Genomic DNA, 288358 nt, shown 5'->3' on the forward strand with positions numbered 1-288358 from the left:
GTATTTCAGTTAGCTGTGAAATGTGCTGACGCCAAATGCATGTTGAGATCTTTGATGCCTGCTAAAAGTTAGCTTATACCTTTTGAGTAGCATTCAATCCAAAACAAACATGCAAACTCATACACACACATGCAGGCATTCACTTTTACTTAGCTATTAAATGATAACCAGCAGTAAGAGCCATGGAGTTGGTGTGGTAGGTTTATCAAACCAGTCAAAGCACAGTAAGAACCTTTTTGGTAGGCCAATTTACCAATCCGCCAACACACACACACACACACACACACAAAGATAAAACGGACAGAGGCTGAATCACAATTTTCTTTTATTCTTACTTCAAGAACCAAATTGAAAGTCGACCCAAGTAAAATATGAAAAGCCATTCAAAAATTATTTGTTTTCAGAAATGAAATTGAAAATGATATCAGTTTGACTTGCGCTTGTGTTTACACTCTATTTACTATTGGAATCTCATTGGTGTCGAAATTACGTGTAGAAAGTAATTTCGATATACGTGTACTATATTATTGAAAAAATAGAATTAAGAAAATTGGAATTAAGCAATTGATTGTTGTTTGTCTAATAACACTTTTTATGTAAATTTTTCACAAATAAAAACTGTCAAAAAAAATTGCAATCTTATTAATGAAAACAAATGTTTAAAAATGAATAAAAGTTTACATTTTTTGTACTGGAAAGAGCTTATTTGCCTTCTGTTTTGCACTCCAACTTCAATATAAGTTTATAACCTGTTTTGTTGATTTAATTCCCTATGCCCACACACAGACAATGAATGACATGCATGTTCCACACACTCAAACACACACTCACAGCAAGTTGCATCCTGTAAGTGTCAAATGAAGTTAGTCAGCAACTGACAATCTAATAACAGACAACACACAAATACGATAACAGTTTGTTGTTCTTTTGTTTTTGGATGGTCTCACGCTGTTTGTACGTGGAGCACAGTTTTAATTTGTGTGTGGCACTGCATATTAAATAGGTTGCCACTAGACACATCAACACTACGTCCGTTCCTGACCCCATTGCCACATTGCCCACAACTCGGGAAGTTAATATAATTGAGGGGGCGTAAGGCACGTCATATGCTTTCTCATTCGATCAGCAAATGTATTGAAAATTGGCTTTCAATTGGCAAAATGGACTGCGTCTATGTATCTATGGTATAACTGATTAAGTCACCAGGGCTCATAAAAAAAACATTAAATGAAAATTAGTTGTTATTGTGGGCACACGTCGCTTAACCTGTCAGGGCATTTCCCCTTTGGGCCTTTGGGCAGGCACAAATTGACCTGCTATATTTAGTATTAATTGACATCACCTACATTAAGGGAATGCCGATAGCATAATAAGTAAATAGAAAACGGATTGTCAACTTCACTGATGATATCATAGTTAGATAAGAAATTATACTTATGTGTTTTTGCATCAATGTTAAAATGTATGATAATAAATTTGTGGATATTGTTAATTGGAGGCCGACAAACACTCTCTTTGACCCAAGAGTATTACTATGAAATGAAGAATTCGCTTAAACCCTTATTCAGTGTTCTGTTTAGTATTAACTTTAAACACTAACAAATTATATAAATTAAGTTTAATAAATTTAGTTTAACGTTTAGAAAATAGTTTAATGTCTCCAGTATATTTAACATATAATTACAATCATAAAAAATAAATAGAATAAAATAATATGTACATGCTATTCAATTATTCCACTAAGGTATTAAACGTGCTATACAAGGCAATTTATTAAATAAAGTGATATCCTTAGTCATGTATATATGATAAATAATGCAGTCAAAGTTATCAAAAATACTATATCCATTATTATACTCGATTTGCTTCTCAATTTATTGTGATTTAAAGGTATAAAAGCTTCCCACACAGAATCTTTCAAGTTTACTATAAGTTCAGTGGTTTTGTTGTATTTTTGAGTCGTTTTCTTATGACAAACACTGTGCTTTACACTCCTCCTCGTCCTCGAACAAATTTTTCGTACCTTTACAGCCACCATACATGAAAGATTCGCATTGGCGAGTATCCTTTATAAATCGCCACATCGGAAATAAAGCCTTACAGGGTCCAGTCTGACTTGGCTTGTCATCGCATTTACCTAAGGACTTACACACTGAAAACTAGTTAATAAATAATAAAATATAGACTGTACTTACTTGTATTATAGGCATAGCTGCTAATTAAAAAGATAATAAGAACGCAAATGACTGGTAAAATAACAGATTTCATATTAAAAGGATACAACTTTTTTTTGATAAGCAAAGCAAATTTAATTTGTGATATTTTTGCGCCTACTATGAACTAAACAAGTACTACATTGTTTTCTTATGTTGGGAAAAATCAAATTTAAGATTGTTTGCATTTACATTTATTTCGTTCACCTATTTTCATGCTTCATTTACAGATAATTTCCCAAAACAGGAGTATTAAAAGGCTATGTATATGCGTGTTTCAATTTCTTCATTAAATAAAACTAAATGTCAAATATTAAACAAATTTTGAAATTAACGTTATTCGGTTGCCTAGAAAGTTATGACTATGGAGCGATAGACTTGAACTCATTCCAATTGTCATTTAAAATACCATCAATTACAAGGCGACAAAAAAGTACGCACGCTTATGATTTTTCAAGTGTGATTGTATGTGTGTGAAAGGGGATGGATGGGCTGATTGTATTGAGAGTAATAGCAATAGCACAAATCCCCAGAAATTAAACCGCAAACAGTCGGCACAGCACCACAAAAGCCACACACACCAATACTTTCCCACATACAGTCACACAAAACTACACACAGAAAAAAAAACTTACTGTTGTGATATTTATCGATTCGCTATTATTCGCTCGCATCGAAAACGGTTTTTGATGCTCGAAATCCATTTGGCCATATCACAATGGCTTCATGCCGGGTACCCACTGCGTATACGCAATTTTATGTTATGTTCATTAAGCTGCTTTTCCATTGTGTGTGCCATGTCGCCGGCAGCTCTGTAAATGCCACTTTGACACTTTTTTAAGTATTTTCTACCATAAAATACATCTAAGAATATTTGAACTTGCTATATTTTTGTTTGCAAGTTGATTGAATCTGATAGGCCAAACAATGGGAACACATTTTTTCAATAATAAAAAAGATAGACTTATCTATAAAACGTTGCTTAGAAAACTATAGAGAGATATTTATTAAGATATAAAAATATTCTGAATAACGTATACTGAATATCCAATTAAATTGTTATTCTAGTAATTTTATTGAAGCACCACATGTATCCGATTTAATTTATTATTTGTCATTAATAAGCATACGTGTATAAAGAAAATTAATACCTTTAGCTAGATCTGATGTTTTCAATTAATGGTTTGTAAAATATTCAACAAGGCTTTTAGTCATGCAGTTTTACAGAGACTTCAAATCCGACTCACATTCATAAATTTTTGTCTTTGTTTTTTTGGCGGCTTCAGTAGCTAAGCTCATAAATACGCGACGCATTGGTTTTCAATTTGAACATGTGTTTGAGCCCAGTAAGTAAGCCATTTGTATACGCACTGTATTGCCTGTTCCTGTTTCATGTTTGTCAATAAGCCATTGATACTTTAATGTATGCACCGTTGGGTGTCGGTTTAAGTTGGCTCACTTCAGGATTTGTATGTTATTGGTTCAGTTAACGAATGTTTGACTGTTTGTTTGTTCCTGAGAGGGGATCGGGCTTATGAGTATATGTGAGTATATGACACATACACACATCATTGGCGGTTGGAAAAAGGCACTCGTCGCTTGGGGATTTTTATTAATATAAAAATTATTATGCCAAAACGAGACAGAATGTGCAAATTCTTGTTCTTAGTAGAAAACACCACAAATCTTGAACTGCATTTAATATCTATTATCATTTCTATTTTGATCTAAGTTAGCTCCTATTTCTTGTTCATCTTATAAGACTGCCTCTCCAACATCGATCCCTATCCTTAGCATTTGTCAAGTACAAATAGCTTTACTCTGCAATAGAAACCCCTATCAAAGAACCATTCAATCGAAGTTAATTCGTTCTAAAACACATTGCAATGTAAAATCAAATCTATTTACAATGTAATTAATGAGTACTGGCTAAAGTGCCAACAGACGATGCCTCAATAAACAACATGAGGGCTCTCAAATGGCAACCAGTGCGTAGTTGAATAAATAAGCCACGACCACGCCCACAGCACATACAGCAGATACACACACACAGGCTGGTACACACATATTGGTTATCGGTAAGCCAATACCCTAATACAAAGCAAATATTTATATTTGACATTTTAGACACAGATGCGAAATACGAGCCGTAATATATGGGAGGAATAAAGAACTCGTATATTCGTCACCATTTAGTTAGGTAAGGCTAGGTCTGGAATCAAATCGAAAATGCTAATGAGCCCGCCAGCCATTGTTATGCGTATGAGCATCATTGTCATCATCAGCGTCATCATCATCTGGATTGAGCTCATAAATATGCCATAAGGTTGTGTATGTTCGTATGTATTTACATACGTATCCACATGGTGCACAGAGTCATGATAAATTTATGTATTGAATTTCAGCAACAATTGTCAGTTGTGGTCGGGAATACACATGAATAATCGTCGTCCTGGTTGCCTGTTTGTCAACAATACTATGCATATCCTGACATGCTAATTATTTGTCCGTAATCTCATTATCGATGAAATTTCAGATGCCTACCAACACCAATTGCATTAATCAAAGCGAATTTTCTTTAAAAATAAATATTATCTGTTATGCAAAATGTAACCTTATACGAATGTTTAATAAAAACAAATTAACTTTCTAAACAATTTTATATGCAAAATTGAATAGCAATGACTTTAAAACATCAAGAAGATTATTGGAATCCGAAACACTTAAAATTTAAATCTTGTTTCAAAGTTTGGTTAAGCTAGATTGTTTAGGAAGGGAATACCACATGACACGAAGTCTAATTCACTCTCCATTAAATTATATACTAAATTAATTCTTATGAAATATTTAAAAAAATAAATAAATGTTGTCTTATGCGAAAACCAAGCCGCAAGCATAGCAAATAACTAAACAACAAACAGTTAAAATACAAATACCAGCAACCTTAACTTTGCAGCCTGACAAGGCTAAAACTCTCAAGTTTGTAGCCAATGGCGGTAAAATTTTGTTTTTTAAGCGAAATCAAGACAAAAGTTTTGATAACCGCGCACAACTTTCTTAACTTTTTGCCGCAGCAACCACAACAACAGAAAGAACAACAACAGCGGAAACTAAGTGAAATGACAGCAGCAATCGATGCGCATTAACTTGGAAAGTTCTGTTTCCATACTCGATATCGATGTTACGACAGAATCACTCACGAAAGTGCCCTCATTATGAGAAAGGTGAACGAATATTGGGATATAATAAGTTGAGTGTTCCTAGTTGAATGGTTGAAAACTGATAAAAGTTAAACATAAAATTATAATGATGATTACGTAAAAATAAGTAAAAGGGTATATTGTGTTCGTTTGAATGTATGTAACAGGGAGAAGGAGGCATCTTCGACCCCATAAATAATATATATTCTTGATTAGCCTCAACAGCCGAGTCGATAAAGTCATCTGTTTTTGTCCGTCTGACCGTCCGTCCGTCCGCCTGTCCGTCTGAGATCTCAGAGACTATAAGAGATAGAGATACCAAACTTTTACTCACAGAATCCAATTAATAACGTTATCAATTAATATAATCTATAATCTCATTTAACCGCAGCAAGATCAGACAAGAAGAACGGGAGTAATAGCTAACCAAAGTAATTAATATAGTTATTATTTCAATACAAACACCTAAAAGTATGCAGTAGTAATTTCTTTAAAGTACTTTTATATATATTGAAATAAGTAACGGGTATCCTATGGTCGAGATCTGTACTATAGCCTTTCCTATTTGTTTTAATTGTACTCTATCAGAACATTGAGACGGGATGCCAAAAATAATTTGTTTCAATCATGCTTCGCACTTGTCTATTAGATAAAAGCTTAGCTTTCGTGATAAGCATTTATTTTTGATTTGATTTTTTTAATATAACTAGAGCAATTTATTCATATTTATGCATAGATTCAAGTCAAAGCCTGAGTATGAGTTTCATTTACTTATCTCTCGCTAATATCGCATTTGCTTAGCAATCCAAAGATTATTATTATTAAATCTGTTCAAAATTTAACCTTTTCTTGAGTACACGTCAGATTTCTTTAAAGTATATGAGGAATTAGTATATAAGCGATTAGATACAAGATGATAAGATGCGTTCTACATATAAATGGGGACTTCAAGTTTTCACCCATCATAGTCGCAAACGTAGCGTCAAGGTATTAGAACTGTCTATTGAAAGCCAATTGTGAACTGTATTATAATTTAATAAATTTACATTTTCTATAATGGTAGAAATAAAAAGGTCTCATAAGGCGGATGATGAAAGGTGAATAGCAAGGTGTTAATTACTAAAAGTAAATTGATTATAATATTAATTTTATCTATTTATAGCCAAATTAACTTATTACCATTATTTATGAAAAGTGATAATATCAATGAAAAACCAGCTGGAGAAAAAGAAGAGGCAGTCTCTGACTTTCGCCGTGCCTTGCCACAGATTATAGCCGTAAACATTCAGAACTTGTTGCAATTTGGTAAATATTTTTTAGACAAGTCAATGTTTCTGTGTAAGGTTGAGAAAAAAAACAAAACTTGTTATATTTATAATATAAATTTTATTGTATTCAGGATATGGCATGATGCAGGGATTTCCCACAATTGCAATTCCTGCCATACAAAGCAGTCTAGAAAGCAGTTCAATAACTTTGAACAAGGAACAAATATCGTGGCTCAGTAAGTGATCAGTCGCCAGATATTGAATTTGATAAAAGCATTTTTAATTCTAATATGTCTTCTATCACCTAGGCTCCATAAATTTCATATGCACGCCTCTAGGATGCCTATTCTCCGGCATGTTCGCACAGTTTTTTGGAAAACGCCTAGCTATGCAGGTGTGTGTCTCGTATTCACTACATTGAACAACATTACATAGAAATATTTGCAATATTAATATAATTAATTGTTTTCCTTAGTTGGTTAATCTTCCAATGTTGGCTGCCTGGCTGCTTTTTCACTATGCAACCTGCACGGAGCACATGTACCTGGGTTTATGTTTCGTTGGCATTAGCTGCGGATTGATGGAAGCTGCGGTTTGTGGAGTATGGAGTGAATGTTCGAATGTCCACTGACTTATTTCTCTTTAGGTAATAACATATGTGGCTGAAATATCGGATCCAAAGTATAGGGGAATATTCTCGGCATTGCCCACCACCTGTGTCAGTTTGGGAGTTATTACACAGTTTCTGCTTGGCTCCTTGATGCACTGGAGGACCGCGGCAATAGTGAGCACGGTGATACCCTTATTTTCAATGGCCATGTTGTGCTTTGTGCCCGAGAGTCCAGTTTGGCTTATACGAGAGCGACGATTCGCGGATGCGGTCAAAGCGTTGCAATGGCTGCGAGGCTGGGTCTCCGAGCAAAAAGTCGAGTCGGAATTCAAGCAATTGTATGCCGAACTCATTACTCAGAAGTCAGCTAGGAAAGCTGTGGAAGATGAAGGGCCCAGTTCAATAGGCCACTCACTGAAGAAGAAGCTGCACATGTGGCATAAGCGCAGCTTTATCGCACCATTTCTTCTCATCCTCCTGACCTTCTTCGTATGCCACTTTTCCGGAAAGACGCCTATAAGATCCTATGCAGTGCTGATCTTTGCAACGCTTAAGGCTCCCATCGATAAAAATAATGCGACGATATTATTAGGCATCTCAGAGCTACTCGCCACAACATTCGGAGCAGTCTTCATTCACTCGACAGGCAAAAGGCTTTTAACATTCACATCCATGCTGGGCACGGGTGCATGCATTCTGGGAATTGCAATCTATGCTCACTCATTCGATATTATTGAGCTGACTGGGCTTGTGGTGCAGAATGAAACAGTCAATGCCTCAATTATTATGCTCAAAGAGAACAATTCTATGCCTCAAGATGGGCAACTGGTAAGAGAACAACTCACTACGATACTCCCATATAATTTGGAATCTGGGTATAATTACCTGGAATGGGTTCCCCTACTTCTCCTTCTGTTCGCCGCCTTCTTTGCCAATCTGGGCATACGCATGATACCCTGGGTATTGATTGGTGAGGTATTTCCGGCCGAAATACGCGGTAGCGCCTCGGGATTTTGTGGCTGCATTGGTTACTTATTCGGTTTCCTGGCCAACAAGCTATTTCTCTTAATGATTAGCGTGATGACTTTGCCCGGAACATTTGCCTTTTATGCTAGCGTCTCCTTTATTAGTATTATTATTCTATACTATGTTATGCCGGAAACAGAGGGTCGCACCCTGGGTGTAAGTACTTAAGATATATGTACAATTATTTCAATCAACCTATAACAACCCAATTTTTTATTAAGGAAATCGAAGCCCACTTCTCGAAGAAGTCCGACGTTAATCTGCTGCGTAAGACAAATAATGCATATTAACAAGATGACGAAACTAAAGTTATAGATATTCAATAAATGCCTTAATTTGTAACGAAACTAAATAAATAAATTTAATATATTCAATATTAGATATAAACACAAAAGACTACAATAGTAATATAAAACGGTAACCTATCTTATCAATTTCAGTTCTGACATGTAACTTTAAACTTTAATATTAGTGACTAGCGCCTTAATTTATAAGCTTTGTCTTGTAGCGCTAGGAATCATATCGTAAATAAATAATAAAAAAATAATTTAAATCAAATTAAGCAAAAAAACAGGGATTTAATTGAATTTAAATTAAATGTATATTTCTCTTCCTATCGATTACTAATAGGAATGTCAGTATGCTTACCACTTTGATTTGCTGATTGAGCCTGGCACAAGTTGGACATTTGATTATTCTGATGCTGGCCATTCAAGCATGCCAGAAACCTAATCAGAAATCAACTGTGAACTTAACCAAAGTGAAACTCAATCAATCAATTTTGAGGTTCACTCTGTTTGCCTGTGACAAGCTCAAGTTCGATGGACCAAGTCAACGGTAAAGGTCTCAAACACATTCACAAAACCAAAACAATTAATATGGTGCACAACTTGGATAATGGATGATATAAAAAAGATTCGATAAACATTTACCTAATTGTTGCCATGAAATCAATCAGTGCTGAGACAATTGTTTATGGTCTAGAATATCTCAACATACATAACATTTTTAGTGCAAGCTCATAAATCTTTATATGACCTTTTGAACTCATTGATTTAAAGTAACAGAGGCGAGACAACTGCTTTACTCATGTTCTTCCAAGCTATAAATTTACTGTCTCTTTTAAGTACTTTAATTTAAAGATATTGCATTTATTTGAATATGAACCATGTAAAGTGCAAAGCTCTACGATTTCCATTCCATGCAATTCTCCGCTCTCAACAAGATTGAAACGTAGTCTGTCTGTGTCCATGTAAAATGCATTACACAAATTGTCTTGTCATTTCTGTCACCAGGTGCCAGGTACAAAAATTCAAGCAAATTTCACTCTTGGGTAGAATGGGCAAATAGTCTACTGTTCTGATGCTAAATGGCAATCGCAAACTGTCTATCAGCGAAATTCGGGCAGAAAATTGGCATGGCAAAGTGGGTGTTGTATTTGCCGGAATTTCTAAAATATCGGAATTTGCATACACCCTCTACTTCCGCCCATTTCATGATACAGTTTCAATTGTTCCCCTGCTACAATTGACATGAAAAGGCGCATTTAAAACTAGCTGAAATACAAGAAACACTTTTATTCACATATGTGGACATTTCAAACTTTGGCTGTGAATTATATGGTAGCTTCCTTTAGTCATGATAAAATAAGCAGTGAGAATTACTAAAAATATTCTCTACAGCGCTATCAATTATAAATACTCGTTGTTTACGAATAATATTATACAGTTCCGGCTTTCATATTTTATTACAACTTTTGAAAGTTGCATTTAGGCTAAGTTTAAAAATATAAAAATTTTACTTCTTCAATACTAACTTTCTATACTAATAGTACCAACCGAAAATCTCCCGAATCTCCATAAATTTTTGGGAGATTATCGGTTGGTTTTGTTTTCTGTGGCACCCCTGAATATTTTGTAATTAAAAGTCATTAAAAAGCATTCTCTAGGATGTTGCAAAAACCTGTCAAATACACAAGTGTTATTTGGCTGGCTGTTCTGTACAATTATTTGAAAATTCCAATTGTTCTTTTAATTTTTTTTTTGATTCTGCTGCCAATACTCGTATGTCCAACTCATAGTGCTTAAGTGCTGCCAAGAACTTCAAAGTTGCCTGAGGGGCAATCAACGTTAGGCAACACCAACGAACCATAAAGCAATGCCAAAACAAGCAAACCCATTAGCCACGCTAAGGCGAAAAATGGGGCTGCTATTGGCCAATGCTTTGAGCCGGAAGCTAGCCAAATAAATTTTGTATGATGCTGCCAGGTCCAAAAGAAAAGCAACAGAAATTGTAACAATAATTTCAACAGGAAGCCCAAGCATTCTGGACCTAATCATATCACTTTCACTACTACAACCAAAAAGCTGGGAACAGATTTCATTCCATGGTATAAAGGAAGACAAACGGTCACTCGCAACGCCCAGATACTTTAAGCAATTCCCCGCACGATGACAAATTAAATTAAATGCTTCCATTAAAATTCAGAAATCTGTTGCATGACTCCTAATTTATTGATTATTAAGTAGGCTTGGAAATTTTGTTTAGCCACAGAAAATATATGGATTCTGTTGAAAGCGCCAATTAATTGTATTCGTCATTTTCTTCATCTCATTAAAAGTGAAAGTTGTTTGATATTTTTAGAAAACGAAATGAGTGCAAACCAGATACAATTTGAATATCTTCTATATTCCCTATTGTCGATAGAGAATATAGAGCGCAAACAGGCTGAGGAAACTTATAGAAATCTTTCACGGTAGCTGAAGGTAACCAATTTGCTTGGCAGCATTTGCAATGCTCAACAGTCCGAGGAGATACGACACATGTCAGCCGTCTTGTTGCGCCGTCTCTTCAAAAACGAGTTTTTGGACTTCTACAAAAAGGTATTATATATGGAAAACTTGTAATCATAACTATGCTCAGTTTTTGCATATCTTGTAGCTGGCAGTGGACTCGCAGCAGCAGTTATTGCAGCAGATATTGATTAGCGTGCAACAGGATGTGACGCCACAGTTGCGTCATAAGATTTGCGATATTATTGCCGAAGTGGCACGCAACCTCATCGATGAGTGGCCTCAAATCTGTCAGTTTCTGTTCCAATGCCTCGATTCATCAAAGCCATTTTGAAGAGTGTTTCATCGATCTTTGGTAAGCAGAATACACAGTATATGTATTTATACAAACAGACCTTGACCAAGTGCATGGAGAGCACGTGTGATGCTGAATTGAGTGCTCACGCCGTTCGTGCTATTGTCGCCATTATTTTCTATAACGACAAGAAGAATATTTTTGAAAATGATGACAGATCTGGTTGAGGATGCCACCTGGCAGACAGACGATGCCATCGATGAATTTGATCAGTGTGATAATAATTTTGTTGCACAAGCCTCGCTGGATCGTTTGGCCTGTGGATTGGGTGGCAAAATGATATTGCCGCACATTTGTTCAAGTCTGCCCGAAATGCTAACCCATACGGACTGGAAGCATCGTGTTGCCGCCCTTAATACCATTGGGATCATTGGTGAGGGATGTCACAAGCAAATTGAACCCATGCTCGATCAGATATCGTGCGGTGTACTAACCTTTTTATACGACCCCAATCCAATCCCAACCCCAATCCCAATCTCTCTGCAATGCCCTTGGAAAAATGTCGACGGACTTTGCGCCCAGCTTTGAGAGGAAATTCCATGCACAGGTAAGGAATTATAATTATAGCAATATGAGCTTGAAGTTGACAAAACGCATAGAATTATTTTCGCATTTTCAACAAAAATTCTAAGAAGCTTGGTTTAAAGCTAAAACTTGACATCAAATTATCTACATTATTTTAATTAAATATCAATGCATATTTTATACAATTTAATATATAGTTTTGTCGATTACAAGTATTATTGAAAATAAGGCTATATATTTGAACTCAAAATCTTTAAGTGTTTTTTTCTAATTGCGACTTCTTAAAATATAAATCAATGAATGTTTTTTATTATTGATAATCAAAGTCATTGACTGAATGTTATTGTGAATTATTACAAATAGATGAATATCTAAAATAAACGCCATTAAAAACTGATATTAATTGAATTATGAAACAAAAATATTTAAAATAACAAAAAATGTTTATTTTTCCGTTTTTAAAAAGCTTTTAAATTCAGTGGTGACATTCTGGAGCTTTGCATTCACACATCTATAAAAAGAACATTGGTTTAAAATAAAGCAATTTTGGAAATAAAAAATAAGCTTACAATTATTTTAAAAGTTTTTTTTTATTTGGTCGCTTGCTTATTTTTTATTGTAACTTTTAAACTCGATTTCAGGTGGTGCCCGGTTTGTTAATGCTCTTGGCAGATGAGCAACATCCTCGTGTTCAGGCTCATGCTGGCGCTGCTTTGGTCAATTTCAGCGAGGAATGCCCCAAGAATATATTGTTACGCTATCTCAATGCCATTATGGCCAAATTAGAGGCCCAACTGAGCTCCAAGTTCAAGGAACTGGTCGAATTGGGCAACAAGCTGGTCTTGAAGCAGATTATCACGACAGTTGCATCGGTGGCGAATAAGTGCCAAGGTGAATCAATTGCATACTACGATCGTATAATGCCATGCCTCAAATTCATACTGGGCCCGCTTTGCAGCTGTTCAAGCATTGCCCTATTTGCTCGACTGTGCCAAGATTAAGGGCACACAGTATCTGGAGAACATGTGGCTATACATTTCTCCCGAACTGATTAAGGCAATCCGCACCGAAACGGAACCGGAGATACAGTTTGAGCTATTGGATTCATTGGGCAAATGTATTAAAACTTTCGGTCCCGACTGCCTCAACGAGGCGACCATGAAGCAGGTGCTTCAAATTGTCAATAAGTTTGTGCAAAACCATTTTGAAAGCGCCGATAAGAGAATGGCTGTCCGTCTCGAGGAGGATTACGATGATGGCGTTGAGGAACAGCTGGCTGATCAGCATGATACAGACAACTGTATGCTAGCCAAGGTTGTAGATATTATTCACGTTCTCTTTCTTACAGGCAAGGCGTCTGTCTTCGAGCAGATATCACAGGATATTGTTAAGCTTCTACATCCCAATCGTCCATATACTGATCGCTACTGGGGTCTTTGTGTATTCAAGGATTTAATTGAATTATCTGGTCCCTCTTGTGCATCGTATCAGCATATATTTATACCACCATTTCTGCAATATGTGGTCGATAAGTCACCCGATATTCGACTGGCAGCTGCCCTTGGCTGTGGAGCTTTGGCCCAGTACGGTGGGGATCAGTTTGCCTAGACATGTGCCCAGTTCATTCCCCTTTTGCTGCAAGTCATTAATGATCCTAAATCACGCGAGGGGGAGAATACAATGCCAACGGAGCATGCCAATTCAGCAATTTCTAAGATCCTCAAGTACATCAAATCGGGTTTGACCAATGTGAATGAGTTAATTGCAGCCTGGCTCACCTGGCTTCCCACATCAGATGATCTCGATGAAGCGGTTCACATCTATGGCTATTTTTGCGATTTAATTGAGAGCGATCATCCTGTCATTTTGGGCACCAATAATTGTATTCTGCCCCGAATTGTATCCATTATAGCGGACACCTTCTGTAACGATGTTCTGGAAGCGAAGACACCCCCTGGAACCCGCCTGCTCACCATTATCCAGCACATTGACTCTTATCCCGAAGTGATGCAGGCATGTGCCCACTCGTTGAATCCCAAGCAGCAGGAGGTGTTGCATGAAGCATATCGAGAATTTTGCGCTGCGGCATCAACATAAACTGGTGGCCAAATAAATTTCTTCCCTCTACTAGAGCAACAGAATATTCTAGAAACTATATTTTTATATATTCAATTTTGTATACATGAGCTAAAACTTAAGTCTGTTAATTATATATTTTTATATATATAATTTAATGTTAATAAAACTGACTTGTAAAATTTAAATAGCATCTGGATTTATAACATTTTTAATCCAATTAACAAAATTCCGTAGCTTATTGACGGTTTTTTGTATTAAATATATAAAAATATAAAATATAGAAAAAGGATTTCAACGAACGAATTATATTAAATCAACAATAAAATATATGTTTTTTTAATAATAAATTAAATATAGATATTACAATAATTTTCAAATGTTAAACTTAACATTTTCAAAGATTATTGTTTTTTTTTTTTTTTAATTAAACAACAAAACATGTAGTTTTCTTTATGTTTAATTATGCACAATAATGAAAATATTTGTTTTAACTCATAATAAATAATAATAACAATACAAAAAAAAAATAAAAATAAATAAATATATAATTAATGTGTAATATATTTGAATAGAGAAATAAATATATAATGAACCTGACTTTCACATTTCCTGCTATTGTATATCTGGAAATGTAAGATTATATTTCCCTTATCGAATATGTACAGGGTAACAACTAGTCGTGCCATGCCACCGAATCTCAGCATTTGCTGCATTAAATGTTTCTGTGTAAGTTTGTTGCTAAAAGGACTGTTTAGAGGGGAGATGAACGTGATGAACGAAAACAAAAGAAATTGAAGCTTAAAACACATTTGTTGCCAATTGTGATGACAATTTTATGACTCTGGTTTTTTATGACTCAAGTTTTATTTATGATTTCTGTCTTTCGTCTCTGACAATTTCCAAAGAAATAATACTTTATCAGAAGATTGTTTTCTTTAATTGTGAAATGTTTATCAAAATATTTAAAGGAGAGAACTTTTATATGGTAAATTATACATCATTCACTTATTTTGCGCTGCCAGCAAATACTACCTGTTTACGTTGATGACCTGCTACCTCTAATTCCATGTTCTATTTTCCAAATCATTTATTTGACAGTCAACTTGTGAGCTGTGTACTTTTACGACATTTAAGAAAATTTATGGCAACACCTTGTCTGCAGAATGGCGGCCCGGAAGTCGGCAAGTCGTCGCCAGCTGCAACAACGATGGAGAGTAAACCAGATTCATGTTGGGGAAATTGCCAAAAGTCATTAAGCTTTCGCATTGGTGCAACAGCAATGAGATTTCCTCACCTGCGTCCCAAGGTTGGCAATGGAAAGCCAACGAGCAATGCAATCCTGTTGACGGCGATTATAAGGGCTCATTATTTTTGCAATCCCATCATACATATCTGTGTGTATTCTTAAAATTTTATTCTAATCTAGCTAAACATCCTTTGCCATCTGACGTTTACCATTAATATAATTACATTTTCATTTCCGTTCTGGCTGAAAATCGCATTTGGCAAGCAGTTGCAGGGCGTACGTGGCGAATGAGTGATGTGTCAAAGTAAAAAGAATTACGTAGTGTCTCAATCCGACAATAAAATATGTATATGGTAATTACTTAGCAACACTCAGTAAATAAGTTTAGTACAGTACTTTGATATGCATTATTTAATTTGCTTAGCGACAAATATTACTAATTAATTAAGTTAGTCGATTTTTTATGTAAAAAATTGTTTAAATCAGTCTAAAAGAAAATATTTTTAACAGCAATGCAATTAAAAGTGTAGAGTTCAAGTCGCAAATAATGTAAGTATTTAATGTTAAAGCTTTAATCTCTTCTGTTAATTTAACAGAGATGCAAGTAATTAGATATTTTTATAGCTGATTTTCCTATTTTAAATGTACAAGTTGAAAAGGGGGGAGGTGATATACAATATTATTTATGGCGTTGATTAGAAATATAATTAAGTTTATTTACAAATGTGAAAGTTATGCATCTGAATAAATTATCGAAGCATTTTAAAGCCCACATAAGTGCAGATTAACATGGTACAGCATACAATGGAATATCGCAGTTTTCCAGCATCCAGTTTTCCCTGAGAATTACAACAAAGCAATTCAAAAACATAGCGCCAAAAAGAGCGTCGTTGACGAGGGGGAGGTTGATTGATAGACAGCGAGTCACCTTTGCTTAGGTCCTCACTTATCTCTATCAATTCCTTGAAGCTCTTCTGATTGATGTGATCCCTTGGTTGCAACTCTTCCAGATAGTTAATGGTGCAAAGTTCTTGCTCCGACGAGGGATCCATTTCGCGTTCTGATTCTGGCGACAAGTTGTGTAAGGAAATTGTCCAACAGGCAAACTTATCTGCTTTTTGCAACTGATTGTGACCGACGCAGTCCGAGCATACTGTGCTCTGACTTTCATCAGCAGTACTTAACGGATAGTAATCGTTGGTTGCCGTCTCTCTGGCCGTATCCCACTCGATATAGTTCGTGCTCATTGCTGTCATCGGCTCGTCGCGGCTTGTATACGCATCCTGCCATTGTTGTTTTATCTCGTGCATCGAATCCGTTTGCTCCGACTCATCTTCAACACTTTCTTGTGATTCATCTTGGGATGTGACTGCATCGTACTCTTCCTCATAGTGTCTTAGGTACTCCAGATGCTTGAGATAATCGACGCCGCCACGAAACCGCTGAGAAATCGGCAAATAGTATCTTTGCCTGCGTACAGGAAAGTTGCGCCAACTCGACAGCGGCATCTGACGACTTAGAATAGGCAACTCTCTGAGCCAACCATGAAGATTCAGTTGGTCCTCCTGGTTCCGTATGCTGTTCACAAGGTCATGGGCGCGCATCCTGGCGCGTTCCGCAATAATGGCCACGTGCAGCCTGCGCTCCAACTGCCGACGAGAGAGATATGCAATTTGACGTGCCGCAATGTGATATTTGTGGCACATGAGGAACAGCTCATTATTCGTTAGCTGATGCAGCTGATCCATCGTAGTGGGCATATTGGCGGATGCGTATTCGGTTTGAATGCCGTTAAGACAGTTCCTAGACTTTTTTATTTTTGTGTTTTACGTTACTGTCGAATATACTGAAAATTTAGAACTAACCCTTGCCGTCATTTCTCTCTTATAAACTACTTAGTCAGACTCCATCAGTTTGTTGGAAATGCTGTCTAGGAACCAAAGAACATATATGTATTTTCATATATTAGATCAAAATTATTATGACAGTTGTCAGTTTAAAGTGGAGACATAAATTTCAACATATTCAAAGTGCGACATTTTACCTTGGGGATAATCAAATTATGTTCAATAAATCAACAGGTATTTAAATTATTGCGTTAACAAATCTATTAATTACTTCTTTGACACGTTTATTTATGACGTGGTGCATCGATTTAAATCAAATTTAAATATGAAATACTAAATTATAAAATGGCCATAAACAGTTTCATAGAGATATCTCAGTTCATCTCATATATAGCATGCTTTTATAAAACAAGTCATTTAAACTGACACAATAGTTGTGTTCTTTGAAAACGATTTAAAACCTATAAATTTGAAATTCGGTTTTAAAATTCTAAATGTCAACCCATAAATACTATTAATAAAAAGCCAACAAAATCGACAGTTGAGAAAAGAAAAATTTACAATTAAAATTAAAAATAAGAACAGAGTCGCTACCTGTAAAGGTCTACAAAGGCATTTAGAAAATATACAGTACATTTAGCTGTGCTTGATGAGCTATTATATAATATCCTCCGGCAGAGTTTAAGCTATGATAAGGTGAATTTCAATTTTATATAAGTACATGTACAGATTGAAAAATTTTATTTGTAAATATTTAGGCTACACAAACAACTACAAACAGCTTTTATTTTCTTCTTAATTTATTATATAAATTTTGACAGATGTCAAAAATGTTAATCTGGAATAGGCTGCGATTTGTTTTTCAATATATGTTAACATCTAAAATTTAGTTAACAACATGGAATAATTAATATTGCTATTATTCTTTTGTGCTATTTTACGTATTTAATATTTCTGACATTTGTTTTGAGCTTTTGCAGCGCAATATTATTGTCATTTAATATTCTTGTTTTTCTTCAATTTTTTTTTTGTATTTGGAAATTGCTTTTTATTTTTGTTATTTTTTTGTGATTTGGCTTTATTAATGCTGACACAATTATGTAATAATTTTTAATTATTCTTAAGCTATTAAGTATTTACAAAGCTCAACTTCAAACAAGAACTTTTAACGGCATTTAATTTCTGTGTAAATTTTGATCGAACGATTTTTTTTTAATATTCTTTAACTCTAATTGTTCTTACAAACTTCTATAATTTTCATAATATTTTGTAAAGTATATTTTAAATAAGAAACAACACGTATTTTATTTGTCTTAGAATTTTCTATTCGTAACTATGGATAATTTGTAATAACGATACTTAATATGTGTCTCTTGTGCCTTTATAACATTTCTGTTGTTTTAATACTAAGCATGAAAATGTATTTGAAATTTGAACTCGATCAATTTAATTTTAATTATAATCAAAATTATGTACATCATGTAATATGCTAATTATTCATATTATTACTGGCTTTTTCAAATGTTCCATCGAAGAAAAAGTATTCAATAAATTCGTGTTGATGTTTTGACAGTTTAAATAACTGTTGCAAATTGCTTGAAATTGAAATTGCGTCTTGGCCGCTTTAAGCCACAAACCAAATGATGAGGAGGGGCAACTAACGATGTCGAGAGACCTCAGGCTCGATCTGCACATGGATCTCGTCGTCGTCGTTATTGTGCTCATCCTCGATCACTCATCGTTTGCGATTATAGGCGCCAAGCGAGGACTGCCTTCATTCTTTCATTTCGTGAGCATTCGCGCCAAGCTCGAGCAGCTCATGTGGCTCAGCATTCAGCTAGTTTAAGATATATTTTTAATAATAATAATTGAAATGAATTATAATGCAGGTTTCGTACATACCCGGTCTACGCTTGCCAAATCGTTCTTCGATAGATGATTAACCAAAATTGTGCCCAGAGCATCGCACATGACGTTGATGGTGGTACGGAATCGATCGCTGTAAATGAATGTGATCAAACTAGGATCTGTCAGCAGATATATTTAGTTGGTACTTACAGCAGCCAATCCACTGCAATAATCAGAGACACATCCTTGGGCTCCAGACCCACAGTATCCAGTACCATCACCATTGTAACCAGACCTGCCTGTGGTATGCCCGCAGCACCAATAGAAGCTGCCGTCGCCGTTATACTAACCGCCACAATGGTGCCAAAGGAGTAACTCATCTCACGATATTGGGCGATAAAGAGAGCTGCCACAGCCTCATACAAGGCGGTGCCATCCATGTTGATCGTGGCACCCACGGGTATGACGAAACGTGTTACACGCGGATCGATTCCCATGTTATCCAAACATTTGATGGTCAGGGGCATGGTGGCCGAGCTGGAGCCCGTACCGAAGGCAGTGGCCAATACCTGACTCAGTTTGGCTATGAAGCGATATGGCAATTGACGTGTGCCCAAAAAGAATATAAGCGCAATGGTACCTAAGTTTCAAATATAAAATCATCATTATATTATCATGAAATGTGCTTTATTTCAAGAGATCAGCTTACCAAAGCCATGCAGGAAGAGACCTATCATCACGGTTATAAAATACCATCCTAATGACTGTATTGTTGCCGCTATAGACTCCATCTCAATAATCTTAGCTGCTATCAAAAAGGCCACGCCGAGTGGAGAAATCCTAACGTTTTCATTAGTTTCATCAGTTAGAAACTTAAGATTACATTGTTTTACGTACTCACCAAATTACCCAAGATGTTATTGTCATCATTGCCTCACTGAGCGTGGTAAAGAAATCCTGCAGAAGTTGTCCCTTCTCTCGCATCCGTCCAATTGTTGTGCCCAAGATCACACTGAACATGACCAGGCCAAGCACATTGGAACCCTCACGTTGCGCCGACTTGAATTCCCAATTCTCCATGGGCTCTGTAAGATCAAAGTGGTAACACCGATCGTCCCCATAAAATAAATATATATATATATATATATTTACTCACGTGCTGGCGAAATGCTGGTGTTTTCAAATATCTCCGTGCGATGCTGTAAGAATAGCAGTTGATAAAACTTACTTGTAACTATCAAAGCTTATATATTTAATTGAAAATGTGTGCGAAGCACTTAAATAGGATTAGGATACACAAAGATCATTTAGGTCCATATTCGGGAACGGAATATACAATTTCAGATTCTTTAGAAGAAATTATGTATATAGCAACTTATCAAATTATAGAGCATTTGATTTCTCTATTACAATAAACTTTCTGATTAGTTGAAAGTAAAGTTTTTGACTTTTATGTAAGTGAGTATTCTTCCTATGAACTGATCTTTATGTCAACAAGTGTTTGAGTAAATGAAATTAATGTAATTCTGTCAATTTTACCTATACATATGTACTTTATATATATACGAGTATAGTTATATATATATACCATATATATATCAAGAACTGTCCGAGTTGAGTACTTTGATTCAATTTGATTCATACTCGTATATTATGACTGTGTCTGTGGTGATAATTGATAATAATTTCAACGTGTACGTAAATTATATATGCATATAGACACAGATACATACACAGATACAGACACAGATACAGATACACAGACTAATACATATACATATGCAACACAGACAGAAAGTCCCCTATAATTTTCAATTTCAATTGAAACGGAAAGAACTTTGCTTTGGAGTATCCTATCATGTCAGTTTTGATTATGTGCCGCGATGTGATGAGCTTTAATCAAATTATGTAAGCAACAGAACAATTGAATAATTGGCTCGGTTGCAGCGATGCGTGCTCGGCCATAAATTAAAAAAAAAACAACCCCGAATAATAAGAAGTTTATCGAATATATCTGTATATAGAAACATACCTGAAACATTGTCGATTGAATAATGTTATCCGTAAACATGTTTCTGTTTCAGTAAGAAAAAAATAATTTAAGATCGTGTATGATATTTCCAAAAATTTAACCTACCGCACTAGATCCATTAAAGTATCGGGTGTTAAAACCTTGGAGGCCTTGTCAATGGTCTCTGTACGGGTTTCCACAATTTTGGCACCCTGGCCGGGTCGGATTGTTGTGACTAGACAAATGCCCAAAATAACAGCCGAGATTGTCGTGACGAAGTAGTAAGTAATGGCTCTAAAAAAAATTAAAGTAGTTTACTAATAATCTTTCGGAGTTCTGAGAATGTTTACCTGGTGGCAATCTTGCTGGACATGCTCAGATCCAGTCCACCGATGGCACTCGTTATGGAGGAAACCAACAATGGTACGATGAGACACTTCAGCATGCTGTACACATAATTATTAAGATTAATTATGGCATTTCCTTGAGTTGATCAACTGTTGTACTGTTGTACTTACCGCAGAAATATTTCACCCGGAAATGATATATACATAATCTCACGCTTTGTCCACTCGCCGGTACTGTTCTTGATGATAAAGCCCACAAGACCACCCACAAATACACCAATCACGGTGGCCATTGTGAGCACATTCTCCTGCATGAAGCTTTTGAACTTGCTGGCATTCTGCTTGGGTCGCGTCATTGTGACTCTGTGTGAGTATTACCCTAGGCCCCGTACACACGGGCGGGGGGACGTTGCCAAAGGTGGGTTTCAGTTGGACCTAGTCGCAGCTAAGCCAACCAAAGAAATTTCCTTGTTTTGATCCCTTTGCTAGGAGTAATGCTAAAATTATAAGAAAAATATAATAACTTCATGTAATATAATTTATTATAATTTATACAAAATTAAAAATAAAATTCTCTAAAAGCAATTATATCTATACCTTTATTTTAAATTCCTTATCTGCCTAGTAAATTAATATTTCATACTAACGTTTTTGTTCACGGAAAATTTTAATATCTCACATTTATTTTATTTCTATATTTATAGGATCAATGTAGAATACAACAGTATTTGAAAACAGCCGAAAAAATTTTAAGCTTTCTTTTTCAATCAAACTTTTGATATTCGTCAAGTCCATTATTCAAAAATTTTATGTTGAGATCGATCTTAATAGCTTTATATACGTGTATTAATAAAGGTATAATAAAAACCATATAATAATTTAAATAGTACTTATATCTACAAAGTCTTGAGGATTTTTCTAAATTCTATTGCAGTTGTATGAGTAAACGTCGTAGATATTTAAATAAATTACACAGCTATTAGAGTTTCAATGTCATTTAGCGTCAATTGCGATTTGACACCCATTGCTTGTGTCCAAATGTGTTTCCTCAGAGAATGTACAAATGTGCGAAATGCAGCTCAATTAATGTATCTTCGCTGATTGTTGCATTGAATGTAATTGAGAAACTTTTTGCCATAGGCGTGCCAAACAAATAAATTTACATAGGCGACCGCCTAACAAACCGACCACCTAATGAAAAGTAATGTTCAATTTTGTACACAGAATATGAACATGGGTTATTCAAATCGTGTCGGACATTATAGATGACTGTGATCAATGTCAGCTGATAGGGATGATCATGTGCGAAACTGATCCAAATTGTTGGAGGGCTCTTAATTGAGCACCCAGACTAGTGTTTAATTTTTTTTATACATACAATTAAAAGTTTTACATTCACATTAGAGTGCATCGATTTATAGCCCCAATTCTTCTTAGAATTTACCAAAGATTACGAACATGGGCTATCATTTTTTTCGAAAAGAATCGATGCACCCTAATGCATTCTTAATAAATTAGGGAAAGATCTGTCTATTTACGAATAAAATGGTTACACTGCCTTATTTTAATCTCCAATGAAGTTAAATATTAGAACAAGTATGTAAATTTAATACAGAAGATAATCAACTCAAGGCTATAAAAGGCGATTGATAGCGATTTATATCAAAACTTATTATTCTAAATACTGAATGTAATATATTTAACCGAACTATAACTACTATTTACGTAGATTTAAAAGGGTCATTCTAGTAGTTATTTCTAGTGCCTGACGGCATTTAAATTAATTCTTTCATCTACTAGAGAAAACAAATGAGGTTGTCCGCCTCCACGTAGTAGTTTTTGTTGACTTTGTTTATATTGTTGTTGTAATGCAAATCAATTTGCGGACCCAGACTATGAATTATTTGCATCTAAGGTTGTGAATCAAAACAAATGCTGGTTATATACTATAGATTTCGATGTTAATGCTAAATAGTTTTTCGATCAACATTCAAATAATGTTATATAAAACCGTGTCCAGAAATTTAATTATCATGTTTTACACACCTGTTTGACTGACTTTTTGTTAATGTAAATGTTTACAAATTAATTAAAATGAAAGTTATTCTCATCCCCTTTCCGAGAAATTATAATTTAGTAAACAAAATGGATTGAAATGCATCTATTTCCCGATAAGAAATATTCTGGTCCGATTGTAAAAAAAAAATCTAATATATATTCATTTTTAATTTATATAACGTGCTCTTTTGTATTAATTGAATCGATTTCTATTCTAATCGATGTTTAATCTCTGTCAAAGGCCGTTAAATTAAACTTGATGAGTCAATCAAATCAGAAAACAATTATAATCACTATGTATATCATTAAGCAGTAAATGTTTACACATAAAAGCATTAAGAGAAATGAGAAAAAGACATGAATATGTAAAACTAATCAATTGTTATGACACAGAAAAACATTTCATTTTTTATTTAAAAAAAAAAACAAATTAAATATTAAAATCCATTGGCATACTTTTTTTTTAATGTTATTTAAAAGTTAAAAATAATGAAATTTGATGAAATGAAACTGTCAAAATATTAATTTGATTAATAATGTTTAACAAAAATAAATAAATTTCTTTTTTTTTCAGTATTCAATATTCACGAGCTCAAAATTTGATTTTAGTTCTGAAGAAGGCGAATATATCCTAGTCTATTTTTATAACCAACTAAACATGACAACAAAAATAGTAAAGTGTGCTAAAATTAGGACTAAAAATAAATAAAATAATAAACTAAAGAAAAACAAACTGTGCAATGTTTTGTAGAAGCAAAGCTGCCAACCCTTAAGAAGGATACAGGGCCTTGGCCCTTCGACTCAACGGTTTATCTCAGGCGAGGCGAGGCGCTTATCAGCATCAGTTATCAAAATATTCAACGCTCTCTCTTAACTAAGTAAGCGAAAATCGATGCATTAGCCAATTAAAATATATTTGGTGGGAGTATTTGACTAGTTTATACCCAGTGCAAGGAGAACCACAAAAGTGTAGTAAGTAAAGAGTCTCAAATAAAATATTTTTATAGAATTTCATATTGTTGTACATAGTACACAAAAATTTTTAGCGTTTTTTTATCAACTTGTTTTTTTTTTAAACTAAATATTTTCTATATACGAAAGTCGAAGAGTAAAATTTTGTTAAAGTAAAATCTTTTAAAGAATAAGGCTATGCATATGACAATCGTTTATAATGTAAAGCTTATCCTTTGGGACAATTAGGTGCGACAATGAGAATTTAAAAAACTCACCCATTAGGAAAAACAATATCAATATAATTAAAATTATTAAAAGAAAGAAATGTCCTATATTTATTTGTTAATTGTATTTTTAATGTTTGTCATTCACTTAATTCACAACTGCTGATGAGAACTTTTGTATTTCTCAATGAATTGTTATTCATTCTTCATAGAAGACATTTAAATGATATACTAAGTAATTGTCTCTGCCAGAAATGTTTATAGCTTTGATATCGCTTTTTATTACACTTACAAATTAGTATATATAATAAATTGCCGCCTGATCTAAATTTGCATAAAAATTTAAACCTTTTGGTTAATTTGTTTAATATCAACTTGTTTAATATACACAATACAGAACGCGTTTTTATTGTGCTGTGTTGTCGAGCACGCGACGATGGCACGACTGATCGGACTCATTCACAGATCACCGATCGCAGAGCCACAGTTTCCACAGTTGCAAATGATTCCACTGGCAATTTGGACGAATGCGAGAAAGAGAACTGGGAGAACAGACGGCTCAACTTTGCTTGCCTGATAATAAAATAGTACTAAAAACTACATCAAAATCAAATTTGAAACGTAGCCAACGAGCGAGCAGAATCTTCGCGACTGCGCTGCCAGCGTCAACAGCACAACTTATCATTGTAGGCGTGTGTGTGTGTGTTTGTGGATGCTGGATTACTTTCATTCATCAAATTGCTTTTGCAGTCGACGTCGCAGTTGCTGCCTTTGGCGATACTTATCAATTGCATTCAGCGCACACGTAGCGCATACGACGCGTTGCCACTAACGCCAACGTCAACGTCGCGGCGTCGCATAATTAGCAGCCTTATTCACTGCATAGCAGCGTTTACTTAGTTTCGCTTTCTATCACCAGGCAAAACTGAAGAGAATTCATTATCAACGCCTAGCATTTTAAGGCTCGAGCTCTTTTGCTTATTTCAATGCATTTTCCTTGCACCTTCCTTAAAAGTATTTCAGTGTTCTATCGCCCACTTCCTTGCGCACTCTTTTCATTAGTTTCAGCATTGTATAAGTTGCTCTGATCAACCTGATATTGTTTTGCTGGTTTGAAGATAAATAGGGATTTAGAGACAAGGTACGACTTAGTACAAGTTCCTCTTCTTATATGCTTAATTAATCCAAACAACAAAACTTTGCTTTACTATAAGTATATTCGTAGATTGGCATCCTTTTGAATACGAATTTTTTTTTAGTATTTATTTTTCTGATTTCAAAAATTTATTCTGAAAAAATAGATCTGTAGATATCCAAATATGATATAAATTCATATCTGAATACCTTAATGTAATTTATTATCCTGTTATCAACCCTATCAATATTTTATTACTAAAACATTCTAAAGTTTTCATTCTTATTTTCTTCAAGTTCTGCAAGATCTTAATCTAAGCATCTGAAATCAAGATGCGTACCATTATTGATATAAGAAACTTTTGAAACTCATCCGAAAGCGTGATAGAACTTGTAATTAGGTATTTCCGGCTTTCCTCATACTGTGAATCGTACAATAAATAGTAATAAAAATCAGCACATCTGCTGCAGTGTCACAGCTGCCTTTGATCTGCTTCTATTCGATTTGCCTTGGGGGATAGTTCTGTCGTTCTGCTGACCGTTTGGCGACACCGACACCAACGCACGCTGGTGGGAAAGCAACAACAAAAATCTGAAAACAAAACCACATCGGGGTTTTGTCGCTACTTTATAACTACGGGTAAGTGGCAGGGCCTAACTGCGAGTAAATGCCCGTTGTTGACAGCGTTTTGTCGTAGTCCCTTCCTTTGGGTGGTGAAATCATAACCAGCAGCTAGTTACCCTTGCATCTCCCCATAGCACTGCATATTTTTGTCAGTTCTTTCTGTATATGCATATACACAGTCATTCACATGAGTATTGTTACATCAACAACATCGTATTTCCGAATTTATGTTCATATGCTTTGCAATTATATAATGTGGTACAATTTATGAATATTGATATTTTCTTTGTAAATTTACTGAATAAAATCCCCGTGTCTTAAAAGTTGTTCACAATTACCCTATCTAAGGGAACAATTAATTTAATTAAAGTTTTCCCCTCTCTAATCATTTTAGGTTTTTCATTGTTCTTTTGTCTTGCATAAAAATACTTTAGTCATACTTTATCTTTAACGTTAACTTATTTGTTGACAAAAATTAAAAGATCAAGCTAAGCTGAATGGTTTCTATCCATTAAGTGTATAATTACAACAATTTGTTTTTCAGAAATTTATGGAAATAAATGTTGATAACCAACCAAACAGTTTCAAAATGTATAACAGGCGGTTACATGCTCTGTCAGAATACTAATGCTAATGACTGTATATACATACGTGTATGAGTATATACGAAAACGTGTACAGCAGCTTTACCGGAACTGTCGATCTTCATTTTAGAAAGTGAAAAATATCACTATATAGACCAAACGCTCTTTATACCACAAATACATAAGCATATTCAGATACCCTGTGGCATATAAATGGTTACAAGAAAAGGTGTATTGGTGTATTACAATTGTATTTATATAAAGGGTCTAGGCGAAAAAGAGAAGTTCTTCTAAAACCCCAGAGCTCACAGTCCTCAAAATTAATTGGGTTAAAGGTTCAAGTACGTATAATAAGTAAGTCTGCATTTCAATATATACATTCAGAAAACGAATTGTGAATCAAGTTTAACTGGCATACATATAAATCTCTTATAGTTCAATATACACTTAATGTCATTTGTATACACATAACCAATGTATTTACAAACGAAAAAAATGTAATATACTTCATGGTTGCGTTAGTTATTGTGAGTATATTTTGGGAATAGACATTTATTATTATCTATCATTAAACTAATTGAGTATACAGCTAAGATTTTTATTGATCAGTAGGCATCTCTGAAAAAATTCAGCAAGTTAAACAGGAACTAAACTTATAGGTATTCAAATTTATCGGATCTTAAAGCTAGAGTTCAGTTTCAATTTAAACTATGATCGAGACGCAAATGCAGAGTAGGACAATATATTAGCAAAACAAGTTCAGATTGGATATTGAAAAATTCCAAGCAATCAACGCTCAAATTTTTCTATATATATAAGTATTTATTTGTATTTTTAGCTTTATATTATTATGTTATATGTTTAAAAGTATGCATTATGTATTGATTACAATTTTCAAGATCACAAATCGTATTTTCTTTATTATTAAGTGAAAACGTACTGACAATTTTCATATCGCGATGCGAGTTTCCAGATAGCATACTATTATAAAACAATGGGCGCACTATAGCAAATTTAATGATAAAATCGGAATGCAATTTTGAAAGCAATAAACACAACTTCTAAAATCCAGATGGTTACAAGTTAAAAGATTAATTTTAAACGCTCTCTCTTTCTCTCTTACGTAAGCATATGGCAACATATTCAATATATAAACATCTTAAAAACCATCAATGGAAACAACAGCACTTGAAACCAAAACAGTGCATGTGCAAAATAATAGTTGAATGGAGGTAAGTTGTATCAGCATGTGTATGTGTAAGTTGTATGTGTGTGTTTTTCCTTTACGCCGCCGCAACAGTTGTGCAGCTACCACCGGTTGCGCTGCGGCAGCGACAGCGACAGCAGCTGCCTCATAAGTCAGCTGTATCTGAACGCTTATATGTATGTGTGTGTATGCATGTGGATGTGTTAGTATGTGTATGTGAATGCGTGCGATCTAACAGTTGTGTGATCGCCTACTCCTCCGTCTTGGGACGTCGAAATAGCAAAATGTGCGGCTCCGGCTTGTGAATCATATAGTGTATCCATCCACGCGACTGCTGCACCCCAATTGATCTCCACTCCGTTTCTGTCATTAGATGCGTTTTGGGTACCAGCTTGACGAGCTCTTTTGGTAAGACCACATGTCTGCAAATGAGAGCACACACATACATTCATGTAATTGATCTCTATTTCTTTGCAATTGCATTTACAGCTGCAATTTGCAGATTCACATACCTGTACTCGAATTTCTCGTCGTAGTATTTATCCGAGTAGTAAATGTCTTTGCTCATTTTGTGTATATCGAAGTCAGCTTGTGATCTGAGCGAAGGATGTTCGGGAATGCGATGCTAATTTATGTTGGCGTCAGCGTCGGCGTCCTTTTTTGCACGTTGATTTGCCGATCTCTTATCCAAGTTTTATCTTCCAAGTGATTGCGCACACACTACACAACTATATCACTCACTGGTTATTATCTACAAAAGCGTTTTGCGCAATTTAATACCTTATTTTTTGTTACAAAAATTCGCAATTTAAGTTATTTTAAAATAGAAAAAAGTGACGCGGCTTATAGATTTGGTTCCAGTTCATTCAAGTTCATTGGATCTTGTTTTAAAAGTTCTTGTAATCGATAATTTTTAATGATTCCTAAGTTTTTATATTCATTGTAAATAAAGGTCTTGTTGCTTAATTAATATATTATGTTAAAATTATTTAAAAATAAAGAAGCAACACGGAAAACAAATAAAAATTTAACAATCAACATGCACATTTTATTTAAATGTTTCGACTACTCGATTTATTCATATAGTCTTTTTTATGCCTGGCAGCAGTGTTGAAAAATATAAAAAAGTGAATGCCAGCTCGCCCGACCGCCACAATCTATCGACCGATTAGAGATAGAAATGGTTTATAGCTTTTTCTGACTGAAAAGCTTCCGAAAAATTGCTGAATTTGCTATGCTATGCCCGACCGCCACAATCTATCGACCGATTAGAGATAGAAATGATTTATAGCTTTTTCTGACTGAAAAGCTTCCGAAAAATTGCTGAATTTGCTATGCAAAATAGCTAAACTAGCCAACTTTCTTAGCACCGACGTCTCGACTAAAAATAAAATTAAACTGCGCGCGTTAAGTGAGGAGCAATTTGCTAATGAGGAGAAATGTCGTTAAATTTTATACCTAAAATATACCAGACTGTTCTGGTATATCAGATGGTAATTAAAAAATACTGAATCAGTATTAATTAGAACGCGTTATTGATCGCGTGTGGCCACACTGGAAAATTTAAATTTAGTTTATTGCAAATTTTAAAATGCAATAACTTTGAAATAAATAAATAGTTTGGTTAAAATTTAAAATTCGAAATTAGACAAAATTAAGGTAAACATATTAATAGAGGTTTGAAGATCGTCAGCCCTCGGGAAAAGATGTTTGACAATTTAATTCTGAAAAAACAAATTTCAAAAAATTGAGAAAATTCTAACAAAAATGTTGGAAAAATTAAAAAAATTCTACCAAAAAAAATATCTGAAAATGGGTACAAAAATTAAGTATACCCAAATCAAACCAGATCGGGAAATTTTGCATGGTGGCAGCCTTTGCACCGGGCGGCAGTCTTCCACACCAGTGCTAGCAAGCTTTTAGCTGTTTCTGTCTAGAAACCATCTAAATTTGTTATTGTGGGCAGATTTGCACAGTTTTACCAAAAATATTAATTGCAAAACTTAGCTGAATATATATTGAAAATAGCCAGATTTCTAGCTAATAGCAATTTTGAAGTTTTTCTAGTAAACAAATTCTGAAATTAGCCAGATCTAGCTATAATATAGCTAAGTTGGCAACAGTGTTTAATAACATCTCTCACGTCAAATTTATGAATTAATTACCGTTGTTATTACTCAGCTGTAATAAAAATGTATGCACAAAATATTTTGAAATTCTACTTCACTACTGTACAGTACTTCCAGACACTTTGTTCTAGTGTAGCTTTGACAGCAATGTTATATGTTCTAATATTTTGTTTTGAAATAGAACAAACACAACAGAATATGAAAATTCTCATTACAGTGCTTGACAGTGCTTGAGTTCTATTGGGAAGTAAAATTTCAAAACAAAACATGTTAGTATAGTAAAATTATCATAATTGTTCTAGTGTACAGCGAGTGCACTAGAATATAGAGAAAAAAATAAACGCCTTAACTCTCTCTTAGCTTTTCTTAAATGGTGGTTAATATCTAGCTGGTGTACGACCTCTCATAAAAAAAAGATACTCAACGGACCGTGAATTAAAAGAATTGTTATATATAGAGTGTATTACTTTTAGCGTAATATCGCTGCATAATAATCAGAATTGTATGGTGCATTAAGCAATACACCAAAATTTTGTCACACAAGCGCCATCTTTGGCAATTTGTTTTGGGTACATTTGTGCCACCGAATAAGCGCCATCTGTTTATTATATATACTTTCAAGCTATAGCAAGCAGCTTTGGGTCATTTGCAATTATAATATTATTGTGTGATTAAATTACATTTGTTTTCTTAATAGCTTTTTATCAATAAATTTTTAATTAAAGTTCTAGTGTACAGCAAAAAATTTTTCAAAACGTTTTGTGTTTTACTTCAACAAGCTTCTGGTTCAGTATGGTTCTAGTTCAGTTGTGTTTTGAATGTTTTGGTTCTATTTGGCTTGGGTTCTATAAGTTCTATTGCTTGACGTATAGTATTTGTTCAAATATCAAAAACTTTTGACACTGAAGTATTTGTTTTGAATTTCAGCATAGTGCTTGTAAAACAAAATTTTTGTGCTTGTGCAGCCCTTTAGTAAATACTTACCTAACATGGTTCCATTAACCAGATAGAAATTTTTTTCTAGGAAAGGTGGAAGCCCTTCGGTTATAGTCGCCGCCGCGGAATATCCAGTGGGAAATTCGTTAAGCTTGCACTTCTATCGAGCAGAGAAGTTTGAATTTGATCAATAATGACAACAATTTTAGTAGAATAAAAGCAACAATGAAAAAATAAATAATCATGGCCCATGCCCTCCTCTTTTTATCCAATTTGGTTCATATTAGAAGTAGCCTTGTTCTTACATACTATCATAAAGAGGGCTTAAAATAAAAATTTAAAATATGACTGTCTTTTGTAGCTTTGTTGTCACTGGAAATTAATACATCATTACTATTAACTCTTCTGTAAAAGGCAAAAACAAGTTACACTATTAAATAACTCTGTATTTATGTAACACAGTTTTGTTTTGTTTATTTGGAATTACTTAATTCCATATCAACATATTATTTTTATTGAATTCAGTAAAATTTTTCAAACAGTTTCTCGTTTTTGTTACTCATACATGTCATTATCTGTGTTTTTGAAGCTTTCTGCTGTTGTTGTTCTTGTTGTTGTTGCTCTTGTTCTTGTTGATGTTCAGTTACTTTTTGTTGAAAGTTCATTTTAATATTACATCTTATGTTTTTTTTTTTGTTATTTTTTTTATTAATATTTAAACTTTGTCATTGATTTATAGTTAAACTTAAACAATACAAAAGCAGTATTTGTTTTTCATCATTTTGTTACACATAAATATATTTTTTTATTTTGCCATGACCTTTGTTTTCTTGTGAATGTTTTCTTTTATCTATAATTTATTTTCTTTTAAATTTTTTTTTTAAGTCTAAATTAAAGCAATTCTGTTCGGTTTCTCATTTGTTTTCTTTTTATTTTTTTTTGCTTTAAATAAATTTCAGAATTAGATCAAACTAAATGTATTTTTATTGATTCGTTTTTCACTAACTGCAACTGTCTTGCTGTAGCTCGCATATAATTAAAATGTTATCGCACCAGTTCTCTACCATTTTGAAAAGCAACTGTAGGTTCTGTGGTATTTTCTGAACAAAATTATATTATTAACGTTCTTGGTTTATTATTGTAAATAAAAATATGCAGTAATCGTACTTAGGTATAGTTTACATACTTCTTTTATTTTCATCTGTTTACCATATATATAACATATGCATACATATTTGTATACCGTGATGTTACATTTCTTAATTCTACACATATAGTATTAAAATAATAAATAATTTCAAATTTGTTTTTCTTTTTAAATGTTTTAACCAAATGGGATTGCAAATAAGATTAACAAATTTTGTAAGCTATTTTCCATTTTTTTTTTTGTTTCTTCTTTGTTATTTTTTTTAGTTTTTCCAAAACATTTTTTTTTTCTATTTTTCGCTGCTTTGCACGTGTTGTGAGAGAGGTCTCGGGCAAATAATGATCCAAAAATTGCATACTTCACGCTTTTCTTCCGTTGGAATCTTTCGAATACTTGCCAAATTGTGTGGGCGTGGCAGTGTCTTTTTATCTATCATGAATACTCAGTCGTGTCGTGGCAACTTGAGTAGATTTGAAAAATCGAATGAACTGAAACTAAACGAACTAATTGAAAAGTTCATTTGGAACAATTCATAGTCAATTTTTAACGTGGAACTAGTTTATTAAATTGGTCAAACAATTCCAAAGAAACATCTGCCACATTTTGAAAAAGAATTTTTTCGAACCAGTTTCAAAACTGGTCTTAGAAATATCAGCAGCATCTATCTCTCAAGTGTTTCCAAAGCTGTGAGCATTAGTTAACTAATTGTAGATTGTTGTGAAATTGCTGAATAAAGTAAAAGATGCGTTTTGAGAATTATTGTACATTTATTGTAGTTGCCTTGTGCTAATTACGTAAGTTGTCTGTTTACACACAAAAGAGTCACATGAATCGTGTTTGTTTCTTTGTTCTTTTTTTTTTCCATACACTTGGTGTAAAAAATGGCAGTTTATACATATATATTCTTGTTAAATATGTTTTTCAAGTGTGTTCTAGTAGTTGCCGCATGCTAATAGATTGTGCAACAAAGTATGCAACCGTTTGGATCTGCAAGCATTTGGTGCAAATAAATTTTTATTGGCCGATATCTAATGAATTAAATTGAAATTTAAAGATTCTAAATCCAATTTTTCTACATAAACATTTGAAAATTTGAATACACGCGCTAGAGGGTCAAACATTTACTTGGCAGTTTTTATATTTATATATATTTTATACTTTTTTTTAAATTTATATATTTTTTATAGCTTTTGTTACCCTATATAAACTACTAATATTTATCGGCGGTTTTGGGAACACACTTTGCCCGGTCGAAAAACAATTGTTGAAGTGAAATTTTGTGCGTAGAAATTCTGTTTAAAAACAAAGCAATCCAATTTAATATAACTCACAAATAGCTATGGGATTTTTTAATTAATTTATTCTTAAGTTTTACGGCTGCCCGCGACTGCTCCAAAAAATTGAGTTATCTCACAACTCGTGTTTACATATTTTGCTTAATGCAAGCTGCAGCATTTTATTTCACTACTTAACTAATTGCTTTGTTTTGCTTTTTGTAATTTGTTTCAATGTATTGTAAAACATGCACTAGAAAATTCTTTTCGAAATCTATGTTGCAAACAAGTTGTTGGAATTCTTCATTTAGAATACTAAAAGTTCTTAAAATTTTAGAAGTAACTTCATCGCAACTTGTTCGGAGTTTTTTTACTTTCAATTAAATATAATGCTTAATTTTTACAATTTATGCTGAAATAATTATGGAATGTATTAAAACAATTGCAAAATTAATAGGAAATCTATATGAAAAAAGGTTATACAATTGTTCGGTTAGGTTAGTTCAGACGACAAGGGTAACCCACTTTTATTTGGGGAACATTCAACCAGAATTGCCTATGACTTTGCTTTACTTTTAAATTCATTTAATAAATGTATTTTATTTTATAATAATATATTTATAATATATATTTAAGTATAACATTTTCCATTAAACTATTATTTAGAGACTGCTTCATCTGTAGCAAAACTTTATAACATTTCATGTTTAATTTTATAATCATTTTGTTTTTGGTTGGGTTTGGTTTTTATTTGCTTCTTACACTTAAGACTAGCACTAGTTAAGTGGATGGTAAAAGGGGGTTAGTTATAAAGCTTAGTATGCCATTTAAGAGATTAAGCTTTTTATTCGATTTTATAGATTTTTTAAAAAATTTGTTTCTTTTATTTTCTTTATTTTTTTATGTGGGGTGGGGAAAGGTCTCAAGAGAGTGAGAAAGTTATTTAGTTAGATGGGGCCTTTAAATGAATATGTCTTTACTAAAAACTGAATAATTTGAAGATATAAAGTAACTTTTTAGAGTAAAATAAATCATTAAAAATTATTTTTACGAAAGAGAAATCCAAAAAAATCCAACTATTTTGAAATACTTCTAAACAGTGGATGGTAGGGAGTGTCGTAGGAATTGCAGCTGTCCTCACTTTCTTTCATTTTATCTTTCTTTCGGTTGCAGTTGGTTTTGCGGGTCATTTGAGTGGATCGCCCCTGTGTTCAGGTTTTACGTCTGCTAAGAGATGGTTGTTAAAAATGTTATATCGAAACGGTAGGGTTTTAGTTATTTAGTTTGTTTTATTATTATTATTCTTTCTTTGGGATTCCTTTGTATACATAATATATTTTAATGTTATATACTCTTTTTGTTTTTATTGTAACCAGTTACTCTGTACTTTACTTTCAGCTATATTTATCGGTTTTGCCTCAATTGTTATTATATTTTATAGTATTTTTGTTGTATTTTGTTGTTGTTATTTTTTGGTATATTTCTTTTTATTTTCATGCAATTTTCACATTAATGATCTTGTTTATTTTTTGTTTTTTTCTTTTTTTGTTATATTTTTTTTCATAATAAGTGAAGAGTACTAATTTTAAATGTGTTGTTGTGGTTTTCTTTGCATTTATATGCTTTTGTTTATTTTGTGTGTATCAAATATTCTGCGCCTTGGTTTTCTTGTTCTTTTACTTTGCCTTGCAGTTATTCTCATTCACTTGTTTTTTTTTTTTTTATTCTACAGTTATGTTTGCTTTAGAAATATGAAGTTATACATTTCTTTATGATTTGATTTTGCTGTTTATGAAATTAATGTCGCCTGTTTAAATTTAAAATAAATTTAAACAAATTATATTGGGTCTTTGGAATTTTGGAACTAATGTATGCAATTATGTATGTTTGTATACATATGTTGTGTTTATATATGCATTCCAATTTTGTATGTATTATCTTTTAGCTTTCTTTTTATATATATAAGTATTTCTTTTAAATATTATAAATATAAATAATTTTTTTTTATAACACGTGTCTCCTTGATTTAAGAACAGTTGCTGCATTCATTTTTTTTTTATAATTTGTTCGCTGCGCTGTTTGTCGTTTATATCTTTATTAAATTACACCAAAAACAAAACAGAATTTGTTAACAACAATTTGTTTTTATTTATACTTTTTTTTTTGTTTATTATCATATTTGCGCTAAATTATGTGACTTGCCAATTTTAACCATTTTCTATTTTGCCTAAATTGTTAACTAAATAAAATTCTCCTAACAAATTAAGTTTGTATTTTCGTCTGTATGTGTATGGGTTTGTGTAGATGTGTGTAATTGAGTGTGGGCGTTTTGATAGCGTTGGGTAGTTTTAGCATTTTAGCGCTAGATTTAGTAATATTATTTTTATTTATTTTTTTTTTGCTTTTATTTTTATTCTTGTAGCTTTGTTTTAGTTTTTTTTCTTTGGTTGTTGCTGTATTTATTTTTCATTATTATATTACTTTAGCTTTTATTTTGCCTTTGTTCTTTTTTTTTTTTTTTTTTGGTTTTCTTGCTGCTACTTTTTTTGTGTGTGGTTTGTCACCGTTTATATTTTTTATTAAACGTGACTTTGCTTAACTTTCATCTTAATCTTCATTTTTTGTATGCCTATTTCGAGCCACCTCCACTTGCATCCCTTATCGGATCCATTTTTTCCTCTGAACATCCTTCCTTCCTTCCTTCATTCCACTGCCTTGCCGTACTTCCTTTCTGTTGCTTTTCTTTGTAGCTTGTGAAGCTGCTTCATGATACTGTTCCATTGCGTTTCTCTTAGTCGACCATTAACTCAAAATGGACGGATCCTCTCCTATCCGAGCGATCATGATGAATGTTTTTAGCCCAGGCTTTGCACTCAATGTTGATCAAGACGCCGGCTAGCGATGATAAAGAGGTAGAAAATCAAGAGAGAAAATCAATTGACGCAGAAATGGAATTTCAGAGTTTTCTAATTACACTCATATGCTTCTTTTGTAAGAAAACATTAATTTTGATTTATATCTGGTTTCATTTTCCGAATAATTTACTAATTTCTATTTAAAATTAATCCCATTATCCCATGTTCCTCCTATTAACCCTTTTAAAATCTGCTCTCAGATGCGAATTAATGGGTTGAAAAATTAACTATACCCATTCATTTTGAATGTTTGCTAAATTATATTCCTTATTCGAAAGGCTCCTCCTTCAACGTTATCCATCTTCAGGCATTCAAAACCATGAAGCTCTCTTTTAATGTTTATTGTACCGTAAAACTGGGTTTCTTTATATATTTATGCTTTGTCTTTGTTTGTTTTTTTTCTATTTCGGGTCGCTTGCATTTCCATTTCCTTAGTAGAAGAATGAAGGAAGCTCTTACATTTGACATTTGGTATGAGTTTAACTAAATTTCTAGGCAATCTAATATTTTTTATTATGTTCTATGAGCGTTTTCCTGTTTCCTAAGGTATGTAGAACAAAACTCTTAAATTATTGTAATTCTATTATGTTATTTTATATCTACTACTTTGTACTACATATTCCGACCTAATACACACAAATTATGAGAGTTCTTAATATGATATATATATATTAATAAATGTCATCTTCAAAGAATATTTGTTTGTAAAATAGTAATGAGCATGATATAAACTACTTACTTTCAACAGTAAATTGAACAGCAACAATTGGCGGAATGTAGCCAGCATCATTTTTGAACGGGAAGTAATAATGGGGGAAACCCATGCGGGGATAATAATCACGAGCTTTAATGTTCTCCACATCGGCAGGATTTTCTCCCTCACACGATACCCAAACAACACCAATCTAAATGGAGAAAAATAAGTAATTCCGATTACGATGTTGACGACAAATAATCAATAGATAGAAGCAAGTCTACCTCATTTGGTCGTAGGGTCTGCTTTTGCTTGATGTGCTGCTTCAAATCCTCGGGCATGTCAGCGGGCAATTTCGTTGAATCGTTGTAAATTTCCGGTACCCAATTATAGATCTAAATTTTCAATTTAATTAATTCAGATTTAATTTTTGAATATTTCAAGGAACCTACCTTGTTCAACTTGAGGAATATGCAGGGCCTTGAGACATGATAGCCAAAATTATTATCGATAGTGCAGGGCGCAAAGCTGTGAACCTCAACGCCGCATACTTTGCCGCCTGTTGGCGGATTCTCGAATGAACAGTTCACTTGATTCTCCTTAGGTACATCATCATAAGCTAAGCATATTAAATACAATAAAGATAACGATTAGCTTAATCGCTTAGCTTTTCACTTGGATTCGACTCTCCAAACTAAAGTTAGCAATCATGTTTAGCAATAAATTCTCTGGAGTTTGAGGGATTAAAAGAAAACTCCGTTCACTTACTGTAATCTGTAGTATAGATTATTGGCAAAAAACAAATGTGAGTATGTAAGAAAAATTTGTACAATTTAAAAATATAAATAATGAAATAGACAAAAACTGCAGTTGATTAAAGTTTAATTAAAAAACTGTTTAACCAACCAATTTTTGAAAGAAAAATAAAATAAAAGAAAAATAATAACATGGCTGCAAACCAGAATTAGAAAGCAATGCTTTGGTTCAGAGCCGGTTTGCAGCCTTGAATAGTAGTAGTTAAAGTTAAATCGATTGAGAAATTCCTTTTCTGTACTTACATTTCAGAAATCGTGCAGTTTCATCAACCCAATACTTATAGTTATGTTCCTTCGATGATTCGTACCAAACTAATGTGCTCTCAACATTCGCCTCTGGGGGCATTGGTCGAAAGCCAAGTCCTGTCAAAGAAGAAAAGCGAAAAAGTGTTGAAATCTATTTTGCTTCTCCTTTTGCTGTATATCGTATCCAATTAGTTAATTAAATTGTCAGCGTTTTATTCATATATTTTAAATTCTGGTTGCGTGCTCACAGGCGGGACTTTGAATTTTTAGTGGGATTTATGAATATGAAATACGTATTTGTGAATTACGCGTGCCATTTCCAAAATTTGATTAAGTCTTTCTTGATTCAGAAAGACAGAAAAGTAAAGAAAATTTACCTTTTTTTTTTAATAATATGAAAATATTTTAAATTAGATTGATTGTAAGAAATTATGTTACAAAAACGTTGAGAATTTAATTCTATAACTTCTCCAGATGAAAGTCGGACAATCATTGGATGGTTTATAATTTATTTATTGATTTTAGTAGTTACTTCATAAGTCACGAAATAATCTTTATTACTTTTAATGAATTATATATATGCTAACCTGGATTTGATCCAATCAATCCATTGTCAAGCATCCATTTCGGCTTATCAGCCTCCAACGTTTGATAAAACACAGCAAATATGGCAGCAAAGAATCCGGTTAACGCCGCATAGAATATAATGTAGAAAAGTAAAATTTTTGCTGCAAGAAAGAGAAATAAATGCCATTGTTAATATATAGATCAGATTGCACAAAAACCAAATTAAATGGTTTAAACACTTAATTAAGTTGAGGTCAATAAAGTCGTTTAAATGTTTACCACAATGTTGCATACACGATTAAAAGTTGCGTTTTATTTTTTTAAATCGTGTTTTGCAACTATGGATGCTTTAATATGTTAACATAAGGAAAAAATAAAAATATTTTGAATATGTCAAGAGTGATTTGTATCAGATTCTGTTTCTCTACCCCTTTATAATTATTACCTATAAAATTTCTTGAAACTAATCTTAAACTTTTCTGCATTTAAAAGCGAGATTTTTTTTTTACATACGTTACATATTTTCGAAGATAAAGTATCTGCAGCAAATGTCGTTTGTGCCCTTGGCTAATTGGCCAGTTCAGCTTTTTTGGGCTGGCAACACGGATAGCTCGCTGTCGGCCTTACTTCCCCTTTGTGTTCTGAGTCCACTTCACGCAGGTTACACAATGCACGACCTTTGACATTTTCTTGGCACTAGCTCTATTTGGGGGTGTGTACAACCAATACCCTTGTACAGCAAGTTGACTGGTTTGTCATTTTGACATTTCCGTTTTATAATTGAGATTGAATAAAAGGTCTCCGCATTTTATATAATAGAAAGTGACTTTTTCTATTGTCTTATTCTTTTTTTGTGGTCATCTGTTCAGCTTTCTCTCTCTCTCTCATTTTGCCGCACGCTCTTAGTTTTTTCGACTATTTTAGTAATGCTTTTAATTTAAAATGGATAACGCGCAGCTTTGGATTGTCGTCAATGTTAGTGTTTCAATTAACTCAACTTAATTACGTATACGCCATAAGGCCTCAAACTGGCTGCGGGCTTTATTCATAAATGAAATAATTTATGAAGACAGATATACGAGTGTGTCGGAATTGACATTGACATTGTCGTAATTTGTTAAGCCATTAATCATCGGCTTCTCTGTGAGAGCTGTGTGAAACGTGGGAATCCCTTATGTTCCCAATAATGGAATGGTAAAAGTATGAAAATAAAATGACTTTGAGGACTTATAGATAGATTCAGATAAATTCATTTAAAAACACCAAAATATCCACCTAAAGGAAATTTAAGCATTAGCCATTTGATATAAAAAATACAACATGAAGCCGAAAAAGCAAAGGTTTTCGAGCGCCTTGTTCTCATCAAACATACATCAATCATTAAAGTAAACTGGATACTTAAGCGAATTTCTTCATTTATACATAAGCAACTCGTTAGTTTCCAAGTTCGCTCGAAAACGCTGGCAACATTAATTCTTCTCATGGTCAATTAGTTGGCAAGTTGGTAAGTATTGGCAATACAAAATGGGGCATGCGCCTTAAAAATTCTGCCCAACAAGCTATTTAAGATGCAGTCTCCCTTCTGTCACTGACAAAGGAGGCTCACGGTCATATACATACATATACACACATACTTTCAAATATATACATGAAGACAAACAAAACAGAGATCTAAAGGACCATAAGTTGTGTTACTTTATGGCATGACAGTTGGAACAGAGATTGTCAAAAACAGGCTAAAAAATTCGATTTTCTTGCATCACATGGTATGGTATTATATCCGATGGGGGCTAAAAATTTTTTCTAATTTGTATTATTTGTACTAATATTCATATGAATGATTATATAAACTGGCCATAGTTACAATTAATGCTTATTCTTATGCTTACAATTGCAATTACAATTAAAGATGCTCAGTTCCCATGTCAATTGGCGCGTTCAAATTGAAAACGGAAAACAGAGTAAAGCAATGAAAAGCCTTACGTAATTCACTTACGTTATTTGTAGGCAGTTAAATACAAATCAGGTTTGCATGGCAACACTGAAGCTAACTTCATGCTCTTTTGTGCTGTGGCGCTGAAAGAAGTCGTTAAACAAGGAACAAGAAACGAGGGGCTCCTTTGCAGTTGGTTGTGCTTTTTATTCAACATATTCTTATTGTACTTCCAAGTGGCACATATTTATACATATATAAGGATATAAGTGTGTGTGTGTGTATGTATGCTTAAGTGAATTTCTGCACTTAACGAGCTGGTTTCTCTGGTTTCAGCGGTCGCAGTGGCTTTTGTAACTGCGAATGTCGGTTTCGGTTTTGCGGAGGATGTTAAAGGGATGACAAAGGGGCGAATAAAAGAGCTGCCGTGTGGTCTTGTTAAGCTGTTCAAATTTGTTTTGTTAGTTTTGCTTGATAAAACAGCTGTTCCATTTGTACCTCATACTTGAAAACAAACTGCAAAACTACAATATTTTACTAATAATGTATTTAAATCGTTGTACTTTATAAGGCCATACTTTTTATGGTTTATTCAAAGATATGTACGCACTTATATATTATTAAATTATAATTTAAAAAAAGATACTGTCAGATATATTCATATTAATGCACCATATAAATAAATCAAGTTAAAAAACTTTATATTATTAAAATCTTAATCAAAATGACAGCCAAATGATTGAGAAAAAGTTCTGAAATTATATAATTTTCAGCAACTTTTGTGATGATCGCTGAATTAAACAACGGTTGTACTAAGTATAAATTTATATTATTATTTTTTTAATACTAACTATGCCTAACCTTAATGTCAATTTAACTGAAATAAGAAATTAATAATATTAAATCTTCTGATATCATTACATAAATGTATATACAAGCATTCTTAGATCAGATATAACATATAATATATAAATATGCATAGTTGCAGGACATTATGCATTATCATCATGTCACGAAAAATAAGTCTGTAAATGGTAAATGAGATTTTTGGCTTGATTTGATTTAGAAATAGTTGCCAGGCAGCGGCTCGATTCAGCATTGCCTTCTCCGGTTTTAGTTTGGTTAAGTGGGGACTCCGTTAAGGTACGATTGATTTACGCTAGATTCTCCCACTTTTTCTACTTTGTGTGGCTATGTAAAAGTGTGTGAGTATGTGTTATGTCAATGTGTGGTATTGAGCACCTGGCAGGTCTCAGTGGAACATTAAGTATACGCAGGATTGTGCGCGGACTCTCTGAGTGCAGAACACTTTGCTCGCTCTTTTGCCATTGCTTCCTCTCATTCTCTCGCTCTCTCACTCTCGCTCTCTCTCTGTGTATTCCCCTTTTAGCTTTGTAGGTCTCTCGCCTGAACTTTGCCATTTGCACAACTGCCGCAAAATTGTAGCGAACTGCACTTGTATTGGTGAGTAGCTGCTTGTGGTTGTGTGCGTGCTTGTGTGTGAATGCGATATTTGTATGTGTGGGCTATAGCTGCATACTGTATTTACATACACTCAAATGAATTGCGGCCATTTCTTCTTCTTTTTTTATTTCTAGTTTCAATTTTACCTTTCTGCAGCAGGGCTTTGTGTAAATTTTGACAGTTGCAGAAAAATAAGAAAATTACATGCACACACACACAGCAGATATCACGTAATAAAACGGAAAATGACCAGTAAAATGGAGCAGAAAATGCAACTGTCAACATCAGGAATCACAACGCCTCGGGGTATGTTGCACAAAAGCACTTACATACATACACAGACACTTACATCTATTTTTAAAATTACATGCACGATAAAATTAAATATAAATTCATTGATAAAATTCATTAAATTGACACATCTTATATCTTTTTTCTGTATGAATACTTAAAATAAAATCATCAATCACTATTGAAAAAGATTATAAAATATAAAACAGCTTTGATTAAAAAAAATTTATAACAATTCATGAATTATTTCTTAGTTCATAATTTCTCTGAAATTTCTGTTATTCCATGAATGTATATAAAGTACTTATACTTGGAAAAGTAATCATAACTATGAGTTAGCCACAAGCATTTTTCTCTCAGTTTTTGTACGTACAATTTATTTCCAAAGAATTTAATATTCATATTGCAACACTCACAACTCTAAAATAACCAAAGGATATTTTCGCTTTAAAAATAGAAATATCTTTTTTTCTCGGAACAAGTATGAATTAATAGTTGTTTATTCGTAAGCTAGCTCTGGTCTTTCATGCAGAGTAAACATTCTGAAACCACAACAATTCCTTTCTGTTTTAATAGTTTTTAATTAATTTCTTTGAAAGTTGTAGGTTTTCTAGAAAAAAACTTGTAGATTCTTATGTATCTTTCAGTCAAGGGACAAGATGACTGAGATGAGACAAAGAAAATCTTGAGCTCATTAAAATGCACTTGAGCAATAGGGTTGTGAAGCACATGCTAATTGGAGTGTCGATTGGATAATTGTTTTTCTAGTGCAAATTTTTTAACAGACCGTCAGTTTATGGAGGTCAACAACATACAGACTCACTAGTGTCCATCTGATTAATTCAAATGCCTTGGATTTTGGCACAATATTTAGCACGCCGCTCAATTTGATGGGTCAGTGCAAATTGTGGGGCCTTCATGAAAAAAATGTATCTCGTATGTTTCCATCGTCTCGAATTGAGCTCATTGATGTCATGATAAAAGGCTGGTTGAAATGATTGCTTTTCAATTGGTTTGCTGGGCGACAATTGAAACATTTGTACTCTGATTCGCTTTGATTTTGTTGCATTTTACTATACGACAGAAGTTGATGTGTTACAGCACATTCAGAGTTTTTACAAGATCATTTTAATAAAGTAGCTACCTGTAACTAGTTCTGCATTATTGCAAAGAAAACAACAATAGCATTTATTTTTCTGCAATTACTTGTCTTGTTGTTTTTTAGATGCAACTTTTTCGTATACATCGTCATTTGATATCCAGCTCTTATACAAGATAATCATAATGATGGGAGAACTATTACTGAAATATTATACATTTAAGGTTCACATAGTTTACCCCTCTCTAACAAGGTACAATGCATTTTTATCAGTCTCATTAATTCGATTTATTCATTTATCTTGTCCCAATCAATGCTTAATTATTTTATATTGTGTTCATTAATTGTAATGCGTAACAGACTTGATTATCTTATTAATTCCTCATTGGTTGAATTCATTGGGTTATTTATCTCTTTATTCTTACAGTAATGCAGTTCTAAGAATGCAATATCAAGCTACATACAAATTGTTGAGTTTAAGCAAGGGAAATATTTGTTGCCATGACTATAGACACGACTCCAGACTTTAAACGTATTTACCAACACTTGTATGTGGAAAATGGTAAAGAGAATTCGTGTTTGGGGGCGTGTTAAGTGTTTAACTGAAGAAGCAGCACAACTTGCAACTAAGTAGGTTAGAGACAAAGCAATCATGCAACAGCAACAGTAGCAACAACTACAACAACGACAACAACAACAAGAGCATTTACTACAACTACGTTAAAAGACAAGGCAAAGTCTTTTTCGTGTCATGTCAGGCTGAAATGTTATGTGTCCCCGCCCACATTTTGGCGCTAAGCTTTGGGTGGCACTTTTCGTTGTCGTTCCTGCAGTTGCAACTGTGTACAACATGCTTTGGAATGAGGTTAGAATTGATTTTTGTTGAGTTGTTTCTCTTTGCACGGAATGATAGTGCAGGTCTCGTATACCCCCTGTGCCACTAAACTGGGTTATAGGCAATTGAAAAAGAACTCTGTATTAAGGTGTGTTGACAGAATAGGGTAAACTATGAGTTAAGCAAATAGAGGGTCTACTTAAGCTGAATAGGCTGAAAAGAAGGAACTCGTATTGCAATACTGAAATCTATTTACTGAACTCGATAGACACTGGTACATGTAAAACATTTGCATTATAATTTTTGAATACAATTGGTGACAGTATGATTTCGTAATTACCAATCCGTCGTTTTCCTCTTTGTCTCGAGCATCGTTTGACAATAGCATCAATATTTTAATATTGTCAAACGATGCGAGAGCATCAAAAATTTAATTCCATTAAAAATTACTAACCAATCCCCAAGGAGAGAGCTAAAAATAAACCAACAACTAGCACGTGTCTCAACTGAACCGAACGGAGTGAAGCTGAGACAGCTGGAATTGAATGATGGAGCGGCGATAGCTAAGATAGATGGGGTGGGCCTGAGAGCGGGTAATATATGTATTCTCGTATAAATAAAAAGTCAAATAACACGTATGATATAAATTGATGATAAAAGCATATTAACAACACAAATCGTAGTTGCCTGTGCAGCTGAACGTGTTTCTTTTACAAATCCTATTTAACCATAAGTTATTTTGACATAATTGTTGTATAGATTAGTTTTGAACTTGACTTTGGTTGTTTATTTTTTAGTACCACCAGTAAATTAAAAATTGTATTTTTGTTTTAAAATGTTTGATTTTGATCAATTAATTTTGTTATAATACTATAATAATTATAAAAAACATTATTTTTGCTGAGTAATTCTAATTTAATGAATCTTTAACATTTTAATAGTTTTTTATTACAAGTAGTTCATATCAGTTGGAATCAATATTGCTATTTATTTTAGCGATATCCATTTGATATTTCTATTTTTATCTAAGGCCGCAAATCAACAATATTTAAATACATCATAAATTCCAAATTGTCTTTGTTTTTATTATCTATTTCCTATCGTCTTTCGCTCGGGACATAAAGAATTTATGACAGTTTTACATTTTGAGCGTTGTCATGGCGTTTACACACGAAATTAAACGATTAGTCATATGAAATTGGTTGCTGTAAGAGTATGCGAGTTGAACCGTCATTGGCCACTTAGAATATGGTTTATCTCTCAAAAGTACACGCCCTACGCCCTTTGGCAAAATGGACTGCCTGTTTGGATATAATTGATATAATTGTTATGTAATCGCTGGCAACAAATATTACTATTACAAAATTTAACTATAACTTCTGTTTGACTGACTATTTGACTGACTGATGAACTGAGCGCATGTGCACTGGATTAATTGTTGGCTCTGCAATATTAGTTTCTATATTTAGTGCTGGCAGGTAATTTGCTGGCCCAAAAAAGTACGTGACTTTTTATTGTGCATGGCATACGAAATGAGCCCATTGGATCGATACGCATTAAGAACGTAAACACGAAGGTTGAACTTAAATATAAACACGTACCAATATACTTGCAAGTTCAAGCACTGACTATCTCTATTTACCGCGTCCCATATCAGTTAACTTCCCCATTAAAATGGTCTCAGAATATAAAATAATTGAAGTACGTTTATAAGCTTTTTAAATTATATTTTAAATTTATATCGAATAAAAATAGGCATAGCTTTTGTCAGATTTAAATCAATACAATTTCGAATCAGTTTTGAATTTGAGTTTATTACAAGCTATACTTGCCCTTGGATGCCCCTGAGAAATGTAGCAATTACCACAACTCTGGCATATGCGGCGTATGCGCAATTTGATTGATTTCATTGATGACAGTTGACGTATATGTAAACATGAACTGAACAGAACGTAATAGTAGCAAAACATGAAAATATATGTACATTAAAATCAAACACTTAAATTATTTTTTTATGTCTTGATTTTATATTAAAATAATAGATATTATATGAAATATTTAACATGAAGGGGCAACTAGCAAATTTTTGGACTTAAACTCGTAATATATATTAAATATATGCTTAGTTGGTTTCGGTACTTACCCCAACTGGAACCGGTGCGTCCAAGGCATTGGCTAGTTTCACTGTTCCATATGAATTTTCTGAAACCCTCCCATTTGCCCATCTTTGGCGGCGGAGAATAGTATTCACCAATCTTCTTTTCGGCCATTTTCGAGCTTGTTTTTTTTTTGTGTTGGTTTTAAGTACTGTTCAGTTTCGGTTGCACCAGGTCAAAGGAGGGTGTCTCTCTCTCTCTCTCTCTTTGTCTGTCTGTCTGTCAGTTAGACTTTTAAACTATTAGTTCTTAGGGCTTAAACGCTTATTGTTATGAATACTTTTATTATTAAATTTATTTAGTGTTGGTTTTGGTTGTTATTTGTTTTATTTATTATATTTGGTTTTGTTTGGTTTGGTTTTTTGTTTTTTGTGTTTGTCTTAATCAACTGCGTTGGTACAACATTTTTATATTTGCTTTTTGAATGTTCGTAGCAGTATTGTGTTAAGATTTGCGCTAAAATTTATTTGGTTACTGAAATAGAAATAAGGATTATGAATATGAGTAATTAGTGAGAGTTTTTGACTGCTTTACCACCTGTTGGGAGGTGAAAAGGTAAGCAAAAAAAACGAAAGTTCACACATAGTTCTTGTATAAATTTGACTTTCTTCTGAGAAATGTCCTTAAACTTATAGTCAATATTTAGCACAGAATACAATTTATTTTATTAATTAAATTTTAATTTTAATATTCGTTTATATCATCTTCGAGTTGTTAAGCAGCTTAATCCTTCTTTTTTTTTTTGCTCAAGGTAATTGAACTCATTTGTTTGGACCATAATCAATTTTGCAGCTTATATAAACATTACAACTACATTTGGCCAAAGAGGAACGAATTCGTTGTAGTATGTGCTTGAAGCTGTTGTTCCGTTTTTTTCCACAAGGACACACTGGGAAAAGTGGCAAAAAGTGCACATTAAAGAAGAATCTGCCAACTGCTAATCAGTTTAACACACTCGCTGTTAATTTATCTGAATTTTTTCTGAATTTTGCCTAATTAATTGTGCTAATTTGGTCAACTCTTTTACCATTGATGTGAAAACAAATTTCAGTCGCCTACCGATTTTAGCCACACACTCTGCCAACTGTTATGTAATCTCGAACGAGGAGCCTGAAAATTCATCCAAAGCTGTCCAAGCCAAAGAGAGTTTGCGCAGTGAGACCACTGAGATAGAGGGAGAGCGGCATTGAGATTGAGAGAGGGCAGCCACAAATGAGAGAGAGTGAAAATGATGAAGAGAGGCTGGAAGAGGCGTTGGAAGGTTTTTTGGTGCAGCTTTGGAATTGTACGGAATACCAATTCAAGATGGGCTATGCCATAAAAGTTGACAGCTGGGCGCCAGCTTAATGACAGCCAACATAGCTCTGGGAATATCCCCCCAAAAAGCAGCAATAATAGAAATCAGCAGGATTTAATATGATATGACATGCCCATACATGAGATCAATGCCCCACAATTATAAAATATATGTCAAAAAATTAATTCAATACTTTAAAGAATATGCTAATGATAATTATGACATTCGCTTATCATTGAAAATTGAATTATATTTGTTCTTTTGGGATTATCTTTCTTGTTTTTTTTTTTGTATTTATTGTTTTTGCTTGCTAACACAGTTACGCAGGCAGACACAAGCGACGCTCTCACGCATTCGCATTGCTTGACTTACTTTTAACGCTGCCACCGGCTGCGTTGGCGTCGACGTTGCTGCCACTTGGTAGCGAACATTGCGCAACGCGTCCGAGGAGGCGAAAAAGCCGTGGCCTCGGCGGTGGCTACGACTATGACTACGTCTCTGCCTGTGGCTATTTGCCCGTATATGAATGTTGGCTATGTGAAGAAAGCGGGCAGAAAAAAAAGGATGGGCAAGTGTCTAGCAAAAGGGGCATGGCATTTTGCACAAAAATAGGCGATGCTTTTTAGCCAAGCACACATACATAACTATTGTGTGCGTGTGTGTGTGTGTCTGTATTTAATGCAATTGCGGAATTCTTGTGCTAAAAATGAATTGTTGGCATTTAAACCGGGTGAACTACGTTTATATAAGCATATTGATTAGAGAAGTGAATGCACTGCATCACAATGAGTTTATTCCGAAATAATTAACATTTATAGTCAAAGGCGTTGCCTGGGAATTCTTTTAATGTGTCATTAGGTAAGTATTATGTTACTTTTCGAGTTATCATTTATGTAATATTTTGTACCACTTTTCTGTTAGTATTTCCAGATTAGTTTTTGTTTAGAATTTTTTTTTATTTTATTGTGTTATAAAATTTGAAAATCTTTCGTTATAGTTTGTTTTTTTTTATGGAACAGCAGCAGAAAAAAAAATCGAATTTAGGTATGTATATAAGTTTTACAAGGATATATTTTTTCTGCTGGTGCTGTCACAGTGTCCTCGACGAGTCTCTTTTGGCGTCGACGTTGCCAACGCTGTTCATTTAATCACTATAGAAACTGTCTTTCATTTTCATTTTCTTTTGATTGCAATTATGTGGAAACCATTTGAAAGCTGTGCATATTCTTCATTAATGTATTCGTTATGTTTTTTCAGCTTTTTTTTCGGAAAAGATAGATTTTAATTTTCGCTTCGCACTTTTGCATCATCACCTCGAGGATTTTTTCTTATTTTTATGTAACCAACGTTTTGTGCAAATACATGAAAATTGGTTGTATTTTTCGCAACGGCGCACCAACAACAACACACATACAGATGGATTTTCTTGAACGCTGCTTTTTCAGCCTCCTCTTGTCCACGCAGACATGTACATAACAACTCTCTATATATGTATATATATATTTGTAGAATATATATATAAATATATATATATATAAATATATATCTATGTGCCGTTAATCCGCCAGCGAATGCGAGTAGCAACCGTCCACAGTTAAAACGCCAATGATAGTGACAATGTTCAGCGTAAACTTCGCCAGCGTCGCAGCTGCAGCAGTGAGCGAAACGCTCGGCTAAACTTCGGCTGCGGTCGTCTTTCTTTTCGCATTCAAAGACGAATCGTGGCAGAGATACAGGCGTGCTGGCAAGCAGTTTGGAATGGGGTGGAGATGGGCAAACAATTGCGCATGGAAAGACTAAAAGCTGAGCTTATTTTTGCCGCCCCATAGCTTTTGCTCAGCTGGGTGTCGACGTCGTCGTTTTGTCGTCGTGGTTGTCGTGGCTGTTGTTGTCGCCGTCATTGGAACATTAGACGAAGTCGTTTTGTCGTTTGGCTTGCTGGACTTTGTGGCTTGTGGGTGCTGCCAATGGACGAGATTTGAGCCGGTCGCTAGGGTGGCTCGGGTGTTGGAGAGCAACAAACAGTTGGGCTGCAAGCTTTCAAGGTTTCAGGCGTTCCTGCCGCTACTGCTGCTGCGATTTGCAATTTCTTTCAGTGGCTTTTAAACTGCTTGCGTGAGCTGCATGTCAAGCAGTTTCGGTTTCCCAGTTGGTAAACTGCTTCTCCAACTGTGTTCCAACAATCATATATTTCTTTAAGTAAAAGCTTCTAATTTGTCATAGCTTTTTAATATTCATTCATCACATCTAAAATAGATTTTAAAAACGTAGTAGAATATGTCAATCATTAAAATGTTGTGAAAATTTGAAATAAACTTATACTTACCGATATTTTAAGAACCGACGTTACAATTCTCAAGAAAATCTTTAGAGAATTGTGGAACACACATGAACAATAATATTTATTTAAATTTATTTATTTAATTTATTTAGCTTTAAAGTTTTTTCTGATCATTTTATTTTTTCTAATCTTCTTTATTCTAATTATATATTTTAAAAGTCCTATTTTCTTTTGGTCTAAGCTAAGTTGTTTTTTGTCTTGTAGGCCACTTTTAAATAAGAATTATGCACTTTGCTAAAAGTAAATATTAAAAATTATATTTGTAATTTATTTAATAACTTTTAATTTCAACTTAATTCATACAAGCCGAGCCCACAGTAGAATTCAAAGGATGCTAACGGATTTTCCAGGGCGAATACACCAATAACTTCCAGGCAATTTGCAGCGTACTTGCGCAATAGACTAGGAAGAGAGAAAAAGAGAGTGTATGGGAGAGAATTGGAGAAACAAGACAGATTCCTGCCGAGCTCAGCAATATATTTATTGATTAGTTGCTGCCGACAGCTTTCCACCGTAGAGTGTTACTTGAAGTTGCTAAAATAGAAGCCGTAATATTGGCAAATTACATAAAGCAAAAAAGGCCCCATACCGACGTCAGCGATTTTATCACAGCCAAATGCTTTTCCAATCTTGGGGACATTTTTGTGAGTTGACTGCTTGTCATTAATCGCTTATAGTTTCGCCCACATTCTATTACGTCATATCTCAGCTGTTCAGAATGCGTATTGGATGTTATACAACCTATTGGCATTGTCGCTGTCTCTGTCTTACAAAATCTCACACGATTGGACTGGGCAAACCCTCTATCGCTCTAACTCTTGTGGGTTATTAATACTTACCTGTTTTAGGGCTGACATTTATTTAAGCTCTTGGCAACTGTTTGTCTTGTGTGCATTGCGGTTTATTTCTATCTTTTTAAAGCTCTTGGTAACTGCTAGTTTTGCGTATACATCCAGTTGTGCTTTTCTATTACTCCCCCTAAAATTGACACTTAAGACGTGTTAAATATAATGAAAGATTGACTTTATGAGTCTCATGAGAAGAAGCAATGGCTTGTAGTACTCTCTCGCTGGGGAACTGCTCTTATACTACGGTGTAACTGAGATATAAATGACAAATTAAGTTGAGAGCAAAAATTGAAATTACGAACTAAGTTAGGTTTGATTATCCCCATTTATTGATCCATATTATTATACTTCATCTCTATTCTGTTGCAACTAACAACAAGTGGGACATAACCCATGCAAGATATAATTTTGCTATCCCATATCACAACTATTAACTCAATAATGAATGAATTTTCATTTAAGATTTATAATTTTAATTTAAATAGCATTAATTAATAAATAAAATAGTTTTAAGCAACAGATAAATTTGAGCACAAATATACAGATATTTGAAGGTCAATGGGACAATATAGCAGTTTAAAATTTACTAACCTTTTTTTTTTTTTAAAAACGAAAACACTTTTAAAAACAGGGCTTCCTAGATCTCGAAAGCTATTTTAATTGTCAGAGCTTATTATATTCTTGAATAACATGGACACCTTAATCAATTCAGTCCTGTTCTTATATCATTATATATGTATATTCATTTCTCATAGAATTTACACGAATATGTTGTGTGAGTGCCCAGAGTGCTTGTCTCCCGCCAATCAACATAAATCAGGCTTAACTAACACATGCTGAAAATACGTCCACATGGGAAAAACTTTGTAATTGACGCTGCATAAATTTGCAGCATATGCGAGAACTTACAACAAGAAGTAAACATATAAATACATATACAACACTATAACAACAGAGACGCATGTCCTCTTAGATAATACAATTGCGAGAGAGAATGGCAATGTTGTAACAAGTAATGCAAATGGAAGCGAGAGAATGAAGGGGAGAGACAGAGAAGAGTTCCTAAGTGAAACAAAATGTAGCAGACTTTGTCAAGTCGCACACACAATACGTATACGCCAAGTTGCCGCTTTGGCCTCGAAATGATGAGTTAATGCGAAAATTTTCCAACGTTCCAGAATACAATAATAAAATTAAATCAAATACGCAATAGTAAAAACTAAAAATCTTTCAATTTTGAAAAGAGCTAATTCATATAGAAGCATTTAACTCGCAGCTAGTCGAATGTCGAGCTTTCAAAATGTTGACCCACATTGGCTGTCAAAACTTTTGCCACCGAACAGCTTGGAAAGTTTGCCAATGAAGAAGAAGAGGTGCCTATATTGCTCGCGGGGGATTATGTATCTGAGTGCATGTTTTTGTGGATAGCGTGCAATTTCATACTCTGATTGTGGTGCGGTGGGAGGGGGTTGGGTGCGAGAACTAAGGCACATTAAGGCAACGCTATTGTGCTGAATTCGTCGCCTGTTTGAAAATTGTGAGAAAATGGCACAGTTTAAGTGGCTGCAAATTATAGTCCAAGGCCAAGATAATATGTGAATGTATTTGAAACTTTATAATATTATCTATAATTGGAAATTGGAGTAGGGTTATTTATTTATTTTATTTAATTTAAACCATTTATAGATTCAATTTTACATTTACTTATAATACTTCCACTTAATATCCAAGAAGAGATGGGAGTGCTATAATAATTCTTATATATATTTCCTTTTAAATGTGTGAAATATTTTTTTCTCTATCAATACATATTTCAACTACAATTAACATTACAGTCGAAAAGTATATCACATTTGACAGTATCATAATAATTGCATAATAAATGGGGCTTTTCTAACGCGACTACTGATAATTTTAAAAAGTTATTTAAAATTGAAAAAATTAACAAAATGTTAACGCAAAACGCTGCTAATTAACAATTTTGATTTATCTACATTACATTTTTCTTCTAACCCAATCTTAACCTACTTAATACTCGACAGTAATACATTTCGTCTTCAGATACTCGTTTAGTGCATCCTGACCCAAATCCTTACCAAAACCACTCTGTTTGAATCCACCAAATGGTGCGGCGACATCTGTTTTATTGTACACATTAACAAATACCGTGCCAGCTTCAATGCGATCGGCGAAGCTCAAGGCCTTGCTAATGTCCTTAGTGAAGACCCCACTGGCAAGTCCGTACTCCGTTCGATTGGCACGAACCATAACAGAATCTACATCGCTGCCATTGAATTTCGAGATAATCATGATGGGTCCGAACGATTCTTCCCGTGCAATGAACATATCATCCTCGACATTGGTAAAAACCGTGGGCATAAAGAAGTAACCCTTCATATTAGGTACACGACAACCTCCATAGGCAAGAGTTGCACCCTCATCTACGCCTCGTTTACAGAACTCCAACAATTTATCCAGATGCGCCATATGATTCTGCGGTCCATGAGCTGTGGATCGGTTAAGTGGATCGCCAATTGTCATAGTGCGGAGATCCTTGAGAACCCGACGTACAAACTCATCGTGAATGCGATCCTCAACGAAGAGTCGACCAGCTGCTATACAGTTTTCACCCTTGTTGAAGAAGACCGAGGACATTCCCTAGACGGAAGATAATTACAAAGTCAAACATAAAATGATTAATCTCAGAGGAGGATACTCACATGCTTGACAGCCTTGTCGAGATCGCAGTCAGCGAAAATGATCAAAGGGCTCTTGCCACCCAGTTCCAGGGAACATTTTTTAAGATTGGATTCCGCACAAGATTTCATTACTTGTTTGCCAACAGCTGTTGATCCAGTAAATCCCAGCTTACGTACCAAGGGATGGTCAACCACAGCCTGTCCAGCTTCGGATCCCTTTCCTGGAAGCACATTTATGACTCCTGGAGGGAATCCTGCCAAAACTGTCAACTCAGCGAACTTCAAGGCCGTCAAGGGGCATGTTTGAGCCGGTTTTATGAGGCAAGTGTTGCCTGCAGCGATGCAGGCAGCCATCTTCCAGGAGAGCATCATCAAAGGATAGTTCCAAGGAGTCACCAGGCCACACACTCCAATGGGCTCCTTCCTTGTGAAGGTCAGCACATTGTTGGGTCTAGCAGGACTTACTGGGATGGTGTTTCCCTGGATCTTATCGCACCAACCCGCAAAGTAGCGCCAGGCATCGATGGACATTCCGATATGGGTCTTCAGTGCCAAGGTGTAAACAGCTCCCGAATCCACAGACTCGATTGTGGCCAAGTCCTCCTTGTGCTTCTCCATGAGATCAGCAAGCTTCAGCATCAGCTGTCCACGTTGTCTGGCAGAAACCTGTTTCCAGGAGCCGTAGAAAGCCTTGTGGGCTGCCTGCACAGCCTTGTCCACATCTCCAGCGCTGGCACATGCAACCTGACAGAGAACCTGCTCATCCGTGGGATTAACTATGTCCAGGGTGTTCTTCTTCTCGGCATTAACAAAGGCTCCATTTATGAAGAGTTGAGTCGGAACGTTTATCTTTCGCTTGTTGGCTTCGAGGAGGAATCCGTCGTAGTCCAACTTCAGTGATCCAGAGTCGCCAGTTCCCTGACGCAAAGTTCTGACGAGAAGGTCGAAGAACTCCTCGAAGACTGGGGCCATGAAGACGTGCTCATTTTCCAGAGGAACATCGAATGCATCCTTGACTTCCTCAACCAAACGAACAACATCCATTGATCCCGCGCCTGCAGCAAAGAAATCTGTGGAGTCTTCGATTGGTTCTTTAAGGATGGCCTGCCAAATGGAAACTAGCTGAGTCTTCTTGGCCAGTTCATCTTCTGTTAAATCTGTAATGGGCTTCTGATCCGCCTGCTTGAACCAATCGGAGGCATTGATCATCTTAGAGCCTCGCTTGATCCGCTTGATATTGACAAAGGCTCCGTCTGTGCCCTCGATCAGGAGTCCTCCCTCATGCACCCATGCGGGCTTAGACAGACCCTTCAGCTTGAGAGGATGTCCATCCTTAACGGGGCCAGCAGAGTACAGATGAGCACCGAAAAATCGCACCTGTTTCTCTTGCCCATCTGGTAAAAAGACTGTGGCAATGGCTCCAGGCACAGAGTCCAAACCTCTTACAAAATTCCAAATTCGCTCTGCTGATTGATTAAGATTCAACAACTGATTTTCCTCCTTTGCCATGGTTGCATCATAGGTGGCACCTTCGGTCGTTTGCAGGATCTTAGGAGCTGTTCCCTTGGCTACCATATCAACAGCAACTCCCATGGCTTTTACACCCTCAGGGTATAAGAATCTCTTATAAATGGTGTCCAGAGTATCTGTGGGTTCCAAATTTGTCTGGCGCTGTAGTAGCACTGGTCCAGTATCTAATCCTTCGTCTGGCCAAAAGACGCTGAAGCCTGCAATCTCATCACCCTGAAACAATCGATCTATTATATGTAAAATGTAAATCTTATCTTATACATTAATACCTCGATGAGAGTCCAGGAAATGGCACTAGCACCGCGATGTCTCGGCAAAATAGAAGGATGATAACAAATGCTTCCTAAGGGAGCACCACAAATCACTTCCATTGGGATAATCTGTGAGCAATAAGGCAGAACATTGAGCGTAGCTCCTACCGACTTGTATTGTTCGATCACCTCAGGAATGGCAACATTGTCGCAACGCCATTTAGGGAACTTGAAGATGGGTATGTCGTGATTGGCCGTTGTGGTGGCTAAAATATCCTCGCGACTTCCCTTATCGGGAATGGTGAAGACTCCAACGATTTTGATGTTTTGTCGTTCCATAAGAAGTTCCATTACATCGGCTGCAAAGTTGCTTTGGCCAATGATCGCAATTCGGAGATTTAGCTGTGATTTTAAATCAGTCGAAATTAAATCTTTATTTTGTTGCATATTCTTTGAAATATAATTACGAGAGCTGTGCTTAAAGGTCGACGCATGGTGAATTTTGTTTAGCCCTAAAAGATTTGCTATTAAAAATTGACTTAACCTATCTAAATTTACAAAAATTATGATTATAAACACATCGCTTTCTTAAATAATGAATTCATCAGAAAAAACATTAAGATTTTTGTATTCATTACCACATAATGAACTCGTTAGTTTATACTGAATCACATGTGGGAGACTCTCCCTTCCCTAAAATCCGCAATTTTCCAATACCTATCGTTAAATCCCTTACCTTACTAATACTAATAACTTGTTATGCTACTTTATACTAATCTAACATTCATACTATTGTTATTAACAATACTAATCTTAATTGATCTGATTGGGTTTTTCTGGGTTTTCCCCAATCCTAGCAACAAATGTTGGATCATTTATAATTTTTGCTTACCCCAGATCTAACTTTAATTTTTTTTTTTTTTCTTTACAGTTCATAATTTATTTTTAATTGTATTTGTATTTTTAATCTTTAACTTAATTTTTATACTTGGTAATTTTTTCTTTGCCGACTGCTTTTAGTCGTGCATAAATAAATAAAATAAAAAATAAAATAAAAAAATAAAAAATAAAGTAAATATATTTCCGATCAGGGATCAAGATACATGATATACTAGGGGGCTCCGCCAACTGCTCGCTTTGCTAGGGAAAAATATTTTTTTCAAAATTTAAAATCTCGAGTTTTCACTTTTAATCAACTCTTGGTGCCCTAATTAGTATAAATCGACACTTTAAATTTGATTCTGAGAGGCTTCATTTTCCTGTAAAAAATCAGGCCGAAACTAAAAAAAAACTTGACCTGTACAGATGTCCAACTTTTTTCCAACCTTCGAACTTGTATAACTTTGTTAAAACTCAACCGATTTTCAAAAGGAATGTCATTTTGAACATTATTTAGTGTTATTAATTTTAGGAAATTTTTAATTTTCGCCATTTATTCCGAAAATTTCATTTATTCCTCCCTTTGTCTTTTCGGAAAAAAAAAATTTTTTCCAAATTTAAAATCAAAAACTTTGACTTGTAAAGATGTCAGTCCAACGTTTTTCCAAACTTCGAACTTGTATAACTTTGTCAAAACCCAACCGGTTTTCAAGCGGAATGTCATTTTGATCATTATTCAGTGTATTAATTGATTGTACATATAAAAATTTTTTATTGTCGCTATTTTTTTTTGGTGAAAAATATTTTTTTTTCAATTTTAAATCTCAATTTATGAAAAAAATAGGAAATTTTTTGTCGTTAGAAATTTCTTGCTGAATGCAATAAAAAGTAACAAATTTATATAATATAACATTTTTTAATTAAAAAAGTTTTTCATACTAAAGGTTAAATTTAACCCGACGTTCATATGGCATCTATATGATATAGTCATCCGATTTAGACCAAATTTGAAAAGTGATCAACATTTAGTAAAAAAGACATATTCTGTGAGTTTGGTTAAGATAGCTCAAAAATAAAAAAAAGGTATTAGTAATAGTTAATTTGCATCCAATTGTTCCAATAGCAGCTATATGATATAGTTACCCAATATTGACCAAATTTGGTCAGGATGTAACAGGCTCAAATACACAATCTGTGAGTTTGTTTGATATGTATTAAGAAACAAAAAAATTTTTTATTTTAAAGGTTAATTTGAGCTTGATTGTACCCATGACAGTTATATAACATAGTCATCCGATTTTGACAAAATTCGGTTAGGGTGTAAAATGTGGTACACACAATCTGTGGATTTGGTTGAGATAACTTAAAAAACAAAAAAGTTTTCCATACATGCTGTCTGACCAAAATCAAAATAAACGCGAACTTTGTCCTCGATTTCGACCCCTTTATCTCCCGATGAAATTGTCATAACTTTGTTGTTTGGCCTGTACAATGATACATGGTTGAGATAGTAAATGTACAGGACGAATAGCTTTATATTAATAGATATATGGTACATGGAATTCCTAGACTTATTGAGAATTATTATAAATGTAAATTACATAAGCATTTAGTCTTTTCTTTTCTATTTCTATGAACATCCTACTTAATATTCAATGGTTACACACTTGGTCTTCAGATATTCGTTGAGTGCCTCCTGGCCCAAATCTTTGCCATAGCCACTCTGTTTGAATCCACCAAATGGTGCGGCGACATCTGTTTTATTGTACACATTAACAAATACCGTGCCAGCTTCAATGCGATCGGCGAAGCTCAAGGCCTTGCTAATGTCCTTAGTGAAGACCCCACTGGCAAGTCCGTACTCCGTTCGATTGGCACGAACCATAACAGAATCTACATCGCTGCCATTGAATTTTGAGATTATCATGATGGGTCCGAACGATTCTTCCCGTGCAATGAACATATCATCCTCGACATCGGTAAACACCGTGGGCATAAAGAAGTAACCCTTCATATTAGGTACACGACAACCCCCATAGACTAGGGTGGCACCGTCATCCACACCCCGTTGACAGAACTCCAACAGCTTATCAAAGTGCGCCTTATGATTCTGCGGTCCATGAGCTGTGGATCGGTTAAGTGGATCACCAATTGTCATAGTGCGGAGATCCTTGAGAACCCGACGTACAAACTCATCGTGAATGCGATCCTCAACGAAGAGACGACCAGCTGCTATACAGTTTTCACCCTTGTTGAAGAAGACCGACGACATTCCCTAGACGGAAGATTATCACAAAGTCAAATGGATATTGCGTAGTCTCAGATAAAAATACTCACATGTTTGACAGCCTTGTCGAGATCACAGTCCGCAAAAATTATCAATGGACTCTTTCCTCCCAACTCCAGAGATACTTTCTTGATGTTCGATCCAGCGCAGGATTTCATGATGTGCTTACCGATGGGTGTGGAGCCAGTGAAGCCAAGTTTTCGTACCAAGTGATGATCAGCTATTGCCTGGCCAGCTTCGGATCCCTTTCCTGGGAGCACATTTATGACTCCTGGAGGGAATCCTGCCAAAACTGTCAACTCAGCGAACTTCAAGGCCGTCAAGGGGCATGTTTGAGCCGGTTTTATGAGGCAAGTGTTGCCTGCAGCGATGCAGGCAGCCATCTTCCAGGAGAGCATCATCAAAGGATAGTTCCAAGGAGTCACCAGGCCACACACTCCAATGGGCTCCTTCCTTGTGAAGGTCAGCACATTGTTGGGTCTAGCAGGACTTACTGGGATGGTGTTTCCCTGGATCTTATCGCACCAACCCGCAAAGTAGCGCCAGGCATCGATGGACATTCCGATATGGGTCTTCAGTGCCAAGGTGTAAACAGCTCCCGAATCCACAGACTCGATTGTGGCCAAGTCCTCCTTGTGCTTCTCCATGAGATCAGCAAGCTTCAGCATCAGCTGTCCACGTTGTCTGGCAGAAACCTGTTTCCAGGAGCCGTAGAAAGCCTTGTGGGCTGCCTGCACAGCCTTGTCCACATCTCCAGCGCTGGCACATGCAACCTGACAGAGAACCTGCTCATCCGTGGGATTAACTATGTCCAGGGTGTTCTTCTTCTCGGCATTAACAAAGGCTCCATTTATGAAGAGTTGAGTCGGAACGTTTATCTTTCGCTTGTTGGCTTCGAGGAGGAATCCTTCGTAGTCCAACTTCAGTGATCCAGAGTCGCCAGTTCCCTGACGCAAAGTTCTGACGAGAAGGTCGAAGAACTCCTCGAAGACTGGGGCCATGAAGACGTGCTCATTTTCCAGAGGAACATCGAATGCATCCTTGACTTCCTCAACCAAACGAACAACATCCATTGATCCCGCGCCTGCAGCAAAGAAATCTGTGGAGTCTTCGATTGGTTCTTTAAGGATGGCCTGCCAAATGGAAACTAGCTGAGTCTTCTTGGCCAGTTCATCTTCTGTTAAATCTGTAATGGGCTTCTGATCCGCCTGCTTGAACCAATCGGAGGCATTGATCATCTTAGAGCCTCGCTTGATCCGCTTGATATTGACAAAGGCTCCGTCTGTGCCTTCGATCAGGAGTCCTCCCTCATGCACCCATGCGGGCTTAGACAGACCCTTCAGCTTGAGAGGATGTCCATCCTTAACGGGTCCAGCAGAGTACAGATGAGCACCGAAAAATCGCACCTGTTCCTCTTGCCCATCTGGTAAAAAGACTGTGGCAATGGCTCCAGGCACAGAGTCCAGGCCTCTTACAAAGTTCCAAATACGTTCCGCCGGTTGCTGAAGATTCAGCAATTGATTATCCGCCTTGAACATGGCTGCATCATAGGTGGCACCTTCACTCGTTTGGATGATCTTTGGAGCTGTTCCATTCGCTACCATATCAACAGCAAGTCCCATGGCCTTAACACCCTCTGGGTATAAGAATCTCTTATAGATGGTGTCCAAAGTGTCAGTGGGTTCTAGATTGGTCTGTCGAGTTAGGAGTAGTGGTCCAGTATCGAGTCCATCATCAGCCCAGAAGATGCTAAAGCCCGCGATTTCATCACCCTACAATCACAGTAATAATAAGCTTTTCGCAGGAGATTCCCTTATTTTAATATTTTACCTCGATAAGAGTCCAGGAAATTGCACTGGCACCACGGTGTCTAGGCAAAATAGATGGATGATAGCAAATACTTCCTAAGGGAGCACCATCAATCACTTCCATGGGTATAAACTGTGAGCAGTACGGCAGAACATTGAGTGTGGCTCCAACTGATTTGTACTGTTCGATAACCTCGGGAATCGCGATTCCCTTTCGACGCCAGCCAGAGAATTTGAAGACGGGTATATTATGATTCGCTGCTGTCGTTGCCAAAATATCCTCGCGACTTCCCTTATCGAGAATGGTGAAGACCCCAACGACTTTAATATTTGACCGTTCCAAAACAAGTTCCAGTACATCGGCCGCAAAATTGCTCTGGCCAATAATCGCAATTTTTAGATCGAGCTGTGATTGAAAATAAGAATTATTATTTTCATTTTTTATTTTATTAATCCGATAGCATGCTTATAATTTCGCATTTACTAAGAATTGGAAAATTATGTTATTTTATTTTAACCATTTAAAGTGAACACTATTTCACAATTTAAGAATCAACAACAACTTTTACTATACCGAAAAACTGAATTATTTTTCTTGAATATAAATTTTTTTCATTTGTGTTGATTGTGACACACAATTAAAGATAAATATAATTGAAATGCTTTCTAATCATTTTTACGCAACCGTGCATATCAATATTTTTTGATAACTGCACAACCGAACCATGAAAAATTGGTGAAAGAAAGAGTATAAATGAACAAATGAAGCAAAATTGCAGCAGTTGTGCAATGTTTTACTTATCAGTTCCAAAGTTTTATCAGTTTCACTTCAAGCAGTGAAAAAGTACCAGTCTATGACCCACTGCTTGCAGTGCGTGTGCTAACAAGTGACCGCAAGCAGTGCGTGGATAAGCAGTGCACCGTTCACTGGATTTCTCACAATCACATAATCTAATTGAAATTCATGTGGAAAATTTAATTTACTTTTAGTATGTCTCAAATTATTAATAAATAAGCAAAACACTTTCCACCAATCAGATAGAGCAAATTTCGATATATTTTACCAATACATATTTATATTAAAAATGTTCATTCTGATTTTTACTTCCTAATAAATAGGTTGATATAATAAAAAGTTTACTAACAGCCATATTCCTTCACCGTTCGCCTTATTTACACTTTTAAAATTAATGTCACAGTTGAGTTTATATTTTTTTTTAATCTAAAAGGGATAGACTGTCCCTATGATATATCACTTTAATTTTGTATGTGAATTAAGCACGAAAGCAGCCGAACTACTTCTAATTACTGAGTGTCAATGAACATGCCCCAGTCGTATTTATACCCAACCGCCTCACTATTATCAGCTGACGAGCAGCTCAAAGAAAAATAATATAAATAAGCAAGGCACACACCGACGATATTGCTCTTTCGAAACATGAATACATATACTTTTACTTTTCCAATAATTAAGTAAAATAAAATATAAAAAAAGCTTATCAGCACAGAAAACGTGAGTCGGAGCTGAACCAAATGTTGATAGGCATGATGATTTGGCATGATCAGAGATTTGTGGGCCCGTTTTTGGGTGAACCTCACTTACTGAGGAGCAAAATCAAAATGGAAAATTTGGTAAAAATAATATGAATCCTACAATAAACGTTTGATTCACTAACGTAATTACTTCAGTTGTATTCGGATCCAGTACCTAAAATTTCTAAGAATCGAATATGTATTGTGTTTTGAAATTAAAACTGACCCAGTAACGTTGAATATAGATCGACTATAAGCTGTGTAGAATACGCATGTCGGGTTTAAACTAGTTATTGGGTATGCAATCTGATAACCTAAAAGGTGTCAATCAAGGGCGGCTGGACGATAAGACCAAATGTACAATGTACATTACACATCGGACTTTTTTTTACTGTGTGCTGGTCTAGTACATCCCATTTGTAATTTTTTAGTATAGAAAAATTTGTTTTGATAAAGATAAAAGGAAGAATCTATTCAGAAAACAGCGCTCAAGCATTTTGATTTGAGTAAACCATATTTACACTATTAATTAGGATAATTATTTAATTAAATTGCAAAGAGATAATCGCATTTAGTATTCTAAAAACTGGACATGGACTACGGTAAAGAGTTTCCGTTGGTAGTCTCTCCTTGAATTTCAATCGATTGACATGCTTGACGCTCTACACTGTTACCTCAAATACTTTGCTGTGCTGGGTCTGGTGCCATGGTCAGAGAAACGTCCACAGCAGCGATTGCAGAAGATTTATACCACAGCTATAATGTCAATTAACATCGGGATTGCCTTCTATAAGGTGGTGTATTCGCCAATAAAAGGAGACCTACCAGTATCAATGCTTGTCAGTTCCATCGTCTACATTTCTCAAATCCTCACCATGTCAGGCGAGTATTAAATATGTTGAATAATCAAATATAAGTATGCTATTCAAAGTTGTTCTCAATTTCAAAATAGTTATCGAATTGCAAGTGATGTGTCAGTATGAAAGATACTACGAGTTCTGCCTGCAATTAAAGACCTTGAACAGACTTTTTCAAAGCGAACTACTGCAACCGATTCAGGGATTGCCCAGGGCTCGATATATAAAGTTTATTGCCCTGGGAATTCTGAATATTGTTTCACTTTTTCCTGGGATTTATGTAGTACTACATTATGATTATATTGGCTACTATTGGTACTCCCTTGGCGCTATCTTGATCAATCGTTTTCAGTGCCTTCTCCTGCTGCTCAACGCGGAACTTTTGGGTTACCATGTGGAACTTTTGGGATTGCGTCTACTAGCCGTGCTCAATTGTCGTCAGATGAGCCTGCATTCTGTGCTGGATGTGAAATGTGAACAGATGTGCTCCCTGGAGTATTTGCTAAGCCTTAAGCGCGCCTATATGGAGTTGTATCGACTATTTGGACAGTTTAACGGATTGTATGGCTGGTCTATTGTCAGTATTTTTGTAGTCATGTTTTTGGACAGCATGATCAATATTTATTGGACATTGCTCATTCTGGCTAAGATCTATAGTTTTGTATTCAACTACATGACCTCTTCTACTTATATACCGCTACTTATTCTACTCTTTACATTTTGCCGCTGTGGCGAATATTGCAAGAGACAGGTAAGACAATTACAAATATGATTTTTATGCACTGTAAAAGGGTACAAAGGATCTTTTAATAAAAATTTTAAAGGGGGAGATATTCAGAATAAATATTGAAAATATAAATTTATATAAAATTTAAAAATTAAATAAATATTTTACAATGATTTGTTATTGTTATTTTAAGTAATGGAGTTATAGTAGAGCTTATTCAAGAAATAATTTTCCAGGGTATCTCTCTGTTTTAGCATATCATGATGGGCAGCTATGTCCGTGGCTTAGCCTGCACTTCCCAGCGTCAACCTGAACTACCTGAACTAACTTCACAGGCGTATAATGCAGTTCTGGCCGAGTTTGTCTTGCAGGTGGAACAGGATGTTTTGAGCATCAGCGCCGAGGGATTCATGAATATTGATTACAGTTTGTTAATGTCGGTAAGGAATTCTGCTATAAAATATACCTCCATAAATTAATTAATATTATAATTCTATAGATATTTACAGCTATGGTCACCTATCTGATTGTGCTAATGCAATTTAGCTCGTTATAGATATCTGTGACCCTAAATGCCCAATTGACCGATAAACTACTTATTACATCGTTTGTACTGCTCTACCAATGACCTACATTAGCCCTCGCCCACCTCTTTATCAAAACAAAGCTTGATTTTGATAAGATTATGGAACAACCGACCAACAAAATAGCCGAAAAATATATACAAAATATCAAAGTATTTTGAAAAACTGCATTGAACCAGTTTAATTTATTCAAAGTACATAAGCACAATATAAAATTGATAATTATTATTATTATTATCTTGAATGAACTTGGTAAAAATCTTTAAGAAACTGGCAATAACATGGGAATATTTTCAGCTGATAAATATGCAAAAGGAACCTTGAGATTACTGTTGTCAGCTGACTATTTGGGAGTCGGATGATACTATATATTATATGCATTTATGTATAATATACATTGTATATGGACCAATGTTGGATTATGCAATGGCATCTATATGTACTGAGCACGCTGTCCGTTGGTGATATTTGGGCTCTGTCTATTAATATAGCCTGCAATTTTGCTAAGGCATTTGACTGATAAGAGATAACCTGTTCGAGTGCCCTCATCTAAGTCAAGAAAGCAAAACAAATAAATGAAACCGGTTTGTGTGATGCCCCATAAATGTCTCGATCCAGTTTAAACCAACCCAGGATGTGCCAATTTTGATAAGCTCAACGAACAATCAGTTAACATATTTAGTACTATTAATCTTTCAGACATCATTTTTTTATAAATACTATATATGACTTTACTCAAAAGTGTGTTCAACGTTGCCTATTTTATTAATTAGTTAGCTTGTTAATTTGAAACATATGGAATCGGGTTCAAACCGGTTAGAAATTTGAACTTTCTTATTCTTATCAACGAGGGGGCAACAGGCGGCTGCTCTACACGTGGCTAGCTGCGATGTCTTATGGATTTTGAAAATGTTGATCAATTAAACTTGAAATATACAAATAGATTAATCACTCAAATTCTTATTGATATAATAAAAATATACTATTGAAATTCGTAGGTAACTTGTGCATTGACATTGACCTCTTTTACCACAGCGTCTCCATCATCATTAAGTATTTCCAGATTACACTGTATCTGATCTGTCTTTAACTCAGCAGACTCGTCAAAATCAGCGCCATCTTTATCGGGATCGATGGCCTCAAAGTATTCCAGTCTTATAGTGGGTTTCGCATTTGAAGGTTGCTTCGATTGATCCCCAGGGATCTGTTCCTCAGCTTCTTCACTCTCTGTAGAATTGAGTTTATTCTGTTCTTTCTTGTCATTTTCAACTATAGTTTTCTTAACAGAAGTATCATTGATTGTAGGATTGATGTGGACGTTGCCCAGTTTGCATTCGCTTTCCAAGTGAAAATCCTTAAATTCTGTTTCACATTCTTTAAAAATATCTTCATCAACTTCATGTAGAGTGGCTAAATCTTCAATAAGCTCATCATCATCCGCGACATTGTCATTATTTTCATTAAATTCCTGTGCTTCTAACAATTTCATTTCATCGGCATTTATAAAATCATTTAGTGTCTGTGATATTTTAGCCCACTGTAGCTTAGCATTACGTTGAAGTTCTCCAATTGCACCTTCTGTTTCGGTATCTGAACTGGACAAACCTTCATCTTCAATTGATTTTGTAGACTTCAAATCCGAGCTATTAGTCATATCATTTGTTTCCATATCCGTGCACGGGGAATTTTGAATTGTTGTGTCTGATAATTCCATATCTAGGATTTCAGATACTTCTGAGGTCTGAGATACGTTGAGATCTTGCTCTTGCGATGCCCATTGCCTTAGGGGCAGACTAAAAAGTTCTTTACGCAAAGCTTCTTCGGATTCCCGTTCAAGTTTTAATCCATCTTCAAATTGATTGCTGAATAATTCGTTGAGTGCGCCATCAGGCAACTTTGGAGGCTCAACGACTGGTATATCTTCGCCCGATTCGTAGTCAGTGGAAGTATCGGATACAATATCATCGTCTATGCTGGAACTAAGTATTTGTATAGTAGTCGACTCAACACTTGACTTATCTTCCGCAGATTGCTCAACTGGTTTTTCCTCATACTTATTATCAATATTGATTTCCTCAGTCTTCGGTTTAACTTCTGGATCGTCATCGTCGCCTGGAATAGTTGTCAGTTGACTCTTGCGCTCGTATAATTTACAAGATCCGAGGGTCAGTTTGATTGAACCCATTTCATCGGGATTTGGCATCTCTCGCAACTGGTATTCCGGCTTTTCCTGCTCCCATTTAAGTTCCCCCGAATCTGCAGGATTCTTATCCACTTTTCGAAGAACTTTAGCACTCAACTCTCGGAGATTGGAAACCATGTGCACCTGAGGCTCAACGTCTTGAAGTTCTTTCACATTATCCTCATCCACTTTAGCTATTGTTAATAATTGTTCCTCAGTTGATTTAAGTTTTTGTTTTATTGGATTAAAATCCTGAGAATCGGTCAACTCTTTCAATTGACGTTCACGTTCTTCCTGTGCCCTTTTACGATCTATTAAATTTTTTAACATTACGTCTTCTTCCAAAAGCTCAAAGCACTGTTCGTTTGGCGGAGAATCCATCTTTTCATTGGCCTGCATTTCCATGAAGTCCTGCATTCCCTCGACTGTTATTTCGCCATCATTGTCGATTATCTTTTTCAGATCGAGTTTCTCTAAGAACTCGGTGTCCAGTGAGTTAAAAGCAGACCTGGCCTCAAGCGAATAAAATTGATCCAATGATTGGTCAGCTACATTATCATTTTCATTGATGTCTTCTAAAGCAAGATCATTATTTTGTTGTAGTTCCTTTCGCTCAGGCTGGCACGGTTTTGCCCACAATCGACGAGAGTCGGTGGATCGAGCTGTGAGTAGTTCCATATCCTCGGAGATAGGATGAAGTTCATCATCCGCTGTATTATAGGCATCATCATCATCTGAAGAATCACTCTCAGACTCACTGTCAGTGTCACTGATGAGCTCTGGAGGAGGTGGTAGATCTTTCATCTCTCCGGTATCCTTTTTAACGATCACTAGACGATTGTCCACAACTTCCAGGGAGTCCTCCAAGTTTTCACGCTTGGCGAAACAACGTGTTGTCAATTCTGCAACGCGACGCTTTGTTTTCTCTTCCATCTTCGCAAGCTGAGCGTCCAATTCTTCGGCTGAACAATCGGGTAACATTCTCTTCTTCAAGAGCTTCTTGGCAGCGTCTACTTTTTCTGAACTGCTCGTCGTTATTATATCACGTTTATCCTTGCGCTTACGTTCTTTGACTGAGGAAAGAAAATTGTCGAAGGCATCCAGACATTCACGTAGAGATTTTCCAGAAGCAGGATCCTGCAAGTCAATCGGAACAATCGAATCAACCTTTGGATCTGCCGAATAGCTATACTCTTCATCCGATTCAATGAGTCCAAAATCAAAACATTTAATATCCTGCCCATTGATTATTTCCTGATATTGCAGTTCGTCAATTAACTCATCGATCAGTGAAGTGCAGACTTCAACAAGATCTGGCTCTGGTACCTTAGTAAGATCGTCTTCTTCTGCAGTGCTTTGGATATCATAGAGAACTTCAACCTCATCCTCAATCTGTTGAAGAAGTTCACGAAGATTTTCTTCATCTGCAGCCAATTTTTTGCTCATTTGATCGCAAATTTCTTGAGCTTCTTCGGCACTGGTGCGATTAGTAAGTGGTTTCACCTGATACTCATCCTCATCTTGGAGCTCGGTGCGCACCGCAGTTAATGTCAATTGGCGCATGCATTCCTCGCGTTGCCATTTATAACTGGGTGTGTCATGTCCAGCTCCAAACACACGCTTGGGCACATCATCAGTGGACTCATCCAATATTTTGGCAAACGCAATATCCATATCATCATCATCATCATTCCCATCACTAATTTCCTGTTTGGATGCCACAAGTTCCTTTACTGTTTCAGTCTTAGTTTCTTCAATTGCATTTGTTAATTCTTTGCCCTGCTGCTTTTTTTGATCCTGAGATATACGTTCTCGGCGCACTGAAAACTCCTCTACTATGCGTAGAGAACGCACCATGGTTGTCAACTGAACACACTTTTCCTTCATTTCCTTTTCCTCCTGCTCCTCATCCTCATCCAGACGGAATCTCTCTTCAGACTTTAAGCCTTCATGTTCTTCATGGAGCTGCTTTACAGACTGAATTAGCTCTTCAAGATCCTCATCCAGATTGTTGCTCAACTCTTCCAAGTCGAAAGCCACCTTCTCATTTGCCCCGGCGCATTCCGCCTCATAATCCAATTGCTGTTTTGTTTTGGGAGCTACATGATTTTCCTTATCATCCTCTTCGTCATCTTTAGTCTTGCGAGGTTCCACACAGCAGACCTTAGGATCCAGTTCGTAATTTAATGTTTCTCCTTCCAGCATGTTGTCAATTGATTCAGGTTGTTTTACAAATATTTCAGAAGTATAGTGTTTATACATGTCATCTACAAATTGTTGCTTGATCTCCTCAGGCGTTGGATCTACGGGATTGCTTTTAATTGCAGCAGCTAATGCTTGAGACGATTGCTCTAGATCCGTAACAGATCCCAGGTCCTCTTCACTATCTGGTTCTGGAATAAAATCTGGTAAGTCCTTTAGATGCGTCTCATTTTGGTCATCTTCGACTTTTAAGAGAGCCTCCTCCTTAGATTCTTCAGTTTTTATCTCCTGATCCTTGAGCACGGTTTCTTTTATTTGCTGGTATTCTGTTTCTTCGGATTTTCTTTCCTCATCCTTTAATTCAACTTGTTTTATTTCTTTCTCCACGTCATTACGTTTAATTTCATCGAACTCTAGTTCTATGTTTTTTCTTTCCTTATTTTGCAGCTCAATTTTCTCAATATCTTCTTTCTCTTCAGTCTGCTTAACTTTCTCGATTTTTTCATCCTGCATCTCGTTTTTCTCCTTTTCAATATCAAGACTCTCTAACTTTATTTCCTCTATAAGTACTCGTCTGCCTCTTTGTTGTTCCTGCTGCTCTTTGTTAAGCTGTTCCACATTATTTTCCGCCTCAGGTAGCTGAGATTCGTAAAGTTTTTTTGGACGTCCGTCCAAGGGACGGCGCGTACTCTCCTGTTCGTCACCAGAAGCGGCACTTGCAGAGCTATCATCATCCTTTTTATCCCCTTCAACCTCACTCCAAATATCATCGACGCACCCATATTCAATGTCAGCTTTCAAGCGACTATTCTCAGCACGCTTATCTGCATCCTGTTCTGTTTCCGAATCTGTGGAACTAATCAAGGCATCCTGCTGATCAGCAGGTCGATGACGATTACGCAGCTTGATGGTGTCTATTTGAAAAATTGTAATGAATGAGCAATAAATACTTTGATATTCAAATAAACATTAAACGTACAGTTAACGCTGTCACGCATTTTCTTGCGATCAGCGCGATTCCAACGTGAGTTTTCCTTGCGTTCGCCCTCATAACCATCTTTTTTCCTAGAGTGTAAAAATATAAGATATATTTATTTTTGTAATTGTATATTGTAGATAATCATTTGATGTTACCAAGCCTCTGCACAAGCGCGATCACGTGGAAAAACGGGACGACTATCCAAATAAGTTAGCTCTTTCTGTGAGGAAAAAAAGACCGAAAAACATTTCTTTATAGCTTAACACTTTCGTTTCCTAATGTATTCTTACTCACACAAGCTAAAATCAAAGTCTTTCGATACTGTGGCAAACGGGAAACCACCGGATTTCCCTGTAGCACCAAGACCTTAAGACAAGGCATTTGTTCAAATATCTTGACAACTAAAATATCATCAATGCGATTGTTTGAGAGATCGACAACAGCCAGAGTCTTACACTGCACCAAGTGGGCCAGACTTTCACTATCCTTTAAATAATTCGATGATATGTTAAGTGTATTCAACACCGGCAAGATATCCGAGCTAATATTCTCAATCTTGCGTATGTGATTGGAGCTTAGATTAAGAGTATCCAGCTCCGGACAAGATGCTAGGTTATCGATGCGTTTGATAAGATTATTCTGTAAAAAGAGGCATTTAAGTTTGGCCTGCTTGTCAAGGCCCTCAATCTCGGATATAGCATTGCACTCAAGCCAGAGACACTTGAGCTCTGTATACTCCTCCAAGCATTCAATATATTGATAGCCTGCCAATTTCACAATATTAGACTGTCTATTCTGTATTATGTGTATATCTTGTAGTTACCCTGATAATGCAAATAGAGTACATCATTAAGACGTGGTGTCTGATAAAGCTTATCCTTCTTACACAAATCGCGCAATCCTTTTTCTGTCATACGTTTCAGACCGGTTACCTCCTTGCGTGGCACTGATGTTTCAACAGTTTGCGACATTTTCCTCGATTTATATATATAGAATATATATTTGTATATAAGATATTTTTATATGGATAGATTATATAGGTCGTTGTATATAATTATTATTTTAGAAGTTACTTAATTTTAATATGATTTTATGCTTTATGCGTTACTCGATTTCAAATATTTAATGCAATTGAATTGTCGTTGTTGACGACGCTTGTTACGTTTGTTTATTATTTTTATCGAACAAACAAAAATGATATCGTTAGGGACAACCAACAAAATAACAAAAGCGAGCTCTTTTGGGGATTGTCAAATATATGTACGCACACTTCCGAGCCCTTGTCTATTCTCTTTCTAACAAGAAAAGAACTTAAGTATGTAAATATGAGTATATATATAAATTTCACAGCTTCAGTTTCCGAATTCTCAAATTGGGTAGTATTTTATTGTAACATAAGTATTAAAGTACACTGGTAAGCAAAATAAACACTCACACATTCTATTAAAATGTAACGCAAATTCCAGTTAAATATATCACTCAATTTTAAAGTAGTTTTTCCAAAGGTTATTTATTTAAGTTTTCAGTGCTGCACAATCGGTTATTCACATCATTAATAAAAGTACATGCATATAAAAATTCACGGTGTACTCGTAAATGAAATAATTAATTGTGTTAAGTTTTGCATTTTTGACATTTATATACTTATTTACGTATTGTAATTATATAATCTAACATTGAATAATTAAATGTTGATCTGTGATTATTTATTTCATTAGAGGCAAAAATATGCAATATGCATGGTTCTAAATCAAATTTCAAATTTCAATTTGATCTTAATTTAATTGTTGTATTTCGATATGTTAGAAAACTGTAAATTCGAGTTGCCAAGAAATTTAAAATTCTTCCAAATAGATTTATACAATAATTTATAGTTATTGTATATATATATATATCTATATGTATGTGTCATGCTTACATATGATGTGCATTTGTGTAAGATTCAGTGCACTGACAATAATATGTAAACAATTAAATGCTTCTAATCCATAAAAGGAGTATAAAAGACAATAATAGATGCGATATGGTGGGTTCTTTTGGGGGGGCACTAAGCCATTAGCACACACACACTCACACACAAAAGCACACTCAATTAGAACTTTAAATGCATCTTAATTACCATACAAAATTGTTACAAGGACACTTTGCTAAACGATGAAGTGAGGCAAGTCAATATCATGTGAATAGTATTATAAATTTTGATATGCATATGAGAATGTGTGTTGTGTGGCGAAATGGGTTGGCAAATGGGCAAACAAATTAAAATTCAATTAACATTAGGAGACTCACATTTTGCATTTCAAATTAAATTATTATGAATGAACAGTAAAATCAGAAATAATCAAAAATATTCTTTAGCAAGTTTAAAAATTCCAAAGATTGTATATATGAGATACATACATGAGATTGTAAGATACAAGCTTGAGATAAATGTATAGCTTAAGGCAAATACTGTCTTATGGAGAAATAACGTTAACTAGTTTTAAAATATGAATAGTAAATAACAAACTAAAAATTGGAATGATTGAATAACAATAAGGATTGACACAAATCTAACTTAATGCATGTGGTTTTTGTGTTGATTGTTGTGAATTTGTTTCTCATTTTATCATTCTTTTACATATTGACGAGCTTCTTAGAGACGGCAACGAGTTAGATCGCATGCATTTGACCAAACTACAAACTACTTAAAAGTGGGCTCCCGTTAAAATCTATAGATGGGATCCTCACTGCGCAGCCTAAACGTGATCGTAGCTGCGGCGAAACGAACGATACAAGCAGCAAGCAAATAGTATGGTGAGCAGCTGCAAAGCAAATCAATATTAGCAAAGTGGGAGAAAATAAAATATATCTTAATATTCACCTGTATACCCGCCACAGCAAGTACGACACCGGCCAATACTAAAGTCTTGGAGTCAAGTATGCCCAACAGTTTGTGTAGACAGCCCTGATTAATGGCATGCAATGTGGTACACTCCTGAGCCTCGCTCAGATTGATTAGTTTACAGCAGGCTGGCGATAAAGTCTTGTTTGGAAAGATGCCATCCCAATCGTTGGGGCCGTAGGTACCACAGCAATCTAATTCGGTTTGTAGCAGAGTCCAGGCATCACGATAATCTTCACGATCGTTGTAATGCTTCATTGTGGTATTGAATTGATTTTCCATTAACTGCTGCAATCCCGAATGTTTCACATAGCCCGCAATTCCAAGCCCAATCTCCAGAAGGAATATAACTACAGCCAGTATGGCAAAACTGAGAATCATGCAGCTATTCTCCTTTAAAGCTCCACAGCAGCCCAGGAAGCAAATGAATGCCACGGCAGCGCCCACGACCATAAGTATAATGGGAGCTGTCCAAATGTGATCACTGACAAAATTCGAATAATGCGCATAATTCAGTTGCACCATGGCGCCCACCATCAAGATGAGTAGACCAGAGAGCTGTTCGAGAAGTTTATATAGATAAGTATATCATATGATTTATAACATTTTTAATACTTACTGCAAATAGAAGATTGCAGAAAAATGTTAGGTATTTGACACATGTCAAGCCTCCGGATGCCATTTTGCGCCCACAAATTGAATTGAACGTTTCTTCGTGATTTCCGTTTAGTTACTGTAAGAATATGGGAAATTTTAATAAAATGAATAGGACACGGTAGCAGTAACCAGTCACACAATAATCAATAAAAGGTCAAACGAAGCAACACGCAGGAAAAGTTAAGGTGCCAACCCCCAAATCACTGACAGCCACGCACCACAACGGACCAACGACTCTGTCCGGACAGTGTCTATGTCTATTGGCCAAGAGCCACACCTGTCTAGCAGCCACAATGTCTGCTAGCGGATTAACCCAACAATCAACCCCGTTCCACTTCACGTTTGCTTTGAAAGTAGTCAAGTCTATATAGAATCGAGTCGCCTGCATTTGGCTATTTTCACTTGGGCTCGTTCTACGTTGTCGCTGGCCTAGTTCTGGGGCATTATTATTATTTGTTATTATATTGAATGAAGGGCTATTGAATTGGGTATGCTAAGTTGAAAGTGGTAAGTGCATAGTTTTGGTGACAAGGACGTCAGGCCTGTTCCCCTTTTCAGTGCAACGGGGAGATGTGTGCAACTGCCACAAAAATCGATACAAAATGATGGAAAGGCAGACAGTTGTGGGTCGTTGAAAGTACATAATAAATAATGCCAGATATAAAGCTAGATATCGATAGTAACAGTCGGGAAAGAAAAAGAAAATGTGTAAGTATATTATAAAAAAAAAAAACTTTTTAAATCAGTTTGTATCTTATTAATACATTTTCTTAATCATTTGAAAATCAAATAAAAGTAAATATTCTTAAAAAAAATTTAGTTAGAATTTAATTGTGAAAATGAAAAGGGAAAAAAAGAAAATTTTAATCGGTTCAGGGCCGGTTTTTCAATGTCTATTTAAGCGGTTTGATAACTATACAACAGATATTATAGAAATCAATGTCAAATTTGAATTTATCTATTTTATAAAATTTAAGGAGACATTGAAAAACCGTCCCTTAGAGTTAAAATTCAAATGAAGATTTTCTGGGTGGTGATAATATAAGAAGTGGCAAGAGTATTCTACATATCTTATTTTTCTTTTATAACTGTCTATTCTATTACATCTCTTAATTTATTAAGACTAAATTGGAAAGGAAAAAAAAGAATTTTAATTAAAAATATATAATATTATTACAAAATTTCATTCTAAATCGTAACCATAATCAATATCTGTGGCAATTGATAACTAGACTCGCCATACTCAAAACTTAAATAAAAGATATGTAATTTTGGGAAGTAACAGTCAGAAAAGTAAATGAGAAGAAGAAAAAAGCTAAATATAATTCAAATAAATGTTCATATGTAAAAAAAGTTATTTGAATTATTTTAGATTTCTATCACAACCGAAATAACACAACAATGACCTGTAACATTTGATAGCTAGACATGCTGTGCTCTTTTTATAGCAAACAAATTAGGTATGTAGAAGCAACCCGATCATTTAAACTCTTTAATTGACAGAGGTCACTGTTCCAATTAGCTGACCAGCGCAATAGGCATAATTTCCCACTGTAAAACATGAATAAACAACAACATCGCAGTAACTTCAAGGAGCTTGCCACATCGTCCCACAAAATCGATCTGAAAGTTGGACAGCTTGATTAAATTAGTTCTAAAAAAAAACAAACATAAATGTATTGACGTGAAAAGGTTCAGCTGTTCACCTGTCTAATTTTACGCAGCTAGGCAGGACAATAGAAAGTGCATGAGAGAGAGAGAGAGAGAGAGAGAGAGAGGGGACAGCGATGGCACGGTGGTTAGAGCATGTAAAAAAGGGAAGAATTAACCTTAATATGTATTATAACAAACGTATAATATATAAACTATATGAAAAGATTAATTCAAATAATTGCATTTCGAACATAAATGGTTTACTGCCAAGTTAAAAATAAGTAGCGCAATAAAATTGTTATAACCAGGGAATAACACCGCAACCGGTGCGGGAACCGTTTTATATTAAAAACCGGATCTGAAACCGTAACCGAATGAAAATTCTCTGTCAAGAACCGAATAACGAATAGGTGAAAGAGTAGTCCAACTTATAACTGTCATAAATTGATCAAAACTGAATAGATTTTCAAACGGAATGTCATTTTGATCATGATTTGGCTTCTAAATTCATTCTGTATTCAATTTTTGTTCATTTAGAAAATTTAAATATTTTCGACCAAGATTCAATTTCAGTGGTAAGGGTCCCCCCTTGGAAATTTTGACAATTGAAAATTTTATATCTCAAGTTTTCACTTTTAATCAACTCCTTATATCGTAATTAGTATAAAACAACCTGAGACCTTTTATTTTTTTGTACAAAATCATGATGAATTGAACAAAAATTTGGACTTGTAAAGTGGCTAAATCCGCAGTCTCACCAACTTCTAACTGTCATAACTTGATCAAAACTGAGCCGATTTTTAAGCGGAATGTCATTTTTATCATAATTTGGCATCTAAATACATTCTGCATTCAAGTATTTTTAAATTCGTTCAAAAAAATTTGTTTTGACCTAGGCCTGTTTATTTGGATGCCATATTTATTATAAAACGACATCTTTAACTTTAAAATGTTTTGAAATTGATTGGCTGGAATTGATGGAGCCGAAACCGTAACCTATATTTGTTTTGTTTTGATTCCCTGGTTATAACATATTGACACACTGTAGAATACTTGAATAACTTGGTGGTATTCTTGTTGCGCGTAAGTTTGTGTTTGGGGCGAGGTTCGAATTGAATTTGATATGATGATGGGGTCAGTGGGACTGCGATGGTAGAACCAATGTATGCATCGTGTATCTAAATACATGTATACATGTGTAAATTTTATTTGTGCAACAACAAAAACAAAAGAATTGTGTTGCGTGCCAGCAGCTAATTCCGGAAATTTACCTATAAGCATGGCTAACGGGTATTAACAAGGAGACCGACTGACCGCTTGGTTATTTCTTTGTATTCGAGATGGGCACGGGTCGTTCCGGGCTTCGTGTCCCGCGTGCCTCTTTATAAATCGCACGTTTTGGTAACAGAAATTAATTGACTAGTTTGATAACAGGATTTCAATTGAAAATCACTTCAATCATGTTCGCGATTGTCAAAATGGCCATGTGTTTATGAGTATCGTTTATTTACCAACAAGATTTTATTCTAAAGTATGTATGTAATCTCTTATTATTTGTATAGTACGTTAAAATCGCTTTTAAAATTCGTTCGTATTTATATGCTGATGTGTCCATATAACCCTGATATCTTTAAACTTAAAAATTTGATTTTTGAATCCTCGTTTTATACAGCATTCCATTGGTATTTACACACTATTAGGTCTTTACATTTGATATAAAAATGGTCCGTCATTATTTGCAAGCATTTTGGCACATCTTAACTTTATTGATGTTATATAGAAGCGGCTTCTTAAAGTGTCATATTTTTCAATGAGATTCAGAACTTCACTGTATAATATCAATATTATGGGAAGGTGTACATACTATTTTGCACACGACTGTATGTACATACATAAATAAAGTATGTTGAAAATAGAAATATATCTCATTATCAAACTTAAATATTTAATTCATTATTTCTTTTCAGAGATTGTTTATATTATCATTCAGAGCACACTGCATGCTACCTTAAGTTATTCTTGTCATATCAGTATTTTAACAAGATAGATTCTTAAGTTTCTTTATATCCAAATAAAATAAGAATTTAAACTTTGTATTTTGTGAAACAAATTACTTGATCAACTGTAAATAAATACATATGTACATTTGTATGTACGTACTATGACAATGTAACCGATTGTGGAGGGAAATGGTGGTGAGTTTTGAAGCTGAAACGTAATAGAGGAAAGTGTTAACAGTAACAACAAAAGGGCAAAGAATTGGAGCAGTGTGTGGCCAAATCCACATCCAAATCCGAAATGCAGCGACAGCGTCTACTTAGAGGTTAACAAACTGTAACGAACTCAAGCGGCAAGTGCACGCAAAACATACAGACAATCGCATATACATATGTACATTGTACATACATATGTATGCATGTTGTGGAATTTTCATAGACATACTGTATTTTAAAAATGCAGTGATTGCTCGTAGTGTATTTGTTTAACACCTGAAAGTTCTAAAGTTCCTATAACTATAACTCGTTTTCCATACTATCTATGTGAATGTATGTATGCATGTGTGTTTAGCCCCAAATCGTGTTCACACAGCATTCTTGAGAAGAAAAAGAACATCAAACAAAAGACCAGCAAAGTAGAACGGAAGCAGGCAGTGAACCTGAAAAGAAGAAATAACTGCACTACTAGCTACATACATACGTACTTATATATATATACAAACATTCAAATAAAAGTAAACTCTCTGCTGTTTCACCTATTTTTATGTTCGCATTGAATTCCATTGAATTTTTTTCAATTGTACACAAAAAAAAAATAACAGATTTTAAGATTTTAGCATATTTATTATATTTAAATTCAAAATACTCACTTTGGCCTGCAATCAACTAATAACAAACACTGTGTGGATTTACACTTTCAAACAGTTTACCCGCTCTCTTTATTTATACTTTAGCCAGCCAGTAGACGTACTTTACCTTGCGATGTTTATGTCGCAAAGCGCAAAAACACAATGCAAACGCAAAGACAAAATCTTGTTTTGGTTCATGTTGTTGAAAGAGAGCATTGCGCAGGTCCGTTAGTCGGCATTCGTGCGTGTAAAGTAAAGGAGCGCAACAGTGAGCGTGCGTGCGATATTTTATTCTTTTTTAACTGTCTGGCAGCTTTGCTCTGTGCAACGATTTGCGATAGTATATTTGATGGCTGCGAAGCCTGTGAATGCTTTGTACAATTAATTTATTAAATTTTATTACAGTTTTGTGTAACTCCTAGTTTGTTGTTGTGTAAAATATTAAGACTTGAATCAATTTTAAATATATAAATTACTAACTAATCGGTTTCTATCGCTCGCAGAATAATCGATATATCGCATTCTTATATATCGGACTGATACGGCGGGTAAATTGAAAATTACACATTAATATTATATTATTTAATAAGCACAACTAAGCAAAGTAATAGGGAACATATTAGTTAAAAGACAAAATATATATTATTTCATTTTAATTTTATTCAATAAACTTTATTTTAGGTTTAGTACATATCTTCAATGCTCTATACAAGGTTGATACATAAATGTTCCAATATATGCACACACTACAAACGTATATATGTATGTATATGCTTATATATGTACACAAGAGTACTTTATTTGCTTGTACACACCAAATGCTCATTTTGTTTAGACCAGACTTAACTTTATGTACAATGAGACTAGTTACTTTGTATTACACATACACATATATAGTATATTTATTAATAGACGTGGATTGTGTCGAAACATTAGCTTAATAATTCACTACACAACTAAATTACTCGCCTATATTGCAATTCTTAAAGATTTTAAGTTTAAGTCGCATATACGAATATTGACTAGAATAACTCGTTATAATTGGGTGCATATCATTCTAATCATTGAGCTGCTTATTGGATATTATTTGCATTTCCCGTTAAAGTACAAATCCTGCTAGAAGCTCTAGAATTGTTAACCCCGATTAAGTTGCTAAATCTTGACTAATTAAACATAATCAACAAGCTTAGGTTGACATCTTTCGATGGACAACAGAGCCCCCCTAACTAAATACTATTTTTCACTTAATTATTGCTAAGACCAATGCACACACACAAACACACACTTAGTCAACGACCCCCACAAGCACTCACACATACTCTCTCTTACTCACCACCCACCCACCTCTTACTCACCACCCACTGGGCATCGTTATTTTATTACTGTTTACCGTACGCACGTCACATCGTTCCACACGTTCCACCGGCTGTTGCTATCTCTTTCTGACCTACTGAGCTTATACATACATAACGGAAGTGTGCCAGTTTGAATGCGCCTTTCAACGGTTTTCTGTGTTAATTGTTTTGTTGAAGCCCCTCTTCCCCCAGCCCTTGCTTACCCCAGGTCCAAGTGCTAGCTATTACAACAACAGTAAATTTCAAGTGCATTAAAAAGATCATGGGTGGTAAATTAACTTAGCGACGCGTCACTTTCTGTCGCCATTTTTGCCATCAGCATCTACACTTAAGTCCGGTTCCGTTGTTTTACTGCGTTAATTGATGCTGTGCCTTTGTTGCTATTGTTGAGAATTGTGTACAAACTACATATCTCTAAATATACAAACAAAAGTATACAACATACGACTTATTTATACCACTTGAATTTCCTAATTAGCAGCATCTCACTTCAAGAGAATACTTTGTACCACATTTTAAAATGTACAATTTCGATAAAAAAAAAAAGATGTCAGAATACACTTTTCACTGCTCAATTATTCATATAATAAAGTCCAAAATTATTCAATATACCACCGAATAAAAATAGCAATTCCAAAATATTCAATTCACGTATTATAGTTGAGTGTAATTACATGTAAAAGACATAAGATAGAATGTCTGATCCTCTAATGTGTGAAACTTTTTAGGACAGGGGTATTCCTTTTTTTTTCTGTATTTTGGTGGAATCATATCGCATTAAATTAAACAAGTAATCTTTTACTGAATAAAATTCCAATTTTGAAAATAGGTCAGTATATTGTCGCTTAGTGTTATCAGCCAACTCGATCTCTCAGACTTTAAGAGCTACAAACTCTCTTTTTTATTTTTAAATGTATGTAGGTTCTTGTTATCTTTGTTAGTTATTTTTCAAGATGTGGTACAAAATTTTTTCAACAAGTGGCAACTATTTGAATGCTGTTTTCAACTTGGTTGTGCCATTCGATCGCTCCTCAGGTGTTTTACTATAGTTCTATGTATGTATATTTTCACGTTTATAAACATTTTTAAGTGTTTTTTAACTTCATGTATAAATCTGTTTGTATATCAACAACTTTGATTAATTGCGTACTTAAAAATTGGCACCTCAATGGTCGGCTTTCTATATATTTAAATTTACAAGATATTTATCTAAAGTGCTGCGAATTTGTGTGTTTTAATATAGTATGTAAATTGGAAGCTAAGCTGTTTGTAATGAGTTTTATATATACATAATTTTGAAATTAGCTTAAGTTTTAAGAACAATATTATTTTATAATTTATTTTCTTATGGAAGTTGTCTTAGTTGGATTAGTTTTCCTTTTTGACAATTTTTCAATATATGTATAAATAATTGTTATCCTCATATTTTCTGTATAGATCTTACTATATATGTTCTAAATTCTTATGTATATCCATTTACCACAGACCAAACAAGGTAAGCCTATCAAGCTTAGAATAACTCTCGAAAGGGCTCATCGAAATTATCATTGACATCTGAGAAAACACCGCCGCCTGTGCCACCAACATTAACACCAACACCCACGCCTACCCCCACCCCTACTCCCACACCCACACCCACATTAACGGCCACACCACCGACAGTAACTGTGGAACCACCGTTGAGTATAAGTGTTGGTTGCTGCGACTGTTGCTGCTGCTGTGGCTGCTGTTGCTGTTGCGGCAGCAACATGTTGGCGCCCAGATGAGCATGAGCATGCAACAGTTGTTGCTGTGTGTGGGGCTGGGACTGTGATTGGTTTTGTGACTGTTGCTGTTGTTGCTGCTGCTGATGATGATGATGTGTCAGATGTTGTTGCTGCGTTTGCTGATCCACCTGCGCCTGTGGATGCATGTGCATCGGTTGTTGTTGCAAGCTCTGCATTGCAGGAATTGCAGGCGTGGCAGACACTGTGGCAGCACTCAACAGACTGCCATCGGTGGCAGCCAACAAGGCGCAATCATAGGCACCACTATTGGCCAAAGCATCCTCAAAACAGATTCCATTGGCGGTGGCACCACCACCATTATTGGTTACGCCACCATTGCTATCGCTGGTGAGGCCCGAGAGCAAGACGCCACCGACTGCACCACCGTTGAGCTCCATGGCGGCTGCCTCTTCGTTGCGCTTCGAGAGTATAATGTGGGTCAGATTGATGATGTAATTCTTGGCCAGCGTCAGTGTCTCAATCTTCGATAGACGTCGCTCCATCTCCACGTGCGGAATGACCTCACGCAGCGATTGGAACGCATCATTGAGACTGTGCATCCGCATGCGTTCCCTCTCATTGGACTCCAAGCGTCGCAGGTTTCGCTCCTTGGCATTCAATGCTCCCTTGCGTCGCCGATTCGCATTGGAGTTGGAGTTGGAGTTGGCGCTGTTGGGTGTCAAGCTGGAGCTGCCACTTTGTTGCCTGCCCCGGCTCGAGGGTCGCTGACTGCCATGGACATTGTTGCCCTGTGGATTGCAATTGTTGTTTGTGCTGCTGCCGCCACCGTTGCTGCTCCCGCCACCGGCGCTGGTGTCGTCACTCTGCGAACTGGAGTCCGTCATCTCCAGATCGTAGGTGTTATTGCTTAGCTGTGGACAATATTAATCGATACCACATGTTGCATGAGGCACACCTCTCTCTCTCTCTTTCTCGCTCTCCCTCTCTTACCTGTGAGGTGCGTCGCGTGGCACGTCGCACGGGTCGTGAGCTTCTCTCCGCCGATTCCGGTGATAATCCATTGTGCCCGTCCGTATTGTAGTTGTTGTTGTTGTGCTGCAGTTGCTGCTGGAGCTGCATAAAGTCGTGACTGCCAATCAGTTCAGTGAGTTGCGTAGCATCCATGTTGCCAAAAGAGTACTGTAAATATAAATTCCAAAATATCTGAATGAGTAAAAGAAGTCAAAATTATAATAAAATTGTCTTATAATATGAACTTAAAAGGAAACAATCAAATATTGAGTATTTGGACATCTATTTTATATAATAATTTTTGAATCCTGCACTTAAAAAGTACAAAGAGAATTTTAAGGTTGTACAAAGCGCTAACTGCAAATTTTATTTAATACCAATAATTTCAATGAAAATATATCAAGCAATTAATTCTTTAATATTTTCAGAATATTGCGCAGCTTTATTAAACGACTGGAAATTTGAAGAAACCTCTTCTAAAATAACAATTTCTTAAAATAGATTGAAATATGTATTTAAGAAACAGATTTTTGTATATAGGTATTGAAATCCTGTGTCAATAAAAATACATTTTCCACACTGTTTCATCAATATGATATATGTAACTATATGTGCTCTGAATATATCTCGCGACTTGCTTAATTTTATACTCCTACATATAAACGTAAATATACGCTTATCAGTTGGTTGATAAGATATCTGGAAACCAATCAAAAAGTAGGTATTTCGTTGGGAATGCTGTGAGTTTCGTAATTATGAATCTGAAGCTTTTTTATTACATGTCATAAATCAAGCGGTTAGACTAAAATAATTTCTGTTAGTTTTTTTGAAGCTGTATGCCGCATTTAGTTAGTATACATAATGCATAAAATGTATTGATCTCTTATAATTGAAGTAACTTTTTGCTTTAAGAAAACTCTTAAACTCTTTAACTCAGCTTTAAAAAAATTTATTGGAAATCTAACAATTATTTATAGGATTTATTTATATACAAACATCTGCAAGCATAAAATCTTCAAAATTTGTCTTACAGCATTGGTTTATTCTTAGAATTTTTGTCAAACTGACAGTTATTTCGTAACAAGCACGACGGTAAATAATATTTGTGGCAGACTTTGTCCGTTTCCGGCATTTTTATCTATGAATTCACTATTATTCTTTGCTATTGGTTTCTGTTTTGCATTTGCCATCGATAGACATGCGTCATATTCGTTATCTAAAATCAATATCAACTTTAATCTCACGTGACTGTGTCTTGTTAATAACTCTATCAACGGATTAGTCAAATAATATCAGCTGCTTTCATTCGTAAAATTACCAAATTATGTGAAAAGGCATTACTGTCACATTTCTTTAATTGCAAAAGAGAAAACATTAGTCATGTAAGAAGTTTAAGTTAGTTTATATAGTTAACCGGTATTTGTTTATGTTTTGTTGAACTATATTTAATAAATATATAAAGATTTAATTCAGTTAAATCTGTTAATTTGTTTGGTCCATGCCGAAATTCCTGTCATCCTCTTTTTCCTTTTTGAAGTTGCCGTGTTTTTAAATTATTGTCTGAAAATCGGAAAATCAGACCTTGAGATCGAGTAATGAAATAAGAAATGTTTAAGAACTAAAAATTCTGCTGTGATCTCAACTTTCATTAGTTTCCTGCGCCCATTTGGGAGCTCATTGTCTGGAGAGGAGAAAGGACAACAGTGGATTGCATTGTACTTGATTTCTAAATACATCGAAAGCAAACGGTTTGCCCCCTTTGAGCTGGGAATCAGAATGCTGCGGTAAATGGTGGCGTTGTTATGGTTATGCCCCACGGCAATGGAGCATTTGACCGGAACAGCGTGGAACATTTAAAGCGATGACTTGTGGATACGGAGACGAACATGGGGCAGGACGTGGAAATGCGACTTGTTGTAAGTAATACAAAACGCGCACTTTGCGGCGCTTTTTCTTTTGTCGTCTGCCGCTGAGCGAAAGCAAAGTGTCGCTATTATTTAACTGCATGTTGTGGCAAGCTTCTTGTGGCAAACAGCTCAAACTCTTTAAAAGCAATGGCTACAAGGAATTACAACACATGGTACAAGGAAGCACAGCGGCACTCGTAATGGGAATAAGGTTATAGGGTTACACTGATGGCAATAGCGATGATGTTATATAATGGATTTCCGCTATATAAAAAAAAAATAAATAAAACAACAACAGTAACAGTAAGAGAGAGTCAAGTCCCGTTACGAGTACAAGTTCATCCCGGTTTATCGAAACTTGTACGTACTTTGTTCCATTATCCGACAATGAGTAGCAGATTTGTCGAAGCCTCTTTGAAGGCTGCAACATGTTGCTGCTTGCCACTGCTGTTGACACTGAAAATTCTGTGCATCTTCGGTGGCTTTGTCTGACAAATGCCTTTAAAAGCCAGCCAGCCAGTCAGCACCTGCGCTTGTGCAATATTTATTGCACTCTCTATTAAATAACTAAAGCATACTTTTGTGCGTATTTGTTGCTTTTAAGAACAAAGCTGATTGCGAGCTTAGAAAATAATATTTGAATGCATTTGACAGCAACAGAAAGAGTGGTTCCCATGTGTGGATCAATGTTTTGAGGTTTTCATTGAACAAATATCCTTTTATTTACGTTAGAGATAATAAGCAAAGCATTTTGATATCCCTTAAATTTGCATAGTTTTTTTACTTTTTAATTCGATTTCCTTTATTTAATTTAAGATTAAAATGGAAAATAAATAATTTGGCTGAAAGATTATGTAACTTACATTTCATTACCACATTAATTAATTAATTAAATTTTGTTTTACATTTCTTAAATTCTTTTCGATTGGAATATACTTTAAAATAGTTTACAATTCGACTTAATTTTGAAGAGATTAACAAATATATATCATAAATGTTAAAAATGTATAAATAAAACTACAATTACCTGATTAATTTGGAGACTAACCTGAATATGTGTGCCAAACACTTTAATGGATGGTCTTAATTTAAATAATTTTATCAAATTAAATTTTTATTTCCAATTTTTGAGTTAAAGTAAGTATTGGAATATTTTAAAAATATATAAGTTTAGTCTTGAAGTATGTAAATATTGTTAATTCTCTTCAATAATAGATGGTATTGTGTAATTCTTATAAATTCCACTTACATTCAGCTAAATTTCAATATTGCTGTTTGTGTTATATGGTTATTAATTATTTGATCAAAATTTTTTTGACAGATTCACTTTCTATTAACTTCAGGATATATTTGTATCAGAAATTTGTATAGACATTTTTAGCATTTTCACGAACTTGTTTCACTTGACAAACATGCATTTCAACAATATTGTGTTGGCCAATGAATTGTTGCCGTAATAGGTATATATATTTTTATTTTTTGCAATACCACAAACCGAATTATCAGATAACGTTTTCTAAATTCCAAATTCGAAAACGACGAACGACGACCAAATTGCGTTGGACCAGTAAGCGAACTGAGCACCGGAAGCGCGGTGACTGCGACTGCCACTTGTGGAATGGCCGCAACAACGACGACATTGCACGCGACGAGGCCAAAGGCGAATCACGAGCCTGCCGGCCCGAAGACAGACCCGAACGAACTTGTTGCGGTCGTGTGCGTTGTGTGGGTAAGGGAGACACCCACACGATTGCCGATGGCTGGCGAATCGAGAGCTTACAAATACGCTCAAACTTTGAGTGCAAGTTCGCAGTATGAGTGAGTTTCTTTTTTGCCTGTGCAATTGAGTGATGGTAACGCTGAGGAAAAAAAAACTCAAAGTGGTGGCTTGCAGTGTACCCCCTGTTGTTGCTGTTGCTGCACCCCTGCATGTGAGGATACCCTTATCACAATACTCACCAACACACACACACACACACACACACACACACACACACACACACAAACACACATTCATTTACTAAGCATACCCACAGTTAGAGCACACCCAACGGGGTGGCTTATGTTTTGGAGTTGTTGCCGTGCACACCACGTGCTGTCCCAACTCCATTACGGTTCGGTTTCAGCAAGGGGTTTGTTTCTGGTTATTTGTGTGTGTGTGTGTGAAAAGTGGGGCATTCACGTTCTGATTAGCATCATTGACGTACGAGTTTCTCGTGACTTCGGCCTGCATTCAACTGACTTCCTCTTTCAATCGACTTCATGTGTTCACTAACTGAGTGAGTGACTCGCTTTTACACTGTTATTATGTATTATTATCGTCTGTTTGTCTTCGCTCTTGTTGACTGTTATTGTTGTTGCTGTTGCCACGAGTATTGCCGGCGCTTATCACTGTGCTTAAATCCTTATCGGAAGGGTTTTTATCGCCGCGCCTGCTCTGATAAACTATTGTCGAGATACTCGTTATAATTATGTGCTGTCAGGGTTTTGGAAAGTTGAGAGTTGGTCTTTTTATTATTTTTTATTTATAAATGTAGATGTGCGTATGTTAAGTATGCAATCTATTGGCATTGTTGAAGGACTAAGGAATAAAGGGTTGTTTGTGGTAAAAAGGATTTTATTATTAAGGCGTAAGCAAAAATTTTTAATCTACGCATTATGTTAAGTATTATGGCAGAAAGAAGGGATACATTATAAAAGAATTCAGGACAATAACATAGTTTACGTACTTTTCTCTTAAAGTTTTATTTGCCAAAAAATATATAAAATAACATAAGAAATATATAATAAAATATCATAGCAATTTGATTAAAAAGTGCTATAATTATATTTATAAACTTGTACTACTATATAAGATAGTACATAAAAATCAAAATAAATTTTAATTGTACTTTAGCAATTTTGAAAATATGTCCCTATTTAAATGCTTTGCTATCAGTGAAACCTAAACACAAAAAAATATATATATAGCTGAAAAATCTTTTAATATATTATATTATACGCTTTCAGTTTTATTGGCTCAAATAAAAAGATTCAGTTTGATTATTGTCTTGATTTTCAGCAATCAAAACACTAACAACATTCTATTAGAAGAGTATACGCTAAGGACCACTTCTTCATTGACTAACTCTGTATATATCTACTTTATGGGCTGCAAAATTCGTTTCAGTCATACATTTACACAACTCATTACGCACTTTATTGTTACAGGGCATTAAAAGTCAGCTTCTCTATGAAGTGCACTCTCTGATTTCTCTTGGCTGTTCGGTCTGCTCGCAAATGCCTCTTCAGCCAAGTGTTGCCAAATACAAATTGACAGTTAATATTTTTAAACTAGTGGAAAAGGGGAAACACTGGCTGTCCAGAGGGGTGGGAGGGGGGTTAGGGGAATGTTACTGTCGACAAGGACATTATGTAAATCACACACAACGGCAACGCGTTGGCGTATTCCTCCACCCCAAACTGCCCCCTTCCTCCCTTCTTCACTCACTCACTCACTCTCTCACTCTCGTCTCTGCGATGTGGAAATAAACAGGAAAAAGACGCAGAGCAAACGAAGGCCAAGCTAGAGAGTTGAGAGACTTGGGACACTGTGGGCGTTGTTTCCTCCTACTCCTCCTCTTACTCTTCCACCTCCTTTCGAATAGCCGTTTGATTATGTGCCGGCTGTTGTTGTTATTGTTGTTATTGTTGTGGTTGCCGTCTAGTTGCTTTGTTGGTCGTCATCAACTGGTCTAGTCCTTAACATATTAAACCGATCATTGTACTCGACATCTTCCATCTTTCGTACGAAAAGCCAAACAAACAAATACAATAATATTAACTAACAACTATTTTTGCTCCCTTTTCATTTGTTATATTCCAGGGCTAGACATTGTTTGCCAATTGTGGGTTATGTAAGGATATTACATTTTCAGTTTTCAGAATTTCAGCAACAGACTTGGCATTGCATCCTAGTAACCGCAACCGTCAGTCAATCATCTCGAAGGCAGTACCGAGTAGCTGTCTTTAATGCAATCAAAAATAATAAAAAAAACACTCTTTACATGAGCAGCATATTTAAGCAGGCAACATCATCATGACAACCAGCTTAATAACGCTTAACGCACAAATTTAATCATGACAGGACTTCATTCTCCACATTCCTAACTGAAAACCCGGCGGGATTTCAGTCGCTTAGCTTGTGTAAAAATCACACCCGCGGTTATTTAAAATGCTAAAAAAGAAGGGAAAATATTATGAAGCAATAATTGAATAAAAAGCAGGCAGTCTAAGACGACTTTCGGCTAGACCTTTCCACTAGGAACCCCACAACCTTTGCCCCGAAGTCGAACAACCCACACGCCCCTGTCAAATGTCAATAGCAAACGAGGACTTTTTCGTCCTCAACAGCTGCTCAATATTTCCTCCTGCTTTAATTTCAATGCTGCCGTCGATCACCGCAACCAGCATTTGACACACTCATACACACCCACACACACACACATACACCCCTCTCTCCATTGGGGTCAGTCAAATGGCGTATTTACATTTATTATGGCTCGAGCCAAGAACAGATTTCTATTTTATCCCACACATAATCGGCCGTTGTAATATTGACTTTACACTAAGAGTTGTTCCCAAGAGTCTGAGCATCTTTTGTATTTTTCAAAATTAAGGTCAATTGCTATTTCTGTTTTCTAGGCAAGATTTGTATTCAAATTCCGAAATTTTTTGTTATCTGCTTTAAAATTGAATGAAGTTATGAATCAGCTTAGAATAATTTAAGCTAGATAATTGTTGCTCCAATCGAGATTGATTGACTAGAAGATTCTCGAATACAATCGATTTAATAGATATTGTCACAATGTTATTCGATTGATTAATTGTTATTTAATTATTGAAAATTATAACTAAAATATTTGCAGGTCTTCCGACAGCTCTGTTTACAGTGATTTTAAAAACTAATCAAATAAACTTTCCAGATAGTTCGAAAAAATTTGATTTCTTCTAGATATATAAAGTAATGGTCTATACTTTACAGCCATGTTTACTTGATGCTGATATTAAAACACAACAAGTTTAAAATCTTAGATTTATTCACAATTTTGCTTTAAGTATTATTGATTGATGATTTCATGTTCAGAAAGCAAGCTATTAACAAATTTAAATTAGACTTGAATCCTTATAAAATATATAATACATATTCGGGATGTATTAAGCATTTAGACATAGTGGAAACTGCCAATTCTCATCTAGAATATAATTACAAATATGTGTACACTTGTTATACTCAGAAATGCTTTCTGTTTCCCATTCTAAGAATATATATGATGCACTTTATTGCATAACAGAACTGCTTTCAAACGAGAATTCATCTAAATTGAAAACTGGTTTTCATGTATTGACATTTTGCTATTTTTGTCAAAGTCTATTTAAGTTCTCAAATATTTTTATTATTGTTCAACAATTGTTGTTCAATTCAGGTCGAGTTTTGAGTGCCATTATATTTTTTAAATTAGTTTTTTTTCGCAGTTTCTGGTGTTTGTTTAAGTATAACGATTAAGGATTAAAATATGGCATCGCTAGATAAAATACCTGAAGCCGATATGGTATCCGTGGCACCGAAATCTCGAGCCGAGCGTCGTGCAGTTTTGGGATTTGTGCCACGCATCGGCCTACCAATTGTTGACTATGCTGATGTGGAACGGATTGACACGTTCTATTTGGAATGCCAGAGCTATCGCGATTACTATCGTGATCCATACGATAGGGTTCACAAGCCACTAAAATTCACGAAACACCTAGGCAGATGTGGAGTCAAAGTGGATCACAGTGTTGAGGAACTTCGACAGCCGATTCGTTGGGTCGAAAAGCGTTTGCCTTATATCGATGCAATCGATTACAAGTCGCACATGAATCTGGGCGTTGACACAAGTATAATACTAAGGGGTCGATATAACAAAGACAGTTGCATACACTACAAACGTTAATTGGAGCACAACTCATTATATTATCATCCATTCGAAAAGGAGCGTCTTTTTCTTACGTTCATACAACATCTAAAAATTGTGCATACGAGGTTTAGGCGTTATATGAACGTCAGCTATAAGAATGCAGTAATTAAATTATAAATAAAAAAAATATATTTATAGAAATATCTTAAACGTAAAATTGAAATCAATAAATTAACTTATTCATGTATACTTTAAGGAATATGCATATAAATATAAACTTGAATTTACACAAGCCGCCTGAAGCATGTAGACTCGACTCACTTCAATTGAGAAGCGTACAGAAATAATTATTATTTACACAGTGGCAACGAGCGAATTTATAGCCCACATTTGACTTAACGAACCAAAAAGGCACGCAGACGGGAAGAAGCAGCTTATGTGCGGCAATACGAGCATATTATCCTTCCCTTATTTCCCCCTCAGAGCCCACTCAAAAGCTGCTAATTGGTGTCATTAAAAAGTTGTTGCGAATTCCTTAAAAATACTCGTATTTATTTATATGCCACGAGCAAATAATGCGCATACGTCACGTTATTCCCCTTCCAAGGCAAATGACTTGTACTCGACTTGACAACTGCTTTACAATGTAAATGTAATCAAAGTTTTTATTTTCCACCTTCCGCTTGATTTGTGATTATGAAAATGTTAGTAAAAAATTCATAGCAATGCACACCTTGAAAAGGTCTTTAGAAATTAGCATTTAAATTACGCCGCCTCTCTTTCCAACACCCTCGGATTAAGTTTTAGCATTGAGTTCAATGAAGCAGCATTAATTGGAATATCCTGCCCTGGACACTCTGACGTCCAAGGGCTGCCTTTGATGACTCGCCTATAATTGTTATTGATGTCGCATTATCCAGTTTCCACCTGCACCTGATTGTTGCTGTTATGTAAATAAGCAACAGATGTCCATGCTGTTCATATTTAGGCCTGTTTCTGAAACCGCCTGTCTATTGCAGGGACTCCAACACGTTTTAAACTTCATCGTACTTAAATAACTTCAGTCGCCTGACGATTTTCAGAGACTAAACGTAATCTTCTTGAAATGAGTTTTATCTTAAGTGTAAATTAGTAATTTTCATGTATGTATAGAATAAGATTAGTAACTATATTATTATCATTAAAATAATAATATTTCAAGGAAAAATTAGTTATTATATCTTCTCATCAAAAGAAACCCTTTTATTTATTATTTTTAACATTGCAATTATTCACAAATTGAAAATCTGAAGCACTCAAGATTTACATTTCATATCATCTTGAAGATATTACATATCTTGTTCATATACCTAAGAAATGAAACTTTACGACTACCCAAGTAAGAGTTCTGTTAGCTAGCTTATTGTGTGCCAAAGGTTACTTGTCCTAAAGCTTCAAGGACATCCTCCATCTTATTGGCGCCCTTCAGAGGAACCTTTATGAAAGGCGCAGTTGTTGAGTGAATGAATAAGGTATACCTAGTAAAAGGTAAATAAATAAATTCAAAAATTAAGAGTTTACTATTTAAATCAAAAAATTATACTAAGTTTTCTAATTTTAACTATAATGAATAAATGTTGAAACAAATTAGATTAAATGGTAAGCCTCATTATTGGATGTAAAATTAAAATAAAATTTAAGAATAATACGTAGTTTATCCTTTTATTTTAAATTTTAATTATAGTTAATAGTTATACATAGTTTATAGTTTTTATTTTTAAATAATATATGCTAACTAAATATTTTCTAAAGAGCGAAAATAGCAAGAAGTGATGAAAATACATAATAATGTGTATACTAAGAATATATTAACTTTATTTGAATATTTAATTTTTTCCGCTTGATAGCCTTTGTTTCCGTGGCTTTGAAAACCATAATACAATTTAGGAATGTTTCCAAGCTACAATATATAAATAAATAATTTATTTTTTGTTCAATTTTATTAAATAAGGAATATTCATTGTTTGTTGTATAAAAAATAATGATAAAAAAAAATTTAAGATGAAATGTTCAACATTATTTTACTGATCATTTATATATTTTCAACACATCAGTCCAAGTTGCTTGAGCAACAGATCAGGTGATTCTTGTAAATATATGTAAATAAATAAATGTGAATATTAAAAAAAAAAAAAAAATTATATTTTCTACATTCACAGGCAGTGGGAAATACAGGCAAAATCTACAGGTAATAACAAGAAAAGCGATGAATCGTTAGTTATTACATTTTTTTTAAATTCGCATGAAATTGGAAATATATACCCTAGGAGTGAGTTGATTGCAGGGTATAAAAAACACCATTGCATATTTTAATTTGAGCCTTTTGGGATGAGACAAACAGGCAGCTGAGGCTTTGAGCATTGGGTTGCCTGGTGGCTGACTGGCGCCACTTTGACCAGCCCGCAAAACCGACGCCTTCAAACGAGCGACGCCGCTGCCAGAATACTGAAGAAGATGCAGACTTACAACCAAGCCAGGCCACCCGTTAATCACCGAGCACACTTATGCACACACAGATGCACACACACACTCACACACACATACACTAACAGACAAATCCAGCAACAATCTATTTACATTTACACCAAATGTACAAATTTAGTTATCGTTAGGTTGACTAAGGCAGCAGAAAGGGAGAGCTGTATATTTAGAGGAGGAGGAGGTAGAGAGAGAGAAGGAAAGATAGAGTGAGAGAGGAAGAGAGAAAATGTTTGGGAAAGGGAGCAACGTCAGACGTCACGCAAAAAGTTGTTTGCGTTGGCGAGCGCACAAAAGTAGGCAACGTTATCTTTCCCCTGCGGTTTCGTCAAAAAGGGGGAGCTGGAGGACATGGGACATGTTTACACACATGTTGGAATGTCTGTTTAATGTGTGTGTGCGTGTGCGCTTGCGTGTGTGTTTGTGCTGATGAGTTTTGTTTTTCTTGAACAAACTTTAATTGTTTTTGATTTTTCTAAGGATTCAAGTGACGCTCGCTCACTTGATGAGATATGATATCATGATGATGAGGATGTCCTTGATAATGATGATGTGTGTGTTGAAGCCTTTGAACGACAAACGTCAACAATTCAACAAATCAGCAAAGAAATAAAGAATAAAAGAATATATACAAAATAAAATGAATCCGCGCACTTGCTAATTAAATGCACATTTGTCAAGCTTCGCCTAGGGCAGCTTCTAACTTGGGAGCATCTCTCTTTCCTTCCCTCAGCGTCCTTTCACAATCGGCCTATTACCACTTGAAAACAATTGTGCAGACAATTGCCAAAATGTCACGTACAACATGTAAATGTCAAAGGGGTTGTGGAGTGTAAGCGAATGATACGAGTATCTGAGGCAAGTGGAACCGCTAATTGTTGCATGTAACGCGGATACTTCACGGCCCTGTCCTTTTGTATATGCACTTAGGGCTTAAAAAGACTGCACATTGCATGCAACACATGCAACGCCGGGGAAACACTGGAAGTACTGAAGCACCATGGGAAAATGTGAATAGAGACATGCTTTTCCCGTTTTGTGCCTCAGCTGGTTGGTAAATTGAAAATTGCGCTCATTTATTGCATTATTCGCAAACGAACTTTTTTTTGTCATGCCCCATTCAAATAGCCGTGAAATTGCATTCGATTTTGTGTCTGACAAAGTCTGCAACTGCAAATAAGAGCGAGAGAGATAGAGAAAGTGGAAGAGAGTAAGATAGAATGAGAGTGAAAAAGAAATGGAGTTGCAGGCAGTTATAGAAACTAATAGCTTCTGATTGTGACTGCTATTTAATGTGTGGTATTTGTAAAATATACTATTCAAATCAAAAAATAATTTAAATTGATTAAAAGCTGAGTTATAAAATTGAAACGTTAATTAAAAAAATGCAATTGCTAGTTCAGATCAAATTGAATTTATAATTCAAAATTACAAAGAATAATGACAGCTAAAAAATCATATTTAAGTCTTCTTATCTCTCATTACTGCATTAAATTATCGAAACTTTGTACATTTTCCCGGAAATCTACGAAAATGATTAAGATACAGTTATCAAAACAGTATTTAAAGTTTTAATATTTTTATATTTCCATGTTTTTTATTAATTTAATTTATAATTTTTGTACTTCAAAAGGATTTTATTCGTGACGAACCGGTCGACCTGAGTTTGAATCAGGAAGGGTTGACTTGATTTTATTTAACTTTTTTTTTAATTTAATTTTAATTTTTTTAAACTTATTTTTATATTTTTCTTACTTAATTTTATACTTTTTTAAAATATTTTTTTTACCTAATATTATACTTTTTACAGTTTTTATTGATTAAGTTACTGGTATTCGAGTATACTGGGCATCTAAAAAACTTGTTTTATTTAAAAAGAAGTTTTGTAGTTTCAAGTAAGGTCAGGATAATAATCAGCATATCTGTGACTTTGAATTGACTACATTTCAACAATATCTGACTAATTTGCAAATATGTATATATATATAAATATATATATGATTCGATGATTTACGTATTATAATGTATAAATAGTACATAAGCATCTAAGTAATTTAAGTATTCACTTAGAACACTTATACTCATATTCATTGGAGCTTTTGACTACTGGCCCACTGGGAGCCCATTCAATTGCGCTGGATGCGAATGAGTAAATGTAAACTGAGATCTCGCACACACAAACACACAGTGGTGTGACCAGTGGTGCTGGAAAAGAAGTATTGGAGGAATCAACGTCATCGTTAAATTTAATTAGGCATCAAATGACCAAGCGGCCGAGCTAAATCAAAAGGCAAATGGTCTGTAAGCGAACCAAGCTTAGCCGCCCAGCTACATTCCCAGCAATTCCCCAGACTCAACCCCTTTGGAACACTTTAAAATACAATTAAAAGTCAAAACGTCAGCGATGAAGCTGTTGGCGGTGCCTGTAAATGGATGCCATTTGGCAACCCTCGGCGGACTTAATTTGCAAGTCACCAACGACGCCAAAGAGGCGGCGGTAGAACGAATCAATGTGAGAGTGTTGGGGAAACATGAGCTGAAAGGAAGATAGGGGAGGGGTTGAGAACATGACACTCTTTTCATAACATTTAACAATGTCATAATGAGAATGACATGAAGTTAACCCTTGGCATGTTAATGAGCAACAATTGGATTTGCATTTTCCGATATGAGATGCGAAGAGATAATCACATGAGCCACATTTTCTCTGCGGCTTTTCCAATTGTTAATGGCCCTACGTATGAGTCATAGCCAGAGGTCTTGGCTAAATGTATTATGTGTCCATTAGTGTAAATTTTATTACCGCAAAATATGACGGAAGTGCGGAAACAGCTACAGACACACGAATGTATCTCAAAGATGCGAAACGAACTTATGTAATTACAGACCGCAACGAAATTGGTTTAGCACCACATGAGACAACATTTCAGCGTTAGATCTTCTAATTAGACGGACGCAAAGAGAAAGCCCAGCAGTCAAAGAAGGGAAGTGGAAGAGGGGAAATTGGCGAATTCAATTTATTTAACCAAAAATTAAATTGCACAAAACAAATTTCCATTACACCCGATTTTTATGGTCGCTTTTCCTCTTCAAATATAAATGCCAACTGTTTGATTTTTTTCGTTTATCTTATCGGCACAACGACATGACCCATTCCTTATCTTAGCCCGCAGACCAAACAGTTTTCACATACATTTTCACACACATTTCCATTTGCACCTTTCGACCAACCAATAAAAATAAACTTAAATAATATGTAAACAACATGAATAAACGGGTTACACTTGCATGTTTGCTCCAATGCGGGCCAATTTCAATTCAATTGAAAACTTTACGCCTCACAAATGAAACCCGGAGCTCAACCTGATAATTCTAAGGGTTGACTTGATATATGTACAATGTACATATACTCGAACAATTTCTGTCCGGGTAGCTAAGTGGGATTAGACATTATTTTCGCTTGCTATTTATAGCGATTGGCAAACACAACGGGGATCTCTAGATAACGGAAAAACAAACGTAAAAATAGAGATAGTTTAGCTAAAATTGAAATGAAAATATTTAAATGAAGGTTGCAAAGAAAAAATCCTGTTGAAATCGACTATATTGCAATCTTTTTCATATATTTAGGTATAAATAAATAATAATTAAAACAAAGTAAATGATTATTTTCACAAACAGTTTTGAACTGGCTGATGGGATTTTTATATATTTTTTTTTAAAAACACAAAAAAAAAATTTAAGCGTATTTCGTTTTTATAAGAACTATTTCAACAAAGACTAAAATATTAACTAATGTTGAGGGACTCGTACGAAAGATACATATTATTAGCGTTTCACAGAATGAAAATGATAATTCAGATATATTTAAATACTTGTAGTTGCTAGATACCGTTTACTGAGTAATAATTAAACTGAAAAACTAATGTTATTGATAGTAAAAAAAATATAAAAAATATAATATTTTAAATAAAATCTTGCTTAATGTGTCTTTAAAATTGTGTGTTAGCTAAAAATAATATTAAAATGTTGGTGGATTGTGGCAATGGAGAAGTTTATCCATTGTCTTTATTATCATCAGCATCACTACATGTTAAAAATTATTTAAGTGAGGCATAGACCTGATTGATACAGAATATCTGAAAGTCGAGCACTATCGGTTGTTGCTTTCATAATTGTTTCTCAAGTGACAAATCATGATCTTCCGCTTCTTGAGTCGTATTGGAATTTGGTATTTTGCTGATGTATGAATAAAGATATTCCTCAAAATCAACTTAAGGAACGCTCCTAATTTGACTGAGTCCATGTCAATATAAAAATAGACCAACACATATGAATTTATTCAGCGCCTATTCAAAAAGCCTTTCCACAATTTTCCAAATTTGTTTGCTCTAATTCGTGCTTGAGCTCGATTGAAGCACTTGAAATGAAATTTGGCTAGTCTATCACCTCGGCATTTAAGAATGGAATAAAAGGATTCGCGTGTGATGATGATGACGAGGAGGCGAGCTAATAACAGGATTAACACAATGGAGGCAAATTGAATTTGATGCCAATACACGCTTAGAGTCACAGTCTAGAGAGCGCTGTTTCGAAGTGGAAAGGGTTGGGCGTGGGGGAGGGGGAGGGGCAGAAAGAGCGACGTCGTCGATGAGCAAACACAAAGTCCCAAACGTAATTTTCACAAATTCATTGAACTGCGTGAGTGTGAAAAATAACAATTTAGATAAACATTGCGACGGCGACGCGGCGACCTCCATGGGTGTCGTGTCGGTACAGATCCGTGACACACACACACACACACACACACACACACACACACACACACACACACACACGCCCAACGCACACACACGGCGGGAGAGTCCCAACTGTGTGAGAGCGAGAGAGAGAGAAAGAGAAGGAGGGTGGACCAAAGCGAGACATGGGCGGCAGCGCGTCGACCGTTGACACAGAAATCATATTAATATAAATTAACGATGTGGAAAATTTAGTTTAGTAGTGAAAATGGCGACCGAGAAGCCACTGTCAAAGTGCAAAGAGTCCAAATGGAGCTTGGGAAACAAGAAGTCAACTTGTGGCTCACGTCGCCATCTCATCAGTCAAATGCGCCTTGGCGCGCAAATCCCATGAAACTGAAATCCAGAATACCAGAATCCCCAACATTGAAAAATCGTTTTGCTGTTGTTTTGGCCCGCAATTCGGATTCGCTTTTGGCACCGACTGACTGCATCAATCTCCATCGCCATCTCAATATTCATCTCCCGTTGTCTCTTTTTTCAATTTTTCAATTAATTGACGCTCTTGATGCACTTGATTTTCTGTTAAACATGACGTTCATGGCTAATAACTTCCGCGTAGACATAATCGTAATCCGATTATAAATCCCCTATGTCACATGTGTAGGTGAGTGTACGTCTCAGTCTGTGTGAGTGTGCGAAAATATTGTTGACTATAAATTGATTAAGCAAACTTTTTTACAACTTGTATGGAAAATATTGAAAATAATCTATGTGTAGTCGACACAATAAATTCTCTATATATTTTATTTGCATAATGCAGTATTTTTTAACCAACTAAAAAATATTATCTAAGAAATTTACACCTCAACTATTTATTTATTAGGTTTCTTCTATTATCGAGCATCCTTATATTTTAATTATTTTCTATTAATTTAATTTAAATCAATAACAATCATAATAAGCCTATTTCAAAGGTATTGATTAATTTTTATAAACAGAAGGACCAAGGCATATTCTTTTGAAAATTAAAAGGGTACCTTTAAAAATAGCATTGATAATGTGAAATGTATTTACCCCATATTGAGAAATTATAATTACTCCTATCAATTATCCCTATAGCGATAAGCAATCTATTAGCTTAAGTCTCGAAAATTTCAGTAGTCGTTGGACTCGCGCTTAGCTAAACAAGGGTATTATAATTATGCAAAACTAATTTAAGTAGGCAGCTCATTTAATTTTTTTTAAACGTAAGTCGAATAGTTTTTGTTCTACGAACTACTTAATTGAACGATTAGTAATTAAAAGTTTACCCTTCATCTTTCTTAGTAATGAATAAAATATGGAAAAAGTATTGTTTAGTGTGTCATACATCATTTAAACTACTTCCATTCTATACAAATTATTTTTATCAATTTTTATAAATTATTAACTTGAAATCGTTTCCTAAACAAAATACATTCTAATCTTAAGCTTGCTTATACTCTAATCGCCTTCACTTCCCAAAAAAAATGTTTGAAACCAATTTTGAATGAATCATTTACCAGCAACGAACCATTTCACCACCCAATCAGTAAGTGGAAAATACAGATAATTCTTGATATAAAAAGTATTCCTGTCAAGAAGACCATTTCAAAAGGTGAAAAGAAACCAATTCCATTTTTTTAAAACCCTTTAAATTTATTACTGATACATTGATAATAAGTATGCTGAATATTACTTTTATTGTTAATAATATAAAATTAATTATTTCACAATTGTCAAAAGAACTTACACAAATGCCAAAAAATAATTCAAAACAGCAGCCACCGCACAGGGTTTTAAAAAGTTGATATGAGTTGAAGAAGGGTTTCGTAGTTGTTTTTTTTTATGTATAATATTTTGGTGCCCATTTGGACCCATTGGCCTGTGCGGCATGGAATGATGTTGTGTTGTCCTAGACCAGTACTGGCAATGGAATTCGAAGCGGCTGTAAGGCAACTTGTCATGAGTGCCAAGATGCTGGCCAGGACAGGCTGCTGTTCGATTGATTGATGTTAATTGCATTTGTGCAGAGTGTGGGGGAAAATTAAGAATAAAAATAGTTGGGAGGGGTTTGGGATTTACAACGTGACGATAACGATAACTTTGAAAAGGCATTAAACTAAGGATGAAATTTTGAACTCTAAGGTGGAAGCAGGTAGCAGTTTCTATTTCTTGCGTCCGTGGTAGAACTCGCGAATAAGCTGACGCAGATACCGCGATTCATTGCGACGCTCGGCGAGTGTGCGACGCAGTTCGTCATTGGCCTCTATCAGCTGCTGTTCCTCGCCAAGCACATGTTCCATTTCAATTTTCTTCTTCTGGCGATAGCGAGTAGCCGCATTTTTGTTTTGTTCCTTTTTTCTTATTTTGCGATCCTCCACGCCGCGTCCATAAGTACGAGTGCGCTTTTTCGTACTGCTCGGGGATGCTGCTGTTGACTGCGCCTCCTCTATGGTATGCGCTGGTGAGCTGCTGCTTGTCTCTGGTAGCCATTCTTCATCCACATCCGCAACACTGCTGCCGGTAATGCTGCTGTCGCTATTGCTGCTGCTGCCCAACGATGACGACGCTTGAGATTCGCAGTCATCATTGTACTGCTGCCAGTTGGTCGGCAGCTGCAGTTCCTGTGCACGCATATTGACAATATCATCGACCAGCTTAGATTCACGATCAATTTGACTGACCGGCATCCAGTTGTTGGTAAAACTGTAAGCCGGAGTAGCTGCCGCTGGAGATGTTGCTTCCGTGGCATTGTGTTGCTGCAGTACAGATTAATATTAGAATATTTCCAAGTGATATTCGATTAATTTACTTACCACCCTTTGCTCCTCTTTGACAAGCTCATGCTGTTGTTGTTGGTAGGCATCAAATTGGGGCGGCGACTGCGGCGGCGTCAGCTGTTGCAATGTAAACGAAGAGTCGCAATGTTGGAAATCCGCGACTGTAGCAGCGACTTGTGCTTTGGTTATGGGTAGTATGGCCTGTGACAACACATCAAGGTGTTGTGGAAAGCCTGCTGTCTCATACTCTATGTAATGCGGCGCCTTTTGGTCTAGAAGGCACTCTGTATATAAGAAATAAAAATAATTTGTTGAATTATTTAATGTGTATTTAAAGTTTAGGCCTATCTGTTCGTTTATTAATTAATTTCAAATATAATTTTATCACGATCAGATCCTTATAAAGAGTCTAAGTACAGCATATTCAAGCATCATCTATCAGGTGCTTCTGGTATCTCTCTGATCACAGAGAGCTGGAAGAATAATAAATAATACTACAAATATAAAAAACAATCTCAAGAAGTAGAAAGTATCATCCCAAAGACTTAACTTAAACAACGTTTATATTAATAAAGCTCAGTAAAGAACTTTTCAACTTATAAAATTAGTAAGGAATGTAGTTGTAATGCATGTGTCTATCATTATTTACTTTTACATAATTTAATAGAAATTTCCACTTGTTTTCTATACGTACTTTAGCTACATCTGTTGCATGGCTGTACCAACAAAAGCAACAACAACAACAACAACGTTGACGACAACAACTACGTCGTAATATTAGAACTGTAGTTGTTCTATATTCTCAACTCAAACTGATTTGCATTGAAGTGAAGGACGCCTGGACCAGAGACCAACAAGAGCATATAGTAAATATTTGCATATTGATTGTGGCACATTTCCAGCAGTGATTGTTTTGTTTCAATTCAATTTATTGATTCTAAACTACAAGAGAGACGACAAATATTGAAATCAACCGCTGTCAAGTCGTCGATTTGATTATTTGGTTGCCTTTTGTCAATTAAGAGGTGGCAAAAAATAAATCGCGCGTGGTCGGCAATAGGTTATCAGTGTTTTGTGGCAGTTACCAAGTGCAATCCACAGACAGACTTAGACGACAGACCGAAGAGTAATGATGACCTTCGTCTGCGCACCTGTTAGGTATACCAGTTGGCACATTAAAACACCTTGGGCTGGGACATATTCCCCCACTAAGCACTTGGGACTGGGTCTCTTCATTACCATAACACGTTCCATTATACTTTGTGCCACAATCTCGGGGCGTGATAAAGCGGAGCAATTGCAACGATACTCAATTGATTTACATAAAAATCTAGTTTCAATTTATAATACAATTCAGTTGAAAATGTTGCTTCAATTGGGCGAACCCACAATAACATATAGAAAGTATAATTTAAAAGGGAATACTTGAGGCGAGACAAATGGAAAGTTTTAAGTTAATTTACATTGTTGTTAATGGCTATTTATAGAGATCAGTTCAGACCACAATAAGTATCAGACTAGTCAATAATAGTTAATAATTGTTCTTTAACTGATTTGTTGCTAAGCAATGACAAAGTTTACTGACCTTATTGCTGTATTGCTAAAATATGCAGCTAATAATATTTAAAAAAAGCCTATTTGTCTGACATCTTTATCTACTTTGTGTGCATTAAATATATACTGATTTGCTTAATGATAAGCAACATAACAAATATTGTAAAACTTTGTGTTGTATCATTTACATCTTTGAGCTAAAAAAATATAATTTACCATCAATAAAGTAGTCAAAGTAGTCTTTTTCTAGTCAAGATAAATTTCATATTTCATACATTTTTTAATATATACTTTTGAAAATAAAAAACAAATAATAATTGACTTTTTAAATAATTTGGATTTAACAAATTTTTTAGTTTCTTTTTTTGCTCAGCGTGTTAAATTTATGAGTCCAGAAATTGTGATTGTGGCAGAGCTAACTTGATCGTGCCTTTCACCTTTATGAAATAAAATATTTAAACATTAATAAATACTTTGCTAATAATAAAATCGTATCTATAAAATTTTAGGAATTTTTCCAAATTTATCATCTACAACTTTATTTTCAAACATTTCAGTGACCTTTCTTTAAACAGTTAAATAATAATATAGCCTAATCTGCAGTCAGTAGAACTTATCTCTAGACAGTTCACATTTTGTCCTACATTTTGCCTGCAAACTACGCAACTTGCAGTTGCAGTTGAAAGTCAGTCCAGCCTGGACGATAGACAAACAATTCAGAGATTAATGCAAACAAAGTTGCCATTGTGAATAGCAAATAGAACGGCTGAGAGAAGCAAATGCAATGCCATTCCATTCGACACTATCGTTTGAGTATACATATTTTGTAAAAAGTAATACATTTATATTTAATGGGGGCATGATTAAAAACAACCTTGGCGTTTCAAACTTATAAGTATGTTTTGAAATTGCCGGACACAGACACAACTCAGCAGTTTGCCTAGAAAAATAGCAAAAACAACAATTCAGTAGGAATAAAAATGAGTAAAAAATAACTTTTCTGATTTTCCCTAAAATTTATACAATATAAATGGGGTTTCCACACAATGTAAGCCGATTAAAACGTACTTTATTTTATAAGAGGTTCACAAGGAAATCTGTAAATTATATTAGGTCAAGGTTATAGAAAGTCTATTTAAAAATTGGACTAGCCTTATGGCAGACTAAAAATATATGCTTATCAGTTAGAAATAATCAAATGACAGTTGAATATATTAATCGCGCATTTCGAATTTTGCAAATATTTGGAAAGGGCGCGTTCATTCCACCAGTCAAGTCATAATATGCAAATTAATTTTATAAATACTAAACAGAAAGCGAGCGAATCGCTGCAAATGGAAAACGATAAAAAGAGGAGTACAAGGCATTATAAACCCGCTGAACCGGAAAGTAATCTTCAATAATCGACCAGACTTTGTACAGCTTCATCGAAGTCAGTGAAAAAGATTGAGAGATATGTGTTTCTCAAAAAAGAAATAAGCAAGTTCTATGTACAATTATACTATCATTAAACTAGTATTGGGATTTTATATTATTGTACACCTTTACACCCCTGTTATCCCAAAATTCTAAATGGAAATATGTGATTACATCTTGTCATACATATTACAGTTCTATATAGTTCAAGCTAATCAATAAGTATTTAGATTAGAGATATTTTTGATTCTTTATAATAAAACTGTTTGTGCTGACTGACTTATTGATTTTTGTGCAGCCCAAACGATAAGTCCAAGGAGGCTGAAGCTTTGACACAACATGGCTGAGACAAGTTCATCGTGCAATAAGACGGTTTTTTGCGAAATTACTACTAGAAGCGGGTCAAATTCGTTGTCAAAATAATCCCCCATTCTTACACATATATAAATGCTGAAACTATTCCAGCTACTTCTATTTTATACTAAATGATACAGCTTATATGTATATATACATAGGTAAGTATACTAACCATAGGCTTGTTGCATAAATATATAACTGCTCATAATTGCGGCAGCAGCGACTCAGATTCAGAAAGATTATATCAAATTTCAAGGAAAAATGTGGAAAAACAAGTGGCAGTAATGAGAAAGGGATTGAAAAATTAGCCCTATAAATTAAGTGTAAATTAACGCTAAAAGCGTGAAAAGAAAACTAAACATAAATCGTGAACAACGTAATTAAAACTTTAAAACTAATTGGTAAAATTGCTAGATTAACGAGATGCGCTTTAAAAGATATGTATATTTAAGAATTATTTGCAAAAGAATGAAATAGAATGCAACAGGCGGAGGAGAAAATTCGACCTGTTAAATAAAAAATCACAGCGAATTTTGAACGGGTATCAAAAACTGGCTCAGCAAAGTGTTTGCCAAGTTAATAACAATAAGCGCAAGGCACAGACAAAAATATGTTAAATGTTTTATAAGTTGAATGTGCGTATGTTTTTTTTGAGGGGCAGGGGGGAAGGAGCTTGAATGTATGTTTATGTTTCTGGTCAACTGCTGCCGCAAATAGTTCGTGGGCGTGGTTAGCACAGGCAGCTGCAGTGGGGGCGGCGATTTGAGCTGTTTAGCGTCGCTTCACCAACTTTTGCGAATTGATCACAATTTCACGGTTCCACATGTAACGGTATCCGCAGTGTGGTATCATGCTCACAAAGTCCTGCGCGCTTACAATCGAATTCTGGCCGAAATTTTGAAACCGTTGCTCCAGTTTAGATACAGATTAAGAACAGAGACAGGACGACAGATAGACTAAGATAGCTTTATGGTTCCGTTGATCAGCTACATATAGTTGGATCTGGATGAGCACCTCAAACGCACGCGTTTCAATTTGTTTGGCGCCGTTGCGAATTGTAATTGATAGACTCGAACACGGTTTGACAATCAGTGCACAGGTTACAGTTCGGCTTGCCTTGATTTTGCACTCTCTCTCTCTCGCACGTTCTTTTAAATACCAATTTAATTCAATTCGATTCAATTATTTCCAACGTTATTTTCCGTTTAGTGATTTTTTTGCGCGTTTCAAAACGCCAAGACGTGTGTCTTGCTTGTTGTTGTTTTTGTCTTTTTCTCTTTTATTTGTTATTTGTTATTTATTTTTTCGCTTGAAGGCAGTTTCTTTGTTTTCCAGTTTTTTACTGTTGTTGTTATTGCTGTCGTTGATTTTAACTGAAACCAAAACCGAGCTTTTAGTCGAGCGCACGCGTCAGAGTAACAATTTGCACTGAGCATTGTTCGCAGAGCGCACACGGTTTTTGCCCTGTTCACGTCAACAAAAACCATACAAAAAGAGAGCGTAACAGCGGAAAGAGCGTGAGAGAGAGGGAGGGTGTATTGGTGTGAGTGTGGGAGACAACAAGCCCTGCAATAAGATCAATCTCTGACGCTGTTGTCTCTCCAATACAAGATCGTATCAGTAATCGATCGCGAACACGAAGCTGAACACGAACCCAGTGCCGAATCCGTCTCCAAAGCTCTCATGCCAACGGACTTGGCACAGTGGACAACAGACAATTGATAGTATTAACAATTTAATAGGCTACTATTTGTGCAATACAATTAGAAAATACACAAAAATAAGATAAACAAAAGTGAAAGCCCTTTATGAATATAGCAAATACACATTTGCCCATGGCATTCCAAATATCTTTGATTGGTAATGATAAATAAAGTGCAACGATATGTTAGCCATAGAAACTTTATTTTAATCGAAATACATTTTAAATAGCAAAACGGTTAATAAAAAAAATATAAAACGATAGATTGCCTTTAGAGGCAAAGAGTGAACTGTTAATTCAGCTAGATTGATTTAAAGATTCTAAAACTTTTTGTTAAAGAATTTAAATTTAATTAAACAATAATCTTCTTGAAACTTAGGATGTATATTTATTTTAAGTCATGTTTTTAGGAATTTTAATTTTTGATCTTAATTATAAGTAATATAAAATGCCAATTAATCGATTTACAAAATTTCTTCCGATTATGCACCTGAGAGTTTGAGTCAATTAATAATAAGTTTTTTCCCACTGTAAAACAATCTACATTATTGAATTTTGCTCAAGCAAACATTATCAATATAATTTTAATAAATATACTGTGCAAAGTAAACCAACAGGTCTTCGAACATTATTGTCAACGTCTAACCCCCCAAAATGTTGATAATCGTTCAATTTATAATAAATTTTAACAGTCGGTCGATGCGAAACCTCAGTAAAAAAACAACATAACGATCGTTGAACTCGATTCCTCTCGAATGCAATTATAAAATATAGAATTGGCCTGTTGCTAATAGCACATAAAAAAAAAACAAAATTATATCACATATATTATACTATCAACAAAATAAATTTTATTCGTATAAGCTGCACTTTATAATAAAAGCCAGCTTCGGAGTTCAATGACAGCGCCCTATTTTAAAGCTCGTATCTCTCACTCTCTTTGGAGATGAAAGCTGCATAAATATATACTCGTATACTTGTTATAAAGAGTTTGTAATGATGGCAGACCAAGCCCCAAAAAGAAGTCAGACAGGGTGCAGATGTTGATGCGAAAATGGGGGGCACGTCCCAAAAGAAAAAGTTAATTTTAAAACAAAGAAATTGCAACTGCAATTTCCTGTCGATTTAAGTGGCGGCCCAAAAATATTTAATATGTAATCGAAAAATAACATTAAATGTCCATATGCTGGTTAGACTGAATGCGTTAAATATAGTATAACGATTGGTTCATTGATCTGCCCAAATGATAAGTCCTCGAACCTTTTCTGTCTCATTCTCTGTTTAACTCTATTGTCGCATTTCGAAGGTTTCTCCAATGGGTATATTTCAGTTTATAGTTTATTAATTCAAGCAACAGCCTGACCTTCAACTAAATGCTCAAATCTGAATTGTTTGTTTAAGTTCTTAACAAACTTGTATTGAGAAAAGTCAAAAGCTCAAGAGAACTTTTAGCATATTGGAAACATTTGTAATTTATTAATAAGTTCTCAATTTTGAGAGATTCAAATCAATACTTGATCATTTAGACAACATTATGAAACTTCTAAAAATTGTTAAGCCCAAGAGTAGCACAAAAATAATTCGTTGACATTTTTATGGCCAGCTTTATAATAGTCAACATTATGTAGCTGGCAAATGATCACGTTTATAGACCATAATTACAAAGCAGACAATGCCAGACACAGCAAGCGAAACAATCACAAAAAATTCCATAAAAATATTCAATAACAATAGCAAACAAACCGGTTTTCCAACTGCACTCTGGCACTTACCTGTCCAAAAAAAACCTGCAAGCTGATAACTAATCAGTTAAGAGAGCAGATAAACTACAATCTATCCAAAAGCACTGAAATTTCGTTAAAATTCCGTATGCGAATACATTAATATTCTAGTTTGAAAATTTTCTAAAAATATATCAAATATCGGAATTGCTAAATATATATTTAATAAGTATGATGTGCTTTGTCTAATATGGCAGATCTTGTTTCTTTCGGACATAAAACGGAACAGGTTAAATTAGAAATATTTATATATACTACATATACAAATTCAACGTGATTCAAGAAGCAAGCTGAAGCTGTTTAACAAGATCAGTTCGTATTGTTTGTCTACGTTTTTTCAGACGTTCAAAGTTCAAGTTTATTTTCAAATGTTTTGATTTGGGCTTGGTATATAACATACTCTGATATTTTTGGCGTCTATGAACCTATGGAGTTGCTGTATCTTTCAATAGGTTACATTTTTTTAAAGATCTCTCTAAGTTTCTATTCATATTTTAATCTTTCTCATTAACTTGATAATTAAAGCAAAAAAAAGTTTTTGGTTTTTATTATTTACCGAGATTTGGCAATTATTGAATTAGGGAATTTGTTTTATTTTCTAAGGGCATTAATCAAAAGATTCTTACAATAAGTAAGTTGCTCCGATATCTAAGTTGAATGACATTCTCCCTATTTGGTACTATTTTAGCTTAACAATTATATATCAGTCAGGTATCTAAATTCAAATTCGTGTTCCTCAAACTTTTCCATTATATTACAGTTACCATAATATATAAGAAATAATTTATAAGAAGTAGTATATGTTAACTTGCCTTCATCCTTCAGATCCAGAAACTCCACAACCAAATCCTCACCGCAGATCAGCTCCATGGAAACAGCCTCCTGTAGGCTATCGGCTTCATCGTCGCTCATAAGAGTAATACCTTAAGGAGAAGTAGGTTTATTTATTTGATAAATCACCATATGATTTGATCAACTGACCATTTGCAAAGTTATCGTCATATAGAAAGGTGGCGACTGTCGGATCATCAAGCGCAAAGAGCTCGCTGGCCACCACAGATGGTGGGGAAGCCGGCTCCAGCTTGAGATCCCAGTAGAGTTCCTTGGGCAAATCCAAACTTTCCATTGTCTGTGTTGTTGTATTTGTATTGATCAAAATCAGATGAGTCTAAACTTGATGTGCAATATATGGAATCCGGTCGTAAGAATGTGATGAACGCTGGTTGTTCTTGTTGTGTATGTTGTTGTGAGGACGCCATGGTGGCACTGTAATGATCATAAAAAAAAAAAGAATGTGACATTATACAAACGTTTCATTAGCGACGATTACTTGACAATATTTTGCTGACCTGCACTGTAAATGCACTGGCGGGAAACAAATAATAATTCTACAATTCATTCTGTCTGTGACGTAAACTGCTGATAAGAATTTTCTCTATACCCCGTTCCGATTAACTTTTACAATTTATTTAAATTACTTCCACATAAAAATGTAAAATTAAGCTTTCAATATATGGATATGTGCATATAAACAACTTTCTGCGGTGGCAGCGCAGTTAACGTCAACGTCGATCTCTTAACATGCTCAAAATGCATTGTTCTAGCAAAAGAGAGAGAGAGAGAGATAGAGATGATTCACTGTCCGCTGCACGTGTTGTTGCCTGTGGCAAGCACAAACAAATATACTGGCCCAAGGGTTACTCAATTTGCGATATGATTGCATCAGCCAATTTAGTCTCTCCAGCTGATTTTATGGAGGTTGTTGCATGCCCCAAACAGTTGCCAATGTTTCTGCCACGTTACCATGAAATGACAATGCACTCACACATTGATAATAACGTTACACGAATATGCAACGCAACTGCGTTTGAGTGTGTGTGTGTGTGGGCGAATCCACCATTGCGAAATACATATGTCTTGTGCTGCAGTCGATTTAAATAACAATACTTACAATTTCTTTTTAATCATTTTCATAACTTTTGTGTGTTGGGGCACTGAAAGTGCTTGTTGCTTTGCTTGCGCGCAAGCTATAGAGCCATCTTTATGTCCATATAAATGCAAAAAACTTTAGTGAAAATAATTGAACCTTTTTGCGTTTCATTTGGGACGATACTAGTTGTTTTTTGAATGACTTTGCCACCTGGGAGAAAAAATTAAGTCATCTTGATAGTCTGGCAGCCTTGAATACTGATTTAGATCATTTTCCATTTAGTGTCTTTTTTCTGGTTTTAAGTTTTACTTAATTTTTTAGCTGGGGCTAAAAATATTGTTGCAGAATAATTGTTAGTATTATGTCGAATTTCAGATTGGTTTTTTAAAATTGAATTGAATTGTGCACCCAGACTGATTTTAGTTGGTTGATTTCGCTAAGTTTGCATCATTCAGCTTTAGTCTTGCAGTGAGCCCCAATACTGAATCAGTGTAAATTATCACGCATGCGGCCACACTGGCTAATTTAAATTTAACTTAATGCAAATTTCAAAATGCAATAGTTTTAATAAATTAATAATTTGATTAAAATAAAAATTTGAAATAAGATAAAATATGGAAAACATTTTTATGAAAGTTGAAAGTTCGTCACCCCCCTCCCTCCCCTCCCCCTCAAATTTTCATTTTAATTAAAATAGAACAAGCTGCCAGACCAGGAAATTTTGTAGGGTGGCAGCCTTTGTACCTGGTGGAAACGTTTTACACCAGTGCTGGCAAGTTTTTAGAGGGAAAAATAGCTGTTTCTGTTGAATTCTGTTCAATTTGTTATTGTGGGGCTTTTGCACGGTTTTACCAAAAACGTTAATACCAAAATTTAGCTGAAAATATTTTTAAAATAGCGAGTTTTCCAGCTTACATATATTAATCCTCAAATTTTTCTAGCGTACGAGCTCTGAAAATAGCCAGAAGTAGCTATAAAAAGGCTAAGTTGGCAACAGTGACTACATAGTCGCAATGGCAAATTAATTAATATGAGTGCTTAAACAACATTTAATCTGAGTGTATTGTACGCTCGCGCGTTAATATTGTGTAAATGACGAGCGTGTGCTAAACGGCAGAATACTGACGCGCCCCTTAAACGGACAATGTGGGTGAATGTTTGTGAACGATATGTGTAAAAACAGAGGTCAAAAGTGCACGCAGGCCAAATCTAATGGTCAACAAATGCAACATATGACGTAAATCAGGCATTGACGCTATATTATAACAGTTGTTTTCTAAAAATTGTAGTCAAATCACAACTCTGGCATTTGTTTTTGTTATGCATTAAGTACGTATGTATGTACACATGTATATATGTATCTATATGTAAATATTATGTGCAAGCGCAGCCAACGCTGACGTCGCTGCTAATGTTGTTGCTTCTTCTTTGACGCCCTGCCATTCACCGTTGCCGTTGACCAACGCTAGCGCCAGAAAATTCCTATACTGATAAGACACTTGCGTATGAGAGAGAGCAAGTCAAAGAGAGGGAGTGTAAAAGTGAGCCAGAGCCAGAGTGAGGATGAGAACGAGTGAGAGAGAGAGACGTGCTGCCGTCAGCTGTTTTATGTTTTGATTGTGTGCAGGGAAATAATCGCAATCGCACAGGTTTTCAGCTTTGTTCTTGACTTTCTGCGAGAACGCTCGAGCTGCGATCAGTACCGTTTGTGAAATTGAAAAGTCATCAACTGCTGTTACCGCGTTCAATTAAAACGCCGAAAGCTTTTAACTTTTTGTATTATCAGCACAACCGACTCACGCCTCAACTTGAATAGTTGCTTCGCATGTGCATATGTATTTATATATATATATATGGTGTGTATATATGGTGTGCGTTTGTCTGTAGTGAATTGTGATTATTGCGCTATTGTGACGCATATAACGGCAAACGCGTAAAAAGTTGGGCGTGTTTGTCATTAGATAAGAAGAAGAGCAACTCGAATGTCAAAACAACAACAAAGGCAACAAGTGCACAAACGTTAAGAATAAAATAGCTTAAAAATTCAGCAAAAAAATATAAAAAGTTTTTTAATAAATGTGGAAACAATTTCAAGCATTCAATTAAAAGTGCAAATTGCTGAAAAAAAAACAAAAAAAAATTATAGAAATGTGGTAATAAATAATAAAAAAAAATACAATGTGTTAATTGAAGTTTTTCACAGTGATAATCTTCAAGATAAGATTATATGTATATTTTATGCAAAGTGTTAAAATCATAGCAGTTCTTGAAATTCTGGCAACGTGTAACCGCAATTAAATAACGTTTTGCAGAGTTCAATTTGTGCATAATAATAATGGTGAAAACTAACAAAACGAGTGTAAAACATTAAGCTTAAAATCTATAGCAGCACCTGGTCACACTACAAAATCAACTAGAAATAAATAATATAAATTGTTATAATATTAACAATAATAAAAAAATGATGTTGAACAAATACGAAAGCTACCAACGCACAAACAACATGTTTCCACATCACCATCAACAACAACAGCAGCAACAGCAGCAGCAACAACAACAACAACAACAACAACAACATCAGCTATCTCTTTCGCATTCACAGCTACAGTCGTTGCCCCATCCACTCTCTCAGCTGCAATATGCCGGCAGCACAGACGTCGTCGGCGCAGGCAGCACGTCGGCAGAGCTGGCTGCCGCTGAGATTCTGGCGGCATCGAAGGCGGAACGAGAATCGATACATTCGGGACAGTTTATGGTGTCGCACTTCGAGGCCGAGGAGGCGCAAGATGATCTCGAGGATGATGGCGAGGTGAAGATGCTCGATCCGGAAGATCCGAGCCTAGATAAAGCCGACGAAGAGGCAAACACCTGTCGCGACGTGCAGTTGTACGTGCCACAGACGGTGGTGCACTTTCCACGCATGGATATGCATCGTGAATGTGATGACAATAGCATGGGCATTATTACTTCCCATCTGGAGATCGAGACATCGCTGACCAAGCTCTTCAAGTGCATGAATCTGGCCTACAGGTGAGTTGCGGTCACTCTCACCCCACTAATTGTCCACACACCCTTCGCGTGATATTTATCTGGGTCTGTATTTGCTTCTGGGAGCGGGGACTGGCCGAATAGACTTGTCCGCATAATCGGGGCACATGTTAACGCCGACGCCAACGCCAACGTCGCTGCTCGGGTTACCTGAGCGCACAACTACGTCTAAACGCTCGCTCACTCTGTCTTCTTTGTCCACTGTCTTCGTTTTCTTTGTCTTCTCCGTTTTCCATTTCTGCTGACATTCGCTAATGCAATCAGACAACATTAAATTCCTATATGAATTACATATATACATACCTATATACATATTAAATGTACATAACATTTACTTAGTTGTACCTACACCCATATTTGCATACCCTAAAGTCTATCAATTTCATTTTAATAAAAAATGTATTTTAAATTCAAGTGTAGAGTATGTAGAAGAACTGTTTAATCAAAAGAAAACTTGTTTCATATTGTAAAAATATTTAAAAAAAAAAAAACATAATTTCGATCGTTATCTATGTCAATTACGACGAATAGCGGAAATATAAGCTATTGAAATAGAATGATGACAGATTATAATCTAAACGCCTTTCGCACCCTTTGTGCTGCTTTCGTCTCTAGCGCGACCTGCTGTCCGCAGTTATTCGAGGACGAAAGAGTAAGGCATACAAATATTCATAGTGTTAGAGTATGTATAAGTTTACATAAGAACTCTTATGCTTTTTAATGATATTGATTTAATTCACAAAAAATATATTGTGTAGCTAATAGATTATTGTCTATAAATACTTATTTGTATATACATATATCGTTAATCTTCATTCTAAAAAATAGTTTGTGTGTTCTTCCATTAAACACCTAAAAATCACATTCTTAATATTTGATACCAAACACGCGCTAATAAAATTTGTTTACATCGTTTTGGAAAATTTTGAAAAATGCATTTTAAAATTTTATTACAAATCTACAAAGCCCATTACCCAAATCTGGCATAAATTCTCTTACAATTTATTTCAATTGAGAAAGAAAAAATATGGATTATAGTGTATATGTAGTTTAAAAATATGTATAAACCAACGTAGGTTTACATGAACTAAGTGGCAGGTATTTCTTCAGTTTTAATGGAAGCAGAAGCAGGAAAAGTTTTCGAATATTGATAAACTAGATATACCCGGTATGCGGGAAGGTTTTCATATATGTTTATATACATATATTCGTTAAGTATGTACAGATACACGTCTGAAAAATTGGACTTTAGTCGCGTCTCTAATTTCTATTGGGCACGTACACATGTTTTGTTTGTTTGGTCTCCTATTATTGTGATGGAGTTCAGAGTTATTGGTTTATCAGGTACTTAGTCATCGAAGATCTTGTTGAGCGTATTTTTTTTGTTTTTTTGACTGATCAATCTAAATTTAGACTCATGTGAAAATTTATTTTTATGGTAAGCTTTTTTGCTTATTTTTTGCGGTTTAGCATACTCGTATATTATGGCCACGCCTTATCAGTCAGATATGGCTTTATTTATTATTGTTTCCTTATCAGTTTGTGCATTTCTCCAGGACTTTCATTCAGTTTTTTGTTGCGTATTTCCCGCAAAAATTACTTTGTGGTGGGATCGGTTTTAGATAATGTGCAGTGGGCACGAATCCAAATGAGTAGATTGTATCTTAGTATCTAAATAATAATTTAACCAGTATTTTTTGGAAATTAGTTCAAACATGTTCCTCTATATAAAGTTAAAAAGAAAAGTAATTTACAGAATCAGAGTAAATAAAATCGGCAGAGTGTGGAACGTATTTGTAAAACTAACAGCGCTCTCATTCGTTTCGAGAGCAAGTATTGAACTTCAAAAGAACCTGTTTGTAAGTCTACGAGGGAAAAGTTTGTATTTAGAGTTTCACTTCATAAAAGAATATAGTATTCTTATGCTAGACAATAAACTTGTTTGATTAATGTTATTAAGATTTTTTAGGCTATTTCCTCTCTCTCAAAAGAAAGGAAGAAAAACTGGAATTCTTTGTAAAATATTTATGGAATGTAGGAAGTAAACTGCAATGTTAGTACAAGAGAGAATATAACATGATTGCAGCCAACTGTTAAAGCTCTTAATTCGAGTGGTTTGTTATGCAATAAATTCTCTTTTGAGGGCGTGCATCGAGTAAAACGCTAATAAATGCACCTGTGTTAAATATTTGTTGAGAATTTGCTAATGAATCATCTATCCACCGGCGATAACAACAATAACAACGGCAAATTTAACAACAAAAGATCTTGTAACGCCAACGTATTGATTAGTCAAGTTATTGTTTACAACGTATGTGAGTTGATATTGATACGTATTTGCTAGTAGTAATTAATTTCGACCCCTTCCATAGTAAACCTCAAATGCATTTAGATATCAATTTTGATAGCAAATTCAGAATTACGAGTATGTTATGTTAACCCCTTTTCTCTCTTATCAATCGGCACTTGGCAATTTCGACAGTTGCGCAGCACAAACATAATAAAACCAGAATAAAAATAAAAAATATACTCAGATTTTATTTTGAGATTGTCTCCCCGGCGGGTTATGGGGCAAGTCAAAAATAGCACACAATCTGCCCATTTCTATACTTTATATTATTTATAAACAAAACATTCGGTCTATTTTTGTAAACTAAGAACATTAGCGTAACATTTAAAATAATTTTAATTATTTATACTATTGAATAACTAACAAATTATTTAACTTTTGGTCAAACATTAAATCGATTACTAATTGTTTAATTTTAATTTCAGTCAAAAGCTTACCTCCCCTAAGTGGAACCATTTTAAGGGTGTTCGTTTGCGTTGGAAGGACAAAATTCGCCTTAACAATGTCATCTGGCGCTGCTGGCATATGCAATGTGAGTACTATCATTCCAAGCTGTGCTTAATATTTCTACTGAAAATATAGACATCACATCAGAATACCGAAAATAACTGCGATATATGCAATATGCGAATTCGGTATTATTTCCTCATTTTTTCCATTCCTTGGATCTGCACTAGTAACTTGTGTTTTTTTTTAAATAAAATGTTTTTTAAACAATTTTAAAAATGCTTTCATTTTGAAATACTAAAGAATCATTATTTTAAGACTGATTAAAATTCCCAGCACAAGTTAGTTCTAAAATTCGCAATAAAAAATCACGTTCGAAAAATCTTTTCCAAAATAAAAACTCTAACATGCTCCTGTATGTCAAAATACAACTAATCAATGCACCTTCATCTTCTTAATCATACTATTTGTTTATAGTTCTTTGATAAGTGTATTAACAACATGTCTAGGCAGTGTATCTTTATTGTTTTGTATTAGACAAACATAATTGCTATTTTTGGAGCTGTACTTTTTTTTTAATAAAGACATTTAAATTATATATTATATACAAAGTGTGAAATTCCTTAAGCGTTACACGTGCATATTTAATAACAACCAACAAATTAAGTGCGACGCATCGTCTGTTAAAGTAAACAAAAAATTAAATAAAAAAGCTAAAAAGCTGAGCGAGAGCTTTGAAAGCACAGACGCGATTACAATCGCAGAAATGCTTTACAAGTCTACTTGTTGTTGTATATAGTTGTTGGCAGAGATGATTTGCATTTGTTGGTAATTTGTGATTTCCCTCTCAGCTTAAAAGAAGAGGTACATTTGTTGTCGGGTGGTTGTCGTGTGTCTAGAATTCTCACACACTTGCGACGCACTTTTTCTACTCAGCTGCTATTTCTTATCAGCCTGTTTGGCCTTATCAAAAAGATGCCTGTCTGGCTTCTTGATCGCATGCCTCTCACTTGTTGTCACTTTGTTAAATCCGATTTAAATTATTGTTTTTCTTTAAATGTATATTATTAAATAGGTAGTTAGATCGTCTCTAGTCGTACTTGGAGCTTAAAGCTCTCAGTGTAGTTATTGAAAGTGTAAAGTGTGGCAGCGTAGAGTGGAGTGTGGCAATGCTTCTTTTCTTCATTTGTTTATTATGCCTTTAACGCCGTTTTCTGAAGCGGAAAATCTGATGCTTACAAAATAAAGACAACATGCTAATTTGATTTTAAGTAATAATTGTGTCTATTTCAGTTTCGTATTTGAAAATTTTCCATCTGTTACATGATCTGTGCGAACGAGATAGTTGCAAAAACGTTACAAATCTCGTTGTCTTGATTATCTCTATAAAATGACTACAACGGGAACAACGACTGCGACAAAGACAAGCGGAAATTTTCAGGTTTATTTAAAAAGTACCGTACTTATAAATCTACAACTCCTTGTCTCACATCTTGGCAGCTAAAACTCAACTAAGTATAAATGTCTACATGCTAAATGTTTATCGAACTAGATAACCCACAAAAAGAGTGGAAATGCATCAGATGGCTTGGTTTGAAAGCTGATTAATATTTGGCATTTCATTCTTATAAAGAGACCCCACTATACTAGTAGATTATATACTAAATACGCTAAATCAAATAGAAAATACTAGACTTGACATAAGGTATAATAATTGTATATGGTTATTCTCGTTCACCCTGCTTCAGTACAGCTTTTATCTACAATTTTAGACGTACTCTAAAGCATATGGGTGATTAATATAGTATCTTTCTAACGATATTTTGAAATTTTTTTGGCAAACATCACATGTCTATTTGAAAAAATATTCTTATTCAGATAGATTAGACTTACTACAGGTATTTAAATAAATATAACAGAATTGACTTTATTAGGATATAAATTAATAATTCTTTATGGGATCATAGGAGAAAAGTATTTTATTTTCTTCCTGAAATTACAGAGACTTTCATTTACAACGGAAATATCATATACTTACTAAGGGCATTTAGAATAATAAATAGAATAGACCAGTCACTATATTGGGTATGATGCAACAATTTTATATGGTATCATATAGGACAGAGTATTTCTATTTCACCCTGCCTCAATACAGTTTTAATCTTATTGTTTAGACGTACTCTAAGGCATATAGATAATTATAATCGTTTCTTTATCTTTGTGGCGTCTTGTGAAATTGTTGTGTGAAACGTCATTCGTCCAAAGCAATGAGTACCCGAACGAGTGCGATTTAAACACGTGTGGGTCGTTGTCATTGTCATCGCCCCATCGGAGGCAACCGTTTACATCGCTTTCTTCAGAGTTATCTATCTCTACAAAAATAGTGCTATCGCCAGGCAAAATCTTATCTGTGTTTTGTATTTTTGCGTTTTTTTTTTGGCGCGATCTCTTTGCATAGTATTATTTGGCTAACCTGTTTTGTGTATGTTTTTCTCCCTTTGCAGTTATACAAAAGCGCAGAACACCGGTGTGTCAATTCGCATCGCCGCTGGACGTTGACATACATAGTAATCCACAAGTAAGTAGTCACAGCTGGCAGCTGTCAGTCGATTGTAGTTAACAGTTTGAAATGTGCGCGGTAAGATACAATATACAAGATACAATATCTACCCAACAAAATATCATAAATAAATTGATAAGTTTCGTATTTAAATCGAGTGTCATTTGGTTGGTATTAAACTAAATCTAAAACTGAAATCTCTCATCTAAAAGGATCTCACTACCATTATTCTTAAGTAATTCTAACTTTAGTTTGAAATAGAATAGATCCTAAATTGATAATATTTTAGCCCGTTTGTGTAAAGAAAATTGTAAGTAATGAGTTTCTAAGCAACTTTTATCAGAATTGCATAAGAACTTTTTTCGACTTAGTTCAGAAAACACTACTAAGAACTAGATAAATCTCTTAAAGTAACAACTAATTGAGCGATATATAGACTTCAACTTTTTGGTATATCGAATGGCTTAATTCTAAAATGTTTCTTCCCTTGATAATATAGACAAACAAATTAAATTATCTAACGAATTTCTTATTTATGTATTGCTTAAGAATCGATTCAAGAGTTTACGTTTGTGGATTTATCTCATCAGTGAGTGTTATCACCATGTAGTTATAGACACTTCACATCTTAAGCTGATATCCTGCGTAACACATAGTAATTGTATCGACTGATCAGTCGATCTCCATAATAAATAATTACATCCCCTTTGATTTTAATTTACTTAAGTTATTAAATAGTCACGCTCATTTGGAGCTTCAGCGACTTACTCTTATGGATTGTGAACCGAATTTCATTGTCAAAAACATTCGCTGAATGCGTGAACAATCGACGCGCGCCATCGACTTGGCGGGAGATATGAAAAGTAGCCCCCATTTATATAGGCGCTCTCCTTTTGTTCCGACTTGCAGCACGTGATAAGAACGAGCGTTTATATTTGGCTATCGATCACCTATAGTCGCTTTTATTAATAGAACGAGATTAATAACATGTCCGAAATCAAATTCACATTTCTACATCTACACAGATTGAATATAATTTTATAACAGCTTTCCATGCAAACAGAAATGACATTCAATGTTTCTTATATTGTTGTTGATTGGGAGTTTTACTCTAACTATTCCTGAGGAAATAAATAATTTATATTTATATAGATAGATAAATTAATTGTTAATAAGTTTCTATTAAACATTGTAACCGCTTATTGATTAACACACTTTCAGCTCTGAATAATAATGAGTATAATATGCATTAAGCAACAGGCAAAGCATCACCTACACCTCCAACAATGTTTGCTAATTAGCTTGTTATAACAACAGAACAGGTTGAGATCGTCTGGTATCAAGCCCTTGAATTGTGGAGGCACAACTTCTATGCCACACCCATATTACTATATAGCTTATTTGCTGAACAATCATCAATCTGAGAGAAATTCTAAAGATCCCACACAGACTGTACAAAATTTAAGTGGAGAGTCTTATCTTAGCTTTTTGGTCTGGTTCTGTAGAAAGCACTATGTACCCAGCAAAAAATGAAAGATTAATCTTATCGCTTATCGCCCACGATTTGCTTTAATTCAGAGTGTGAGGAGAAATTATTCAGAGTTTAAAAATTCCATAAATTTATATTACAGCAATGTTCAGTTATTGACTTTGCTTTAATACTTTAAAGTCTACTATTTATATTATATATTATGAACCAAAATTTAAATAATGTGTTCCTCTATTACTTTGTAAATAAAAACACTTTATAATTTTTCGTTTTACTTATATTTCTTTTTTTTCTCACAGACAGTTGTGCTTGAGGGAAAATATTGGAAACGTCATGCAGCTGTCATCAAAGCGGAATACAGAAAATGGCGCAAAAATTATAAATCAAAAGCAACTGGCTGCTTGACTTATGATTCGGTAAGTCAATCTAATTTAAGAGTCATCAAAATTAAGTTGTGTTTTCTGCAACGATTTTGTCGAATTTTCCATTTCCTTGAATTGCACCAATATGACCATATACGTGAAGATGGCTGTAAAGAGCTGTAAAATATTTTATAACTTGAGAAATATCTACAAATGATACTACAAATAAATAAAGTCACCTTGAAGAGGGTGCTCTTGTCTAGAGCGAAAAATCCATACGCTGTCAGTATGGGCTGCTGACGTAGGTTCTTCAACAGAAACTTCTCGACCTATGAGTAGAACTTGATAAATAAGGAACTAAACTGACGACAAACTAGACTTACCATTTTATCTATGCCTGAACCCGTGCGAGGTATTTTTGAAAGAATCTTGGCAGTTTTATTGGCCTACAATGAAGAGATGAATTTTATTTATGTTTGTAATTGATATAAACCGGTATGAAAAATGTAAGAAAATCTTAATTTATAAAATTAATTTAGTTTTACAATTGTTAAATGTTTTGGCTATAGAGTACCAAATTTAAATATGAAAGTAAAAAATTCAGTTTAATTAATCTATTTATATTTGTATATAATTGTTAAATGATCTGGAATAAAAAATTTTATGAATAAATATCTTCTATTTCCTGAGGACTACGGGAACCTTTTCCACAAGAAAGTTATGGTTTTTTTGAGCTTAATCAATAACCAGTTACTTACTTCGACTGTTATGACGTTAGAGCGCATCAATAACGTCATCATCGAAAGCCAAGGTATATTCCATAAGCCAGCGGTAAAGCTGACAATCGCATATTGATAAAACCCAACCAATTTTCCCTCCATTGCGGTGCTAATCAGAAAAAGGGGTCCAGTGGGAGCCATAAACAAAATAAGCGGTACAATAGGCAGCATGAGTAGTCCAAAACAATTGTTAAGCTCGCGTGTGATAAGGCATAGCAATCGTTGTCTCTCATACAGAATACGTCTGCAATTTGTCCGAGAATCATATTCCTCTAACTTGAGGTTATACTGCGCTAGAGCAGCGGCAACAATTCGTTGCAGACAGACAAAGAACACGAGAAGGAGACACATGGCAAGAAATCCATAGCTGTAGACAATCACATAGAGCAACATGGGAACCGTGGACAATCCTGACACGGCATATCCATTCGCGTAGTTACACAAGCCGACAAAAAAAAGAACCTTGTACGTTATGAAGATACGCACAAAATACTGATCATTCCGTTTACTTGGACACTGTCTATTTAGTTGAAGCAGAGATTGGACCAAGGCCTTATGCCGACGACGTCTTATGTAGAGACAGACATGAAGTATGCAAAGAACTACACAAAATCGCAAAAAATTCTTATGCTCATAGAAATTTCCAGTCTTGTTGTAAACGCTCATATACATATTTTCCGTTTCCAGATAGGCATACGAAAAGCTTCCAAGTATTCCGGCGAGTATTGCCAAAGTAGAGATTAATGCGTAGCGTTCACTTTGTGGTGTTATCTGAAGAAGACATTGTTCTTCATCGAGTATGGCGCACAACATTCCCAATAGATATAAAACTGACAGATATAAACGCATATCCCGACACATGGACATATTGGCGTTGACTGACCAACTATAAAGTACAGACCAATTTACTAAGTGAGTTTGAACTTGATCTAAAGATACATTTAAGATATTAATTAATTGCTTACTAAAGTTCAAATTATTATCTGCAAAAATGTCAGGGAACGTAATTCCAATGGGAACAGAACAAAGGAAGTATTATTAAATTTTTCTGAAATACAGTGACAAGTTTTATTTTTCCTTTCTGAAACACATAATATACACTCCTGCTCAAAATTATACGACACCTCGAAAATTTTAGTTTCGACCCTCGCAGAAGAAGGGGAAAGCATAGTTAAACAAAATAAAGTATGGAGACTAATAGCAAAAAGACTTCTGCATAAAAGCTGCTGTTCTTATCTCTAATTGCATCTTTCGTTGTCAAGAAACGGTTAAAAAAGGACAAAAGGTCTATTTTAGCCTTGCTTGCAATTGTATCAAAATTATACGACACATTTCAATTTTCTTTATTTACTTAGAGTTTTATTTATTATTTTATATTAATGTTAATACATAACTAATAATTAATAATTAATAGAGCCGCCTTGAGTTTTGCTACCTCAAAAAGTCTTTTAGGCATTGAATTAATTAAATTCTTTAGGATGTTATGGTCTAAAAGAAACCATTGCTTTAAAATTTCGTTTTTAAGATTGTCATCAAATTTTTTATTTTTCTCATAGACTCGCCTGGATAAGATTTCCCAAATGTTTTCTATTGGGTCAGTAATATGTCAGTTTAAAGGCAATACGATAATTGGTAGAATTTTGCCGTTATCCTTGAAAGAAAAGAATGAAAAGCATTCATGAAAGTTAAAAGAAAAAAAAAAACGATGACCCGAGACCTTACAAATTATAATAATTTATTATTTATAATTTATATTTTTATTTATATGCGGTTATTTTCGTTGCAATTCGATGCTAAACGTAAACATATAATATATAAAGATACACACCTCTTTCCGTACAATATCTTTCTGGAATATCATCAGCATAGCAGCCATCCAAGGTACACCCCACAAGAGTGTTAAGATTAGCATGCGAATTAAATAGTATATGCCTACACGGCTGGCATCCATCTCGAAGACAATCGTAACCAGAAAGAATGGAGCAGTTGGAGTCGATAATAGAACAAATGCCGTAATAAGCGCCATGACAAGACCAAAGGCAGAGTTCAGTTGTTCATGGCAAACGATGAGCAGCTTATTGCGTTGCCATAAGCTCAATCGCCACATTGTTGTAGTTGTTGTTGATGCTTCCATCAAGTTGCGATTGTATAGGTGCAAAAGGGCAGCCAAGACCTGTGTCAGGCAGCTATAGAATACTATGATAAGCCCTATCAGCACGTAGCTATAGGTAAAAACGGCGCATATAAGCACCCTCGACAGCAGCGGAATTTTGTGAGTAAAGGCCTCTCCATATATAGTAACATAGAGCATCGATAAGCTCACATAGATACAAAATTGTCGGAAAAATTTCTTGGCATATCGATCCTGCAAATCTTTGCGATTATAATGAAGCAGCAGTGAAAGAAGAGTCAATAAACGGTGGCGTTGAAGATAAAATCCAAGGTAAATGAACGATATAACCAGGCAAGCAAAGCAGTAATTGATTATCATATACGTATTTCCCACCAAAGTATACACCGGTATCATAAATCTGTTTGGCAACAATATCATAACAATGAAAGCGAACCACGATCCAATTTGTGCAAATATAAAGGCGATTAGTCCTCTCATCTCATCACTTTTAGTCACATAACTTCCGTTCAAGTTTCCAGCATCGTGTGTTGCACAAATTAAGCCCAAACATTTCAAGCTTATTAAATAGACACGTAGCTCGGCTCCGTAAAACATGACTGAGAGCCATCAACTGAATATTGAAAGGCACATTCGAAATGTAGTTTTGTGACAGTCATAAATTATTTACTAATTAGTTTGGTAAAAGGTCTGACTTGTTATTATTTATCAGCCTGCTTGGAAAGCAATTACATCAATTGATGTTATGCCTGTTTCACTTGAATGATAATGTTCAATTATTTGTAATAGCTTGATACATTTTAGGGATTCCAATATTATTCCCCATAACTTTAGTACCGAATAGGTTTGTCATTGTACATTTTAAAGTATTTTAGTCATATAATGAGATACACTAGTTCAATTCATTTTTTCTGATTTGTGGGAGACATTGAGTAAATATAAAACAATATCCTGCTGATAATAAAGGTTTCTTTTGTTTGTGACTTTGAATGAGAACAAAATAATGCGATTATTCACAATTCTCGAATGGTAAAACAAATATAAGGAAATATCAACACGAAAACAATCTTCCCACAATGTACACCACAGATGTGTAGCAAGTAATGATATAATTGATCCGCGTTCATCGCGTTGAGCAATCCGATTAACTTACAGGTAGTCAGAGATAATACCAAAAGGTGAGCGAAGAATGTGCGCCATGTTGTATGGCTAACATAACGTTGTAAAGATTTTGAGAAGTGCAAATCTGTCAATCCCAAGAAGCGTTGATAACGCAAATATGCAAACATTCATTACGTGTGTTGTGATACAAGTTGACCTGAGAACTAAACCGCCTTATTGATAGAAGTAAAGTTGTAATCTCAAAACATCTAACTGCATTTGTAATGTGGATAGGAGAATGTCAATCAATTTAATTCAAAAAGGGGTTAATTAAATGCGGAGGGACAAGTGCCTTTAGTAATGCAATACTTTAGCGAGAGGTTTCGACTAGAAAATACTCTGTAAAGAATCCTTACATAAGTAACGTTTTTGAGAGAACCATCCTGAAAGAGGTTTGATTTCCCGATTTTTAAAAAACTTATAATACATTATTGTGATTGGGTTAAGATTGTAACACTTACCTCCTCGATTAGACTATTATTCTTTAATGGCAGCATCATATAAAAACAGATTAATGACATCCAAGTCAGTATTGATATCGTTTCTATGCAAGAAAAACTTATCTTCAAGTCAGATAAATAGAATATTAATATGCAGTTCTGGGCATGAATTAAAAAATTCATCAGCATCGCGACTCCAAAAGTTTCCAAAAGTTCCTCGATACAGACCAACAGTAACTCATCATGGATTTGCAAGTTATTTGCCAAACTCTGCATACATAGGAGATGAGATGATACTGCTTGTTCCAACTGATTTGCCTGTTCTTGCAGCAGACTCAACACCAAGGACACCAATGATGTGTAGCAAGTAATTGTGAAATTGGTACGCATAAAATTTAGAATAAGGCAAAGTGCGTAGACACTCTGTTCTATTCGAGGACAATAATGCCAATAATATATTAAACCTATGCAGATATACAGGGCATAGAAGATGCTGCTGCTCACCCAAATGCAGTAAAGACTATGGGGTCTTGTTATTGTCAGGATTTCTAAATAAAGACTAATCGCCAATTGGGATATTTTGTTGAGAAGAACCCTTTGTGATTGTTGCTGAAGTCGAAGCCAAAGGTTCAGTACAAATTGAATGATTGGCACTGTCAAGAGAACTAGAAAGTAAAAGTTTTCCCCTTGCTTGGACTCCATATCCATATTATAGACACAGACATTAGTTATAGTTTCGCATAACGAAAAGAATACAATCACCAGAACTAATAATTGCGTGAAATAAGAGCAACAACTTGGATTTACTACATAGCGTTCCAGATCTCTAGAATAGTCCATATCAGTCAGTCCCAAATAACGTTGAAAGTGTATAAATGAGCACAGTTTTCGTTGTGCCATTTTTATCAACCCACTTGTGTTTTATTATGCTCTCCGTTACAAACTGAATTGGAAAAATTTAATACTAGGTTAGCTTCGAGGGAAGCAAATTAATTTGTCAACCTGATAAAATCTAACAAATGCTACTTTCGATTAATTGAAGTGGAAAATGTGAGATACAAAAAAAATCCATTTATGGAAACCTCTTGTGTTGGTATTTTAATATTGAGATATTTTAAAATAAATAGAATTAAATTTTTAAGGAAACTTTTCAACTTTAGGATGACTTTTAAAATTACTTAAAAACTCTGTATTCATTATTCGAGTAAAAAGTATGAGTACATTTTTAACTGTCAGAAATTTTCTTTTCAATGCAAAACGTAGTAATCGGGTATCTTTAACACCTTAAATTCTATAAAAAAATAAGGAAAATATTAAACTTACCTGTTCTGCCAAGTTATTGATTGTCATTGGCATAAAGAGGTAAAAACACATTGGTATAATCCACATTAATGTTTGCATCATATTCGAAGACTTTTTCTCTAATGCAGATACATAAAGTATGCACGTGGCATCCAATATATTAAATATCATAAGAAATACAAGGGCGCCGCCAAAAACTTGCACTAGCTCCTGTTGGCAAAGCAACAACAACTTGTCGAAAAGACACAAACTTTGAGACACTTCATCTGCAGATATCAATCTACTCTTTATTGCGAAATCCAACTGATCCTGCTGTGCTTGCAACAGTACCAATGATACATGCACTAAGCTGGTGTAACAAATTGTAATAAAGGTGGAGCGAATAATGAGTATGAAGAAGCACATAAAGGAGGGTAAAAAGAATCTACTGTAATTCCAGTAAAGTTGATTCAAGACCAAAACTGCCATATTAATGCTATAGAATACGGATACGCCCAACCAAAAGCGGTATAGCCAACGAGGGCGTGGCAGTTTCAATGTGTCCACATCCAAACGCGATGCGATCTCGGCCAGCATCTGCAGAAGATGCTGTTGCGATGCCTGTTGGTAACGCAGCCACCCATTGACCAATATCTGTGTGATTGGCATGGTCAGGACAAGCACATGATGGAACATATTTCCCGATCTTGACTTTAAGTCCACGTAAGCCGTCCCCATCTCAGTCATCGCTTGATAGAGAGCGGCAAATAAAATTATCTGCATCAGCAACTGAATTCCATAGGAACTCCAGCTGGCATTGAGTATATAAGTTTTCCAAATGTGAGAGTAATCGATGTCGTTGAGTCCCAAATATCGCTGATAGTGTATAAATGTAAATAGCTTTCCTGGATGTCCTTCTGTTCTCATTGCGAACAGAAAAGTCGCGCGTATCGTCCGTGAAGTATTCTAGTTAACTGAATGCTCGAACTACTCGAATTGAACTTGATAAATAAAATCGATTTATAACTTAATTAATTTAGTTGATAGAAAGTAACCCTAACTTTAATACCATAAGTGTATTATTTTTATACGCTTGTTTGTGTTGATACTGTTTATACAAATACCTTCTATAAGTTTTTAAAGGTAACACTTACCTTATCGACCATACTATGGTTCCTTAACGGCAGTATCATAAATAGACCGATATATGACATCCAAGTCAATATAGCTATCATTTCTATTTTAGAAAAACGCTTCTTTAATGAAGTTAAATAGAATATTAATATGGAATTCTGGGCATGAATTATGAAATTCGGCAGCAAGACGACTCCAAAAGTTTCCAAAAGTTCCTCAAGACAAAGCAATAGTAACTCATCATGGATTTTCAAATTTTCTGCCACACTCTCCAAAGATAGGGATTGAGATGAAATTCTCTGTTTCAACTGATCTGCCTGTTTTTGCAATAGACTCGACACTAAGAACACCAAAGACGTGTAGCAAGTGACTGTGAAATTTGTTCGAATAAAACTCAGAAAGAAACAAAGAAGGTAGAAAGTCTGTTCTATCTGAGGACAATAATCCCAATTTTGTATTACGCCAATACACATGTGGAGACAATAGAATATTACGCTGCTCACCCAAATGCGATAAAGACTGCAAGGACTTGACATAGTCAGGGTGTCTACTTTTAGACTGAACGCCAATTGGCAAAGTTTGTGGAGAAGAATCCTTTGGGATTTCTGCTGAAAACGTAGCCAAATGTTGACCACAAGCTCAGTGACTGGCGCTGCCATGAGAACTAAAAGATAGAAGGCCTGTCCAGGCTTGGACTCCATTTCCATGTCGTACATACAAGTATTAGTTACCATTCCGTAAATGGACAGGAGCACAATCCCCACAACTAATAACAGCGTTCCGTAAGAGCAACAATTTGGATTTACTACGTAGCGTTCCAAAGCTCTAGAATAGTCTATATCAGTCAGTCCCAAATAACGTTGAAAGTGTATAAATGAACACAGTTTTCGTTGTTCCGCTTTCATCAACATTCTGCTTATACACTTGTGATGTGTTAAACTTTTCAATCCCGACTGAATTACAGAAAAATGAATAATAGGTAATGAGGGAAACAATTATAAACGAAAACTGATAAAAATCCATACAAATAGCACATTCAATTAATTAAAATTATGTCATTCGAATGCACTCAGAACTAATGCGTAGTAAAGAGTTCAGAGAATCCGACTCTCAGAGACCCTCTACTTTTTTTAATAAAAAAATAAAAAATAAAACTCACACCAGCACTCTGCAACTATTGTTTCATTTCTCTAACTCTTGTAGTCTCTGAGGTCTAAATATTTACACAAACAAGGACGTACATTCAGAAAAAAGATCAAGATTTCCGTACTTAAACAGGGCATTTTCAAGTACAAACGATCTCAAAAGCTGTCTAAGTTCGGAATTTCTAAAGTTAAGAACAAAAATCTTATTTAAAGTTCGGTTTTTGCAAGTACGGAAATCTTAAAATTAGATTTATGGGGGTTACTTTAAGTACGTTTTGGGTTTAATTCAAGTCTGAAAAAATTGAAACTCAAAACATACACTAGCATGTGTACTTAAATTATTCAAAATACCACAAAGAAATACCATTTAATAATGGTGTATTTTCTTGGTTAGCGACCTTTGGGAATAGGTGCTGATTTTACCAGCGGTTCAACCTTAACGTCATATTTGCGTAGCTAGAACTAAACTAGCTAAGTGCAAATAACTCAGTTGTTTCTGGAGGTATCTTTACGAGACTCACGGATTATATATTTTCCATGGTCTTATGTATTCTGACTAAGTTTGGATAAAATTGGACTACTATTTCGGATAGCTGCCATATGAATGTGAAGTCAGAATCCTAAAATTAAGATCGATTCATACTTCATCAAGATTTTTAGTACACAGCAATCTTTAAATTTTAAGAGCGAAACGGTATAAATTCAAGTACGGTCGTACCTAGTTTTAGGATGGCATATTTTTCGGAGTGTACGGACAGCAAAAAAACGCAAATATATTTAGTCACTTCATATAAAATAAATGAATTTTTCTGAATTTAATGTAAATTACTTTTACATACCTGCAAACGAACTGAGTTGCTGATCAGAGCTGTTGTGGATGTCATTAGCGTAGGTGTGAGCCAGATAATGGTCATTATGACATCCTGCCACGGAGTTGTGTCTGTCTTACTGACCGTAAGAATATAAATGATACTGGTTGCATCCAGGGAAGAAAAAAGCAAGCAGAGGCAAATGTTGAAGCCATAAACCATACTTATTTGATCGCTGCACAAGACGAGAAGTCGATCGTGAAGATTGAGACAACAACGAAGACGTAAAACATCGCTGCAACTTCGCTTGGGCTGTTGCAACTGACGGACAAGGTTCTTAAGTTGCACCTGATTCCCGCGTAGCACATGCCGCACCACATGAATAAGGCACAGATACGTGCCGAGGACAAAGTTGCTGATGATGGCACGCAATGGAAACCCGAGTGTGCTTATTTTGAACCAAATAGATGACTCTGATAACCACTCAAGCATGCTGGTTATAACAAAGTTGACCGAATAAATCAAGTTCACAATTGCAAGAATGCAAATCAGATATTTAGGCAACTTTAATCGAATTCCCGTCAAGTATTTTCGTCTATAAAGCTCCAATTGTCGTACGATGCGCACATTGGAACCCTGCAGCCAAATAAGCCAGGCATTCTGAACGAACTGAATAATCAATGCGGAGAAAAGCACAAATCGTTCAAAATGATTTCCGGTTGCGGTCATGTCACTCCTAAAGCACACTGTCCAAAAATACATCACAATTATCATGCAGCTAACAAAATAAAATTGTAATGCCAAATGCACTACATAACAAACAAAACTACGACGCAATCGAAATCTTTCCCTATTCTGATTGTAATGGATACAAAATATGCCCAGATATCGACATATCCGATAAAATGGATAAAGTTCACTATGCTGATACTTTATCATTGAATAGTTTCGATAATCACTGACGAGAGACTAATGCCAGCACGAGCATATCAATTACTATTTATGTCAAAACATATTACACATTAGTCTAATTAAGTTTACTTTTGAATTACTTTGGGACACGCTTCAGCTATTGAATAAATATATACAATACTTTTCTTCAGACAATAAATTGTGTTTTTTGGGCAGTTTTTATAAAGTTATGGTTAAAAACAGCGGTATAAAGGAGTCTTAGCAAACTCTTACATGCCAATCTGCCATATATGAAAAAAAAATATATATGACTAGAGGGTCTGCCCACTGCTCGTTTCGCCCGCGAAATTAAAGGGTGAAAAGAGAAACACTTCTCGTATTTTTCTTAAATATACTTCTGCAACGCAAAATTAATTTCAATACAAATTTAATCATTCGGACACTTTATGATATAGTTATCCGATTTTCATAAAATTTTGTTAGGGTGTAACGTATAGTAAATACTTAAGACACAATCTGTTTGACTGACATAGCTCTAAAACTAACAAAAATTGTGTAAAAATTTCAGCCTCCGTAGTCTTATGGTTTGGGCTGTGATATGATTAGTTAGTCAGTCAGTCAGTGAGTCAGGACAAAGAGCTGTATGTATATAGATATATTTATATATATATGAAAAGATATTCAACACACTTTAATGTGAAGCGAGTTAAAGAAAAAGCATTACTGGTGCTGGGTATCAAGTAGTCAGACACTCTTGACAAGAGCGTTCATGAGTATTTTTTTTTTTCATTTAAAATATTAACTCCACCTCTCAACTTACCTGCTTGGTCACCTCGTTGATAACTAAGGGCATGCTCATATATAAGCAGATGGGCGACATCCAAGTGAACACCAATATGACTTCCTTATAAGAAAATCGATCTTCGAATGTGGCTATATATGCAATGCATGTTGCTTTCAATACGATCCATAGATAAGCAAATATCATCACGACTCCAAAGACCTGAACCATTTTCTCCTGGCACAACAAAAGCAACTGATCATGAATGCTCAAACAATCTCTAAGTGTGTCCGGAAATTTTAGAGGATTGTGCTTCAATTGATCTGCCTGAGCTCTTAACAATCTTTGCACAATATACACCAAGGATGTGTAGCAAGTGATAATATAATTGGTCCGCACGAGATGCAGTAAATAGCCAATGAAGCTGAATAAATGTTGAAACTGATGATACGAATTCCAAGTGGAAATTGTATAATGTGAAATAATGCATAGGTACGTTATACTAATGCCTATCCATAGGCGAATGAGCCTTTGTGGCCAACGTAAATCCAAGGTGTCCAATTGGAGACGTTTCGACAAATCTGACAATCCATTTAGAAAAATCATTTGTGTTTCTATCGTCATGCGAAGCCAAAGATTGACCATCAGTTCCATTATCGGGGATATTACGTTGACAATATGGAAAAATATTCTGCCCGTCCTTGACTTAACGCCCATAAAGTCTACATTCATTTCGATGAGTACTTCGATTAGTTCACAGATAAACACAGATAACACCAATAGACGAGCGATGATTGTACACCAAGTTGCTTGCACAACAAACCGTTGCAAGGATTTTGAAAAGTGCAAATCTGTCAGTCCCAAGAAACGTTGGTAATGCAAGAATTCAAACATTTTTCACATTTGTTGTGCTACAAGTTAGCCCGAGAACTGAACCACTTTATTGATAAAAGTAAACATTCAATATCGGATCATCTATATGCATGGGACACACTATGGATAGGTGAGGGGCAATCCATTTAATGTAAAAGGGTTGTTATCCTGTGGATTGATAAGAGTCTTTAGCAATGAATTTTTTCTTGCAGTCGTCGACTATAAAATACTCTGTGATGGGCATTCAATTTAATTTATTTTCAATAAAAAATTTAACTTCAATATAGATAATAATATAATTTAGCTATGATTTTAATGTATTCATCAATATATTGATTGCAAGACTAATTCGAAGGTATAAATTGAATGTAACAAATAAAAAATGTAGGGGTATGCAGGTTATACTCACCTTTTCGGCCAAACTTTTGTCCTTTAAAGGCAGTATCATATATAGGCAGAACAACGACATCCAAGTAATTATGGTTATCGTTTCAACGAAGCCAAAATACATCTTCAGTGTAGATAAATAGAAAAAATATATGGAATTCTGCACAATAAAAAAGAAAATCAGCAACAAAGTGACTCCAAAAGTTTCCAAAAAATCCTCAATACAGAGCGACAGTAACTCATCATGGATTTGCAAATTCTCTGCTACATTTTCCGTGGATAGAGACTGGCATGATATTGTCAGTTCCAATTGATCTGCCTGTTCTTGCAACAGACTCATCACTAAAGACACCAATGATGTGTAGCAAGTTATTGCGAAGTTGGTTCGTACCAGACTCAGAAGGAGGCAAAGAACGAAAAAAAATTTTCTGGAACACATGTTCCAAGAGCATATATATCCTATACTGAGATGTAGAGCATAGAAGATGCTGCTGCTCACCCAAATGCGATAAAAACGACGGGGGCTTGTCAACGTCAAGGTGTCTAGCTTTAAACTGAACGCCAATCGGGAAAGTTTTTGGAGAAGAATCATTTGGGATTGCTGCCGAATGCGAAACCAAATGTTGATAATCAACTGAGTAACTGGCAGTGTCCAGAGAATCAGAAAATAGAAGGTCTTTCCCGGCATCGACCCATGTCCATATTGAAGCCGCAACTAGCAGTTATAGTTTTGTATAAGGAAAAGCACATTAGTACCAAAACTAATAGTTGAGTGCCATAAGAGCAACAACTTGGATTTACTACATATAGCTCCAAATCTCTACAATAGTCTATATCAGTCAGTCCCAAATAACGTTGATAGTGTATAAATGAACATAGTTTGCGTTGTCCCAATTCCATCAATATTCTGTATAAACACTTGTGTTTTGTTTAACTTTTAATACCAAACTGAATTAATGGAAATGAATTACGTTTGTTCTAAGGAAAGCTAACTGTGATCCTAGACTGATAAAGTCTATACTATACAAATGGCACTTTCTACTAATTAAATTTGTAAAGCGTACGTCTTTCTAATTACTTAAAGAAACATTTTTAATTGCACTTACATTTTTACTATAAGTAAACCGGCACTTAATTGATTAGATCTGAAAATTTACATTCACTTGTGAATTCCAGTTCCAGCTTCTTTCGTTGAAAAAAACTCTTGTGGTTATTATTAATATTTTGTGATATTTGAAACTTCAATTTAATTTAATTTATTTAAATATTGAAAATATTTTCTTTATATAAATAAATAAATAAATTACTGTCAACCAACGAATTGGACACTTTCAGTTCCAGGCGCAGTTCGAAAAAAACGACAGTAAAATCGAAACCGCGAAATAAGTAAGTTGCATAATTTAGTAAATTTCTAAGACTAATATCCTTAAAGTTTCTCTATAAGACTCACCTGATCTGCAAATTTATTGATTGTCATGGGAAGACATAGGTACAAATACATTGGTATAGTCCAGATGAAAGTGCGCACCAATTCCGTTAATAAGGATTGTTTCTCCATTGCGAATACATATAGTGTGCATGTGGCATTCAATGTATTGAATATCATAAGAAACACAAGGGCACCGCCAAAGACTTGCACTAGTTCCTGTTGGCAAAGCAACAACAACTTGTCGAAGAGTCTTAAGCTTTGTGATAATTCTTCAGAAGAAATCAATCTACTCTTGAGTATAAAATCCAACTGATCCTGCTGTGCTTGCAACAGCACCAATGATACATGCACTAAGCTGGTGTAACAAGTTATGATAAAGTTTGAGCGAACAATGAGAATAAAGAAGCACAGGAAGGAGATCAAAAATAAATGATTTGGGTTGCAAAGCAGGTTAGCCCAGGCAAATACTGCAATATTGATGCCATAAAGTATGCAAAAGCCCACCCAGAGTTTGTATAGCCATCGAGGGAGTGGCAGTTTCAATGTGTCCACATCCAAACGCGATGCGATCTCGGCCAACATCTGCAGAAGCTGCTGTTGCGATGCCTGTTGATAACGCAGCCACCCATTGACCAATATCTGTGTGATTGGCATGGACAAGATAAGCAAATGATGGAACAAATTTCCCGATCTTGACCTCATGTCCATGTAAGCCGTCCCCATCTCAGTCATCGCTGCATAGAGAGCGGCAAATAATATAATCTGCATCAGCAACTGAATTCCATAGGAACTCCAGCTGGCATTGAGTATATAAGTTTTCCAAATGTGAGAGTAATCGATGTCGTTGAGTCCTAAATATCGCTGATAGTGTATAAATGTAAAAAGCTTTCCTGGATGTCCTTCTGTTTTCATGTTGAACACAAAAATCGCGCACATCATCCGCGAGGTATTCTAGTTAACTGAATTCACGAACTAATCGAAATAAACTTGGTTAATAAAATCGATTGGCTACCTAATTAATTTACTTAATCTGATGTGTTAGTAATCTATGTGGGTTATATGTCATAAATATTTATATTATTTTTTTTACTCCTACCAGCTGGTGGAAATTAGTCCTGATATAAAAATAATAATGTATCAAATTAAATACATTTTGACACGTTGAAATATAGTTTTTTAATAGACTGTGTAATTGATAATGGTGAAGTAATATTGCATTAAGTTTGTGCATACGTAGAAAGCGAAGACAAGCACGGGCAATGCCGATCTTCACTTCATTAGAATTGTCCAATTGTGCGTGTATGTTCTTCTTTATCTTCTTATCTTAGAGACTCACCTCCTCTGCCAAATCATTGATTATTAATGGCATGCATAAATAAATTCCGATTGGTATTATCCATCTGATCAAATACAATATGTCGGAATAGGAGAATCCGTCTATCGGCAAAGTGTGATAACAAACGTCAGTGGCATTGAGTATCATGTACAGGTAGAAAAATACGAAAGCACTGCCAAAAATGTGGATAACTTCATTCTGGCAGATTGAATAGAGTTTATCATTTAGATAAAGACTCTTTGATAGCTCATCGAGGGGCAAAGGACATTCTTGTAAGTGGAGTTCCAGCTGAGCTGACTGTGCCCGAAGGAGTTGTTTTATGACATGCAACAAAGCACAGTAGCATGTAACTGTAAAGTTTCCGTAGAAGTCACGTAGAAAGAAACAAATCAGGAATGCATGGAAATCCGTATAGTCAATTGCGTCAAATACAGTATCAAATGCATTGTAGATGCAGCTAATGAGCCAAAGGCGATAAAGCCAACGAATAAAGCGTGTCTCCAAGCAATTCACTTTAAGTTCGGTTGCCACATGAGTTAAGCGCTTACACAGCATCAATTGTGATTGCTGTTGCAGATTAAGCCAAAAGTTGGCAATCAATTGACTCGAAGAAGCTGCCAAGACGACTAGGAAATCAATAGTAATGCCTATCTTTGAATCTTTTTCCTGGTAATCGATCAACGACTGATACGTTACGTTAACAATGATGGCGAGGAAAGTCCCCTGCACAACAAACCGGGCAATATAGCAACTCCAGCTAGTTTTAAGTATATAGCATCTCTGGGAACTTGAATAATCCAAATCTGTTAGGCCCAAATAACGTTGATACCGCAGAAACCAATACAGTTGCATTTTGCTGGAAGAACACTCGTGTTTTGCGTTGTAACTGAATTCGATAACTGAATGAAGCGTTTCATACAAAACTAACGCTTTCAATTGAATTACATTAATATTTAAGGGACACAGTTTATGGTTGTCAGTATTTAATTAGATTAAATAGTCGGATAGTTACCGGAATAAGTGTCTTGACTTCAAAAGTGAAGGATACCAATAATAGAGCTAAAGGAGAGAGATGTTGCTTTATTCGAACATCGATTGTATTGCGTTAACAGAATACAATTACATTCAAAGCATGTGGCCGGTTCAGGTTTCTACATTTATTTTTGAAACTCTAATCTAATTCTAATTTTTGCTTAAATCACCTCATCAATATCAATGATATCAGCGGAAGTCTAAACAGGCAAGGTAGGATGATTAAAAAATTAGAACATTACTCGATAAAGCCAAAATCGATTTAAGAATGCTTTACGCTTTCTGAACGTCAATGAATATATCTACAATTAATAAAGACTATGTTTTAAATTTAATCCGAGTGTAGTGCCGATTTCCTTTTTTTTTTAAATAAGAAAGCTATGTTTTTGGTTTTGATTTTTTGTTTTTGGTTTTTTTTGACTATAACCTCTATGAACAAACGAAAAATTCTGACATATGCTTTAAACCTGTGCACTTTTGCCTTATCTTAAAATAATCACTTCCTCTGCCAATAGGAGAGTCCGAATAGGATAATCCGTCTTTCGGCAGAGTTTGATAACAAATGTCAGCGGCATTGAGTACAATGTACAGGTAGGAAAATACGAAAGCACCGCCAAATATGTGGACCATTTCATTTTGGCAAATCGAATATATATAACAACTCCAGCAAGTTTTAAGAATTTAGCATCTCTGGGAACTGGAATAAGCCAGATCGGTGAGGCCGAAATAACGTTGATAGCGCAGAAACCAACAGAGTTGCATTCTGCTGGAAAAACACTCGCGTGTATCGAGGTAATGCGCTTCCATAACTAAATATGCGTTTGGCAGAATGCTACTATTAATTGCATTAATAGTTAATGAACATTCTCAGCACATTGTTTTCAAGGCTTTATCAGATTAAATAGTCCGATAGTCACAAGAAAATGTTGTTCATGTTGAAAAAAAATTTTAAAACAATATGAGAGCTAAATGAGAAATGTTTTGTTTTATTCTATCATTAATAGTATTGCATGTCGCCTGTAGCGAATTTTCGAAATTTCAATCTGAATACTTTGATACTTGCGGAAATTGTAACCTTTATAATAATATAATGAGAAAATAATAATTTATAAGTTAATTAATTCAAATTATGCACCAAATAATAAAATATTTGCAGCAGCGCTTAGATTTTCGGATTAAATTCACCAGGGCTGACTATTAACTATTAATCGCACTTAATTTCATTAAAAAATTCTAGAAACTAGATCAATTCTATGTTGTTTAAAAAGTGGTTTGATCTTTAGATTGTTATCGTAATTGTTATGTAACGTCACAGTTTAAAATTTAGAAATTTTGATAAATTAAAGTCCAGTCTCTTCGCAAAGCTTAAGATATGAAAAGTTCCGGCAAAGCACATAACAATATATCAAACCGATTGTCGATGGTCCCTTGAAACACAGCCACTTGACGATGGTGACGTTTATAGCAAAATAATAGAGAGTTGAAGGAATTGAGTGTGTGATTGAAATGAATGAATTACAAATTCTTAATAATGTTTACTGATAGCTTATCAGCTGAAAGCATTTTAAACCAAATTACTTAATGGCATGTATATCAATCGCAGATATCAGAGCAAGCTAACGTGCATAAGCAATAATACAATAGACTTTAGAATGCGATACTCGAAAAAAAAAATGAAAAAAATGGAAAAAAAAATCTTATGTAGCGATGAAGCAAAGTGGTTTTGAAAATTCATAATTTCATATAGACGGACAAATAGTCGGACTGAATTTAATTTTCTATTAACATTTTCTTGAGATTATATTTCAATGAAAATGTAATCTGCTTTGCGATAGAAAACTAAAATAATTTTTGTTATCTTCATTTGTATCAAACTAATACCTTGCAAATACAAAATTTAAATAGGATATGAAGTGAAACGAAAAACACATCTGAGCAAAAATACCAATTTAGTGGCTTAGTGGTATAAACCAATAAAATAATTTGGATAGAATGTCACACAATAACCATTTTCACTTACCTCATTGTTAAGGTGATTGCACGAGAATGGCAACCCTGCATAAAAGCCGATTGTTAATAGCCAGGGTAATGGCGCAATTGTCAAACTTTGAGTTGTGTAGAATAAGCTGCTTGGAAGGGCCAAGACAGAAAATGTTAATTGCAATATGATAAGCGGTCCATAGATAATATTAACATGCTGTTCGCCGAGTGTTAACATCTCATCATGCACTTGGATATTGCGTAAGATAAGCTTCTTTATATATTTTAAAGAACTTCCTGTATTTAAACCCATTTCAAGTATTTCTCGATGTTTGCGCAAAATCTGAGCCATGAGGTTAAGTAAAGCTGCATAAAAGGTGATCAGATAATTGGCATAGATAGCATGCAAAATGCCGCACATAAGCAGCCGAAAATAGGCGGGTCCAATCAGAATCAATGAGCCGTATTGATAGACTTCATTAACGATGTACATCAAGCAGATTCCTAGCCAAAACGACAGCATCCAACGGGGCACAACGATAACTCCACAATCCTTTGACAATCTTTGCAAGCGACGCAGCAGATTCAACTGACGACGTTCTTCTATCAGTGACCAGAGAAACTGCATCATCAAAGTTATGCACTCCGAGGCGTAAGCCAAATGTATAAAAGTATCAACGATATCGGAAAAAAGTCGTTCATACATGGCCTCCCATTCCATAATCGAGTTGAGGGCACTCCAAAACAACACCGACTGCAATATACTGAACTTCACATAAAATATCGAGTTGTTCTCCAGTCGAAAACAATTCCGGGTATCATCGAAGATGATCCTAGTGAAGGACATGCCACGCAGGAATTCCAAGTAAATCTGCAACGGTGTCTGCATTTTCATGCTGCGGAATTTGAACTGAAAAGTCAGTTGGTTTTCTTTGCAGTTTACCCGAATATGCTAGCTCCAAATGGGAAACTAATTTTGCTTACACTTTTAACTCTCAACTTATTTTATATACTTTGAAAAAAGGTCGCATAGCTTCATGCGAGAATTCAATGCAAGAATTTGTTATCAATTCCCTTAAGTGTTAAACGTCTGTAACATGCATTTAGCAATGTTATAATTTACTAAATTCTCCTTTATTTTAATTGCAGAAAAGTGAATTGGACTTTTTAGAATGGTCACCGCTGAACGATAGAAACTTAATGCCAGACGACTGGACAACAGACACATTGTTCTCGGCAATAAATGGACCCTTTCCCTTTCCCGATTCTAGAGAGATTGGTAAGTAGACAGTAGACATGCTTTTCAAACGAGAGCTTTTTTCAATAACTTTGAAACTCTTTCTGTACAGCGCGTGGAGCCGGTATTGCGGATTTTATACAACCAAGTCTGGGACCGCTACAACCGAATTTAGATGACATCGACATTACTTTCTCAGGTAAACAAAATCTATCCATTTTCTATATTTGCTTTTTTATTCAGGGAATTAACCCGAAACAAATATAGGTTACGGTTTCGGTTCCAGTGCATCCTGAAATAATTATTTCGGTAAGAGGTTCTATTTCAGTTTTTTTTCTTTCGGTTCCGGCCAAATCATGATCAAAATGACATTCCGCTTGAAAATCAGTTTACTTTTGATCAAGTTACGAAAGTTTGAAGTTGGTCAGACTGCGGATTTAGCCACTTTACAAGTCCAAATTTTTGTTCAATTTTACATGAATTTTAACAATAAAATGAAAGGTCTCAGAATCAAGTTTAAAGTGTTGCTCTATACTAATTTCGATATAAGGAGTTGATTAAAAGTGAAAACTTGAGATTTAAAATTTTGAATTTTTGAAATTTTAAAGGGGGGACCCTTAGCAACGAAATCAATATCTAGTGGAATCAAGACGAAAATATATTTTTTTTAATAATTTAATAAAATTTAAATGCAGAATGAATTTAAATGCCAAGTAATGACTAAAATGACATTCCGCTAAAAAATCAGTTCAGTTTTGATAAAGTTTTGACAGTTTAAAGTTGGTCAACTCTTTAACCGTACCGGTATAAACGTTTAAGTATTCGGTTCTTGACGGAGAATTTTCATTCGGTTACGGTTTCAGTTCCGGTACTAAAAATAAAACGGTTAGTTTCGGCTAACAGTTCCGGTACCGGTTCCGGTGCTTTCCCTGGTTTTTTTTGATGCTGTGAAATAAATAATTACAACCTAAAACTATAAACTTTTTCTTTCTATGCAGATTTGCTCACCACGACCTCTTCACGATTGCCACCTGTGCCCGAGGAAGGCACCGATGCGGATATGCTCAAGGGCGATGAATATTGCCTGCCTGCGATTGTTGGCGCTCCTCACACACTCTACAGCAGCGACAGCATGATGACTGTGGATGCCAATATGCTGGAGCTGAATACGCCCATCAACAACATGCCATACGGCGACATCGAGCAACAATTTGCTGCAGCTCGACAGGCTCAGCAAACGGCAAACGAATCGCAGCAGCAGCAACAACAGCAACAGTTGCTGTCAGACGCAACGGCGGGACGTGGTCATGGAACAAAACACTTTGGGGGCATTAGCAGCAGTGCCGGCGATAGTTTCTCAAGCAAGAGCGTGATCAATGGACGTATTGCTAAGAGTACGCAGCGTCCATTTCGACGGGAGCCTCACAATTATGATAAAGCACAGCCAACGTTGCATCAGACGCACCTTTATCAACAGATGCTGGCCGAGCAGCAAAAGAATCAGCAACATCATATGAGCGCTGGCGCAGTGTTGCAATCATTTCAGAACTCACAGCAGCAGCAATTGCAACAGCAACAGCAGGAACAACAGCAACAACAGCAACAGCAGCAACAACAACAATCCCGTTTGCATTTTCCCACGCAGCAGCAACAGCAGCAACAAAATTCTTACAATACGCAAAGCTTTCTAGGCAGCTACGCTGACAACTACCAGCAACAGCAACAACAGCAGCAGCAGCAGCAGCAGCAACAACAACAACAGCAACAGCTGCCTCAGCAGCAGCAACAGCAGCTTAGCGTCAAAGTAGAACCTCACAATGCGGATGTGTTGGCTTTATTAAATGACGGTAGCTACAATTCAATCAGCTACAAGCCGTATCCGCAGTTTAAAAAATCAGCCTCAACGGGCACATTCTTAAATGTGCCACGTGTGCCACAGCAGCAGCAAGCGCAGCAACAACAAACCTATCTGCAACAGGATCAGCAGCAACAACAACAGCAGCTACAAATGCAGCAATCATTGCCCTTGGGTCTCACTTTAAGCACACAGCAAATCTTGCAGCTAACACGCCAACAGCAGGTGTCAAACTCACAGCAACAGCAGCAACAACAACATGTGCAACTTCAGCAACAAACTGTGGCCAGTCTGCTGCTACCGCAACAACAACAACAACAGCAGCAGCAACAACAGCAGCCTGCTGTTAGCGTTGCCTCCTGGGCCACACCCAATGCTAGCACATTGCCCAAGGAAATGCATCGCTCCAACAGTCTGCCCCTTAACGTGTCGTTGCCCAAACTCGTCCATCACGAGCAGCAGCAGTTTGCCGTGCCCAAATATCATGCCAAGGGCAAGTCTCGGGTGCGCAGCAACTCGATGCATCAGCAGCACACGGTTGTGGCAGCTGGCGGGGGTTCCCCACTCAACAATGGACATGCCAACGTCAGCAACAGCACTGGCAACTTGTTGGTGGCACAGCAGCAAATGCAACAGGCAACCAGCGATCCCATGCTAAACAGCACATTAGCTCAGCTGCTGACATCGAGTGAGTATAGATATAGATACATATAGATACAAATATGTATCTTCTGGAAATACTATTCGAATTTTAGTACATTTTTTAAAATGATTTTTATTACGAGTACTATATATAACATTGTAATTATTTAAAATATTGCTCGAAGCTTTTCATAGTTGTGAAAATAATTGTAATGCTTAATTTCGAGATCAGTTAACATTTTGCATAAATCTTTCAAATTCAGTTAAGTATCAAACTGGCGAAAAAAGGCATATCATAAACCGTAAAATAAGATGCTTGAAATGCCTATAAACAAATACATTGTAGAGCTTAAAAATGATTTTAAGGACGATTATAGTACTGTAATTTTTATATGCTGCATAGCATAGTTTCTCAATATTTTATCATTTCTGATGAATTGTCTTTTCTCTTCGACAGATTCACGCCTGCAGGCAGCCGTGGCAAATAAGTCGCAAGTTACAAGTTCATCCGCCAATGCCATAGCCAGTGGAGGCAGCAACAATGTATCGCAGTCGATATATGTCAGCAATGCTGCAACATCGCCGCTATCGGTGCCAGTTCCGTCGCAGCAACATTCACCAAAGAAGTCCGCCTCGTTGCCCGTGGCAATTGCCACGCCCTCGTTGCACAGTCCGCCCGGCAGTAAGATGCTCAGTTATAGTCAGGGTAGCACCACAAATTTGGGCAGTAGCCTTAGCCTGTCGCCGGACTCGCCGTTCCACGACTCACAGGACTCACCACTGTCGCCGACGGCCAGCCTGAAGTATCAGCCAAGGGACACGCAACGTCGTGCTGGCCACATTCATGCGGAGCAGAAGCGACGCTACAACATTAAGAATGGCTTTGATACGCTGCACTCACTCATCCCGCAGCTGCAGTTGAATCCAAATGCCAAGCTGAGCAAGGCGGCAATGTTGCAAAAGGGTGCCGATCACATCAAACAGTTGCGCCAGGAGCGCAATGTGCTCAAGGACAAGATTGAGGCTCTGCGCATGGAGCGGGATTCCCTTAACAACTCCCTCACGTAAGTCGAGCTACAAATAAATCTTGTCTCAATACTAATTAATCCGTAATCCTTCTCTCAGGCATCTGCACTCGATATTACCCGCAAATGGTGCGCCGGTTACTCGCCAGGGCACCGAGCATGTCCGTCAGCTTTACGAGGTCTACGTGCGCTACAACACGATGAACGATTGGAAGTTTTGGATTGTAAGTCTTTTTTTTTTTTTCAAATTGTGTGTGGTATTCTAACTGCCCAAAGTCTTGAGAGATTTATAAATTAATGCTAATCTGTGTAATCCAATAGAGGAGTCCTTGATAATAAAAAGCATAACATATATATATTCTTCGTTAAAATTAGTTTCTGAATCTGAATAGTTTATAATTAGTTAATTAGCTGAAGCGCCCTTCGTTTTTGGGTCTAGTTAAAAAAGTAAAATACTTCAATGAACTTGCGAAAATCATCTAGATTTTACTAATACAAAGAAAAAATCGGCCGAAATTTGAACTTTGTATCAAATATTTTGTCTTCGTTCCTAAAACGTGTCTTCTTTTATAATATTTTTTCATAAGATATTACTTTTGTAATTTTATCGTTAGTATACTAACATAATTGCTAATTGTTTTAATTCTAATTAAATGCTTCTTTTTTTTACAGCTTGGTCTCATTTTGGAGCCTCTTCTGGCCTCCTACACGTCGACCGTGTCCAGCGCCAGTTTGGACGAACTGCGTCGCACCGCTTTCCTCTGGGTCGATCAGCACTGCTCTCTGATTGATTTGCGACCCGGTATGTACAGAAACATGAGTCGTTTGTCGATCTGCAACTTACACTGGATTATTTATTTTCAGCTGTTACGAACAAATTAAAGTACCTATCCATGCACACGGATATCGTCTCGGAGCCACCGAGCACCTTGCAAGAGGAGGTGGCCAAAGCTGTACAGAACACAAACGGTCAGCATCCCAATTTGCATGGGTCCTAACCTTTTTTGCTGATCGTGATATGAATTTATTTCAACAATTTTAAAGATAAAGCCATAGCTTCAATTTGTCAAAAATTTGGCCAATGTCAAACCGTTTGCCTTGCTGCTTCTGACTTGAGTTCAGTGGTAAATTAATTGTACAAATTTAATTTTATACATGCAACATATGCAATTGTATATTGCTTAAACGCCGACAACCGTTAGCAGCTCCCGCTGCAGTTGAAGTAATGCACTGCAGCATATAGTGCCTACAATTTATGACTTAAGTGTAAAATAAACAAACGATTTTACAATCTTTTCTTATATTTTGTCTTGCTTATTTATGGATGCAAAGGGATCAATATTAATTAAAAGCTGAAGGAACCTTATCATCAAAGTTAATGACTCTGTGGTATAACTAAACTAGATTTCAATCATACCGCTCAAAAATATATCTCTTGGTATGCCTTACCCACATTGATCATTAAGATCAGACAATACATATAAACAGAATTTATTCAACATATGTACACATATTCCATTCTGTTAATCACGAAAAAAATCTAGTAGTAGTAGTAGTAGTAGTAGTTTTCATAGCTTATAACTGCAATAATAACGTATTGGACGTGACATATTTGCCTGGTGTGATTGACTCTTAAAGAAAGAGAGCGAAAAAGAGAGCTTACAATATTTGAGTGCGAATAAGCGACAGTGGTCAACTTTAAAATACCCTACACGCAAATCACTTATATTTACATTCTTAAATGTCAGTATTGAATAACATTCTGTTTGTTTTATCAGTAAATAGAGGAAGTGGTATTTATACTAATAAATTATTTAAGCATTTTGGAAAAACATAATTTCTTTAAAGAACTTTTTTTTATAATACAGTAAATATTTTCTTCCGAAATCTCAATTCATTTTTAAACAAATTAAACAATATTTTATTTTATATACAAAAAGCTTCTGCGGTTATCATTTAATTTTTGTGTTTCGCAGAGAATTTAATCTTCTTAAGTTATCTTAAGCATATATACCTCATCTCCTCATTTGCTTTTCTACGGGGTATAAGTCTTATACAATAAACACGGCTGCCACACTTAGCGATTTTACGCCAAAACTGGCTCTTTTTTCCCAGTTGGCGCAATGGCACTTTTTTATTGGAATTGGCTCTTTGTTGGTTTATTTAATGAAGAGTTTCTTGAAAACTATTAAGAATGTAATTTAGATCTTATTTTTTTTGCTCCCAACAATATTAATGTATTGTACCATTGTACTGAAATTCTCAATGTTAATGTTAGTTTAAAAAAATGTGCTTTTTGATATTAGTTTAATTTAAATATTTTATTTGTTAAAGAAATTTTTTATATACATGTGTTAAAAAAAATTCCGTTTTGCAATTAATTAGGTTGTTTTATAAGAATTGGGTAGCTTTTAAATAAAATTGGCTCTTTTTTAGTAAAACTGGCTCTTTTTAAACATTTTTTTGGCCCTTTTTTATTTTATTAAGTGGCAACCGTGACTATAAAATGTAACTGAACTGCCAGCTTATCTATAACTCGTGTTCATTAAAAAAGAGCATTCGCTTGCAATGAACTTTCCAGTAAATTGATGGCACTCAACGTAATCGGAACATGTTCATTGCCGGTTGCTTGATAATTGTGCTGCTCGCCTGGCTGTGGCAGCGATGGCACTTTGGCCACTGGCGGCGCCTGGGCGTGGCCAATATAGAGGGAACACCATTTGTGGGCAATGTGTGGCGACTTCTACGAGGATATTGCTGCTTTGGAGATCAGTTTCGGGAGCTGTACGAATGTAAAGCTGCCGAGGGCCAGGCCTATGTGGGAATACATGTGTTGCACAATCATGCGTTGCTACTGCGGGAACCTGCGCTGATCAAACGGATCCTAGTCGAAGACTTTGGGCAGTTCTCAAGCCGTTTTGAAACCACGGACGCCATTGGAGATACAATGGGAGCCCAGAATTTATTCTTTTCCAAGTACGAGCTTTGGCGCGAGACGCACAAAATATTTGCGCCCTTCTTTGCTGCTGGCAAAGTGCGAAACATGTTCGGATTGCTGCAGCAGATTGGCCAACAGTTGGAGCAGCACATGGCCTGCAAGTTGGCATCGTGCGGCAAGAACGTTAACTCCATGGAGTTGGAGGTTAAGCAACTGAGTGCATTATTCAGCACGGATATTATTGCTTCGCTGGCGTTTGGATTGGAGGCGAAGTGCCTGCAACAGCCGGATGCGGAGTTTCGTCGAATGTGTATTGAGGTCAATGAGCCGCGTCCCAAACGATTGTTACATCTCTTCACCATGTTCTTCTTTCCGAGATGCTCACGCCAGCTGCGAACTCATCTATACTCTGACGAGTACGAAAAATTCATGAGGGATTCAATGAATTGGGCCTTGGAACAGCGGGCAGCCAGTGGTGAGCAGCGCCACGATCTGATTGATATATTCCTGCAACTGCAGCGTACACAACCTCCGGAGAGTGTGGTACATCGTCGTGACTTCTTTGTAGCACAGGCAGCATTTCTGCTCTTGGCCGGCTTTGATACATCTTCCTCAACCATAACCTTTGCCCTGTACGAGTTGGCTAAGCAGCCGGACATTCAGCAGCGTTTAAGGCAGGAGCTAAAGAGCGCACTGGAGGGCAGTGAAGATGGTCAGTTGGGTTACGATACGCTTAGTGTACTGCCCTATCTGCGACAGGTGGTGGATGAGGTGCTGCGTCTGTATCCACCCACCTCCTTTCTGGATCGCTGCTGTAATGCAAAAGCTGGTTATGATCTATCCTCGTGGAGCAACGATACAGATCTTTGCCTTGAGCCTGGCACACCGGTTTATATCTCTGTGCTGGGACTGCATCGTGATGAGCAGGTAGGAGTGGCAAAGTTTAGCATCAATTTAGGCCAGGTATAACATTTTACTACCCTTGCAGTACTGGCCGGAACCGCATAAATTCGATCCGGAACGTTTCTCGCCGGAGCAACGTCTGCAGCATCGACCCATGACATATTTACCCTTTGGCGCAGGTCCACGCGGCTGCGTAGGTACTCTGCTAGGTCTAATGGAGATCAAGGTGCATTAAGAACTCAGGCGATGATTATCCTGCATTTAAATGGTTATGTTTTCCGGTTTACAGGTGGGTCTAGTGTACATACTCAAGAACTATCGTGTGGAAACTTGCGATAGAACCCTGCCCGAGATGAAATTCGACCCCAAGACCTTTGTGTTGACAGCTGCTGGAGGGACGTATCTAAGCTTTGTAAAAGACCAATTATGAATACAAATTTGAGCACAATTTATAGTTTTTGAATTTTCACTTTATTCATAATTGTTTCACATATTTAGGTTTTTTTTTGGTATTTTATTTTATTTTTTTTTTGTAATTTTCTTTTCTTAAGATCAGCTCAAAAATGTTCACAAGATTTGTCAGTTGAGTTAACCAAATACTGTTGGCAAAAAGTTGTCTTATCAGTTGTTTACTTAGCCGACTATTGTGTGCCTTAGTTTTATATGACAACTGTAAAAATGGCTTACCGCCATTCGATTAGATATTGAACTGTGCATTGTTGAAACGCAAATACTAATAAAAGAACTGTAAATTAATTCAATTTGGATTAAACTATGAACCTTGAAATCATTGTGTGGTCAGTCAAGCATTGCCAACAACATTTAGTTAGCTCAAACCTCTTGACAATCAACCATATGTAAATATTTGTATATATTAATGTTTTTATTATTATTATTTTTTATCATGTACAATTTAAAAAACTAGCTCTCGGGCTCTCTTAATTATCTTCACTTTTTACAAATTATCAAAAAATAACTAAAGAAACTTTACACATTCATCTTTAACGTAAAATAAGCTATAAACTAAGTAATTGCATTTCTTTTTGTATTTTTTTTTTAAATCTTTTTGCTTAAGACTTTGCTTTCATATTAACACAAAGATTATTGTTATCATTATTATAATATGTTTTTATACACACAAGCTTTTCGTGACAGCAATCAATTGAGTTTGAGGATTTGAATGATATACACAATCAGATTTCATATTTTAATGGTAACTATGCATTAAGAATCGAAAGTTACCAATATATTTAAATAAAATGCAAAACAACTATTATTTTGTGTTATAATTTGTGAATTTCTCAACGCTGCAACTAAATTGCCAAACTGTAAAAAATATTAATACATATTTCGCAGTGGCTTAATTCCACGAAGCAGAAATGATCAAATTGCTAAATAATTATTGCGGAAGGTTTCTACTACAATTATTGTGTGTGTGAAAAGCAAAGTTTGCATTTTAATTTGACGAGAAATTTCTTTTGATTATTTCGGAAGCAATAAAAAAAACATTTTAATGTGAATATGATTTTGTTATAACCTGTTTCGAAAACAGTATTATAGACGACAATTATTTATTATTAATTATTACTTCCGTTCTGTATATACATCTAAGGTGCAAACTTTTTAGTGTTTAATAAGTTTCAAACATCATTTTTGGTTTTCTCAAATATACAATAATTTTGTGTTATTTTTTGACCGACTTAGGAAGTATGTTGGACGCTCTTAAAATTGAAGCCATTGATAAGCAATATAAAACTAAATAAATAGTAATTGTAAATAAAAGTTTTACATGTTTAAATCGAACTTATTGTGTTTTATTAGTTAGACATTTAAATTGATTGATGACCAAACACTTCCTGAAATACGAGACGATCCGCATGGATTCCACATGAAATCCACTGTTAATAAACAGCGCGCATTATAAAACGGGTTCGCTGTTAGTTAACAGTTTTGCGGCACGACTTTTGCTACTAACATGACGCTTAACACACACATTATTAATATCTCATATCGGTATATAGTAGGCATATATATATATATTATATATAGCTAGTTAGATAAACATACGACGCCTTTACATTTATAATAGTGTACTTTCTTGACGATGACATACATACTTATGTATATATATATAGGTTATATATGTATATATACTCTCACTATTAGCTTGCAAATAATTATCATGTAAAATCATTAGATTTACATGTACTTGAAAAACTTTAGTTATCTTGTATGTGTTGTATTTTGTTGTGGTTGTTTTTTGTTAGTCTTCTAATACATTTTTACGAATCGACGCTACTATCTTCGATCCTGCATGACCACCTGCTTGAAGGCGCCCGCCCGCACACTGGACTTGACCTCGTGTCCACCCAGTGAGGCGGTGCCATCCCGTGCAATATACAGCTGCAGACCAGACGCTGCAAGAGACAGAGAAGAATGTTAATTAAGATGTATAAAATATACTTTCTCTCTCTACAGATACTTACTCTCTGCGGACTCAGCTAGCTGATCCAGCTTCGTGTCCTTCAAAATCTCATCGATTAGGGAGTTTGGATTGACGCGCGTCTCCTCAACTCGATCCGATACTCGTGGTCCATCGTCCAGGGCGCCCTTCTTGCGCTTCTCCCCGCTGCTTTTCGTGCGATCTAGAGATCCTGTTTCACTTATAACTAACGAACCGGAACTGGGATTCCTGTTGAATCAAAAGCAAAATTACAAATTTAATTATAAAATCAAATAAAATAATAATCAATATAGCAAAAAGTATATACGCGGTGCTCTTTCTGGTTGAGATAACCCATTTGGTTTAGTAGTTGTGATTAGCAATTTGGTACACAAAAAAAAAAAAGACGCAAATTCGGATATAAAAAAATTAAGGCAATCATTTCTCTGGCCATGCCATGCAAACATTTTGAGTGAAAAATGTTGAACAATGTTGTACACAAAGTGATTGGACGCGAACAAATGAACTACTTAATAATAAAACTAGTTGAATAAAGCTGTACACAAAAACAATTGGATAACCATTAAAATAAAATAATAAAATTAAATTTCTTATCATCATTAACTTAAACAGGAATTGGATTCAGTACAAATGATATTAATAATTTTGTATACAAAACTTAAAATATATAATTAACTTAATATAAATGATAATTATGCTTATTATTAGAGCTGGAAGTCAAGAATTAATTTTGAATATTTAACCAAAATTTTTCTGGTCTCTTAAGATGGCAAGGGAATGGTTGATGCTTGCGGACTTACGGATATAATAACGGAATAAGCATAAAAAATATTCTATTTATTTTGCAGCTTTAATATAGCATAAGAATGATAGTGTAATTCCTAAATCGAGCCTTATAATGTAACATATATTTTACTTTAAGTCCAAATTAGCAAAGCAATGGTTCACAATTTAACAAAAAAAAAAACAACTTTTTTTTCTGTATTTCTTATTTTTTAAAGCAATAAAAATAACAAATAATGAAATTTATTGTGTTTATAAACTGTAAAATAAAACATTTTCTATGCAGTCCGTCTGTATCTAATATAAAATATTATTTAAAATTTCCAGCTCTATTTGATAAAATTGATAAATGGTGTATTCAATACGGCTACGCCTCGAAGGGAATTTGAACAAACACAGCGACGACATAACTTATTAGCTAACGATATGGATTAAAAAACAGGCAACTAGCTAGAAAAAATGGTATTCGTTGTGACGGAAAGACAACAAGAAAACCCACATCATGGTGATGCTGGGCCGGCGTATGATCTGTGTGGTGGCCAGCGGTGATAATGTTGCACCAGAAATGGACATCGTTGTGGCCGAGGTCAAAGCCGATGCCTCCGCTGCAGCGGCCGAGGTGGAGAGTAATAACGATGCGGCCGATGGATTCGAGCGGATGCTGCACGCATCTGTTGGACTTGCCGCCAATGAGCTGAGTGCATCGCCGGACATGACATTGCCCAGCCTGGGACTGTTGCCATGTCCGTTGGGCGAACCCACCAACGTTTGCTGCGTCTGCGTGGGGCCATCGACCGCATCCTGACCAGAGTGTGGATTACATTGGAAGGTGATGAGAGCGCCGCTGCTGCTGCTGTTGCTGCCATTTGATGATGAGGCCGAGTGATTCGAATGAATGCTGGCCAAAGTGCCGCAGGGTGAGCAACTGGAGCCCATCACATAATAGGCGCCTCCTCCTGCACTAGATGTTGCTGTTGTTGCCGTTGCAGCTGATGTTGCTTGTTGCCGATTGCTGCTGTTGCAGTTGGCGCTGTTGTTGCAGTTGCCGCTGCTGCCGCCGCCGCTGTCGAAGAGTCGACGTGGCACGCCGCTGAAGCTTCTGATGTGTTGCGCGTTTCATTTAATTTTTGTATTAATTCATAGACACATTTACAGATCAAAGCGTTTTTTCAGATTATCGGAATATCGGAAGACAAAAGAAACGAAAAACAATTGCAAAATATGCACAATAATCATGATTAAATTATTATTCTTAAATAAATTACGATTCATTATCAAATAAGTATATATATATATATATATATATATATTTTTTATGTATATTTTATAATATTCTTATTTCCAATTCAAGCCTCACTACGGCAATAAATAAAAGAAGCAATTTAATTTTGATGTATGTTAAATTTAATACATTATTTATCTTAAGATTTGTGTTTTTGTTGTTTACGAAGATGTACGTGTTTGGGTATGTGTGAGTGTGTAAGGTGAATTTACGAGATTCTAAGAAATGTGGGAAATAATAATGTATAAATCACGAATTTAAAAAAACAGTTTATCAAAACTTATCTTTATTTAGGTAGTGAAATAATTCATTTCAAACACACAAAATTAATTCAGCTCAACTAACAAAATATGTATACTAAAATATTTTAATATTTTAATTTATAATTATTTAAACACAAAATTATGCTTCAATTGAGATTTAAATTCGTTATATTACTATTTTTTGGCGTTAACCCAATAATCTAAAGTCTGTCTTTCATAAATGTAAGAAGTACAATATGTGACTTTGTATTGTGGCCAAAACATTTAAGTGCTTTTTTTGTGCATTTTTTAATTAGTTGTTATTTAAGTAAAAAATTTTCGCCACAATTATATTTTTAAGAGTTTTCAATTGCAATTATATTTGTGACAAGTCTAAACTGATTTGACCCTGACCTGTGTCAGTTACACAGATTCCAATAGACAGCATTTAAATAATAAATAATGACAATTTATAGACCCTACTCTACTCCCCACTTCTTCTATGTACACTTTTCTCTTCTCCATGCAATATTAATCAAGCACCCGTACCAATAAATGAATTTGAGTAACCTCAGAGGCCACCAAACGCTGTCAAGTTCACAAAATGAATTTAAACAGCATATTTTGGGCCATTGCGCAGTTTTGACTTTGCTCTGAAGGCCAATTTTCCGGCAGTGGGCGACACATGGTCGAGAGATGTGCCTGGTCTGGGTCGTTTGGACACATATCCTTGGCCCAGTTGCAACCCATACTGACCTATGTAAAGGACACATGTCGTAGTTGATGGGAAAGAGGGGACTACAAACACTGATTCGATAGTTTTTCAATACACAGGAAAATTAAACGTAAATGAAAATTTTGATTGCATCAAAAATTCTGGAATATTTCTGCACAATTGTAAATAAATTTCCATCTGGATAAATTGGCAATAAACTATAGCAACAGTTTTGATAAGTATCCTTAGAAGTAGAAACTGTACAATACTTAAAGTTGTAGACACACCATCTCTGGGCACATACATAGTTAGTTAATAATAAATTAGCTTAGATCTAATTTAGGAGCCCTGCCGAATTGGATGTGCTCAGAGCCAAACCGGGATTATGATTAGTACAAAATTGGAACGAAACAAAGTAAAAGAACATTACCAGAAACTAACAACAATTATAATAATAATTATAACAAAAAATTGATCGGAAAAACAAAACAGGTGAGATGATGGTGGAAAAAGGGAGTGTGAGGCAGTATAAAATCATAACGATAACGATAACGAGAACAATATGAGATTGTTTGTTTTTGGCCAAGGCGCGCGACAAAAAAGCGAACGTGTGAATGAAAATAGAGCTTTGACGAGTAGCGATTAACGAGTAACGTTTAACGATTAACGAGTAACGACAAACTTTCTCTGAATTGAACTAGATTTTATATTTTGTTCTCATTTTTTATTTTTAGATAAACAAATGAAAAACGCGACGCACCTCATGAGCTCGTAGGCAGCATTTGTGGAATGTGGCCGGACCATGTAGGGCTCCTGTGAGACGGCCAGCGGTGTGGACGAGGTGGCGCCCTGGAGCATGGTGCGTCGATAAGCGCGTTCAAATGGCGTGCGTGACATAAAGGAGGCGGAATTGGTAAAGTTATCAGCGGGTGAATCGACCACATCATAGGTAAGCAAACGATTCACATAGCTGCTACCCAGAGCTGGCTTATCGGCTGACTGTATCAATCTATTGAAGCTGGGTCGTCGTTCCGACGTTGGCGTCAGGAAGGGATCCGCTTCGATGCGTTCGCTAAGGATATCGGGTATGGTGCCCATCGAGCGCATCTTCTGTATGGGATGCGATGGATGAGATGGCTGTGATGGCTGTGGACTCTCACCGTCCAGGCCAATGAACTTGGCATTGCCAACCTTAGCCTGATGATTCTGATTTGCCTGCGTATGTTTCACATACAGCTTGCCGGCGGAGCCGTTGGATGTCGTGGAGTTCTTTCGCAGTCCACTGTTATGCAGATGAAGATGAGTGTGATGCAGATGATTGGGCTGCTGGTAACGTAATCGCTCCTCCAGCGATTGCTCTTTCATGCGCTGGAATTCTTCTCGCACCACCTCCTCGGAGTAGTCGTCGAAACACAGATTGTTGAGTGACTTCATCTTGGGTATTTGTGCATGCTCCGCCAGCTGCTTCAGTCGACGGGGCGAGTTGCGATCAAGCTCCATAGAGGCCTTGTGAAATTCCATTTCAAGTATGGACAGATTCTCCATGGATTTGATTTTGGCCACTCGAGGCGTATGATAATTCTCCTCTAACCCTGAATCGTTATCACCAGAGTCCTCATTCGGGTACTCATCCGATTCACTCGTATCTCCACTATCATAATACTGTGTGGCATGTGACGGCGATCCGCGATACTTGCCACCTGGCTGTAGCAACAATGGCAGTGGCATCTCGGCCATCGGTGTGCGGAAATCCTCGAAGCCCGCCTGCTGATCGCTGGCATTCATTGTGGCATTGGGCGTCTGGTAGAGCATCTCCTCGCTCACATATTCGATGGTTGTGCTGAGGGTAACATTGACCTGCTGATGATGTTGTTGTTGGTTGGTCGCTGGACCAACTTGATGCTCCTGCACCAGGCCGAGGCCGAGGCCGACGCCCAATCCCAATCCCAGTCCCTGGGTCTGCTCCGTCTTGTGCTGATGCCGCAATGCTGGTATATTCAGTTTCATGGCATTTATAGCTCTCTGATTGAGTCTATTGAGTAGAGAAACGGATTTTCTAAAACGACTGAAGTTTTTTTTTTTTTTTGATGTCGACGTTCGTTGATTGATTGACATTTTTTTATTTGCATTTTTTTTTGAATTGGTTTAATTTTACATTGAGGTTAATAGGTTTTTAATTTAAAGTTGGTTAGTTGGCCATTTACCCGTGATAATTTTGTTTTATTTAAATTATTTACAGAACATATGTTGGTTATAAAAGAAGAAGAAACAAAAAGTGTTAAAACAAATTAGATAAAATGTGAACGTAAACGAAACATAAATATGAATTATACCATTAACTAATTTGGAAAAACGTAAAGCTACCCATAAGAATAAACCAGTTATGAATTGTTAAATAAAATGTAAATGTAAACTACCTCACAAAACTTCATATGATTAGTTCCAACGAAACCTTTTTTTAGTATATTTAAACAGAAAATATTACAATTCCGATTCTGTTAGGGATTGTGCTCTAAAAGTTAGTATTAAAAGCTATATATAAACTGTTCCTAAACAAAAGATGTTTTCCTTTTTTTTTTTAAATACGAATTCAAAAAATAAAGAAATGCGAAACAATTGATTAAGCTATTTTATAAAAATGCATTGATTCCTATTTGATCAAATGAATGAGTTTTTCTTTATAGCTTTCAGCAAGTGTATGCTCAAGCATGGTATTCGTCATTTAAAGCCCAGTTAAGAACTCAATGTAAATAATATGAAATAGACTTTTTTATTAGAATTGTAAAATTGTATTGTATCTTTGCACAAACAAATTATATCTGTCGATCTTGATCTGCATGTTATATGAGAAACCTATTTAACATATTTGGCTAGGATCAAAAATATATTAAAGTTGTAATATGAAAAGAAATCATTAGTACTATATACTTGTTGAGTTCTTTCTAGGCAATTATTTATTATTATTGCAAGTACATATACTACTACCACCGCAGAAAGTTATTCTTTTTGGATATATCTACTTTCATGTGCAATATAAAAATGCTAAAGGTTAAGAGCTGCGCATTCAGTTTGGCAAAACAAATGCGCGACCTTTAGGGGCCAACTGAGTCAGTTTTCGATGAAGTCATCGCTTGCAAATTTAAGCAAAAATAGAAAATATTTATACATGAAAATTTCCAACAAGAATGTTCATATATTGTTCCGCCCGACCAACCCACTTGTGCTAATGTTATCTATTGAAATGCATTCAAAATGAGAGAAGCAGATATCCATGTGGGAGTGTGTGTACTTTTGTCATCATTTGATCTTAAACTTGACAATGAAACAGTTTACTGCAATGCATGACATTCTTTGAAATGGTTAGAATAAAGACTAGTTAATGTATTACGTATAGGCTAAGACCAAATCTAAGCCTGATAACTTTTCAATAAATATAAAATAAACTACACAAAGCTTTTTATATTACCTTTAAAGAGCTCATTCTATAAAACTAACTTAGCTAAGCTAAATATACAAATAACTTGAGAAATTAATCAAATAAATTGGAATGTGTTGTGTTCGTGGGTGTGTGTTAACGGTTTGTTTAGTAAACATTTAAAGAAAATATGCTGTCATTTTGAGTGGTGTGTGTGTGTGTGTGTGTGTCTTTGTTGTGGTTAGACACGGCTTTTGTTAAGTTACGTTTTTATACGTAAATAGAAAACTTTAGCAAATATAGTGTAGAGCATAACATATGCATATAGAAATAGATATAGTTGTAGATATAGATTATGTATGTAAGTAATAGGTGGCGCGAATTGTGGGCAAATCAAAGTTGAAAGTTTAAGTTCAAATTCAGGCTTTTTACAGATTAGCTAATACGTAGTTATTGAAATGATTTTCGGCTTAATTGTTGTTGCTAGAAATTACTTACCTAGCATGTCCCGAGTCACCCTCAGAGCTCTGCCTCGAATGTTGACTGTGCGAAAAACTACTATAACCCGAACCTTTTGACATCTGTGCAAGAATTAGAAATAGTATGAGTATATCTTTGTATATTTATCAGTTGAATAGCTACAACGCTTACCTGACTAGTATTACTGGAATTTCTCGAATGACCCATTTCCATGAGCGCAGCTGTATTCACTACACCCACACCACCTACACCACTACCACCAGCATTGGAGAGACCCGTGGTACCATAGTTGTTGCTGCCAATAATGCCCAAGCCGGGCAGCGTCTGTGCGACAGTGACGGGTGTTGTGGCATTGGATGAAGCGATAACATGTTGTTGCAGATTGTCCGTAGTCAAGGTAACCGCCGACTCGGAGGATTCGGAGAGACCCGAGTCTGTGACAATTGCCGCTATCACTGCCTGTGCGTCGAGATCTGTTTAAGAAATAAATCTAGTTAATTGGAGACCAATAAAAATGGCAAATAACTCAAACGTACCCTCTTCTCTAGTGGTGGAAACGGGTCGTGTGCTCGGCGCAGATATTGTGCTGGAAACACCGCCCAAGGTGGCGCCACTGCCGCCCAGGGGAATGGACGAGCCGCCACTGCCACTGCCAATGCTGGGCATCACCGTTGCCGTTGGCGTTTGCAGGCCACCGCAGGCGGCATCTTCAGCTGTTGGTTTGCCCTGTTTGCTCTTCAGGCTGGGCGTGGGACTGCAAACAAAGGTATTAGAAGTTCATTTTAAAGAACAATAATTTTAAAACAATTGATATACTGTTATTCAGCTACTCACGCTTTGAAGAGTATATCACCGCTCAGCATATGCATTTTGATGCTGACTCTTAGCATGGAGTTATCCAGACGATGGCGCGAATCGTAGCCCTCGAGAAGAAAGCGACGTGACGTTAAACCAGCGCCGGCGAATTCGGCAAGATTGAGATCGATGAAGCCGAGCTTATAATAGCTGCGACCTCCCTTCATCTCCTTGCGTATTGAGATGCGCAAATGGCAGGGATCCAAGACACCGGTCGAGGCATTGGCACTCATCTTGCAGGGGAACTCAAAGCTACGATTCCATTCCACACGATGATTGCGCACTTCCTCGCTATAGTTTATATTTAAATAGGATAATTTTCTTTTTAATTAATCTGTAATTGTCTGTTTGGTGCACGACATGTCCTATGTTCGAAGAGCATACTTAGATTATTCTTGTGTTCTCCCTGAAACTTAAATTGCATTTAAACAGAAACCGCGGATGAGCGGAAAGTAATATTTGTATGATAATTCAGAATGTCCATCGAGGACTTATTTTTCGATATTTTTTGTGAGGTCGTGCACCAAATCGACTTGATAAACTTACCGGCTGCTGTACTCTTGAAAGGAGCCGCCATCCAGGAGCCTTATCTTGGCAAAGAGCACCTCATTGACCAGAGCGACTTCGACCAAATCCTGCAGTTGCACCTCCACATTGAACTTGTACTTTTTCTTTTTCATCATAAAGGCCATGCCAGGGGCGCTAGGCCCAAGAAGTGTCATTTACTTTATTTTCCTTCAATCCGTGACTTTTGTGGCTCTGAAACTCTGCCACAAGAAATTTAACAATTGCCTTGTTTTAGGCGGTTGCCCAGGCACCGCCTTGAACACGTCTTTAACTTCTTAACTTGGCTGTCTTCTTCAGTTATTCAGTTACTTTAAAATCTGAGCTACACTTTTTCACTCAAAGGTTGTGCGTTGTAGTTGGCTCTGTATTAATTCCGTTTGAATGATTTTCTTTTTCTCTATATATTTATATAGTTGGCTTTCTTATCAGTTACGGGTTTTGTACTATTTAACTGCCATTTTTAGAGTTTGTGAATCGTCTTAGCCTTCGAGTTGTTCCACGCGTCCGCCTGCAAATGCAAAGTTAAGGAAAAACAAAAACTGTCATTTGTGGAAACTTACGTAATTGGAAAAGTGTTACAACCTCAGAGAAGAGATAAAACAACATTAAAAGAATTGTGAATTGTGTGTAATGAAACTGAAACTCGATAACTACTTTTACAATTCAGTTTTCGGTTTGTCAGATCGCATTATTAAAATGGATAGAAGCTGATATATTCTATACATCTGCGAAAACCATTTGTACACTCATTGGAATTGAGTATAATACATTATTATACACACTTTTTAAAACATATAATTTAGTGAGAATTAAACTGACGTGTTATCGACAAAAATTAGTACAGAATAATATTTCATTGATTTCTTCAGGTTTACATTACTTTAATACTCTTACCATATTTATATAAAAACATGCATTAACAATGGATTAACAATACATTCTCTGAGTAAAAAAAAGATCTCTTATTCTTATAGATTTACATTTTCTGCGTTAATGAACGTTTCCTAACTTTATTTATTTTCTTCCAATTCCATACAATTAATATTTCTCAGAATTTATTATTAAATTATGCTTTACAAGCATAACTCTAGTTATTTTATATGGATTATGTAAAGTACTCTTTTTCCACATATGTTTATATTCATGTAGATATTTGAAAGAATGTTAATATGTTTTTATAGAATATTTTGGAACCAAGCACCAATTATAAATCGTCAATGGCTTCTTAAAAGGTATTTTTCCGTCAAGAAATCGTCAACTATATTCCCACTGATTTTACTTTGACACTTTAAAAAACTTTTCTAGGCGCCTAATCGCAACGCCATAGCCGTTATTCATACCGTCACTCTATATTGTATAAGAGTTTATCGTATAATTAAAAGGAATAATTAAAAGGAGCACACGAAAGGCGGCAAATTACGTGCCAGGATTGAGTATTGTCTTATTCGCGTGCTGTTTAGTTGCTTTGCCAAATAATTAGCTATGCCTTTGCCACATGTTTACTGTTGTTAACTTTTGACGCATCCGTCAGCGTTGTTGTCATCGTTTTGTTTGCCGGCAGTCAACAGCAAAAAGAATAATATGGAATAATAATAATAATGAAAAAATCAAGCAATACAATTTCTGTACGCCTACGATAAATATCTGTCGTGGTTCTTTGGGTTTGTCCCTCTTCTTTTGTTGCCGCCATTTTTAGATTGGTGACTAATAAATATTTTGTGTGATCTCTTCCAAGAATCAAGATAATTTTCCCGAATTTAATTGAGTGTGTTCTCTCAAATGGACAAATATACTTTAGAGTGAAATCATGATTTTTTAAAGGCAGAGAGTCTCTTTTTAAATAAAAAGGGGATATAAAGAGCAATCACGATTAGAAGCACGAAACAAAAATGCAATTAGTTTCGCTGTTAAATGCAACAAATCATGTCGAATAATTTCCATTTCTCACACTCTACAATAATACCCAATGAAATAGTTTATATACCAAACTATTGAATTCACTTTCGCTGACAAAAAACCCGACAAAAAGCTCACTTTTTCGATTCGTAAACAAATCCGGAGCACGGCAATTACATCCATTTATGTCCATTAGCAACTTCCAATCAGCAGGGTAAACATTTCGAAAACCAATCATAAGCGAAACCATTAACCCAGTTATAGCCGCAGGCCAAGTGAGTCCTGGGTGTTTTTCCAAAGTGAAAATTTGGGAGGGGATAAGAGGAAATTGCACCACAAATCACATTGCAGCGCTTGTTTGCTGGGTTTCTTGTGGTTTTTCGTTTGTTTTGAAGGTAGCTGTAACCGCATATGTAACCGCACCCAAAATAAGCCCTACGGAGTCACCAAAAGTCTTCGCAATGTCTTTAAAAAGAGCCGCGCCGAGGAAAAGCTAACATTGGCAACTGACACGTAAAGCGATGGAAAATGGTCTGTTCCACTAACTGACTTACTACTTTAGGGCCAAGAAAAAAAGTTTAGTTGTTCCTTAAATTTATATCCTGTAGAAACAATAGGGTACATTGGTTCAAAAGCTTACTTTAAAAGAATTACAATTTCTATTTGTTTCTATTTAATGAAAATATATATTGTATGGACTCGCTTAGTAAAAAAAAAAAAAAAAAAAAAAAAAATTCTTCAAGAGCAATATGTACCTCATTGCTAACAAGGTATTTTCCTAGTTGATCAGCATAATCAAAGTAAGTTCACCCTTATTTCTGGGTGTGTCGCGTTGTCTGGTAACCTCAATACCGCAAGGCAGGCACATTGTTGTAGTTTATCCCTTCTTATCCTTTCGAATGTATGTGGTCCAAAGGATAGTCTTTGAATTAGTGCGGGAGACTTGATGTTATCTTGCCGTTGGTTTGATGGATATTTAATGAGCATGCTCAAATTTATGAGGATAGTGTGCAAACAGATTTCTAGTGTCTGCTTGGAACTTGTTTCTATAGCTGATTTACAAATGTCGAGCAAGTGTTTGATTGCTTTTTGCCATGTCAATCAATGCGACAGACCTTTCTCAGAATTCAATTAACGAGTAGGTACACAAATTTGCGTTGATAAGATCAACTTAACCTTTACCTCGCTTCATCATCGTTTATTTATTAATAATGACGCAAGTGATGAAAGCGAAAAAATGCGAGGCATAAACAAATTTAATTCAATTCGCTAAACACGCAAACGATTGTGAAAAATTAGAAGTACAAGAGTATGTTTAATGTTGCACATAGTATTTATTTATTGTTGAAGGTGTGTCGGGCGATTTAGCCGCATACCAAATCTAGGCGAAAAAGTGCTACAACAATAATAAAAATAAACATCAACTGGTGCCGCCATCTCCCCACAATTTAACTGAAAACTGAACTGAAAACGATTCGCGGGTGAAAAAATGTTCAGAGCGAATCAAGCAAGGTATGGGATGAAAAGCCAACGAACGAAATTTTTTTAAAAATGAAGACGTTTGTCTAAACGATGTTTCACTGACAATATTTGCAATAAATGCAAATCTTAGCATTGAACTATGACTCTCAATTCAACATAAATACGAGTATAATTCAATTTATTCATTGATTTCGATGAATAGATCATTTCTGTGCCAACTAGGTGGGCTATTCTTATCCCTCCCTGGTAATTATTTTGCTGTCCACTTTGTAATGTATGATTTTCTATTGTTGTCCCATGTCTGTCCTGAATCATTCTCTTTGTTCCAATATCTTCGAAATGGTCAACCTTTTGGTGACCATATTCTCACAGTAAATTAGCTCATTGAATTTTCATTGCATTCATCAACTACACCTAAATTCTGTATTCACATCACGCAGCTCGATTTAGATACGAATGAATCTACTGATTGTGAAGATGCGATGCTTCGATTAAAGTAACGACAAAGTGACAAATGACTTGTCTTCCCAGAAGATTAACATGTTCATTTACGAGGTGCAGCTGATAAGTTTGCAAGAGGTAAATTTTAGGTAAAGATCGGCTATTTATCTTTAGATTACAAAAGTAGATTACACAAAGAGTGCTTAGAGCGAGAAGTAACTAAAACATTGTTCAAATTAAGTAGTTTGTTTGATCACATTTATCACACACTTAACAAACTACCCTTGCAACAAGCGCCATACTCGCCACATCCGTTAGCTGCAGCTGTTGCACACATGTTCAACGGATTTGCATTCGCTTGGCTTCTCGCTTTATGCTTGATGATAGCTTGATTTCAACTTTCCCTCTCTATCTCCATTTTTCAGATGGCCGCCCAAAAAAATATGTGTTCAAGTGCTAATGATGTGTAAAAACAAAACTCATAACTCGAATCATTCTTTCTGAGGAGCGTATGTTAACATATGTCAGACTGGGGGTCGTCGTCTGAAGTTTCGGTTAAGTGCAAGACGATTGGTATTAAAGATAAACAGAGAAGATAGATAAGAATATTTTCATTTAACTTTATCATATATTGGCAAGAAAATGAACTGCGAGAACAGATACAACAAATAAAGGAAAGGGAAAACTTCAAGTATTTGTACAAGAAATTTTGTATTTTTCTTACTAAACTTACTACATGAAATAATGCACGCTACATGCTAACTAAAGCATTTTCTGTGTCATAGCAGGACTTTAAACTAGACAGGTATATAGCAGATTTAGGAATCGAACCCATTTATTTTTAAAGCTGTAGCTCTAGTTATGTGACAGGTTAGCGACTCCAGCCAGAGAGTCCTGGGACTTCCCACAAGAAATGATAAAAGTATATTTTAAAAAATACAAAACAAATACGTTCAGTATTATTTTGTCAAAACAATTATTTGACTAACTGTATATCGTCTAATTTTCTATTATCAATAGAAATTTGCAATTCACTTGCCTAAGCTTATTTGTTATTTGAATTGACAAACAAAATATGCAAGTTTGCTACATGAGCGAAAACGTGAACTCAAAGTTCAGAAGAGGGCATAACGTGTCTTGATTGAAAAACTGGATGCTTGACTGATTTCTCTTTTATACGCTGAGATCTTAAACAGAGGGAAAGAAGTACAGAGCGAGAGTGAGGGAGAGAGACGAGACACGAGACAAATTAGAGACGTTGCTGCTGAGTCATAAATGTATCTAGAGAGAGACATTGACCTTGACAAAACGAAGCGTTAATGGATTCGACTTTGAATTGCAGGCAGGGCAAATACTGAAAACATTGTCTGTACTCGTTAATATACTTTAGTTAACTTTACTTTGCCCGATTTACTTGTTGTGACCTTTGGCTGCACTTCTGACCATTATGGTTAAGTTAAAGTGGCAAACTTTTACGAGATGCTACATAAATATATAAACTTTCAACGCCCACTGTACACATCGTTTGCAATTAAGAGCGCCAGCACCTAATAATTTCTCACAGAACAGGATGCCTTGAAAGTTGACCCTCATCTCGGTAGTCTTACAGCGTCTTAATAGACATTTTATAACGGAACTTTATACTCGTCCTTACACAGAGACAGAGGGAGACCAAGAGCAAGAGGTAAAGAGACACACACACTCAACAGCATTTTGTCATTAAGAGAGCAAACTTTACTCTAAGGATGTGAAATTCATGTCACCCGTCGTGCGATTGAGGTGTTAATGAGGTTTCCTCTAATGAATTCAACGTTACCTGCAGTGGGGCAGATGTGCGGTTAATTGTTTCAACTTACCCACACTAGCAACCCGCGTCAACGTGAGCAGAGAAATCCTTGTGACCTACTGTCAACATAGAATACGTTTGGCTCAAATGATGTCCATTGAGGTGGTTGCCATTGCATGACCTACTTTTGGCAATGCTCAATGTAAAGTGCTTGCAAAAATTGCGCAACAAATGCCCCAAGGAACTTAAGCTTCGTGGAAATCGTGAAAAGTGTGCAGCTCTTGGGACTCCAAATGCACCTCAAGTGTTGTGTGTATTTGTGTTTGTGTGTTGTTGCTATAAACGAGTCGTTTTGACTTAAAAGGCACATCATAAACTGAGGGATGTGCTCATTTTGTTAATGGGCAATGAGGTAACTGCAAATTATGAACGAATCCGACTTTAACATGACTGTAATAAACTTATGAAACTTTTAAGTGTAATTTGTTACAGAAAAATGTTGCTGTAAATATTTTTCTAAACGATGAGTTTTCGTATAAGTTTTCAAAGATTAGTTTAAACTAATTATAAAAACAATTACATTTTTACATTGTCGGATATATTTATGAATTTTAAAAACTCTCACACAGGATCCTTCAAATAATATCCCAAAAAAATTATCACAAAAAATATTTAAATTGCAACATTTAACTATTGTTAAATAATTAAATAAATATGTGTTGTCGCGTTCACAAGTTCAACTAGACTAAGCGCCTTTTCCACTCTTATCAAAAAAATATTATAAATGAGTTTCCCTCGCTCTAGCATAGAAACTATTTCAACTTATCGTGCCAACGTCGACTGCGACGCTGACGTTGACGTTCACGCAGACAACGCTGACAGGCAACAACATACAAAACGAAAGTGTTTCACTGTCAAATGTCAGTTTCAGTTTCCGTTTCTGGAGAGGAAGCGACAAATGGACGCTCGAAATTGTGCGATGACATCATAGGGAACAATGAGAGCAACTTTAAGTGCGTTTTCAATGAGCAAATGAACCAAGTCCGACTTGTAATTTTACTAAGAAATACAGCGGAACAAATATTTCAAATATTTAAATTAAAAAAGGGTAACATATTTATGCAATAATAGAAGTAGCCAAAAATTTAGTTATGTTTAGCTTGGTTTAAGCTAAGTAGTTGCCAGATACCTAGCTCAAGACCAAGAATGACCAAAGTCAAAATGCTATGCCGAAAAGAGGCAATCATATTTTCTAAATAAGCTAAAGCGTTTTAAATATTGTGAAATAAATGTCACTTCTGACTATTAAGATAAATATATATATACATGTATATATATGAGTTCTACCTCGTGATGACCTAAGACTCAATTTCTAAATGTAAACTTGTATCCCATTGTTATCCATATCAAACATTGATCGAAAAGTATTTGTTTTTATGGCAAACCCAATCAAAATAAACACGAGAAATCGCGCAGTTGTTTATGTGAAAATTACGATAATTCCTAAAAGCTGTTTACGATATAGAACGAAGCTATCTGTTGGATGTGCACCTAACCACAGACAGTTAGATAAACAATATGAGACAGAGATTAGGTAGATAGAGCTGGCAACGTCATCATCACTGTCAGTGTCAGCGTCAGGAAATTAATTTACGTTATATTTGAATTTTATGACGTGTTTCGAACTGCTCACGTCATTTATTGAACAGGGCCCAAAGCAATCAAACACTTATCAGATCTGTGCATAAATGTACTTAATTTGTCTCTTACAACGAGTAGATAACTTGGACTGTCAAACTTACACTAAGCACTTGAACTTGTATTGATACTAATTGCATGGACAAGGCTACAATTTATTGAATATAATCTTAACATGAAAAATGTGCAAAGACACAAATTTAGAAAGTTACAGAACTTTGGCTTAGGTAACAATAAAATATTAAAAAACATTGCATTACTAAAAGGAAAATTCAAATATTTGTTTTTGCTTTCCATTTAAATGGCAAAAGTTAAATCCACTATCAATATTTTCATTATGGCTATAGGGTATGACGCAATCGATGCACTTACCAATCTATTATGACGCTTTTCTTGGCTCAGTAAGACAAACAATTTGCGTGCTGGCATTGTGCCAAAAAAAAATAAAATAAAAAAAAACCCTTTAAGAGTGGCAATTTGTTATATATAATAGAAATAATAAAGTAAGCAGTAAAGAAAATTGATGCAAGCTAATTGAAAAGTCCAACAGAGAAGTGACTAAGGCCTAGAAACAATTACACTATATTAATATAAAACTGGTCTAAATGTATTAAGTAGTCAAATTCCATAAAAATAATAATGATCTGGTGAGCGTTTTCATTGCTTATACGCAACGTTGACGCTGACGCAATGCCAACATTGCCCCCTCCTGGACAGCTGGCTTCCGTTGACCCTGGTCAATAAACTACTGAGCGAATGAGTGGATAAGTAAACATAATAAATGAGCGAAAATGTGTCAATAATGTGGGCTGAATACAATGAAAATAACACTAGCGAAGCACATCATTAAATTTACCTCAGCGCAAGGATAGATACTAAAAAAGTCTGATTATGAATTGCAAAGTGTTAGGATTTGTCTATTTCCCTTGTGTTGCTGATTAATGACATAATAACGGATGTATTTTCGCTTGTTATCGAACAAGAACTAACCAACAGACAATGCTCAAAAAGCACTCAAAATGCAAATGGTCGCAATAATAAATGTGAATAAAGAATGAATATAAAAGCTGTTTCAGTAATATTATATGATATTAGAGTCTAACTAGAATCATAAAGTATAACTTGTAAACATGTAAGCCCACTCCCATTAAACTTGAACCTCAATGCCATGGTAAAAAAATCAATCATTTTGCACCCACAAGTTTTTATAGGCTGTGTGCTCGCTACAACTGATAACCTGACAACACCACAATGCCCATTTGTACACTTTCATTATGCCTCTGGTGACTATAATTAAACACATAAGTGTTTATATATATATACAAACACAACTCGTTGCCTTTATCAGACATTGGTGGGGGGAGTCGAACCAGAGCCAAAGGCATAACTTATCAGCGGAAAAAAGTAAACAAAGCCCAGAATTTGTTGGGTACTGTATGCAATCTAAGAGTCCAACCCCAGACCCAGTATTCACACTCACATTCATTCTCGCACTCGTGTATTCATAAAAGCGCCACAAACATTGCCTTTTATGTAAACAAAATATTTAGTACATCAGCTTTAGTTATCAATAAATTATATCTTTCGCAATTTCCGTGCTGAAAAGCAACCATCAACCATTATCAATAAGTTCAAAGCGTTGCCTTCAAAGGTTTTATGGTTTAACCACCTGCAAAAAACCGTATTAACCAGAACATTCTTGGTAAATGTTTATATCATTGTGTCCTCACCGCAGAAAAATTCGTTAAATGCTTCATCAATTGTCTGAAGCTCTCCGAGTTTAAAAAATTGACTTTAATTTAAATGTGTACTACTTGTAGTTTAGTTATACTTAGTTAAATAGATACAATAACAATCGGTCAAAATGCTAAGCTTTTTACCTAATATGGTTAACTGTTGTTCATAATTATTTATTGAACTCCATGGCTTAATTAAGTATTTGCTAGTTTTTAATAATAAAACAATGGTTTTTTCTATTAAATATAATATATATAAATCTGTGGGAAGCTCTTTTTTTCTGTTAAAATTAGCATGAACTTTTCCTGGAAAGGTGTTTATAGCGGGGCGCATTCGAGAGTAAACTCAATCGTTCATACTACGAACGCTAGATGGCGCTTTCTCTCGTCTACACTGAAAAGAATAGATTATTTTTCGAAAATTGTTATAGTCAAATAATACAGTCTAAGCATTTTTCTTCTGTTTCAAAAAGTTTAGTTTAGCAAAAACACGAATGGAAAAATTTTGTTTGACATTGCTCTATGTATTATCTACTGTACAGAATATACGTATGGGTTGGTATCCGTGTTGTCCTGGTCTAAATAAAGAATGCATATTGCGTGTCCGTGTCGAGGGTTCCAAGTCGGCACTTACTGCACTTTAATTGACGGGCATTAATAATATTCATTGTTAGCCAGAGAAAAAAAAAACGCCCACGAAGTTGAAGCTAGCAACAGAGAAATTTAAACACGTATGGGGAGTAGCTGTATGTAAAAAAATCGATAAAATGCGATGGTGAGATAGATGATAAACTTGGAAATGAGTGATTTGAAAATTTCTACGAAGTGTATGCTGATATTGCGTCCAGAATGGTCGCACACTCACATACATAGTTCCAGTTGCATAAGCATCCGCTTCGAGAAACTTGGGCGGACGTCTAACCAATGCTACGCATACAAGAAACAAATTAATATTAAGATTGTCGTGTACCCTAGCTGGATTGAGGAAGCGGGTAGAGTAGACGTAGACGGGTTTAATGTCGTTTTCTTTTTGTGTTTTTTGTCGCGCTGTACGTGACATGAAATATAAATTTCTTTTCCGTTCTTTTTATTTCGTACTTTTGATTTTCAATTCGATTGCATTTAAAAAATAAAAAACGAACAGGCACGTCTGCACTTTAGTGTGATATTCTCCACAGCGTCTGGTTGCCTCCATATATTTGGTAGTCATCTCCACATTCCGTATTTACATCCTACATGCGAATAAAGGATTGCGACAAACCTGTAGAGCTCGTTGTTTATTATTGTAACAAAAAGGATATATTATAAATTGAAAGCAACGCAAAAGTAAAAGCCAATTCAAAAGGAGTTCTATAAAATTTATTAAAAGCTGATATAATGGAAAAAGTCTTATATTACAAGAATTTACCTCTTTTATTATTGAATTTTGCTTATAAATTTTACTGCATTTTTTCTTTATGTATCAATTTGCTTATTTAATAACTAAACTGCAAATATTTCAAGATAATATATAAGCTCAATAATTAATTCTTTAGTTAAATTCAAGTTACTTTAAAATTATTGAAATTTATGATATTACCAACGATTCTTCGATGTATCGTATTACAAATATAGAAAATGTTTTCATTAAATTGCATTTAATTAATTAAGATTTTATTTGCCGGAAATACAGATTATATGACTTTTACAGTAAATTGATAGCTTTGAAAATAGACAGTATGTAGTATGTAGTCGATAAGTCTTTTACTTGCTTGACTTGTGGGTTGCTCTTTTCCATTCCCACCTTTTTATCTATGACACCCAAAAGTGACAATATAATAATTATATTACGCACTACATTCGAAAATTCGCAACATTTTGTTGAACATTGCCCTCAACTCTGTAGATATTTAAGCTTATCGGTCAAATGACTCAACAATGTACACATAATCACTGCGGACGGCAGTTCGCGTTAGTGACGAAAGCAGCACGAAGGGTGCGAAAGGCGACTAACTATATATACAGCTAAGTTGGAAAATTTGCGCCGACTGTCCGATCAGATCGAGTTATATACCGATCGACAGGTTTAGTTCTAACTTACAAAATGGCGTACTAAAACTTTTCTAACCAACCTGGGTCATGAGATACGGGGTGTAAGTGGGAGGGAAAAATTTTGATAATTGCAGCTTATGGGGCCGTTGGGGCTTTTGGTAAAATTTATTTTTTAAAAATTCTACTTAAAAATACGCGTCGATTGATACCTCAATCACCCAAATCCGATAACTGGTTCAAAAGATAAATAAATTTGAAAATTTTAGTGGACTTCTCAAAATGAAATGAAAAGTCAGTTTGTTTGTCTGTTTGTCTGTTTGTCTGTTTGTCTGTTTGCATCAAAGTGCTAAAGAAGCTTAAATGTAATGATGGGATTGATTCCTTTTCAAAATCTAGAAATGTTTGTTTTACGACTTTTCAATTTCCCGCTAGTTTAGCGGGAAAACGCTAAATCCGCCAAAATTGAAACCTCAACAGTTTCCAAACCATAGAAGCTACAGATATGTTCTATATATCATTAGAAAGGTGTGTTTAAGGGCTTTTACGCGTACCTTTAAACTTTTTTTCTAAAGTACTCAGGTAACATTTTACAGGTGAAATAAAGTTTTTTAGCTTACATTTTGGCGATTTCTGACAAAACGGCTCTAACGATTTTTGTTAAATTTAAATATGTTGTAATACGTACAATTTCGCGTTTTTTGGTATATGAAACATAAATTTTGGTTGAGGGGTTCGGAAGATATTACCTGTTAAGTGAATAAATACATTTTTCCATCGGTCGAAAATCACGTTTTAGTACGAAAAATTTTTTGGTTTTATGAGATATCTCAACCAAAATGATACAATATGCATTTAACTTGGTTTTATATATTCTGACCAAAGTTGGTTCAAATCGAACCACTATATCATATAGCTGTCATAGGACCGATCGGTCCAATATTAAGTCTTAGTATGAAAAACTTTTTTGTTTAATGAGAAATCTTAACCAAACTAATACAATATGCATTTAACTTGGTTTTATATATCCTGACCAAAGTTGGTTCAAATCGGACCACTATATCATATAGCTGTCATAGGACCGATCGGTCCAATATTAAGTCTTAGTATGAAAAACTTTTTTGTTTTACTAGATATCGTAACCAAACTAATAGAATATGCATTTATTTAAGACTTATATATCCTGAACAAAGTTGGTTCTAATCGGAACCACTATATCATATAGCTGTCATAGGACCGATCGGGTGAAATCCAAGTCTTAGTATGAAAAACTTTTTTTTCATAGTAAGTACGAGGTCTCCGACAGTATAGTATGCTCGGCTGTAGCAACGCGAGCAAAGCGAGCAGGGGCCCCTAGTTTTCTTTATAATTAAAAAAAAAAATTTTTTAAATATGAAATACGTTCAACAACTAAATTTTTATATTTTACTATTTGCCTGCATTAATGATAAAGTTACAATGTCAAAAGCAAAAGCAATTGCAAAATTTCTGATATCCACAAAAAAACCTCTAAACGAGGTAAAGTCTAGTGACGAAAGCAATTTCTAGACCCAAAATTTCTGATATCATTTTGTGACGAACAAAATTCAGTTTAATCTAAAATTTTAAATAAAATATAAATTAATATAAAAAACGAAAATTGGCATTCGGCACTGCGCAAAAGTTATTTTTATGTACAAAGAAGATCACCCTTTTACTCACAGTGCACAATGCCAATTATCGTTTTTTTATATTAATTTATATTTTTATTTAAAATTTTAGATTAAACTGAATTTTTCGTACAAAATTGATATCAGAAATTTTAGTCTAGAAATGCTCGTCACTAGACTTTTACCTCGTTTAGAGGTTTTTTTTGTGGGATATGTGTTTACACGAACTCCCTTGTGCAGCATTGTCAAAGAGAATCGTTTCTATATATATTCCCGACGCTTTTAATGATCGTTTCTTTTGTTTACGTGGTGCTTTTTGTAATACAAAATAATTGTTCGAAATGTAGATCGTTAAAGGGGCACATCTGTTACACTTGAGACACTTTCTGGTATTGGCAAATAATATTTTTGGACGAGAAACCTTCATGGTCTGAGTGTCATCTGTTAATTAACTACTCGCACAGCAGTCATTGAAATATTTTTTGGCAATTGTTTTTTGAGATATACAAATATTAATTTGTTATTAGTTGAGAGATTTGTTTGCGCAGTCTCTCATTGCACAGCTGGCTGTTGTTTTGCGGCCATGGAATGTGCATAAATTTCAATTTGAAAATCCGCTGAAAACTTAAAACTCAGCAACAATTTAGCCAGCACTTGGGGGCAGAAGTCTGCTGTTTCTATCCCACTGGTTGTCGCTGTGGGTGATCTATTTGCATGCTGACCCAAATAAATTACGCATACGAAGCGTTGGCCCGACTTGTTTCCGCATGCCAAGAGTAAGAATTTCTGACATTTACGGCGCCCGACTGAATCATTGCAAAACTCGTCGTGTAATACCAGGAATACGTATAAAAAAAATTCACATAAATAATTGCAATATGTATACACATTTTTCGCGCTGGCTTGGAAAATCCGCGCTGGGGAATTCCACATGAAAAGTACACATTTTGTTGAAAACTCTAAGTTATGATGCAACCAAAAAGAAATGAAAATTCGTATATGTATATGCGTGAAAATGTTCCCAAGAAGCGTATCTAGATAATGTCATCGAATTCAGTTATAATCTTCATTTAATTAATTTAACCACGCACCAAGCTAACAAGTATTTAATTGAAAAGATTGTTAAGCAAACCACTTATGTGAAACATATAACTAGCTTTTGCTGTGATTGTGGCAGATAGTTTATACAGTGGCTGCAGCATTCTATAATGATTTTGATTATAATTGAAATGTGATTCATCAAAGTTTTAAAATGGCAATAAATAGCCGTGTTTTATGTCTGGTATGCTACGTTCTTCCAAATCTAATCAATATTCATAGTTGCTATCATAAACTCATTTATGACTCAGACAAATCAATAACACAATAAAATGTTTAACAGCAAATATGTACTTGCGGTGACAATATCTAAATTAAATTTGTACCAAGGTTTGCACTTAAAAACCAATTAGTTAAACGTAGTGAGTTATGGTGAAACTAGATAAAAATAATGGAAAAGAGCAGACATATCTTTGCGGAGCTGACGATGAAATACCCTCGCAATAATGCGTAATTATGTCCAAGTCGAGTTGCGATTTATAGTTTTTTTTTTTCTTTAAATATTATACCCATTCCCACTGTTTCTCTAGTGCTTGAAGTTGATTTTATATTTCTTTACACGTATTTTAAAAACATTAATAGTAAACCGTTCTTAAATATATTATCTATAACAATATGGTTTCATATTTTCAAGATATATTTAATTAAAGTATCTAAATCCTTTTTTATAAACTTATAATAAAGTCATGGGTCTGTACATAGAAAATTCACCACACATTTAATATACCTTCTCAACTCTTGCAAGTACTATAAATATAGATGGGATCTAAAAAAGTTTACAACCGCAAAGTAGTTTCCAAGAAATTGTATATGATTTATGAAACGTTAACATTAATGTAAATAAATGGAAGCAACCACAAATGAACATATGTTTCGATTGTTTTAGTACAGGGAATGTAAAGGTCTATAAGCCATTAGGCAGTAGCCAATGCAAATGTGTAGCATGCTTGCAGTTGTTATGCAGAGCGACGAACGGCGTGTGGCGATAAAGAAAAAACGGCACACAATCAAACAGCAAACAAAGGCCCCAAAAGGCCTTGAACGACCTTGGGTCGAGAGGAAGTAAGCGTTAAAGAGACACGGGCAGAAAAAGAGAGCAAGAGAGAGAGAGAGAGAGAGACAGACGCATTTAAACTAGTTGCTAAACGGACGCCTGCAAATGATGAAATTTGAACGTATCACTTACATGGGGGCTTATACAGTAGAATAATTGCATTTACGCTTCTTACCTGTAAAGAGAAGAAATATTAATAATTAATTTGTGAATTTTGACAAATTAAAGATTAAATCGCAGAAGGGGGATTTATTTTTGTACTTAAGTCGACTTTAATTGAGTCGTGCTAAGTGCCTGAAAACCTGAGACCGCAATTTATTCCCCAGCGAGTCGATTTCAACCTACAAATCATTCAAGTGCCACGGGCAGGGGCAGAGACATACATATACATATATGTATATAAAGATGGTAGGTATGTAATATCATTATAGCAAATGTGTAAATATATGTATTTGTTTTGCTCACGTTCAACAACGAAGCAACTTACAGTGGCAGTTGCGGTAATGTATTTTGCATCGTGTGCTCATAAATTGTACTCGGAATCGTCTTTGTTGTCGCTCGCAACGTGTTGCAAAAAGGTGAATTGTAATATGAGCAATGACTGCGCGCCTGTGACTGTCACTGTAAATGCGACTGCAAGTGTAACTGCGACTTATAAGTTGAAACAAATGCAGACAGTGGGACGACCAGCATGAATTCACGTATGAACGAGCCCCCAAAGGGTTCATCGATCATGTGTTAAAAACGAATTTCATTTTAGAAAATTGAAAAAATAAATAATATTATGAAACAAAATTTTATATACGAAGTGGTTATTTATAAAAAAAAAAAAAAAAAATAAGTGTTGACAAATACATATCGAATCTGAGGTAAAAAAATTATTAAAACCATGTAATGAGTTCCACGAGGTTATGAGGTTAAGTCAATTGTGGTTTTATTGCTCCTCGCCATCTCCTAGGGTAACTTTATAAATTACAGCGTTGCCCGCAAAAACAAATCATTAAAATAAGAGTTCTTGTCTAGACAAATAAAATACGCAGCATATTAAATAAAATCTGCTGACTAGCAAATGTGTGATATCACGCAAAGAAAGCACGAAATTAACTCATCACACACGATAATTAGTAGAGAAAAAGGAGAAGCAAATGTCTTATAAACAAAGCAATAGGCTCCACACACAAAAATCAGGCTAATTCGCATACATAAATTTCTATATATGCAAGCAGATGAGTTTTACTTAGTAAATGTATTATTTTTAGGTAGGTTTTGCCAATGAAAATTCAAAGCCAAAACCAATTAAATATCGTACATGTGAATACGCGTGTAGTTACTCCCATCGTGCCATTTAAGACACTAAGAAATAATTAAATATACATATGTATCTAATTAAAACAAAAGTAACTCCCCAGTCAAAGCAACAGAGGGAGAAATTAAATTGAAATATGGTATCATCACGCGAATTTTGCGCACTGTGCGTGCAGTTTTTATACTTTTCCTTTTATTAATCTCAACTTATTAAAGTGGACTGGGATTAGGTATATCAAGTTTGCAAATATCTTTTTTTTTTAAATAAAAATATGTATAAATATTTGAAAAAAGACCTTTAAGATGGGTCTTGATTAAAGTACATAGACTAGTTCTGCGACAGCTCTTGAATTCATAAGAGCCGATATTAAATTTTGTTTTTGAAAAAAATCTGAATACCTTAGACTATCTTTTTATGAATACTCATTTAATGTATTATATTAAAAAAAAACAATTAAGACCCTTTTGAAATCTGATACAAAATGCATTCCTATAGAGATTAAGAGATAAAAAAAAGTATATCCATGTGTTTGAGTATCAGCGTAACAGATACAAATAGTCAGACGTCAGTTTCCGCTGGCCACATCGATGATGAAGTCATTTGCACTGACGTTCAATGACTTGATCCGATTGCGCACATGTGAGCCTGCCTGAAATATGTCGAATTTTGTTTTTTCTTCGTTTCATTTTGCAGTATTGAATTCTGCTTTTATTGCCAAGCACTTTATGTATTTGGCAAAGCTCATTTGAGCCAAACAGAAAATAATTAAATTGAATTGAATTTGCATTAAAGCAAATGGCGTTTGTATTGTTCTTCGCTTTGTTTGTTTTGCAATATTTAAACAAATTAAAGCTAAATTATTAATTATCATTGTGGTTGCATTAATGATGCCATTAATTATTCTGAAATGAATGGAATTTGTTTTGTGCACATTTAATTTCTTTTTCATTTTTCTCTGAAAAATAAAAGTTAAACAAATTGAGGTACTACACAATCAGTTTAAATTCTTAACAATTCTTAATTATAAATTTAATGTTTTAAATATATGATTTAAACATATAATACTGTTCGCGATTCGTCTGGTTTCAAGTGCAATTACAATATGATCAAAAACAATTGTGTAAACAATAAAAACTGAATATAAAACAACAAACAAAACCTCAACTGTAATAAGCAATGATTTCGTATCACGAAAAAATTAAAATATGAAAGGGTTCAACTAGAAAATACCCTGTACACAAAATCAAACTGTTTAAATTTGCATGAAATATGATTTTATTATACAAGCAATAAATATACGAGTACACAAACTTTCAAGATTTTGTTAAATATTTTTTTAATTCTTCACAGAATCTTTAAATATCTCATTTGTCCCCTATAATACTTTCAAAAATTTTTTATTTTTAAATAAATATAAATATAAATGAATATAAAAAACAAACGAGCGTAATGCTAAAGCACATATACTCGTGCACTTGGTATATAGTATATAGAATCCCAGGTTTATGCAAAACATATACACATACAACTAACTGAACTGTGCAAACCGAATCATGTTTGTTACTCTCAATCGGCTTGGCAACGCGTCACAAAATGCGATAAATTCTAATTGCGACACGAGGCAGCCACAGGCGGTGTTGACTGTGGGGAAATTGTTGTTCAATGACATAAGAACAGGGTTGTAGTGAGGCGGCAACAAGCGGTACACATGGCGTATGCTTAATCTCGGCTCGTGTCCAGGCAAATTGCAACTGGCGCGACAGACATTGCAGACTAGCCGGCACTTGTTGAAGGCTTAGAGACTTGGAGCCACCTCACTTGACACATATTTCCCCTATATGATATAACCAGTTTCAACCTGATGTGTTCATGTCAATCAATTGCTGCATTTCGCAATAGTTTTTTTTTTTGTCCGTACAACTTGCGTAATTGAAGTTAATAAAGCAGCTGCAAATTTTTTTATATCAATTGATGCGACTAAAACGATTTTGATTGGACTTCTGTGTGTGTGTGTGTGTGTGGGCGAATTTCAGACAATAGTAAAAAAAATAAGTATGTCAAGATTCCCATAAATCAAGCGACACAGATGATGTGAATAGTTCGCCAGCACTTTTTTCATAATCTTTGTGTATTGTTTTTCGTTAGCTTAACGCCCAGTAATTAGACAAAATCCCTTGAGGCAACTCCACAGCAGTCAAATATAACAATTTTGTAATACTCGTAATCACATTTGTATTTGTTTTGCGCTCGAAAGTAACGCTTGGTAATGATTTGAGTTTTCTCATTTTAAAAATGCAATCATTTTGTAATTCCCTGTGATAAATGTGTTTATTTAATTCAAATTTCGGAAATTGTTCAAATAAGCTGATATAAATAAATAAGGAGTACAATGCAAATGAAAAACACATTTTAATGGTTATAAATATTTAGAAATGGAAAAAACTACAGCTGATTTAATCAATAAAGTTCTTAGCTAATTTGTACTTGAACAAAATTAAATTGAATTGGACTTCAATTATAAGTAATTATCATTATTGAACGCAGAATGAAGACTATAATAATATATTTAATTAATATAGCCAAGTAAGTTCTAACAAAAATATATGATAAATAGTTTCAGAATGAACATGAGGCATTAGACTGTGTCTATTTATAAATACAACTGATAAAGAAATAAAGTTAAACACTTAAGTCATGAAATAATTTGTATTTATGACGCATACGTCGACTTGCACTTGAAAAATAAGAGATAAATTATAACATGAAACAAAATAAAGACGTAATGTAAACACCTTGATAATGGCAGATAATGAGTCTCTTACATAGTCCATGGTCACGGCATTAGTTGGGCACAGAAGAAGATCGACTGAAGTTAGTACTCAAAATGTCTACAAGTGGACATGGACATGGGCATGATTGATGCACATAAGTCCGGAATACTTTAACGCGCTTACAACGCACTCAAAAAAAAAAGAAGAAAAACACGAAAAAACAGAAACAAAATATACAAAAAGATAATTGAGCTGAGGAGCAGTCGAAATTGAACTGACTTAATGGGCACTTGAGAGCTCGCGGAAGTTGTGGATCCTCAGTTTGCCAAGTTATTGAACTTTGCTTATGAAGTTAACAGTCGGCCGGGCTAATTTTGTGCTCGAAAACTAAATACATACTCGTCTATATGAACTTAACATGCAAAAAATAAATATTTATTTGCAACTGTACACATACGTAACACTCGAATCGATCGTTGAAAAAGGTTAAGGGTGCACTGCAAATTCTTCGAATTCGCGAACATTAAACATTGATTTTTAATTTTATTTACGCCGAATAAACATCCGTTTGTAGGCAGCTGGTTTGAGATCTTATGATCTCAGACTCTTAAGCATAAAGAAATCATTTATATTATTATTGGGGGTTAGACAGCTTTAATGTCTGATAAGAGCTGTTTCAGCTTAAAAGTATCTCATGCAAGCAATTGCATACATGAAATAAATATAATCGCACTGTATTTGATAAGGGTAATCTTATCAAATAATTATGTATGAACTTGCATTATGATTTTGTGCAAAAAAAATAAAAAAAAAATATTTCCCAATAAAATTCTACATTGATTTACTCACAAATGAAAAATGAATAAATTTAAAATGTGTTGAATAGGCAGCAGAAATCATTTCACCGTTTACAATCCAGTAAAATGTTGTTTAAATTTAAGCTTTACTTAAAGAGTAGCTAAATTATTAAGAAACTACTGTTTATCTATATTGCATTAAAAGTTTTCCTATTTATGATCGGCTTGTGAACTCGAAACCCAATTTCGCTGTTGGGTAAAAAATTGCACAATCTGCTGGTTCAACGCGCTGTAGTAAAACATTTTGCACAAATTGCAAGAAATAAGTGTAGAATGACCAAATCATATTATCATTAGCTCAGCAAATATTTGCGATAACATTTTATGAGGCAGGGGGAGGCGATTTTTAAATATGTTCATACCAAATCGGTGCCAGAAATCGACAACTGACACCAAATAGGCCGAACAAAAGACGGACGACAACAAAAAGAATTTCAAAATGTATTAGGGCAAATAATACAACAATAAAAATAATAATAAAAATAATAATGATAAGGAAAGAGTATTGTGTGAATTGAACAATAAATAACAACAATCAGAGCTGGGCGATGATAATTGGTTTAGTTGTCATTTACAAAGAAGAAAAAAAAATATATAAAATTTCCTATAAATATTAAAAGTATAAAATGTTGCAAGTGTCAACATTTATAATTGTTGCTTTATACATTTTTGGATTCACACGGCAATGACGTGTTTAGACAAACTTAAAGTGATGATTTCGTAGACACTCCGCCCCGATGAGCTATTTGACGCTTTCATTAGCTTGAAATTAAATTGTCTTGTCAGTTTTTAATCTTCACAAATTAATTGCCATTTTTGCCAAGTTGGCTGACAATTGTTTCAAGTTTTGTACTTCAACTTTCTACAATTTTCACTTAAAGAAGCAGATACTGACAGAGAAACTTGTTCTGTCTTCAGATTTCGCCAATGAAAATGAAACCCACACACATCACAACATTGACAGACTTTACTTATCTGGCACGTGATTAACGAACATGGAGGAAAAATCGTCTAAAATCCTTAAAAAACCAAACGAAACGAACTCAAAGACGTGTAAATTTAGAAACTGGCATCATCATAAATTTCAAAATACATAAGCGACACGACAAAGTTCGAAATTAAATTAATGACAAAGATGCGCTTTCTTTCTCTTACTTTATACATACACATGAGTAGGCCTGCACTGCGAATGTGTGGGTTGTGTATATGTGTGAAGCTGTGTGCTTAAAGCCAATAACAATTAAATGCTTTGGAATTTGGATTGGTATGTGAGCTACACACGGAAGTCAACCAAAAGTGCATTAAGATATGGCAATATGTGCTATATTTAATTCTCATTTAGAGCGAGTGAGAGAAAATAAAGTTGAGATCAGAAAGATCTTATTCGACTGTAAGCTGTTTTTAGAACATAAAGATTATGAAAATATATTAGCGCATTATGATTTAGTTAATTGTGATAATATTATTCATATTACTATTTATACAGTAGCTTAGTTTGTTATTCATTTACGAGTATTAGGCTTATTTCAAACAACTGGAAATCCATCTGTAATACAAAAAGTTGCTCAATTATTATTAATCTATAATCTAACTACATTTTTTAAATTACTTTATAAAATCAGACAATGTCTATCTAATATTGATTAAGCTGTGCTTATTGACTCAAAAATGTCCCTTGTACAAAATTTTTTAATTAAGACAAATAATTAAAGCTTCATTACGAAAGCCATTAGATAGCATTTGAAGAGACTGAGAGGCGCTCTGATAATATTTCCATAGAATGTAGCCATGAAAGTGTACTATTTTGAATTGGGCTGACAGGTTGTTTAGCATATTAAATTGCTGTCACTTTGAATTGCTGACTGACGAGGTGATTTGCGAGAAATTAATAATGTAAATACTTGTACTATTTGAATGTAAATTGGAATATGTCAAACCGGCCCACTTGATTATAGGGTTTCTTTAAATAACGCATATTTATGTTAAATAATGCAACTATAATCGTGCTTAAATTGTTAATAAAAATCCAAAATTGTATAAAATTCACTTGAATTTTTTAGTTCACTCTTTATTATTTATAGCACTTCTCATATCTTCTCCGAGCTGTCTAAAAGTTGATGTAGCACCTCATAAATTTAACTGACTGTCTGCTTAGTGCAGCGCTGTTCTGATCAAAACTTTTGCTACCATAACTGACAACATAACTAATTATAAACAAATATGTGAAATGCGTAATTTGATTCGCTCAACACTTCACCTAGACTTGGGCGCCTGGCACCTGCCCCACCACTCAAGGGAGGCACCATTGTACCCAACACGTGTAGGGGAACTTCGCATATTTCTGTTCCTTTCGCTTTTGGCCATTCCATTTTAGCGTTTATTTCTGTAATTTTGTTAAAAGTTCTGCCATTTTCGTCAAATTGCTGTATTTGAGTTAAGTTTGCTCGTTGTTGTTTGTTAATATTTGTGCTAAAAGTTTGTCGCTAACTTGTTTGCCACAGCGGTTTGATTAATTTGTTTACTCATTGCTTGTTTGTTGTTATTATGTGTTTTTGGGGCGTTGTTTATCAAGTGGCGCGTGTCCAGTTAAACAACTCGACCATTTTAACATTTTGTTTTATTTACTCGCATTTTGAAAGAGAGGGAGATATAGAGATAGATGAGAGAAAGAGGTAAATGGCTTACAGAGCTTACTTTCGACTTCACTTCGTGGTTTTTGCTTTGGTTATTACGAGGCCATCGCCAAGAATAATAGCTTTTAGTCAAGAAATGGATATTCGCTCAGATTGTAAACTAAAAAAAATTTGTATATTTCAGAGTATTCAAATTATTAATTCAAATTTATATGAAAACAAATAGTATTCTATTTATTTCTACTAATGTACAAAAATTAAGCTTTATTCGTAATCAGCATATAATTAAACAATTTTCGCACTGTCAAAGAATAATTTTCCAGCTAACTTTTAACTCATTCCAAATTCATAACACTTTTGTCATACATAATAAAATCAGTTTCAGTCATTTCAACCACTTCGTATTATTTATTCGCACCCCCACGACGAGTGAGTGTGGGTAGCTTCATTTATTCAGCTTGATTGTATTCTGGGCAGGGCTGCAAATAATTGCCAAGACAAGTATGAACAAAGCTGCATTAATAAATAATAAACCCACGCCAAATTGTTGCAATCAACTGTCTAGTATAAATTAGGAGACCATATTGTCACCCCCAACTTCTAAACTATGCAAAATTTGTGACCTTAGTAGAAAAAGCTGGATAGTTATTTTAAGATAGATTTCCAAGACTTCTTTTGTATTTTAATATGTACTCCTTTCATAATACTTGTCTAAATTCATTTTAGATCATATTTTATAATAATTCTGTCTGTGGGTATTTGGTATTTTTCTTTCCTTCGCCTGGCTTTTACCTTGTTTGCTTAGCACACATAGCACAGAGAGCGGGCTGACGCGGCTCATCAGCTAATGTTTTCCGGCTTTGAAAATAAGCTTTATGCCCCTACGTATCCGTCTCTCGGTGGTGTCAATGCGAGACGACAAGTGCCCCCGTTTTTTATTTATTATTTATTTTGGATCCGCCGGACGGGTAAAATGCGGAAGCGCTTTAATTTGAAAATTCGCCAATGGCAACGACTAGTCTAGTTTTTTGTTTTTAGTTTTGGGCGACATTCCCACAACGGACAATTGAATTCGAAATGGTCTGGCTTGGGAGGAAGCTGCGGGCAGTTGTTGAAACTGGGGCGCAATTGCAACTGAAACAAGTAAAAACGCTACTCTCGATACCCTCGTATGCCCAGTATTCATATCATTGCAGCCGTTCATTTCAATTACCGTTAATAAAACAAAAATAAAAAACATAATAGGTTAAAAAAAGAGGAAACAAAAAATAATGAAAATGTTATGAATAAAAATAAGAAAAAATTATTTGGTTGATTTCATCCGATGATTTTCTTCAATTTTTGAAAAAGCGTTATCACCAAATTCGGTTGCTCTAGCTCCATTTGATCAAAAGTACGGACTGACATTGACATTGTCACAAACCCAATAGCCTGTGTACCCCTTGGATACTGGGCTGAACAGTTGTCTGCTGTTGGAGCACACAACGGCATTGAGAAGCTGCTGCTGGATCCGGAGAGTCGAAGGTGAGTGCATTACGCTGCAACCACAGCTGGAGGTTAACAGCCAGTTGTGGGTTTTTCCCCCACCGCTCACTCTTCCATCATATTCTCGCTGCGGTGGAAACTTAAGTGTCACAGCTGTGGATATTTCCCCTAGCTGCTCTGCTGCATTTGCCCAGCATTTTAAAATTTTGTAGACTTTTCAAAAATTGATTAAAGAATGTCGTTGGTCGTCGATGTGGTATGCATACCAAATGGAAACCTTGGCCCTGACTTGGATTTCTCAAACTGGATTCAAATACAGTCATTGTTCGGGCTTCCGTTGTTGTTATTGTACTTTGATTTTGGGGTAATTTTTTCCTGAAATTTTATTTGGAGCTAATAATATTTGTAAATTCGTTAGAGTTGTTTCAAGGGCGTATTGTGTTTGTCGGTGAAGTATATAAAAAAATTATCACGAAATCCACTACAATTGATTGTTAATGATAGTTATTAAACTTTAGACCATCGACAAAAAAGTGTTGATACCATCTGCTGTTACTTTCAGTCACTGTCATTTACAAAAAAAATAAAAATAATAATAGGTACATTCAAAAACACAATTTTCGTGACTAAACCATTTCGATATATAACCCAAATTGTCACTGAAATATCAGGCAAAAACTTGCACAACTTTGGGTAAAAAAAAGAGAGACAAACACTTTTTATGGTTGGTCTAATTTTGGCAAATTTCTTGGGGCCGCGACGCGACTGGCATGAAAACTAACTTGACACGCCACTGAAAGCGAAATTTTTAAGCTCCCAAAATGAAGTTTTCTTTGTGTACTGGACCAAAAAGGGCTTTAACCTTAAACACGACTGAAGAAAATTAATAATAACTCTTTGGCCAATGCCCTCGAAGATCCAACTATGAGTTCCCCAGCTTTAAATGTACTTATATTTAGTAACTTATCAAAGTCCAAATGTGTTTAAATTGCGGTCGAGCAACTATAGCTTTAGTCCTCACGAGTGAATGTTGGACGCTTGGTTTTCAAACAAGTTGTGGACACTTGAGACCGAGTGTTACGAACCAGCGTGAAAAGTGATTGAATTACAGTAGCCTCAAGCCGGAGGGGCTGAAGACAAGCCAGTCCGACGATATCTTTCGCTTGGTCACTCAATCTATTGGCTAGAACCACAACAGGTTTTAAGCGTAGTAAATTTGTGACCAGAATAGATGGAACTTTGAGCATCTAGAGAAAAGCCACAACGAGTTGATTGGCAGCTTATATCGTTGATTCATTATCACTACGATAATGTGAACAAAGTGACAATAAAATATAAAACCGAAAATTCTATTCAAAATTCTTTAAAAAGCTAATTAATATTGATATTCCTGCCATTATTTCATTACTATTTTTACAATTCGAACGCGAAAAAGTCATTATTCTTGCGCTGATTCCAAATCAGCATTCACTCGAGTCGTTAAGCACAGCTAACAACTCTCTGTCACGCCCCAATGAGACTCAAATGCCCCACTCAATGTGGCAGTCAGTGGCAGAACCTAATTAAAAGACACGAGAGCAGCGCAAAATCCCCAACCAAACAACAAATACTTGGAAAAACAATGAGCAACGACGTGCGCATACTTATACAACATACTGTGTATACTTATGTACAGAAGATGCAACGCAACGTCCTTGAGTTGCATCTGGCGAGGGGTGTTTAATAATTATGTGGCCTTAGCATTACAAGTTTACTTCCACGCCTGAAATTTCCTCAGGCAAAGCGAGCCAAGCAAATTAATAAAACCCCATTGAAACTCATAAATTACTTTTCCTAAAAATATAAAAATATTGGGCTAAAAATATATATTATCAGTTATTGCAATTATTTTAATTTATTTTTGTTTTGCTTTATCCCGTAAGGGAAGCAGGCAAGCAGGGAATTATTGCTCACTCCAGGAAGAAAATAGTATATTGGTGTTTAAAAAAAAGAAAATGATATGATAAACAAAACACTCAAGAACTGTTTAGCTTGTAAGTAGAAAGTCAAAGAAAATATACAAGCTTTAAAAAACCCCTGAAATACCTGAGCATTTTTAAATTGTTAATTATAAATAAAAAAAAGTGTATGAGCACGTACAATCCTTTCTATTTAGCCAAGGTATTACATAAATATATATACGAATACACATTTAAGCTTATAAATTTGTACAAACTCTAATGACACGTCCCGTCGTCCACTGCCCAACCACCCCCTTTGTGTCACTCCATCAACTGACAACCGCTTGATGTGAAAAAGCAACACGAACCGAGTTAAGAGAATGCAATATCAAATGACATCTCCACGACATACACCTAGAGCCCATCCTCCCTAGCTCTGCTGCTTCGCCTCCCTTTAAGCAACCCCTCCCTGAAAAGGAACAGTTGAAGATGTAAATTATCTTTAAATTCGACACACTTTTCGACCCTGAATTTATTTTGTAAGTCTTATATCTTTGCGGCTTGTTGACCGGTTCAGTGCTTTTGAGTTGCTGTAAGCAAAAATATATATATATATAAAAAGCTGCTTGAGTCAAGTGGTCGAGTAGGTTTTAAGTTTTCGGAGATTGTTTTGATTTGATACTTTGGACAACGTTTTACGTTTGCTAGAGTGTCTTTAATCAAATTTGCCAAAAAACTATATAAAAATTAAGATATGTATGTAAATCTAAAGATCTATCTATCTGATGGATTAACAAACTTGAAAAAAATTAGAGGAAACATTTGCGTAATTTAAATTAAGATCACGTAATGTTAAGTTGCTTTTTACGCTTCAAGAAACAAATATTGGGCAATAGAAGAATAACCTCCAAACTAGCAACAGCTGCCACAACTAAGTACAACAACAACAAGAAAGAACCGCTAAACATTTGCCACAACAAACCGCACAAAACGGAGGCAAAACAAAAGGCAGGCGGAACTTGTTTCCGAGCCCAAACGAACACACAGACAGTAGACAACAACGAATTCTCTCACATTTAAAACGGCAAAAGACTTAAGGTAAACACACACACAGACGAACTGACTCAGAAGCTGCTTTGGTATTGTAATTTCCTATAGTGCTGTTGGGGCGACAGTCGCCTCATTAACGGCAAACCCCAAACAGCTACAATGACAAACAAACATACATATGCACACACAAATACATACAACAAAGAACTATGTCTGCGACCCAGTGACGTCTTCTAAATGACGTCGCAATGTTGTCATCGCAGCGTGTGTGTTTGTGTGTTGTATGCATCTAATTTCAACAACACACACAGCGCCTTGACCTCTGCACATTCCCAGCGCAAAATTCTGTTAAGACAATGTTGTTAGCAGTGCCCTGTTAAAATTGAAACCTAGAAATAGATTGTGAGTAACACTTCAGTTCTTCCGCGATATTTTACAGAAGCAACCGTTAATAAATATAAATTCAATAACCTAAATAAGGTTTGTACCTGCTGTCTATATACAAAACTGTAAATCCAGACACCTTTTTACTGACAGAGTATTTATTATTTTGGTAATAAACTAATTGAAATTAACTGTCTTGAGTCTTTACAGCTGTTTTATCGACATCAGAAAATAATCTACTTTTAATTTAATAATTTTATTAGGGTTGAATTTCCTATTCTTAATCTTAAAACCAATTAAAATATTAGCATCACAATTAAAATAAAAAGCTAAAAAAAATTTAATACTTCTAAAAATATTATATTTTCATCTCAAAGCATTTTTAACATCAAAGCTTACTATACTCATTTAAAATAATTATTCATATAATAACGTCATAAACTGGTGAAGCTTCTTTAAAATCGTAAAGACATTGAATATATTGAACGAATCAATTAAGTCTAGTTGAAATAAAAAAAAAAAACGGAAAAACCATTCTAAACTTGGAATCTATTATTTTATTACGGACTGATATATAAAGTTTTTGGCGGCTTTTTAAACACACGCCAAACATACTAATTTATATATATTTGCCGTTTAAAATTTGAAATTCATATGTTTTGTTGTCGTTTCGGTACGTTTTCGGTGCTTGTGCACTCAGATAAACCTGTTTTTTACTTTTTTTTTCAGCGCCTTTGCTCTATTTAAGTTGAGGGCTTTAAGACGCATTTATTAAGTTCGGCTTTTTGTTTCTTTTTCTGTTTTCATTAGCAACTTGAAGTCAATTTGCATGCGAAACATTTTTGCTGTCGTCCATAAATAACACTGTAGTAAATATCATTGTTAATTTTTTATTACTCAAGGTCGTTATTGGGACGCATGACTTATCTACTGGACGGGCTTATCTCTGGGACTCCTCAGGTCTAGCTGCCTATCACTCTGCTGTCCAGTTGGCAAATTTGTCGAAAATTTATAATTATTGTATTTACGAAATGGTATAATCCGAAGCATTTATCTATGGTTGTCTGTATGATGGCTTATCAACTCAAGGGGCTTATCATTGATACATTTCTTTCTTTCTTTTTCCTCTTCAGTTGGAAAAATTTCACAAAAATTCGCTTTATTGTACGAGCCAACGTATTCTTATCATCGGAAACTGTTATCTATTGTTTATCTGTACCAAGGAACTGTAATAAATTTAATGGTGTACAGTGTTAATAGATTGTTATATTGTGCTATTATTAATTTGTTTTATTTTCACTTGTCTTTCTGCCCCCTTAATGACATTTTCTAGGTACTCTTATCGTGGCCTATCGTATTATTGTAAAAATGAAGTTCCTTCTTAGAATTTCGATGCCAGATATGGAGTTTACTTCGAAACTCATTGAGTGCAATTTATTTAAAGGGAACTCCCGATAACAATGTGAATGATATGGTCGTAAATATACAGTATGCCAATTAATTCTTATAACATGTTTAAAAATATTTCTTAGTTATTTCTTATTTTTTTATAGTTTCTTATGACTTAAGAAAAAAAATTTATAATCCATTTCTATTTCTAAAAATAAAAAACAAATCTGTAACATAATGCATATAAATAAGAAAAAATATATTAAGCTTCTTCGATTCTCAACTATTAATAATCCTTATCAATAAAATGAGAAAAAAGAAAAGAAAAGAGTACAGAACATAAGCAGGGCTGACAACATTTACATAATAGGGAGGTTCCGCTTGCCGGAACCCCTCCCCACACGGACTTCAGCCAAGCGTAAAGCGGCCCACGAATAAAGAATCAGCAAAGTTCTCTCGCATTTTTTTTTAATCAGCAAGAAGCTAAAAATAAAAAACAACAAAAAGTTGCCAGCAAACGAAATTATGAATGAAAAGCAGCCAGCGTAAGAGGGTTGGAAAGGAAAATGGGAAGGTGAAAAAGATGATGGAAAGAGTAAAAAAGTGAGGGCGGCTGCCAAGCAAACGATTTATTGAGAGAATGGAGACTGTAGTGTCTGGAGAATGTGGAAAGTGTAGAGTGCCAAGCCCACGCCTTGTAGTGCTATGTAAATAATTTCAAGTTAGCGCCCTCTGACTTGACGGAGTTGAAGAATGTTTTGAGTCGCATTTTTCAGCAATTTTTTTGACCCAAAAAAATAAAGTAGGCAGGCAAACAATTGATTTTTCTAGACCTTACACAATGGTCACTCGCATGACGCGTGCCCATGAGAATACATGTTTACCACCTGTCCTGGCCAAAATGACGGGAAACAAGCCAACCATGTCGAACTGCCCTCCCTCAGCATATGGAAAGCCAACAGTTTTCCAGTTTGGTTTCCGAGAAAAATTCATGAAGGCGTGCAGCGCACGCGACCAAAAACAAACTAATTTGTGCTTTAACATCGACAAGCAAGTGTAAAATCAATAAGTTGTTTGTGCCCAGTCCCAGTCCCTCGTCCTCCTCTTTCTCCTCCTCTTCTTTCTTCCACTCACCCTTGGCTGACAGGAAAATGCCAGTGACTCTTGTCCAAGCCAACAAATGTGTAACACTCATGCGGAAGTCGGAAACGCTTTTCTCATGCCAAGATGATGAAAACTGGGCCCAAGTGTGCGTAACTAACAGTCTACAGATAAAAGTGTGTAAATGCCTCAGCTAATCATTATAATGATGATGATGATGTTGGCAAGAAAAGTGTTTGTTCAAATTGAGATTAATAACATGTTGTGTGAGAAAGATCAAATCTAAGATCAGAGACTAACACTAATCTGTGAAAGGATTCTCCAGATTATCTATTAAAATTCTGTACAAAAAAATCAGAAGTTAAACCTTATTATCAAAATTACAGTCGATTATTCATAAAATTCTACACAATGTTCTGATTTTGCAGCAGTATTTCTAAAATCAGTTCAACATTACTAATAAAACCCTCTTATAAATTTATACTTCACTAAAATCAGAAATTGACACTAATCTGAGAAAGCAGTATTATTTATTAAAAAGCTTCACATTCTGCTGATACTTATTGTACCAGTACTTTACATAGAACCGTCCGCTTAAGGATTATTTTTTATTGGTTAGTTATAAAACATTCAGAATGTAAGCCTCATTATCATTTTATACTTCATTAGATTCATCCACAGAAATGCTGATGCTCAAATTCACTTTTTGGGAGATGTGAAATAAAAAGCTTTGGAAAAAATGCAAAAAAAAACCCTTTTCAAATAAACTGAGCTGCAGGCTGCGCAACTGAGCCTGAAATAACGCATCCAATTTGTTGCTTGATTTATTTTCATTTAAATTTTTCCACTTGAAAATGTTGCCAAGTGCAGGCGGTAATCAAATCAGCGTCAATGACGTTAAAGCGACGTCCGTGATTTGATTTGGGCTAAATGGGTTGAAGGTTGCATGGTTGCCCATAATGAGGATGCATTCAATTAAATTGAAATTTTCACTTGGATCACCTACAGTAATAATAAATGAGTTGCTCCTCTAGCTTCATTTAAGAGAGTTGAACTCTTATCTAACGGCAAAAGTAACCTTTGTTTTGCTTTCTTTTGTCCCCTTGTCTAGTTCTCTTTGTTGTTACTGCCGGAAGAGATCAATTTGTGGGCCTGGCCGGCAGCTTGCGCAATTTAATTGTCTAATTGCAGTCGCAGCTACAGTTATAGCTAGAGATATAGATACAGATACAGATGCAGATGCAAGTACAAAGCTCGTAATGTTAAAAGTCTGTCTAGGGGGTTTAGTGTGGCACACAGTCCAATTCTCAGGGCTAGCAGTTCAACCAGGCATAAGGAGCGAATAAACAGCCAACAGAGAGATACAGAGAAAGAGAAAAACAGAGAGGCAGAGAAAGGGAGAACAGAGCAGTGAACTTGCTGAACAAGTTGAACAAGATTTTACAAAAATGATTTGAATGGCGCTTAGAAGACGAACGAATTTTCTGTTCATTCCTCAATGTACACAAATATCTATAAAAAAACACATATATACCAATGAATCAATGTATCTGTATCTGTACCTTTATCTTAATTTCGTATCTGAATTCTGCGCAATTCAAGTTCAAAGCGTTCTCGTCACCAGCTGACAGAAGATTTGCGTTCGTTCATCTGTTTATGCAAACTGAGTAAATATCTATAAATTTTCTAAGTATTGAAACATAAACTTACTATGTATAATTGATTCATTTCTATAGAAATTTCGCTGGCTATTTGCCTTCTTGCATTTAAATTAACAAAAGAAAATGAGTAAAATTTAATATCAAAATTAAAATTGTATTATTTATATTCTATTTGATTCAGACCGATAAACAATGTGAAGTGCAAAATGTGTGGGGTAAAAACTGAATTGTTAAAAGTATTTCACAATTGTTAAATGCGAAAATGTCAATTCGATAAATATAAAGCTATATTTACGCTTAAAACAACTTAATTTTCAAATTATTCATGATTCATTTAACTAATACAATTTTAAGGTGTATTTCAGATGTTTACAAACAAATATAAAATTCCAAAGTAAGTTGCTTTGCACTAGAGTTAATATTTCAAGAATGTTTTTAGCTCACCTCGCAAATGATAAATTGCAAATCGTTGACGTCTCTCGTTGTGGGCGCTGAGTCGATGTCACAAGCAGCTGTTGAAGCGGCCAAGAACGAACGCATACGAACAACAATTTTTATATTAAAACACTATTTGCACTAACAAACATTGCGCGGCACAAACTGCAAAATTCAGTAAAACAAAAAAGCAATGAGATAAAATACCAAAAGCAGCAAAAACAACAATACCAACAACAACAGCAGCAATAACAGAAGCAGAGCAGCAGCAGCGACTATTCTCTCACTGAGCACAAAAATCGAACATTGAAGGTGCTGCTGCCTCTCACACATACAATGACAAAAGTGACAGGGCGTCGTACTTAGCACTGTTATTGTTGTTGTGGATTTTGCCTATGCGAATATTTTGGTTTCAATTTAATTATTGCAATTAAGTTAAGAGCACTATAATTTTAAAATGTACTACATATATACATTTAATATTGCTGCTGTTTCAGGTTTGTTTTTCATTTTTCACTTTTTTACACAACATGTTTGCTCAAAGTGGTGAACACCCCCCGCAAACCCACAGCACTCACTATGTCTATAAAATGCGACGGAATTGTTGTAAACATTTTGTTATTGTACAATTTATTGCAAGTGACTGCGTCTCTCTCTAAATTTCAGCACTTTAATTAACATTTTTGTGGTGAAAAGACGCTTCACACACACTATACACACACAAAGAAGTCACACATACACATACACATGTACACACGATGCTGCTTCTGAGAGCAGTTATTGTTGTTGCTTTGCAAACGATGGACGCTCACGTCGAATAATTTATACACACACTCATATATTTAAGCTTCTTTTTGTTTAATTGAGCGCGTGTGTTTTGGTTTTATTGTACAATTCTATTTATTTTCAGCAAAACACCATGAAATTAAGCTACAGAAAGCGCCACCCACGACCGAAAGCAGCAACTGCTGAGCGACTGATTTGAGCAATTTTAAATACGAAAATTTCTTCTTTTTTGTACTGATATCTGTTTGTCATTTTATTTATTTAAATCAAGTTAAATCACGTATATACACACTTACATTATGCTAATTTTAACGAACACAAAACACGACTTTACCGTTCGCTTGTAAGATTGTTAATGTTAACATTTTATGTTAATTCTCTTTGATGTAGAGTACACTAATGTTATACTCAAATGGGCATGTTAAATATCTACGAATAATTGTGCTGCTAACTGCAGAAAACTGTCAAGCAAAATAAGGTAGCACTGAATATACATGCCAAATATAAGGACCTGCACTAGGATGCATGTCAAAAATAATAAACAACTATTAAGTATTCTTTTAGTTACATTACATTAAGCGACTATTACTATACGGAATGTCAGCGCTGCGTACTCGTCTCATCTGTTAAAACTTGATTGGGAACAATTCTTTTAACACTATGTTAAAGCTCAAAATGGAAATGCTATGCTCAACACGAAGTTGGCTGCACAACCACTGTTGCCAACTTAGCTATTTTATAGCTAAATCTGGTAGTTTTTAGAGTTCGTTTGTTAGAAAAGTTTCAAAATTGCTATTAGCTGGAAATCTCGGTATTTCATATATATATTCAGATAAGATTCGCAAAAAATATTTTAGGTCGAGCTGTGCAAAAGTGCCGTAATAAAAAATTTACAAATCTAGACAGAAACAGCTATTGTTCTTCCTTAAAACTTGGCAGCACTGGTGTGGAAGGCTGCCACTTTGCGTAATTTCCCAAACTGGCAAATTGTAGTATTTAATTACCTTTATTTAAAGATAGAATTTTTTGCAGAATTTTTTTTACAATTTTGTCAATATTTTCTTTTGGAATTTAATTTTGTGACTTCTCTCCCCTTGGGATGACGAGCTTCAAACCTTCATTAAAATGCTATCCTTAAATTTATCTTATTTCAATTTTAAAATTTAAGTCAAATTTTTAATTTATTTCAAAGTTATTGCATTTTGAAAATTGCATTACAATAAATTTAAATTTTCCAGTGTGGCCACACGCGACCAAGAACGCGTTCTAATTAATTCAGTATTTACAATTACTAGATGTTCTGGTATATTTTAGGTATAAAATTTAACGAAGTTACTCCTCATTGGCAATTTGCTCCTCACTTAACATCTGCAAGCGCACGCAGTTAAATTTTTTTTTAGTTTTCTTAAGCAATAATTGCCGAATGGCTGATGCTAAGAAAGTTGGCTAGTATTTTATCTATTCTACATCGCAGTTTTAGCTATTAAAATTTGAAATTTAGAATTAATAAGCAAAAAGACTGAAGTTAATTACACTATTTTATTAGATATATCAATATGATAAGTTTATAAGTCATAACCCACGTCATGAACTGTGGCGCCATCTTTTGTCTGTGTCGCGAAAAAATACTCCACCTATTTATGATATCTCTTTACGTTGAAAGGTTGTCGGAACATAAGCTTGCAGCTTTTGTGTAACAGTGCGGCAAGCTTTTAGGAAAAAAAGCTGTTTCTGGCTGGAAAGCATCCAAAATATAGCTGAAAAATATTTAAAATAGCCAGATTTCGGCTAATGGCATTTTTTGAATTTTTTTTAGTAAACAGAATTTAACAACTGCCAGAACAAGCTATAAAATAGCTAAGTTGGCAACAGAGATCAGCCTTAAAATTCAAAATCAAAGTAAGCCATGAAATTAAATCTTCGTCGTTCTGGGCAAGTACCCAAGTACAATACAAATAATATACATTCATATTTTTAGACTTGTCCAGTAAACATCTCAATATAATTTTTGTACTTTTGTGATTTTTCGGAAATGTGAGACATGAAATTTAAATTTTTAAAATTTACAAATAATATTTTTATTCTTTTTCGATAAAGGTTGAAGTGTTTCCTGTAACGAGAGAACTTAATTGGAAACAAATTTCACAAGATTTCTGAAAAACGATAAAGTCATCTCAATTTGTACCTATTTCTGTGAAGAACAAACTCTACTGTAATTATCCGCTGTTGTTGCTGACATATATGCAATATAATATTATCTAAGTTCTGTTCTTTAGTCTATTCCTTTTAACATGTGCTACCCGTGCTACTCGTGCTGTGGACCCTGCGGACCCTGTGGATCCTGGTGTGGACCATGTGGAGGTTGTGGACCATGTGGTGGCTGTGGACCATGTGGTGGCTGTGGACCATGTGGTGGCTGTGGACCTTGTGGTGGCTGTGGACCATGCTGTGGAGGCTGTGGACCGTGCTGTTAGCATCTTCAGAACGATCTAGATACACCACAAATAGTAGTACATATAAAATAACAATTTTGTAAATTTATATATGTATCATTAAATGCTATCAAGTCTTAAAATGAGTGTTTAATTAAACTGTTTCATATACCCTTTACTTCGGGCTACTGTAAATGCTGTTATATTACATTTTTCTTAGATATATGAATTTTCAGGGTAAAGCGCTAGTTACACTCGAAGCGGAATAAAACTAATCTAGCCCTTAATGGAAACAGGCAACGAAGCAGTTTCTGTAGTTTGTAGAGAAGGAATACAGATCGAATCAATCCATTTTGAACAAAATTTTTGTATAAAATGAATACATGGGTCGTCACACCAAAACTATGCGCGTTCAGGGATTTGTGGGATGTAATACCTTTACTACAAAAAAAAGCATAATTCTCCGTTTTCATACTTACCTCGAAAATTCATATTTCAACTTGAATACAGATCGAATAGTCAATGCGACACAAGTGTGCATTATTTATTGGTCGAACTAAATTATAAGACTAAAAGAGCCTATTTTTTTTTTATATGGTTCCCAACTACTCATGCTAAATATATAATTTTTGTAGACTATTTATTTGTCATTAATTTACATATTACTTGTAGTACCAATTGTGTCAGAGTACCTAGATTTCGTTCTAAAGAAGTTCCTAAATGAAGTTTTCAGCTCCGCCTATATAGGGTCCACATCCAGCAGAAGGTCCAAAGTTAGCACAGCTCGGGTAGCAAGGATTACAGTTTGGGGAGCAGCAGAATCCACGGGGAGCGAAGGTCCCGTAGGGTGGGTAGCACATTTTGACTAAAGACTGGAGGATTATAATAGAGGATATCGAAAGTAAAAGAATAATTATTTACTGGAATAGAAGCTTCTTCACGGAAATAGTTACTAAGCGGGATGTTGGTGATGGCTTCGATTTAGTATTCTCCTTACAGAAAGCAATGCAACCTATTTTAAAATGATTAAGAAAATAATATTTAATAGAAAATATTTAATTTTTCTGGGGTTTTCTTACAATCCCGACAAAATTTGGAGATGTTCACTTGACAAGCCTTGATTGTTGAATGTGAAAATATTTGTTATCGGGCCACATATTCGTTTACTTACCGGGTAACTAGATGTTCGCTAGCCGCATAACGTTGTTCCCACTGACGAACTGTTGGCCAACAGCAATATGGCCCACAGCAGGGACGGCAGCATGGGTAGCACATGGTGATAATTTTTGGGAGCCTTCAGAAACATAAGAGGAAACGAAAAAGAAAATTTAAGTAGAGAGAGAAGTAAGGGATGGAGAATAAAAGAAGCAGGACTATCATTCTCTTACTTGTTCTGGAACTTCTTCACGGAAATAGGTACTATATGCGGTGATTCTTTCTGTCAGGAAACTTGCAGATATTATTTCGAATTCCTGGACCCCAATTGTGGAAATATTTCTTGTTAAAGGAAACACTTTAACCTATGGACATAATTATTATAAAATTTCAAATATTTCATGTTTTTTTTTAACTTACATTTCTGAAAAAGGGTTCACAACAAGTACACAAATAATGTTTAGATGTTCTCTAGACAATCCTAAAAAGTCGAATGTCTAATATTTATATTTGGAACACAACGTATTCAAACGTTTTTAATTCGAAATTTCAGTGCCTACTTTGACTTGTTACAATCAATTTTATTTGAGACCCAGTAAGTCCCCTATTTGGTACATATAAATTAAATTTTGCGCATTTCAATCCATTTTGAAAATTGCTTTTATAGATCTATGTAAAATACCAATATGGATTTTTTTTTGTATTCGTCGTTATTTCCGTTTAATTGGTTTTATAATATTCAATCCCTTATATTAAAATAAATAAATATAATTTTTGCTAATAAATCTTATACATTTATTAAATGTGTAAATGAATACATAAAATTTACATTAATCATTTTATCATTTGTTGTACTAAGTATGCGATTGCACCTAGATTTCTTTCTGAAGATGTCGCTTAGCACCAAGGTCCACAGCCACCACAGCATGGACCACAGCCACCACAGCATGGTCCACATCCGCCACAGTATGGTCCACATCCGCCACAGTATGGTCCACAGTATGGTCCACAGCAAGATCCGCAGGGACCACAGCACGAGTAGCACGGATAGCACATGTTGATTTACTGCAGATACTCTTCTTATCTATGGAAGAATTCTTATATTTAAGTACTGATACTTACTGTTAAACGAAGGTCTTCACGGAAATAGGTACAAATTGGGATTCTTGAGATTGGTTAGTTGCTATCAGTAAACTTGTAAACAGTTTCTGGAGTCAAAACAGTTAGCGCTCTTTTTACGAGAAACACATCAACCTAGTGTAAATAAAAACAATTAAAATGATTCTTTTATGTGTTTTCTCACAATTTTTCCGATATTGTAAAAGTGTTTTAATTACTTACATTCCCTAAAAAACCACAAAGTACACAAATAATTTAGAGATCTTTACTGGACTATTCTCAAAAGATTTATAAGCTTTATTTGTATTGTGTTTAGAAACTTGACCATGTATTGAAGTTTAAATTTCAAGGCTTACTTTGATTTTTTATTATCGAAAAATATGTTTTACACTGCTGAAAACCACCAATATTTAAAAAAAAAAAGTTCGATGGTGTGAGCCATAGAGCTGTACTTAGGTTTAAGTTTTTATTGTTTTTTTCCTTGATTTTTTAAATTAACTAAATTTTTTATTAAGTACTCTTGATTTAACAATTAAATTATGCCCACTTGAATACAGATGGAATCATAATTTTACGTTCCCTGCAACTACAGAAACTGACCAAAACTCACTGCTTCCACTTAAAGTAGTCTAAAGCAAAGGGAATATTGAAATTAAACAATTATATTAAAATTAAATGATTTTTTGACTTGATAGCATTTAATGATACATATATAAATTTACAAAATTGTTATTTTATATGTACTACTATTTGTGGTGTATCTAGATTTCGTTCTGAAGATGCTAACAGCACGGTCCACAGCCTCCACAGCATGGTCCACAGCCACCACAAGGTCCACAGCCACCACATGGACCACATCCGCCGCATCGTCCACAGCCACCACATGGACCACATCCGCCGCATGGTCCACAACCTCCACATGGTCCACAGGGTCCGCAGGGTCCACAGCACGAGTAGCACGGGTAGCACATGTTAAAAGGAATAGACTAAAGAACAGAACTTAGATAATATTATATTGCATATATGTCAGCAACAACAGCGGATAATTACAGTAGAGTTTGTTCTTCACAGAAATAGGTACAAATTGAGATGACTTTATCGTTTTTCAGAAATCTTGTGAATTTTGTTTCCAATTTAGTTCTCTCGTTACAGGAAACACTTCAACCTTTATCGAAAAGAAAGATTATATTATTTTTAAATTCTTACAATTAAAATTTCAAATCTTACCTTTCCGAAAAACCACAAAAGTACAAATATTATATTGAGATGCTTACTGGACAAGTCTAAAAATATGAATGTATATTATTTGAACAAAATCACAACTCTAAGTTTTATTTTCATAGACTACTTTGACTGTATATATATTTGTATATTATTTGTATTTCGTCAGTAAAAAAACCAAGACTGATAAATTTCGCTTTTTGGAATCGTTTAATCTGGACAAGTTTAATATTTCAGTTATATTTAATTCTTTAAGCTAAACTCTTTGAAATGAAAGTACTTACACTTCAAACTTTAACTGACAGCCGTAACCCGAGCTCAGAACCAAAAGAAACTTCCTTATGTATGCAGACAAATGTGAACAAATTCAAGTGATAGGCACTTCTAAGCAAAAACTCAAAGCCAAATATCAACAGAAGACGTCGAGGACAGATATTGCATGAAGTATTTCAGCTCATCTATCAATTCCAAATTATTCTCGGTTTGTCGAATAATAAATACACTTTCAAAAATTTAAAATAAAGAAGTCTCAAAATCGTATTCAATAGATAAAAAATAGTATAACATTAATTATATTATGTATTGATAGTATAATGAATACCAACATGTAGAGCATCATTATCAGTATAAGAAAAATATCGATTAGATAAAGGAATCGCACTGGACCTTAACAACAACAATCGAGAAGGATTCCCATGTGGGAATGAGTATAGTCGGTACTCGGAATTCATGTAAAAATGGCACACACTGTTTCGTCCTCCAACTTGGTCCTCGTCACTTGGCCGCCTGCCAGCCTGACACTTGAGTGGAGACAGACAACCACTTGACTCTGACCCGTCCAAGGGTATACTCGTAGCGGTGCGGGGTGCGGGGTGTGAATTGCGTCGGTGGTGTGACAACAAAGAGCGGCGCGACTGGAGGCGACACGTACGACACACATACAATAGTATGCACATACATACTTGTACATTCAGTGTCCTGTGTCCCTTTATTAATGTTAGTAACTCGGACAATTACGTCAAAGATAACAAGAGATAAGTCATGATTTTGCATACTCTGTAAATTTATGTTGCAATTTTTAGGAAATTATTTGTTATTGTTTTAAACTAATATTTAAAAACTTAAAATAAATATAGTTATTTCGTTAATTTAATTATGAAAAGCAAAAACAAATTCTTTAATTCTACCAATTTGATTATGTATTATTTATTTTAGTTTTGGTAATGATTTTAATAATATAGTAATAATACATCCTTAATAAATAGAATACATTTGTACGAAACGTTTGGACCCAGGAAGAGGGACGAATTTGTATTAAAAGCTGTACATGTCTGTAATTACAGCATGTCTTAAATGCCTTGTCCAATAGAGTAAGCCCGCTGATGATTGCAGTTGCTGTGGAAACAACGGCTTAACAGCCAAAGTGATGATATAACAATACCTGGACATCATAAGCGATTAGAGGCGATAGAGCAAAAGTATTTTTAATTGAAACTGGGATTAGAGATTGACAGTGCGAATGCAGTTTTTAATCCCTTCACTGCAAATTTCCAATATCCCTCATACTTAATATTTAAATTCTTCTTGAGTTTTACATATGTACGATTAAAATACTAAGTGGTGCGATACCTTTTAAATTTCAACTAAAATATTCATCGAGCTAATTGTTTGCTCATTTCCGCCATTTTACCCCACCTTGTGAAATGTTGCTCATCCATTTGTAAAATTTCTCCCAGAGGCATGCCACAGTTTTTTTTTTGTTACCGGTGTTATTTGCCTAAAGGTATGCAGCAGCTTGTGTTAATCACCACTGCACAAAGTACTTAATGAGTCCAAGAAAAAACCAAAGCGAAAATATAAAAACAATCCGCTTGTTGTGAAAAAATGACTTAAAGATACCCTGTACATTTTTTTTTCAGTAATGTTTCTTAATTTCTTCTTCTTTTCTTTTATTAATTTATTCTTTAAATTTCATAGTTGATTTATTAATTAACTGATTGCACTAAAAATATTATAATTTTTGTTAAACATTTAGATAAATGAAGCTAAATCTTAAATATTTAATTTATTGTTCTTAAATAATTACTTTTTTTATTAACTGATTGAATTTGTACTTAATCGGTTGACGATTGAAGTCTTTATAGAAATCTTGTGCTACCTTTTGATTATATTTACTTGCCATACTTTAAGATACTCTCTAGCGAGGGTATAATAACTGAAACACCTTCCTTACATTATCATTAAAAAATCAATTTGTAATTATGGATGGCAAAAAGTGTTCACTTTAAAAAATGCAACCGAAAAATGCGATGAGGGTACGTATATATAATATGCACATAAATATATTTTCCAGCATTAATGAAAAATGTGTTAAGTGCATTAATATTAAATTTCACCTTCGCAGTCTATGTACGCGGACATAAGGTCTGGCTATATGAGTATGCATGTATGTATGTACTACTTCTTATAGCACATACATATTTGTATGTTAATGTTGTAGTTTTTCAGTCTCGTAACAACGACAAAAATGGGCGTTAAGGCTCCTGGATTAATGTACAAACATTTACATGCGAAATCAGCGACCGAGCGACAGGCGTATTAATTGGATAGGCGGTGGGCGTGGCATTATCCATTGTGATTGTAGAACAAACATGGTCAACAACAGCGACGGTCATGGCGTTAATCGGCGCTTGCGATTGTTCGCGTTCGCCAGGATATGCTGTATCTTAATTGTGTAATTATTAAATTTGTCTCACTCAGATAGATTTTGTAGAAGGCCCATTACAATAAGCAACGGTCCAGTTAAGTTTGTCCCTTTCATAGGGGTATTATATAATTTATTTGAGTATGAGAGATACAAAGAAAAGCATGGGATTAAAAAAGTTATTGAGAAAAGATTATTTCAAATGTGCTAAATAAAAATTAAAACTCTAAATAATTTCTTTTAATTTAGATGAAGCGGTGTTATGTGAAATTAGAATTAAGGCTAACTTACATGTATTTTTTAAATATGGTATATAAAATATTGACAATAATTTAATTTAAGAGCTGCATTATTGGGAAACTAAGCATATTAAAATGTATAGATAAATTGATGAGAAACAAAATTAAAATTTACTATAAAAAACAACATTAATCATAAAAAAAAATAAAAATGAGTTATACTTTGTACTAATATTTACCACATAAATATCATGACTCTTAATTTTACCAGTGTTATTTGCCTAAAGGTATGCAACAGCTTGTGTTAATCACCACTGATTTAAAGTGAATATCCGCTGCTTTTGAGACACAAAATCCTTGAAAAAATATGTTAAATTTAATAACTTAATTTAATTAAAATTATTTATTCGATTTTTAAATTGTGGTTAATACTGTAAAAAGTATTTTTAATACTCTCATAAGTACAGTAAAATGCACATTAAAGCAGACAAAAATTCATACGTTGTATGTATGTATATAAAAATATCCATTTTAATTCTTTTTACATTTCAACAACTGGATAATAACCTTGAATGCGCAAAGCTCAATAAAAAACTTCTGCAATTTTAAAAATACTTCATCGATGGCCACACAGAAATCCAAATTATAAATGAAAACGGAACGTTCACAAACAAATACAGTTATACCTCGACTCATTTTCTATCTGCCTGCTTGCAAATATATGCGACACACAGTGTGTATGTGTGTTTCTGTCTCTCTCCATCTTTCTCTCTCTATCACTCCCTGTTTGGCTGTCTGGAGTCGCGAGTGTTTTTGGGGTATTTTGTACTGCCTACTTTTGGGCTGGTGACTTAATTATACGCATTTTCCACTTAATATTTTTTCAGCTCGTTTTTGGCTGTTCATGTTTTCGTTTTTGTTGTTGGCAGCACGTGTTTAAACTTCGCACAAATTGTTGTTTTTATCGTAGAGCCCACGCGTTGCTGTTGTTGCTGTTGTTACTGTTGTTGTTGCGCACTTTGTAATTATAGACGTCAGTCAGGCATTTAACTCGTTTGTTGTTGTTGGCTGGCTCGTCGGCTTTCAATTTGTGTGGATCGCACGTAGACCCCAACAACAGTACCACCAGCAGCAACAACAACAATAGCTGTCATATGTCTGTGTGCATTGTTGTTGCTTTCCCTTTTGCTAATGTTGTTGCTGGACATGCGAAATAATTGCTTCATACATAATTATCGCAACGCGTTTTTGTTTATATTGTTATTGTTGTTTTTTTTTTACCGTTGTTAATAGCAGCTTTGTGGCCTGGTTTGCATTTAGAATGTTGTATGAAATCCAGAATTAAATAATTTGGTTCACATTCGTAATGTTGCCACAAAATATGATTGATAACATATTATTATTAATTTTATTATAAAACGCCTTGGTTGTAAAACATTTAAATATTGTCTTTGCTATAATTCGAGCCTATGATCTTTAGGCATTCATACAGATAATAATTTTCCAAATGGTCTGGTTTTTCTGAATAGCTCTAAATATATCAAATAGTTGACAAGCTTCCAACTATCATGACTTAAAGAATACTGACCCGATTTCCAATCGGACGTCATATTGATCATGATTCGGTCTCTTAATTCAAACTGCATTTAAATTGTTTGCATTTGGAAATATTTATTATTTATCGACTATCATAGTCATGGTCCTATATTGATGGTAAGGGTCCCCCCTTTGAATTTTTGAAAATTCAAAATTTTAAATCTCAAGTTTTACTATAATTAACTCCTTATATCGTAATTAGTATAAAACGACACTTTAAACTTGATTCTGAGGCATTTTATTTTCTTGTAAAAAATCCTGTCAATATTAAGAAATATTTTGACTTGTAAAGTTGCTAAATCAGAGGTTTGAGCAACTTCGAACTGTCATAACTTTGGCAAAACTTTACCGATTTTCAAGCGGAATGTCATTTTGATCATGGTTTTGTCTCTATTCAATTTGTATTCAAATTTTGATCATTTAGAAAAATTAATTGTTTTCGACCAAGATTCGATTTGGATGGATTCGATTTTGAAATTTTGAAATTTCAAAATTTTAAATCTCAAGTTTTACTATAGTTAACTCCTTATATCGTAATTAGTATAAAACGACACTTTAAACTTGATTCTGAGGCCTTTCATTTTCTAGTCAAAAAATTTTATTAAATGCGTTCAAAAAATGTATTCCGTTATGTACCGGTACTGATGCCGATACCGAAAGAAGAAAAGTAATTGTTAGTTGCAGTGGATTCCACCCAACAACCCAACAACCACAAATATCCAGAAAATATTTGCTTTTTAAATACTTCTTACATTTAGTAAAATAATCTTCCATATATAAATATTTTAAAAAGGGGTTAGATACAAATTATATTTTGCAACTGGAAATTTAAAATATTTAAGTAACTGAAGCAAAACCTGAAAGGAACAGCTAGGCAATGAATGTATGTTAATGAAATCTTTATAATGTAAATGTACCTCTGATATTTATTATAGATCTGTTCTCCGTACGAAAGTCAATGCAAGTGATTGAAGTTCGCTATAGCATCCTGCTATGGAATTGTCATTAAACGCTTTCAAGTGTTTCCATTACATATAAAATTCATTTTCAAGAAACCAGATGCGCATTTCATAGCGATAACTTGGTTACTTTTTGTGTCCGATGCCAGAGAAACGCAGACATTCAGCAGCAGTTGAGCAGGGACTGCAAAATATTGGGTGGGGCAGGTGGCAGGTGGAGATGTACGGAAGCTAACCGTTTAAATGTGTAATGATGCAATGGGTCAGCTGTTGGTAGAATGAGTTGCTCTAACACGAATACACACACAGACACACACACACACACACAGACAAAAGACTAATTAAGCTATTTATTAGGTTTGAGGTTAAGTTCAACTGCAGTTTGTTGCATTCAACGGATGGGAGAAGAGCATTAGCAATGAACCAGCCACGATGGCAACTCAGTTGAACCTGCAACTGGCAACTGGCAACTTGCAACCTGCTGGATGTTCATTTCAGTTGACTTTGTGGGTTTGTCAGTTGGTCTGTTCATTTGGCCCTCAAAAGGTCATCATCATGTCAAAAGCGAGCCAAAGTCAAAAATGGCCAAAGATCAGTGCGCGCTTTTGGTCGCTTTGCTCACTTTGCTCGCTTTTGGCTTATAACTTTAACTTGTTTGTCATCTGTCGGGCTCTGTGGTTAGCACTTTTTACCCGCAATTGTTGTTGTTGTTGCTGCTATTGCTCGCAGTTCATTAAAGGTAAATAAATCAAGTCAAGAGTGAAGAGAGTGAAAAATAAAAAAAAAGAACGAATCCGATTGAACATTGCTGATTTTTCCTGTTTGTGGTTTGGCTGTGGGTCTATCGAGGTGTTGATTACCTGGGGCATAGTTCCCTTTTTTTTGGGATATGGGGGCAAAGTCAAGTGGAAAATTTGTAATGATGTTGCATATACGTGGAGGTCAGTTGGCTGAGTTTAATCAAGCGGTGAGTGAAAGTGAGTTTATATGAAGTGGTTTTAATTTGCAAAATAAAGTAAGATATTCAATAAATATTTAATACTGCATACAAATATTAATTGATATTAATATTAATTGTCTAGAGTTGAAATTATATTATTATTTTTTATATATCTTAAGCTATATTTTTGGTTGATTTTTTTTTATATGAGACCAAAATATTTTGTAATATGTAACTGATGTTACGTTTGAAATATTTTGTTAAAATTAAGTTTCTTTCTTGAATTCTATGTTTTAGTTGCATTGAATTCTTGGCTAAATATTTTAAAGCCCTTAATTAATTTACAAAATATTTTCGCGAATCTAAATTTGTATATAAGGAATACCAAATACTTTTGCTATGGTATCTCAAAGGTCTAAGCGCAGATATAGTCAAAGATACAGACAGACAGTGAAGGATAGATACACTGCAAACAAATGCAAATGTAATTAGTTGCATGACCGAAACCATAGAGCAATATTTATGGCACACACTGTAGCAATGTCCGCCAGAGAGAGCTATGTGCTGTGCAACTCTTGTATCTGCCAGATACTTTTAATTTTTTACGATTTTTGTGGGCGAAAGCTACCCTTTTACTTGTTGTCTTTATTTTGTTGCGTTTTGTGCCCGTTTAGAATATTTCTCTTGTCTGCCCCTACTGTTTTTTTTTTCTATTTTGTTAATTTTTTATGGTCGCTTGAGCTGGTTGGAATGGTGTTGCGGCTTTCGAGATCGGGTTCGGTGGAATTTTATGGCGGAAATGCCAACGCTTGCCACAAAATAAAAGAAAAGATATTTGCAGTGTACGGTGCAGCGATAAAGTGGACTAGGTCGAAATAAAGATAAAACAGGGCAACGATTTAACTGGCAAGCTCATCCCTCCCAAAACCACTTTCCGCCCACGTTTGTAATTGCTGCACAGTGAAAAATTCTAAATTTAAATGCGTCTGCAGCTGTGCGAGAAAGCTTTAAAACTGCACAAGAAACTTTTACCAGTTATTGGCGCTGAAAATTGAGATTTATGAGTGCATCTCCAGGTGGGAATAAAACGAATAAAAGAAGTAAGATGGAGTTTCCTTTGCCAGGAGTTGAAGTATAAGCTGCTGGGGCTCGTATCTTGTTTTTGCCAAGTTAATACTTGGCATATTTCTCCATTACGAGCGAAGCTTGCAAATTGATTTGATTTGATTCGATTTTGAATCGATAAGCTTTTCAGCTTTCTCTCTCTCCTTACAAAATAATAGGAAAACTGTCTATGGCCAAAGATAGTAAGTAAGGCAAAAGAATTTGTAACTTGTGCTTCTGTCAGTTCTTACTATATACAGTTTTTTATCTGACCTTCTTGATTGGCAGTCGCAAAGTGTTAGAGTACCCCAGCTCAAAGTTGGGATAAACCAACAGACAAACGATTATGTAAATATCTGACAGTTAACAGAACAGAGCAACGAAAGAAACTCCGTGTTGATTGTGTCCGAGTGTGGACTTGCCGATCACTTATATTAATTAACACATTGAGCACACCTTTTCTCAAGCTCTTTCAAAAAAAATTCAATTCAAATGATTGTAAACTAGTCGGCCGGTGCTACAGTCGAGCATACTCGACTGTCGGAGACCCCGTACTTACTATGGCAAAAACTAATAATGGAAAAAATTAAAAAATATTTAGTTAACTTAAATGCATATTCTATCATATTAGTAAAAATGTCTCATAAAACATAAAAGACTTTTATACTAAGACTTGACTTTCGCCCGATCGGTCCAATGACAGTTATATGATATAGTGATCCGATTTGAACCGATTTGAATATATAAAACCAATTGTTATACTTATCTAATTAGTTTGGTTACGATATCTCATAAAACTAAAAAGTTTTTCATACTAAGACTTGATTTTCGCCCGATCGGTCCGATGACAGCAATAAGGTATAGTGGTCCGATTTGAACCAACTTTAAACAGGATATATAAAACCAAGTTTTATGTATATTCTATCAGTTTGATTACGATATCTCAAAAAACAAAAAAGTTGTTCATACTAAGATTTGATTTTCACTCGATCGGTCCTATGACAGCTATATGATATAGTGATCCGATTTGAACCAACTTTGAACAGGATATATAAAACCAAGTCATATGCTTATTGTATCAGTTTGGTTACAATTTCTCATTAAACAAAAAAGTTTTTCATACTAAAACTTGATTTTCGACCGATTGTTCCTATGGGCGCTATATGATATAGTGGTCCGATTCAAAAAAGAAACAAATTTGACCTGCCTGCAAGATAAAGGAATCTACATACCAAATTTGGTGTCACTAGCTTTTAAATTGTTCTTATAATTTTTTTTTTCGACTTGTGGGCGATAAAGGGGGCGTGGCCAAATTTTGAAATAAACTTGATCTGCTTGCAATATAGAGGAACCCACATACCAAGTTTGGGGTCTCTAGCTCTTATAGTCTCCGAGATCTAGGTGTTCATACAGACAGACATACAGACAGACAGACAGACAGACGGACATTGCTATATCGACTCGGCTGTTGATGCTGATCAAGAATATATATACTTTATAGGGTCTGCCACGCCTTCTTCTGCCTGTTACGCACATATTCGGTAAAACAAACCTAATAGACCCCTGTACTTTTTTTAAGTACGGGGTCTAAAAATGTATGCTATAAATAATGAAAAGAAACGGGGTAACAAAAGCACCTCCCTGTAAATATAATTTGATCCAAAGGATTAAAATTTTTTTAATTGACAAAATTAGTGTAACTGAAAAAAAATAATAAGGTTTGTCAAACACTAATTTAATAAGGTTTTTAAAAGGAAATAGTAGCATTTATCACTGACAACAAGGGATTGTGTATCCGTAATAAAAATTTTATAAAATAAAATGATTTCAAAATATTTTTTTCAGCTCTTTTGATTAATAATAACATTGTTTAAATTAAATTTAATAATTATAATAAATAATTATTATTTAATAAATATTTTCACTTAAGAAAGACACTAAATGTTCTACACTAAGTTTAAAATATTTTCAACAGGCTTAGAAGTGGACAAATATTTAAAAAATACTCGTATCTTATGTACCCAATATCATTGCATAGTCTTATACGGTATCTAAAACCGAAAAATATCTAAAATTAACGAACAATTTTTCTTTTAATTGATACCTGTCTACTTATCTATCTGTGCATCCATCTATCTATCCTTTTATTTGTCTGACCATACCTGTATATCCTCAATCTCAATATTTCTAGCTATTTGCCATTTAATCTATTTATTACACTATCAAAATATTCACAATAATCCATTGCATATTATCTAATGTTTATTATCTGGCTCTCTATTTATCTGTAGAGCATTCAATACTTAAAGTCTTGTCTATAATACTCACAGATATATTCGAGCATTTGCATTTCCCAAACCCACACTTGTGTGAACTGTAAGGACTTCATTCATTCCATTCATTCGCTTTAAGGGTAAGACAAAATGACGCAATTAATTAAATGCATGCGCTTTATGGCCAAAGTGCTTTAGTAGAAGGGGGATGAAGATTGCAGCTGCTGCCTGGTGGTCTGTTTCTTGGATGGGGGTAAGATAGGGGGGCTGCGTATAGACGTTTAAAGCCAAAACCACACAATCAGCTAAATAGCAATCGTTGCCTGGCATTCGTGTTTGGCAAAGGCGTGGAAAGCTGCTGGAAGCTGCTCACCCAATATTCTCTGATGCCGTCAAGTGACATCGACACCGAAAACTTCAAACACCTGCGACGCCGACTGCGACTGCGATTGCTTCGACAGCAGCAGCAGCAACAACAACAGCAGCAGCAACAACAACAACAATAACAACGTCAATGTCAACTTAATTTTGCTAGTTTAGTCGTTGAGTGGCGGCGTCTGTGTGGCAAATTAATTGACACTCTGCCAAAATGTTTGCCCAATATTATTGGCAGTGGAAATTGTTGGTTCAAGATCGCTGACTAAGTGAATAAGTGGTTTGGTATAGCTTATAGCTATACATATATGTACATGCATATGCATATACCAATTTATATATAAACATATGCGTACATTTAGATACTTACTGTATGTGTTTCATATTGAATAGCATTTAATATAAGCAGAGCACATTGAGAAATTGAAATACAATAAAGTGAACACAATACATTTTAAAGTATCTTAAACCCGTATAGGTATAACTAAGAATAAATGTTTGACAAGATGACCTTTCAATCAATTTAGCAGTCTGTTGGAACTAGTTTCTAAAGTTTTGCATCATCAACATTTATCAGGATAAATATTTCAATTAATCAATGCGAAAATATTTCTATAAAATAATTATATATTTTACTAAGAAGTTATATTCCAAATGCCTTACAGAAACTTAATTATCAGTTTGCTGACTTGTAATAAGCCATAAATGGAATTCGGTATATATTTAATGCAAAGCAAAGCACCAAAATTTCGTTTGGTGAACGAAATAAGAAAATTCCTAACAATTGCAAATATTTATGACAAGGGGTAGGAAAAATGTTAACAGTCAGTGAATTGAGCAATGCTTTTGAGAAGGGAAAAACAAAATATGCGGCTCGTTTGTTCTACAGGACAAGGCCATTACCAGGTTGTTCACATGTTGGGTGCCTGCTGTCTGTCAGTGTAGCGAGAGGAGCAATAAGGCAGCATGGCCAACGTGGTCAGACTTTAATCCATTGGCCAATAGACGACTACAACTCGCTCTCGTGGGAACGATGCCTGCCTGGTTGCTGTCCGATATTAACATGCGGCTGCTGCAGCCCAATGCAGTTGATAAAATGGTCAGTTGGCTTCTGCATTCTTGCATATACCTACTCTTTTTCCCAGCTATTTCCTGCTTGCGTCCACAGCTGGCTTCCTGTAAGTGATCAATGTTTGTCTATGCTGCGCGCTGCCCCAAAAAGTATGCTACACACCAGGGCATTGGCCATTTGTAACCTCCACAGTTCACATTGTCCACACAGTCCACAGTCCACATACAGTCCAGCGACAACGTTGTTCTGCATTTGCCACCCGAAATTGCCATTGTAAACATGCATAAATTGTTGCATACTTTTGGACTGACTGCGTCTGCTGTCCATTTCCAGTTACTCGGCAATTGCTTAGCTCCTGATTATGTTTACAGAGCTGCCCCCTTTCCTCGAAACGGCTCCTGCAGCTCGTTAAATGCCAGTGACTTATTTGCCTCACGTTCCAAGTCTGCGTGTGCAAGTGCATGTGTGTGTGGGTGGTCCTCTCATAATACTTTTGAGAAACCTAGCTACAAGTTAAAATAAGTATGCTTATGGTCTTTGTAATACTACTTAATACGTCTGCTTAATGTGGATTTAAGCTTTCTCTTTGTTTTGAGATTAGCATCAAAAGGGTCTGGGGGAGTAATTTTAACTCTTCTAAAATGAATATTTGCGTAGGTGTTAAGTCTTTGCATTTAAATCTCTTACTTCTTGCCTTTACTCATGGTTGGCTTATTTTTGTTCATTTATAATGTTATAGGTTCGCTATTTAAAATAGATATGCAATGTTATGCAATAAACAAACTCATTTCAAATAAGTTTTTTTTTTGCATATTTACACTATTTTAAAATAAACTTATTTTGAATTAAGTCTCTTTATAAATATATTGACATAAAATACCGAATATAATCCCCTTTCTATTGCAATTAACATGTATTCTTTTCCTTCTGGTATCCTACAGTTATTCCATTCGCTCGTGCTCTTTACATTCGAATTTTTTGTTGCTAGGGACTTGAGCCAGATTCCTGCTTTCCCATTACACACTTTCCCAGCGGGTTGTCGTTTTAATTTTGTTACACCTGCTTGCTAACGCTATGCCGATGTTGTGTACTTCAACTATAATATTTCCGTTAGTCGCTTCCGCCTGCTACTTTTATCATTAAAGTTTTCCTTCCCTTCCCGGTCCCAGGTCGGGTGCATTGATGCCGTGAAGCTGCGTTGCGTTGGCATCACCTTTCCTTTTATACTCTGCCACCTTTTGTGGAGCTGTTGTACGTGCCGTACAAATGCACACGATCCACGCTTAATTTCTCAATAATGCCGCCAACAAAACTCAAAAAATTTGCCTGATAAGCGCTTTTCTCGCCTTGATTCTCCTTCTTTCAGTCAGCTCCCCACCAAGCCAATAAAAGACGCACACAGTGACTCACACACACATAGAGAGAGAGAGAGAGAGAGAGAGAGAGAGAGAGAGAGAGAGAGAGAGAGAGGAAGAGACACACCTTAACTGGTTACTCGACCCAGGGAGCTCAGACATTTTATTGGCCCGACCAAAACGAAGGTGTGAGAGCTTAAACGCCACATGGAATGCAATGAAAATAATATGAACACAGTTTGGTCCGCATTTGAAGTTTAAGCGTTGAGCAATTAAAGAAACCCAAACCAAAAAATAAAAGGAAAACCAAAAAACTGCATTTTAAAGGCAATTGCGGTGCCCATTGAAACAAAATGCAACCCAATTCCATACCAAAAAGTGGTCAACGCTGACGCTTGATTTCTTTCTATATAATAATTGCATACTTTGCGGCGCAAGAACTGCAGAAATCTGAGATTGAATAGCAGCTGGCGGGAAAGGAGGAAATGGAGGGATGGCGAAGCGGAAGGGGATGGGGATGCCTTGGCTGGGGCAACCGCAGACAGCAGCCAATATTTGCTCTTAAAGTTTGCGTGTTAAGTGGATAAATTAATTGGCTGGAATTGTTTCATACAGCTTAAGATTCTTGCTATGGCGGCACAAGCTGCAAATTGCGAACCGCATGGAAAAGGCCACGAAAAAGGAATGATCAAAGTATTGAAACTTCAGCATAAAGTTGTTCTATAAGCCTATTTTTCAGTTGGAGTTATTGAAAGGAGACTGATTTTGGTTTAGTCCATGATTTATACAATTTTTAAGTTCAAAAATTATATACCATATTAAATCAGTAGTTGGCACAGAAAATCTTTTATTAGCTATTTATATATATATATCGTTGAAGCAAATTTTTTATTTTGACCTTCTGATAATTTTGAGAAAAAAAGGACTGAATAAGGGCCGGATTTTCAATGTCTAGTTGAGGGGTTTTCAAACTATATTAGAGATATTTTGACGTAAAATGTATAGAAATTAGTGTCAAATTTGATAATATCTCTTCGATAAAATTTAAGGAGACATTGAAAAATCGGCCCTTAGACCTTTTTTCATATATCAATTACTATGATTTTCAATGATATTTTTTAATAAATCATATTTAAAACTCATAAAAGTTATGAGTATAATTGAATTTATACAATCTGCACAGTATCATTATTATTGTTTGTTCAGAAAAAAATTGTATAATTTTTATAAATAATTTTCCGATATGTCCAAACATTTCCACCCATTTGAACACCTTTACATTAATTGACTATTTAGCTGCTTTGTCCATTAATTCTGCTAAATTTACGCCTGACGAGTTTTAACTGCATTTGCTTTAATAATTTATTTGTATATTCATTGCATCAAATCGAATTAAGGTTAATGCTCATGCGCCACGTATGCCAAATAATAATTAAATTTGGCGTGCCATTTTTATATTGGGCACAAAGAATAAATATTCTCCCATAATTACATTTTAGTCTGCTTGATATTATTTAAACTGTATACACAAAAATAAAAATACACAAAATACACTCATAACAGCAATAAAGGATGAATATCCCAGGACAAATGGGCACAGGACGAGACTTAGTTGACCAACAAAAAACGGAAGAGATTCGCAAAAAAAAACACTGTCAGAGCTGCATAGCTAGCGGCGGAGATGAGCGCGACACACGATACATGTTTTGGTGGCAGGGATGAAGGATATGAGGATACAAGGATTCACAGCACGGCTGGAGCAGCTGCTGACAGTTGCATTAACTTTAGCTGTCAGTCGGGCTGCCGACGCCATGCTAAACATTGTTGTGGTATTTTTTTAGCCCTTACCAAAAATATGCAAAAATATGGACATGTCAATTTACCTTGATGCTAGTCAGATTAATTAAAACCAAACTGGTTCATACGTTTTCTTACTCTACATAATAACTTACGGATAAAATATATTTTATATTTCTTACAAATTGTTTGCTTATACTTATTTTATTTATATTCATTTGGATAAGCTTTCATTATATTTATGTATATTGAAATTGAATATTCATATATTTTTAAAGTTCTTTACACACAATTTGATTTTTTTAAAGACTTGCATAAAATATTTAAGTTAACTGAAAGTTAAGTTGATATTCAAGTGGTAGAATATAAATTTTATTCTCCGTCTTAAAGTCTTAATTTATTTATTATTCGCTTATCAATTTAACTAGATAAATAGAAAAGCGATAAGTTCAGCATACTATTTTTTCACCGTCTGATTATTAAAAGCCGTAAAGCTAAATGGTTTTTCTGCATTTTTTTTTGTCTATTTTACAGTATGTTAATAAAGCGTAAAATCTTATCTTATTTTCAATGGTGCTAAGCTGCAAATATTTATCTCTATTTACGTTTCTCATATTAACGCTAAAAAACTTTAATTAAATTTTTAAAATGAGTGCATTCGCATCCCGAGTTTTGTTTTATTTCCGGCATAGCTACAATTTGCAAACAATTTTAATTAAGTTTCTTTAGCTGCCGTGTAAAACAAGCTGTAACTAAAAAGCGCATTGCTGTAAAGTGGAGCGTCTAAAGGGCAAAAGTTATTATTTGCCTTATAGACACATGCATCAAGAGCAAATTCATTGAAGCTGGGACAGAGAGAGAGAGAGAGAGAGAAAAAAAGATAGATAAAGAGTAAAAGAGGAGTCTTGTGAAGTAAAGGTTGGGTCTGGTTTTTGTTTGTGTTTCATGTTTTCGAACGTGAAATTGTTCGGAAGTAATTTTGTTTACCTTTTATTTTGCGGTAATTGTTTGCATATGCAGCTGGTGAAATTGTCCCCCAATGAATAACAAATATGCTACGTTACATTCCCCCCTATACCCTTATATCGCCCATCTCGCCCATCATGCCCAGCAGCTAACCAAACAGCCTTAAGCTGGCAATGGGTTGCAGCAGCCAGAGAGACAACAAGAAGCGGAAACGGAAGTGCGTGCGCGAGCGAGCTGAAAAGCTTTTTGCTCTAACGCAATGTGTAGCAACTATAGATGGGTGTGGCTAGGGGGGATGCAAGTCAAAATGGCGATGGCAACCACGGTTTGTTTTTAGCGTTCGGTGGCGCTTTGATAAAGTGCAGCCACGCAACATAAACAAAGTGGATACTCCTGCATGTGCCTGGCTAGCCCAGCGCAGTTGTGCCCCTGCCTCTGCCCCTGACCCTACATCTGTCCCGCCCCAACCTCTCTTGCCACCTGCCAGAGCCAAAAACCAGAATTCCAGCCCAAAAGCGCCGCAGCTCGTCGCTGCTCGGTCAGCCCCTCTCAGGTGTAGTCGGACTAACAACTGTCAGGCCAAACTCCTTCTAGTTGCGTTCCGACTATCAACGCGGTGGGCGTGGCAGTGCGTGTTTTTGCGCTTGAAGTGCTTTCGGTAGCCCTTAATTGAAATGCATGTGGTGCCAGAGCCGATGTCGGTTCCTGCTGCGTCCCTCGATGCGGGAGTCAGTGCGATTGCCTACGGCGCTGGCTTCTGTTCCCTCTCCAAATAGCCTAAAGGTGTTTGGCTAGTTTCTCGGTTTCAAATACCCTACAAACAAGGAAATGCTTGACCGAATAATATAGACTTTAAGTGGTGATTTTTATGCCTTGGATTTGGGCTTCATTTTCATTTGTTATTAATAACAGGTAATACCAAATTTATTTACTTCAATAAGAGTTGTGAGCTTAATGAATTAAAATCTAAAAAAATTGTATAGATGAATAAGTAAATTTCATATGTACATACTTGACTGCAAATGGGAAATGCTTTCGGATTTATGTTGATATTGAAACCGTCTTTTGTTATGGCATTTATAAAAGAAACTGCTCTAAATAAAACTTTCATTATTAGGAACAAAACTCTTATGATGTAAATTGCTTCTTTATAGTTTTGAAAATTTTTTAGATTTTGAATTGGGTGTTTAATAGAACTGCTTATTTTTCTCTAACTCTTGGTACTTTGTCGATTTTTGCCTGGGCAGACGTTGTTGTTTTGTTTTACGCTCAATTCGCTGGCGGTGCTGTGATCGAATATGCATCTGAAAGTCTGAAGTTTTAACACGCACTTCTAGCTGCGTGTATTTCAAGAAGTTTTCCCCCATTTACTTGGTAGCCATCCAAAGGTTATGGCAAATTCTAATTTATTTGCAAACTATGTAAAGCTTTCTTCTTCTTCTATTGAATTCTAAAGGTCGCATCCCTATGGGGAGCTGGTATAAAAGTGAGTGTGTGTGCTTAGATGGGTGTGAAAACGTTGATTAAAACTGCACAAAAAGATATGTTGTTTTATATGTACATAAATAAAGCTGAATTGTTTTCGCCTGGGGCTTTGATAAGCAAAGTAAAGCAAAAATGTTGAATAATTATGAAAATGAAAGGGAAATTCAATACAAATAATATGAATGTAAATAAAATAAAAGAGTTGTCTGTAAAATTAATTATATCATAAATATTATTGAAGGCATATTAGACTTTATAATGTATTTTCGATAAATAGTAGTAATAAATTAGCTTCTCATACCCTTGCAAGCTTCACTTTTGTATGCTTTTCAAACTTAATCCACAAGCACTTAAAAATATTGCTGTCCTCTACAGAAATCTTCAATAACTCACTTCCATATGCATACAGAAAGAGAGAGAGAGAGAGAGGGAAAGAGTGAGAGAGAGAAGGAAGAGGGAGAAAAATATTGTAAACTTAAGAATGTCGCTGAATGCATGTCTATGATAGTACTCACTGGTACTAGTACTTAATACCCGGACTTACAATGCCAAAATGCCTATCAACTCAACCATTCAGTAAACATCAGTCGGCTTATGGCAACGACAACACACACAGAGTAGCAAAAAACATTTTACGAAGACTTAAAAACTTTTGTACTCATATTGAAAAGCAAAAGCTAACGCAGCTCGGGCAATGCAATCAATGGCTTAAACTATGAGCCAAGCAAATGGTATGGTTTATGGTATGGCAAAAAAGTCAAATGTCTAACAACTTGTCATACAAAGCACACTAACAAAATGCAAGCCACACTTTTATAACAATTTTTGCTGTTCCTGCAGCCTGACAAAGCTTTGAGGCTGTGGCAATGTAAACAGTACACAAACTGTGGCAAGTTGTTAGTATGTCGATGCGATGATGCGTCGAAGTCCTAGCTGCTGTTTCAATTTAGCTGACGAGAAATGGATAAAAATTCAATAAAAGTAATTTCTAGTAGACTGAGTTGAGAGCAGTATTTTGTTACCCGTTTGCATAACCGAGCACCAGGTGGCGCCACTACAAAACAGCAAACTAAAGATAGAAAATACAAGCTGAATATTTACATAGATATATTCGTAGATTCAATACACTAGAAGCCTGGCTTAATTATTTCTATGATAAGCTAAAACTAAGTCAAATAAATTTATTTTTATTGTACAAAAAATATTTATAGCTAAAACTATAACTTGAACCGATTTAACCGATCTGACAATATATAATTAAGGAAAAATTAACAAAAATTTTATTATCATTGTACTAACAGTATATAATATGAGATCTTTTGTTAATGTTATTATTAAGCGAATCAAATTAACACATAGTAAAATGCAAAATCATAAAAACCTCTGTTAGGGTATACTTACTTACATTGAACTACATCTGCTTCTAATGCTTATGCTTTGGGTCGTCTTGGTCTCGTCTGCTTTTTAAGTAATATGGAAAAGTTCCATTGCATTTTTTATGGGCTGCAGAATTCAATTGAAACACTTTCTCAAGTAACGCATGCTTACATACACAAAGGTAGGCATTAAATGTACGAGTAAAACCTTCGAAGAGAGTTTTACAAAATTACTAGATTAATATTAACTTATCTTAAAATATCAAACACGTTTTGAATTAAATCCAAATAGTTATAAAAGGTAATATAAAAAGTTAATTGTTTGGAAAATATGTATTTAAATTTATTGAATTTGTCTAAGCTTTTTATTTTTTAAATGCAAATCCAGTAGCTTAAACTGAATTTATATATAAGTAAAAAATTTATGTATTATAATCATGGTTGTCACAACCATTTTTTTTTTGTAACAAGAAAATAATTTTGATTTAATGTTCTTTAATTTTTCTGTAAATACGGTATACATTATTTATAATTTAATACTTATAGCACCTAAGGCTTGCAAGTTGTCTTACACTTAATCTAACGCACTTTCATTATACCAGTATACACATTTTTTAATATTATCTAATTCTATCCAATTTTTGAAGGTTCTTTTACATTCATCTAGAAGCTAGAGTATTTCAAGAATATATTCAATTTCACTTCTTTAAAGTTAACCTCTGTATGAAAGCACACATGCGATGGTCTGTACACACACTGCGTATGAGTGCTGTCCATGCTTGTGTGTGTAAATGTGCATATGAAGTGGGGTAAACATAGTTGAGGCTGCTAACGAAGAGGAACTTGAGGGGCAGCGGCTCAGCTGGCGTGAACTGTGACATAGCCAAGAGTTACAAGTTGTGGGCTGTGAGCTGCAAGGCATCATAGTGCTAATGATATTTGCTTAAAAGAGTGCCAAAGGGGGGAAGGGACTGCGAGGGGATGCAGGTGGAAGCCATGAAGCAGCTGCTGTTCTGACTTTAGTTGATAAAAAACTCTTTAGAAATGCATTAGCCATATTGCGCGACTTGCTGTTGGTCAGCTTATTTTTTGCACTATCTCGCTTACTTTCCACCTTTTTTTTAGCTCGCAGGCGGAGTTTTTGTTTTCACAGCTTTTCACAGTCAATTGGACAATGCAATCGGGACGAATAAAGCGTCATTAATGTGTGCTAGTTGGGGAAAGTTAGCTCTATATTTAATTGAATTAGCCCTCTATATTTGCTTTCAATATTTTCTACCATTTCGGCAATTAAATAAGAAATATGAGCAAGTGTGCTTAAATAAATCTAAATAGGCAAATAAATTTGAGCATGAGCCTGGCATTAAATAATAATACTATAATAATAATTTAATGAAAATCTTGAATGATTTGCATTAAAATATTAAATGACAAATGCTGTTGATAGACCACTGAATAAATATTCTCGTAAATCAAAAAGCAAATTAAATAGGTAAACCAAAAGCTGGCCATAGTTAAACACCAAAATTAACATCAAATATGCACCAATGCGGCGACAACAATATAATTATTTTAATGTATCTAAAACAACTATCAACCTTAGCAAATAATAATCATAATAATTGACAGCTCATTTGATTAAAATCATTTTGCAAAATTGTATTTAAAAGGCATTTACTTTTGAGTGTAACTCACGCAGCCGTGAAATATGCAACACATTATAGAATCAACATATTCATAAAATGCCCACATAATGAAATATAGACTGTTGTCGCAGGTCAGCAAATTAATATAGATACAGAAATATAGATATAGAAATACTTGTGCTTATGTTTCCAAGATAATCGCAATGTATTGAAATCTAACAATAGATTTTGACGTTTGATTGTATTTTAACTTATCTATAGATCGAAATAAAACAAATCAGTCAGAAATTCAAATCATAATCTACAATTATTTATGCACAACAAGCAATTACAATTGCAGTCACTGTATCTCTTCACCATCGCTTGGTAGCTAAAAGACCAATGGACTATTCGTTACATATGATTACAGTGACACTTGATAGACACTATACGGTTGTAATTAAATCATTATTAAGTTCAAGGGTCCCATGTAAGACTCATCTACACATTGGGTCTCGAGTTGAGTTGAAGGGGCGTTTCGATGATTGGGGCGTGATTGGCGACACTTGACGATAATATGTATTCGCACTTTCCACTTCCCCCTCATCCCACAAGGGGGCGATAAAATTTTGTTGCCTACTGTAATGCTTAACGATTGTGTTCATCGACTGTCTAACGATTTTGTTGAGTAGGCTAATGTGCCAGCCTCGCATTGAGTGAGCCTTTTGATGAGAATATGTTGTGCGTGTGTGCGTGTGTCTGTGTTGATTGAGCGGGGCAAAGTGGGTGTCGGAAAGTGCGTGTGTGTGAGTGCTTATCATGCTTATCGAGCAGTATTCGTGAGAGCAACAATCGAGCATTGAACTCACCTGATAGAGGCCTCGCCCTTATCATAGGTCTAAAAGCAATTGTTCTAATGCTGATCTCACAAAAGTAAATCTACCTAATGTGCAAACTATTTTTATTCACTTAAAGTAAAAAACATATGATTTACCTGTAGTCATCGTTTATAACATGATTCATAAAGATGGAAAGTGGCTAGAAAATTATATAACAATTTAACACCCTTTACAACTTATCAGATTAGAGACTTTGTACAAATGAAAATATTAATCAAATTGTAAAAAAATACATTTTTAACAGAGATTTAATATGAAACACAAATTCTATCTAGTTGGAAATAACGTGGTTAATATTTCTTTGAAATAATTAGCAGAATAAGTAATCAAATGAATTAATAAATTTAACGATTGTCTTTTTTGGGAACAACGGCACCGCCCTAAATTTAGATTGACCTAACTAATTTAATTTCAAATTTTAAAATTGACAAGAAATTAATACTTTATAGGCTTAAACATATTTAATTATAAATCTCTCCGCTGAATATATAGTATGTATTTTGAAGATAGTCTTTGTTGGGAATATACACAGACAGTTTGTGCTTTGTTGTGGTTTCATCGCATCAATCGGAAATCCCCATTATTTTTACCCGTCGCATTATCAGTGAGGAGGGAATGTCCACCAATAAGTATGTGGATTTTTATCAACACTGTATGCTATAAATACTCAACCAGATGCGGTCAATAATTTAGTATATAATGAGAATAGAGACTGTCAGCAGTAGAAGTTGCTAGTAATATGCCTAACATAGCTGCCTTAAAGTTGGGACTTGGATTACCCATGGGAAAACTGGATTATCCGCTGAGCAGTCTTCTGCGGCTGGATCATTTGGCGCTGCAGCAACAAATCAATGCAAATTTCATCTTACATTCGATTACGAACTATAAAAAATCACCTTTCGAACGCAAGACTCTGGTATTTATTGACAAAAAGTGGCAGGGTCTTCAGTTGCTGTGGCACGAGTTCCAGCTTCGGGACAAGCAAATAAGACGGGACTACAAGAACACGGAGCCGCAGCATGGATACTTTCAGCAGGAGCTGTACGCGCTCATCCATGAGAAATATATGGCGGCCCGTGGTCGGATAAGCCGCGACAAAAGGAATCTGCTCAAATGCACAGTTTCCCAGGCGGAACATGTTTGCTGAGACCAAGATGGCGGATGGGAAGGTCAAACAATGGAACGGAGATCAAGTATTGAATAAGTGCTCAACTAGAATATACCCTTAATATACATAGATCCCAAGCTAAACTATTTATACTTAAAAATTCAATGGGGTCATTTGTAGCTTTATCATTTTAAGATATATGCTATAATGTAATATGGTTAAAAATATCAACATATTAATAATGTATTTTAAATTAACAATTAAAACAACTTTTTAAATGGTGGAGTGCCGGGCACAAAGTAGGTAAAAACTGTCGGCATATGTGTATTGACATACGTATTCATATATCTGATAAATGTGAGTACTTTGCTGTCGGCATATGTGTATTGACATACGTATTCATATAACGGATAAATGTGAGTATTTTGCAGATACGAGTAGTGCTTAAACACACAAGTATATTAAAAACAGCCACGTCTCAATGATATGTGTGCCATTCTCTGTAACAAAAGGAATCATTTGCCACTTTGATAGAAGTGAGTTTCATATATTTTTTAATGCAGCATTAATCAATCGATCTGAAGATTATACGAAATGATTGATAGCTCTGTCATATTCTCATACATTTTAAAGTAAAATTGGCTTATCATTCTACGAACACATGTACTACAGTCCCTAAGACTTCTATCTCTTCTACGAAACATGCCGGGGACCTTGACCTAAGGTCTTCTTCAATTGCACTCTCGTTAATGACATCGACAAGAGCAGTTTTGCACTGTCATTCTGTCATAACAGAAGGAACGTAATTGTCAGCTTATAATCAATGCATTCGTAACATAATTTTGTTGTTGTTCCAGTTTTAATTTCTTATATTTAATAGCGCTGTAAAAGAAACTGTTTTCGTATTCATGTACCAATTTTAATATACCCTGTACTCTAAGAAAGTGCAACGTTATATTTATAAAGTACATAAATTCTATTCATGATGATATGATATAAATAATATATTTAGATACATAACATGTTTGATTTGTTCGTAAGTACTTATATAACATAATTAAATATATTTGTTTGAAAACTTTAATGCTTTTATTTAATTTTATTTTTATTATTATTTATTCTAGACTAGAATTTCTAGCATTTGGAGTGAAAATATTTTGATATAAAGCTATAATTATTGAATAATATAAAAAAAATATACTCTATACCCTTACAATCTTTGAAATTAGTAAGCACGTAGTAATTGGGGAATACCAAAATACCAATTTAAACATCGAATACTATTTTTGGCCTCTCGAATTGAGGTTCTCGGCGATAAGATTGACCAAATGGCCACACACTTGTACTGCCAACGAATGCTTGGCGATGAAGTCAAAACTGAAATGCTTTATGGGAAAAATCCCCTTATCGGGTTTGGGGGCTTATCACAATGCGGGTGAATGTCAGAAAGCTTAAAGGCCACCAAAATATTTTGTTCGTTTATTAACTTACATTTGTCGATTAAACACTCAATTAATTTTCGTTTTCATATTTCTTTTTTGACTTGGAGCCGTAAAACAATTGTCTAACCAAATAATGTGCTAAGAAGCTAATAACTAGTCAGCCGGTGCTACAGTCGAGCATTCACGACTGTCGGAGACCCCGTACTTACTATGGCAAAAACTATTAATGGAAAAAATTAAAAAATATTTAGTTAACTTAAATGCATATTCTATCATATTAGGAACAATGTCTCATAAAACATAAAAGATTTTATACTAAGACTTGATTTTCGCCCGATCGGTCCTATGACAGCTATATGATATAGTGCACCGATTTGATCAAACTTTGGACAGGATGTATAAAACCAATTGTTATGCATACTTCATCAGTTTGGTTACGATATCTCATAAAACTCAAAATTTTTTCATACTAAGATTTGATTTACGCCCGATCGGTCCTATGACAGCTATATGATATAGTGGTCCGATTTGAACCAACTGTGGACAGGATATATAAAACCAAGTCATATGCTTATTGTATCAGTTTGGTTACAATATCTTATTAAACACAAAAGTTATTCATACTAAAACTTGATTTTCGACCGATTGTTCCTATGGGCGCTATATGATATAGTGGTCCGATTCAAAAAAGAAACAAACTTGACCTGCCTGCAAGATAGAGGAATCTACATACCAAATTTGGTGTCACTAGCTTTTAAATTGTTCTTATAATTTGGATATGAAATTTTTTTTTTCGATTTGTGGGCGATATAGGGGGCGTGGCCGAATTTTGAAACAAACTTGATCTGCTTGCAATATAGAGGAACCTACATATCTATAGTCTCTATCTCTTATATATACGGACGGACAGACAGACAGACGGACAGACGGACATTGCTATATCGACTCGGCTGTTGATGCTGATCAAGAATATATATACTTTATAGGGTTTGCCACGCCTTCTTCTGCCTGTTACGTACATATTCATTAAAACAAATCTAATAGACCCCTGTACTTTTTTTAAGTACGGGGTCTAAAAATGACCACTAATTTGACAAACAAATTTGACGAACTAGTTCGATAATTTGTTTTGGGCCAAAAGCAATTGCCAAGTTAGCGCCCTGTTTGTTCTTTTCTATTGACTACAGTTTTGTTGCTTGTGTCTTGCTTTTAGACCTGACTTACTCCATATAAATGCAGCGAAATTGAGTTAAAAGCACTAAACTGAATTAACACCACAAACGAGTTAAATGGGGTTTCACAACATGGCAGGAGACCGACCAAATACTGGTTGTGTCAAGCTTTTAAAATTGGCTGTGCTTAGGTGTGATATTTAAATGCTGTAACTATTTGAGGTAAATTTAAAATTTTCAACATTTTTATTATGTTTTTGAGATACATTCTACAGTTATTTTTATCTATCTATCTAATTCAGTATATTTCTATCATCGTCAAGATATTTATTTGCAATACCTCTGTTTTTTTGTTGTTGTGAGAATAATCAAAAAAGATCCTACAAAAATAAATAATCAAAAATGTTTATATTAATAGTAATTTTATGGCATACTTTTAGGCTTAATATTTAAAAAGTTATACTTGCAGGTTAGTATTTGATTGTGTAAACTAAGTTTAAAACATATAAATCTACGATTCCAAAAGTCATCTATTTACTTCTCACACATAGCTGTAAATCATCGTACGTCGCAAAGCCAAATCGATGGACGACATATTTATATAGACATCATGTGTCGGAATGTACTAGATTTGTTAAGACAAACTGGTAGCATAAAATACGAAACAAATGTAGCTAAATCACAGCTAAGGTAGACAAAGCAAATCGAGCTGCTGTGTTACTTTTTGGGTTGTCGAAAAAGGGGCAAAAGAGAAATGAAAAGATATAAAGCCATGTTTTTCAGTAGCACAGTGCAAACTTTTAATAAGATTTATTAAGTCTTGTAGGCGAGACACTCACCGAAGTCCCCAAGTACAACATTTGGTAGCTCCTTGGCAGTTTCTTACCAAATGGCAAATAAGCAGCAGTGGGAAAAGGAGGAGGGTTGGGATTGGATTTAGCCAGGCCAGAACACTAAGGCGTCTGTCTGTGTGGCGTTGTAAATATTTGTTACTTAACTCTTGCCGCCGCCATTGTTGGTGTTATGGTTGTTGTCTATTTATTTTCGTGTTTTCTTTACAGCCTATCTATCTTTCAATTTCCCTTTCACTCTCTATCTGCCTCTGTCTTCTTGTGCTTCTTACTGTTTATTTTGCAGCTTATAAAAAGTTGATGTGCTTTCTCTCCCTGACAATGAACTTATGCAGGTATCTGTCTGTAAAAGTGAAGCTTACAAGTGGCTTTAAGAATTGAATCTGAATTTCGATATGTAAAAAAATATGTCTTTTATCATTTTATAAACTACTGAGCTAATTTGCGAAAAATGAAAACGGTTAATTATTTGTAATTTAATCTACATTTAAAAATAAATATCTTAAAGGCATAAACCTTTGGCACAATTTAAAATTGAGGGATGTCGAGCTTAATATATGTATATAGAAATACAACATAATTTTTATTAAATTTATTTATTTTTTTTTTTTTTGACATTAATATTTTACTTTTTTGAGCATAGCGTAAGCGTTTCATAAAGCACATTGACTGCAAACAATTGCCAACACTTTGGCAGCGGTTTGTTAGCGTTTTGTTAGCGTTTTGTTTTTGTGTGTCATAAAAAGCGAATTTAATAAATATGTTTGACTTACAACAGGAGTTGAAAGGAGAAGCAGTAGCAGCACAGCAGTCCTGGAACATTCTCCATTGAATCGACCCAACGAGCGTCATATAAAATTGATGTTCTGTCGTCTGGTCCCGAACAGGGTCGGCCCAGAGCCTCACCAGCCATTCAGGCGAGCCACCTGGCCGACAACAGTCCCAGGTCGACTGGCCATTGTATCCATTCCCCTCACCACCTCCTCGACTGACTCTCAGCGCCACTCTGCACACAGTATATAATGTAATAATCTGCCCGGGTCGTGGTCTCTCTGCGTCCCATAAACGGAAATTTATGCACAAAATTCAATTATGCTTAAAATGTGGTTAATAGGCCGTCTGAAGGGAAGGCTGCCTGCCAACAATGGCCACCCCTGGGAGGTATCCGCTCTGCTAACCACCCCCAATATGATGCGGAGACCTACACAATATTATTCATCACATGTTTGTAGGCGCCGTGCTTCTCTAAAAATTAGATATTGTTATATTGTTATTTAATAACAATTTAATCTGCCGTTGTTGTCGACGTTATTGGCATGTTTTTATGTCATACGGCAAAATGTATGGAGAGTAATAAAAACTCCCTTTGAACATTTTTTATGTGGTTAGACACTATGTTAATGCGATGTGATATGTACATTGTAAATACGCTTTTGATAAGTCGTAAATTAAATGTCTTCTAGGTACTCTATGATAGCAGTTATCTTTCTATAGAAAGCGATTATTAAATATGAACGAAAATGCATATTTAAAAATACTAATAAATACTGACATACATATACAATATTATTGCTTGAAAATCTCAGAAGATTATTATTTAGTATCTCATTATAAAAGAACAGGTATAAGCTCAAAAGAAGTATATGTACAATAAGCTAATAATATGGGAGTATTTGCATATTTACAGCTGATAGGCTTATCGCTATGTACTTAAATTCCAGATTTCTGCAATGCCAACGCTTAAGCTTCTTACACTTAACCGTTTGACATTCCTCTCCTTCTCATCAACATACCCACACACACTTCCTCCCCTTCTGCTGCAGTAGTTTGCCACAAGACGCTGATAAGAAAACAAATCCGTGTACATGATGCGAGGACATGAAAACAAATACAAAAAATTGTTGCAGGGACAAAACAACGGACCAAGGCAACAGGAAAACTAAGCTAAAAACTTGCAAAATGATTTTAAATGGCAGACGAACCCAAGACACACGTACGCATATCCCTGCTTGACTTTGACTTGATCTTGTTAAGATAGAGTCACTGTTTGCTGTCTTGATAATGCTAACCAAAGAAATATATACATATAAAATCAAGAAAAATATACTTTCAAAAGCAATGGGACACATAAGCTATTTTGTGATATAGAACAAATAAAAAATGTTTCATCAGAAACATAAATGGATGTAGTAATTACGTAATATTAATAATGAATTTAGTTATTTTCAGTCAACAATCATATTGAAAAATATTATTATTCAAAATAATATCTATCAAGATATTTTATTTTTGAGCTCTTTTTTTTTAGTTGACTGATATTGAAAAGCTATATCTTAACGAAATATATGATGAATATTAAGGGATTGCATATAATTAACAATATTCTATTTGAATCTATTGCGGATGGATATATAAATTAGATAAATAATTATGCATAGATTACTTTTGATCGTTCTCTCTATTCAAGTGGCAGCAAATGATGTTACAATTTCTCAACCTTTTTGCAATGCGAGCATTAAAGTAAATAGTAGTGTAAAACAACAAAACATGGCTAAATATTGTCTGGGCTGCAGAATATCTTGGCGATGTGTGTGTGTAGTCTTGGTCGGCCCCTTACTGTGTCCCCCGATCCCAAAACTCCTCCTCCTTTATCTTACCGATTAGAGGGAGAAGCCATGCTGTGCCTTTATTATAACGACAACGTGCGTCATTTTCTTTCTTTGTGTTGCTCCATTTTCTAGCTGTGCTTTTCATTTTTTTTTTTTTTAATCTAGTCGGAGATATTTTTCTTTCAATGTTGGGGTGTCTTGTTGGCTCCGTTGTCAGGCTATGTTGTGTATTTCGCCCGCTTTTCTATTTGTCACCCAGATAAGTGTTTTGTAGTTTTTCCTTTGATATGCTCAGCCAGCGAGCTGGCAAAACCAAATCCAAATCTTAACTGCAATGCGCTACGTGCCTCGTGCCTCGTGGCCGTGGCCCCAACACCAGAGCAGAGGAGAACCAACCAAGCAACCATCCGACCAACCAACTGTCATGTCATGTGTGTGCTCTGTCTTCCATGCGAGTTCCCTTCATTCTTTGGCCCTTCGATTCTGTCACTTCAAGCTGCATGTTGCTTGCTCCGTTTTGAAGCCTGCTCCATTCAACTGGCAACTTGCATCTTGCAGCTTGCAGCTTGCAACTTGCAACTGGCAACTGTCTTTAAGTCCTCAGCTCTGCACTCACTCTACACTCACTCTACACATCCAATGTCCTTCGAGTTAAGTGAGTTGAGTCGCCGGCGAACAACTTCAAATCTGTAGTAATAGATATCAACAACTTTGAGCAGCACAAGTACTCCAACTCCCATTTGTATTCAAGAAACAAGAACTAGGAAGACTTGGAAGGACACCCATTGAGCCTTTGTCCGTGCTGCGGGTTTACTTCTATAGATTGCTCCTTCGCCTCCATCGTTTTTTTGTGCGTTAAATTAAAAATGAACTTTGGCAGCTCAAATTCATGGTCATGTTCACTTTTTGCCACAATTTCTTTTCTGGTCAGCTCAACTGGTCGCCGTTTGTCTTGTCTTTGTATCGCCAACTCCCTCCTGTTCCTTTCACTCTTCTTATCCCTGTCCCACACGTCATGTTCAATGTCTTGTGGCAAGTTACTCTGTGGCTTTGTTAGTTAGTGATAAGATAAAGCTACATATTCTGTGTGCGCACAGATTGGCGTTAACCCTCAGAGATTTCGACTGAAGCGAGTCCAGATAACTTTGAGCATACCCCAAAGATAACAATTTATCAACGACCGCAGAATATATTTTTAACTTTTACCATAAAACATATAAATCTTTATCTTAATCTTCTATAATTTTTAATTTATTTTATGTATTTTAACAGTATATATTTAAAAAAAAAATGTAATTTGCTGTAAAATAATATTTCGCATCAAGTGTTTTCAAAATATATTTTGAATATAATAATATTACATGATTTATGACTTAATTTTAAATGAGCATTGTTGTTAAAGTTTTTAATTTTTTATCTTTTGTCTAATTATAAATTGACTCTTTCGAACTAAAGCAAAACCTAACAAGAATGTGAGATAGGATATATTCACACATATTTGTTACCATAAATATAATATTTATGTTGAGAATGTATCAAATTCCGCATCGATACTCTAAACAATTTTTAAGATCGATTTAAGTGAAATTTGTTCATTTGAAATTTTGAAGCTGTAACGTTATGAGTGCTTCAATTTATTTTGTTTTTTACAATTATTAATTTAATTGTCTATTATACAAATGATTATCTAATCGGAACATAATCTTGAAGATTTGAAGCGTGCCCAGGTCAAAGATTTATTACTTAGCTGTGGGTTTTTTTTTTTAATTTATAGTAATTAAATATATTGTATGTATAGATGTTGAGGTAAACAACAATGAACACGCGTCACATCAGCTGTAATCAGCACACCTTGCCAGACATTAGACAATTTATGAACCTGCTAGGTGTCCGATAGATGGCGTTTGATTTACAGCCTGATAAGCATTCGCCGCCATTTATCGATGGTATAAAAAGAATGAGGCTCAGCCAGTTAGCAGTTAGTAAATGACTAGAAAATGAATCGCCTAATTCTCTGCTTCATTGGGGTCCTTGCGTGCAGTGCCATTGGTCATGGATTTCCCGACACGGAATTTCCCTTCGGACGCATTGTGAATGGCGTGCCGACGACGATTGAGGCCCATCCCTACCAGGTGTCCATCCAGACGCTCAAGGGATCCCATTTCTGTGGCGGCAGTCTGATCAATGAGGACACCGTTGTGACCGCTGCCCATTGCATGCAATCCTACAAGGCATCCGAGATGCAGGTTCGCCTCGGCTCCACCGAGCGCAACCAGGGCGGTGAGGTTGTCAGCGTGAAGTCTTTTAAATTCCACGAGGGCTACAACAGCGAGCTGATGGTCAACGATGTGGCTGTGATCAAATTGAGCTCCCCTGTCCGCCAGTCAGCCAAGATTCGTGCCATTGAGCTGGCCGATAAGACCCCGGCTTCTGGTACTCCCGCTGTTGTGAGTGGTTGGGGAACCACCTGTTTCCTGTTCTGTTCATCGCCCAACACCCTCCAGGAGGTGGACGTCAAGCTGCTCCAGCAAAAGGAGTGTGCATCCGAAGAATATTCTTATGGTAGCAAGATTATGGATACCATGCTCTGTGCTGATGGTGATGGTGATAAGAAAGATGCCTGCCAGGGTGACTCTGGTGGCCCATTGGTTTCCCTTGGTCAGCTGGTCGGTGTTGTGTCTTGGGGCAATGGCTGTGCCTGGTCAGGCTATCCTGGTGTCTATGCTGATGTTGCTTCACTCAAGTCATGGATCGAGAAGACTGCCGCTTCTTTGTAAATTGCTTAAATAAAGTCCTGAGAATCGTTTAATTGAATTAGTTTAATTTTCTTAAATTATTATATGTCGTGATTGACTTTGGTACGCATTGAAATCAAGTTAGGTTTATAGTTTCTTGAAAAATAGAGAAGTTTTGGCAACAGGGTATCTCATTTTTAAAAAAATCTTCCATATTTCTAATTCGTTTTATTTTAGTTAAGTTTATTCGATGTTATAATCGTCTTTTTTAACTATTAACTATTAACTGTTGAAAACTGCTCTAATATAGTTCGCATGCATTCTCACCAAGATTACTCCCACTTCATTCTCTTTTCTAACTAGATTCGTCGACTTTCTGCTTTATTCTAGCTTAGTTACGCCCACAGCGAGGACAGGCATTGTGCAGAACTCGACGGGGTTACTCCCAACCGGGATTTTGATTAAAAATGTTTTTAGATAAAAGATAACATTAAGTCATAGTCGACTTTTCGACACAAAAACACACACACACACACACGCACACACGCGCGTGGCTCCGTCTCCGGATCCGGTTAGCAGACTTTGTCTCCGTCTAAACTATTTTATTGCTTTTCTAGACGCCGGTCTTGTAGGCGTGGCTGTTTGTTATTTCCTATAAAGCTGTTAAATACTTAAGTGTAATTTATGGCATGCGATATTATTCGGTTGTGTTGTCATGTTTACTAAAAGTTTTACATATGCCAAGCCAAATTCTCCGAGACTAAAAACTAAAACCGAAAACTTAAACTGCAAACTCCCCGCAGTGGCAAGAGCTGGGATTGTATCTGCTGGATACTCGGTACGATATTGTCCCTTAACGAACTTCTTATGCAGTAGGACACATACGAGTACATGAAATTATTGTAGACAACTCTCGACCCGAGCAGGTCAGCCAGTTAGTCAACTTGTCGTCGCCATCGTCGTCCTTTTCCTCCTTTTCCTGCTTTTCGCCTCAAAAGTTCCACACTCACTTCTAATAATTCTTTGCATATTTTCAGTTGGTTTGAGTGGTTTGTTTTGTGGTTCCAGCTGTGGGTTAAGGAATGCATTTTCACAAGTCTATTAGAGCTTAACAAATGAGCAAGTTATAGACAAGTTGTCTTTCGCCTTGGGTGCTGTCATCGGTGGCATGCTGACGCTATGATAAGGTTGATTGATTGACATTAAGGGCATGGGGATTAAATGCCATTAAGCGTATCTCAAGATAGTCTATAAATATCTCATTTGATTTCACAGGAAAAATAAAATAACTTGATTTTAAAGTTCATGAATATGCTAGTACAAAGAATCAATAGAACTTTTTTAAGCTTTATCGGGCAATAAAGTTGAAGTTGAAAACAACCGAATACCTAATAATAAGTACATTTAAAATGCGTTTATATTAAATTGATAAATTAATTACATTGAATTTTAACAATAATTAATTTAATTTAGTATTTTGCAATATTTACTTCATTTTTAATTAATATAACCGTTGCTTCATAATACTCAATAGGAATATCAAATAAAAATCTATAAAATAGTTGAAACTTCAGTCCTCGAAAGTTTGTTTAGTAATAAACTTGAAAAATGCTTTAGAGTGCACAGACTCGGTAAGAGCATGATTTAGTATCATATTTGCCCTAACAACGGCTAACGAAAAAGTAAAAGAAAAATTCTAACATTTTGGCCCTGTTCAAATGGACAGCAATTGACCCGGCTACGGTTACAACATATTTTCCCCTGGCAACTAAAATGATTTCCATTGTTTAAGAGGTGCCATGTAAGTCGCAAAATGGCAGCAGCAGCTGCAGCTTCGATGTCCTGGTATCCTGGTATCCACGTATCCTTGTCGTTCAGGCAGGTGTAAAATTATATGCCAGACGCGTGGCATAGTTGAAATAGTTGATGTCCTGCACGGATTTGCTTTACATCGTCACATGGCCACGGTTGAACCATGGCAAGTGCTTCAATTTCAAAAGATAACAATTTTAATTACAACATTTTGTGCAATATCGGCAACCCAAATTGCTTCACGACACCAAAAAAAATATTACATATAGTTCAAAAAAGACAAGAACGAGAATATCAATCTTATTTGAAATATAATTACTGCATATACATTTAATAATAATATAAATAATCATTTTAATTTGAATTTCTAATGCCCAACCAGGAGCTTAATAAACTCGTTCTATCAAATTCTATTTTTGCAAACTTTTTCTCAATTTCTTAACCATTACACACCCAAAGACATTCCTATTAGAAATAGCTTAATATTAATATTATCTGCCATATCTTATCTTTCTTTAAATAATAAAATAATTTGATAGTAAAAAAAAAAACCAAGTGACAGTTACATTTAACTATCACAATTTATGTACAAGTATGTTGTACTTGGAATGGCAGCTTCGATAGATTGAATAATTTAGGTTAACCATGCTATCTTTACAATGCCATGTCATACTGAATCATTCGGAGGAAGCTTAAACTTTTCAGTAATAATCACTCTGTTGTATTTTCAGGGCGACCCTTTAAGCTAATTAATGGATAGGATAGACTTCTTTTATATATTTGACTATGCTATATAATTTCAACTTCGCTATACATATATATGTGAGCGAATGTTTCTGCGAAACTTATTTACAGAAACTCGGCAGCAGAAAGTGCAAACTTTTAACATGTCGGTTGCCCGCAGCTCATTATCAATACATTTCCGTGCATTTGCCGAGTTGAAGGTAATGATATGGGACGTGTTGAGTGGTGTCGAAACTACAACTACAACAACAACGAAAATGAGCTGACCGGTGAATTCGTTCTTTTGGCTCTGTGTTACAGTTGGCTGGGATGAGCGGAGGAGGGGCTGACAGGCGGGGGTTATTATGTTGCCCTGTTTTTAAGTATAAACAGCTCTCTCATATGTTTATGACATAATGACAGGAGACTTTTCCGCACAGCCCCAGCGTATTCAACATACGCCACGTTGCCATCAATGGCATGCGGCAGACCTTAACGAGGCATGGCAGAAGAGAGAGAGAGAGAGAGAGAGAGAGAGGATGTGAGGGCATCTCAGCTGTGCAACTTTTTGACAGTTATGACTGGGATTCAAATGTAATCAACAATTTTTAACTCGCCTTTTAGCTTTAACGTCGACTTGAACTTCATTGCGGAACAGGTTTAATATCTCAATCTCCTGGCATGCGCAGCAATCAAGTGTCAGATTTTGGGTTAGTCACATAAAAATTCAGCCATGACGGCTGCCTTTTTTGCATAATATAATAATAATTTATACCCATCTGGCTTTCCATGTTTCGGCGTCCGCCCGAATGCCAAGTCAAGTGGATAACTGTGTCAATTTAATGGATGAGTGTGTGTAAATGAGTGGGAAGCTCATGAAGTATGTGAAATTTAAATCGCTACATGTAGATCCACATTTAAACTTTTATATAACACTCTACTATTTGTAATCAAACTATTTAAAAGTGTTTTATAAGTTATTTAAAAACATTACTTAAAGTGATAATAGAAACTTTTTAAATTGTTAGTGGGCAAACACATCTCGCAGTTGAAGCTGTGTGAGAGTTCATCAATCATATTTAAATCAATTAGGTGAAGTCATCGATGATACTATATAAGTTAAGACGTCGAGTTTTTTCTGTTTCGAGTGACAAACCAAACATATGAAGCTGATCATCATAAAGAGGTGAGAGCGAATGCCAGCCCAACGGAATGCATATTTAATTAATTAGCTCAAAGTACTGGATGACACGCCCCTTGACTTTCCCACACACGTGCAGTCATTCATAAGCATTTAAAAGTTGCTAAAGTGCATGTTAAACTTTTAAAGTGCAAGCAGCAACTAATTAAAAAAAATTCTTTCAATTTAAAGTAACTGTGTAACAACGTTGCCAACCAGTTTTCAATGTTAAAGTGCCTGAAAGTGTGTTGAACAAAGTTGCATTTATATTTCCTCATTTCATAAAGTCCTCTAAGGCCCATGGATTGATGTGCTGCATAGAAATGGTCGAGTATCTGCCGTATGTACCGGAAATATTATAAAATTGATTTTTACTTAATCCTAATCATGCATTTTATCAAACTAGATTTAGTGAAAAGATATACTCTACTCTAAGCACCCTTTAAAATATATGCAGAATTTTTTAAGAGCTCGAACCTCTATATAATGGAATGAAATAATTAAAATATAAATTTACACCTTTTCTCCTCACACCAATTACCATATCGAATCGATTATATATTTAACGATAACATTCTAATAGTAATATTTACTATCAGAAAAAATTTTCTAAAATCACTTATTTTGATTCATTTTTATCGATGAAGACAGCATAGCTATTCCCTACAATATTTAATATAATTATGTTTGATTAATTATATAATACAATATCCATAGTCCAAAGCGTTCTCGATATTTATCTGATTTAAAATTTGTTCTCAGTGTTCATATTGCAGGATATTTAAGTTGTTTTTAAAAGTTGGCCATTCGGCTTATGGTTTTGGTCAGAGTTCAAATTTGACTTGAGCCGAACATTTGGCTGACTGAGGTTGGCCAAAATGTCAACCAGTCAGGCCACTCATTACTCATTTGCCATAAACTTTCGTTGACTTTTCATATTTTCTAAAATGCAGTGTACACACACACACACACACACAAACATTGGATATACAGAGACGCGTTTTTCTCTTTCTATTGATTTTGCTGAACCATTAAGAACAAATTGTGGGCAACCAAAAGGAGGTGGAAAGTCAGGGTATGGGATGTGGGAAGGGAGACTGAAAAACTGGCCAGACAACAAATCGCCAGCTATAAATTCTGCACTTAAAAAGTTTGCACAGTTTGGGTAACTGTTGTTGTTGTTGTAACTCTGTTGCTGTTGTTGTTGCTACTATTGTCGAGTTTTTGTCCAATCATTTTTGGGTGGGTAGGCATTTTGGCCTTAATTCTCCTCCTGCCACATGCTCATCTCAATTTTTTTTTGTCGTTGGTAATTTATTTTTATAATTTTTGTCTGCGTTTATCTGGACAGCGTCTTCACTTGACTTACATTCCACAGGCATCAGACTCGGAGGCATTGGGCTTGGCAGATACTACATGAATCCCGTCTTTCCACCCACTAACGTAACAACAAGTGGCTGCACTTGGTCTTTTACTGTAGGCCCCCAATTGCTTTGAGTGTTAACTTTGCCATTTGAACAATGTAAAGCGTCGATGAGTAGCACAAAGAGCCTGATTGGGGTAAGTGGTTAGAGTTGTTGCCAAATTGCTTGTTCAGCTCAAAGTCGTACTCGCATTTGTGTTCACAAGGTAATGTACTATTGAAAATTACTTCCAAAAGGATTGGGTTTTAAAGCTTATTGTTGTAGTTCTAGGAGTTATTTGTAATAATTTTCTGGTGATTAATTGTAAACTTTGAGAGTATTTTGATTAATTGTAAACTTTGAGAGTATTTTGAAAAGCCATGAGTCAAGTCATAAATATCTGTTGCTTAAATCGCTTCAATTAATTTCACAGATGTGTCTAAAATTTAATTATGTTATGCCTTTTTATTACATTTTTGAATAGAATAAATTTAATTTAACAAATTTTAAACTTTATCAATTCCTTGATTTTTCCATTTAGGTTCAGAATCTTGTTCAGCAAAGCAATGTTTGAAAGCAAAAAATCGAAAAAGGAGAACAGTTGAGTGAAACTTCTTGAAGTGAAATATGATGCTCAAAATGTTGATGCAATATGAAATATGTAGAGAAATTCAAATGCTATTACCAGTTAATTTGCCTCATATTAAATTTTCGAAAATTCGAGTGACGTATTAAAAAGAAACAAACTAGAAATGAATACTCAGTTTGTTACTCTGCTAAACAGTGAGTGCACTTTCCGGACTCGAGGAGGTATTACACATAATTCGGGTGTGTGAAGAAACTATAAAGGGTGCAGGTCGATAACGAAAGCAACAATTGCAATTTCAGGCAACAACCGCACATGGTGACGCTGATGTCGACAGCAACGGTGGCTGTGTGGCACATAACGTCTGCTACTTGTAACATGCCACATAATGCTCAACACAGAACAGCTGCAAGGCTGGTGCGTAACAAACTATTTACTTGTTTCTGACGCACGTTCAATAATCTTTGCAGGCCGCAACATGTGCCATATGCTACCTATAACATGTGTGAAAAAATAAGTATAAGCCCTTCAATATTTTAATATATATTTTGATTGACAAGAAGACATTGGAAACAATTTATTTAAAGTATCAGACTGAGATATTCTAACTGAATACTAGAATTTATGATAATAATTGTGACTATTAAGGATAAGCAAGCTTCATAATATAAAATATTAGGTAACCAAATTAAAAAATGTTGTTGAATAACTCATATATCCAAATAATAAGTGGTAATTATATATAATGGTTTTTGTTGAATTTAAAAAACAGATTATTCTACGTCATATAATTCAATGTTTATCACATACTTAGTCTATCTTGGTAATTGTATATGTGAAAATGTGTCAGATTTAATATAAAGGATCTTTGACGATAAAAGGTACATATAAATTATCCTGATCAGTATATACAGCTGAGTAAAATTATTAATAAATATATATATATATATATATTTTAAAAAATATATTTTTCATAAACTGTTAATTGTTTACTTTTTGTTTTAAATATAAAATAATGATTCATATTTGCTCTTTAGTAATACATTTAAATGAATTAAATTTCAGTTTCCCCTCTTCGCATTTACTCCTAGATTTAGCCATTTATTAAGCATCATCTTGAATGTTTGATGATCTGCTAATTGCTTAGTTGAGTCAAGCTTAAAATCCATTGCATTGTAATGCATCTGCAGTTGACTTGAATGAAGTGAAACGTTGTAGCTACAACAAAAACAAGCATAGAAAAAGATACACGCATGACTAAAGCATGAGATAGATGTTGAAGTGAAACTAGGTACAAGAGGGAACTGAACCTGTCGTAAACAAAGTTTTAAGAATATCAAAATATATGCTTGTATGTTTCTTCTTAACTGTAAAGTTTTTTTACCTTTTATGGCAGACAGATTTTTGTTGTTGTTGTTGCTGTTGTTGTTGCAGCTTACACCTCATCAACGCGTTTTAAGTTTCGGCTTTCAGCTTTTTGCAATTGTTGAAATTTTGGACGCTTAAGTGATTTTTGGTGTAGCATACTTTCAGGCGCATGTCTGAGCAGGATTTAAAAGCACGGTCAGAATTGCCTGCATCTTTATGCCTTCCCCTCTCAGACCCTCTTTTCGAAACTTATACTCCCTGCCCTTTGAATTTTCCCTCTCTGTCATGTGTCTGGCTGTTGTAGGCGTTTAGCTTGGCAGCCTAAAGGATACGAGAACTTAAATTGTTGCCAGTTGTTACTTCATGTGCACATTTTTTGTTTGTTACACTTGGCTTATAAATTATAAATTTATAGAAAAAATTGTTTTTTATTCGCTGCCTAAATAATAGAAATTTCCCATCTTCTTCTATTCAGTTTAGCTCCATTGCAGAAATGTATATAGCCATTTATTTTAGCATCTTCCTATTTATTGTTGCCAGCAGCTCATCAGTCTGTCAAGTGAGTTTCGTTGTGTTTCTATTAATTGTTGCCTAAATATCAGGTAAAGTGGTGTATTTTCAAGCCGGAATCACTTTTGGTAGTCGAGTAGCTTCCGCTTCCCGAGACTTCCCTTAAAACAGCCCTTTAACCCGTTTTGGTCCGTTTTGTCGGAACCTGAATGAGAGTCAGAGAGAAGAACCTTCATAAGCATCGCTTTCGCTTTCGCTTTTCTCTGCTCGTTTTGGCTTATTAAACATTTATTGTGTTTGCTGAGTTTCCGCTACAATTTGTTTTAGACTTCCTGCTGTATTTTGGATTTTTTATGGCTATAGCTATATACGTAGCTATGGCTATCCCCTTCCGTCTGGCGGTGTTTTGTTCACTCACGCCTACTTATTTTAAATCCGAAGCCGTTTACACATCAACAACTTGGCACTCGCTTATCTCGACTGCATTTGATGTGTCCCATGTGTGTGGACCTGATGCTGACTCCACATCCCCCCCGCCATCATCACCACTTACACAAAGAGCCGTGTCTGATAAGGGCGACTGAGGGAATGAGCTTCACAATGAAACTCAAGACTCTTTCCCAGTCTCAGTGCCTGTCTCGATATGTTTTACTGGGCCTCTGTCTGGCGAGGGACAATGAATAATCTATCGTACGCTTTTCCTGCAATTTCCTGCCTTTAAGATGTTCAAATATTAGTTGTATTCCAAATTAAAGCTTTAGTTTTTTCAGTCCGTCAATCAATACTTTCCCACTATTTACTTGACATAATTCTCAAATTTTATCATTGTTTAATATCACATTTCCCGCAGTAAATTCCATCTCTTATTTATACTTTTTAATCATCTTACAAACAATTTCTTAGCATGCGAAAGCAAGTAATTTTCTTAACGTGTAGAGATAGCATTAAGTAAAATTGGTTTTCCCTATCAAAACATAGGGTAGATTCCTTTTCATAGCAGATTTGCTATACATATAGCCAGGATTAAATGGTTCTATAGAATTTAGTACGTGTATTTCTTATGGATGAAAAATTTCACAAAGCTTCTGATGTGCTCTTAACTTATAAATTCAGTATACTTCTTTTTTCCTCTCGAAATAGAAACAGGTACTTTATTTTCATATTCTAAATACTACAAAATATAATATTTATCGTGATCAGAACCCTGTTATTGAACTTTAAATCATTTTTGAAGCAAAATAATAATATTTTTGCATTGTAAATAATTATTAAAATATTTTTGATTTCTTTATTTCGCTTTTTATACGAATGGTTTTGATGTTTTTGAAATAAACTTGTTTCTAACAGAGTATTGAATTGTCGCCATCCTTTTTTTGGCCTCAACTTTCTTATTATATTCTTTTAGGCTCTCTGCGACGCAGCACTTTATAAATTATGATTTGCCTGTGTTGGGTGCTCCTCAAGTGTGTTGCCAACAAGTTGTTGTCTCGTTATTGTTGCTGTCGTTGTAGCTGTTGCTTTAGCCGCCTCATTTGGTTTATAAATGGGTAAAAAAGGCACATCGTATCTTGCGAAAATATCAATTACAATTAAATAGATTAAACCTTATCATGCAACAACTGTCGCACAAGTGTCTTGACAGCGAGGACGACAACGACTTAGACGACAACGGCAAAAGCGGCGCGGTTATAACAGCAACAACAATTCGGAAGCAAACAAACTGCCTTGCACTCACACACATACATTGAGTTACGAGACAGCTGCACACATATACATAACAACTTACAGATACACCAACACAGGCGCAACAGTGGAAACGCTCTACAAGATTAATGAACGTACAAAAGTTTAGAGACAATGACGACGACGATGACGACAACAACAGCGGCAACAACGAAGACAACAACATGACACGCGGCTGAGTCAGGCACAATATACAAAACGAATACAAGAAAGAAAGAAAAATAACTCGGATGAACTTTCTTGGACTTACCAACAATTCAAATACCCTAACACTGCAATGAATTATATTCTTGTATCCATTTGATACTTCTAAGTAGCCAATGCAATCAAATTTATCGGTTGAAAAATGTGATAACATTTAATTTAATTAATAAATTAAAATATGATAAATGATAACTATGGTTCTATTCTTCGCTAGCAAAATTTGATGACAATTTGTTAGCACTGTTTGGTAGAGTATAAATATATAGAATATGGCATACGCTTAAACGCGCCAAGTCCGTAAGTTGTGCAAATTTATTTTGGCGTAAATTTCATTTCACTAATCGAATCGATTCTTATGCGTTTCATTTGATTTTGGCTGTCTGACATTTTCGCCTCACGCGCTCAAATAACTTGTTGTCTTCTTCATTGTTTACTGACCATCATTTGTTGCCTGCTTCTGAAAGTGTTAGCAAAGGTCACTTTAACTCAGTCGATAAAAAATGGATGGCGAATTTTTCAGCAGAACTTTTGAAATTTAAAGATTTGTTGGCTGCTTCAAATAGCAGTTTGCTTGTATGGACGTAAACTTCAAATCGTTGTTAAGTTCGATTTTCTTTTAGTAATTTAGAAGCCACACACTTTCTTAAGCCGGTTAATAACTATCGTATCACCTCAGTTTTCTTGGTCTCATGAAAAAATTAAGAACCAAAATTATTGTTGGTGACAGGAACACACTCAATATACTTGTAAATTTTAAATTTAAAGGAGTTCCCGGTCTTAACAAAAATCACTTCATATAAATTGTTGTGTTGCTTTTGTTGTTGCTGCCTATATTGCCTTGTCTCTCATCCTGCAAAATCGACATTGAATCCAAGCGTCTTTTCGCTTTTGTTTATATTGCTTTATTTTCGATTATCGCACACTGCACTTATCGCTGCCTGCTCCTTCAACGTTGTCAACGTCTTCGATCTTCGTCTGTCTGCCGGATGAGAGAGGGAGAGAGAGACAGAGAGAGAGAGAGAGAGAGAGAGAGGAGAAGCTGGCAAGCAACTGGGAAAGTATAAAAGGGGAATAACTGAGACAATTGCTGGGGGAGAGCTGGTTAGTAAAAAGAGCTCAATCACAGTTGTTTTTTCTTTCTCTTTTTTCTCCCTTTCACGCTGTCGTCATCGTTGTTGGTAATTGTTGCTTGTTGATTCCAGTTGGCAGGCTGTTCGAAGTACCGAGCACTTGTCGAGTCTTGTGCCTGATTCTGTTTTTATATTCTTTCATTATTTTTTGGCTTCTCCCTCAGACATTTATTATGGCGCTGCTTTTTCATACATAACACGCGAAGTCAGCTCGAGCTGCTCGTATAGGCACAATCCCCATTCCTCTCTCGCATCCCTCAAGTGGCAGCTGTCTAGTTGACCAAGCAGCCTTCCCTCTTGCCGACAATGCAGTCAGCATCAGGGTGGCAAGTACAGTGAAGCTAGCTGGTAAATGAAGTGTCAAGTGCAGTTAGCCAAGTGGTTGCTCTAGCACAAGAAAGTACGAGCAAAAAACGGAATAAAGAGATAAATAGAGGGAGACTAGGAAGAATGGGAGGGAGATAAGCAGAACGAGAAAATTAGGGAGAAACAGTGAAATTATGGAAATTGTAGAGAAATAGTATAATTTTGTGAAGATTCTGAAATATGTTATGAAAGATTTACAAACCTCTTCAAATTTATGTAAATTTACGATAAATTCTAAAAAAGTAAATTTCATTTTAGTATACGAATAAATTTAAGGATTCAAATATCTTAAATAGAGGAAAGAATCTCAGATTGAAAATATCTATCCAAATTACCAATGTTTTAGATAATATAAGAACATTTATTAAGAAATAGACTAAATTGGTCTTTTATTATTGATATAATTTGACAGACACTTAATTTAATTGCATAACGAGTATTTGAATTTAAAGATACTATTTATTGAGTTTCTATACTGAGTTTCTTGACTTACTTGGTCGTCACTTTGCCAAGTATCACTGTGCTCAGCAGCATTGGGTAAACCAAACGAAGACCCGCTTAATTCAACTGGGTTTTGGACCCCAAGCGATATTCGAATTGACGCCCCCATACCGTTAGGCAGAAGCGCGCTGAAAACTTAACCTAACCCAATGCAAAGCTACGTGTGCCATTTGCCATTTACAATTCCAAAATTCTAGCAACAACAACAACAACAACAACGAGAACGACAACAAACAGTCGAAGGACCTGAAAAAAGTCGGCTTGGTTTTGCCGAAAGTTTTTGGCGCACAAACGACAAATGGCAGAAATGCCAGAGCTCGCGCTGGCCTAAACAGAGCTGCCTCTCTGCTGACTGTGTCTCCCTGCTACCAGCTTAAAATCCTCCTGGCACCTCCCTCCTGCCAGATTCCCTGTTGTCCTCCTCCTTCAGCTGTTCTGACTGGCCTTTTGTTTTAGTCAGGTCGTGCGCTGTTTTCCAGCAATATTTACTTTTTAATTGACATTTGTTTGTTTGCATGTGTGTTTGTGAGTGTGTGTATGTGTAAGTGTGTTTGACTGTGTGTGTAATTGTAGGTATTCGTGTGTGTTTATTGTCGAGCACTTTACGACCGGCGGCAGACATTTTTGTAATTATAGCACAAAATTGATTCGATTTTTGATTCTAATAAGTATTGACAGTATTTTAAATGAATCTGGCGGTATGGCCTGACTAGCCACGCCCACTCAGCATCGATCCAACATACATATGCACATATATTTGTTTGTGTAACTACGTGCTCAAGTGTGTTTTAGAAAAGCATAAAAATTGCAACCTAATTGAATATTAATGGTAGAGCTGTTGAAAGGTCATTGCTTTTTGGTAACACTGCTGATTGTTAGTAAATCAAAACCGCAAATTTAAAAATGAAGCGCAAAAATAAATATTAAACATAAAACTAAAGCAAACTTATTGCGTTATTAAGTAATTGAAGAATTTACATGTACAATAAACATAATTAAACTTAACTTGAAACTTAAATTAAAATACATTTGTTATGCATTGGCATTCACTTGGCACACCGAGCTTATTTTTTGTTGTTAATACTTAAATATGGAAGACTTCTATCTTTTTAAGTCTTCTTCTTTTGCATGTGTTTATTCTGCTAAAACTTTTGATTTCGGAATGAATATTTGTGTGGATTGTTGTTGTCAAAGCTCAAATCAATTTAGCTTTAATAAGTTCGATTATTAAATAGTATTCAACTCACTTATTAATTATTTTAGCCAATAAAGTCAACATCATTTACAAACGTAGTAAGGCTACAACTAAAATATAAATTGCAGTCTTTCCTTGGCTACCCAATATTTGACAATTCACAAGACAAATTCTCAATATGAACTTTTACTACGCGTAGTTACCCTACAGTTTATATAATATTAACAACATACCAGCTTAAGAGTTATACTAAATATTTTATATTATTTTGATTTTTAAACATTTCACTTAAAAATTTAATTTTAAATAACTCAAAATTAGTTCCAAATTAAATTCGATAGTGTCGACCTACACATCTTCTTCAAGGCTTACTAGTTACTTATCCGTGTTATGTAGTGAGATTGAAAATGAAAGCCGATTAAAATAATGCCTTTATAAACAATATTGTGTAAGTGTATCTGCTAATCGAATAGTTGTGTCTGGAAGGCAGCATTATAAGCAGCATTTATAATTTAGTTTAATTTGATTCTAAAGATTAATTTGAGCTCGGTCGACACTTTTAACTCTGACGGCTGGACATGGCGACCGAACATTGTTGTTGCTGTGGTTCCTCGACTGGACAGGATGCCCAGGGGGCTGCGGATGACATAAATTTGCAAATCGACAAATATGTCATGCTCAATACAATGCACAAATACATGCAAAGGTGCTGTGCGTGCCTACTTATGTGTGTGTTATTGTGTGTGTGTGTATGCAGTTATGTAGGTGTGTTTTTGATGGACAATGTTTGCTTATCGCTACACAGTCGTACCGCTCACTTCCTCCGCACGTGACTGACGCCTTGGTACGGCAGTACCCAATTCCGAATTCTAGCTCCCAATCCAATCCCAGTCCAGTTCTCAGTTCTCAGGTCCAAGTCCCTCTCACTCTTCCTGTCCCTTTGCTGGTCCTGTGCGCCCAAATGTATGCAAGATAGCATCTGTTTTCGTCGTGTTACCGACTTACACATGTAAGTCACTCATATTGCCATGTATGTGTCTCTGCCTGTGTGTGCGTGTGTGACTAAGCGCCTACATTCATTACACATGTATGCGTATTAGGCGCAAATATTGAGGCTTTACTTAAACAGCATTAAGTCGAAATTAACATGTCTGAGCAGCAGAGCCAGCACCATAAGGCTGTAAGGTTCGCATAAAGATACATGGATTCATAGGTACATAGGTACATAAATACAAATAAAAGTATTTGCAGATACATGTTGTGAAAGCCAAAAGCGGATAGTTAAATGTCCAGAATGAAACTGAGGTAGTCTTATCTTTCAATTTCCACAAAATTCAATCTATCAAATGCAAGTGCATGTGCAGTAATAAAAAGTAAAACCTGCAAACAAAAAGTAAACCAAACTTCGTTTCGCTCCAACAACAAAAACAAAAACTGCAAGCTTTGCAACAAACAACAAAAATTACAAAAAAAAGCATAAAACTCAAAAACACTCGATAAATAAATAAAATTTCACGTGCCATACACACATTTACACACACGCACGGATTGCACATGCACACAGATGTCTCTCACTTACACACACCTCCATGTGTGAAAGTTGTGTACTAAATGTTCCAAAAATTCATTCCTCAACGAAGCGCTTTCAGTCTAAATATTGACTTCGGCTTTTGTCACGATTTGTGTTCGTCTTTGCTCTGACCGTCGAGTGGAGCCGAAAAGCTCTCGCTCATTGAGTAAGCTTTGAGATGCAGTGAGAGCCAGGTGTGCGACAAGGACAACTCTCTTAAGTGGTGAGTATAGATTGGAGTGAAAGGTGCAAATAAGAGTAGTTGAGTAAATGAAATGCAACAACTGAGTTCATTTTGTGGGCATGTTCTCTTGAGTGAGTGAAAGGTTGAGCAAGAAATAAGAGAGTCTGATGAGTAAGTTGTATGCAGAGTGTTTTATCAATTTAAGTGAGTTGTGCAAAATGATATCAGAGTGTAAAATTGCAGCTGAGTGGCAACTCAGTTAAAAATTAAGAGCACTCCAATTTGAGTGAGTGACAGTTTTAGGAAGCCTTAAGAGTCTTTTGAATTTAAGCACTTTTAAAAGAGTCCTTAGTCAACTGAAGTACAAGTTTGAAATTAAGCATTAAGTTACGAAAGACTTTCTTGCTGTGAGTGAAAGTATTCTATGAGTGTTTTACAAGTCTCAATGATAAGAAAAACTGAAAAATTTACACTTATGGATTAGGTTGATTCGATAAGCATATTACACTTGTTTTATTATTTATTTATTTATTAATTATGAATAATCCACAACAGAGTTTTCATATTTATGGAGCAGCCATTTCCACAGAATATGCATCAATCGAACGTCATCACAAATGTAGAACACCAGGAATCTTAAATTCTTAGCGATAATCTGATTAGCCGCAGTTAAGCACTCCACCGGATACATCATCAAGTGGGAAATATTATTTCTGATTAGTTTTTGGTTTATCCGGCTTGTGTAACACTTTCTCTTCTACACTCTGGGAACTTTGGCGTTAAATAAGGCCAGCTGCAGGCGAACCAGTTGTATTTATAGGGAATTATCAACTCCATAGGTCATGCACGAGTAGTTCATAAACTTTAACGAGCAGCTGTACCTGATATAAATCTTCTACTAATATGATTTGAGCAACGTGAACGATTTTACGTATTCGTAGAACAAATTGGCTCAGTAACCGCAATTTGTATTTTAATTTAGTAGATTCAAATTGCCACATTTTACCATCGATTACTTGTTTCCTTTAAACCTGCAGTTTTTTTTTTCTTTTCGAATTGTCGAAATGCCAAATGTTTCAAATTCCTAAAATTCGCTGCTGTCTGAGGCCTCTGTTTTCTCTCTCTCTATCTGTCTGATAAATAGATATAATAATTTGTATAATATATACATATATTTGCCCGAGGGCTGAGAGACTTTTGCAGAAAGCCATTAATAATTCATAAAATAAATTTTTCAATAAAATTCAATTGATTGTGTAAATATTTTCCTTTACCACAGACTGTCGGCGAGTCCAAGGATTGAAAAACAAAACGTGAAAGGCGAGTTATCAAATGAGAAATGAGAAAACCGCACACTCTCACTTCCAATATGCTCCGACGGCACTTTGATAAATGTCCTGTAAGTGTGTGTGAGCTCTGACACAGAGATTAAAATCAACACTCAACATGCACTACAGATCGTTACATACATACATATTTATACAATACACAATATACATATACGGCATTCAGAAAATGATAAAAAAAAATAATCTCGTAAGCCATGTCAAATTGACATTTTACCAACCCGTTGCACATTAATCAAAAATGCAATTGAATTTATACCAAGACAATGGAAATTAAAGGTGAAAGATACAGGTATTTCCATAAAGTACCAAAAATTATTACGACTTTCCATTTGCGTTCCTGCTGAATTCGGATGCCATTCAAATCGGATGCTGAATCAACAAGATCAGGGTATAACACTGTAACCGGTATCGAAACCGTTAACCGAAACTAACCGGAACTGAAAATTCCAAATTTGAATCCTCAAGTTTTCACTTTTAATCAACTCCTTAGATCGAAAGTAGTATAAAACGGCACTTTAAACTTTATTCTGAGGTTTCATTTTCTTGTAAAAAATCATGTCAAAATTAAGAAGTATTTTGACTTGTAAAGTTGCTTGGTCAGAGGTATGATTTTCAAGCGGATTGTCATTTTGATCATGGTTTATTCTGCATTCAAATTTTATTAAATTCGTTCAAAAAATTTTATTTTTAGATATTTACTTTGATGTCATAATTAGTAGAAAACGACACTTTATCATTTTAAAATGTTTCAAAATTGATTTGGTGTACCGTTACTTTCCGGTACTAATACCGAAACCTCTTACCGAAATAGTTGGTAAAATTTAATTACTGAGAGGGAGAGACAAAAAAAAGTATAAACAACATAAAAGAAATATATAGAATATTCACGTTATCTTGTGTTTCTTGAACCTTGAAATTTGTATTTTAAATCTTTTTCGGAATAAAATCAATCCGTTATTCTGCGTCCAAATCCTCAAAGTCAAAATAATGCTTAATTAACCAGAATGAAGTATTTTAAATCCAGCTATCATTATGTGTTGGCAGATATACAATCTTGTATAGACCACCACACTTATTGATGTGGGGATTAGGTTAAACCTAAAACTTTCGTCAATTTTCAGAATAATTTTAAGTGTCATCAACAATCGCGTGAGTAGTACCAACTCGTCGTATTTTAAAAGATCGCATATATCCGAAACATACCAAACTATTACTATATAATGTATTTGTGTTGAGTTGTTACACATTATCATATTGGTTATGATCCGGGCGATCTCCTTGCGTGTTTTAAGGTTGGTCATTTTCAAAATGTTCAATAATCTTGGCAGTATATTGGCATTGATGATTAATTTTACCAAAGATCAAAAATAATAATTTAAACTAATTTTTATAATAATAATTTTATACATAACTTTAGCCTGTTTTCATAATACCTAATCTAATAATAAATTGCTATTTTAAGTACACTACTAAACGAATTGTAACTTAAAAGTCGATCGGTGTAGGTGTGTTATAATGTGTTATTCCTATTATATGTAGTGGGATATAGCCTATGGCAACATCTAGTTGTCTCCATGCCTCAAAATGTATCTATGCCACATTCATCTTGGCGCACTTGGCAGCATTCACTTGTGCAATTTTAATTAACCACAAAATGAACAAATATCCAAGGAGAATATAAAGCAGCCAAGCAACCAGCAACAACAAACAGAAAGGAGGATAAAAAAACAAGAAAATGTACATTGTACATAAGACAACAACTTGTAAACACAAAGCTGGCAACGAACAAAAACAGCAACAACAACAGCGACACATTCAAGATTCAACACGATGAGTCTGAGCCTAGCCGCAGGTTAAATGTATGCAAATATAAACAGCGAGTGAATGTTGAGCCCGGGTTCAGGATTTGTATCGGGATGTGGATGGGAGTGGAGACGGGCAGGAGGAGAGGTGAGGGAAGGGGGTCCATTTGTTATCGCCGGGAGCGCTACTTATGCGAATGTTTTGAATCTATATACAGCTATCTCTCTGTCTCACAAATGCTCGCCTGAAGTGGCCACACTTCATTGTTACACTTGTTACTTGGCTGTTTGCCTGCCAGAATGGCCTAAAGTGATTGTTGGCCCAAGAATTTTGATTGCCTGCCACCCACGGGGCGGGAACAGGTGTCGTGTGGCAGGTGGCAAGTGGCAACCAATCAAGCGAATAGCGCAAAAAATTAAAGAACAACAACAAAAAAGTCATCCCGTTCAAAGACTCAGAAGCAAGAATAATTCATTTAATATGCATGACTTATCGCCTCAACGATTTTTGCCAAATTTAATTAGCGTTAAAATACTTAACAACAAGTTAATGCCAAAAAACATTCAAGGGTCAAAGGGTCGTTTATAAATCGTCAACTTTTGGGTCGAGTATTTACTTTGGCAAGAAGGGCCGATCGACCTGCATTGCAAATAACAAATGATTCCATAAAAGTTCTGAATCGTATAATTGAGGCAAAAAGGAATACTTTTAAGTTGACAAAAACAGAAATTCGTAAATGAGAAATCAATTAAAAGCCCGGTGAAATCAGTTAGACACTTTGAAAAGGATAAGAAAATTAAATATATGACAGCCAAATAACATAATTAAGGCTTATTAAGATATCAAATTATTTAATTAATTATGACTGATTATCATAAGCTTTCAAAGTCAATTAATCCAAAATGCTGTAGGGCCATTTAATGTATTTTTAATACTCCAATTTTAAATGACACCAGACATACTCAATGATACTATGGTACATATAATATAAAGAATAATATTTATATTTATCGGACTTATTCTCAATTTCTAAAATACATTTTTCTTAATCCTTGTAAAAGAGTTGGTCATGGTGAATTTCATCTACCACATTTATTAGATACTTCTTATATTCCAGGATAAATATATTTTTTTACCAAAACTTTTAGAATAAAATAAAATTAATCAATTTTTAAGTAAATCTTAATGTACGTATTTCAACAAATTTCTTAGATTAGCTGCAACAAAAAGTTCATAATAGAAGAAAATTAATTTATTTGAAGCACATTTCAATTTGACTGCAAAGCGGATTCACTTTTTGTAAGCATTTCTTATTCATTAATCAAGAGAAGACTCAGAACACCTTGAATTTAGCATTCGCAACAAAGTGACATTTAGTTCTGAAAAAAACTGTGCTGGAAAATTTAATCATTTGCATAAATTGACCATAAAACAAAGCCGAAAAACAAATCTAGAGAACCTCAAAAAATATCGTTAAGCACTTCATTTATCAAGCTAAAATTTAGCCCTGGCTTCAAATAGTTAATGATAAATTATGCTGACCAAGATGCGGAGGAAATGGAGGAGGTCATGTGTCCGGGGCTGGACCACATGTCGTATGATTGACGTGTGCGCTAAATGCCTGAAGTTTGCCCTCTCGAAACTATTCGTACATATAAAATCTCAGCACACTATTTATAATATTTGGAGACTGCCCTTCTCACCTTCCTTTATAACCACCTGCACCATTTATCATACATATTAGATATGCAGGCGGCTGCGTTGATGAGAAAATGCAAATTAGTTGGCAGACAAACTACGAACTTTGCCACTGCCACTGCCACTGCCACTGCCGCTGTCACTAAGCTGTTGAGTAAATAAAAAACTTCATTGCAGTTAGCGACAGAATGGCCATTTTCGGGTAAGGGGCAAGGGGATAGTGGTTGAGGGGTTGGTTGCATCACCTGCGCTTCATCAGTGTCAGCCAAAAAGTATGCAAACATTTTTCGCACTTTATAATTAAACAAGTGGCGCAAAAATAGCAAAAGACCAAAGACGACTTAAGGGTTCTGCCGACGATTTCCCATTCCTCATTTTCATCTCTCCTCTTTTCTTCTTTGCCTCCCCCTGCACAAGACGACAAGCTTGCAACATTTGCACTGTAATGAACTTTTGCAATAAACTGCGCCGCAATTTTTCGCTGACAAACTTTTTCCCTTTTTGCTCCCCCCATTTTCACCCCCTTATTCAACTGGCTCCCAAAGAGGAGAGAGTAGTGCGAGGCCTTGCTTATTTGTTTTGTTGCGTCTCTCATTTCCGGCTAGCTGTGCATTTTTATTGCACTCCAAAAGCAGATGCAAGTTCAAATGTCAAACTACTTAAAAACTTATTGTTAGCAAAAGTGCGCAAGCAGTAAGAAAGCAACAATAAGTACGTTAGATTTAAGATACATATACAAATGTTCGTACTATAGATACTCTAGCTGCAGCATGGCTCTCAAAATGTCAAATTTTAATATTAAATAAATATTCTGAAAAGATTAAAGATTTGTAGACTTTCATGCACATTTAAGCAAATTTCTGCATTAAAAAATCATCAAAAATAATACTTAAATCTAAAATACTTTTGTATATATAATTGCTGGAAAAGTAAAGCCAAAGATTGTCTAAAACTTGTCAATTTCTATCTTTACGCTATTATCACATGTAATTTATTGCATAAATGAATTTGCCAAGAAGCTGAAAATAAAATCCACTTTTAATATATGTATAGAGCTTTGATACTGATGTATATCATGTTTCAAATTGCAGGCAAGTCTTTAAATTTAGGAAGAGTAAGTTACAAAATCAAGAATCATAAGCTAGATAGTAACTCATTTATCCTTATATAACCGATATACTCTATGAGAAGACATTTTTAATATAGAATGCTTAAGTTTCTGCAAGCATTCTTGCTTGTTTTTTACTTGACTCATTGATGCCTGTTTGTGACTACAAAGCCAGCACAAAAATCTAAGGATGCTCCTCTGCTCCTCCAACTGGACAAGGAGTATTGTGACTACAACAAGATTTCACAATATACAATGCAAAAGCAAACGGAGCGGGTTGCCAAAGTTTTTGGGCAACTAAACTCAAACATTTTCAATAAAACTGCAAAAATTATTTGTCATTTGCAGGGGGCGGTGGCGGGGGCCAGTGGTGCCAACTAGTTGAAATTTTCATGTTAGCAACAGGAGACGATGAAGAGGTCAAGGGTGTAGTCAGCGGGGGTGCAAAAGATGGGGAAGGAGGGTGTATTTAGGTAACCACACCACGTACATAGCTGACTGCGATGTTTGTGCATGTTTTGAAGTTTTCGCTTTAACAGCAAATCAAAATGTATTTAAATGTATTTAGTCGAGATGACTGAAAGCCATTATGCCTTCACCTCCATTTGAGAATACGAGTATCAACACTTGCCCCTTGCCACCTGCACTGAGGCTCTGTTGGACTCGTCAGGCAATGCACCTTTTTGGTGGCACAAATAGACATTGTTGACTTTGCATAATAATTGAGTTCAACTACTGCCAAAATCGGGAAGCTTTGAGGCAAAGGCAACTCGACTCGGAGGGCAACTCTCTGGCTTTAGCTGCTTGGTTGCTTTTTGTTTGTGTGGTGAGTAGTCAAGCCAAGTGCAGGACATGAATCCTCCACCATTCCACCCCACTCCTTTCCACTTCTTAATGTGTGTGTGTGTGTGTGTGTGTGTGTGTGTTTGTGTTCTGCATTCGAATTTTCGGCAATTTCCATACACGATACCGAAGAGATTGAAGCAACACACACATATATAGACAGCCTCACATCCGTGTATAGACAGCTGCTAAGCAAACTTGTCTGGAATGCTCACGCACCATCTAATACTGCTGCCATGTCAGAGGAGCGTTGCCTCACAGTCTCCTGTCTGAAGCAGTGAACGGCACTGAAAAGTTCTGTAGATAATTTCAGATACCGAGTACCGAGTACTCTGACTGCAATTAGATATGTGGTAAGGTCTGCAAAAGATACCGATTGGCAAACAGTTTACCTTTCAGGCATTCCAACCTTACCTCAAAACTTCATTTTGGATCTCAGATAATTATGTGCATGCACATGTAGATAGATTACATCGCAAAGATAATTGCTGTAAATGATGTCCAATTAAACTTGGCATTTTTGAACATTTTGAAAATACAAACATAGCAATTGAGTTCGGTTTACTCATTATCTGAAAGATTTACTAATCAAATTGTTTTTCTTTTTAATTTCATTTAATTTAATTTAAATTACTTTATTGATTCCCAGCGGTACAAGTATTATGTTACTTATAATTATTCGCACTAGTCACTACAATCACAATTTATAAAATTATAATGATAACTAAGCGTAATCACAAAGATTGCTTAATCTCTAATTATAAAATATGATTTTTGTATTCAATTTTATAAATTGTTTTAGTTTAAATTTAATTTTGGTTTGTAATTTTATTGATTTAATTATTATTAATATATAAGGGTTTAATTTTATTTTTTTATTGTTTTTTTTATTTTTTTTTCTGACTTTTCTTAAAGAGACAAATTTTATTTAATCAAATAAATATTTGATTTCGGCGGTAACTACAATTTTATGAGTTAATATATAAATTATAAATCTAACGAACGAAGTCATACTTAAGTTAAACAATTTTTTGGCAAGCGTGGTTATATGATGGCCTCTTTTAACATCGATCACATATCTGGCAATATTATTAAAAGCCACTGTTAATTTGCGAAGTGTAGCAGCGTCAGTGCTTCCAAAAATGTAGTCTACAAATAATATCAAAGAGATCAAATAGCTTTTGGCAATCAGTTCTATTCTTTTACTAGATTATACTCATCAGTTTTGATATTTTAATTTTATCGCTTAACAATATTTTTATTATACAAATATGCTTTTTATAATTTATTGATAAATTTCTGTGCTTTCCCAAACATCTTTAAATTATAACTCTTTTACGTTTCAGTTTACAGTTGAAAATTACATACAAATTATATTGATCGTATATTAAAATTTTAGTTATTATTTATTTTGTAAATTTGACATTTCGTTTTTTAAGCATATGTCTATATAAAATATCGCAGTATTCTTTCTCACAGACAATATCTTTAATTTTAATGCTGATAAATATTATTATTATAGACTTTTTGATGAAGAGTCGTGTTTGCTAAAAGATATGCTTACATTGTGTCTTAACTTAATATTTCATTATTCCATTATAATTCTCATAGTCTTAGTGGACATACCCTATTTCAAAATTTTTAAATTAAACAGAACATTTTACAGCTTAAGAAAACAATGTTCGAAAATTTTTGGAGCAAGGCTCAGAGTGTCCAATGTAATGTAAATCTGAGAATGCCTCTGAATAAGTGTAGTTGTATGTAAGTACGTGGGTGTGTAGATATTTGTGTGGGTGCTTGTGCCCAGTAAGGAGTTGTCAACAAAAACATAGAGACGCACTTATACGCAAATGTTGTTGCCTGCTGCGAGAGTTGCCAAGAGCTGGAGAACCAGAAGACAAAACAAAAACTGGTCCGGCTTCTGTTTCTGTTCCTGGTGATAGTCCTACTTCTGGTCCTTGTGCCAGTTCAGGAGGAGCCCTTTGCTTTGTTTTTGCCGCTCATCGAGCCATCTCTCCCTCTCAGTGTGTGTGTTTGCGAACTTTATTAGCAAAATTGTGTTAGTACCGAAATATCCATTAGCCCAATTATGTGTACTTTTGTATCTAGAGCCTGGCCAGAAGCTCTGAGTGTGTATCGGCTCAGGCCAGCGGCATGGTCCGAAAACTGATAAACAAAGTGCAAGCAAATGCGATGACAGCCGACGACGAAGACGACGACGACAATACCGAAGGCAACTGACCAGAAAAGTCCTTATCTGAATATCATTTCAGCACAGAGTACAAAACGTAAAGCATTTTCAAAGGCAGAATATAGTCGAATTTAAAAACCACTGTAATGAAAAGTTTTTTATTGAATTATACAAACATTTTTCGGCTTTTATACAAGTATTTGAAACAGAATTTAATATATTTTTGAAATTTTAGAATTATTAGTTAAATTATTGAATTTAATCAACTATAATTAATTAGTCAACGTCAAGGTTGAAAATGGAAAACTTTAGTAGAAATAAAAATATATAAAATTAAAAATTTACAACTTGTATTTATTTGCTTATCTAGTCCAGTAAGGACACTATCAAAACTTAAAATCCTCCCTGGATGCAATCAAGCAGTTAGATATATAATAACAGAAATAAGAGCTCAACTATATAAAAACATCTATCAATTTTGCTTAAAAAATCATTTATAAGATGTGTATGTCCAATGCATTTTTTGTAGGGTATACAAATATTTATGCAACAAACTACCTATCCAATCTTGGAAATATGAAAGATGTAAATTGTTATTTAGATATTTTGTGCAATGCCGAATCCCAAAATTAAGATATATGTGATTCAAGTGCATTTGATTATTATTAAGTACCTATTGTCGAAGTGTGCGAGTGTGTGTGTGTGAACATAACAAAAATGAAGTCTACGGAAATTAAAAAATATAACCGAATAAACTATGGGCTTGGGGAGCCTTGCCGAAATTCTGTGTTATTCCAATTAATTGGATGTTTTGCTCAAGCCACAAGAATAATAATTTTTATACCCTGGGCCCACTGTAATATGAAAAAAGAGTATTCTCACGACGATAAAATTGCGGTCAACAGTAGAAGAAAACATTTCATTTTGACTTTATTTCAACATTTCGGCATTTATAAGGGGTATCGGATAGTCTTACAGCCTTAGCTTTACTACTTTTAGTTGTCTTTGATTTCAACATTGACATATCAAAACATTCGTTGAACGAAAATTTTCATTTTGTGGTTTAAAAGTTGCATTCTATTTGTGTTAAGCCGAATGACTTGCGGCACAAATGGAAATTAGAAGTAAAATCTTCTTCAACTCAAGCTCATGTTTTCATAAAGTTCGATAGGTAAATTTGGATTGACTTTTACTAATGGCTTCATTTGATGGGAAACATGAAAATGAAGCATTCAAAAACACACAATTAAAGGAAATTAACTCATAAATTGAATTCATTCGTAGAAATGTATATTTATAGAAAGAAGGTGGAGGCGAAAGTATATATTTCTTTTGTAATAAACCTATATGTACATCTAATACTGTCTACTTCAACTATACAATTCCCTTGCTCTGTCCCAAAAATGTTCCAAATTATATAAAAGCGCTCGGAAAATCTCTGGAGAGAGACATCATCCTTGCTGATTATATAATACGTTGAATTATAATTAGTCAACAATAAGTAAAGTTTTAATGCAGAAAATATTTTGGTCTTTCTCGGAAAAAGGTAATAAACAATTGGCGAAGCTTTTCTCACCATTTTCACAATTTTTCGCAAGCACAAAGGAAACAGAGCCCTGAGTAGAAGAATAAAATGACTTGGATAAGGCCTGGGGAACGTGGAAAAGCGCTTAAGTATTATGAATAAATTTACACAATTTCCCTTTTACGTGTATATCTGCAACTCTTTCTTTACCTTCCCTTCCAAACTGCCCCTATTTTTCCCAACCCATTCAGATAATAGCAGTCCGGAATAGTTGCTCCTTTTATAAGTCGAGCTATGTCGTAAATAGCGGAAAATTCAATTAAAAGCTTCAGCCACTAAAAAAAATATCGTCGCCATGGCTATGACTATGACATAGGTACTGTCCTGGACACACTTCACTGGCCGCTCTCCTCTCTTTTCTCCTCGCTCTCAACTCTTCTTCCTGGCGCGAGGACAGTGCCAGTGAATAAACGAGCACAACAGGCCACTGAAGGGATGAGGAAAAGGGACCTATTGAGGAAGAGGAAGCGGCAAAAGTGCGGGTGTCATTATTACTGGCCGACGTCGGCCTAACAGCTGGCCCAAGTCGGTCTGGTCGGTCTGGTCGGTCTGGTCGGTAAGGTTCTATTCCGGCTGCGGCTCTCGAGCAAAGCTTCAGTCGAGCAATCACGTGACAGGTTTGTCAGGCTTTTCTGCTATAAAAAACAAACCGAGCCTGCCAACTTCTTCTTCTCGTCCTCTTTCTCATCCTCAATGTATTCCAAGTTGTCGCCATCTCTCAAATTGTTCACATCGTCGCCATCGTTGACTATGCTCTATGATATTGCATTTCCTTTTCGGATTTTTCTTTCATTGCCTTTTCCATGAGCCATTGCAACCCGCTGTTACACAGAACATTGGTAGAAAATATGTGAATATGTCCATAATTTAACCGTGATCTCTACAGTGGCTAAAACAGAGCTCAAGCTATGAATATAAAAGTGTTTGTGATCAGAAAATTAATTTTGTATAGAACTTTTAACAATATTATACGAGTGCTTGTATAAGAAACAGTAGAAAGAGCAAAAACAAGCTTACCAATCTGAAAGCCTGCCACGGTTAACTCAACCCAAATCAACCGCTTTTGCTTCACACTCGAATCTGTCCTCTCCAGAGGAAAAACCTCCCAATCGACTGTTTGTTTGCTTGCCGTGCTTTGCCAGTATCTACAACTGTGTGATAGACATGCTTTTGCGCTTTTCTTCCTTGTAATTGACAGATTTTTCCAACGTAATGGCAGACAAAATGGGAACGACCTGACCAACCTCCCCTCTCCTGGTAAGGACTCGAACTACCCTCTGGCACGTCCAGACAAACTAACAGCGTCAGCTTTGGTCGAGCGTAAACAATGAACAGGATTTGATTGAATGCTCTGCCAAAGAACACTCGAACTAAAGCATTAGGTTTGTCAAAATTGGAATAAATATAAATATTTTTAATGAAAGATTTTGTTATTTAATTATCCATAGTTTCTTTTAAAACTAATGATGCATGGATAGTTTTATAGTTATGACATTTTCTTAATATCTGTGTAATATCCCAAAGAGCATTCTCAAATCGGTTTTTTTGCAATTGGAGTTTTTGCTTTCAACATTGTTTTTGCAGCCAGATGCCGTCTGCATTTGATTTGTTAGCATCGACTAGCCCCGATATATGAATATTAATAGACACCTCAGCCTAAGGTCTCCGTGTCTCGTACAGTTCTCGGTTTTAGTCTCAGTCTCCGACACATTGTCTAGCTCAGACTCTGTCTCAACCAATTGAAGAATGATGCAGAATAATGGCAATATTTATTTTCCATTTTCCACAATCAACCAGCAAACCTTGAGTTCATACTAAAACACGCACACTCGCATTCACACTCACACAAACACTCATACACATTCACACGCACATACAGATACACACATGGTCCGAGCTCTTTAGTTGTGTGTCCTTTTCTCCTGTCGCCTTCTCGGCACGCTGTCTTTTGCTGTGCCAATTTTTCACTTTAGTGCATAAATATTTATTGCAACTCAATTTTGCAGGCAATAGAAATGCCATTTGCACCATTAATTCAATGCAACACCTGCCAGCGACGACTTGGCTCTGACTTTTCAACGCTTTTTTTCACAACTTTTTTCTCTCCTAGGGAAAAATAAAAAGTGGATGGAAACAAATAAGATTTGGTTTTTGGCAAGGGGTTCCGAGTTTGGAATGTGAAAAATGAAGTCGTCCTCAAATTTTTGTGTGTTTATAAACATTCCAATGGCTTTATTCCCTATATACATACTACGTGAATTAGGGGGATGGTTGACGCTTGGCTTATGGCCATCGATGGGGCTGTTGGCTTTCGGTGTTGTTGCCGTATTCCCATTCATGGTCTTTATCGTTTGTGGCAACAGCTGTTGCCTGAATTATGCTAAATTTACGCCGCAGCCACCATCGAAAGCGGGTAACATAATCATCATCATGCACAGTTCTTTCCGAGCAGTCTATCCCTGCCATCATCATCTGCTTCATCATCATCATCATCGCGGTTGCTGCTCTGCCAGTTATTTTGGTTATTTTAAGTGATTTTTAATAAAGTTCATTCCAGATAGGTGGCAGCAGAAAGGAAAAAACTAAACCCAAACTCAACCCAAGCCAAGCCGCAAGTGTGAAATGTGCGACGGCAAGTTATACGACTATGACAAAGTTTAATCATAGAGCACGACTTTTATGGACTACTAGGATATTGAAAGCGGCTGAATTTTGCTGGCATTTGTTTTAAAAAATTCGAGGTTAAGTTTAATTATATTAGTTTAACATCCCTCTTACCAAGTGTGTTCGCTTTTTTTGTTAGTGTAGCTATGAAATGAGTGTTAAGTTTTTCACATCTGCAACTTGCAGTTTGCCTATAAATATTGTCTCTAATAAGTATTTTAATGGCTTGAAAGAGACAATTTCTTTTGAGGTTCACTTCATAATTTATTGACAAAATGACAAAGCAACGATATTTCATTATCATATCGTACATTCAAAAACTGATTTCAATTAAAGTGGACACTAACAAGCTAATTTTCTATTTAACTGCTAAAAAAATAAAACTAAATACAAAAAAATAATAAAAATCGTAAATTAAATTAAATTGAATGAAATTTACCTGAATTTCATTTTACTTAAAAATTGTGAAGCAAACTAAAATGAGCAACACGGATCATTATCACTTTGCGCAAATGTATAAATCAGACATTAGGAGGAAACTCTGATAAAATAAAATATAAGTATTGATCTGAAGAACAAAACACATTTAATCGGCTCAGACGTAGTGACGTCATTGTATTGCTCCAATATTCTCAGCCAGTAGAAATCGTATTAATGCAAGCACTAATACTTTCAAAATTTAACAACAGCGACTGTTGATAACGTCCAACGGGGTTATGTACCTACTTTTATGTGAAATATAAGCTGAAATATTTCTACAAGTTTTTTAATGATAAATAAACTCAACATATTTGCAAAAAAAAACATTTACTGGGAATATTTTTTTTATTTGTACTTTAAAACATAATTTTTGTGTAAAATTAATAAAAAAAACATAAGTTTTTAGTGTGTACATCACTTATTATAAAATAATTATTTAGCTTTCTAGACATTCAAGGTTCATACAATATTATCTTCTACATTAACAGCGATTGCTTGTAACTTGTTGTCGTCGTGTTTTGTTTGATGTGGTAAGGTAAATAATAATTTTTTCCAAAACATGGGATCGTCACGCTCAATACAGGTGCATAGTTCCAGAAATTTCTTCATTTCCTTGCCATACAAATCAATGTCTCCCACATCCGGATATATGATAACAATCATTTGCTTGTGTGTATCCATCGAGGTGGCCTTCAATGCCAAATAGAAGTTAATGCGACAGATTTGCGATTCGAGATAGCTTTTGGTCATTAATATAATGATTTCCTTTGATGCGACCATTGAATTCAAAGTGCTTTCCTGATCATCCTCAGATTGCCAGTAACAAAATTTGAATTTCCGCTTACTATTTTCAAATTCTTTTGCGTATTCCCGGATAAGACTCGGTTCATTGGGTGAATACTGAACGTATGCATCGAATTCCTTGGCACTATCGTATGGTCTATTAGGAATACACGGAAGACACAGCCGGTATGCGTATAGAAATATTACAATTGACTTTTTAAATTTATAACAGAGTAGAGCAACAAGACACAATGCAAGTACTGATACATATATGACTGGATAATTGTTGAATGATTTACATAATTCGTTCCAATATTTTGTAAATGTTGTCTCTTTATCATAATTATATGGTATTATAATATTGTTGTTTTGCGTTGGCTCTTTATTTTTACAAACACACTGCCTCTCATTATTAAGACTTTCACGATTGTCATTAAAATTGTTATGATTTTGGGAAATTGGAAACTGGTATTGATAAGTTGAATCATCGGCATTCGATGCATCAACATAACTTCTGTACACCGCCAACAGTAGAAAATAAATGAATAATTTACTGTCCATTTTATTTCAATTGTGTAGAAACTTTTAACACTTGATGCGGTCTTCTCTTTGCCTTTGTTGAATTTGAACTAAAGCAGCAAACAGTATTTTGGTTTGAGAACAGCTCGTTTTCGAGCGTCCATATCAGAAGTATATCGAGACGTATTCCCCAAGCTCCATGCCCCTCTATATTTGTTATGTGCGGAAAGTATTTTTTCAGATTTTATTATATGTATATTGTTTTTTGTAATCAATAAGCAGTTTAACGAAATGAGAGGAAAGCTTTGAGACCTTTGTTGAATTATGTTGTAGCTGCTTTTCACAACAAGAACTTCAGATGTGTTCTAGAAATGAAAACAGCAGAATACTTTCCGGTTGTATAAGTTTTTGATTATTTTCCGGTTAATTTGTAATTCTGTTACATTTTTGATCATTATGAAATAATTTACGTTCTTTGAATTCATAAAACTTAAAGGCCAGAAGTTGAGTACAGTCTCATCCTACGTTTTAATTTATTTGACAAACTTGAATTTAGGATTCAACATCATATCGTGAAAATGCAATTCCAAATAAATTGAATAGTAATTATTTTAGAAGCCCATAATTCTCGTTTAAAGGGACTATTAATCTATCCCTCCATCCGTCGGTTTCTTTGAAAAATACTCTTTTAATTTCTTGATAAAACTAACAAAAGACTGTCCGAAACCGTTTTTCTGATGTAGGCAGTATATATGTCCAATATGCAAGATCGGATCATTATATCACATAGGAACGATTAATTAATTCTTATAAACTAATAATGAGTAGTTTTATGAAATATATGCACATTATACACACAACATATTAAAACAAAGCCGGCGCCACACACTTATGCTCTTACAAAGGGTATTTTTGTTGGTGCATATTTTAACGTAATCTAAAATGACCATAAACAAATAGTAAGTTATAATCGAAGAAAGGAATCTTCTGATATTATCTATTGGTTATGAGTTTTTAGTTATGTATGTATCTTAAATTTGGTATAATTCTATTATTTACACTTTACACAACTGAAACGAACATTTTGGTTTTTGTAGTTTTAAGCCTTTAAATCGACAATAATATCACTCTGTAAGAGTGTTAAGTTATCGGCATTTTGATAGTAAATATTTCATTTTTTGCTTTATTGCTTAGTCAGAAAGGCAATGTGTCGGCATTTTGGAAATTCCCACATCGATAAGACTTAATGCGTTTAATTTCTGTAGCGAAATACACAATCGCGATCCCATAGCCTTCAATATTATTCAAAAGCATTTTATTAGTAGCAATGGTCAGGGTATTTCACAGTGTGCAATGCACACACACCCTTGAAATTGTTTTCAAATTATTTAACAAAGCGATTTCACTCAACGAAATAATTCTTTCTCAAATCTATGTAGATTTTTTGAAGGGGTTTCGTTTGGAGAAAAATTAGTTTTATATTGAGACTGGGTTAGAAACTTAGCTGTCTATTTGTAGGTTATACATTTTAAGCAAGCGATTGTTATATAGTATACAGTATTATAGTCTAACAATGAAGAATTTATAACAGTTTTTTCATGAAATATATTTATTGCATACGTATGACAGTTTAATAGTTCACTCTTATTTACTTACAAATAATATTACAATTTATACTACTGTAGTACTTCTATCGAAATTTGGTTCGAAACTCCGCTGTAAGGGGTGGTATCTGTTTGTAGGCACATGTTATACGTAGACTGGTCTAACAGTGTACACAAGCGTACACAAGTGTACACAAAATCACAAATGATTTTTGAAATTGTTATACATTCAGTATAATAGTCTAATAATGAAGAATTTATAACAGTTTATTCATGAGTTATATTTCTTGTATACGTATGACAGTTTAAAAGTTGATACTAATTTATTTATAACAACTTCAATTCACCGTATAAGATGTCCGTTATACATTTATACAAATCTGTTTCTGTCATATGTATAACAATTTAAAAATGCGCACAGTTGTCTTAAACTTAAAATTGGCCGAAAACATAAAGCTGCCAATACGACCAAACCATGCAAAGTCTACAATAGCTTTTAAGTTTAATTTATATTTAATATAATTTTATTTGACGAAATATTTTATAGGAACCATCTTCAGATAGATTCTTATACTAAGAATCTTCATTCCATTTTATGTGCATAGATAAATTAATTCATAGAAGTATTTGCACTATTTAAATTTTAATGCGACTCAGGAAAGCTGCTTGTCATTTTGTAAAAACATCCAAAAGAGCCAACGACCAACCAACTCAAATGAACAGAAAATTTAATAAATAGTCTCAAATAGTTGGTTATTGCATTAATACAATTTTATAAAATTAAAACCAATATTAAATATCTAAATTTAATAAGAGAAGGATATAAATAAAACATCGCTTTTACTAAACGATTTTACAAAATACTCAATTAAATGCAATGCATCCTGAACTTCATGAAATTAAATCACTTCTTGATAAATGGCCAACTAAAAAAACTTTTGTTTACACAAAAGAATAAAACAAACTGAAGAAAAAACATACAAATTTATTGATAAAAAAGTATGTGCATTTCTGACTTTTAAAATCCGCTCAAATTTAATTTAAAAACTGGCACACAACACAAATAAACCTCAATCAATTGAGCACAGACAAATAAGCCTCGGATGCAACATCAACAACAACAATGCATAGATACAAAAAGTATAAAAACAACAACACTGTGCCTATAAAAACAACTACAAAATAACAAATGTTGAATATTTGTATGTGCACACAAACAAAATGGAAAAAATCCACGCAGCATCGAAGAGAACGCAAAATTTCAAACACTCTTTATAAAAGTAAAATTAATTCTTAAATTTAAGCTCAAGGACTGTTTAAAATAATGCCTTACATACATTAACCCATCCTTTTACACACTATTATAAAAAAGATTATCTGGCCGAACTTGTAAGAAAACACACTTTTAGGAAAAACCAAGTATTCAAACCTCACATTGTGTAAGGACAGGGTATAACTCGCTATTGATTGAGTTCAATATTATTCGTTTTACTTTCTTTAAATCGAAACACTCTCTGGCAAATACCTATTTGTCTATGTGCTTATATACAATAGTATAGTCGATAAACATTTTTTTGTGATGTTTTATGACGCTTTTCTTGCTGTTCTTTTTATGAGTTAAAAACTAAACGAAATTTTACGCTTAGGCACACAGGCCGCGACGTTGGCCAACAAAAATGAAAATATGTTTTTGGATAACATTGGGGCAAGGTATTTGAGAACCACGACAGTATACAAGCAGCCCCTGGCTGTAGAAGCATGAGGACGAGGGGTGGTTCCGGTGTGGAAGGCAAGCAAATCTGCACAAAATTCAACGTAAATGAAATGTGTTTGCGTGCCGCAGCTGCAGTCGTGTGTTTGAGTATATGTTTGCTTGTGTGTGGATGTGTTAGTGTGTCAACTACAAAAACCGCACGTTCACACACACACAGACTCAGAGAGGCACATGCCAAAGCTTACACAACAACAGCGTGTGACAAGAAATGGAATAAAAACTTTAGCAAACCGATGATTAACTACGCTTTCAATAAGAAACATTATTTAATTTATTGTTAAACATCATGTGTGCTCAAATAATTCCTAGTGGTTTTGATGACAATTCTTTAAAAACTTCATTTTTCGAACATATTTTCGGAGTTTTTTGACATTTTATTTTGAAAAAAAAAAAATGGTTTTTGAATGAATATTTTGAACACATTTTTATAAAAATTGTGTTAAATAATGTGGGAAGGGATTTACGTATTGATTTTTGAAGTTGCACTAAAAAGTTCCAAAATAACTTAAAAATATATGATAATTTTATGTCTTAAATACTTTAAAATATTTTAATTTTTATGTTCCATTAAACTGTTTCCAATTTTACTACTAAATATTCATAAAATATGTATGGAAATATCTATATGATATTTTCGAACCCTGTTTCCAACTGTTACCACATTTATTATTAAGTTGCTCTGACCAAAGTGAGTGCATAAAAATGTCAAATGCAACAATTTCCTGAGCGCATTTTAAAGACGCTTTTTATGCGCCGCCATTTTGTGAGTGAGTGGCAACGAGTGCATGTGTGGGTACATGTTTTCCAGTTCATGTTTGTGTATGAGTATGTGCAACATTTTATTTGACTTGCGTGTAATGTTGCCTCGCACGCACACACAGAAACACACACATACAAAGTTGTGCCTATGCGAATGCCTTTAACTACGCCAATGTGAACATTTTCAGGGATTATGAATGCAAGTCAATGACGGAGAGGTTGCGCGGTCCGGGGCGTGGTGGAGTAAAAAGCTTTGAGTAACTTACAAATTAAATAAGCGCCAAATGCCAAATATGAACCAGGCAACTGCGCTCAGTAAACGCAACAGCAAAAGCAGCAGCAGCAACTGCCGCAAGGATGAGTTATCCTGTGAAACAGCAATTGCATGCACTTGACATGGTATCCAGTGTTACGCACTTTGGCAATTACGAAAATATCCTACAGCGTCTGCTGCTCTGGCAAATGTAATATCTGCCTGTGTGTGTTCCTCTGCTTAAGTTGTCATAAATCCCTAAGTAAAAATTCTATTTGAGCATGTTGGGATGATGATTTGAACCAGATTCTGCTTGCAAGGAGCTAATTCAACAAATTCAAAGTTAAGAGCATGTGACTGTTAAAATTCTGTTTAAAATTCTTAGTTAAAATAATTTTTAAATACACAATTTAAACTTCAATACTTCAATTCAATTATGAATTTTTATTTAAATTGAAGTTTAAAATATTTTTTAATTTTATTTTGAGATGTTTTCAACAAGAAACCATTGTTCTAAGATTAATTCCTAGTCCCCGTTTTTTGAGTTGAAAATTAGGTGTTTTTGGTCCTTGCATGGACGAAAAAGTGTTTTGAGGACAATTGGATCTTTAATTCTATGATCGGACTAAAACCACTATAGATTTACTAATATGTTAAGAAGTAAAAGAAATTACATTTTATTTAAGTTAAATCTATTGATAATTTTCTATTTAACATTTTACTATCTCGTTTAAAATTGAAACTCAAGCTTCTCATATGTGCTGTGCATCCATCATTGTTTCTCAGGTAATCCTCATTAACGCAAGTTGTTTCAATTAGTTTACGCTAATTAAATTATCAGAACAATTGTATTGAAAGCACAAAGACAAGGGCAGCCCAATTAAGCCTAATAGTTTATAGAGATCCACGGAAGGAGAGAGTTAGGTGGGAAGGGAGGCGGCATAAAACCACAAACGGCTTAAAATCCCATTAAACTTAATGACGTGAGGCGGCCAAAGGAAACCGGAAGGTGTGTGAAAGGAAACATTTTGTAATACAATGCAAACACTGGAAAACGTATGTAAGTGCTACAGTGTCAACTGACTATGATGACAGTAGAAATTAGTTAGGAGGTCAGTTTGTTGATAACCTATTTGGAAACAAAATTTCAATGCAATCACATCACGTATACGCCGCGTAATCTGTGCTAGCAAAAGACACAAAAGCCGAAAACTACAATAAAACCGAATACAGGAAGCAAGAACTTTACAAAGTATTGTTATATGTACGTTCCGCCTACTGTCTGGCCCGCCTAATGTGCACCACATACACATTTGCATAGAATGGCAAGCGAGGAACGGCCGACATTGTAGTTGCTCCATTGAACCTAATGAACACTTGGAAACGGGACTGAAACTTCCACCCTCTTCGTGCAACCCTTGCACACTATAAATACTTTGTTGCGTTCGTCGCTCTAAGCATGAAAATGATAGTGAAACTGTTTTTTGTGCCACCATCAACGGAGGCACTCAGACAAAGCATGAAGACAGACGGACAGACAGTCAGACAGTCAGGCAGTCCAACAAAACAAATGAGCGACAGACTGACACACACACAGACACACACGCATATACGTATGTGCCACAGACTCGACACGGTCACAAAACTGAGATTTCAGGTAAGCTAATGGGATGCCACAGTCGTTGGGCAATGGGGTTGCTTTAAGAGTGCTTAAGTGGCACACTCATTTCGAATTGTTTTCTTTTTTTCTTCCCCTTTTTTGACTAAGCTAAAGAACTCTTAAGTAACTTACATTGAATGCGGCTTCATTAATTTTCAGCACAATTTATCATAGCGTATTTTGTAACTGCCACGCAAAATAAATAAATATCAAATATTACTGCATACTTTTAGGGATGCGAAAAAAACAAAGAGTGCTCCTTAAGTCGACGAACAGTTGTTACATGTTCCCTGATTGTGCTAGCTATATTTAGAAATTATGTAATAAATTTTAAGTTCTATATAATTTAATTTCTAATATATTATAATACTATAATAAAACTTATTGCTCTTAACTATTATAAAATTCAGCATTGACTAGTAAAAATATTAACACCACATAACATGAAGAGACTGGGTTAAACACTGTCCCACTTTGACAACTTCTCCTAACAGCTCACGCCCAACACTCATATAAATTCAGAGCCACAACCTGACAGCCTGAAGGGTTGTGTTTGAAGGGAAGGGCGAGCAGCACTGATGCAGGCTGTGATTCAACCGGTGGTAAGTTTCAAGCGGATATCTGGCCGGGATTGGGGACGCACGGAAAGCAATTAAATTCAAATAAATGAACTTAATTGAAGCAGATTAACCCAACAGCACACAGCCAGCACCAGACGATGTACAATACCACAACCAGGTTGGCGAGTGTACGTAAGTGTGTGTGAGTTGGAGTGCATTCGATGTCCTTGTCTGCTAGGACTCGGCGACGTGCCCTGCTTTCACTTCCGCCCTTTCGTCGTTATTTAACTGTCAAGTGCTGTTTGCTTGTGCTTCCAGTTTAGTTGGTTTTAATTTTTTAATTTTTTATTATTTCTATAAGCTATTTAATAAACATGTATTTCCAACCTGTCCTGATTGAGTTTATTCGCTTTTCCAAATCTTTAAAAAGTATTTAAGTTCTGTCATTGGAAAAGTATCATAAAATTCAATGCAAATTTAATTTGATTCCATTAAAAATATAAGACATACAAAAACACTAACTGTTATTATTACATTGTAGTAATATAATTATATAACATTTCTACTACCTGTAATAAATTATAAGTGCAGGGAATTGAAACGTCGAGACGACATGTCAATGTAACTCTTATTGTTAAGAAAAATTGTGCATGTATTAATTAAATATTTCTGCACAAATCGAGCATACATTTGCATACACTTGCTTGCTTACTCCCCGCACACACAAGCACATGCATAACCACACACACATATGTTACATGCAACATGCACTCTTGATGGATTAATTTATGGCATGCACATAAAATTAAATTAGACCAGTTTTTAAGCTATATGAATATAAGTAAAACTTTTGTTAATGATTAAAGGAAGCCATCAAGATCATAGCAGTTAGTATATATATCCTGTGGCGTAAATAATTGATATGATAAGAATTAAATAATTTAATACGAGTACAAAATATTCAATTATTTTTATTTTAAATATATATTCTGATATACTTCTTTATTAATAATTAGTTAAAAACAGGGTTAAAAATACATCTTATACCGTTAAAAAAAAACAAAAAATTATTTTAATTAATTTTCATAATTCAAAATTTTTTTTTTTGATTACAGGATATCTGCAAGTCAACTTCTAGCAAGCTTTCGACTCTAGCGCTTTTACTGATTGACTTGAAAGCCGACACAGCAACCCATATAGCTTAAAATCTATAGAGAATTAAATAAAGCTGCACAGTGCTAAATAAAGCTTAATACTATATTTTGGGAAATTTTTATATCGATTTAGTCAATGCAATAGATAAGATACATTTTCAAAGTTTATAAAAGCTTAGTCAAACCCTAAACTTAAACCAAGCTTGATAAAGCTTTTACTCAAATGGGTGTTAGGGGAATACTGGAAAAAAAAGTACATTTTCCCCTGAATATCCTAAATAAATCTATTCATAAATTAAAGACTATTTTTTGTATGTTTATAAATTCATGATTAAAATTAGCGAATTGCTCAAGTGTAAAATTTTGGACAACCTTGGTCTCAAGTAATTTAAAACCACTTGAATGTTTACTTTGTTAGTAATTTTACTTACAAATAACTATTGTTTTAGATTACATTTTTTTCAACCTTCCCACCGAGAACGACAATTTTTTGGGTTACAACCTCAAAGTATATTTCACAAGGAAATAGACAGTAAAATAAATGTAATCTATAATATCAGAGCTGTCTCTTTCACAGCCGTTTTTCAATGATTGCAGGGTATGCACATTTCCAGGATGTCAAATTAGATTGCAGTGTTTAGCTATAAAAAATCATCTAGAGGATGCTGCCTTTTCCTGCCTCTTTAGGGTGCAATAAAGCAACAACAACGATCGAGTAAAATGCAAAAGTTGCTGCAACTGTAACTCTTTATTATTGGGGAAAGCCAAAAATGTTGCGCTTTCGGTTGAATTGAAGCGAGAACAGAGGCAAGGAAAAGCTCTCCCAACACGAAAAGTGAAACTGACAATGGCAAAAAAGTTTTATAGAGTTGTTGTTCTGGTTGTTGTTTTTACTGTTGTCGACATTTATGCGCGACGCAGTGGCGACATTGAGTTCAAGGTCGACTCGACTTGAAGGGTTATATGTGCCGTAAATTGTGGTATTGAGGCAACCTTAATTAGCTCCGGTTTAACCCTACCACAATGTCAGTGACCTTGCCGATGTGCTTCTTCTAATCACAAGCAAGGGTTATAAATGTGATTAGCATCCGTCAAATAAGTGTCAGCTTCAGCAGCTACTCCAAGGAATCCCATGATTAAAAGTTCAGACAACAGGCTACAGCTTGCGGCAGAGTTTACAATTGACGTCACGCCCCTATCCCGTTCTCAAATTCACATTGCCCACTTTTAATGAGAGCTGACAGGTGTTGTCGTCAGAAGCCACAAAGCTCAAAAGGCTGAAGGATTTCCATTAACCGCAAAAACTCCCTTTGTCGACTAAATCTTGCCTTGCCAATGTCGGCTCTGCTTAATGAACCATGTACGTCCATACGATCTGGATTGGGTTGAGGTTAAACCTTTTTGATGGGAATCATTAATTGATAATCGAATCATCTATTCTATTTATATATTAAGTACATATATTATTCTATTTCTATATATTTAAACTTACATACTTATTATTATGTCTCCAAACGAGCTAATTGATAATATTCATATATTGTTTTAAAGTTATATTAAGAACATAAAATTCTCATATTTGATACATTCGTCACGTGTATTTAAACTTCTTTTAACTATTTACTCCACTAGAAATTCCCATTTGGACATAAAGAGTTCGTTGGCAAAGCAAAGCTTGTGCATAATATTCAGCTGGCTTTTCTATACGCTTAAGGACTCAAGTGAAATGTAATGCATCCACTTGACTTGTCTCAATTGCCTTTCAATCATCATAAACTAAGACAGATGGTCTCCAGTTCTCTCCACAGTGTCACTTTGAAAGGAGCTCATCATGATGCTGATTATACGCTCAGATCCGATTGAGGGTGGTGGGGAGGGAGGGGTGAAGAGACGGGAAAACATCCCGTGGTTCCTTTATGTCCATATTATTAACCCGAAATGTATGCATTATGTTATTGTATGTAAGTGTGCGTGTGTTGTGTGTGTATTTTCATTACCACCACGCGTGCAATTATTAATATTTTATGCACTCTTCCCACGAAGATGGAGACGAGTCCGGAAATGGAGGCAAAGGGGACGATGGACAAGGAGTTGGCAACAACATTGACTCGACATCACAACACAATGGAGGCCAGGCAGACGGTGGATATGAGCCTAAACACCTTTTCCACTACCCGAAGAAAGCATCCGTGTTTCTCTTCAGGTGGGAGACACGGGAAAAACAGACGTTAAATGCGGGAAAATAAAACAAAAAGCGGGCGTGGAAATTGCGAGAGACGTGCAAGAAATTATTACAAGTAACATTTATTTTTATTAAAGCAGCGTGCAGGACGCCTTTAGCAGGACACAGGCAAAGATACAGGTAGAGGTAGAGGTAGATGTAAATATACAGGTAGAGGTACAGTTAGAGGCACAGCTTGCCTTTCTCCCGTCAGCCAGCACGTCATACAAACTGATCTCATAATCATGCTCTGTACATTTGGTTTGGCTTGAACGCCAAACAAGTAGCATAATTTTTACAAAGACTCCTCCAGCCATACCATCTTTCGTCCTTCTTCCTTCGTCTTGGCTGCGAAGGGGAATAAAATTGTTGCTGTTAAGCGCTTCTCTGTGTGCAGATTAAATGTTTGTCGTACGCCTTGGCAAGCAGCATTGCCAGTCGAGTGAAGGGGGGGAAAAGGAAACGGAGAAGGTGGAAATATGAAAACAAACGCCAAAACGTAACAGACAGCGAGAGGATGCCAGTTTATTACGGTTTATTAGCGAATGTAGCGGCATTTCTTTTCATGTACTAGTTGGCCTTGCCTGATAAACTCTCTCTTTCTCTTTCTCTCTTTCTATCTGTCCCTCTTCTTCTCTCTGTCGTCTTAATCTTTGGCTCTGAGTCCTGTGCGACGTGTTCAGGCAGGTGTAAGAAAATGTCATTGACTAAGTCTGGCAGTCTGCCAATATGAGAAGTTCTCCTTTACTCATATTGTCTATAGGTTTAGTCCTTTGAGATGCTGGTATCTGGGTGTTTACTCCATATGTATTCGTCTGTGTAATATGCTTACCATTTTATTGCATACTTATAATAAAATTGTAAGCATTATCTATAGATTAAGTATTGCATTTACTTGTAATGCTAACTTTGATAATCTGCATTACTTATAATATTAAAAAGTTTTAAGCTTACAAAAAACATACTAAATACAATAGATATATTGATACGTACATATAGAGATATTGTTTCTGTCAAATCAAAGTGTGTGCGACTCAATTACACTCTCATTTATATTTTATCGGTCTCTCTAGTCAACGTTTTACTCATAGATAATAGTCTTGATTCTCCAACATTTTTTTCTAAATGTGTTTATAAATTTCTAAGGAATTAAGCGAAACCCAAAAAAATAGCTAATAGCACGCATTGGTAAAAAAATATCTTAAATTTGAACAATGACTCGGAATTTTTGGAATATATATGTATATTATTGGTATACCCTACAAATATATAATCCTTGCATTTCCTTACCATTTTTAATCAGCTTAAACTTTCCCTGAAATTAAAGTCAAATTTGAGGCAAAACTGAACATTAAATTTACATTTGGCGTTTGTTCAGTTGTTCCGAGTCTGCTTGTGGCTTAATAATTGCATCAACATTGAAAGCCACGTTTAGGCTATTATGCTGCTTGGTAAAAGCTTAAGTAATTAGAAGTCGATTAAAGGCCAAGGAGGCGTCGCGTACGCGGCTGGCTTTAAGTGGGAGACTTACGAGGGGACGAGGGGGCGAGGGGACGAGGTGACGAGGGGAGGAGGGAATGAGGAAATGAGGCAAGCTGCCAACAAGTCGAAAAACATTTCATGGGCATTCCAATGCAAAGGACCAAAAATAATACTCTGGCTTCATTTCCCTCCACTTCTTGTCCCGTCTCTTCAGTTCTGTTTTGGGTGCAAGGAACACTGAACTGAACTGCACTGTGCACTGTGTACACTGTGCAGTGTACAGTGTCTGCTGCCTATGCAGCTGTCGACTGTTTCAAGTTAAGTTCATGCAAAATGCAAAATGCAAAATACAGAATGCGAAAATCCTGGCAATTACAAAAAACAAGCTGTAAAAAAGGCGGTTTTGCGACGCCAAGTAAAATGGAAAACCCCGTTGACAGCTGGCAGCAGGAAGGTGCACACACAATGACCGCAATGTTGCCGCGGGCGTTGCAACAATTAGCCAACCCTCCCTTCCCTCTTCCCTCTTCCCCCTTCCCCCTTCCCCCTTAACCAACCAACAAACGACCCAGCCAATTTGCACACATGTGTGTTTAAGTATGTGTGTTTCGTTTAGGCCACGACAAATTGCACACAATTTGTGCCTAATTTTTAGCCGACAATTGTGTCGTTCTTTAAACCATTTTTGTGTTTTTCGCATTTTTGCAGCTTTAACTTTGATGTAAAGTTCAACAAATTTGGAAATGAGCAAAAGTTGCCAGTTTACTTTGCTAAATGAAACGTTCACAATCTCCGCAAAATAATAAAGATAATAATAAAGTAGTTTTGCACTTGAACACGTTTCACATAAACTCAACACGACACGCGTGAAAATATTTATTCATTTTCCTTTTGTCTCTTGAACTTTTTTCTGAAAGCACAAGATGAAGTTACAATTAAATGGGTAATAGGTATTACATTTTAAATCCTGTAATTCTTGATGTCAGAAATTTTGTTGTTATTGATAGCAATTTATAAGTATTGTTGAATGTTAAATAAATTAAAATTATTCGAAGGTAATTTTATAGTATATGATTTTGCAATACTTTCTAGATATTGTTGAGAATTTTTGAAAAAAAAAAGATAGTCCGATTACAAAGAAATATTTGTACAGATTGTAACAAATCTAATAAAAATCAAAAATAAATTCTGTGGTAAAGCATTTAATGTAAGTTCTTTTTAAAAATAACGAATAGAATAACTCGTTTATCAATCAAAATAGTGTTGAACAATTCTACGACAAAGGCTCAAGGCGAGTTTTCCACAAAATTGAATGGTCCTCATGCAAAAGCTTTTATCAAAAACGCAAGCCAATCAAGTAAATAGACAAACAAAACTGAACACTAAATAAATGTAACTTTCTGGTAACAAAAAATAAATAAATAAAAATAACAAAAACATCAAAAAAAAAAAACAAAATCAAGGAAACTAAATCGAGAAAATGTCTAAAATATCCCAAGGCGTTTGCCAATAGAGAAAAGGTTGAATTCGAAGCTTGCACCAAATGTTGTTGATTCCAAAGCAAATACAAGCTTACAAAAGCAACGAGAGTATATAAAAGGCTTCTAGTCATCACTGACCTTTGACCCCTGGGCAAGTTTTTCAATTAAATTTATTAAAACTGCAAGTCAATAATGGCTTAAATAAAGTGGCTATTGAAAATTAGTAACTGCATCATGTACCCCTCTATTGACATAAGAATAGTGTTGAAAATTCAATTGCAACTTCATTACCGCAAATATAAAACTGTCTGTCAGGTCTGGCAGTCCTGTCAAGTCCCTTATCCTCCATGTAGCTGTCTCTGGCAGCTACTTTCTTTAAATTGACAACTGTCATTCACTCTGAGGACACAAACATTCTGAACTGTGACTGTGACTGTGACTCTGCCTTCAACCTGTGCCAGACAGATAGACAGTCAGACAGACAGACAGACAATCAGAGTGTCGGTAACACACACGCGACATTTTCATGAAAATGCAAAACACAAATTGCATGAAATTTACAAGCAAAATAATAGGCTATTTCCACGACAGCACTTTTGGCTCATCCGACGCCATTTTCATCATCCGGCCCGAATATGGACTTCATTTCAGTACAAAATCCGGATGATGATGTTGGCTCATCCATAATGAATGAGCCGATATTTTGTCATTCGACCCCGTGAATTTTAGTATTTTTCTATCGAACACGCGATGTTTATCGATAAACTCTTAAAAAAATAGCAATTATCACCTCAACCAGCTGTTTTCATCAATAAAATCGGTAGACATTAAATTTGCGCAAATTAAAATATCATAATAAATAATAAAATGTTGTTATTGTCTGCTTTTTGTAATTTGTGCACAGAAGCCGAACAGCTGCTTTGCTTTGAGTGTCTTAACAGTTTCACATTTGGTCGTGGAAAGCCAAAAATGAGCCACATCCAAATGTGACCAAATGAGCCAAATGTGAGTGGTCGTGGAAATAGCCTATAAGACATGCTTCACAATCCTTAAAGTGTTTTGATTTCGCAAACGATATAATGAGAATTCTTATAAGTACAGTTTCAACAGTTCTTAGAAGTGATTCTTAGTTGTTATATATATATAGAGTTGATATACACTTTGTAACATCAAGATGTCATAAAATCTACTGACGAAATTATTGTGGTTATAATTGTGAGGCATTACAAACTTGCAAGTTCATTATTAAGAACTTCAAGTAGAAATATTAAATGGTTTAATGAATATTTGAATGAATTGAATTAATAAATACATTTACAAAATGTACCAAAAATATATTTGTAAGTCGCCAAGAAATACATTCTACCAATAAAGCATTTATCAAACCATGGACATGAGATTAACGTGGTCAATAAACAACAGACAATTGCTAAGCAAAAACACACTAAACCAGAAGTTGACGCCCTTTTAAGTGGCCACAACAACACTCAAGTGGCTGGGGGTGGGAATGAGGCTAACCTACCGCGGCGTTCGCTCTTTGACCCGATTAATTTATGCGGGCTAGCTTGGCTAAAAGCGAGTGGCTTAGAGACAGCGCCAACGACAGCGACGGTGACGGCGACTCGATAATACATAATACCAAAGACGATTACACTAATGGTGATTGGCTTTGTGCTTTACGAGTAGAGCCTGCTCTACACTCTTAACGGTAGCAACTTTGCCTAACTGTTGATCATCAGCCAAGCCCAGTTTGTCTGGGTATCTCCTCTGTCTCCTCTGCTCCTCTGTCTGCTCTGCTGTCTGTCACCAAATTACGTTCCCGCCATCCGCGCACAAATCTTTTTGGCTACTTTGAGGCAAACTACTTATAAAGTCGTGACAAAGTCATTGACTGTTTGCGGCTCGGTTGGCATTTGCATAGAAATGCAATTTTCGGCCAACTCACGAGTGGGTCAAGCATTTCCCCTCCCCCAATTTTCACAACAACAAATGAAACTGGATCTGGAGACAGTCGCCAAGTTTGCTCAGTGCTTACTGCACATAATTTTCGGCTTAGAAAGTTGTAGAACACACAAATTGCTGAGCAACATTTCCCCTTGCCTCTAGTTTACGGTCCAAGTCGAAATCGATTTTGGCTTCTTAAGCCAAAACGGGAAACGTAAAACCATTTAACAGTTTATCCTCCGTTGACAACTGGGTATTAGTATCAGTATCGTTAGCTCTGGCCAATAGTCGTAATAGCGACAACTTGTTTAATCATAAATTCCATAATACGCGTACACACACCATAATCCATGCCACACTTTGTAGCACTTACAAGTGCAACATCCTTGTGTGCGGTTCAATGGGAATAGAACACTGAACTAGCTGAAAAAATATATATTTCGGAAAATCTAAACTTACTTTAATAGTTTTTTTATAGTTAATATTTTGTTTTGTACGTGTATGATGTAGAGCTATAATTTAAATGTAATTAATTTAATGTTAATTTATTAATTTTTTCTAAATAAATTGATATGATTGATATATATAACATAGAACAAACTTTAAAAGAAAATTCATTTAATTCAATTTGTCTTAGCAGTCGTTCAGCTTAAGAAATCTCTTATTGATGTGTATTAAAACTTAATCAGATATTAAATATAAGAAAGTCTATTAGTTCAAGGATAATTGAAAATATTAAAAAAATTAATATACCTTTTTATAATATTATGTCTTATAATAAGCTCAGATGTTTGACTTAGTCTAAAATGGTCTCTTAATTAACATAGAAGTAGATATGTTCTCTTCAATAATATTCATCAGTATTTAAATTCTTTTTGCAAAAATATTGATCTTGTTCATGCAACTTTAAAAGATATTTTTAATTATATCTTAGGAGTATTTGAAAAAATGAAACAGACCAAGTGAATTGGTCAGAACTATAATTTATGTTTTTGTAGTTTGTATTCTACGAGCACTCCATTGCAAGTGAAAAGTCTACAAGCATTAGCCATTGTATAAAATGGCTAACAGAAAATAAAAAGAAAATGTTTATGAAATATTATAGGGAAATATTGCAACATCCAGCCAACAAGCGTAACGACCAAAATAAAAACTTTTAACATAAAAATTTCAATGACAAAACTGCAGTTTCACAAAATTTGCGCGCCATTTCGGAAACACTTAAAAGTTTTAGTTTTTAGTGCAATCGTCGACGACTCGATGACTCGACGGGCAGACGACTCTTAGGCTGGTATTATAACTGGCGCCGCAATTCGCATGTAATCAAATTATTAATATATAAAAAGTTATTGAAAACAATTGAAACTAATAAAATATAAGAAATAGTGGAATATAAATGAAAATATAGGTATATTAAAATTATTATTATTTTTTTTCTATATTTGCAGACGCGGTGTTTTAAGTAGGGTAAAATAATTTTGCCCAAATGTATGCACATAATTCAATCTGTAATAATTAATATATTGATCCGCTTTGATATCATAAACTATAAGAGATAGAGAGTCATAATTTGGTATAAATGTTTAATTTTTTCTCAGAAATTAAAATATTTATATTTTACATTCAAATTAATTATTTATATACACTCTGAAAATTTCGTCAAGATCGGATAATAAGTTCAGAAGTTACCTAAGATATTATTTTCATTAATGTGGAATTCAGCACTGCCGCCATCTATTGTCCATAGGCCGCAATACATTTATTTTGAGTATGTTCGTTTTTCACATCAGTTTCATTTCCACTATGTGTGTGATATAAACCATATTTACAATGCCAACTATCCATAGACCAGATAGATAGATCATCTATTATCTATGGAATATAATGTGACTTCAATTTCAGTGGGGAAATTGGGAATATCGGTGTAACTTGACAGTTGTTAAATGAACAGCTATAAATGTCTCTATTTTATTGTTATCTCATTGTTCCTCCTGATGCTGATGTTGTTGTTATTGCTGCTGCTGTTGTTGCTGTTGTTGCGGTCAGTTGCAGTTGCAGCACAGGAGCATGTGATACGGTTACAGCCATTAGCTTGAACACATGAGTCGAATCCGTCTGATAATTTGTTATATGTGCGGGGTCAGGATTCGGGTTTGACGTAATCTCATAGCGACAATGTGACAGACATAGCAAGAGAGTAGACTGTTGTTGTCTGTGAAAAGTGACACAGAGTCACGTTACAGATTTTGGTCGATTGAATGAGACGGGCGGACATGAGAACGGACGCGGTGGTAGAATGATTCCGGCAAACATTCATTATTTCCACAACGTTACGCGTCATGTGCCCCAGCGGAGGCAGCCGACCGCAGACCGTTGCCGTAGCAGACCTGGGGACCAAACACCAGCCAAACAATTTGGTTTGAACATTTTACAGGCTGAAAACTTTACCCAATGGACGCGAACTGCACTCGACATTTGACTTTTCAAATGACGGGAGACAGGCAGACAGTCGGGGAGGCAGTGGGGCATCCGTGCAGCCCTACGGCGTTAAAACTTGGCCAACTCCAACCATAGTTAACCCCATCAAATTTCCACTTTGACACAATGAGGCCAACAAGAGAAAAGAGCACAGGAACAGTGAATTGAGAGATGCAAGTGGGCACAGGTTTTGCCAGCCAGATTTTAACAATTGAATTTTTAATAGTTTTAAAAAGTGCAATTCCATCTCCATCTCCTTCCCCGACTTCAATTATTTCCTTAACTCAACTATCGATTGGTTTTCCTATTTTTCGCCATTCTCCTGATTTGATTCTGATATCTATACAATTTTATTTGCTTTTCAAATGAAGCTGCCTATCAATAAAATATGCAAATCATTTCGATATGCTGCAATTTTTTGGCCATAATAAAAAAACAAGTTAAACTGCAGGAATATTCAACAACGACAGCACATATTTTCATAGACTACTCAATAAGAATAAAACTATTTTACATGCTATGTGTAATAACCCGTTGAATGGGGATAGTGTATAAAAACTCTGACAGGAAACTTTACCTTAAATAATGACAATTTTAGATGCGAATGCTTGTTTAATTGAAACATATAGCTCAGTTTTTATTTATTATTAAATTAAAAGCTGTATGTTTAAAAGCAGTTGGTGACATTTAATTAAAAATAATTACTAACTAATGCTAGTTGATAATGACTGATTTTAATAAATTAAATGAATTGTAAATTTCTTGGATGACATCGTAAATCAAAAGCTGATGAAATGATAAGACTCTGAAAGAAGCAGTTAGGGAAACATTTTTACTTGTCTGTTAATGATCATCAAAAATATATCTATACTGATTGAATTGATATGCTTTGTTCCGTCGGCTCTAAATTTTTAAGCATTTTAAGATTTAATATTCAATATTTAATAGACTCTTTCTATTGCTCGAAAGCTTTTCAATGTACATTTATACTCAAGTCTACATTAAAATTAATCTGATATCAAAGCAAACAAATAGATGGATAGTCGAATGGACAGATTGATTAGCATATCAAGATCTACATTGTTATTTAAACAAATTTTTTTTCAACTACTCTGCAATTTTTAATTCAATATTGTACTGAGATCGTACTGATTTCCACTCGATAGTCAACACGCAGGAAACATTGTTTTGGTTATAACACATTCTCCTTAAATACCCGTTCATACGCCCACCACAAACTCGACATAACTTAATGATGTCGTTTTGTGTTTCACTTTGGCGCTGAAAGCAATAAATTCACTTGGTTCAAGCGCCTCCCATTGTGGCATGCAACTCAACGCAACGCAACGCAACTCTTTTCCCATTTTTCTTTTATTTGTTTTTTGCCCTTGTCTGCCCAGGAGTAATGCGAATGTCTGGAATGCAATGCAGTCGAAGGAGCTGAGCACAGCTCTTGATATTCCTCGAAAGAGGAAAGTGAAATTTGTGGGCCACAAAAGCACGTGCCTGAGCAAATATTTCATATGGCTGCGTAGAGTACAGAAGGAATTACCATGAAGCCTAGTACCACCGACGATTGTTGTGCGTCTGATTTGCACGGAATTATTGTTGTCATATTTGCGCAAACGAGTTAGCCTTTGAATTTGAATTGAGATCAACCGTTGGAGATATCCGCTTTAAGCAGAGTCTTCAATAAAAATCTATAAATTTTGTAATTCTTCCTTTTGAAATGATTTTTTTCTGAATACATGTAAATATTTCTATTAATAAAACTTACCTATATTTATTCATTTAATTTCATACACAAAGTATTCTAGATCAAATTGTAATCAACCGTACTCTTTAAAGATAAATTTTATAATTTCTCAACATCTTCGATTTGAAAATATCTATCAGTGTCTGTGTGTTTCTTCCCACACAAAACGTGAAATTCGATTCCATACAAAAAAATAACTCGTATATTTATTCAGTAAGCCAAGTCTTTAAGGTAAAGCAGCTCACCTACAGACTGCTCGAGGATACCGCCGACACATGTGACGCATGCAAACAAATCTGCTAAAATTATTCCAACAACTTTTTTCGTGTGTCTAAGGGAATCAATATGACTGTGGTGAAGTGAGGAATAAGGGAGCTTTGATTTATAAGATTTCTTGATGGCCATTAGCGAATTTGTTGTCATCTTCGCCTACAACTCATTAAAGTTGATTACACGGATATTAAGAATAAGTACGGGGTCTCAAAAATAGCTTTTAATTTATTCGGATACTGAATAAATTCTTTGTACTTAGGAAAGTAAAACTTTAAAGAATTTTTTTCTTGTCGAATTATTTTAAAAGCTAAGTCGATTTTCTAATAAAACTTTTTATAACTTAAACAATTGATCATTTTAAGAAACATAAAGCAATCAAATAAGCGTAAGAGATATTTAGCATTCTAGTGAATAAGTTTTTACCTTAGCTTATTGCCACCAAGTTAAACTGATAATCTTTTGATTGTGTCACAGAAAAAAATTTTAACTTTTGTTAAATGGAAAGTTAATAAATTTAAATGAGCAGATCCTCAACCAGGCAACAAACAGTTGCTTACCGTCATCCCATCTCATTCATATGAGCCGGCTCAAAGTCGTTGCTGTCAGCTGCATTTACAAAAATTATGAAAATTTTCTTTTGCCGTTGACACTTTTACTGAAATGCAAAACTCGCCTGTGGCTGTGTCTGTGATATGCAGGCAGACAGATACACAGGCAGGGAAAATGCACAGTGCACATGTACAGGTGAAAAATTGCACTCTTTTGAACAAGAAAAAAGCAGTATAAGTGAAAATGGTTTGGTAGTTCATCAGTTAACTGACAAACGTGTGTGTGTAATCTACTTTTTGGAAATACTCGTATCCAATTCCGTTTTATATTCTCAGATTAACTATAAGCTTTTGGGATTGCGATGAGTTTTCTAGAGAGCTTAGGCTCAAGTAGAATAATTACCATTGATAAGTTACTTAAATGAAGCAAAGAATTTGTTATTGAGTTTTACACCGAAAACTGTGTAATTTATAAAAAGCTACGTTTGTTATGTACTCGTATGTTCTTTTTATATGCAATTTCTAATCGTTACCGTTGATTTCCAAACTAGCTTGCTACTTAGTTTTCCTTTCCTTCACTTACAATTTCTACAGTGTGTATTTGTTATTTTTCCATTTACTCGCTTTTCCATTTAAAGCTTTGTTGCCAATCAAATTAAAGCAAAAATTCAACCTGTGTTTACATTTCTAAAAAAAAAAACATTTATTTAGAAACATTTATGTTTGCTTATTTGTTTAAGTTTAATAACTTGATTTCTTGATTATTATTATATTCTATAATTTATCCTATCAACGCATCAAAATGCAAAACAAAACGAAATCCAACAAAATTGCATTTAAAATTTATGCACTTCAATACTCGTAGCAGCAAGACAAATGACGAGAATTTAAAAAATGGAGAAGGAAAATTTCTCAAACCAAACTGTATTGCTTTGTATCTAATTGTTTTATTTTATGGCTTAGGGGCAATTAGCGGCATCTTGTATATTTGCAAAGTTGTAATTTCGGATTTTGACCCAAATAGACATGGCTTAACAGCAAACTTTATGTAGGCTAATGACAAATTGATGTGCTTGTGGCTTCTCTGAAGTGAACAAGTTGCGGACGAATATATACATAATTGAAATGCGATTTTACAATTAGGAACAAGTTTGTGAAAGGTTAATGATCGAAGTGCCAAATTTAAAAAAAGCTTTAAAACTAATTAATAACAAAAATTAGGTATGCAAGTTTGTAATATAACGACCTTATAGACTAAGACATAGATTAAATAATATAAAATTAATTTTATATCCTTCAATGTCACAAAATTTATACATATTTCATATAAGATAAACTAAGATATGGATTAAATAATAAAAAATTAATTTTATATCCTTCAATGCAACAAAATTTATACATATTTGATATAATAACGGTTTCATCTTAAGGAAGCTAAGGAAGATGCTTTAATTCACTGAGAAGAATTGTTAAGCAAATGCCAAGGCATTCGGGTATAAATATTCGTATATTTTTTGGTCTTGTGCTCAACTAGCCATAAATGTTTCGGCCTGTCGCATTCAGGTAATTGATAATTTCTTTGTATTAACATTTGTTTTCCCCGTTGCTATCCCAGTTTTCCCGAGACACATTCCACAATAAGTAGCTTATTTTACGCCTAAAAGCAAGCAACAAACTCCTGTTTCCTTTAAGCAGTCAGGACACGTACGAGATGGCAAGTAACGAGACAAAAAACAAGTAAAAATAATCGACTGTTTTTCTTTTGCATTTTCTTCTTATTTTGTTTTTTTTTTCTTTTTCGTATTTTTTTATTTTTCTGTTGGTTCACGAAGGTCGCTGCTCCTGTCATTTTATGTGATGATGCAGTGTAAACAAGACTGTTTTGTGAATGACTATGAACTTGGGGTTGGTTAAGCAAGAAGACTGTGTGGAGAACTATGCCTTCAAAAGCATTCAGTGCGCTTCTTCGTCCTGGGCACATCATTATGCCTGAACAAAGGACTTGAAACTAAATTGCACTTTAAGCAGCCATTAAACATGGAGCATGAAGCATATGCAGAGTATGTGAGATGTCGCCTGCACTATGTGCTAATTACTTATTTATGTCGCTTACAAACACACACACACACACACATATACCCAGCAACATGCAGCTATCAAATGCATTGCATACTTTGCGGCAGCCCAGCGGCACATTTCGTCGCTCATAGGTCGACGGTCTTTGCTAGTTGCCAAATTGCAGCTGCCAGTTTTCAGTTTATGGTTAGTTGCTCACAGTCTTCGGTTTTCTGTATTCAGTTTTCAGATTTTCGGTTGTATTCTTATTGAAGTTGTACCTGCACTGTCAGCCATCGATCTGCATTTGGTCACGACGCTCTTGCATATACCCAAAAGCACAAACTCAATCAGTTCCCAATTGACCGTGTAATGTGGTCTTCTTTCCACATTTTCCTGCGATTTTCCATACAGTTAGGATCTTGAGTCTTGCGACAGTTTCGTGAGCAATTCAATCGAGTTCTAGCTTTAATTTAATGACACTGCAATACGCTTTGTAGTACTGCCTAAAAATATAGTCAATTAAATTCGACTTAAATTGGAGTAGATGATGAGAAAATTTAGCATCAAATTTATTTTAAATTAATTATTTATTTAAGAAAATAAACAGATGGTTCAATTGTTTTTGACAAATATCATTAATTGTATTAATTATAAATAAATAATAAATTATAATTTTTATTTATTAATAAATAGCTATAATATGATAGAATCTCTACAACTAAATCCCTTTTAAACTTAGCTTGACCTTTCATAATTAATAAATAAATGATAAATTATAATTTGTAATTATTAATAAATAGCTATAATATAATAAATTTCATGATTACCTAACAACAAATCTGTATGCGAACACGTCTCTTTAAAATACAAATATAGACGCTGTGAAGATTGCATCTTATCCAAATTGACTGATACTTATTTATAGTATCGAAGTTAACTCGTTCGCTTGGCGTTAATAAATACGCTTAAATGTCTGTTAATTAAACCCCATTGAATGCCCGCAATCCCTCAGTTTTAATAAGCGACAATTTTTTACTGATGCGCATATCCAGGCGAGATACTCATACTCGATACTCGACAGCATTGTTGAAATGTGCCCCAAAATGCATACGTAAATCAGACAAGGACATCAGCGATTGAATTGATGTGAATGCACAAGTGATTGTGTGTGTGTGTGTACGTTAATGTGAGTGCGACTGCGAATGGTTGGCAGTTGTTCGGATATATGCAAGAGTGGCTCTTCGATGAAATGTGAAAAACAGAACCGGCTGCATGGCATCGACGACGAAACAACCTTTCAGGACTATTCAATCATGCAATTAACATTAACGATAATTTTTTTGGCAGCTCAGTTTCTGCTCCTTTTTCATCATCGACCACATGGCGTATACTTCATTTGGCAATGTAAAGTATATTAAAAGCCTTTCAGGACGCATCTACCGAAAATATTTTGCAGCAAGTATGTAGAAAAGTATCGCTGTAGATTTCCCCACAGACATTCGGTGAGTAATTAATGTGACTGTCACAGAGTACATATGAACGTCTATCTGAATATGAATATGAATATGAGTCTGAATATCATTATGATTATAACTATAAATGCCAATGCCATAAACCATTGAAATATTTATACATATATATAATACCTATTCTCGTATATGGTCTATAGTTTTTCAGCTATTTATTAGTACATTTGGTCTCCTGGGAAAACGAGCACAAGCTAAGCCAATATATCGTCACGTCTGCGAAAAGAACAGCTCAAACTCAGATTAAATTTAGACTGAAATATACAAAAGCTATTTCTTGACATGCAAATGCAATTTTGTTTTCATCTACGAAAATGACAAACAAACTGAAATTAACGCGACGACAGAAATGAGATTTAAAGACGCTTTAAAAAATGAATTTTTCAATAAATACGTTGATTTGTTAATGGAAATTTTAATGAACTGAAAATAACGGACTAAATTCTATTCTCTATTCATGTGTATCAAATATTTTAGAGCATATTTATCACACACAAAAATGTCTAAATTTCGACAATTTATTTTTTTAATTTTATTTGTGTGTGTCACGTTTTCGGTTTGTTAGCTTCAAAGTCAATTAGTGTAATTAATTTGACTTCACGCGACTCTCGGCGCACAAAGAGCCCATTTATCAGCAAGTGTAAAAAGTGTAGACATAAAAAAATGAAATGTGTGGAATGCCAATCCTTTACATTTTTTCGGTGTGTGCTTTCTCTGTGTGGAACAAACTTCAAAAGCCACTAAAATGTTGGCACTCCTTCTCTGCTGATTGCATAGTCCTCGTGAATGATTTGTTAGGTCGGTTTTTTAGATGTGTATATGTGCAAGCTGTGTGTCTGTGATTTCAATCAAACGTATGCAAAAATGTACACAAATGTTGAATTCAGTTACTTCAATTCTCTAAACAGTTTAATTCTGTCATTCAGGAAGGTATTGCGCATACGCCACGTTTACAGAGTACTCTTTAAGATGCTGACTGGCATTTACAGCTCTTCAGTTGATTCGCTTGCTCTTCAGGTGTTGGCACTATTTTGAGCTACTGTCAACCAAGCACCAATAAGTGGATTAGCTTTTAAGTTGAATGGCTAATGGACGGGTTGCAAAGAGTCAGGGACAGAGACAGAGACAGAGAGGGAGAGGATAGAAGAGGGGGTGTGGCTGGAGGAGGAGGTAAGAACATTCAACACACCGCATGCGGTAAATAAGCGAAAGACGAACCCAACGCCAGCGGCAAACAGCACGCATTGTGTGGCAACCAACGGAAGTTGTCCACAGTGTGGCATGATGTGGCACGACGGGGCAATGCTGGCGGGTGAGAGAGAAAGAGACGGGAGAGTTAGCGGATTCGTATTCGCACTTGTTAAGCCCTGTTAAGCGTCAAATGTGTCGCGGCTAATGTGTGTTTATTGGATTTATTGTTTCACGCCAACTTTGCGCAGAGAAAGTCGAAAGCAAAACAGCCGCCGTTTAACCAGAAAGTTCCACTTAGTAAAGTGTTTTGCTCTGACTGTAGCTTTTTTTTATTATTTTAATTTCCTTATTAAAACGAGTCAGACAGTCAGACTCCAGGCAGACAAACAATTGTCGAACAGTTGAAAGAAGTCGTGTCCCGTCTGAAGTTAAATTGCTTCCCGTTTCTTGGTTTTTGTGATTTGTTTTGTTTGATATGCTCAATAAATTATGCAAATTCGTTGAAGTCCGCTTCATTTGTTGCTTTATAAAGCTGAAATATGCAAAACTGACTAATGAAGATGCCAGTCGATAGATGAATCCAACAAGTTCACAAGTAGAGTGCCCATTTATAGTAATTAAAGAGGGTAATGTGAAAGACTTTAATAAGGAAATTCAATTTTAGAGTTGAAATAAAAAATTAACATTTTGACTTTTTGAATTTAGTTTAATTTGGATAACTTCTAAATTTTATAAATAGTTCATTTTAACTTTAAAGCTACAGAATAATGTAGCTCATAAATATATTGAAAAAATTATAGTAAAAATAAAACATATTTTCCTAAGGTCTATTTAAGGTCTTAAATAATAAACTGAGAGATATTTTTAAACAATACTTTTAGAAGTTATTGTGAAAGTAAAAAATTTATCTCAATAAAAAAATAAAACGGTCTACGTTTCTATTTATTTTGCTTGCTCTCATCTGTATAAAACATACTTACATATATCAACACTAATTGGTAGAAAAAGAAAAGCTTGCTTGACTCGGCCTACAAAGTTCTTTATGGAAGCTCTTAAGACTTTCTTCTATTTACAGAGCTACACTTATTCTGATCCAAAGTCAGAGTGTTCAATAATTCAAACCTTCGATGACCTAAAAAATTCTTTGTGCTTGGCATTTCAATATACACAGCCCATAGTCTAATTGCATCAGAGTATAAAATCCGAACTAGCGCAAACATAAATATTTAAAACGAAAAGCAAGCCAACCATTCTGTAAGTTACTAGCTTCCCTTGCCCCAAGTGTCTGTGCTCCAAGTTGAATGCCTGCCAAACGAGGCAAAACCCAACAAAAAATTAAGCATCTTAAAAATTTCATAATTTGTCTTGTCATTAAGCGAACTGAGCTGATTTGGCAGCTCCCAAAATCAGGGGGGGTTCGTGAAAGCCGATTCCGAATCCAGGGCAACTGGAAATGGAAACTGCATGTTGCAGAGACAATTTCTGTCACTCGTAAATTTTCATGGCGGCAACGAGCCGCCGTCGCATCCTTATTCCTTGATATGTTGCCAAGTGGCAGTCATTGGCTTCAGAGTTCGGAGTTGGCCTTTGAATTTAGCTTAACAATTCGCAGATTTACTGCGAATAACCGAAAACCAGAAACCGCGTCTCACAATTTATGCATGTCGCAGATTTGAACTTTATCCTCAACTTCTTCTTCTCCTCTTTTGTCCTGGTTCGCGTGGCGCCACCAAAATGACACTGATGACGCAATTTTTCTGTGCCACAATTGACACTGCAAATTAAAAATCTGATCATTAATGAATTTAATAGAAAAGCGTTCGCTTTTTGCATTAAATTCTTTGCACTTAACAAGCTGCAAAAAATTTATTAAAATAACATAGAATAAATAGTAAGATAAAATAAAATTAGTAAAATTAAAATACATAAATAATTGAAAGAAAATATCTGAATCTTTTAATTGCCTTATAATTAAAGATTATTAACAAATTATGAATTCAGGGAAAACCATAAAACTTTCATTTAAATCTGGAATAATTTTCAAATATTAATAATCAAGTCTGTTCAAAATTCTCTTTTTAACATTTTCCTTTGTATATCAAAATAACAACAATATGATAATAATAACCTGTTTAACATTTTGAAAACAATTTCATACATTTCTATGGGTAATTTAATATATTCAGTTAATAAGTGAAGCTTATGCTAAGGGAAAATTAGATTGTTTTCTAATTACGACTCCTGGGCAGTGGTTATTGATTGACCCCCAGTTGAGTTAGAGCTAGTACTACCAGAGAAAGCATCCAAGCGTTGTGTTGTTTTATGGGCAATGGATTCTCCAATAATTTAGTAGCAAAGGCCAGAGGGTGAAATGAGTGCTTTCATCATGTTTTAAATGCGCCGATGAACTGAGCTTAGCATTTTCTGACTGGCGTTTAAATTATGCAAGTTAATTTGCAGCTGGCTGGAAAATGACAAGAAATTCCTGCACACACAACTCCAACAGCTGACCCTCCACTTCCCTCTCCACCCCACAACAAGCCCACACCATCCTTCATCGTGACTTCTGGCCAATGGCAGTCCAACAAGAGTTATTTCCCGCAGACCGGAAGTGAAGTCGACATAAATTGCGGCTAGAGCTGACGCCTGCTTTCCCGTCCCCTCTCCCTCCCTTATCGACCACAACTCCGCCTTTGGGAGAAGCTTAGTTGCTTTGGCAGCTGAACCCTAGTTTATTTAATACAAACAGCAGCCTTCGAGCAGAGTGCGGAAGTTGCAGGCAGCTTTGAGGTGGCTGAGGAGCTTGTGGAAAAACTCTCCTGCATTTTCCTACAGCAACTCAGATTGTTTGCTGTCGACAACACAACCTCGTGTTTGTTTTTTTTTTACCCATCGATGCGCATTTGAGGGAGGGGAGTCGGATCCAACGTTGTCGTTATGGCCTCAATAGATTAACGCATTTATTTACGAGCAACACTGAGTGTCAAGTGTATGTGAACATGTAATTGTGGCAGTCAGCTTTGGAACGAATAACTACTTAAGCACTTTGAACCTTAAAATAATTATTTTAAATTAAAGTTTGTGTTAAGTTTTTCTGACTAGTTAATTCAATAAATCTTAAGTTTCTCTTTTTTAAAAAAAATATTTTTCCTATGTGTGTGACGAAAATTTAATATGATTAAATCAATTTTTTAGTATTTTAATTATTTTTATTTTTATCAAACTATAGAATAAATTAAAATTTTTGTATAAAATATTTTTATAAGTATTGGTACTTACATGAAAATAATCAATTTTTTTATTATTATAATTTCCTATAGTTACAATGCTTAACATAAATATGAAATCTTATAATATTTAAAAACTTATGACATGGAATGAGTTTAGCTTTTTAGAAGTCTGTGTTAGTTTTTCATTCCTTTTTACTGCTACTATTACTGATATAATAACGCCACCTAAAGCAAAGCAACCACAACAAAGGAAAACCACTGAAGTCATTCAGTGAAATAGACCGCAAGTTGAAAGCATAACCGTATAGGATCTTGAAAAAGTCGAAAGCAAATTGATTTTAGAGTACAGCACTTACATAACATATACACGTAAATAACTTACGAATTTTAGCATCTGTTTTTCATTATTAAGTAGGTTATTCTTAATCATATTACATTACATATGACCAAATCATATAAAGCTTAAGTGTTTAATTGGAAAAAATTTATACAGAAGATCAATTTGAATGTCGATGCTAGTTAAGAGTAAAATAAATGTTTTATAGAGTAATGAATTAATGTTTGTTTTTTTTTATTGTTTTTCGTGATATGTTTTTGATAATAAAATGGCCAACTCCAAGGAATTCGAGTGGTTTTCGCTTTCTCTGGCAAAGCCAAAACTAAACAGACAGAGAGTGGGAGAGGAACTTGCAGTTTGTTGTCATGTTTTGTTATTTGTTTGTGGTCGTTTTCATTTCATTTACAGTTACAGTTGAAGTGGCAACAAACAAAGACCGACACCGACAAAAGCTGCTCGTAGCTAGAATGAGGCCTGCATGAGAACTGCTTGATTTCCCCAGGTGCCAAATGGGTAACCGTATTCAGAATCCCACACCCACTCATCTAACGCCCACATGAGCCCGTATTTCGAATTTTCATATTTTTGCCTGACCATTTGCCATTGTCTTTCGGGCCTGACAAGTGGTACAACCATTGCCAGAGTCACTAGGCAGAGGCAAAGTCAGAGTTGGAGTTGCAGTCAGGATACGTACTCGTATTTGTGTTCATAAAATGCATGCAACTGATTCGGATGGGTCTTGGGCTTATTTGTGGTTGCCCAGATGCAGATGCAGATACAGATACAGATACGAGAGTGCCGGTTTATATATTTTGATATACTTATTGTTTGCATTTCTTGCACTTGTTTACCACTGAAAACTGTAGAGCAATTCCTTTTTTAGCCACATTTATGACCATCGAGATTTGTTTATTGCATGAACACTCTATGAATAAATTCAACATGGATCTGAATACACAGACAGATACAACTACCCCGTTTCCAATCACATATTGCAAATTGTCTGAAATATTTAGAATTTTCTAAAGAATTTAGCATCAAGCGACAGGGGGATACAGAATTTCAAGCATATATCTATCGTATTCTAAGATTCTCCCACTTTAACTAAAATCATTCATTTACTAATTTCAATCGAAATTCAAATTTCAATATTAGTTTTATAGTTGCACTCCCTTTGACTGTCACATCCTGCAATCTTTAAATTGCCATCTCCGTTCCTCATTGCCGTCGACATCATTTCATTTTTTAATTAAACTCGCAGCCTGCAAAAGAGAGACAGAGGGACAGAAAGTGGGCTTTGCGACATAGGAAAATTGTTGAGCCTTCGTGGACTTTGTGGTGAAATTTACTATGTAATTTCCGGCTTTCTGCGACCAACCAGACTACAAGAGAAAATGAAAAGGGCGACAGCGACTTATTTGCGAAGCCACAACACACTTGAATTTTAATAGAAGATGCAGAACCCCAAAATTGTGTATGTGTGTGTGTGTATGTGAGTGTGTCTCATTAAGTCATAACTCATGGCTGCTGCTGCTGGTGCTGCAGGTTGCAGCCCTCGTTCTGACCAGACTTTAAAAATAATCAACCTGAAAATGGCCAAAAAAAAGCAACAAAAAAGACTAGAAATGGCTTTAGTCAAAGGAACTCGATTCTGAGAGACCCTGCACTTATTGGGATCAAATAATCCCACATATATTTATAAACAATAAGAACAGAAACGCCAAATCATAAGGCATAAGCTTTAATATTGCTCTAGTAATTATAGGGAAACCTACGCTAATTACTTTAAGATCTAGGCGTTCACATAGACGAACGGACAGACTAACAAGACTGAGTTATATCTACTCGGTTATTGGTGCTGATCAGAATTAGTTATACTTTAAAGGGACTGTCACAAACTCTTTTGTCTCGAACCCTTTTTTAATTTTTTAAACTTAGTCGAACCTTTATAATTTTTTAATACAGGGTCTATAAAGGAGAGAGGAGTATGTACTAGAATGTGGCATTAAATCTGGCATGCGCCATGAAACGCTCTCAACAAGTTACAAATCTCACGGGTACGTGCCCAAAAGTCTGGGCCAGACTCATTGTTATGTTTGTCGCGTAGATCTGATCAATGACCTACGTGCTGCTCGGAGCGGTTCGTCGGTCTATTGAGCTGTGCCATTAGCTTTCAATAGGGAACTGGGCGAAAACCGATGGAAGATGGGAAGGTTGTGTTCTTTTTGGCGGAAATTGTGGCAAATTGATTGAACTAAATGGCAAATATCACTCGCTAAATTGGCTGTGACAATGAGCATGGCCTTCTTCTTCAAATGGAAAAGGACTGACTGCCTTTTGTATCCGTATGTCCGTATGTCCGTCTGTCCGTCTGTCCGTCTGTGTGTCTCGATGTGACGTTGCCACATGCTAACAAGCTGCTGGCAACGAACGCACTTGCAGCTAGACATGTTCTATATGTCAGTCTCAAGTGCCGCAGCCAGACGACAACAGCATACGTTGACGGCACTCGAGCTCTTTTACCTTTTGTTGTTGCCACTCCGTGTTATGGCTTTAAGCTCTGACATATTCAGACAAATGTCAGCACAGCTTCAATATGCATAACAATAATAAAAGCAAAGCAAAGCCAAGCATGGAACACTGCAGGCGACAGCTATTGCCTGCCAATGTCAGTTCCACTCAAGAGCAAAAATCATCACCCAAAATGAAAGCCCTCTGGAACTGCAAAGGAAGAAGGAAATGCCCTCTTTTCTCCATCTATTTATTAGGAAGCAAGCGTGATAAGTCAAAAGTACTGTGAACGAAGATTGATTCGAGTTGTGGACAGCTTTGTCCACTTTTGAATGCATTTCCTCTTGGCCAATTAATCAAAGTGCAAAATATACTCGTCGCATTCTGGCTGTTGATTAATTGGCTCTAGTACCAATTGCAATTAGTGGTTAATAAATTACTTAAGAAAAAGTTAAGTAGAGCTGAAAGTCTAAAGAATGCCAAACCACAATTAAACGAAAATGAGATGCTCTGGCTGAAACTTAAAGTGCACAAAGAGTTTTGCTAGCTAGCTTCTACTTGAATAATCAATAGAAAATGGCAATTAAGCAAAGTCAAGTACAATATTTATTATTGAGCACGTTATAAAAGATGCCACACAAAACTGACAAGCTCCATCAAAGGAGAGTTTCTATATTATTACTTAAATATTTTAAAGATTTCGGGATACAGTTTGACAAATACTTTTTCGCTAAATAAGTGATGAATTTGTAGTTAGTTTTTAATATTGTAATCGGTCCGACTTTTAAGGTAAGTTCTAAAAAAGTCTCAAAGTAAATAATAAAATGTTAAGAAATCAATTAAGAATATTTCTACACAAGATCTTAAATTAAATCTGAATACCACTTCCACTTAAAATAATATGGTATTTTATAAGTATGTTGTGTTTTAAAACATATCATTTATAACATTTAAATAAGTTATTAAGATTAGGAAAATATTACTTAGCTTGTCTCTTCTATAATCATTATCATTAAAACAAAAAGGATTAGAAGGGAAATCGCGATCGTTACACGAAAAAAACCAGTCCTCTACAGGTCAAACAACATCGCACTTAATTAATTAAAAAGTACTTAAGGAGACTCATGATCCCAAAAAAAGCAAAGATATATCAATCAAACTGGTTGGTCAGTTGTCCAGCTTGAGAATGAAGGTGCAGGGGGTTAGTCCTTTCGTTAGTCACCTTGTTTCGGCAATAACTCAGTTGCTTAACGATTATAGACTTTGTATTTCTCTGTTGCTGACACTGTTCTTCTTATTGAGGTCCCTCGATGGTAATGGGTCTGACTTGGCTGACGGCAAACTCTTTTTGATTTTGGCATTTGCCTTTGGGCTTGTCAAATGTTTTCCCTTTTTGATTCTTGCCCAGTTACTTGGTTGTTTCTTTTGCACACTTTTCGTTTCTTTGGGCCTTCCTCAAGTGGATTTATTGTTTCGACTGGCAAATACAAGTATTGTATAGTTCGTCTTCCCCTATTGCAGTTCACGGGTCACATCAATTCAGACTTTTGCCACAGCCTGTCATGTACAATATTCGCCGCCTGTTAACAATAGTCGTCAATGTAGCGGGGTCCTCAAACGAGGACGTCAAGGACCATACACACTTCATCACTTCAATTTCGATGGGCCGACATATTTGTTATTGTTGGCATTAATGTTGTGCTGACACGGCCACATACATACATACAACAATATTGCACACGGATGAATGCCGGGACTACAAAACCGAAACTGTGCCAGTTATTTGGCCCTTACTTCTATTTTCCATCCCGAGCTATTGACATAACTTGTGGCACACCAAAGGACAATGTGAGACAATGCTTTTGTCTTTGAGTTGGTCGCCTTCTGGTTTCCTTTTTCATTTATTTTCTCGATCCCAGACTTGAAGCAATGTTCAATCTTCAGCTGTGAGGTGAAATTCGGTGATGTTTGAAATTCGAGTATTTAAATTTCTTGAACCATAATGCATTTGTCAACTGAAGTCCATTAGAAGAAAATCGACGTTGTGATTACATACTTGTCTTCTACATAAAAATTAGAGAGTAAATATTAACAAAACAGGATCCTGACTCTTTTTTCAGAAAGTAAAATTACTATGTTGAAGATTTATTGAAATTCTTCTTAATTTCAATTGCTGTTAAAATTTAAAGATTTAATAGCGAAAATATATTATTATATAATACAATTATATGCGTCCCAAGTATTCAACATTTTTGAAGTCTGAAGATTTTCTTCGCCTTGAATTGAATATAAATCCTATCTAAATCCCTTTTTAAATTTTAAATTATGTCCGATTTGTTATTTAATTGCGGAGGTAAAGAGAAATACGTGAGGGAACCGAAGTGAAAGGGAAACTTCTTCGCTTCCTAATTGGATGACAGAACAGAATGTTGTGTGTCGTGTCAGAAGTGCGCAACGAGCATGCGAATATGTCGGAAAATCGCGTGACACTTCCGGGAAAGTGGGAAAAATTACAGTGGACGTTGGCACAGGGGCTTTATGGGTCTTTTAGTACTAGCCAAATGACCCAGACGATGGCCAACATGCGATTCGTCTGCTGCAAGTGACCGGCAAAACACTTTGGTCATCCACACTGTCCACCGACCCGTCCGGTCATCAGGTTTTTAAGTGCTCCATAAAAAAAGGTGGAAGAAAACATTCCGACAACGTTGACAACTTCTACATGCGTTTAGTGCGTCCCGACTTGTTATGTAATTAAGCATGTTTTTTAGTGATTTATAATGAGCATTTGATCACGGGTCGAGCAGGCGCCGCATAATCAATATACATTATCACCAACCATTTTATGGCTGCCCGAACTGGTCGAGTGGCTGAAGTGGTTCTGTTCTATTTAGTGTCACTTTTATGGCGTAGAGGTAATGGAAATGGAAATACTTAGAGATCTATTTGATGAGCCTCTTGGCATTGCTACAGATATACCCTATGTGAAAAATAATTGAGTAATGTTGATGACTGCCGATTACTACATTATATACTTGTCGTCATCAGCTCTAGCTCTAGCATCTCTGGAGATTCACTTACTT

The 288358-nt window shown here is 35.2% G+C and overlaps 20 protein-coding genes and 2 long non-coding RNA genes across 41 annotated transcripts; 9 read left to right on the forward strand and 13 right to left on the reverse strand.

Moving 5' to 3' along the window:
- Positions 1-6411: 6411 nt before the first annotated feature.
- On the forward strand, positions 6412-8686 carry LOC117780774 (facilitated trehalose transporter Tret1-like). Its single transcript, XM_034617423.1, has 7 exons — positions 6412-6510; positions 6576-6718; positions 6813-6917; positions 6990-7075; positions 7157-7273; positions 7328-8473; positions 8539-8686. The coding sequence occupies exons 1-7, from the start codon at positions 6470-6472 to the stop codon at positions 8605-8607; spliced, it is 1707 nt and encodes a 568-aa protein (XP_034473314.1). The 5' UTR covers positions 6412-6469; the 3' UTR covers positions 8608-8686.
- Positions 8687-10968: 2282 nt separating this feature from the next.
- Positions 10969-14182, forward strand: LOC117779830 (importin-5-like). Its single transcript, XM_034616152.1, is given in 6 exon segments — positions 10969-11199; positions 11258-11433; positions 11596-11920; positions 11922-12011; positions 12631-12880; positions 12948-14182. Coding segments are annotated over 6 exon segments (2211 nt in total). The 3' UTR covers positions 14087-14182.
- A 1804-nt stretch (positions 14183-15986) lies between these two features.
- LOC117781010 lies at positions 15987-17333 on the reverse strand. The gene has a single exon (XM_034617714.1). It carries the CDS (start codon positions 17072-17074, stop codon positions 16064-16066), a length of 1011 nt encoding a protein of 336 aa, XP_034473605.1. The 5' UTR covers positions 17075-17333; the 3' UTR covers positions 15987-16063.
- A 542-nt stretch (positions 17334-17875) lies between these two features.
- LOC117781009 (excitatory amino acid transporter 1) lies at positions 17876-25175 on the reverse strand. The gene is made up of 11 exons (XM_034617713.1): positions 24896-25175; positions 21539-21864; positions 21371-21466; positions 21147-21314; positions 21042-21084; positions 20166-20208; positions 19911-20094; positions 19719-19849; positions 19220-19649; positions 19064-19160; positions 17876-18998 (listed from the first exon to the last, which is right to left on the reverse strand). The coding sequence occupies exons 2-11, from the start codon at positions 21721-21723 to the stop codon at positions 18936-18938; spliced, it is 1440 nt and encodes a 479-aa protein (XP_034473604.1). The 5' UTR covers positions 21724-21864; positions 24896-25175; the 3' UTR covers positions 17876-18935.
- A 2752-nt stretch (positions 25176-27927) lies between these two features.
- On the reverse strand, positions 27928-29039 carry LOC117780270 (cyclin-dependent kinases regulatory subunit). Its single transcript, XM_034616725.1, has 2 exons — positions 28666-29039; positions 27928-28575 (listed from the first exon to the last, which is right to left on the reverse strand). Exons 1-2 carry the CDS (start codon positions 28719-28721, stop codon positions 28404-28406), a joined length of 228 nt encoding a protein of 75 aa, XP_034472616.1. The 5' UTR covers positions 28722-29039; the 3' UTR covers positions 27928-28403.
- Positions 29040-32638: 3599 nt separating this feature from the next.
- Positions 32639-49589, reverse strand: LOC117782215 (sodium/potassium-transporting ATPase subunit beta-2). 7 transcript variants are annotated; one of them, XM_034619235.1, is made up of 8 exons: positions 49537-49589; positions 46642-47128; positions 38897-39037; positions 38307-38426; positions 37701-37867; positions 37533-37643; positions 37294-37459; positions 32639-36534 (listed from the first exon to the last, which is right to left on the reverse strand). In XM_034619235.1, the coding sequence occupies exons 2-8, from the start codon at positions 46766-46768 to the stop codon at positions 36431-36433; spliced, it is 936 nt and encodes a 311-aa protein (XP_034475126.1). In that variant the 5' UTR covers positions 46769-47128; positions 49537-49589; the 3' UTR covers positions 32639-36430. The 7 variants fall into 7 exon arrangements, with proteins under 7 accessions (XP_034475126.1, XP_034475131.1, XP_034475127.1 ...); XM_034619240.1 differs by having other exon boundaries at positions 46642-47110; positions 49537-49558; XM_034619236.1 differs by lacking the exon at positions 49537-49589 and adding an exon at positions 49366-49434.
- Positions 49590-52969: 3380 nt separating this feature from the next.
- LOC117782354 (cytosolic 10-formyltetrahydrofolate dehydrogenase-like) lies at positions 52970-56120 on the reverse strand. 2 transcript variants are annotated; one of them, XM_034619454.1, is made up of 5 exons: positions 56088-56120; positions 55810-56022; positions 55639-55749; positions 53861-55582; positions 52970-53798 (listed from the first exon to the last, which is right to left on the reverse strand). In XM_034619454.1, the coding sequence occupies exons 1-5, from the start codon at positions 56112-56114 to the stop codon at positions 53169-53171; spliced, it is 2703 nt and encodes a 900-aa protein (XP_034475345.1). In that variant the 5' UTR covers positions 56115-56120; the 3' UTR covers positions 52970-53168. The 2 variants fall into 2 exon arrangements, with proteins under 2 accessions (XP_034475345.1, XP_034475344.1); XM_034619453.1 differs by having other exon boundaries at positions 55639-56022.
- A 1887-nt stretch (positions 56121-58007) lies between these two features.
- On the reverse strand, positions 58008-75622 carry LOC117782355 (cytosolic 10-formyltetrahydrofolate dehydrogenase-like). The gene is made up of 6 exons (XM_034619455.1): positions 75611-75622; positions 64030-64034; positions 61740-61892; positions 60617-61000; positions 58837-60558; positions 58008-58774 (listed from the first exon to the last, which is right to left on the reverse strand). The coding sequence occupies exons 3-6, from the start codon at positions 61743-61745 to the stop codon at positions 58145-58147; spliced, it is 2742 nt and encodes a 913-aa protein (XP_034475346.1). The 5' UTR covers positions 61746-61892; positions 64030-64034; positions 75611-75622; the 3' UTR covers positions 58008-58144.
- On the forward strand, positions 62778-64570 carry LOC117782357 (putative gustatory receptor 39b). The gene is made up of 4 exons (XM_034619457.1): positions 62778-63009; positions 63080-63735; positions 63966-64151; positions 64211-64570. Exons 1-4 carry the CDS (start codon positions 62778-62780, stop codon positions 64265-64267), a joined length of 1131 nt encoding a protein of 376 aa, XP_034475348.1. The 3' UTR covers positions 64268-64570.
- On the reverse strand, positions 65026-70629 carry LOC117779831 (dynein assembly factor 1, axonemal homolog). Its single transcript, XM_034616153.1, has 5 exons — positions 70482-70629; positions 69953-70422; positions 69814-69878; positions 69659-69744; positions 65026-69593 (listed from the first exon to the last, which is right to left on the reverse strand). Exons 1-5 carry the CDS (start codon positions 70627-70629, stop codon positions 65278-65280), a joined length of 5085 nt encoding a protein of 1694 aa, XP_034472044.1. The 3' UTR covers positions 65026-65277.
- Positions 72024-77867, reverse strand: LOC117782358 (CD63 antigen). Its single transcript, XM_034619458.1, has 4 exons — positions 77719-77867; positions 73162-73275; positions 72522-73100; positions 72024-72462 (listed from the first exon to the last, which is right to left on the reverse strand). The coding sequence occupies exons 2-4, from the start codon at positions 73222-73224 to the stop codon at positions 72397-72399; spliced, it is 708 nt and encodes a 235-aa protein (XP_034475349.1). The 5' UTR covers positions 73225-73275; positions 77719-77867; the 3' UTR covers positions 72024-72396.
- A 2695-nt stretch (positions 77868-80562) lies between these two features.
- On the reverse strand, positions 80563-85088 carry LOC117779837 (protein dimmed). The gene is made up of 4 exons (XM_034616156.1): positions 84947-85088; positions 81770-81958; positions 80904-81690; positions 80563-80837 (listed from the first exon to the last, which is right to left on the reverse strand). Exons 2-4 carry the CDS (start codon positions 81941-81943, stop codon positions 80563-80565), a joined length of 1236 nt encoding a protein of 411 aa, XP_034472047.1. The 5' UTR covers positions 81944-81958; positions 84947-85088.
- A 4089-nt stretch (positions 85089-89177) lies between these two features.
- LOC117781093 lies at positions 89178-89834 on the forward strand. Its single transcript, XM_034617808.1, has one exon. The coding sequence runs from the start codon at positions 89253-89255 to the stop codon at positions 89667-89669; it is 417 nt and encodes a 138-aa protein (XP_034473699.1). The 5' UTR covers positions 89178-89252; the 3' UTR covers positions 89670-89834.
- An 8756-nt stretch (positions 89835-98590) lies between these two features.
- Positions 98591-108643, reverse strand: LOC117782246 (activating transcription factor of chaperone). Of its 4 annotated transcripts, none has more exons than XM_034619285.1 (5): positions 108455-108643; positions 107485-107769; positions 107316-107426; positions 99730-99977; positions 98591-99672 (listed from the first exon to the last, which is right to left on the reverse strand). In XM_034619285.1, exons 2-5 carry the CDS (start codon positions 107627-107629, stop codon positions 99079-99081), a joined length of 1098 nt encoding a protein of 365 aa, XP_034475176.1. In that variant the 5' UTR covers positions 107630-107769; positions 108455-108643; the 3' UTR covers positions 98591-99078. The 4 variants fall into 4 exon arrangements, with proteins under 4 accessions (XP_034475176.1, XP_034475175.1, XP_034475178.1 ...); XM_034619284.1 differs by having other exon boundaries at positions 98591-99675; XM_034619287.1 differs by lacking the exons at positions 107316-107426; positions 107485-107769; positions 108455-108643 and adding an exon at positions 103193-103241.
- Positions 108644-109477: 834 nt separating this feature from the next.
- Positions 109478-142359, forward strand: LOC117779465 (protein WBSCR14 homolog). Of its 2 annotated transcripts, none has more exons than XM_034615671.1 (12): positions 109478-109579; positions 110746-111463; positions 114257-114363; positions 116783-116856; positions 118627-118743; positions 137449-137578; positions 137649-137735; positions 138535-140079; positions 140491-141097; positions 141159-141282; positions 141731-141860; positions 141923-142359. In XM_034615671.1, the coding sequence occupies exons 2-12, from the start codon at positions 110895-110897 to the stop codon at positions 142054-142056; spliced, it is 3624 nt and encodes a 1207-aa protein (XP_034471562.1). In that variant the 5' UTR covers positions 109478-109579; positions 110746-110894; the 3' UTR covers positions 142057-142359. The 2 variants fall into 2 exon arrangements, with proteins under 2 accessions (XP_034471562.1, XP_034471561.1); XM_034615670.1 differs by lacking the exon at positions 109478-109579 and adding an exon at positions 109964-110289.
- On the reverse strand, positions 118589-120335 carry LOC117779466 (gustatory and pheromone receptor 39a). Its single transcript, XM_034615672.1, has 4 exons — positions 119448-120335; positions 119073-119135; positions 118929-119018; positions 118589-118866 (listed from the first exon to the last, which is right to left on the reverse strand). Exons 1-4 carry the CDS (start codon positions 120333-120335, stop codon positions 118759-118761), a joined length of 1149 nt encoding a protein of 382 aa, XP_034471563.1. The 3' UTR covers positions 118589-118758.
- A 1281-nt stretch (positions 142360-143640) lies between the features above and the next one.
- Positions 143641-145351, forward strand: LOC117781993 (probable cytochrome P450 6t1). The gene is made up of 3 exons (XM_034618898.1): positions 143641-144923; positions 144985-145125; positions 145189-145351. The coding sequence occupies exons 1-3, from the start codon at positions 143670-143672 to the stop codon at positions 145327-145329; spliced, it is 1536 nt and encodes a 511-aa protein (XP_034474789.1). The 5' UTR covers positions 143641-143669; the 3' UTR covers positions 145330-145351.
- An 89-nt stretch (positions 145352-145440) lies between these two features.
- LOC117781991 (protein FAM102B) lies at positions 145441-188745 on the reverse strand. Of its 7 annotated transcripts, XM_034618897.1 has the most exons (11): positions 188665-188745; positions 187592-187747; positions 155682-156210; positions 155115-155426; positions 154817-155034; positions 154452-154753; positions 154299-154381; positions 151146-152450; positions 148646-149245; positions 147386-147591; positions 145441-147316 (listed from the first exon to the last, which is right to left on the reverse strand). In XM_034618897.1, the coding sequence occupies exons 3-11, from the start codon at positions 155855-155857 to the stop codon at positions 147198-147200; spliced, it is 3321 nt and encodes a 1106-aa protein (XP_034474788.1). In that variant the 5' UTR covers positions 155858-156210; positions 187592-187747; positions 188665-188745; the 3' UTR covers positions 145441-147197. The 7 variants fall into 7 exon arrangements, with proteins under 7 accessions (XP_034474788.1, XP_034474785.1, XP_034474780.1 ...); XM_034618894.1 differs by lacking the exon at positions 148646-149245 and having other exon boundaries at positions 151146-152417; XM_034618889.1 differs by lacking the exon at positions 148646-149245.
- Positions 188746-190332: 1587 nt separating this feature from the next.
- On the forward strand, positions 190333-190934 carry LOC117780679. Its single transcript, XR_004617101.1, has 3 exons — positions 190333-190402; positions 190466-190580; positions 190645-190934. It is a non-coding gene; the product is annotated as an uncharacterized LOC117780679 (long non-coding RNA).
- A 486-nt stretch (positions 190935-191420) lies between these two features.
- LOC117780472 lies at positions 191421-192444 on the reverse strand. 3 transcript variants are annotated; one of them, XR_004617085.1, is made up of 6 exons: positions 192376-192444; positions 192189-192320; positions 191972-192094; positions 191880-191916; positions 191722-191812; positions 191421-191665 (listed from the first exon to the last, which is right to left on the reverse strand). It is a non-coding gene; the product is annotated as an uncharacterized LOC117780472 (long non-coding RNA). The 3 variants fall into 3 exon arrangements; XR_004617083.1 differs by lacking the exon at positions 191880-191916; XR_004617084.1 differs by lacking the exon at positions 191880-191916 and having other exon boundaries at positions 191421-191672.
- Positions 192445-215763: 23319 nt separating this feature from the next.
- On the forward strand, positions 215764-216210 carry LOC117780962. Its single transcript, XM_034617663.1, has one exon. The coding sequence runs from the start codon at positions 215800-215802 to the stop codon at positions 216205-216207; it is 408 nt and encodes a 135-aa protein (XP_034473554.1). The 5' UTR covers positions 215764-215799; the 3' UTR covers positions 216208-216210.
- Positions 216211-224219: 8009 nt separating this feature from the next.
- On the forward strand, positions 224220-225056 carry LOC117780731 (trypsin). The gene has a single exon (XM_034617370.1). The coding sequence runs from the start codon at positions 224240-224242 to the stop codon at positions 225017-225019; it is 780 nt and encodes a 259-aa protein (XP_034473261.1). The 5' UTR covers positions 224220-224239; the 3' UTR covers positions 225020-225056.
- The last annotated feature ends 63302 nt before the right edge of the window (positions 225057-288358 follow it).

This window comes from Drosophila innubila, assembly GCF_004354385.1.
Source record: "Drosophila innubila isolate TH190305 chromosome 2L unlocalized genomic scaffold, UK_Dinn_1.0 4_B_2L, whole genome shotgun sequence".
Lineage (NCBI taxonomy): Eukaryota > Metazoa > Arthropoda > Insecta > Diptera > Drosophilidae > Drosophila > Drosophila innubila.

Bases quoted from the DNA above. Each gene is read 5' to 3' on its own strand.
- LOC117779465 (XM_034615671.1), top strand. From the start codon at position 110,895: ATGATGTTGAACAAATACGAAAGCTACCAACGCACAAACAACATGTTT. The intron at 111,464-114,256 runs GTGAGTTGCGGT...TTTTAATTTCAG, and splicing joins TGCATGAATCTGGCCTACAG to TCAAAAGCTTACCTCCCCTA. The intron at 141,283-141,730 runs GTAAGTCTTTTT...TTTTTTTTACAG, and splicing joins ACGATTGGAAGTTTTGGATT to CTTGGTCTCATTTTGGAGCC.
- LOC117781009 (XM_034617713.1), bottom strand. From the start codon at position 21,723: ATGACGCGACCCAAGCAGAATGCCAGCAAGTTCAAAAGCTTCATGCAG. The intron at 20,095-20,165 runs GTGAGTAAATAT...TTGATCTTACAG, and splicing joins CACCAGCATTTCGCCAGCAC to AGCCCATGGAGAATTGGGAA. The intron at 19,850-19,910 runs GTGAGTACGTAA...TGAAAACGTTAG, and splicing joins ATAACATCTTGGGTAATTTG to GATTTCTCCACTCGGCGTGG.
- LOC117782355 (XM_034619455.1), bottom strand. The intron at 60,559-60,616 runs GTAAAATATTAA...CTGTGATTGTAG, and splicing joins TTTCCTGGACTCTTATCGAG to GGTGATGAAATCGCGGGCTT. The intron at 58,775-58,836 runs GTGAGTATTTTT...TCTTCCGTCTAG, and splicing joins TCGACAAGGCTGTCAAACAT to GGAATGTCGTCGGTCTTCTT.
- LOC117779837 (XM_034616156.1), bottom strand. From the start codon at position 81,943: ATGGATGCTACGCAACTCACTGAACTGATTGGCAGTCACGACTTTATG. The intron at 81,691-81,769 runs GTAAGAGAGGGA...TATTGTCCACAG, and splicing joins CCACGCGACGCACCTCACAG to CTAAGCAATAACACCTACGA. The intron at 80,838-80,903 runs ATCAGCAGCAGC...ACACACAGCAAC, and splicing joins ACATCTGACACATCATCATC to AACTGTTGCATGCTCATGCT.
- LOC117782354 (XM_034619453.1), bottom strand. From the start codon at position 56,114: ATGCGTCGACCTTTAAGCACAGCTCTC. The intron at 56,023-56,087 runs GTAATTATATTT...TTAAAATCACAG, and splicing joins GACCTTTAAGCACAGCTCTC to CTAAATCTCCGAATTGCGAT. The intron at 55,583-55,638 runs GTATTAATGTAT...CGATTGTTTCAG, and splicing joins TTTCCTGGACTCTCATCGAG to GGTGATGAGATTGCAGGCTT.
- LOC117780270 (XM_034616725.1), bottom strand. From the start codon at position 28,721: ATGAGCAAAGACATTTACTACTCGGATAAATACTACGACGAGAAATTC. The intron at 28,576-28,665 runs GTATGTGAATCT...TCTCATTTGCAG, and splicing joins GACGAGAAATTCGAGTACAG to ACATGTGGTCTTACCAAAAG.
- LOC117781991 (XM_034618897.1), bottom strand. From the start codon at position 155,857: ATGACACTTCTTGGGCCTAGCGCCCCTGGCATGGCCTTTATGATGAAA. The intron at 154,754-154,816 runs GTACGTTTGAGT...TTTCTTAAACAG, and splicing joins TTCCACCACTAGAGAAGAGG to ATCTCGACGCACAGGCAGTG. The intron at 154,382-154,451 runs GTAAGCGTTGTA...ATTCTTGCACAG, and splicing joins ATTCCAGTAATACTAGTCAG to ATGTCAAAAGGTTCGGGTTA.
- LOC117781010 (XM_034617714.1), bottom strand. From the start codon at position 17,074: ATGCCCACTACGATGGATCAGCTGCATCAGCTAACGAATAATGAGCTG.
- LOC117782357 (XM_034619457.1), top strand. From the start codon at position 62,778: ATGCTTGACGCTCTACACTGTTACCTCAAATACTTTGCTGTGCTGGGT. The intron at 63,736-63,965 runs GTAAGACAATTA...TCTCTGTTTTAG, and splicing joins GCGAATATTGCAAGAGACAG to CATATCATGATGGGCAGCTA. The intron at 64,152-64,210 runs GTAAGGAATTCT...ATAATTCTATAG, and splicing joins ATTACAGTTTGTTAATGTCG to ATATTTACAGCTATGGTCAC.
- LOC117782246 (XM_034619284.1), bottom strand. From the start codon at position 107,629: ATGGAAAGTTTGGATTTGCCCAAGGAACTCTACTGGGATCTCAAGCTG. The intron at 107,427-107,484 runs GTCAGTTGATCA...CTTCTCCTTAAG, and splicing joins TGACGATAACTTTGCAAATG to GTATTACTCTTATGAGCGAC. The intron at 99,676-99,729 runs GTAAGTAAATTA...TAATCTGTACTG, and splicing joins TCAAAGAGGAGCAAAGGGTG to CAGCAACACAATGCCACGGA.
- LOC117780962 (XM_034617663.1), top strand. From the start codon at position 215,800: ATGCCTAACATAGCTGCCTTAAAGTTGGGACTTGGATTACCCATGGGA.
- LOC117781093 (XM_034617808.1), top strand. From the start codon at position 89,253: ATGGCATCGCTAGATAAAATACCTGAAGCCGATATGGTATCCGTGGCA.
- LOC117780774 (XM_034617423.1), top strand. From the start codon at position 6,470: ATGGTAGAAATAAAAAGGTCTCATAAGGCGGATGATGAAAG. The intron at 6,511-6,575 runs GTGAATAGCAAG...ATCTATTTATAG, and splicing joins CATAAGGCGGATGATGAAAG to CCAAATTAACTTATTACCAT. The intron at 6,918-6,989 runs GTAAGTGATCAG...TCTATCACCTAG, and splicing joins GGAACAAATATCGTGGCTCA to GCTCCATAAATTTCATATGC.
- LOC117779831 (XM_034616153.1), bottom strand. From the start codon at position 70,629: ATGTCGCAAACTGTTGAAACATCAGTGCCACGCAAGGAGGTAACCGGT. The intron at 69,879-69,952 runs GTGAGTAAGAAT...TTTTCCTCACAG, and splicing joins AGACTTTGATTTTAGCTTGT to AAAGAGCTAACTTATTTGGA. The intron at 69,745-69,813 runs GTAACATCAAAT...TTTACACTCTAG, and splicing joins CGCGCTTGTGCAGAGGCTTG to GAAAAAAGATGGTTATGAGG.
- LOC117779466 (XM_034615672.1), bottom strand. From the start codon at position 120,335: ATGTCCATGTGTCGGGATATGCGTTTATATCTGTCAGTTTTATATCTA. The intron at 119,136-119,447 runs GTAAGTAACTGG...TCTTCATTGTAG, and splicing joins CTAACGTCATAACAGTCGAA to GCCAATAAAACTGCCAAGAT. The intron at 118,867-118,928 runs GTGACTTTATTT...AATATTTTACAG, and splicing joins ACAAGAGCACCCTCTTCAAG to CTCTTTACAGCCATCTTCAC.
- LOC117781993 (XM_034618898.1), top strand. From the start codon at position 143,670: ATGTTCATTGCCGGTTGCTTGATAATTGTGCTGCTCGCCTGGCTGTGG. The intron at 144,924-144,984 runs GTAGGAGTGGCA...CTACCCTTGCAG, and splicing joins GACTGCATCGTGATGAGCAG to TACTGGCCGGAACCGCATAA. The intron at 145,126-145,188 runs GTGCATTAAGAA...TCCGGTTTACAG, and splicing joins TAGGTCTAATGGAGATCAAG to GTGGGTCTAGTGTACATACT.
- LOC117780731 (XM_034617370.1), top strand. From the start codon at position 224,240: ATGAATCGCCTAATTCTCTGCTTCATTGGGGTCCTTGCGTGCAGTGCC.
- LOC117782215 (XM_034619235.1), bottom strand. From the start codon at position 46,768: ATGGCCGAAAAGAAGATTGGTGAATACTATTCTCCGCCGCCAAAGATG. The intron at 39,038-46,641 runs GTAAGTACCGAA...TCTTTCTTGCAG, and splicing joins ACGCACCGGTTCCAGTTGGG to CAAAAATTTTACTTTTCTAC. The intron at 37,644-37,700 runs GTAGGTTCCTTG...TTGAAAATTTAG, and splicing joins TATTCCTCAAGTTGAACAAG to ATCTATAATTGGGTACCGGA.
- LOC117782358 (XM_034619458.1), bottom strand. From the start codon at position 73,224: ATGGCATCCGGAGGCTTGACATGTGTCAAATACCTAACATTTTTCTGC. The intron at 73,101-73,161 runs GTAAGTATTAAA...CTTCTCGAACAG, and splicing joins TCTGCAATCTTCTATTTGCA to CTCTCTGGTCTACTCATCTT. The intron at 72,463-72,521 runs GTGAATATTAAG...TTTGCTTTGCAG, and splicing joins TTGCTGTGGCGGGTATACAG to CTGCTCACCATACTATTTGC.